Consider the following 288,358-nt stretch of genomic DNA (forward strand, 5'->3'; position numbering starts at 1 on the left):
GAGAGCGGCACTATGGGGGACGGCGGTGTGGGAAAATCGAGAACCATGCTGTTCCTCGTTCCAGGAGCTCTCCTCGGAGATGAGGAGAGTTTTTGACCGCGCGGTCGCGGGAAGAGAGGCTGCCAGGGTCTTATCAGAGCTACGCCAGCAAGAGCGTTCGGTATCTGATTATGCCATCGAGTTTAAGACCCTGGCGGCCGAGTGTCGCTGGAACGAGGAAGCGCAGTGGGATAGGTTCCTGCATGGGTTGGCTGACCGCGTCCAGAGGGAGATCTACGCCCTGGATCTACCCCCCTCACTGAATGGACTTATCGATCTGGCTCTGAGGGTGGACGCTCGACTAGCCCGGGTCGGACCACGCGCTCCACCCAGCCTGCCTCGTGGGGGGGGGGAACATCAGCGATCCAGCGGCATGGACGCGGTCGGTCCCTCCGATCCCGAGCCCATGCAGGTGGGTCGAGCTCGGCTTTCCCGGGAGGAGAGGGAGAGGCGGAGATCCCTTGGCCTTTGCCTGTACTGCGGGGGAGCAGGACACTTTGCCAACAACTGCCCGGTAAAAGGTCAAGCCCGATAGTAAGTATGAGGCTACTATCGGGTGGGATCTCCGCCGAAAGGTCCTCATCTACATCCACCATCCTCCCGGGGAGACTTAGATGGTCTGTCCACGATCATCACTGCACCGCACTGGTGGACTCCGGGGCAGAAGGTAATTTTATGGATCGCACCTTTGCACTTCAGCTTCAGATCCCACTCAGAACACTTCCCCAGAGCATCACCGTACATGCACTCAATGGACAGTCACTACCCACCATCTCCCAGGCCACCGAGAACATTACACTCATCATCTCAGGAAATCACGCAGAGACAATATCATTCTATATCACGGACTCCCATCACACCCCCATTGTATTGGGTCACCCCTGGCTCAAGAAACACAACCCCCGCATTGACTGGAAACAAAGAACCATATCAGCCTGGAGCACTGAATGTCATAGTTCTTGTCTTGTGTCTGCCTGTTCTGTTGTCTCTGTTCCTGTATTGCAGGAGGAAGCAGTGGATTTATCAAACGTGCCCGCGGAGTACCGTGACCTGAGGGAAGTGTTCAGTAAGTCAAGGGCTGCTTCTCTTCCTCCGCACCGTCCCTACGACTGTGCTATAGATTTACTGTCAGGTAAGTCTCCGCCTAAAGGCAAGATTTATTCACTCTCGGTTCCGGAGAGGGAGGCTATGGAGAAATATATTTCTGATTCTCTAGCATCCGGGTTCATCCAACCTTCCTCATCTCCAGCGGGGGCGGGGTTCTTTTTTGTGGGGAAGAAGGATGGATCGCTGCGACCTTGTATTGATTACCGGGGGTTGAACAACATCACGGTAAAGAATACTTATCCTTTGCCGTTGATGTCTTCAGCCTTCGAGAGGTTGCAGGGAGCATCCATCTTCACAAAACTGGACTTACGTAATGCTTATCATTTGGTTCGTATCAGGAAGGGGGATGAGTGGAAGACTGCCTTCAACACCCCTAGGGGGCACTTTGAATACTTGGTCATGCCTTTCGGTTTGTCCAACAGTCCCGCAGTCTTCCAAGCACTCGTCAATGACGTGCTGCGAGACATGATCGATCAGTTTATTTATGTTTACCTGGATGACATTCTGATTTTTTCCTCGTCTCTCCAGGAACACGTGCAGCACGTCCGACGAGTTCTCCAAAGGTTGCTAGAGAATGGGCTTTTTGTCAAGGCGGAGAAATGCGCTTTTCATGCACAGTCGGTCCCTTTCTTAGGACACATCGTGTCGGCTGAGGGTATGCGTATGGATCCTGACAAAGTTAAGGCTGTGGTAGAGTGGCCAAACCCAGATTCCCGTAAGGCCCTACAGAGGTTTCTGGGGTTCGCCAATTTCTACCGGCGTTTTATTCGCAACTTTAGCCAACTAGCCGCACCTCTGACTGCCTTGACCTCCCCCCGAACTGCGTTCAGGTGGTCGGAAGCAGCCGAGACTGCTTTTACCAACCTCAAGAGCCGCTTCATTTCGGCTCCCATCTTAATCGCCCCTGATTCCTCACGTCAGTTTGTGGTGGAGGTCGACGCGTCAGAGGTGGGGGTAGGCGCAGTTCTTTCCCAACGCTCACCTTCAGACAACAAGATGCATCCATGCGCGTTTTTATCCCATCGCTTATCACCAGCTGAACAAAATTACGACATTGGCAACAGGGAGTTGTTGGCGGTCAAGTTAGCCTTGGAAGAATGGCGTCATTGGTTAGAAGGGTCCGGGGTACCCTTTATCGTCTGGACGGATCATAAGAATCTGGAGTACATTAGATCCGCTAAAAGGTTGAACTCCAGGCAGGCGCGGTGGGCACTTTTTTTCGGCCGATTTGATTTTACTCTCTCGTATCGTCCGGGTTCCAAAAACATCAAACCCGATTCTTTGTCCCGTATTTTTGATCGATCCGAACACGCACCTACTCCCGAGCGTATTTTTCCTGAGACCCTAATTATCTCTACGCTCACTTGGGAGGTCGAATCGAGAGTCAAGAAGGCTCTAGAAGGGGTAACGCCTCCGATCCGGTGCCCACCGAACCGCTTATTTGTGCCGGAGAAACTACGTCCAGACGTTATTCGATGGGGCCATTGTTCTAGTCTAGCCTGTCATCCAGGAGTTACTCGCACCCTCTATTTGGTCAGACAACGATTCTGGTGGCCGCTTATGGCTCGCGACGTTCACGATTTTGTTTTGGCTTGCTCAGTTTGTGCTATTGGTAAGTCTTCCAATCGACCCCCAGATGGGTTACTCCAACCGCTGTCGGTGCCTTCGAGACCCTGGTCCCATATCGCTCTAGATTTTGTTACCGCCCTCCCACCCTCCCAGGGTAACACGGTAGTTTTAACCGTGGTGGACCGATTCTCGAAGGCAGCCCACTTTGTTCCCTTGCCCAAATTACCCTCAGCCAAGGAGACAGCGGTTGCAGTCGTTAATCACGTCTTTCGGTTACATGGCCTCCCGACAGACGTGGTTTCTGACAGGGGTCCCCAATTTGTGTCCAAATTTTGGCGAGAGTTTTGTAAGTTACTGGGGGCGACGGTCAGTCTGTCTTCCGGGTTTCACCCTCAGAGCAATGGTCAAACTGAGAGAGCCAACCAAGACCTGGAGAGAACCTTGCGATGTACAGCTGCCAGGAATCCTTCCTCCTGGAGTCAGCAACTGCCTATGGTGGAGTACGCCCACAATTCATTGCCAGTGTCAGCTACGGGCCTATCTCCTTTTGAGTGTAGTATAGGATACCAGCCACCGGTCTTTTCTAGTCTGGAATCCGAAGTCGCGGTCCCCTCCGCTCACGCCTTCGTCCAGAGGTGTCACCGCACATGGACAAGAGCCCGTGAGACTCTCCTCCGTGTGCGGGCGCGCACCAAGGCCAAAGCCGATCGCCACCGGTCTAGGCCTCCTGTATATGTCGTCGGTTCCAAAGTGTGGCTTTCTACTAAGAACATTCCGCTCCGCTCCGTATCCAATAAACTGGCTCCTAAATTCATTGGCCCGTTTTCTGTCACCAAAATTGTTAGTCCGGTGGCAGTCCGCCTCAACCTCCCTCCAGTGTACAGGAGAATTCATCCGGTATTCCACGTGTCCAAAATTAAACCCGTTTTTTTTTCCCGCATTAATCCGCCTGTCCCGGTTCCCCCACCGCCGCGACTCGTAGATGGGGAACCATCCTATTCGGTCCGTCGCATTATGGACTCTAGGCGGAGGGGACGCGGATTCCAGTACCTGGTGGACTGGGAAGGTTACGGTCCGGAGGAGAGAAGTTGGGTTCCGGCTCGTGACATCCTGGATCACTCTCTTATCGATGATTACAATCGACAGGTAAGGGAGTCTGGGAACGCCGTGAGGCGTTCCTAGAGGAGGGGGTACTGTCACGGTTGTTGAATGCATTGTTTCCTTCTTGTCTCGTGTCATTGTTGTTATGTGTGTGAGTGGGCATTGTCCCGCTCACGTGTCTGTCAGCGCTCCAGCTGATCATCATCATCTCAATCACTGTTCACAGCTGCTGTTCATTCCCATTGCCTACATATACTCACACCATTATCTGTTCCAGTGTCGGATTGTTTGTTGAGGTCCTGTGTTGCTGTTCCGTGTTCCTGTGAAGTCGCCGTCCTGTGAAGTTGCCGTGTCTGTGTCTCGCCTGCCTTGTCTTCTTGCCGTCCTGTTCCTTGTCTTTGGATACACCGCACTTCACCGGGATCGGGATTCTGCACATCACAGCACCAGAGCACCACAGACCATCTTAAGTCCCTGCACGAGCCTGAGTCGTCGCCCTTCTTTGTTCCTGAACTGTTTCCTGACCATTTGAGATATTAAACGTTTTTGAGCACCTGCAAACTGTTTCCTGTCTGTTCTATCATGACAGTCGTGGCTGGAACAACAACACATAAAGCAGGACACTAATAAACTTAGGTAATGATTTAAAGTAAAAAATAATTTAATGATAGTTTGAATATGATATTGCGTGACATTTATAGCCATACTGAAAGCGACAATGGATAATTCAACTCATATCTTGAAAAAAAATGTGAGAATACAAGAATGTTCATACTGTGTGACCAAACAAGTGTATTCTATAACAAAGATTGTTTCAATCACTAAGTATGTTAAATTTGTGTTAGTGTAATATTTATGAATTTCATCATGTACTTATTCATCCATATGCTCTTTTTACTTATTATCAATGTTGAAAACAATTGTGATGCTTATTTTTTAATTATATATATTCTTCAAAAGAACAGCATATTCAAATACAAATCTTTTATAATATTATACATGTAATTTACTGATTACCGTTGCTCAATTTAACACATTCTTGCTGACACCCAAAACTTTGGAACAGTAGTGTATATTTTATCATTTATAGACTGTGCAGTGCAGACAGACAGACTATTTTTGAGCTCTTGCAAAAGTTAAAGACATATTTCAGCATCTTTGCACCTAAACCCTTGTAATGATGAACTTAAGTTCTACTTAATAATAAGCAGTCTACATGCTGGTTTGGGGAAAAGATGTTATTCCATCATAAAATACTGCATGCTGTTATTTAAGATGATCTTAATAGCGTGATTTGCAACATTACTAGGAAACCCAGGCCTCGTTACTCTTTTTGCCAAAACCTCTCTCTCTCTCTGTCACTTCTACACTTTCTGCAAACCTTCACTCTCACTTCTTCTCTCTAACAAGGTCATTTGGGAGACAATTTTGCAACTTCCTCTTCAAACAGCATGTGAGGAGCAGAAAATTTGGGATTCATGTAAATGAACGGTAGGAAAAACTCTCAAGAGCACCCCATATCTCCCTCACTGAGAAACAAAGATACGTCATTTACCCGCACACAATCCGGAGACCAATAAAAGAGAAAGCATACGGTACAAACAGATTTTCAAGAGCAAAAGAGGGTGTTTTTAATGTGAAAGTTATAAAAAAAATAATAAAAAAACACTGGCCCAGTGATGTGGATTCTTTCGCTTTTGGGGTCAATATGGAGCTCTGAATGTTTTGATTAAATAATTAAACAAGTTATAATCTGCACGAAACCTTAAGAAAGAAAGAAAAATAGAAAATATGATCAATTTCATCACTTCTTTTCCCCCTCTGCATCAATCAGTTATTTTTCTTCCAATGAAGCTGCATTATTCATTTATAAGTCACATGAATAATTAATGGCAGTCTTGTATTGTGTTTCCAGTGCTGTTTAAGGTTAAAAATAAAAGTGTGCAGACTGCATATTTACAGGTGTACGAGGCATTGGCCACATACAGCGGAACATCCATAATGGTATAGAAGCGTTAACCTTGGCTTCACACAACAAGGAGAGAGTTTTGTGATAGGAATACCAAACAAGCACGAAGACAACTTCAACACAGCGGGACATCAACACACCCCATAGCCTCCCACTAGTCACTGTTTTTCTTGAAAAAAAAATGAAAAGAGAAAAGAAAGAATGAATAAAGAAGGAAAAAACAAACAAACCTTGAGAGCAAAGAAGTGTCCATTTTTCTTCATTGATGTTATCTTACTGGGCCATTCTTAAACACTCTTAAATTATTGATGTAACTGTAGTCAAAAGCTATGAGCAAGACAGTTGTCATAATAAAAAAATAAAAAAGTTATGCTTTTTCAACTTTTTTGCTTATGGCTTAAACTTAAATAAGAAACTTAAATCTGGCTTTTGGACATTAGAATATGATCTCTGAGTTTAAGGTTTCACATCATGTATGTTACAGAGACCTGGGGCCCTATCATAGACCCAGTGCAATGCAGTGCCAGGCGCGACACGACTGTTTTTTGCTAGTTTAAGCCCGACGCAGCTATCATTTTCATGTCCTGCACCACGTTGTTTAAATAACAAATGCATTTGTGCCTATTTGTTCGCCCATGGGCGTGCTGGTCTGAAAACGAGGTGTGTTCAGGCGCATTGTTGGTGCGTTGCTATTTTGAGGCAACTGAAATAGACTGTGTCATTGATCAACTGAAACCTGGTCTAAAGTCAATGGCGCAGTATTTTTTTGTTGTTATTTAAAGAGCGCGTTAGTAATGTATGCCTATAGGCGGGTCCGCGACGCGCTTACACTCTGCTTATTACACACACAGCGACGCGCAGCAGCACACAAACATGCCAAAAATTAAAAACTCTCTTTAAGCTTTAACCTCGCGCACGAGCAGATCCGTTTGCGCTCTGGAGACGTGTTAGGTCTTTCCACTATCAAATTCCGTCATGTAAATAGCGAATCCGCCATGGCGCGAGCGCAACTGGCTTTTAAAGGGAATGGGAGATTAGACTCTGATTAGTTTATAGCATGTAAAGCCCAAAACACACCCATTACGCATTAAGAGAATAGTGGCAACCCTTTTAGACCATGCGCCGGTCGTGCCGACCATTTTTTCTCGTCGTTAAACTAGCAAAAGTGAATTCGGACACGCCCTAAGTGCACTTGCGCCGAGCGCTTTAGACCATGCGCTTAGATCGTCAAAATAGGGCCCCTGATTTTACTGCCCTAGATGTATTGCTCAAATGTAACCTATAGGGAAAAGCTGGAGCGAACGATAGAATGATAGATACACGAACAATAAAACAATAGATAGAAGGAATGATAGAATGATAGATAGAATGAACGACAGATCTGATCATGATTTACACTTATGATCTGCTATGCCATTCCATAAGCTTTACATATTAAAACAGAATCTCCTTGTATGCACTACGTTTAGAGCCCTTAAGAACAGGCGCCCCTCAAATATAATGATTTGGAAAGGCACTTATTAAGGCACAATATCCTTTTGCCAATATGTGATTGCACTGTTTTGATTAGAAGCGTCTGGCACAAATAAAAAACAAACACTCTTAATTAGAAATTTAAATTAAATTAAAACTGAGGAGACAGCCGTGAATCATTATTATTCTCTGAATACATTTGTAATCCCAGGGAGGAGTTGGAAACACGCGTGTTTTTTTTTGTGTGTTTTTTTACTAAGAACGTGAATCATTGTGATTTCAAGTTGTTTTTTATCATTGAGTACGCCAAATAAAAGCCAATGGCCATCTTTGTTTGTAAAATAAATGAATATGCAGTGAATGGCATCTGTTCAAAATAGGGTATTTACCTCTATCTAGTCAACCGTGGCGTCTTTTGGAGCCCAAATGGGCACCAGGCTGTCTGTCAATAGCAGGTCCCCAAATTAACGTGCTGAAGTACTTAACCTCTCTGTTGGGGGGGGGGGACTGCACCTGAACACCAAATCTGTCACGCACATGGGCCCCCATCGGGGGCCGAACACAAAGGGCACACGGCACGCAAGGGTGAACTCAATCAGAGCAGCACAGCATTTGCTCAGACGTGTTAGAAACACAGATGGATTCACAGGCGCACACATGCATCGTGTTGGTTTTATAAGACAGACATGCATGGGACCCTATGATTTCAACGATGTGGAAAATGCAGACAGAATCGTGGAATCCAGTCATAAAAATGGAATTTGCAGTATAAAACGGAATGTCATGGAATTTGGCAAATTTTAGATGAATAAACTACCAGAAGGGCTTAAAGTGTACACTTAAAGTGTAACTTTTCCAATTTTTAACCCGCTTTGTATTGTTACAGTGTTGGTATTATATGTAAATGAACAATGTTTACTCGTTCTCCATGTTACCTGGTCCAAGGGGTTCACGTTTATTTGTCAGCAAAAGTCTTTTGACACCTTCAGGGCTTTTCGAGAAAACTACAAATTATTCTTCCACATTTTTGTATTCCCGTCCACAGACAGTCGGATCAGCCAACACTGTCTCATGACTAATTCGTACGAATTTGTAAGAGTGAGTGAAATGTGGCTAAATCGTACGATTTGTCTATACCCCAGTGATGGGTATGTTTAGGGGCGGGGTCAGGGGTAGGTCATTCGTACGAATTCATACGAATTGAGCAACTCGTAAAATATGTACAATTAAAAAAAAAAAAATCGTACAAATTCGTAAGAGTGAGGTCGTATGAATTCGTACGAATTAGCCACCTCGTAAAATTCCTACGAATTGCCATGATATCGGGTTGGATCAACAGATGGTTATTTACAGAAGTACTATGTGCCCTCTTTAAACAGGATTATGGTAAAAATGTTTTTGCTTTCCTCTCCGCTTGGCCTAAGCGTGGCATTTGTTTCTTTCATGTTTTGCTTTTAACAGTAAAAAAAAAAAAAAAAAAAAAAAAAAAACATGGAATTTGTGGAAAAATAACATTTTGTAAAAAAAAAAAAAAGCTAATTTAATCGGGCCCTAAAAAATTTTTATTTGATTAAAATGTTAATATATTGTTAAATTGTAGTTTTTAATGATTTAAATTATTTAGACATGTTTTTGGCACTAACATTTATTTTAGCCAATAAAACGAAAAGGAATACAGGAAAAAATAAATAAAACAGAATTTGGTAAAAAAATAAAACAGATTTCATAGGGCCCTACATGCACACAAGTCAACCCACACCAACATCTCCACGACATTAATTTGCTGACATCGTGAACTCTCTTTTGCACACACACTAGGCCTGTCAAGTCTACTTCCAGGCTGAGTGACAAGACTGGCTGCTTGACTCACACACACCAACCAACCCACACAAACATGTCAACAGCCATTCAAAATGAGCCAAAGCGTAACAAACACACACATTTCTCACTCGAGACGCACAAACATAACGTGCACACCAAGTTGAGAAAACCAAGTCAACATCAACTCAGGTTAGGCAGAAACACATGGACACAAGTTGTGACTGGATGGACTAAACGGACAGGCACACACAGACTCTAACACACGGCCGAAATCATGTTCGAGTTCACTCAAGCAAACCATCTGAGAGAGCAACACCACATGCTGCCCACAAAACACCACTTCACAGGCTCTCACTCCTTTCATCACATCTGCCAATCTGCTTACATTTAACCGCACTTTGAGCGATAGGCGATGTTACTGAAACACACAATGATTCACCACGGTCTTTCTTCACTTGTGGGCTTCTGTAGATCCATTAGTTCTGTCACTGAAACTGAAACTCTACAGAATAGATGATATGCTAACACAGACTCAGACTGAAAATAATAGAGAGAACATTTGATTGAGGGATAAGTCCTGGAGGACTCTGGGTGTGAAGAATTACATTAATGTATCCTAATATTGACCAAAGAAAGGAAGGATGAGCATTCATATTGTTTAATGACCTGCAAATACACTTGATCTTTGTTTGTCTACAATTATTGTTTTACTGTCAAAATTGTAATATATATATATATTTAAAGAATATACAGTACCAGTCAAAAGTTTGAATATACCTGGTCATCCATTGTCTCTTCTGAACATTTTGGACTAAGTCGCTCAATTCATATGGATTAGTTTTACGATCTCTTTATTAACTTTTTGAAGTGTCAAAGTGTCAGTTGCATAGCTGTCACTGAGGGATAGAAATCACTCAGATTTCGTCAAAAACGAAAGAACTAAAGTCTTGTGGGTTTGGAACGACATGAGGGTGAGTAACTAATTAAAAAAACAAACAATTTTTAGACAAACTATCCCTTTAAGAAGTCACTAGAACTAGAACTCCTGTTTGCTCACTAGCCAATGTGGCTAGTGGTTTTCCAAAGTTACTAGCCACACAGCATTTTTACTAGCCACATTTTTGTTGTTGTGAAATTACCTGATAAAAGTTGACTATGGCGTGCTAAAATTTACTTGAACTAGATTTACAACCCTTTTAAATGTAAAACCACTGTACACACCCAAATCAAGACTACATAAATATATAACAATACAGGTCATTAACATTAGCTCTGATAAGGTTGTGTGTAAAGCTCCTTTTTTTAAATAAAACCATGTATTATGTATTATATGTCGCCAAATGGCTCCACCGGCATATGACGTAACTCCAGCAGGGCAGCTAGCTGTCTCTTTGTTTCTGTTGTCGGTCACTAGCGCGCAAGCGCAAGGCAACACTGTGTGCATGTAATACTCATTAGGGCTGTCAAAATTGCTCAAAAATGACGTTTGAATATTCCCTCTAAAAAAAAAACACATAGCCTATATTCGAACTATTCGAACATCTGGTTGCGCATTTTGTCAATGACGCGCATTACGTCAATAACAGGACAAATTAATACAACGAGACATAACTACTTGTATAGGTAGTTAGTTTATTTAAGTTTAAACATATTTGACAACGTATTACCTACACAAAAACAAGTACATCAACTAATGGCCAAGACCGCAGACCTCACTCTCGCTCGCTCGCTCGCTCACTCGCAGGCACTCTTTCTCTCTCTCGCCCTCACCCTCATGCTGCGTTCACACCAAACGCGAATAGAGCATCTGGCGCGAGTGATTTCAATGTTAAATCAATGTAAAGACGCATTTACGCGCGTCTGGAGGTCTTGCGGCGCGAATGAGGCGTCACGCTCTCTGTGCATAACGGTTTAAATGAACAACAACAAAGCAAATGTTGAGTGCTGATCAAGAGTTTTGTGCAAGCAATTTAAGGTCGCGACTGTAATATAGCAGGCTTCATTCAGTGATTGAAACAAATATTATTAACATTAATTGAAGTTTTACAGTATATAGAACCGACATTGAATGCTCAGAGCGAGCTGTGATGTGGTAAACATGGACCTTTTCCTTGACATGAAACGGTAAATAATCAAACCAGTGGAAGCCTGCAGTGCATGAAACTGCTGTATCTAACCTACCTTATTCATGCAATATCTATTCAGTCAGTACAGTAGGCTACACTTTAGTAATGTTTCTGTTTAACGTTAACGCTTCTTCCTGTTACCTGTCCCTGACCCTTCAGGCAGCGCGCCCACTCGCAAAGCAGACAGCCGCGCCTCTGCTACCTCGGGCGTATTTCCACATTCAAATAGTCGTTTTCACCTTCGAAATTCTGTTTTTTAAAACTATTCGAATATATATTCGAATTTAGAATATTCATTGACAGCCCTAATACTCATGGGAGTTGTAGTGTCACACTTATTTCAGATGCCCGCCAAAGTGGCTAGTTGGAGTGACTATGTTACCCGCCACGAGCAAAATCCACCCGCATTTGGCGGGTTGGCGGGTGTTAATGTCAAGCCCTGCTGTCAATCATCTGTCAAGTTGAAAATCCAATGTTTAAATGCTACTCCCCCATTTATTTCATACATACATATACAAAAAGCTCCTTTACATATACATCTTAAATCAACTGAATTTCTACTCGCCTTAATTGCAGTCCTCCATGTGACAATTACCAATGAATGAAAGAGGACCCATTTCAGACTATCAGAGAACAATCAGGTGGTGCTTGGTTCCACCTACACTGAGTGACCAAACGCTCTGATTACAGGTTGTCTGTGCCGCCCACCGGTCCATTCAGATGACCCTTTCAATAAACCACGTCAATCAAAGAGACCTGAAAAGAACAGCAGGCTTCCACAAGCTCAAACACTGTGTCCAGGCATTCTGTACCCCGTGTTACAACAATAATTGATTCATTTACCTTTCATACCTTTTAGCTCTTTAGTTCAAATACCAATTTCAAAGATTTTCCAAACAATCTTGAAATGAATCATTACCTCTGACATACAGTGGAGTAGTGCTTCAGGCAAAATGCACGGCTGTAAAATGTTTGTGTGTTTCCTCCTATCTACATATAGATATATGCATGTATGTAAATGTATTTACAATATGCAAGCATGCAAATGTAAATGTCTGTATGCATGATTCACATATAGTATTCTTAGCCACATAAAGAAAATGTCACCTTGTACACAACATCTGTTTGCTCTACATGCTTGCTTACAACTTGCATCACGGTTTGCAGAGGAAGTTGTGAGAGACCTAAGTCAGAATGTGAAATTTTCAATCTCAAAAAGGGAATGACGACTGCAGTTGTGTCCACGGGAAATAGGGCAAAAGAAACCCGTCTAATGGTAAGTTATTAACTTGAGCTTCTGCTGGCTTAAACCTGTTCAGATGTTTTGATATGTTGGGGGATTTACACAGGAGATCTGGAACCTCAAACAAGTATTGCTCTACATGATGGTCATATTATTACCCACATTTATATCTCCGCTGTCAGGACAGTCTCATAAAGGAGATATGAGTTGTTTAGACTACAAAACTCATAAATTCAGTTTAGAGTATTGCATCAATCCTTGGCTTGATATTATTGTATTGTGTTTAAATAATGCAGGGAATATTATCATGAATTATACACAAAAGTGGCTTAAAATTAATAATGCAGATACATTTTTTTGAGGGAAAATTGTCAGGAAGAAAACAAAATACAGAAAATCGTTCTACTGCAGCACTCAAATCTCAATATAATTGCAACAGGGCGCATAACAATCTGTCACATGACACATAAGAGCCAATGAAATGAAAGCATTTTAGTGCATCAGCTTTCACTGCATGGAAAAGAGCAGGTTGGATATTCTACAAACAAACTTACAAAATGGAAAAGTTTGTACATTTGTGTAATATTTTACACAATACTTGGACCAAACACTGCAAGTGCTGCTTTTTTTGCTGCTTTTGATGTATTTGGACCTTTGAAGGTCATACAGTTTTGTTGAACTAGCTGTTTTCAACCCTCCAAAAGTGCAAAATTTTAAATATCAGAGAGATATTTGATAACCCCTCTCACTGTATGAACCAGTAAGCACCTTTTTCACCACATGCAGTTTAGATTATAAAAAGGGCAAGATGGCCTCTGTGATTTCAGCAAAAGTCAATTGACCTAACTTGTGAATCCACTGGTGTCTTTGCAGAGGTCAAGCAGAAGCAGCACCAGCAATCTAAATGATATGTCTGTGTATAATTTGCATTGTGAAAAATTTATGTAGAGATATTTTTATACGTCAAAGCAATCTCCATGATATGCCATTCAAATGTTGATCTGAGTGATCATGTGTAACAGGATATAGACCGGCTGGCTCAACCTCAGTCCACTAAAAGACAAATTAAGAACAACTCAAGCGGGAAATAAAAGAAAAAGAAAACAAGAGGGGTAAGATAAGGATACGGGGAGTTTAAACCCTCATGTCATTGCTGTGTGTTGTGACAGATATTGATATTGTTAATACATGAGAAAAACTAAATGTCTGCTGGCTGTTTTTTTTTTGTTTTTTTCACATCAGCAGAGGAAAGTTTAAGGAAGAAAATTTCCATTTCTTTACTCACATATGCCATTTGAGATTAATCATTGGTGGCAGGTGACAACTGACCACACTATAAAAAATAAAAAATAAAAAAACTGCAGCAATGCATTTAATATACAATCACTTTACTTTTAGTTTACTAATTTTACTTCAACTTTATTGGATCTGCATCTGAAAATTCATATCATAATAATGTGTCATTTATCATTACACATATAACTAGGCAAATTATAAGAATCATGATAAAAATACATTTCAAGATGAACAGGCTCTGTAATTGTATTGTTTTTTAATCAGCATATCAACAAATCCAGTACAAATGTGCAGCAATTAAACACAAAAGAAAATGACTATAAGTGGAGTCATTATAATTAAAAATTTCTATAACTAAAAAAAAAATAAAAAGCCAATTTTTGGGCTCTGCTTGGGTGTAAGTTTATAAAATACAAACTACATTCCAGAGATTTAGTACAGAACACAATTATGTGTATGCATTATACAGGATGATATAATGCAGCCACTGAAATGCTCAATTAAACTTATGTTTGGTAAAAAAATAAATAAAAATAGTTCACCAAATAATGATCAAGTGCAGAAAATCTGTCCTATACACACACACAAAAAGGTTACTTTATTTCAATGTGACATTGTTACAGTGCAATTACCTCAAGGTTAGGGTTGAGGTTTGGTTTAGAGTTAGTTGCTTGTAATTACGTCTAATTTACTGTTATTATAGTAATATGCATGCACCTTCTTTACCTACGTCACCTTCAAATAAAGTGTTACCAAGTTTAATAACAAAACAATCTTATGGAGGGAGACACAGAGCCAGGTAAAATGTTGTTTTGTCTTAAAAATGTCAGCGTCCCTGAGCAGCTTGGGTTTCGAGCACCTCCCTGTTGTGGTGTGCGGTCGCCACCGCAGCGCTTCCTAAAACGGACTTCCTGAACTGGAAAACTCTCTGCTTATTAAACAGATCAGTGAGTGAAACCGGACCAATGATGCCACAGCACCCTTTCTAAAGTTGTAATGTTAGAAGGTTTCTCCTCAAATTAGTGCCATATTTATGTTTGCAGGATTGATTACATAATTCCAAAAATAACTACCATTCAAAAATCTAAGTTCACCCAACATCATCATTTACTCACTCTCATGTTGTTCAACCATATAAGTATTAGTTGAATACTTAGAAATACAGCAGATTATGAAACTTGCGAGCAGTAGTCTATTTTACACTCACTTTAAAGCCATTAAAATGGAGATGTGTGTCAAGTAAATGTGTGGAGAAGAGGACAGCCATCATTATCAATTTTAAACGGTATGCCATATACTTTACATACACTCTACAGGCTTAATCCTTTGAGACAATTTTAGCAGTTTCCAGGCAGTAACAGCAGAACCGATTTGAGTCAGAGCCCTTTTCTCTCAGTAATTTGTATATGTCAGGTATGATCATTGAAAAAGCGAATCCAATTAGTCTGCAAATTGAACTCTGACAGAGAAACCAACTCTGGGTTGCCCTGCCATCTCCACAGGATGTAGTTCGTAGATAGAGACACCACTTCCCTCGGTTGTTACCGGTTCATTTTACACACAGGACTTCCAGGGGAGAGAAATAGTGTTTGTGATTCAACACAAACCTGACCAGAATTGGCAAAAATCTACTGAGTAAGGCCATGTGTCCACCAAAGCGTTTTATCCTGAGGCTGGCATATTTTTTCCAATTGTTTTCAATGGGAGCGCTGGGTTTTTAAAACACCAACAGTGTGACGAGGCCTGCCCCTGAGCGTCTATTTCACACTGAGCGCTCGCCGTTTTTGAACAGATGCTGAGAGTTGAAAAATGTTCAACGCAGCTCTGTAAAACACAACGCTCATCACTGTCACTCTTTACTCAGCCGTCCAATCACAGCGGAGGAGGGGCGGGACAAATACCACAGCGACCAAATGCCACATCCTGCTTTTACAATGGCAACAGATGACAACACCAAGCATGTCTCTTCATTCAAAACTAGTGCCAGAGCAAGTACATTACATTGTGTTAACATGTTTATATTCAGAAACAAACTATTTTCTGAAATCAGGTACTACAAACAGCTGTATAATAGCATATAGTGTCTCAACTGAACAAAACCCCCGCTGTGCCTTTAATTCCAGAGCGCTCTCAAGTGCCCGCGGTATAAGGTGTTTTCAGAAGAACACTGGTGTTTTCAGCTGGCTAAAAACGTTTTGGTGGACACACGGCCTAAAGCTCACACAAACACACACACAAAAGCAGTCAGGAAAGTCAACACTCCAGTTTCACTACTGCACCATAAATAAAACAAGTGAAATTGAAACCTTGAAACCATTTAACATGAGAGGTCCTTAACATTTTATGCACTGAAATCACGATTGGCTTAGGGCTGTGCATATTTAATGAATTATACTGAATATATTATAGGATTGGGGAAGGGATACGTTTTTTATTTAATGTTTGTGAAAGAAGTCTTATTAGTATCATTTAATTTATCATTCATCCTCATTTGCTATTGTTGGGCACATAAAAGAGAATGTACAATTTGGTTATAGTACAGCGTAGTAAGTGTCAAGAGTGGGCAGAAGAGAATAACAGGAAGAAAATGTCCAAGGAATATCCATGTCTTAGTTTGAAAATGTTTTATTACATTATTGTAAAATGTAAAATGTAAAAAAAAAAAAAAAGCCTAAGGACCCGTCCTTCGCAAAAAAAATCAAAAAAAAATCAAATCAAATCAAATTGATAAAATACATGTTTTCTCTTACTAACAAAATGCCTCCTACGGACTACTGGGAGTGTCTTTTTGAGTGTGAAAATGGTTGTACCTATGAAAATACTTGAGCCGTAATTAATGCCCACATAACGAAGACATTCTTCTCTGCGGGATTCACAGCTGCAGAGGTGCAGGTTCCCTTTCAGCAAGGAAGACTGAATTTAGCCCACGTCTCTGCATGGGAGCACATTTGATTAAACAGCAACAGCACAATACATATGTACAAAGGGTTATAAAGATATTCACTTCATTTACTCAGAGCCCCATGCAATGGCTCTGTACAGAAAAAGAAAGAAAAGGAAACTAAGGTAATTGTTTCCTGAACCAATTAGGCAGAAAAACGTCAATACTTTTTTAGTGCTTGGTAATGAGAAGGGGGTACAGAGTCATGCACGGCATGTTTACCTTGCACAAAGTCCCACGGTATTCATTAGAGGTCACAGAAATATTAGGCTGTTGTTGCTTAGTGATACAGAAACACAATGGCTGTTTCACTCTTCTATTGAGTTTTGCTGATGTGATGCCAAAGCTAACAACACCCACTTCTTGATTTCCATGTCCCCACCTCCACTGTTCCCATTCATTACGAGCTTGAAAAGTCTCACACCCACATCTGAAATCATTTCAGACCAGAAATCCGTGTCTGTACTATAATCCTTACTTTAAAAATTAAGCATTAGTTCAGACAGCAACATGAGCTAACGTCAACATAATTCCCCCTGACACGTGATTCTGCCTCTGGTGTGAACATTTATGGAAAAACACTAATGTGCTCATATGAGCATGTGATCTGCACCCTGAGCACCTGAATAATGGGTAGTCGGGCCGTGAGGGTGCCATAACCGCGGCGAGCCCTCGTCTCAGGCACCTGGTCATTAGAGGGGGAGAAGCCCAGAGGAACTTGTTAAAGGACGAAGGGAAATAGTGGTAAATAAGGTTAATTGGGGCGATCTGTCAGAACGGAGACGATGCGCTCGCTAACACGGCACCAGCCATAACACGACTCCCTCCATCGCTGTTCATTAGGGTTATAGAGGGAAGAGGGAAACATAGGAAGAGACGGCGAGAGCGAGAGAGCAAATTGGCACTTATTGCGGGCATTGAGGGAAACAGAGTGACAGAATAAAGGGACAACAGAGAGACCGGGAGAAAGGACATTCAGTATTGGAAAAACCAGAAGCGGCAAAGAGAGAGAGAGTGTGTCAAACAACGAAGAGGAAGTGGAATATCAGAGGGAAAATGAGTGAAAGGAAATTGCTGTCAGATACAACATGCTGAAGAATTCCCTACAGAAACACAATGTCTTTCTGGTGTTCGGGTGTTTGTGCACTTGTTGAGGGTCATATCTTGAGGAATCAAGCTTTCCTTGATGTTCTGACATGAAAGAGTTCATTGTACGGTGAACTCAAAACTTCTACCCCAGTCTTCAGTCTCGTATTGAAACTGAACTACAGTACAAGGCTTATTTTCAAATGCTGGGGTTTCTGATTGGTGGTGGTCCATAATAGGAGGAAAGAGACATCCTCAAAAAAGAAAATAACAAATAAAGTTTTAAAATTAACTGTGGTTTTGTTTAAAAAAATTTACTCACTAATGTGCTACACACAGATGCATATAATGTAAAACAATTTTTCATTCATGCACAATAGGCCAGACAAGCTTAACAAAGTCTTGGTTTTGTTTTTGGGGTCTACTAGAATAGTAGCTATTAGAAATAAAACTATTAACTATTGTAGTTAACTATTTAACTATAATAGCTAACCATTATAGCTAAAAAAAAAAAAAAAAACTAACTAGGAAACATTAATGCTTGAATGTTCAAAAAACACACTGTTTTTTTTTTCCCACATATTTGACATTGTTACAGCAGCTTACTTCCCAGTCTGTCACTAACACTCTGTTTAGTTCCTGTCTTTACGAAGCCCCTCTTTCCAAAAAGCCCAGTGTGTTGTGATTAGTCAACCGCTTCAAACGTGTTTCGAAAAAGTCACACCCAAAAGTATATATATCATTTATATATATATATATATATATATATATATATATATATATATATATATATATATATATATATATATATATATTGCATACGGCCTGGGCAGGAATTATTAAAATGAGGAAAATTATCACATGTACGTTCCTAAAGAAAACTCAAGATTGCACTGCAAAAATGCTTTTCTTACTTAGTATTTTTGTCTGGTTTCCAGTCCAAATATCAAAAAATTCTTAAATCAAGATGCATTTACTAGATAAGTAAAATTAGATAAGATATTATGTCTTGTTTTCCGGGGGTTTTCCTTAAAAAAAGCAAAATTATCTGTCCATGGGGTAAGAAAAATTATCTTAATTCAAACAGAAACAAGATTATTTTTCTTATTTTTCTAAATGAAATTGAGATATTTCAGGGAGTTCAGAAACAGTGCGCACTGAGAATAACTACCTTTGGATTGCTTTGTAACTTTGCAGATCTTTTTCATGCTCAAACACCATTACACAATAAAGAAAGTTGAAAAAGTAAAAAAGCATAATGGGTCAACCTAAAAAACTACTGCATGAATGCCAAAAGAGGATATAACAGCATAACTGCTCCTCTTGCCATTAAATAAAAAAAATAAACAGACAACTAAATTAGACCAAAATATAAATGCAAATTACTGAAAGATGTCAAAAGAAAAGATACAATTAAAATGATGCTTATTAACTATCATGAACAGTCGCAAAAACAGAAGAATGGAAGCCAAACTCCTGCTGTCTCGCTGATTAAGAGACAAAATCATGACAAAGATGTCTACAGAGGAAACCGAAAGAAAGACAGGTGTAGAAAAGAAGTGCAAACAAGGACAGAAATGTTGCCTTCAGTAGACAGCTCACTAAGTTTTGATGCACAGCTACAGAGAAAAGTTTGAAGAGGAGTGAGACGCTAGCTGAGAGGAAGGGCAGGGTGTATAATTACAGTGTCACCAGATCATTTATTTCCTCTCTCATTAGCTTCACCGAGCCTCCGGTCCACACCTCAGACCGGCTCAACGTTCAACGTCAAACTTGGAGTCAAATCGCATGAGCAGCTCTCCTGGTGCAACAGAATCAGTGAGTTAAAGCACTCAGAAGAAAGGGGCCCGGTGTTAATGAGAACGATAAGACAATCACTTCCGCTGCCGGCTCATTAGCTGAGAGTGAAACGAGAGAAAGAGATGATAAGAGCAGCAAGAGAGGAGGAGGAGACGGTTAAATATGTATGACATCACTGTTTCTCCTAGCTCACGCTCAATTAACAAACCACTTCTCCATTTTTTCCCCAACCACATCAACAGCAGGGAGGGGATTGTAAAAATACTTAATTGGAGAGTGGAAACTAATTATATTATCATATCTTTCATATCTAACTGACGTCAGCACGAGTGCACTCCAGGCACTGCTAAAGCTGAGCTGCAGCAACATTTCTCATTGAATTAAAAAGTGGTGCATGTAATTGTTTTCTGTTAAAAACATGTTCTTCTTTCTCAGCTTAATGGCTAACTATGATTAAGCCATTTACCGGCTGATTGTCCAGAAAGTGCAAATACCATTGCCCAATACTCAACACATTTCTCAGTTTGTTTGAACATCTCAACCAGCCTGACACAGCAGCATTGATTGACTGTGCTCTTCATAATAAGGCATAATTTGGTAACATTTGTTAATAAAGTAGGTGTGGAGAACTAACAATAAATAATACTGTAACAGATACAGGTAGGTCACTCAAAAATCATCATCATTATTTACTCACCTTATGTCATTCCGTACCCCAAGACTTTGCTTCTTCTGTGTTCTATTTTTGTTTATACAATGAAAGTCAATGCAGTCCGATTGTTTGTACCCCAACGTTCTAAAAAAAAGGAAGAAAACAAAGAATAATCTTGCTTTTGCATTTCACAGAAGAAAGTTGTAAGCTGCAGGTTTGGAACAACATTAGGGTGAGTAAATAATGATATAATTTACAATTATGTGTGTGCCATTAGTAATTTATGCTTATGTTAATTTCTACATGTACACACCAGAAGTTTATATAAGATTATTCAACGCTATCTCACGACCAATTCGTACGAATTCATACGAGTGATAAAAAGGTGGCTAATTCGTACGAATTCGTACGACCTCACTCGTAGGAATTTGTACGATTTGTCTAAACCCACGTGATGGGTAGGTTTAGGGGCGGGGTCAGGGGTAGGTCATTGGGCAATTCGTAAAATATGTACGATTTAGCAAAAACCGTACTAATTCGTACGAGTGAGGTTGTATGAATTAGCCACCTCGTAGAATTCGTACGAATGGCCGTGAGATCAGGCTGGATTATTTCATGTTTTTTGAAAGAAGTCTATTATGCTCAATATAAAAAAGCATGTATTTGAATAAAAAATACAATCTAAAAAAATGTTCTCATAATGTAATTTATTCCTGTGATGGCAAGTCTGAATTCATAATCATTACTCCAGTCTTCAGTGTCACATATTCCTTCAGAAATCATTCTAATATGCTAATTTCTTGAAAGTTCTATTTATGAACCCTAAACTTTACAATCCGCATTCATAACTGAAGAACGCTGCTGTATAATGTCACCAGAGCTTTTGTGAGTAGAACTGTCATTATTGCCTTGGTGAAAAACCTAAAAGGAAAGCTAGCAAATATGTCAGAAGATCAGAGTCTATTGAGGTGATTACATGAATACTTTTCCATCTATTTGAGCCATCTGATTACTAAAAGATTATTTGGGTGAATGTAACTATCAATAGCGATTCAAAAGCAGTAAGCAATCATCATGAACTCACAAACACACAGAACATCACACCAAACCACCCATACACCACTTGTTTTACTTATTAAGCTTACTGTAAACATTGTCAAACTCAGATGCATTCAATTGATTTATAAAATTAGCTTTTGCAAGACCTTCTGATAATATTTGTTTATATTCAACAATAATTTTATTTTTGATAAGTACAAGTATTTAATTTCCAATTAAAATTTAGATCTCATTAGCTGGTTTTGGAATAACCAGCTCTGCCCTCAAAATCCTCACCTTTGTCCTGTGACTTTCTCTGTTTCTGTTTCTTTTGAAAGTTTAGATCGCTCAAGGCCCAGACATTCATTTAACGAGCATCTCATATACTGAATGTAATGCCTCATTATGAGGAACAGATTTGAGCCTCGTAGATTTCAAGCATTTTTTTTTTTTTTGGGTTGCATGCATGCACTCCCTGAACCTTCCTTAGCATCACTGTGTTATATATATATATATATATATATATATATATATATATATATATATATATATATATACTGTATATATATATGAAGAGTTCAGATGCAAAAGCCTCTAAGTGCCATCTGAAATTTTCTTCTAGAATGATCATTTTTATAAAGCTTGTATATTTAAGTTCAGTAATTTCACCTAAATGACAATTAATAGGTAATTTGCATTGCCATTTACGTGAAATTATTGAACTTAAATATATGAGCTTGATAAAAATGATCATTCTAGAAGAAAATTTCAGATGGCACTTAGAGGCTTTTGCATCTGAACTCTTCATATATATATATATATATATATATATATATATATATATATATATATATATATATAATTATCACAATTAACTATTTTCTTATTAGCATGCATATTACTATAATATTGGCTGTTTATTAGTACGTATAAAGCACATATTAATGCCTTATTCTGCACGGCCATATCCCTTTAATCCTACCCAATTCCTAAACTTAACTACTACCTTACTATTAATAAGCAGTAATTAGGAGTTTATTAAGGGAAGTCATAGTTAATAGTTAGTTAATAGTGAGATTTGGACTCTAAACTTAAGTGTGAACATATATATATAAAAAATAGCAGCTCAGGCCATTTAGCAAGGCAGTTCAAAGAAGCCAAAGCAATCACTGTTCATAAACCTTTCAAGCACTCTCAGCGAATGAGATTAGGCAGTGTATCGTCCCGCCGTGGCAGATTTCTTAATGAAACAGGCCCAACATGACTGTGCATGTCTCTGATCAGTTTGCAATCCTCACCTCTAGCGCTGCCATCTGTGGCACCGTTTATGAGATGCTATCTGATCGGACTGGCAAGTCTATCACAGCTCGGCTGCTTGTGTTAAGCGAGATGGCTGCACCATTACACGGCTCTAATCTCTCGGCCATGCTCTCCAGTTATCCGATCAGACGATGAGGCCATTTCCTTCTCAACCTGCAGATCTAATTATGGGATGTTTGGCCCATTTCAGACCTGTCTGCGCTTGAGCCCCTACAATCTTAGCCTGGGGGCATGCTGATATCAGTCTATCGTGTGTCACTCTCCTCATCCGACGGTGCATTAGTGTCAGCTTTGCTGAGATACGGCCCTGATGATTGGGTGTTGAGCACTCAAAACTCTATAATTTCTGAACCCTTTGACTTTACATGTGACTTACAATAACCTGATCATGGAAGGCAGAACAGGTCTATAAATATACAGTGGACTCTGGGAACGGTATTGTTTAGCTGTCATTGCACAATCAAAAGACAAAGCAAGAACTATTATATTCCCCCATGAAATGTTAGGAATGAATGCTTAAAACATTCAGTTACCTGAACAACCTTTGTGTGGTGCCTACAATAATGTCAGTCAAAGATGCACACTAGGGGTGTAACAGTAAACAAAAGTCAAGGTTTGGTATGTTTTTGGTAGAGTTGGAGAAAAGTTTTTTTTTTTTTTTTTTAACTGAAAACCATGTCTGTCCTAAAATAAAATAAAAAGTCTGTCAATATTACTGCAACTGGCAGCAACACACATTGCATTTTATGGGGCTGTTCTAATTGGGGGAAGATGGATGCAAAATTTTGGATGCAAAATATATTAGCAAAATATTTTACAATGAGGTTAGAATTATTGCAGTCCCATTCTAATCCCGTCTATTTGACACACATGCGCAGCGGCACTCGTTCATTGAAGTCTGTGTTAAATGAGTTAAAACGATGGAGACTCACTTGCTGTCAGGAAAATGCTTAATGCGAAATGGAAATATTTGCATGAATTTGTAACATTTACCGTAAGATGTAAGTGCACTGAGGAAACCCCGTCTCAAAGGCATTACACAACACACACATCTGACAGTAGGCCAAGCAAAGTAGGTTTATGATTTAGTTTGAAGCGCTTAATGTGTCGTTTAAGACACATTGGTGCACTTATCTAGCAGCAGATCACTTCTCACTGTCCTTTGTTATTTTTGAGATGTGTTTCCGACTTAAAAGTATATTGATATTAAAGATATTGTCCCATCCTAAGGAGGAAACTCGGGATTTGAAATCACGTTCAGCACATGCAGCGGTTAAAACAACACTGTATTCATTTGGTACATATGCCGAACCAAAAGACCCATACCGAAAAGTTTCAGTAAAAATACATGTACCATTCACTGACAGGAAATCATCTGAATTTAATAAGAAAACATTACCTAAAGAGTCAGTGTTTTTATATCTGAAGTCTCCTGTACATTCTTACAGCGCAAACATCCTAAACATAGAGGGCCCTATTTTAACGATCTATAAGCGCATGGTCTAAAGCGCACGGCGCAAGTTCTGAATCCACTTTTGCTAGTTTAACGATGAGAAATATGGTCGGTGCGCCAGGCGCATGGTCTAAAAGGATTGTTACAATTCTCTTACTGAGTAATGGGTGTGTTTTGGGATTTACGTGCGCTAAACCAGTCAGAGTCTCATCTCCCATTCCCTTTAAAGGCCAGTTGCGCTAGCGCCATGGCGGCTTCGCTATTTACATGACGGAATTTGATAGTGGAAAGACCGAAGCCGTCTCCTGAGCGCAAACGGATCTGCTCGTGCGCGAGGTAAGAGTGTGCAAGCAGACCATCTACGGGACAAGCCGGATTCCACCATATCTTTACGTACACAATATTAATCTTTTACATTGTAATCCCGCATGTTTGTGTGCTGTTGTGCGTCCATGTGTGTTTAATTAGCAGAGTGTACGCGTGTTGTGGACCCGCCTATAGGCGCTCTTTAATTTTTTTTATTAAATTAATTAATACTGCACCATTGACTTTAGACTATGTTTCAGTTGGTCAATGGCGCAGTCTATTTCAGTTGCCTCAAAATAGCAACGCGTCAACAATGCGCCTGAACACACCTCGTTTTCAGACCAGCACGCCCACGGGCGCACAAATGGGCGCAAATGCATTTGCTATTTAAACAACAAGGCGCAGGACATGAAAATGATAGCTGCGTCGGGCTTAAACTATAAAAAACACTTGCATCACGCCTGGCACTGCATTGCGCCGGGTGTAAGATAGGGCCCTAAATTGTTATTTGTGTAAAGTTGGGAATTTCCCCCAACTTAGTTAAGGAATCAATGTAAATGCCATCCCAGAACCTGGGATACTTTCAGTGCAGAATGTTTGGATCTGAGCAGGGATACATAATGCAGCAGTTAATAAGCTAAATTAAACAAATAAAGCAACAGAAAAACAAATTGTGCCTATTCGAGTTGATGAAAAGAGGTGGATGAGTGGCTGTAAAAGATAGATAAGGGGTTGACGCTGCCATCATGAAATTAGATGATATTGTTCATTCAAGAGACATTTCAAATTAAAGCTTTTGTTAAGGGGAATGTGGAAAATATCAAGACTCCATGATTTTAGGACTTGATTTGAACAAGTGCCTTTCGGATTCCCCAACAAATATAAAGATGAGAATACACAATACAATTTAATTAGAAAGAATAATACATTTAACAGAGTTAATGCTATATAATTTGCATAGTGCCTTCATTACGCTGAGAGATTCCATATGCATGGACAATTTAGAAATTGTCATTTAAGATGTAAAAACAGGGTTTTACAATATATGAATGCCATTATGAATCTCTTACAGAGCTTTTACAGAACTTAATCTTCACTTTATATCTTAAACAGTTTGTAAAATAGACAATTATGAAGAATTCCTGGTCACACTTTATTTATGTGTAAACTAACTCTCATTAATTTGAAACTGCATGCCAGCCAACTCTCATTAACATTAGTGGACTGTTAGGTTAGGGTTAGAATCTGTTGATATGTACTTGCAAAGTAACTTATAGTCAGTATAATGTCTGTTGGCAGACCATCAAAATAAAGTGTTAGCAGATATTTCAACGTTATCTCACGACCGATTCGTACGAATTTGTACAAGTGAGTAAAATGTGACTGATTCGTATGAATTCGTACAACCTCACTCCTTCAAATACGTACGATTTGTCTAAACCCCAGTGACGGTTAGGTTTAGGGGCGGGGTCATTCATACGAATTAGTACGAGATCGGGTTGGATATTTAGCAGACAGTCTACTGATACTCTAGTTGACATGTAGTTTCAAAGTTACTTATAGTCAGCAGAAAGTGGACTACAGAAATGTTATCGAATTCCATGGGACTCCCTTTGGATGCTGACTCGTCCTTATGAACAAAAATCTTCTGTTATCTATGTATTTATTTAATTAATCTAATCCCTATCATAAAGATATTTAATTCCTTTGCACCTTGGTTTATTTTGCAAGTGTGGAATAGGTCACAATCATTAAGAATGGGTTGACCAAAGCCTATTGATCCATGACACCTCTTCAAAGTAATCCTCCTATTCTGGCTCCATCACAACACCCAAGATTCACGAGAAGAAAACGGCTCATGAGGAAGATACAAGGACAAATAATGTGTTCGTATAAATGCATACATGCTGGGTGAGCTGACATGTTCCAGTTATGACTTACTTGTGTTTCAAAGTGATGACACTTCGAATGTCAATCAAAAAGATGGATTTAAAAAAAAAAACAGACATGGGGTTGTCAAACACAACATCTCTTTGAAGGATAGTCTTTGAAGCCTGTTCATGGCCAGTTCTCTGATATTTGTTGCTGTTGTAAGCTTGGAAAGCTTTTCCCTGACATTCATTCATACCCTTGAAATGTCTTTCAGTACCTATAGGAAACGGTGATGAAATTTCCAACTTTGGTCTAAAGAATACGTTTTAGATTATTCTCAACATGACCATGTCATTTTTCCATAGCTTTGAAACGTGAGCAGAGGACACACTTGAAAATATTACAAACAGAAACATCACATCAACATACATGTTCCATATCAGCACACGTACTGTATATCAGTCACTTCGAAGGCAAAACTCAACAGACATGAGGCACTTTCCATGAAGACGGTACAAAATAGAGCATAAAAAAGAACCCTAGACCCTAAAAAATATTGATTGTATTAGATAAGGCATTTTATTTATTTATTACTCAATTGACCAAAAATAAATACATGTCTAAACGTAAATTTTAAACTAATTTGTGTTATTTTCTAGCAATCAAAAACATTAAATACATTTCACATTTACAAAATGTATTAAAATAATTTTAAATGAACTTCATCTCATGTTTCTCTCACCTCAAGAAATGTCATGCAGTGCTTTTTAAAAATATCACATGATTACTCACCAAATGAGTAACATTTCTGAACACAGAGATCAACAATTTGTACATGAAACAAGATTAAGAACTAACAGATCAGTTTAAGTAGACAAACAAACTTCCTGACATCACAACACAAAATCAACAACAACAGTGTAAACAAAGCAATTATACAATGCAGCTATTCTGATTATTCATGCCAGAGTGCATGCTGGGAAGAGTGCTGGCACCATTGCTTATTCGCATTGTGATGGATTCACTCAATATCTTCATCTGGAATTATTCAAACAGAATGATTATGCCCTTAGCAACATATTTTGTTCAAGACATTTTTACATTTTAATTCAAATTTAGGTAAAAAAAATAAAAAAATAATAATAATAGCAGGTATCTGATGTGTTTAATGCTACCTGATTGTCATGGTATGTTAGATAATAGTGAATCTAACTTATCTAAGAGATCTCACACAAAAAAAAGCTTGGGATTTGTACCTGTAATACTTTGCAAACATTAAAGGGAAATCAACAAAACAGTATTCGTGGAAAATGACCTCTAAAGGCCAATTCACACTGCATCGACAGACGGCAACTAACGCAGATAATCACAAGATTACAGTGTATCACTTCTCAGACATTCCACGGCCAGACAAGTGCCGACTGGTAACACACTTATCCGACGAAGTGTGTCTGTCCGTACAGTGTGAACTGGCCTCAAGTGATTCTCATCCAGCACAGCGGACTTATATTTTACATTTGTGGGAAGAATTACGCCCCTGCCACTTTCCAGAGCCTGCCATTCTTTTACAGTGCATGAAGTGCATTAAGCCATGAAGATGTGTGCGGGGTGGGCTAATGTGTTCAGTATATTGATCAGTCTGTGTCCTGACAGTTTAAGCTAATGTCTTATAGCAGACCTCAATCTCCTTCAGCTGAGGTAATATCCTATTTAGTTCATGCTTGTCATCTCTTTCATAGGCCAGCGTTTGCTAACTCGCCATATGCTTTGAGTGATGAGTGCTCTTATGATGGTCAGGGTCAAGTCAATGCAGCTCCACCGTGGTTTCTTACCAAATCCTGGTGTATATATATATGCAATTACAATGAATAGCTTCAAAAAGGACAAATGACTTGCACACTATATTGCATATCTTTTGAAGTCATACAATAGCTATGTATAAGAAAAAAGGCAAACATTGTAAATGTAAAAAAATTGTCTTTGTGTGATCCATGAAAGAAAGAAAAAGTCATACGGGTTTGGAACCACACGAGGGTGAGTATACAGTAGATGACAGACAGAGTTGACAGAGTTCACATTTTTGGGTTAACTATCGCTTTAAGAGAACCATCACATGCTCTACCTGTGATAGCTCTTGCAGAGAAGCCATAAAAATAAATAAAATAAATAAATAAAGCAGTCAAAGTGTCTCTGGAATCGAGACATTCAACTAAATCATTTTTTAATCAAGCAAGAGCACTCTTCTAATAAACGATCATGCCAGGAAGTGGATGAGAGAATGAAAGTGCGAGAGAGATAAAAAATACAGTGAGTGTGTGTCCTTGGGAGGATCCCTCAATATAATTATAAATGCTACCTATCCTTATTATGACAAGACAGATCACAAGGGTTCAGCTTTCATGCCCTTAATAGACAATGGAACGAAGTGGTCACTTGTTATGAAATAGGAGGTTTATGCACCCCATAAATCTCGTATTTCATAACAAATGACAATTTCATTCCACGATGTAAATCCTTACAAAGATGTCTGCTATAGTTTCACTTAGATTGAGCATGAAAAGTAAACAGTGCACCGATGAGTCCTGTTAGACAGCTGGGCTTCACTAAATATATATATGACTACAACCTCTTTGTTTTAAAACCATATTTAGTGACACGTCACAATCGGTTTGTATTATGTCAAGGATGATAAATGAAAATCAGATAAATGAAAACCATACACATTTATCCTGCATCCAACATGTTGATTACGAGAACTGATTGTTTGCTAATCATCTAATCTACCCAGACCTTAATATTTGGCCTTGTTAGCAGATGATCAGCATTATTCATAATGTTTTGGCTCATCAGTGCAAACACAAACACAAACACACACACGAAAACGTGTGTTAAGCATAAATAAAGGCAATTATACACACACACACACACACACACACACACACAATCTGTATTTAGACCATTCAAACTTAATGTACCTTCAGGAGAAACATGAGGCAGTACAGAGAAGTTGATTGACATCCAAAATGATCAAGGTTACATGTTTGCAGGTTTTGCAGAGATTTTAAAGGGAACGGATACTGACATAACTGGGCTGAACAACGTTAGATAAGCATTTGGCAACTCCATATTTCAGGTCAATACTTTGCCTCTTAAGGTCAAGTCCACATGAACTAACTACTTTAGAAGCCACGCTAAATTCAATAAGACCACAACAATTAACCTAATCTTTATTTTAATTACTGTGACTGCAGAACAGGTTCATATGTAAATCCTGTAATAATGCTAAAACAATAATGCAGTCATGCACACCACCTTGTTAGGAAAAACAACAACACACATTTCCACTCAAAAGAACAAACTCAGTCATGCTACACCAAGGTTATGAATATAGAAGACCAGCTCAGACAAAGTTTATATTAACATACAGATCATATATATTTCGGCAAAAGGAAGACAACGTCTCTAAATTCTGAGCACAGACACCACTTTATGGCAAATAAATAAGTCACATTTTTCCGTACATGTTTTGCAAGCTAAATGATCAGGTTGAAATGTTCTCTACGCAAGGATGCAACCAGGGTGAGCTCCCTCCTGCAAAACAGTCTTTACCCATCCACAGCTGGCAAATGGAAAATCCCAGCTATTTATCAAATGCTCCTCAATTATGGATGCTGGATATCTTGCACAGGGTTGCAGTAATACATTTCCTGCCTGTAAGTGGAGGGGAGGAAAATGAAGGAAGCACACACACTTTTCACTATAAAGCTGCCGAACGGGCAGCCAAAGGGGCGAGAAGTTTAATCAATAGCTTGTGTTACAGATCCTCTGGCCATATAGAACAAACTAATCAGGATTTATTGTATTCTCAGTGAATTATAAAAATATCATGATCTCACAGTTACAGACTGCTGCAAAATCATTTGATCATTTGCCACACTTTTCATTACAATGTTCATGCGAACATGTATCAGTAATAGGCCTACCAATGAACAGTATACAATTCAAAAGTTTGGAATCAGTAAGATTTTATTTATTTTTAAATCGATCAATAATGACTTGTTTCAAGAAAAAAATATATTTCAAATGCTTTTCTTTTGAACTTTCTATTTATAATTGAATGAAAAAGTAACATGCTCACAACTGTTTCCAAAACTGATAATTATAAGAAATGTATACTGAGCAGCACCAAATCAGAAGATTACACTGAATACTTGAGCAATGATGCTGAAAATTCAGATTTGCATCACATGAATAAATTGTATTTTAAGATATATTCAAATAGAAAAGAGTTATTTTAAAATATAATAATATGTCATAGCATAACTGTTTTTACTCTATCAAATAAATACAGCCTTGGTGAGCAAAAACATTGTAAAAAATAAAATAAAATAAACCCCGCACTTTAATATATAAAATAAAATGTGTATTCAATTTATATTTTTTAAATGGCATATTTATAATGTAATAAAATAATTTAAGTTATTATTAATAATTCATATGAATTAGTTCATATTTAATGTGTTACCTTAACTGATAAATGCATACTGTAATAGCGGTTGTTATGATGGCCGTGAAAGACAAAACATGTATTTAAAAGGTAAAAATTCACACATTAAAAGGAATATTAAAATAAACTGCAAGTCAAATACTTTGTTATTGTGGACTGTAAAGCAGCAGGAGACAGTTTGACTGCAAATCTGTGCTTAACCATCCCCCCCCCCTTTATTTCCTGCAACAAGTGCTATCATGTATGACTTACTTAAAAAAAAAAAAGGGGGGGGGGGGAAAGGAAATGTATAAAAGAGATAAATGCATAATTAATCAGGAGCACATTTATACACTTTCTTTGATTTCCTCTGTCTCACTGTGTCTCAGTAATCAGAGAGGTTTTGGCGTGCAGGTAACAGGAAATCAAATAGCACAACATGAGCCCAACTCACTAAATCACTCCTTATTACTGTACAGGAAACGAGACTTGCAGAAAAAAAGGAGGAAGTGGTGAAAAGAATGGGAAACATGATGATTACAGGTCACATTTATGAAACTCTAATTCTAAGACATTCCAACATTCTTATAACTAATTTCAATGGTGCACATCGTTGTTGAGCTACTTTATGCTATTATTTTTCCAGGTATGTATGCAGATATTCACACAATGTGTCATGAAAAACAGTTGAGGCTTGATAGAATATATTTGGTATTTAATTCAATCATGACTGAAGGATCAACAAATTATATATATATAAAAGTTTGTGAGGAAAAGTACTAAAATACATCTTAAGGAAGGTCTGTATGTCTGGAGGAACAAACAAACAAAAAAATAAGTGGTTAAATAAATATATAATAAATAATATGGGTAATATAGTGATTAATAAAAGTGGTTCATACAACTCAGGGGAAATAGCCCAAGTCTTATGGAGGATTATGCAAAAATTGCTAAATATTTTTAGATACAGCAACATAACAAATATCAAAATATATATATATAAGATATATAAAAAAATAGCTCAATATTTTAATACCAAAAGCAATAAAAAAAAGTAAAGTCCAAGGACGTAGTAATATTTAGTTTTTGATGTTATTCATGTGAGGAGTGTTACTGGAATCTGTGTGCCTCTTTCTTTCCCGGTGCTTGCTTCCCTGATAGATTAACAGCGATCACCTGTTTTCAGTCGCCTACGTGGGTGCCGTCCACACACTCATTGGTGTGTGTGTGCCCCGAGGATTTCAAGATAAAGCTGCAGCGAGAGCACTGGGGTAGCCGAGAAACAACGCACCGTTTGAAGTTTTCAGCCCTCCTGTTCTAGCATAGTTAGCACTCCTTGTTGTTGAGTTACAATTTGTGTCACAATGTAAAAATGTTTTCCTCTCAAAGTCTTTCCATATGTTTGTTGTTCCCTATTTACCCCTAGACTACAGGAAGACGTAACAAATAGCATACAGATTTCGATTGGAAAATCTAAATTGGGTGAAAATACATTTCCACAGCATCAGTCTGATACTGTTTACCAACACTCTACATTTTGAGAATATGGAAACCTGCCTTGAAAAAAAATATTGGTATATATGGTGTATTTAGTAAATTGGTTCATACACTGTAAAGTGCAAAATTAGATTAACAATTTAGCATTTTAAGATTATTTTTCAATATTCAGAGGCATGACTTGCCTCTAATCCTGACAGGAACATAGCTGAATATCAGGGCTTGACATTAACACTCACCAAACCCCAAATGCGGGAGGATATCAGAAGTGGCGTGAAACGCAGTCACTCCTACTAGCCATTTTGGTGGCAACTGTAGTCTTTTATAGAGGCATCTGAAATAATAAACTAAGTGCAGTGTATGGTTGTCAAATATATTGTCGTATCTGAAACGCTTCCAATACTAATTTCCCACAAAATAGATACAATAGCTGCGCTTTATCTCTCTCTCATCTCTCCGTCTCCCGTCACACTCATTTAATTTGCTCAGGATAATATTGTTGATGTTTCAAGGCTTGAATTTTGGCATTGAATGTACTCATTCCCGCAGATTTTGTGCTCGCATCAAAAGCGCGCACACATAAAGCCACCTCTCAGTACTAAGTTGACTTCTTTTTCCATGCTTTTTGCGCTTAAACAGTCGAATAAAAGGATAAAATAATGTAAAAAATGCCCGTCTAGGCGAGTATTCATGTAAACACAGTCAGTTGTGTTAAGTGAACGTAAACGGTTAAGAAAGAAAATGCATGTGTAACAGTATAATGGATCCATGCATCAGGTCTTAAAGTGTCAACAGCCTAATATACCTGCTTCCATAAAAATAAAAATAGCTATATGGTAGTTTTTCCCCATGGTATCAATGTCAAAATTGTGGCCAGTGAAAATGCTGAGTAGCTAGCCACAGTGAGCAAAAAAGTTACTGTCAAGCCCTGCTGGACATCTCTAGATTCAAGATGCACTATCTGCATGGGTTGCTTCAAAATGTCTCTTGCCTCATCCAGTCTGACATAAGAGTTTGATTATTCGAATGCTGTCTTAAAGGCTTATCTCCCACACTCTCTAACTAAAAATGAACCCATAGCCTAGTCTATCAAGCTACAAGCATGTAGACAGTCCTGAGGCGAAAAAAAAAACAGATCAATACTGTCAAATGGGCTGCTTGGAGATTTTAGTGACAGTGAGGAAAGAGAGAGAGCAGGTGAAAGAAACCCTTCTGTTTGACAAATCAGCCTGTGAGGGTGACGATTTGGCTGGAATGGAGAGCGTTTGTGATTCACAGTGGATTGCAGGACTTGCCGCATGACTTCCCCCAGACAGCCCGAAGAGCTTTTGTGTTCGAAATCACCTCTGTTGAACCGAAAGGCCTCACCCCGCTGTGAACGGCACTCTTCACACATAATGCACTCTCCCCAGGTGAAAAACAGGCCAAGGATGCGGACGTATAGCCGAGCAGCCGAGGATATAGATACATCCTTCAGTGAGAGCAGTTCTCCTTGAACCCGTCGCTGTGGATCCTGACACTAAATGGCAAACCTTGCCACAAGGCACCCAAAAGATCTCGTTAGTCAGAATTTTTGGCCTAACGCAAGGATTCCCTTCAACTCGACTGTACCCTTGAAACTCTCGCAACTTGACTTGTCTGATAATGATAGTGTGGTGTTATACGCTTATGACCTCAGAATAGTTAGAGAGGAAAAGAACAAGACGTGCTTGTATACGCCTGTTTAGGGACATTTTAATTTTAAAGCCACCTGAAGGCTGATGCATGCATTTGCATGTATTAGGCGCTGCTTTCCGGGGGAAAAAAGAAAATCGGAATCGTTTCTATACCCAAGTGCATTATCCTAATGAAGAATTCAATGCATTTGAAGGCATTTAATTTTCTTCAAATTTGGTGTTAGCCTCCGGTTAAATGCATGTTTCTTTAATGAGTAAATGTTCGAAAAATGCGCAAAACATGAAGGGCTGCTGCATTGACGTGGGTTCGAATCTGGCCTGAGTCATGTCAAAAGGCCAATCTTGGTGTATGCCAGATTAGTCAATTATTCAGACAATGCAGCTGAAAAAAATACATAAAAATACAGAGGTGAATCGGTTTCGCCTCATTTTACTACTTTTCAGCTTTCCAAACTTTAATAATATCAAGAGATCACACATTAGTGTTATTTTCATATTGAAATGCTGAGGCCAGATACATTTCATTTGGTATCTTGCTGTGCAATAACAATGACCCAAGAGAGTTTCCCGGAAGATAATGAGTCTCTGTTACAGAGAATGGGTACAAACCGTAAGATGTGTCTGCAGGTGGAAATCACCCTGATTCTAGTTAGGACACATAACAAAAAGAAATACTGTACAATACCTGCCAATTTTTCAGATCTGCTTTAAAGGGGACATACTCTGTACATACCTTCTCTAATGTTCACAATGCAAAGCTTCACTGCAGCAAAAACGGGTCGTTCAGAAATCATTATTATTATGCACCATAAACCATAAGCACATTAGCATATTTACATATCAAAAAGTATTTGAGTATTCAGCCAGCCCTGATGGCTACTCAATCATAAAAAGATTAATTTAAAGATCAGAGAAAGAATGATTAATCGTTCTGTAAACTCATGTCTGACATTTTTTTGGGCCAAGAGAATGCATGCAATACAATTTATATTGTCAGCCCTTTAACCCTCAGAAAGGCACTGCTGAAAGCCACACTAAATCATAAATATTAATCAGATTAAATAATGTCTATTTTTCAATAAAACAAGCAGCTCAGATAGTCAAATGTATAATAGTATCACGTTTAACAGGAAAACATTTACAGTATAAATCCCTCAGGTCAATGCATACTGACACCATTGCTTGGGATCAAATGAAGCCATCTGTGAAGTATATATGTATTTGACAGATGCTTTTATCCACAATGACTAATAGTAAATGCATTCCCTGGTAAATAGCCCATGACCTTGGTGTTTGTTTGCAGGAATTAAAACAGGTGTTGAACATTTTGAACAGTAAAAACCTTGCACATTTTTCTTTTCCAAATTTCAAATGATTTTTAGTTTTTTTGTTTTTCATCAACCACTGGCTTCTTAAAATCCATTTAAGGGGAGATATATTACCTGTTCACTACAGGTATACGTATCTCCTCTATGAAAGCAAAGCCTCATTGGCTGTCGCTGTGATCATTTGTTTACTCATGTGAACGCATCCCAATAAATAATCTATGCGAGACGCAAACAGCTAGCCAGGCTTATAATATCTAGACCGCTTTCATGTTCTGGCTGTAAAAACACCTGATGATCACTCCCTTTACCTGTCCGATCTGCCTCACTAAAGACATTTATCCTCATCTTCTCCACATCAGGTTTGGCTTTGCATGAAGGCTCAGCGGGATTTGCTTTTGTAGTTCAAATCTTTGTCGCTTCTGGTTTGCTGCAGCGCCTCATATCAAAATGCCTAACAGATTAGACACCGCCACCTTCAAAAAAAGGAATAAAAAGACAGTCAAAAGAAAAAAAAAAATTCTTTCAAAGATTATGCTTCACAGGGAAATGTGGCACAAAGGGAATTCTTAATCCAATTTCTAATGATGCGAAAAAAAGTGTTTCTCGGGAATATTTTTTATTTATTTTTTTTATAAATATGATTGCCAAAGGCTGTTCACCAAACTGCCACAAGCAGAATGTTTTTATGCACGATATTAGCTAAGTGATTCACTTGCCCCATGATTTTCCATGCTTATATGTGAATAGTATTTAAACCCTAGTGTCTGTGACGGCAGCTTAACAGAAAAAAAAATACTCTTAAAATGACCTTTTTTGTATTTTAATTCATATTTCAACACCTTCATTTAAAAGGATAAGGCTTTCTTAAAGCCAAACATTCAATATTATGGACTTTGAAAATCCCTCAAGGGAAAGCAGTCAGACAGATGTACCACTGTGCAGCATAAACATTAATATGTGACATACACTGCATGCTGTTTATAGACATGCAGGGAAGCAGTTCCATTTATCTGTCTGTACTCAACTGTTCTGTCTGACGCTGTCATATATATATATATATATATATATATATATATATATATGAAGAGTTCAGATGCAAAAGCCTCTATAAGTGCCATCTGAAATGTTCTTCTAGAATGATCATTTCTTCTACAATGATCATCAAGCTCGTATATTTAAGTTCAGTAATTTCACTTAAATGACAGTGAAAATGACCTATTAATTGTCATTTAAGTGAAATTACTGAACTTAAATATACGAGTTTGATAAAAATTATCATTCTAGAAGAAAATTTCAGATGGCACTTAGAGGCTTTTGCATCTGAACTCTTCATATATATATATATATATATATATATATATATTGTTGTACGATTGAATTTGTACACAAATAACATAATTAGTCACCTTTAACAAAATAAATACAATTCAATCATTACACCAAGTTTATTGTAATTAAATAAAATTACAATACTATTTGCAAGTGTTGCTATCAACCTCAAGGTCATGGATCGGGCCTCCATTAAATGCATGAACTCATAAGACATTTAAGCATTTGGTTAATGCATAAATGTGAATGCAAACTTTAAAATTTGTACACTGTAAAAAAATAAAAATAATCTAACCTCCTCAACATCTCAATTTTTCAGTTGGCAAAAGTGAAATTCTGTAAATTTACTTTTATAATTTACAGAATGTCACTTGGGCCAATTGAAAAATGTAGATGTGACCAGTTGAGTTGGGGAGGTTTGAAATTTGTTTACAGTGTAATTCACACCTGGTATGTATGAATACATTTTAAATGGTCTATACATTTTCCTTGATTTTAGATTAATGAGATTAATTTAGATTAAAAAGATTAATGCACTATGTAACTTTTCAGAATTCAAAACATACTCCTATGTGAAAAAAATATATAATATATATACCATTTAATAAAACTAATCTGATGAAATACATTTACAGATTAGTAAATACAGCCCTAAAAAGTGCATGCAAAAAAATGTTAAAAGACTTTCCTCATTACAAGGTGTAACCCATGCCAGGCTCTGGTCCACTATGATTACAGGTCCCAATCACAGGAAGTGTCCTCCATCTGCATAACCTTGAGGAGTGTGAAAAAGTCTGTTTTTCTTGGTAAATGTGTCTAAACAGGCTGCCCTTTCTCCCCTACACCTGTTCGGCTTAATATTAGCATATTTCTGTGAGGCTGAGAGGATTAGTGAGAGATGCACATGAACTCCAGTCCTGCACTGCTGAGGAAACACTCCCTTGTGGTGTTCTGCCACTGCATGAACTGTGAGCGACAACACATTTCTTATTTCACAGAAATACTGTGTGTATGGGCCGTGTTTGATCCACAATTACGGGGAAAGTTTGGTGCCGTTTAGGTTATTGCTGCTAAAGGATGGGGAAACCAGTGTTGTTGTTGTTGTTGTTTTTTGCATCTGAATTTTTGCATGGCGAAAAGCAAAACTTGAATGATGTACACCCCATAATCCAATCAAATAAGACACAGACATAGCTAACAATATAGTCCACTCCAAAATATATTTAAAAATATATATACTTCCATTCAAAAGTTTGGGATCAGTAAGATTTTATTTTTGGAAAGAAATCCTGAACAAAAATGTCACAGTTTCCACAAAAATATTAAGCAACTGTTTTCAGCATGATCTTTTTGGCATGCTTCTCGAACAGCAAATCAGCATATTAGTGTTTTCTGAAAGACTGAAGACTGGCTGCTGACAATGCAGCTTTGCAATCACATATTAAAATATAATAAAACAGAAAACAGTTATTTTAATTTTTAATGACATTTCACAATATTTCTTTTTTTTTTATCAAATAAATTCAGCCTTGGTGAACATAATACACTTCTTTCGAAAGCATTATAATACTAACTCTAAACTTACAATAGTGTATAAATGCACATATAGGTTTTTGGCAAGCAACATATTTCGCCAATGACATTTTTTGAAGGGCTTTTAGAAGCATGACTTGCATTTTTTTGTTCTGTTGTTGACATCACAGCTCATGCACTAGCCTGGAGCAAGGAGTTCCTATATACTAGTCAAGGACTTGGGACTGTGCACATCCTAATGATTCTATCAGCCAATCAGTGTTGTCAATCAGAATGTTGTTTACCTTCTGGTCTAGCAATCAGTCACATGACATTTATGGGGGGAAAAAGAGCAATGGCTGTAAAGCAACGAGCAAGCTGAAAGATTTCACAGTAGACAACATAATTCCTGGCTCATTTTAAAAGCCAAATACCAGGCAGAGACTGAACTTCAATTCACAGTGAACAGAACTTTTGAATGTTTGTACTAGCTGATGCAATAACATGAACGTTTCTGAAAAATGTTTCAGTGAGCCAACCCAACTACAGATTATGCTAGTGTGCAAATTACCGGTTAACATTCTCTCCGTACCAGACTTTGATGTCCAGTTTGAGAGGAGACATCCCCATCTCCATTAGCATACATAAATATAATCCCTTAATATGTACGCCAAGGGCCTTCAAATTATTCATCAATTATGATCTCCGTTTCTTAAATGTTGCTATTATCGAAGTCGTTCTCTGAAGGGTAAAGACCACACTTTTACTTTCTCTTCAAGATTTCAAGTCATTAGAGAGAACACTTTCCATATTCCTTTCGCGACTGATGTGAATGGTTAGGCATTTAATTAAATTTGCTGTACATAAAGTCATTAGCGAGCTTTTTGAAAAATGTTATGCTCAACTGAGTCTAATTATTACCCAGTGAAAGCTGGCTTCAAAGTTATTGTCTTTGATGATGATACACAGTCTCACATCGGCTGTTCCTTTGTGATCTTCAGGCGCCTTCTTCCTCAAATTCACCTTCTTTTTTTGCCAGAGTTCAAAGAAAACTGCGATGTATTTTTAGCTCCGATTAGGTAAAACCATAAGCTTTCAGATCACTCCATTATACTATGACCTGAGAAGCTGAGAAAATGTTTCCTTCCCATAACTTTTAATAGTACTTCCTATCAACTTTTTGAAAACTCAAACAAAGAAACACATGTGACTGATGAAAACAAGTCCATGAAAGTGAAACTAAAAATGAATGAGTCCAGATAACTGTGACACATACTAAAGCATTGCAAATAAAATAAAACTGAGTTGTTCTGATATTACAAAAATATCTTTTGAATATGAATCAAATTTAAAATGTAATATATATATATATATATATATATATATATATAGTGTTCTGAAGATGGTGTTTGGTGTCAGATTTGATATTCAACATCAGCAAATATATTGATTATTTAGGGGAGCATATATAAAAAAAAAAATATATATATATATATATATATGTGTGTATATATATATATATATATATATTTTTTAGGAACACCTGTTCAATTTCTCATTAATGCAATTATCTATTCAATCAATCACATGGCAGTTGCTTCAATGCATTTAGGGGTGTGGTCCTGGTCAAGACAATCTCCTGAACTCCAAACTGAATGTCAGAATGGGAAAGAAAGGTGATTTAAGCAATTTTGAGCGTGGCATGGTTGTTGGTGCCAGACGGGCCGGTCTGAGTATTTCACAATCTGCTCAGTTACTGGGATTTTCACGCACAACCATTTCTAGGGTTTACAAAGAATGGTGTGAAAAGGGAAAAACATCCAGTATGCGGCAGTCCTGTGGGCGAAAATGCCTTGTTGATGCTAGAGGTCAGAGGAGAATGGGCCGACTGATTCAAGCTGATAGAAGAGCAACTTTGACTGAAATAACCACTCGTTACAACCGAGGTATGCAGCAAAGCATTTGTGAAGCCACAACACGCACAACCTTGAGGCGGATGGGCTACAACAGCAGAAGACCCCACCGGGTACCACTCATCTCCACTACAAATAGGAAAAAGAGGCTACAATTTGCACGAGCTCACCAAACTTGGACAGTTGAAGGCTGGAAAAATGTTGCCTGGTTGAGTCTCGATTTCTGTTGAGACATTCAGATGGTAGAGTCAGAATTTGGCGTAAACAGAATGAGAACATGGATCCATCATGCCTTGTTACCACTGTGCAGGCTAGGTGGTGGTGGTGTAATGGTGTGGGGGATGTTTTCTTGGCACACTTTAGGCCCCTTAGTGCCAATTGGGCATCGTTTAAATGCCACGGCCTACCTGAGCATTGTTTCTGACCATGTCCATCCCTTTATGACCACCATGTACCCATCCTCTGATGGCTACTTCCAGCAGGATAATGCACCATGTCACAAAGCTCGAATCATTTCAAATTGGTTTCTTGAACATGACAATGAGTTCACTGTACTAAAATGGCCCCCACAGTCACCAGATCTCAACCCAATAGAGCATCTTTGGGATGTGGTGGAACGGGAGCTTCGTGCCCTGGATGTGCATCCCACAAATCTCCATCAACTGCAAGATGCTATCCTATCAATATGGGCCAACATTTCTAAAGAATGCCACGTAGAATTAAGGCAGTTCTGAAGGCGAAAGGGGGTCAAACACAGTATTAGTATGGTGTTCCTAATAATCCTTTAGGTGAGTGTATATGTGTATAAATATATATATATATATATATATATATCATCATCATGATATTTTAAATGAAATTTGAAAAATAATAATAATTTGCACCCCAAAGATTCACACCCCTAAATAATCTATGTATTTGCCGATGTTGAATATCAAATCTGTCACCAAACACCATCTTCAGAACACTATCATATATTTATGGTCATTGAACACATTTTAAAAGTTACGCTGAGTTATTGGAATAAAGAAATGATTCATGCCTAGGGCGAACTTCCTTTTATAAAAGTTAAAGGGAATAAATTACTCACAAATACATAATACCTGTGTGTAATGAATACAAACATTCAAATCTATAGAATTGGTTGTCCACGTTCTGATTCCTTTCTTTTTTTCAGTGAGCTTCACGTGACAGTAAATCGTAGAAAAATGTCAAGAAGCAGTAGTTTAATATGTCGCCCTTCTTCCTTCCTTAATCGGTGAGAGTGACAGACCTCTGACAGAACGGCCTGAGATTTCAGCAAACGCAGTCGGTAGGTTAGACACACTGAACAAAATCATTGTTTCGAGTCAGCTAGTGGGACACAGTCTTTTTTCCTTGCAGTCATTATTTTCTCCAGTGTCTAGAGTCTGTTTTGCTGAACCCTCAAAAGGTTAAACCCTGTTTCCTGATTCAAACACCATTGATTTCAATGCCTAGCTGCCTCCCCTCCACTCAGCACGACTCAGCAGAATCACAAGCTTTAAACGCTTCAAAGCCAAGCCCATTAAAACACAATAACTCGTTAAATGAAAGAGGTGTTTTCACTGTTTTGGGATGCAATTTAGCACAATAAATCACTGGTGAAAATCCCTCTTTGCAATGTAAGGATTAGTCAGAGCACATTCTTTTAAAGTATCTAATGAAGCCATGGCTCAGCTGAAAGATCCTTCTCTTTCCTAAAATGAAGGTTTCTAAGTCTTCCTGTGAGAAAGGGACAAGTGAACCTAGAATGTAAAGGATTTATCAGCGGGGCTTCAGCTAAAAAGGAACAGGAGCAGAGAACAACAGTCATTGAACAGGGACTCAGAAACATCAGACTGCAGTTCCGGAAGTCCGGAAGGAAGGAAGGAAGGAAGGAAGGAAGGAAGGAAGGAAGGAAGGAAGGTAGATAGATAGATAGATAGATAGATAGATAGATAGATAGATAGATAGATAGATAGATAGATAGACAGACACACACAGGGGTGGTTGTATACACACATGAAGATGATGATGATGATGATGAAGGCAAATAGGTAATATTTAATAAATCCAACAGGTTTTTCAACACCAATAGAGCAACATACAACACATCCAAAATAGACGACACTGAACTGAAACAGAACATAACATTATCATACAGGTGATGATGATGATTGAGTGCACAGCTGAACATAATTAGTGTCAGTGACAACACATGAATGACGAAGGCAGACAGTAGGCGCGTTTCCATGAAAGATTTGCGCAAAACTTTAGCGATTTTTTTCTAAATACCGACAAAAAACTATTGCGAAATGACGGTGTTTCCATTAACCGATGTTATGCGACTGAAATGTCATTTTTTCCTCTCGCGATAAGTCATTCCAAAAATCATGGCAACGGGCGTTGGTAAATTTATAAATATATCACAGCCACGTACCGCACTAGACGTTATTATTATTAATGGAAGGAAACGTAGGCGTGCTATCCAAGCATTAATGGCAAGGAAAGACCCTTATACTGTAAGCGGCACATATGAGGTGTTTCTGGGTTTTTCTCACTCATTTCTGCTCCGAGGTCTTGATTGTGGCATTTCTTTGAGGTTTAGAATCCAGTATTCCTGTCATTCTTTCTTCTCAAGAACTGTCTCGTATTCTGTCCAAACACACCGCGTCGTCTACGTCAGCTGACCTGTAAATGCGCAAAAACTGTTTCCATTGCAGTTTTGCGAAATATTCCTTTTTCGAATTGCCTGAGAAACCACCTCGTGCGAGCGCAAAAACTTTTTTACGATAAATGGTAGTTTTTGCGAAATTGACGTGTTTCCATTAAAGTCCCTGTAAAGTCAAAATTAAGTATGTTTTCTGAGTTTGTCACACCACAGAAAAGGGTGTTATTAGCCACCCAGCCAAATTTGAATGATAAAAAAAGCCGGCAAGTACATAAAATAAGCTATCAAAATCTTGCAAAAATGAGCAGTAGTCTCTGCTCTCAAACGCTGGGGGCGTGTCCGCTGGCTGCGCTGAAACCACGCCCACTCGCGGGAAAGCTGACGAAAGCCAGCCGACGATGGCACCAGTTGTCTTGTCGGCGCGACGGGAGGATGAAGGCCGAGGCGGGAGATAATCGGTTCGGCCCCATTCACCAGTAACAGCGGATTATCAGTGAATCCCAGTTGTCTCCGACGAAAGTTTATAAAACTATCCTGTGTAAAATGATCACCACAGAGGCGGATTTTGGCGGTGATCCTCAGCTCTCCATCAAGGTGGCTCTTCACAAAATTAATCCACCTCTTCTTGATGTGATCGTTTTTCGGAAATTTAAATAAGGACTCCGATCTGTTTTGTACGTGATCGCATCCAGGTAGTACGCATTTCCGTGACGAAGGCATAGCTAGCTAGCAAACTGTAGGCTGTAGTAACTAATAGTACTGACAGTAACTCGCGATCGGCAAACTGATGTGAATGAATGTGCTATATTGTTAGGGGAGGGGCAGCGTCAGGGGCTCCAGTGCGTCATCAAGTAGGGGCGTGTCCAGGAGCTCAGGGGCTTCAGTGCGTCATCGAGCCCCCGTTTTAGCCCCGCCCAAAAAATCCGGAACACAGCAATGGTGAAAAACTGTTTAACGGTCTAACTCCACAATTCAGTACTTCACAGTTCACAGTCTTTGTAATATGTTTTATCAATACATTTCTAACATTTATAATGTGTTTAGAATTTTTTTTTAGAATTGCCTTTACAGGGACTTTAAGCGTATTTTTAATTCGCAATTTCAATTTGCACAATTTGAAGGGTAATGGAAACGCGGCTAATGACGAAACACAACGAGTCCATCTAACGTGATTGTGACAGTAGCATTTTGTTATGCTACACAGCAAAGTGTTGGAAAAGTAACTTGTTACATGTAAAAAAAGTAAAAGTGACAATGTAATTCATTCTGAAAAGAGCTAAACTACTGTCACACTACCTAAATGTAGTTAAGTCAGTAGTGTTCATTGTTGACTTGCCAACACTGCTATGTTGCCATTCAAGTATCAAAATATAATTTTTCAAAAGGACTTCAAACTGGACATTTTAAATCACAATAAACAGAATTGTAACTTTGTTCAATCACAACGACTAATTCAATTACCCCAGCAGTTTGTCAGGAATGGTGTAAATACTGAAGTTTGGCGCTGTAGGTGGCTTGGCAGCGGGCCAGCTATTGATCATGAATCCCATACCAACAGAGGGAAAACTGCTGACAGCTCATGAATTCACCAAGGACATGGTGTCCATTATTTAATCATCATTTTCTGGGTAAAGGGATCAGTTTTCCTTCTTCTAACTTCCTCTCAATAGGAGCTGCCACTCTAGAACCAGAGTAATTTGCAGCTGTTCCCCTTTCCTCATGTCTGCCTTGTTGCTCTTCTTGATGTTAAAAGTGAGTCAATTCCCATTTGCACCATATAAAGGTAGAAGTATTTCAGCATGAGAAACGACACAAGTAATGGGATTTAACGGCACAAGAGAAAGTAAAGAACTGAAAAATTTGCCTAGCATATTTTCAGTGAGAATGTAAATTCATTTTTTATTAAGGTCAGAAAATGTAACATTATAATTCTATGTGTGAGGTAATACATAAGCCCACATGAATGTACATTTGTATACATTTAGACTTTATCTGTTTTCTAAGTTAAGAACAGTTGTTGCGAAACCTAGTGCTAGTTTTATTTTTTATATATATATTTTTCTGTAGTGAGGTGATCAAGCAATTTGCAGATACTGATAATTACACTAATTTCAACCTTCTTTTGAATAAAAAAAAGTTCATTTGTTATTTAATATCTGATTAGGTCCTTTCCTTAATTTGTCATTCGAATAAAACCATGGGAAATAATTGCTTTTCAAATCACAAAAGGATTATGAAACATGCATCATAAATGTTGAAGTTTTTTTTTTTTTTTTTTTTTTTTTGCTGCTTGCTGTTCAATGAAGGAAAAAATAATAATACTTTAAAGAAAGTGAAAAAGAGGAAAGCACCCTATCTGATAGTTTTGGCAGAGGCACTCATGCAAGGAAGTAAAACTCCCAGAATGCCACAGTTCCTGCTCTTCCTGTGAACCGTAGTGGCCCAAAAGGCTAAATACACAGAAAGAGGAATCAAGATAAATAAACACTTCACTGATCCAATGACCTGTCACACTTCACATGAAAAAAACAGTTCAGTTTTAGAACTGTATTCACTGGTTTCATTTATATTATTAGTGGTATTAATTCAAAGCTCTGCAGAGAAAATGTATGAATCATTTAACAGCAGATTTTACACTATTTGCTTTTTCATGGGTGAAGAAGAATATGAGGAGATATCAGGGGAACGTGACGCATATACAAGGATGGCATGACCACATTAGTGGAACAGTATGTACTGTATCATGATGGAAATACTATGAAGAATATTAAAACCATAATACCTTTTTTATAGTCAATTAAATATGTTACAAATTGAAGGCATATCATTTGACAGAATTTTTTTTTTTTTTTTTGTTGTGATTTGGAACTGAATGCAAATAAAAAGATCAGATTTTTCATAACCAATTAATTATAAGCAAAACTAGTGATACTGTGTCCGACCAAAAGAGACAGTTTAGACCTACAGCCAGGGTTAGGTGCTTCTACATTATTCACCTATCATTTCCCTCTGATTTTAGGGATATCTTATGGGTAGGGTTAGGTTTAGGGGTTGGTATATAGGGTTTGGAATAAACCACAGCTATAACGATGACAGCACAGAGAAACAATATCGTTGTTTTCCCAGCTGATGAATTATAAAAACACTGCGAGCAAATCAGAATCCATCCTGCTTTAAAGAACTCAAGCATTTAAAGTGACAGACGACAAAACTGCATCGAGCGCTTTGAATAAACAGAACGATATTGTGCATTGGTGCAGACACTAATTATTGCAGTTATCATTCTTTGTGTGAACGGGCCTTAAACCAATGCTACAGGAGTGGTCTCCAATCAAAGAAGAAAGAGAAAGAAGTGATGACCACATGGATAAACATACCGTTTGCTTACTTTCAGTTGTCTAAATATTGAACTGGGTTTGGAGAGAGAAAAAAACGCACAATTACATAAATAGCTTTACATAAACTCCATTTACGGTTGCAGCAGTGTATTTTCTCTTTATCAATCCCTCAACCCAGCTAAATAAGTATAAGGTATACATCATCAAGACTTCATTTAAAAGGAGCAGCAGTAGCAAAGCAACCGTGCTGAGAGAGCTCAGGCTTTCCCGTCTGAGACACTCCTGAATTGGTCTATCACCTTCCATTTCTCCCACACTGAGGAACGTCACGCTGCTGGAAACATCTTAATACTGTGTCTGCCCACACTCTCACCTAAACACACCCAGAGATCACAATGAACTCGCTTTAGGTGACAATTTACTCAAGATTACCAAACTCAGATTATATTCAAAACTAACAGAAACTGCTTTACCCAGTGGTCAAATTATTTGTTAATGGCTGATTTAACCAAAGACAAGGTCTAATTTATTAGGATTACAAGCAGAGATTAAAGTGACAGTTCACCAAAAATTGTAACATTTTGCAATTTTTTTGGCGTTTCAAATCAAATATGGCGCGTTTAATGTGGACATCGGTGATGTAATCTCCAATGACCGTCACTGGCATCAAAAATAAAGTGACACTTCTAACATCACCATGTTTGATTTTAAAATAAAATTCAGTCTGTTCACAAAACTCTTGTATGGCTTTATCTATTTTTTTGTTATTTGACTTTTGTAAGGAATTGTCTTATGCTCACCCAGGCTGCATTTGCCTGATCAAAATACTGGAAAAAAAATATTCACACTTTAGATTAGTGTCCAATTCTCACTATTAACTAACTACTACGACTTTTGCCTCAGTAAACTCCTAATTACTGCTTATTAATAGTTAGTAAGGTATTTGTTAAATTTGGGTACTGGGTAGGATTAAGGGATATAGAATATGGTCCTGCAGAATAAGGCAGCTAATAAGCAAGTAGCTCATAATGAGAATTGGACCCTAAACTAAAGTGTAACCAAAATATTGTTATGACCAAAAAAAATAATAATAATTCTGTTTTCTATTTGAATGTATTTTAAAATGTAATGTATTTATTTATTCACTTTCAGCATCATTACTCCAGTTTTCAGTGTCACATGATCCTTAAGAAATCAAAGACTCCCTTTGTGTTCCACAGAGGGGGGGGAAAAGGAGACAGGTTGGGACTGAACATATGAATGCCTCCTTGAATTACATCCTTGATGTAAATAATGTCAGAATTTTCATTTTTGGGTTACACAATTCCTTTAAATTCATATGGGTAAGAATTATGACATGTCTTCCTTCAACAGAAGATTGTATAATATAAAAAAAAAAATACTCCTTTTGTACATATTAAATGTCGCTTACACCTTTCCCCTTACATAAACCATATAAAAAAAAACACTTTAGATGTTTTGCTTTCATTCCCAGAGAGGCTGGCTGTCTCATCAAAAGCTGATAATGACAGCAGTCCACTGCTGCCGGAGCAATGAGTGTTTGTATGAACAGTCATCCCTGTGATGTTTTCACACCCACACACACACACACACACACAAGTCCATAAATCTGTGGATATGATTTCCCTTGGTGCTCAAAGAGTATAGGGAAAAAAAAACTGAAAGACACAAAACTAATGGAAAATATCCGGGTGGATGTGTCTGTGAACTCTGCATATATTTGGAGATAATCCAGCTTTGTGTTCTGTGGTAAAGCGGCACTCTCCTCCAGTGTCACAGCGACTTATCATTGCTATAACAATTATAACAACATTATAGGCACAGAGAAAGCACACCAAGACACTGCTGTTACCGTATAAACAAAACGGATGTAGCTTTGATCCACCATTGACTTGTGATCTATTTAGAAATGCTAAGAGAGGATACTGTGTAATTAAAAAGGATAACATGTAATTTCTTTAAACACATTTAAAGGGATGGTTCGGAGTAATTTCAACCTAGGGTCCTTTGCAACATGACCTTGAGCCAAACACCCCTCCAGAAGCTTTTTTTTTTCTTTTTTTCTTGGTTGAACATTATTAAAGTTAGAGCTTATTTAGAGATATCAGCCAAATGACTTGCAGGCGCTAATGGATCCAAGGTTGTATCTCGTAAATTACCCCACTAATAATGCCCGGAATGGTACCAAACTTCTACAGTAGTACAAACAGGTTATGTACTCATAAAACTAGGCATTGGAAAGTTTGTAAGTACATCAGGAGTTTATTTAAATAACACTTGCCTGATGGCTTATGCTAACACTAACCCGGACGTCGAGGTCACTTCCGTGATTTGGGAAATAATGAAATTAAATGATATGACATGACATGACAAGAATGAAATGAAACATTTGAAGCCATCTTTGCTGAAACTTCAAGGGAGAAACATCTAAAATATAAATATATATTTTTTTTTTTACAGAAACATCTGAAATCAAGAATGATTCAGCAAAGGTTTCCTTATGCTTCAATTTAATCGTATTGTTGCTTTAAAAAACAAAACAAAAAAAACATTGAGATATTAAAGGGATAGTTCACCAACAAAACAAAAAGAAAAAAAGTTATTTACATGAAACACAAAATAAGATTTCAATATTCAAAAGGGTCCAATATTGTTTTTTTCCAACTATTTTCTTTATATTTTCTTTTTTTTACATTTTATCAGAAAAAAAACGAATCCCGTGAAGCCGTAAAGTATACTTTGGCTGTAACTTTCGTTAATGGGTGTCTGCAGGAATCCGCGGTCAAAAAAATTGGGCTGCATGCGGACGGTGCACGTACAACAGCGCATGCGCAAGGTGAATGTTGAGACAGAAGAGTCCACTAGGTGGCAATACGCCGTAGTCGAAGAAGAGTGCGTAAAGAGCGATACAAAACAGTAAACAAAGCAGCATATCCTTCTCTGTCGTTTTGGTTCTTGTTCTAATTTTGCATTTGCAATGGTGGTTCCACTACTTTTCTTCTTCTATCATTCTGAACAAATATCATGTAAATGACAAGACTCATCGCTGCCCTCTGACATCTGGTAGAGTGTAAAAAAGCGGACCCAACTGTGCACGAGACGGAGCAGAAAGCGGAAAATAAAGTATACCTGGGCCATAATAAGCATAACCAAAATAAATCTGTGTCATGAACCAGCCAATAAGGGGGTTACAGCTCCCTCACACAGCAATCATCATAAACTTATTTTAAAAGTTTACTTTTCTTTTAAATGCATGTTTGGTCGACAGTATACTTTACACAAACAAAATTAATATTCATTCCGGGCACATCTGCCAAAACAAGCATTCATCTGCACTATGACATGATGATGCTTCCAGCTGTATTGACAGCGAAGCACTATAAAAATGAATTGCTTGGCAAAGGCCACATCAATTTACTGACCCAATTTTCAGGGGACATGAAGGCCGAAATCCGCTTATTCCGTCGCCTAAATGACTTTCGGGATCATAACTGTTCAAAATAAGCTACCTCATGTTCTGCAGAGATTAAAAGTCCAGTCATAAGTCATGCGATTCATTAGGTCAAATATAACTGACCGAAAAGGATCACAACACGCCTGAGCCTGAATATTCAGTCCATGAAAGATGAGATTACATCATTAGATGACATCATTAAAATACTAAAATAGCAAACTATCACGTTTATTAAAAAAACGTGTCTATGCATCTAACCATTTATCCATCCATCATTATCATTTTAATCATTTATAAATTATATATATATATCATATTCACATTATTTAGAAACAATTGATATACAGTACCCTTAAAAAGAATGCAAATTATTTTATGTCCAATCTATATTAAATTTATAAAACAAATTACTGTTAACTTGGACCAGAAATCCCACTATAAATAATGAACATGCAACACCATTAAACACAAATGAATCACGTAAGTAAACGTATTAACAGTGACAAATGTCTCTGCAAGAACAGTTCCCTGGCCAGGCTTTCCCAGAGCATATAAAACAGGATTACAGTATCCAGACAGTTCGAATCAATGTGACCTCTGTATGAATACCATCAGTGAGAAGAGAGTTGAGCAGAGAGAGAGGATAGAGGGTCGTCTGTTGAGCTCACCACGTGATAATATCCCACAAGTGTCCAGCCTGTGAATGAAAGCTCAGGGCGCAGAGAAACGAGAAAGACTCATGTTGGACACAGAGCTGCGCTGTATGATCACCCAGAATCCCTTTCTCTGCACGAACCTCCAGCTCTGGCCCCTGAGAATTCAAGAGAATACAGCAATGATACACAAATAGAGTGATGCAGGGATGATGCATTTTTGTAGGCCAGCCCAGAAGTTAGGATCACCCTGGTTCCCTTGACAAAAACAAAACAAAAAACAAATGGGATTTTTCCATTGGCTTAGCCTCTAGCTTTGAGACTAACAAAAGTTTATGATTCTTTCATGTTTTGTGCATCATGATAATGTCACGAAATGGTCAAAAGAGAAGCGAGGATACAAGTGTGGAAATAAGGATGTTTATTAAGTAAATAAAAGACAAAACCAAAACTACAAACAAAAACTACCCTGTGGGGGAAAACAAGAGAGATACCAGATGGGAACAGGAAACACGAGGGAACATGGACAACGAACCAGCACAGGACTGCAAACACAGGGAGACTAAATAGGGAGCTAACAAAAGAGGGTAACGAACAAGGCAGGTGGGGCAAATTAATCAATATCAGATAACAAGATGGGAGGGGCCAGACAATTGACAGGAGAGCACATGGCACAAGAAATACAAGACAAGCCATTTGCTCACAACAAACCAGACTAGACACAAACAGATGACAAACCGGGAATGTCAGAGCTCTGTCACCAAACCAGATACAAACCAAACAGAGGTGACAGAACCCTGACATTACCCCCCCTCAAAGGGGACGCCACCTGGCGTTCCCAATGAGAGACACCAAAAACAAGACAGGAACGAGACATAAAACCAAACAACCACAGACCAGAGAGACAGATCAAAACACAAAGACAGCGAGGGGAGGGAGGGAAACCAGCCCGGTCAGTACCCGCCTAGCGGGTCAGAAAGTCTTAGGTGACCAGGGAGGGACGGGAGGGACGGGAGGGACGGGAGGGACGGGAGGGCTGAGCCAAGGTGGAGCAGACCGGACAGGCGTCCAGGGCGGAGCAGGCCAGTTATCAGGTGGCCAGGGTGGATCAGACAGTCCATCGGACGGCCAGGGCGGATCATGCAGTCCATCGGGCGGCCAGGCAGTCCATCGGCCGGCCAGGGCGAGACAGACAGTCCATCGGGCGGAAACGGCGGAGATGACCCCTCGGCCGGCCACGGCGGAGAAACAGACACCGGCTCAGAAACAGGAACAGACACCGGCTCAGAAACAGGAACAGACACCGGCTCAGGCACAGGAACAGACACCGGCTCAGGCACAGGAACAGGAACAGACACCGGCTCGGCAGCGGCCATCTTGTCCGGAGACACAGGCTCGGTGGCGGCCATCTTGTCTGGAGACACTGGCTCGGCGGTGGCCATCTTGTCTGGAGACACTGGCTTGGCAGACGTGACGTGAACAGTCTCTGGATAAGCAGACGTGACGTGAATAGTCTCTGGATCGGCAGCCCTGACGCGAAGGAGCTCAGGCTTGACAGGTCCGACGTGAAGAGATTCAGGCTTGTCAGGCAGCGTGAGTGGGGTTGGCAGGGCAATGAGCTTGAGTCAAGGAGCTTGGGCGGCGCCATCAGGGCAAGGAGCTTGGGTGGCGCAGTCAGGGCAAGGAGCTTGGGCGGCGCCGGCAGGGCAAGACGCTTGGGCGGCGCAGGCAGGGCAATGAGCCTGGGGACGGCCACTTGGCCCACAGCAGGCTTAGGAACGACCTCCGGGCCTAGTGGGAAACCGGAAGCCTTCCTTCTCATCCGTCTCCGTGAGCGAGGTGGCGCTGCAGCCTCCTCGGCCACCACTGGGGGCGCTGCAGCCTCTTGGGCCACCACTGAGAGCGCTGCAGCCTCTTGGGCCACCAATGGGACCACAAAGTCGGGTTCTTCTTGACCACCGGGCTTGGGACCACCGAAGTCGGATCCTCCCGGACCACCAGACTTGAGACCCCGAATATGCTACGCTATTTGAAATAACAGCCATTTCGAGCCGCGCCTGCAATTTCGCAACTCTGTCGCATCTCTCTGCCGCTCTGCCTCCTGCTCACACACACACTGCCGCCCTTCCACTCACGGTGACAGAAGTGACAGAACCCTGACAGATAATCTTCACAAATGAACACAACTGTTATGTATTGTGAATCCTAAATTTAATCGGCAGAAAAAAAAAGCTAAACGTATGCTATAAACAAACTACACTTTAATGTAACCATAACTAAGGCTGCATTTACACTGCAAGTCTTGATGCCCAATTTCGATTTGTTGACTATATCCAATATTTTGAAGACCAGCTTACATCTTCTTTTAAAAGTGACCCATATCCAATATCTGCAATTACACAGATATTGTTACACAATTACACAGTTACACAGATATTTACACTAGGGTGAAATAACCCAGACGTACTGACCTGGAAAAGTAAAAAAGTAAAAAAGCAATCAAATGATAACACAAGCTTTTGCTTTCTCTTTGCTTTTTTCTTTAAAGGTCAGCAAAACGTTGGGTTGAGACTTCGTCCTCTATTGTGCCACTGAAAAGAGTCATGTGATCGCGGTTGATGTCCAATTGAGTTGACGTCATTCACCACCATCACATTTTCAATGATGTACGACTCGCATTGACAAGCGAATATATGATCTGTCCAACGCTATCTCACGACCAATTCGTAAGTATTTTACAAGGTGGCTAATTCGTATGAATTCGTACTACCTCACACGTAAAACATTTGTATGATTTGTCTAAACCCCAGTGATGGGTTGGTTTAGGGGCGGGGTCAGGGGTAGGCCATTTGTCCGAACTCATACGAATTGGGCAACTCGTAAAATACATTCGATTGAGCAAAAATCAAATGAATTCATACAAATAAGCCACATACGTACGGATTGCCGTGAGATCAGGTTGATCTATCCACTTACACGGCAGACTCAAATGCACATATCCGATTCATATCAGATTAATTTCCACATATGAATGAGAAAATCGTAATCAATGTGATTTTCTCCTGCTTACACGGTCATGGGTCATATGCGATCTGTGCCACATGGGAGGGAAAAAAAATTGGAATTGGGTCACTTGAACATTTTAATGTAAATGCGACTCTTTCAGTTTTGATGAGTTAGATGATTTTACTTCTTCTGTGTGATGACGTTTAATGTCGCCAACAAACTAGCTACTTGGTAGCAACCGCCTTTTACAAGCTAAGCACAAGAGGGTATTATTGATGTTTTTATGTCTTGAGCTTCAGTTAACCACAGACCAAATTTCAGGCATTAAACCAAAAAAACCCATTGATTTTAGGTCAATGGAACTGGAAGTGCTAAAATGGCAACTCGTTTTAGGTTTTTTGGCCTACAAATAAAACGGCATCTCTGCAGCACTCTATTGGAGTTTAAAATGAAACGTCACCCTATTGCACATTATCGGCAACTAAATTGTATCCCTCTTACTTTTCAACCTCTTCTGGTACATAACAGCCATTTTTTATTTAATTTTTTACAATCCAATCGATCCCCATGTATAAAATCAAGACCTGTCCTACATATTCACTTGGAAATACGGCCAATAATGGAAGTAAAATGAGCTGCGAATCCCATTTCATGTTGACTTTTAAACGAATGCTAATAATTTCCTTCAGTACAAACACACTTTTCAAACAGCACACACACACTTCATTATAAAGGAAAATCAATAATAATTAAATCAGCATCTTATATCGTTAACTGGCACAGAATCGCCTGTGTTTCAGTATGCATCCTCAACACGTCTCACACAAACCTTCACATCATTGATAAAACAGATCTGTGAATCTCTCCAGTGACATGCAAAGCATTAAATGCATTATAACCAATCACAAAGCCAGAATCATAAAATATTGGTCAATCAATTATTTTTATAACTGAAGAATAATAAATAATTACAGCAATGATAATCTGATTATCTTCAGTCAAATGTGCTTCACAGTGTAGGCATGGGAAATAACAGAACAGGCAGGAAGAACATGACAGAGGTTCTATTTTTAAAAATAAACACAAACATCACTCAGACATCAATCAACGGATGCCAATACGACAATGAATGCACTACATCTGAGTAAGCAAGTGGGTGGAGAAACAAAGAGAAAAGGGACATTTTTATACATATATAGTAGTAGGTTGTAAACATTTTAGCATTTTTTTTTTTTTTTGGTACATTTTACACTTGTTATGCTGCAAAGAGAGTGAGAACTATTATTAGATTTTATATTATATTAAAAAATATAAATGGTTACACATCATGGTTTTATATATAAATATGCACTTGCAATACAGTATCTATTGTTACTTTTGTAATTGGCTTTATTAAATAAAAGAAAAGAAAAAATTTGGGCCTTTGTCAAAAATTAACCATACATTGTGTGTGTGTGTGTGTGTGTGTGTGCGCGCGTGCGTGCGTGCGCATTTAATTTCATGTTCACAACAGCACTGTATCTCTTGCAAAACAGTGATGTTATATACTTGAAATCCCAGTACTATTTTAGGATGCAGAGCTTATTTTGTGAATTAATCATCGCTGCACACTTGCACGCACAAGATTTCCCACTTTCTGTTCCATACTGAAAATCAATGGACACGTGGATGGACTCCAGTTGAAATGATGCCCATTCATTTAGCTCTGACTCGCTAGCTTTTTCACACATTTGAGCCTGCCTTCTGTCCAGACTTTTTTTAATTGTCCGTGCTGGACTAACATTAGCTATGAGGGAACACTGACCATGACGGTTACCACACAAATACACACCACCATAAGCCATGCACTAATGCTCCAGTGAAGTAAAGGACAGTTCTGGTTGTGGTGGCAGCATTAGACTCGGGAAGTCTGTGTGTTTTCCATTGTCAGCTATTGTGTGTACTGTCACTCAACACAATCATCACACCCACTACTCTCTCACTCTCTCTTCTCTCTCTCTCTCTCTCTTTCTCTCTCTCTCAAAGGTCAGAAATACTGATCTGCACATTCAAATGCCTCACAAAAGTCACAAGACCTTGAACATGCCAGTTTGTTTTATGTAAACACAAATGATGATGTACCATTTACGTTATATATTTTCACAATACCATGATGCTACCATAGTACGTTTAAAAAAAACAACAAAAAAATAAATAAAAAAACACCTAAATTGTGGTACTTTAAGTGTTTTTGTACATTTGTTGTTACTGTTTTGTATACGGCAGAGTCTTTCAAAAGCTTCATGTGAAGGTGCTGAAAATAATAAAGACCTCCTCCATTACTGGCAAACACATTCTCGGGTTTTGTTCCAATGGATTGCAGGTAAAAATCCACTTTATCTAGAGCTCGGAGATCTGAAGTATCACTACCGAGTGAGAAACCGCAACAAACGATTCAGTGAGTCAGCGAATGATTCAGTTATTCAAACTGAATATTGAACCGATTCAGGTGTGCGTTTCCAGAAAGCATCATTAGACATCTATAATTGCAAGTTCTGTCAATATCAGCATATAGTTCAATGAGTCGGTGTTTCCCGAAACCATAGCAAAGTTGTGTGGTTGGAACGACAGCTCTTGACCTGTGGTTAGAAGTGTAGTTTCTTGTTTTCATGACATGTGGTTTTAATAAATCCTTATCTTGATGTGCGTATGTGCGTATGTAAGAAAGGGCCTATGATTGAATCTAGAAATATAGCAAAATAACTGATAAAAATGAGAATTAGTCCTCATATGCCATATCTGTAATGTAGCCTATAGCAAAACAATCTAGCATGAATTTGATCTCAGACTGATTAATTAAAAGAAGTTTTTACTCCACCACCTTCATCACATCAACTAACGTGGTTGAACGTCAAATTTGCGACAATATGGTTTCGGGAAACAATCGTGACTTGCTAATTGATTTCTTCAAGGATGCATCTTACCAGTTAAGCAGTGAGTTACGTCGTTGTACGGGGAACACTCCCAAGAGCATTCGCTAACCCCTGTATATGATTCATTTAAAAGAACGATTCCTTCGTGAATCGGGCATCGCTAGCTAAATCTGCACAGACAACTGGCAATATCACATGACTTGATTGCCGTTGAACTGTAGGTTCGGAAAGGTGGTTCTACATGGACCCATAGATGCCAATATAGAACTTTTATTTTTAAGAGTGTATGTGGCTTTGTAATTTAGAAACGGAAGATCATCTGATTGTTCATAAGAATCATGTCTAAATAAGCCAATTCTGCCTCATATTAGTTCAACATTAGGGTTCATTCAGGTCTACTTAGATAAAAATAAATAAATAAATAAATAAATAAAATAAACCAGCTTACCAGAAATGTTGTTGAAGTAATTGCTCTCTTGCTTGCCATGCCGCATTACATACATGCAGTGTAGACACAGAGGCAGAAATGAAACAAACCAAAAACTCTGGATTGTGGCAGGCCATGGATAACCACTTGGTGGGCTGGATTTGGCCCGCAGGCCAGACTATCACTGCATTGTGGTTCCTCTCTATCTTCTTCTTCTCACACACAAAAACCTACATCTGTGTCCCTGAGGCCATTTTCTTTCCAACACTGCAGTGGAAATCCCTCGCAAGGCTTGATAATACTGACAATGGACATTTTCTTGTTTGAGCAGTCATTACACATGTGGCTGTGTTATTTAGAAACTGAAGCTTCCCTCATTGTTCATAAGAATCATGTCTAAATAAGCCAATTCTGCCTCGTATTAGTTCAGAATTAGGGTTTATTCAGGTCTGATTAGCAGTGCAATTCAGCTTGTCTGTGAAGATGATTACAGTCAATGGCTTTACTGATGTGTGTCTGAGGGCGCACTGTTTTCCGTTTCTATCTCGATTTATGTCTTTTTCTTCTGATCCCCTCCCACCTCCATTCAGAAGGTTTGCTCAGAGAGAAAGAGAGAGAGAGAGAGAGAGAGAGAGAGAGAGAGAGAGATTACAGCTTGTTTTATCATGTTTACCAGAGTATGTCAATAAAAACAAGTCCCTAAACCGAATTATTAAAATGTATACAAAATGTGTGTAACCTATCCAGTATTCATTTTTTTTGAGTGACAAAAAAAAATAAAAAAAAATAATGAAAAATATATACTTTTTTTATGTTACAGATATGAAACATTCATATGTATCTTCTTACATTGGTTTTGCCTCTTCACGATGACTCACTTAATTTAGTCCTAAATTGTAAGTCGCTTTGGACAAAAGCATCTGCTAAATGACTAAATGTAAATGTAAAATGTAAATGTAAGACGATGACGAGTGTTTTTGCCTCTAAATTCTCCCGGCGAGAATTGCATATATAAATAGGCAAATTATAAAACGTTTACACAAAATTTGTTTATATATATTCGATGTAAATTTTGATAATCATAATTAATAGATCGCAATTACAATTCCAAGGGAATAATCGGCAATTGTGATTTTTGTCATAATCGTGCAGCCCTAAGGTGAACAAAACTGTTTATTATTTATTCATTTGATTTTGCAACTGTTCACTGAAATAGCCGGTTTCAATAAAACTACTTGTGACGTCATATTTGGCTTTGACTTTGACTGAACATTTGCTCTCACTTTGCGGAAAAAAATATCGGAAAAATATATATATAAAAAAAAAAATTCAGCCTAAATATATCGGAATATGATTTTTGGTCCATATCGCCCAGCCATATTCTCGCCTGAACTAGATGTGCAGACATTAACTGCCTATCTACGGGATCAGCTGGGCAGCGAGGTTATGTGCCAGACAATAGCCACTGTTAATAACAGATTTGCATCGCAAGTGTCGGGGGAGATGTATAAACCAGAGATCTGGCCGGTGGGCGCTTATGTACGCCGCTTTTATGAGCAACGCAGAAGATCTGGTGTTGCTGGGGCAAACCGTGCTGGTCTGGCAGTGACCTTGTCTTCCCATGCCACTGAGGCTTAACACTGAACGAATTAATATAAAAGTAGTATTGCAACTGTCGTGGCCTGCGCGTGGGCCTGCACGCAGAAGACCGAGCACGCCGTGTTGTTATAGACAAGCTCCTGGATCAGAGTGATGTGCTGTGTTTACAAGAGACATTTCTGACAAAACAGGACGTAAATGGATTAAACGCAATAAATGATAACTTCCTTTGGGCTGGGGTGTCCAGTGTGGATATTAGTGATGGGATAATTTGAGGGCGCATTCCTGGCGGAGTGGCAATTCTCTGGGATAAGAGACTTGACTCTTGAATTAACATAATTAGACTTAAAACAAAATGGCAAGGAATATGTTATCTTGAACACCCTGTATGGGTGTCAACTTAACGAAACTGAATATCTTAATAGACTTGCTTTTATAAATTCATTTATACAGGACAAGAAATTATCTAATGTGTTTGTTGTTGGTGATATGATTTCAGATATAACTGACAGTAAATACATTTTTGCTTATCACTTGAACCAGTTTTGTGAAGACAGTGGGCTAATATTGTCAACGAAAGCGCTTTTGCCTACATGGTTTTACATATATAAGCGAGGCATGGCCTTGTGGCTGGATCATAGTGCAGCTACAGCAGATGCACACGCCTTGTTAACAGACATGAAAATTCTATATGAGTTTTCAACTGCTGATCATATTCCATTAGAGATGCAAATAAACTATGAATTTTTACTTTTGACACAAAGTTTCGAAAATGAAAGTAATATTTCTTACTTGGATTGGAGCACTCTTTCAAGAGAAGAAATATTATCATATTCTATGAATACGGATAACTTGCTAAAAGATATCTACCTGCCAAAGGAGGCTGCCTTGAGTAGATTATAACTGTAAAAACTTGAGACACAGAAAAGAAATTTGTTCTAAGATGATATAGTTAAAGCATTGGTTGATTCAAGTGATCTCTCACAAAGATTAAAAACCAAAAGAAAGTTAAACCAGGCTGGAATACTTATGTAGCTGACTCTTATGATCAGGCACGAGAAGCTTCCAAAGAGAGGATACTTGCAGGTAGACCAAGATATGGGCCTGTTTTTGAGCAAAAAAGGGTCACCAATGCCCGATCTAAGTACGCTGTATGTTTTATTAGTAAAAATGAGAGAGCTATGAGGGTTGATTAAATGGTAAGGAAACTTTTTTGTAACAACATGTATGACTTCTGGAAAGAAGTGAAAGGCATGACTGCCAGTAAGATGTCACTACCATGTGTGGTTGATGGCATGTTAATAGGTACTGATAATATCTTAGAACTTTGGAGACAACACTACAGTAGTTTGTTTAGTTATGTTAAGAGTGAGTCCTATACTGTGAGTAAATTTGACAGCACAGCTATAATTCTGTCACATTAAGTTTTTAAAGCAATTTGCAAATTGTCTAATAATAAAGCTAGTGGGTTGAATGATGTTGCTGCTGAGCATTTAAAGTTTGCAGGTGTGAGGTTGGCTCCACTGCTTTCTATCTGTTTTACTGCTTTTCTTGTACATGTTTTTTTTTTTTTTTTTTTACCTGACTCAATGTTAACTGTCTTGTTAGTTCCTGTGGTCAAAGACAAAACTGGGAAAGTCGGCAGTTCTGACAATTACAGACCAATAGCATTGGCCAACATAGTGTCAAAAATGATGGAAACAATCCTGCTGGACAGGATTTCAGAATTTGTTAAATCTACAGATAACCAGTTTGGTTTTAAGGCTATGCTGGGCACAGACGTGTATATATGAAGAGTTCAGATGCAAAAGCCTCTAAGTGCCATCTGAAATTTTCTTCTAATGATAATTTTTATCAAGCTCGTATAAGGTCAGTAGTTTCACTTAAATGACAATTAATAGGTAATTTTCATTGCTATTTAAGTGAAATTACTGAACTTAAATATACAAGCTTGACAAAAATGATCATTCAAGAAGAAAATTTCAGATGGCACTTAGAGGCTTTTGCATCTGAACTCTTCATATGCTCTTAAAGAGATAATTGCTAAATATATTTTAAAAAAGCAGAGCTCCTCCATTTTTATGAGTTTCATAGATGCATCTAAAGCATTCGATAGAGCAAACCACAGAAAATTATTTATTAAATTAATCCAAAAAGGTGTACCTAAATATGTAGTACGTATTTTAACCTACTGGTATGCACAGCAAACAATGCAGATCAAATGGGTGAACAGTGTGTCTCTGCTCCATTCAAAGTTAGTAATGGGGTGAGAAAAGGGGGAATCTTGTCCTTGTCCTTGTTCTTTTTAACTTGTATTTGGATGAACTGTCAACAAGGCTCAGAGTGTGTAATACTGGTTTGTGTGGCTAGGGATTTTGTTCTGAATCACCTGATGTATGCAGATGATCTCATAGTGTTTAGTCCGAGCACTGCTGGGCTACAGCAGTTACTCAACATTTGTTCAGTCTAAGGTATAGAACATGACATACAGTATAATGCAACTAAGAGTGTGGTCATGATCTGTAGGACCAAGAAAGACTAGTTTATATATATTACTACTGTGTTAGACCAAACTGGGAAGGGTCACAGCACTTACAGATTGTTGTTCTATTGTTAGCTTAACTGCTTATTGCTCTCCTCATTTGTAAGTCACTTTGAATAAAAGCGTCTGCTAAATGATTAAATGTAAATGTGATTATCATATGTATTTGTGGGTGGGCTCTTTAGACTGAGTTACCATCTAGCAACCATTCAGAACACCCTAGCGACATAAATCCAGTCTTAACCACCCACAATACCTAGGGCTGTGAGTTTAGCACAGGTTTTGCACAATGCACATTATCTTTAGAAAATGCAAAAATGCAGACTGGGTTTCAAAAATGTTTTTGTTTTGTTTTTTTCTAGTGAGAGAGAACAGGAAGAGTGGAATATTTTGTTACCTTGTATACCAGAGTATGTCAATATGGAAGTGCAACTGTCAGACTACAGGAATCAGAACAGTCTCTCTGTGGCACTGGTCAAGTTTTTATTGTTTCTTCCTCGCTCTTTTTATTTTATTTTACTATTATTGTTTTCTTCAAATCCATTATTAACCATTCAGGTAACCCTTAAACTTAAAAAAAAAAAAAAAAATACTTCAATTAAAATGCTTGGGTATCAAATCCTGAATCATTTTTACAGACGGTCTCATTAACCAAACTAGCATACCACTAAAACTCTCAGTTTGGGTTTTTAATGACTACGAATCTGTAGGAAACCTTGTTGATCTCAATCAAAATCTCTTTTAAACAAAAATGTAAAAATTATTTATCTTGCAGGAAAGCATTTGGAAGATAATTAAACATTTTTGTTGCTTAGTCTTGATTTTACCACAAACATATGCGTAGCTATATAAAAAGACAAAAGCATGCCTTTTGTCATTTTAATTATGCATGTTATAAATACATCAATATGATTAGACACTTATATGAGAAACGTGTCTTTTGCACCTGATTTGAAAAGTCTTTCATCGAGGTTGAAAAGAGAACACATTATCATATTTAAAGAAAGTGAGGATGAGATAACTTAAATTAAAAGATGTGAATTAAGGGTTCAGACTGTGATACATAATGAGCCAGGAACAAAGAAAGCCCAGACTGTTGAGACTCATGAGCGCACAGACACAGACAGACACGCAGCTGGTCCATAGAGAGCAAACGGTCTAGTTATAAGAGGGCTGTGGTCCGCAGACAGCAGGGCCCTTTCTATTAACTTGCTCACTAATGACACTAACACACCTGAGTCCTCGACGTCCTTTTTCCCCTAGAGACAAACACACACACAGTAGCCTGACGTCGTCAAAAGATTCTAGTCAGAATATGAGTCTGATACTGCTCCATTGCAAGAAGTCCTCGATGACGTATCTGGATCAGATCCGACACGTAGGCTACTGGACGCGCATGCGCGGTGGTGTGTTTTGGTCTGTACAAATAAAACATAAAAAAAAAACTGAATTTAAGGTAAATATAAATGATCACTTGAGTGACAACTGCGTGATCTGACTGCTGTAATTAGTTTGTATATTAAACTTAAATTCATTTTTTTATATTTTTTTTATGCATGTACATCATGGCATGATACGTACATAAAACTCCGTCGCTATAGAAACAAAGACACTAAAATGCAATCATTCAATGAGTTTCTCTACCACTTATTGTGAAATTTATATTTTTATATTTGCTATTCGTATTATCCATACTGCAAAATCCTTCTGTTTTTATTCGACTATGTGTGGGCCTAATGAAAAATACGGGACAAATCCCGTCCCTTATTGATTCGATACGGGACGCATCATCTTACATGTAAATACGGGACGATTCCGTATTTTAAGGGACGGGTGGCAAGAGGAACCTTATGTACAGATCACTGTGGAAAAATTAGTATTGCCATTAAAGAAGGAACTCTTACCAGGCAAAATATATATATATATTTTTTTTTTCTGACAAGATTTATTTTCTTGATGCTGTTATTATTTTTGCATTTTCCCTTGAATATGTACTGGTATTTTAAGTTGTTTACAGACCGTATTGTATTGTAGGCCTACCTCTAGGATTAAAATTACAGAGACAATTACTTGACTCATTTTTACTTCCACTCAACAGCAAATATGACCTGAATAAAATAAAATGGCTTTATTTTAAAATGTTCTGTATACACGCATTAAATCCATCACATTTAGGTTTAAAATCATGTTACTTAAAATGTTGTAAAATTAACTATTTTGCATGTAGGTAGAGAGAAACTAGGAAAGCATCACATTTATGTAAATAATTACTTATTCATCAATAATTACTTGTTACTATTTATCAGTAGGCTACTACTAGGCCTACTACACAGGGGTGCGTTTCCCGTACAACTATATAGCTCGCTGCTTAACTACCATAGTACGATGCATCGTTGGAGAAATCAACTAGCTAGTCACGACTGTTTCCCGAAACCGTATGTCGCAAAGTATCGTTCAACCACGTTGGTTTATGACGTCTCGCACGTGGTGGACTAATAACTTATTTTAATTAATCTGTTTGAGATCGAATTAACGCTAGATTTTGTCATATAAGCTACAGACATGGCATCTGAAGATGCCATTTCTAATTTTTCTCAGTTATTTTGCTCAATATTTGGCTCGTTCTTACATACTGTAGTAGAGCACGTTCGCACATGCGCAGTCTTCAAAAACGGTGCTTTAAATCTCTTGACAAACTAAAAGACGTAAATTGCATTTTTATGTATTCTAAATAAATAACACGGGTTGTACTGAATGTCAGCTTGCTTATTTTGCTAAAGATAAGGATTTATTCAGTCTACATCTCATGTAAACTAGAAACTATGCTTCTAACCACAGCTCGAGAGCTATCGTTCCAACCATACAAGTTTGCGATGCTGTTTGCGAACGTTCGTTGGAACGATGGTTTCGGGAAACACCAAATCGTTGAACTATGCTGATAACGACGGAACTTGCGACCATAGTTGGCCAACTATGGTCGCAAGTTCCGTCGTTACCAATAGAGTTCAATGGACATTGCGATGAACTTGCGACCATAGTTGGCCAACGATGCTTTCGGGAAACGCACCCCAGGTTAGGACATCATCTCAATACAATATTGAGCACATGTCACTTAAGACCAGCGCATGCGAATTATGTTCATTGCGTTTGTCACGTGACAAATGAACGAAAGACTCGGAAGGTAAAGTAATTATTTATGTTCCCTGTAAATTATTTTTGACTGCATTATAATGATTTCTTAATTCAGAATATGATCAAGATTGCGTTGGTGGATGTGTTTGGGGAATTTGCCAGTTAAAAGTATAACATTTAAAGCCCCTTAAATGAACGAAATGACTCGAAAAAAGATTAGTTCATTTTGATGAACGAGATCGAACAAGAGAGTCAGCAAAAAGATCCGAACTTCCCCATCCAGTACGTATTGGATCATCCAGCTACGTCATCGTGCTACAGGCTGCAGCGAGGGGTGTCTCCTCCATTGGGCTGTGACTATGGGGCGTGTTTCAACCGAACCAGGAAAGAAAATGCCTCTGCACTCAATTGGATAGACCTACAACCAATCAGAGCAACGGAGTAAGTGACGTATGTTGTTCATTCATCTTTCTGATCGACAAATGCCTTGATCGCAGTTCTCTGTTCCTCTTTTAAAATGAATAGTGTTGGGTCCGAGTCCACCTTTGTTGAGGCCGAGTCGAGTCCAAGTCCTCAACAATCGAGTCCGAGTCCAAGTCCGAGTCCAAAGAGGGCCGAGTCGGACTTGAGTCCGAGTCGAGTCCGGCTGAGTCCACAAAGATTTAAATGAGACCCGCCCCTCTTAGTTACTGTTGCTACGTCCAACAATCCCAGATTTGTTTTTGCAAGCACATTTGGGCCGATTCCGGCTGAAATGCGCTACTGTCGGCTCAGTGTCGGCATCGGTGAAAAGCTAATGGGCCAGAGTCTGTGTACACAACACTTCTGGTTGACATACAGCTTTTTATGAAGGGCCAGTGTCAGCTAAAAGCAGTTTTACTTGCGCTGGCTCATATACATATTACATATACATATACATACTAACTCAAAAATATTTGAATAAAATGCCAGTATTACATATCCAGCACCTAGCTGCTGCAGTATTTCAACTAATAAAAACAGCATGACGTTCTAAAACACCCAGTGTGAAACAGGTGCCTTAATGTAGTAAAACAGTGATTATAAAAGATCCAATTCAGTATACCTGATTGAAGATGCATACTATATGCAGGCAAGCAGGTGAATATGAACGTAACGCAAAATAGTAGGCCTAATGGTTTTATGGAAAAACACTTTGTGTTTATATTCGGGGTTTATCTGCTTTCCTGTACATAGTATGATTAATCAATGAGGTATACTGAATTTGGTATTTTAATATCATTGTCCTACTTATTAGTACTTAGCACTAACCTGGTAAAAATGACTGGCGGGCAATCATGGAGGAAAGCCAAAATTCAGCTGTGATCACAGGAATAAATTACACTTTACTATATATTCACATAGAAAACAGCTGTAGGCCTAATAATATTTCACAATGATACTGTTTGTGCTGACTTTTTGGATCAAATAGGCCATCAAAATATGCAGCTTTGGTGAGCAGAAGAGACTTATAGTATTATAGTGTATTGCTCTATATAACACACTTATTAGTAGACACAAAGAGTTGACAAGCCAATATCAAGAATATTTGCAATGTAAAACACATTTTCCTCAACTGGAACTTCTCTCAACTTGTTCAGTGGTGTGATATCTAGAAGTTAGAATTAAAAATGTTTTAGCCTGGTTTCATTCATCAAAACATGAGCATATTTTCATGACTGTTGTGCTCTCAGTGTGAAGAGTTGAAAAAAAAGAGAATAATTGGTCCTAGCAACTGTAAAAAAACGGTAATGCTTAAAGGTATAGTGGAGGATTTTCTTTTTCCGGGTGGATCATCAAGACTATTGGTCCTCCTAGTTGTCAATCATTCTGGTGATATGTTTACGTAAGGCCGTCGTACGTGCTCGTCCCTAGGTAGTTTTCGCTTTCTGTGCATGCGCACGTCAGGTGCATATGTGTGGTGAGCTACGGTTTCAGCCATTCATTGAAGCTCGCCGTTCTCACCGGGTTTTTTTCAAAATGTCTGAGGGTCGCAAGAGAAAAAGTGTCTACGAATTGTATGACAAGAAGAGAAAGGCCTCTGAAGAAAGAAACAAGACCAGAGTGTTTTTGGGAGAATATTGCACAGGTTGGGCTTCCCACTGATGCCTCAGTCGCGAAGTTTCTACTCGACAGGTAAAGTTTGCCATGCTATTTGGAGAAATCCATTTAAAATCACTGCTAGTAAAAGTTAATGTAAGCTATGATTAGCGATGCTATAGCCCTGGCACAAGTCACGCACTAGGCTCGTGCATGCTCTCTCGTGCACACGTTTTAAGTAGAGTGTTGGCATGTGCATTTTTTCAAAAAGTGGAGAGGGCGGTTCTTTTCTAAAATTCGGGAAAATCCTTCACTATACCTTTAACAATATTTATTCCTTTATTTCAAATTTTGCAGTTTGGAAAAAAACCCTCATAGCCAGTGCTGCTGAAATGGAGGTCGAGGACACCATGAAAAGGTGGCTCCAGCTGGCAGCAGATAGAGATGGTGGACGAAAGAGAAGGCTTCTGCAAAAATTAATTGTTCACAGAGAGTGTGTGTGTGTGTGCATGTGACTGTGTTAATTATTTGTGTGTGTGCATGTGACTGAGTTTATTTTTTCTTGTTTATCTTTTCTTATTTGTCTATTATTTCTAAAATGGGTTGTTAATATTATTGTTTAAAATGAGTAAATTTTTTCTTCCTATATTATAAATATATTTTTATTGTTATGTGTATTATTTTTATTGTTATTGTTTAAAATGGGTTGTTAATATTATTGTTTAAAATGAGTTGTTAATGTTATTTTTTTAAATGTGTCGTTAATGTTCATTTTATAGTTTATTTGATCATTGTTAATACATTATCATGTTATAGTGTATTTGTTATTTTTTTAATAAAAGCCTTTAATCTTTTTTAAATGTTTGAATTTGTGTTTTCCTGCTAAACTGTATTACATGTCGTAGTTTCTGGACCACATCTGGCCCGGGGACCAAGCCGAGTCTCAGCCAGATCTGTCTTACAGTGTCTGTGCCAGAACTGGGCCACATAAAACTAAGTCACTTTACAGTGTCTGGGCCAGAACTGGGCCATATAAAACAATACAAGTCATTTTACAGGGTGTGGCCTCATCTGCGCCGGAGGAACTGTTTTTGTTTCTATTTTCCGTGTCTGGACCAGTTTTGGGCCGGGGACCCAGCCAGAACTGGGCCAGAGGTGAAGCAAGGATGTGGCCCTGTGGTGGGCCAGACAAATTCCGCTCTCACTCCACATGTTCTCACACAGTGAGACAGTGAGACAAACAGTTGTGGATACTTCAGTTAATGACACACAATATTAAAAGCCTATGTAATGTGTATTTTGGAGGACTAGGCTATTAAACATCTGTTATGTGAAAAAAAAAATGTCGGGGCAGTACTAAATAGAAACAATGTTTTTTCTTATTAATAAATAAATAAAAATAACATTTTGGAGATTCTGCAAGGTCTATGTAAACTTATGACTAAAGTGTAAATGTAACAAAAATCATAACATTATTAGAAGCCAAAATGTTGCTATGGTTATCACGTTCTCATGTTGCTATGGCTACTATGTCAGTCATTGCAATTTCATGACTCACTCACAGGACTAAAATTTAGCGGATTCACTCCCAGATTTAAATGCAGTTATCACTCTTTATAATTTAGTATGAACGTAACCACTGGTCCTCTAGAAGCATGAAAAACAAAACTATTATTTAGATCAATAGCGCTCCCTTAAGCCATCACTTACTTACCGCGTTCTGCACTCTCCCTAAAACTCTCGTCATAAACTGAAGTTGTCCGTACTCCACAGTGAATATTTTTCTCGTGGCCATAACTTCATATTTTGAGAGAACGACATCTATTTCTCGTGGCCACGAGTTATGTTGAGGGAACCACACCGGTCAATACTGTAACCATATAGGCTACAGCAGTCAGAGATGGAGATGACTGATAAAATAACAATTTACTTTGAATTAGGAATGCCATAAAGATCTCTGGCATTAAGACCATAAGTGAAAGACACCTGAAGCGCCATAAGTTGAATGGGCTTTTTTTGTCAGAAATTTGCTGGCTTGAATGAAATACTCGGGTCACGAATAAAGTCCCATTTTAGGCAATAAACTACGGTGACCGGGAGGGGACATGTTCAGTTCCTTTAGTTTTGTCGTGGCCACAACATATAATCTCGTGGGAACGTGATATTAAGTCATGGGAACGTCTGTCATAATATCTCGTGGGCACGAGATCATATGTTGAGGGAAAGTCATCCCTTTCTCGTGGCTACGAGTTTTATAACATGTGGGAACCGAATCTTTACATGCGACACGGGCTCTCCTTTTACCCCGGGCGTAATTTACTTTATTATATGTTAATTTAAGTTTCTCATAATTTGTTTTTGTTTATTGCCTTATATGGGACTTTATTCGTGACCCAATTATTTCATTCAAGCCAGCAAATTTCCGACGAAAAAGCCCAAATCCCATCAGGTAATGTTCAATTTTGGTGCTGTTTTGTATTTAAATTAGGCAGGTCAAGTATCGATAAATACATACATGTTTATGTATTTATACCATCATACCGCCCAGCCCTAATAATCTCTCAGAAAGCATATTTTGTAGGGCTTGTTAAACAGACTCCCTGCATTCCAAATGTATTGTAACTCAGCCTCCGAGTTGTAGTCAGTGCTCCCCAATGAGTCTCACTTGTCATTCAATGGATATTCGAAATCAGTGAAGGAAACACATTGAGCAAATGAATTGAAAAACCAATAACTGTGTTTTTTAACACAGTGTTGTAGAAAGATAACAAGGCCAGCTATCTGTGCAGCAATTCTGAGAAGTGGGCAAAGCAAAACCCTCTCTGTGCAAGAATAAGCTTTTTTCCTGTATTGAACAATTTACAGAAGTGTCTTACAATGCTTTTTTTTTTTTCTTTTTTTTTTTTACTGGGACCATCCATCCATATCTCTATTCACAAAACGTCTGATGCACACAAAAAAAATGTATTACTAAAAATAAAATAAAGTTCACGAGTTCACACGTACATGAAATCAGATGTAGTATTTTAAGCGTATTTGGCATGCTGTCCGGGGGAGGGCTCCGAGCTCGGAATTTGGCCCGAACCCAGAGTACTCCCCCTTTTTACTGGGATAGAAACCAGCCGAGAGTGAGGTGATGGGGTGGTGGAGGGATGCTGTGAAACTTGTCATGAGACAGAGGTGAGGAAAGGCTTCGTTTATACCGGCTTCCTCTTGTGCTGATTGGTTGATTACCTGAATGTGCTCCTCTCGAACTTTGTTACATAAAACTTCATGTTATTTAACAAAACAATGCTTAAACACTAAAAGAGTTTTGTTTGAGTTTTGATAACTGCAGTTATCCTTGAATGGGATATCCTTGAACGGGATATCCTTGAACACACCATTTTACTATCTTTCACAGAAATTCTGACCACTTAGCCCAGGGGTGGGCAACTTCGGTCCTGGAGGGCCACTGTCCTACAGAGTTTAGCTCCAACCCTGAAAAAATCACCTGCCTGTAATTTTCTAGTAATCCTGAGGACCTTGATTAGCTTGTTCAGGTGTGTTTGATTAGGGTTGAAGCTAAACTCTGTAGGACAGTGGCCCTCCAGGACCGAAGTTGCCCACCCCTGACTTAGCCTATCTTCTTGGAATTCTGAAGACCTCTTATTTGATTTGAACCCTCAAGGTTTCAAGCACAATTCTTTAAAGTGCCCCTATAATGCTTTATTTTTGTATTACAATTGTTGCTTTTAATATTACCTTTCATGCAGGGTGTATAGCTGTTTGTGAATGTAAAAGGTCTGAAAAAAATTTAAAGATCAAAATGCACGTCAGATAAAGTTATCATCTCCTGAAAGAGAGTCGTTCAGCAATTCCAGTCTCACTTTCTGTTACATAATGTAATACATTTGCATAATGCCAACCTATTGTCTTCATTGGCTGCCCACGAACAACGTCTACTTTGACCCGCCCCTCAAACACTGTTGTGGCTGAGGCCTGGAAGAGTTTGGTTTGTGTTGTCGACATGTTGGAACTGATACGGTAAAGCAAACGATTTTGTTCATAGCACTGTGTATCACGCGCAGAGGAAGATCCAGAGCTGAAATTCAGATATGGTTTCGTTTTCTGAGATGCTCTGTAAGCGGTAGACCATACATGGGCCATCTGACCAATCAGAGCAGCAGAGGCTCGCAAAAAGGAGAGGATTAGAGAGTCTAAACTTACCGGTTTTGAACGCAAGCAAGAACGCAAGCAAGTTTACAAATAAAGAGATTTACTTACTAGTCCATCAACAAGAACGCCAGGTCAGCATCGCTGTTGCATCCTTTGCTGCTTTTTAGCTCTCGCCAACGAGTGAAAGCCTGACCGAGTGTCTCACTTTCTCGTTTTCCTTTACTCTTCCGACCGCGTTTTCATCGTCGACTCTGCCGTGATTCACGTCTGAAATGCGTGCTAGTGTCTTCCATAGAGGCTGCTTCATATGTTGTTGATGTATGTGACATCGTGCCGTAAAGAAAGTCGTGATTCTCTCGAGATTTGTCGGGGCGCCACCTCTCAAACTTGCATTGCTGGTTTTGCCAGCGGCGTTCCTGGGCGCTTCTGGGTTCTACGTCAGAACGTAGGCTCACTATTGGCTCACTATTGATTGGTTCAGTAAAAATGAGGCCCAATTTTGCTGGCCATTTTTTGTCTGTGCATAAAGAGAAACATAATCAGGGAGAGATTGTGACTTTCGAAGAAAGAAACAAAAGAGGTGTGTTTCCTCTATCCAATAGTGAGCATCTGTGTCTAATGGAGTCACTTAGTGGTCACTCATTCTCAAGGTCGATTTGTCAATCTGAGTGAAAGGGAATTGAGCTTGCTGATAGCAGTCTTTTAAAACGCAGAATAATTGTTTCTGTGCATACAATGGCACAGCAGTCGGGACAACTCCTCTCAGCATGACTCATCCTTTGTTTTTCCTTCTGAAAGGGAAAACAGCAACCGATCACTAAACCTCCATGTTCTACCATCTAAACTCTGTTAAAAGAGGTAGCTAGATGACTGCTGACTACAGACAAACCACTTATTCTTCTTTATATCCACCGTGTTATGTGAGTGTTGGTAAGCTGTGATAAATGATCAGCACAGCACTCTCAAAAATAAACTAGACTTTTATACTACACCAACAAAATGTCACTTTATGCTGCATTCAGGTTTCTGGGGATTTCCAAGGATTTTTAGACTTTTACTTTACCCAAGGCTAAACCTTTAGAATTAAGTTGAATTTAAATCATAATTTACTCATTCTCATTTACAAACCTGTATTTCTGTTTTCTGTGAAAAACAAAATGAGTTAGATTATTTTTTCCCCAAGCTGCAGCTCTAAAAACGACAGATCAACATAAGTACCATGAAACCACTCCCATGGATTGTGCATTATATTTTAAGGCAGCAGATATAAAAACCAGAGGTTCTCCATTTTTATGAGTTTCTTAGATGCATCTAAAGCATTTAGAGTAAAAAAACAGAAAATGATTTATTAAATTAATCCAAAAAGGTGTACCCAAATATGTATACGTATTTTAACCTACTGGTATGCACAGCAAACAATGCAGATCAAATGGGGGAACAGTGTGTCTGCTCCATTCAAAGTTAGTAATGGGGTGAGAAAAGGGGGAATCTTGTCCTTGTTCTTTTTCTTTTTAACTTGTATTTGACTAGTGTGAAGAGGAGACTGAAATGTATTCACCCCCTCCACTTCTGCACCCATATTTTTTACTTAACTTTATAAACTTGCTGCCAAAGCATACAGTGCATGAGGTTTGACATCAGCTGTCAAATTAAATTAGCTCTAGCATTTATTGTGCCTGATTACAACATGCTGAGTTTAAATGAGATTTGAGAGACGTGGCAGGAAAGTTTCAGCAAATAACAACTCATGCTTTTCCCACAAACAGCTATATGGCTTCAGAAGGCTTGATATATAGTATGCAATGCTACGTTTAAAGTATTTACTCTGCTCTGGACTGATATTAGCCTTGTAGCTCCAAGACAATAAAAAGAGATTTATAACTTAATGGTAAGTAAACAATGAGAACATTTCTGGGTGACTGAACCACACTCAATTCAAAAGTTTGGTGTTGGTAAGATGTTTTAAACATTTTTGAAAGAAGTCTCTTTATGGCTGCATTTATATGATTAAAATACAGTACACTCTCAGAAAAAAAAGGAAAAATGTCTCTTTATGCTCACTATTGGCCGCATTTATATGATTCAAATACAGTACACTCTCAGAAAAAAGGTACAAATCTGTCACTGGGGCGGTACCTTTTCAAAAGGTATACTTTTATTTCCTTTAGGTACCAATATGTACTTTAGTGACAGCTTTTGTACTTTTTTTCCTGAGATTGTAGAAACAGTAATATTTATTTTTATATTATCACAATTTAAAATAACTGTTTTCCCCCTGCGATGCAAAGCAGTCATTACTCCAGTCTTTAGTGTTAGCTGATCCTTCAGGAATAATTCTAATATGCTGACTTGCTGCTCAAGAAACACTTATTATTAATGTTGAAATATTTTTTGTAGAAACCAAGATAAAACATTTTCTTTGATGAAAGAATGTATTAGTAGTGTAGAACCTATTGCATATCACAATTAGCTGGTGTGAAAGTTCCATTACAGTTATTTGCATGCAATGTTTTAGCACCCAATTTACGCCCAAAAATGTTATTGTAAATGTAGTTTTCACATCGCAGTCTTGCTAAGTTCTGGAACATTTTACTGGTACTTAACAGTTTCACGACATCACTTTGATCCAGGGATCCGAATCGACACTTTCAAATGAAAAAAGTGTGTTTGATTACACCTCGAGTCTACATATATGCTCGATAACCATTGACTGATAAATTGCTGCTGATCTGATCAAAACAAAAGTGCACAGACGATATATTTTAATAAATAGAAAGTAGACATGTTTTTGCAATGCAAAAAAAGACAATGACTTAATTTGAAATACTAACAATTCTATTTAAGAATATTTTGGGCCTGGTTAAACTGGATTGTGATGATTGAATAAGACTGAGATGAATTATTTTGCATGGTGTTAATTCAGCCCTGACTCTGAGATCACTCAATATTATTATTATAATTTTTTTTTACATTCATTCCTGGGTGATATTCAGTGTTTTACTGATGAATTAATTACCTTTGTTAATTTCTGATTTAATCATCCTCTGACCACTTGATTCTCTACCGTGACTAGGAAATAGAATGTCTTGCTTTGCTCACTCTCTGAGAACAGTAATTTTTATAGACAATTTCATATGCACATAGTGATTCCAGCGGCGGGCATGATACCCTTGTGCAGTTTTCCGTCAGACAGCATCAGATATTCAAGGGAAAAGAACTCACGGGACTCTCTGAACTCAAGAAATCTAGAAACTGTTGAGTGAGACAGACACAAAGACAGATTGGTTGAAAGACAAGTTCAGACAAGTCCATATGCAATGCACAAAGACAATGGGCCCTATTTTAACGATCTAAGCGCATGGTCTGAAGCAAATGCACTTATGGCGTGTCCGAATCCACTTGCTAGTTTAACGACAGGAAAAATGGTTGGCGCAACCGGCGCATGGTCTAAAAGGATTGTCACTATTCTCTTAATGAGTAATGTGTGTTTTGGGTGTTACGTGCAATAAACCAATCAGAGTCTAATCTCCCATTCCCTTTAAAAGACAGTTGTGCTCACGCCATGGCGGATTCGCTATTTACATGACGGATTTTGCAAGCGGAAAAAGCCTAAACGCTTCTCCAGAGCCCAAACGGATCTGCTCGTGCGTGAGGTTAAAGCGCAAGCAGACCATCTACGGGACAAGCCGGATTCCACCATATCTTTATTTACACAATAATAATATTTTATATTGAAATCCTTTCATTTTTAATATTTGCCTTGTTTGTGCTGCTGCGTGTGTGTCCTGTGTGTGATTTAAGCAAGGTGTACGTGCATTGTGCACCCGCCTATAGGCACATATTACTAATGCGCCCTTTAAATAACAAAAAAATACTGCGCCATTGACTTTAGACCAGGTTTCAGTTGGTCAATGGCACTGTCTATTTCAGTTGCCTCAAAATAGCAACGTGCCAACAATGCGCCTAAACACAGCTCGTTTTCAGACCAGCACGCCCATGGGCGCACAGATGGGCGCAGTTGCATTTGCTATTTAAACAACGTGGTGCAGGACGTAAAAATGATAACTGCGTCAGGCTGAAACTAGCAAAAAACACTTGCAGCGCGCCTGGCGCCACATTACGCCAACTGTGTGATAGGGCCCAATGTCTTAATTTCATGATGCTTTTTAAGCGCATTTAGTGCGAACGGTACTCAAACAGTGTCTACTGCAGTCTCTAGCATAATTCGCTAGCATGCCTCTTGAGATCAGGGGAGTGAGGTTTACCTGCACATCTCTGACTAGCTTTCCTCTGTTACATAGGGTCTAGTTAAACTGGATTGTGGGTGATTAGTGAATAAGACTTATAAATTAACTACTATGCACTGTGTGAATTCGCCTTAGACTACTTGATTTATCTCCACATTGTCTAAGAATTGCAATGCCTTACTTTGCTTGTTCTCTACGAACAGCAATTTGCAGACAATTTCATATGCACAGAGCGATTTCAGCTGTGGGCATGATACCCTTTTCTGTCAGACAGCATCAGATATTTAAGGGAAATGAACTCACAGGACTCTCTGAACTCAACAGGTCCAGAAATACAGAAACTGCAGTGTGAGACGGACTGGCTGAAACACAAGTTTAGATGTAAAACCTCTCGTAGAGCAACCGAAAGGCTATGAAGAGTTTAATTCAGCTACACAAACCGAGATAAAAGAGCAGATATGTATAAATCTCTCCAGCCACCAGGATAACCTTGCATTGTAAGAGTCTATAACCAAAAGCACAAGTACACATAAGCAAAGGGGTTGACCGTTCATCTTTATCTTATCCCTTTCCTTAGCATGTGTTTTATATTTGTGTATGTGTGTGTGTGTGTGTGTGTGTTTTCTAAGAGGATTATCTTTATGCCCCGCTGAGGGTTACCATCTGGATGGGAGGTGACCCTGAGTGGGGAGGGGCCACGTCTGGAGCCGTTAGGACGTTGATGGTGTGTGTGTGTGTGTGTGTGTGTGTGTGTGTGTGTGTGGATCTCTAATCCAATACTCCTGTCCAGTAATGTTACAATTCAATGGAAGCATACCGAATATAGCTCCCCCTGCATCTGAACTGAGCAGTCAATGGATTTAACCATTCAGGGAGATGGGAAGACACTATACAGGATCATTTAGCCTGGCTGTCCCCACGTGCCTGTCTCCTTCTCGCTCTATTCATGTCCATATGTTTGGACGCTGCTCTGTCACAGCTGTACACCTGCTTAATTAATCTCTAATCACTCCCAGTTCCAGTAGAGGGGGAGCTGTCCAAAGGAATCACTACGAACAACTGCTTTCTTAATGCTATCTATCGCACTGATTATCAGCGTAGACTCGCACGGTTAGCTCAGAGATTGCTTAAAGGGATAGTTCACCCAAAAATGATTCATGATTTACTCACCCTCAAGCCATCCCAAGTGTATATGACATTCTTCTTTCAGACTTTTATGCACTTTTATGGACTTCAAAACATAAACGGCCATTATAAAGCTTGGAAGAGCCAGGACATTTTTTTTATTTAACTCCAACTGTATTCGTCTGAAAGAAGAATGTCATATACACCTAGGATGGATTGAGTAAATAATGGGGTCATTTTCATTTCTGGGTGAACTATTCCTTTAAGGCAAAAAAAATAAATAAATAAAAAATCGCAAATGGAAATTATCAAGAGATCCAAGAAAGTTCATTGGAAGTTCTGTAGAATATTCCTATTAGGCATTAAGTTGTGATGAGGTAATTAAAATGATCTCATTCATAATGATTTCTGAAAGTCAACATATTAACATATTTCCCATATGATTACAAGAAAGCGTAAAAAGTCCAAAAAGGGGTTTTGTAATCCGAGCTCTCTTGGATCTCTTGATCATTTTCATTTGAATGTTGTTTGCCCTAAGCAATCTCTGAGTAATAGTATCTGATGATAAAAAAAGAGCATTTAGGAAGCTGTTGATTGGAGGGATTCACTCAGACTGATGATTAATTAAACAGGTTCTAAAATGCATGTGATCACATACAGTATAAGCAACAATGTATAAAATATGAGACTTTTAAAATATATATTGTTTTATCTGTCACTGGAAAAAGACAAAACACAGTTATTGAAGATGTATTAAAATCTCGAGCAGAGAAATTTCTCAAGTAAAAATCTTTTTTTAAGGGAAAATAAGGCAAAAATAGTCATTAAGAATGTTTTTTTATTTATTTTATTTATTTTTACTGCAGAGTGCTACATTATGGCTCTGACAAGGCAACAACAACAACCAAAGACAAGTTTGATAGACCTTCAGGCGTCTATGATGTCATCTTTTTATTTTATTTTAGTTTTTATACTGGACACAAACTGAACAAGGTTACAAGAGGAGAAATTAGACATCTTATTATACTTGCTGAAAAAGCATGCATCTTACATTGAAAGAGAAGTTTACAAAACGTCAAAACTGCACTTATTTTCTGACTGACCATGAAGATTTTAAAATGCGTTATTTTAGCTCATAAAAGAGTCTTGTAGGTATAAGAGAACCATTATTCCATGTTGCATTCATGAAGTGTAGGTCTAGTTATTTGAGATGCAGGAGAAATGTGAACGGAAAAGTTAACCTTTCCCATGAGTGATGGCCGTCAAGGCACACAGCATCTCTTCATGACAAACCCCTATCCTTAAAGGTTACATATCACCATCTATATTTGCCTGTCACTTTATGAGGGTAGGAGCTGAAGCAGAGTGTAAAAGACTCCAGCCTGGATTCAATTGTTCAGCCATCAAACCAACTACCCATGCAAGAAGTTCCTGGTTAGCAGCATTGCACCAAAACATTTCAACCAAAATATTATGCTTATAATATATTCTGTAATGAAAGAAAGTATTAGATTAGAAAAAAACAAAACAATTTTCCCTAGTGGTCTCATCTCAACTAAATTGGATGTTGAATTGGATTGACAGGAAGAGGAATTTACTGAATTGAAATCAATTCATACAACAATCAAACAACACAATTTTCACAACAAAATTGGAGAAGTGGAGTTCTCACTAACACAGATTTAGACAGATTTGTGAACAATATTTGAGAGAAATAGGCCTTTTGTGTACATAGAAAAAGTCTTAGATCTTTGAGTTCAGCTCATGAAAAATAGAGGCAAAAACAATATATAATTTTGTTCAGTGTGAATGTGTGTCAGTATATATCAACCCGGTATCACGACAAGACGTGAAATAATCACGTTGGTCCCCTTTGGAAAAAGTGTAGATGTCACAGTTTAACGCCCTCAAACGTGAATCTTACACGTACCCTCAAACGTGAATCTTACACGTACCCTCAAACGTGAATCTTACACGTCCTCAAACGTGAAGCATACACATGTAACGTTACCCTCAAACGTGAATCTTACACGTACCCTCAAACGTGAATCTTACACGTACCATTAACCCGGGACGTTTGCTAATCCTACCCCAATCTAATCATAACCATTTCTTAAAACTAAGTTACGTAGGCTACAATTATAAAGAAAAACAACAGACAGACAAAATCCACAATAATTTATTTATTGAGAAAATGTCAAAATCGGTACCAAAAGTTGTTCACGTGACGATGTGTCGCAGTCCTCTCTGGCAGTGGTTTTGTATGAGGTAACAGAGCAGAATTTAAGTTATTAATTCAAATCCATGAAAATGTTAATCCGTCTTCGGTTCGGTAGTTCGGTTTGCTCTGAGGGCTGCGCGCTTCATTTCAAATGTGAATGTGCATGACGCAATCTGTGACGAAGCAGGCGAGGCGAGAGCCAATGAGCGTTTGATATTGCCGTAACCATAGTAACCTTGAGGGCGCAATTTTTGAATTTGAATTCATAACAAGCGCGGGGTTTGACGTTTACGGTCAAGATGACGATTACTGGATAAAGGGCTGAGTTTTTATCTTTTTCTTGCAAATAATATATGGATTCTGAAGGTTTGGATTACATCAAGCTAATAAAATTGATGTATTTTGTGAATCGATGTTGTGTTGTAAGGTTAGTATATTATGGTTATTAGGAACGATAAATAAATTATTGTGATTATACTCGTCTGTCTGTTGTTTTTCTTTATAATTGTTGCCTAGGTAGTTTTAAGAAATGGTTATGGTTAGGTTTAGGGGTAGGATTCGTGGCTCAAACTATTTTGGAGTTTGGAATTTGAACAAATTACACCCAAAAAAACATCTTCAAATACAGAACACAAAGCCCCATTACAACACCAGATACCTTCAAATGACAACATCTTCCATACAGTAATTCAAATCAATCAATATTCTTACTTCCACTGTGTTTGAAAACAACTTTATTCTGCTCCGAAATGTGTGTGAGAGAGAGAGAGAGAGAGAGAGAGAGAGAGAGAGAGAGAGAGAGAGAGAGAGAGAGAGAGAGAGAGAGAGAGAGAGGGTCAAACCAGACTAACACAGGACATCTGCAAGTGTATTAGTTTGGTAAAAAAAATAAAAAAAAATAAACTAAACAAAACCGTTCCCGTGAGACGCCGAGACCGGGATTAGCATATTCCTGCAATGACCACACAGATCGTTGCTTCTCTGCGGGACTGACGGAAGGGAGGGAGGAGGAGTGAAGGGAGGGATAGAGGGGAGGCTCCATCTCTCTAATGTAGTTGATGAAGATCCCTCACTCCGGAGACCTGACAGGGGTCGCACTCTCTCCAATCACGCGCGCCACGGACCGCAGAGCCGCGAGCCAGTCAGCAAAGCGCTCCCTCATTCCGCTCGGTCTTTTCCTCTCCGACCAGTTCACTCACTGTCACTCTCTCTCACACACACTCGCGAGCGCTCTGTTTATTCTAAACCCGCAGGGACGTACACTTCAGCACTCTCTCTCTCGCGCGCGCGTGCGCTCGTTCAACCTTATTTCTTTCCTCACTGGCGGCACGCGCATCTGTCTCCGCTTCTGTACTGTAGCCTACAGGATGAAAAAGAACGATAGACTCCTGAGAGAGAGAGAGAGTAAATGAGAAAACAAGGAACTAAAACAAGGAAGGCAAGGTGAAACGAGGATTGAAAAGAGGCTGAGGACAGATGAAGGAAGAGAGTTTGTGAAGCGTTTTGGATTTTACTGGTTTCCAGCATCAATCTATCATTTTGGCCGGTGGAAAAGGACTCAATTAAGGTAGGGCATTTTCTGTGCACAAATCTCCTGAATGTGTGAGTGTGTTTTGCTGATGTGGACTTTCTTACCAGGTCAGTAATGAACAGTTAGGGAGCGCGGAGAGCTCATAACTCTTGGTGTAAGTGTTGCGTTCCTCTCAAGCCCCTGATAAATCACTGACCTGTCAGCATCCTCAATTATGAGCGTTTATCCTCAATCCTACAGCCATGTAAGCTGCAATACTTTCAGTGCTAAGAGTCCAGAAGGAAACATGCTCATGATTAATCCCTGCACCCTTAGAACAGTTTTGCCCTCGATTTTGGAAAGGCATGAGAGTTTGACTGTGGAGGCTGAGGGAAGGTTGTTTTGCTGACTCTTCAGTCAGGTGAAAACTGGCTTGATGTTTGCAGAGATTGGAGCGGTAATCCTGATTGCAACCCACCAGTGCAAACACTCGTACATGGAGTGTGTGTGAGCTTCAATTATGCGTGTGAGGCGAGATTTACATATAAAAGCAGATGTGTGCTTCGTTTCTTACTGCCACAAAGTAGTGAAACACTGAGCTCTCAAAAAGAGCTCTGCCAAGAGACATTTGGGCAACATCAAGGTCCTGCTTCAAGTGCTTCTGAGGGACTAGAAAACACAGACACATTACTTGCAGCGCTGGATATCTCAAGTGGCTCTACTGACAGTTTGTTCCCAGATGAAACAGCAATGCAATGGACAGTTTCAGCGTGTTGTGAATTATGAGTATGATACTTAATCCACATAATGCACTTGCTAAATCTCACACATCATTGGCATTCTATTAATAGAGATATTCATGTACAAAGCACTGGTGTTTATGTACATATTAATTTAATCTCACAGAGATTATGGACTTTGTGACATGCGAGAGGGATTAGACCTCAAGCGGAATATATGAATCACAAAAAAAAACAAAAAAAACATGCACTCTACTGTATTTCTTTGTTTTTAGGAGGTAGATGTGCTATGCTGATTTGGATAAACAAATGCAAGACTTATGTGATAGCTGAAAATGCACAACTTGACTTTTATAATAGCGTGTCAAGAAAAGAGGAATAATAATTAAAATTTTGGAAATATCTCAATATAATTTTTTGCCATTTAAACCTAGAAATAAGTAAAGTCTTGGGGTTTGATAATTATAAAAGAAATTGTGAAATTAGCCAAGTGAATTCATTAATACAAAAGACCAGATGTTCTTACTTCCACTGAAGCACAAAATGGTCTTTCGATCATTTCAAATCATGCTGGAGGACATGAGCATCAGGTTTTTCTCTTGTTGAGTTCATTCAGATTTTTATAAAATGTTGTAATTCAAAACAAATTGGTATACTGACAATATAATTTATAAGGAAATAGGTTGCAAAACAGCCCTTTTCAGACTAACATATTTGCTTGTAGGAAACACTTCAGACACTTACAAATTGCATTTCTTGCATTGCACATTGCATTGAAATGAAATGCAAAAAAGAATGCATCTGCAGGTTTAATATAAAGATCAAATCCACAATTCATGTTATAAATGTGTTTTGAAAGCATTTCATGACTTTCAGAGTTACTCATTATGGCATGTGTAACCAAATATACTGTAGTAGAATCACACTCTGGTGGTAAGTTTTCCCTTCGAGAAAACATTTATATAATGTTCAGTGGTTGTTTGTACAACCATATTGTGGCAGCTGTTATGTGTGTGTGTGTTGGGGGAGGTGTGGAGTAATCCCTTCTGGATAGTAAAATTCAGAATCAGCATTCCTAGAATAAACCACAAAGTAGAAAACAATGTTAAAAATAATAGGAGGTGAGCTGTGACATCCACTTAAATTCATCCAGACTCTGCCTCTAGCTGTCATAAATCAGAGGATGTGATGTGCCAGGAATACGACACAATATCGGCCCATCTCTAACTGTATTATCCACCTATTTTCATTTGATCTGTTGCGGCATTGCAATTGCAGTCCCATGTTAAAAAAAAGCTGATCCCGTCCATCTGTTAAAGGTTGCACGGATTTGTGGGACGCTCTAGGACAAAAAAGAAAGAATAAAAGATGAATGCACAACAGTCAGTGGACAGAATTTAACTCACAGATGAAGCCGAAACACATCCTATCTTTTCCCTAGATCAAGCCAACCTTTACAAAGACAGGGAACACCAGGCTTCAATCAGTGTCTGAAATCAGTAGGCAGGGACAATCCAGAGATCCCTCCTGAACGTACTTTAGAAACTCAGAGCTGGCAGGTCTTGGGTTTGCTTTTGTGACAGAGATCAGAGCAGACAGTAGAGGAAGCAGAGCTCCTAGTGATCTGAGCTTCTGGTGAAAACAAAGCCACGTCCCAACAAGAGTCCGATTCCCCAGAGCGATATAGCAGATGCACTAGCATTGGGTTTAATGAGGAATCCTCTTTTGACCAGTTGGTAACACCAGAGACGGACAGCTCACAGAGAGAGACAATCAGCACTGATGGAGAGAGAGACAGCTCTGAGGGAGAGACGGCTTTGAGGGTGAGCTAAATGAGGTCTAATCAGCTCAAAGCAGATGGGAACCCTGAGACGGAGGGGATCGGGAGGAGTGTAAGATTTGACATGTCCCTATGTCCCTCTCATCAGAATTCAATTGGAATTGAGAGAAAATGATGACATAAAGTGGAACTGGTCCAGGGACGTGAACACAAGGGTCAATAACAGCTGGAAACACTGATATATTTGAGTGTGTGTGTGTGTGTGTGCGTGCTATAGACCTACACATTCAGATTAACCTTGAACGTGCCCCTATACCATTCCCATAAAACCCCCAGCCTATCCATCTCCATAAAATGACCAAATTAAACACCATATCATGGAACAAAGGGTTTTACTTCCTCTTTTAAATTAAATTAATGAATTCAATGCACTATGTAGACATGCTCTGTTCCCAGTCCAACCAGACAATTATGAAAAAAAAACACTGCAAAAGGGGTCATTCAAAAAGCACATAAACAGAGTAGAGCTGCACAATTAATCAGTGAAAGATTGCTATCTCGATTTAAACACCCATGCGATCTTATTCCTAAATGAAAACGATTCGTCTGTTTGTATTAAACCTTTTGACAAAATCATACAGAAACATTCAAATCTGTGTTCTCGCTACTGCTGAGCCAGAGTGAGCAGTTGTCATGTTAAGGTATGAAACAGCTTCGCAAACGTCTTTTCAAAGAGACAGTTTCATTATTTATGTTACAAGTATCCAAATGATCACAGAAATACTGAGATAAAATGGGATATAAACACTAATGTCTACATTAACAATCAAAATAAAGCTAATCACCTTTTGATTACACACACACACTACAAGATAACCGGGCCAATTTTGGGCCCAATTCTCCCCATTCAATCCTTGGTAAAGTCCCGATTATCTTGATAGTTCTACAGATTATCTATCAGATTTTCTTGTGGTGTGATGTGTGTTAAGAGTGATCGAATCTGCTTGGAAGAATGTCTGAGCCGCACCAATCTCAAATCTTAAATATCCAACATGGTAAAAATGTAGAACTCTGCGGACAAACTCGAACGCACTCTGTAGATTGTCACGTGGAACGAAACGATATCAGAAAGCAAGACGGAAGCATACAAAACGACATCATCCAAACCTTTTTCTTTTTTCCCCTAAAATTTTCTGTAAAAAGCATTCCAAAAACTATTATCGTCACTTCTTCGTGCCCGTCATCCGCCATGTTCGTTTACTCTAAAGTCACTTTTGACCGCAAGACAGTCACAGTCGGGACTCTGGTTGTTTGTGAATGGAATCTGTTTGTGTGTGCTGTGCTGTCTTGGTCACACACTATAGAAACAAAACTGTTAAATCTATGATTTTTTTTTATTGTCATGTTTGTGGTCTCTCACATTTTGAAAATCTGATAATATTTAAAAAATGGTCAACTTTTTCTGCGGCAAGAAACCTTTAACATTATAAGTGGACTTCAGAGAAAATAAAATACTGCCAAAGTGTATGATATGGCCCAGAGACATAATTCACAACACGTCCTTTACACATTTTACACTCCCTTGACACTCCAAAGCATCAAGTTCCTCATTTCAACCAGCCCAATGGCTCTTTTCATTCACACAAACCTGAGCCGCTTATCTCGAGTTCTCTCTTAAAGTGATCTCAATGCATAATGCAGCTGAATAAGCTCTCCCTTTAAAGAAAGCCATCGCTGATGCAGTGAAAGAGCACTGAGGGAGTGAATGACTGGGCAGTGCTGTACAGAAGAGGATATCCTCTCTGGTGTGGTGCACGGAGCCGTAGGCTGCAGGAAAGATCCATGGTAATCCCGTGTACTTATTGTGTGATTGACGAGGGCCTTCAGATATCCTGGAGACTGAATGGGTGGCAGAGAGATGCGACGGGCCAGCTGAACCCTTATAATGCCAAAGTCAACAAGGCCTTAGACATTTCAAGGAATAGTTCATCCAAAAATGACAGCTCTGTCATCATTTACTCACCCTAATGTTGTTTCAAACGCGTATGACTTTCTTCTGCAGAACACAAAAGAGAAAATGTGAAGGTTTTCTATGTTCTTTTCCATGAAATTGCATTAAATGTGCACTGAAGCTTTCAAGCTTAAAAAAAGGCATCATAAAAGCGTTCTGTTTTCAGATTCCACACAATAGGTGACTGGAAAAGAGAAATTTAACTCGTTATTCACTGAAAATTTTGACGGCTAGTCAATATAGCTTTTTCGTTCTTCGTTTAGGGGTAAAAAGAAGTTCGAAGTTACATGTCACAAGTTAGCGAACATACCGACGTGTTTAGATGAATATGTGTTTCACGCTTTCCTCTCAATAACACAATAAACACAAAACTATAACGACAGCCGTTAAGAAAGCATCTGATGTTGCAAGCTCTGCAATTCGGCACTCCAGTAAAGACACGTCACGTTTATTTATATCACACTTTATACAATGTGCTGCAGATAGTGTTCCGACGGGTCGTCCGCGGGATATAGGGTGATTTGAAGGGTTAACTTTATGAAAGACAAAAAAAAAAAAAAAAAAATTTTTACAAGTCGCATATCTATGGAAAGCTGAGATTCTTGTGATTCTAACGATATAAGCCATTTTAGGATACAATAAACACAGCGGGTACAATCTGTGTCTTTGTCAGACCACCAACAGCCAAATAAACAAACAGGAAGTGGAAGACACTTGCCTAAAAAGCCTTCTGTTCGTCCACTGATCCATTACATTGCAACAACAATGGTTTAGTTACACTGTAAAGGCTCCATACAATCAATTTAGCGAAGTATTTAGTCCATAACACATTTATATATCAATAAACATCCACTTACTGTGAATAGTAGCATTCCAAGTTAGCCGACAGAGCTCTCAAAACTATCGAACATACTATGGTAAATCTTCAAATTACATGTCAATATTACAGCTATTTTGACTTCAAAATGGCCGCTGACCCCTGAACTTTTGAGTGACAGCGGATTTCAGCGAATCACGGAGTTTAAGGGGGGGTTTTCCTCCAGCTTGAGCCAGTCAGAGCGCATTAGGGACACGGTCCATCCTTTCGCTTTGACGGACATTTGGCTACTCCAATTGGAGCAATGTTAGAAATGATTGACGTTTTGAATAGCCAATGATCTCCTGAAGACATTGATATGCAATTTTTATGGGAAGGATTCAAACAGGGTCAGCAATGACGTTGCGCAATGTTTGTTGTCGATCGTGCGCTCGTGCGCAAAGCTGCGCTCGCTATAGCAAATGACTTTGGAAGGCTATTTTGATGGGAAATCGTCTCTTTTGACAAGTAAGTGTGTTATTATACAATATAACATATATTACGTGTTTTTCTGAGTATCTTATGTTTGTGTTTCACTGTTTTGAGATGGCCAATGCTAACTGGTGATGGCTAAGCTGCTTGTCCTCAAGCGTAACGTTATGTGTGCATTGAGCGCTCATGTTACTGTTGTGTTGGACATTTATCAGTTTGTTTATGTGCCTGTGTGTCTTTATCCACGGATTTGTGTTTGTCCGTGTTTGTTTGTGTGTGTTTGGTGCTTTTAGCGCTCTTGTTATTGTTATGAGGGTGCGTGAATCGCTGTTTATGTCCCTGTTTGTCTTTATGCACGGGGGTGTGTGTGTGTGTGTGTGTGTGTGTGTATATATAAAATAGTACACAATACATAAAAGATATAAATTATTTGTTTGTTTTTTTTGCTTTTTTTATATCACAGAAAAACATCTGACATTGAACTGGATGAAGAAGAGTCAGCAGAAAGCCATATGATGGACATCAAAGAGGAACCCTATCCTTCACCTTCCTAGAGAGGTTCAATAACCAAAGAAAAACCTAATCATAAATTTGTTAATAGTTTGATATATATGTAGTGTATAAAATACTAATATTAAATAATATTTTAATACCATAACACTTGTTTTGTATTGTTATTTGCACAAATTTCAGTTTCAAGAATGGCAAAAAAACAATATAATGTGTTTATGCTTCAGTTACTATGTGTCAACAATTATTTACAGTGAATCTGAATAAGGAATAGAATAGCTCTAAGTGTAACCTTTCATTAGAGCCCAAAATTTTGCCTGTACAGTAAAGCATTCAAGAATAGCAGCATGTTATGTGTCTGTGGTTACAAAGTGTCATTTGGAGTCTCCAAGTGGCCTTTTTTGGGGAGCGCCTAGACATAAACTTAGATAAACCTGTGTAAAACACTCATTAGCTTAGGTTTTGTTATCAACATTTAAATTGGGCTTGGTAAGGCTTCATGCTGTGATCCCACTGTGTTTTCCAGCTAATACCTCCCAGCTATAGTTATCTGCAGGCATCTTTTTACAAAAAAAAAGTTAGGCGGAAATTTTTTCCCTCTTTTTTAGTGTGTTCAAAGTTCTATTACTCAATACCAGTGAGACTTACAGTGATTCTGACTGTTTGGGAACAAACCTCAAAGTGTCCCCTTTCAAAAGAGACCAATACCATGCATATACTCCAAATGGTTCAAGAACAGCATGCAATTTAATTTGGGTAGGCCTTTTTTAGGTGTTTTTGGCAGAATTTGCAGGAACGCTAACAGGTTAAAACAAGCAGCTTTACAGTATTAAACATGTAAAAACAAGTGCCAGTGTCTTATTCATTTAGAATTACAACTTTTCGGTGTGTTCATGTTTTTACTGGTGAAAGTCTGACCGCCACGGACTGAACGAGAGACCTGAACCGCCAAAATTAATAATTACGTAATCGCCACGGACCAATGGTAGTTCAAAGGTGTTTACCAGCTGGAGCGAACTTCGCTTTGGCAAAGCTATTTCGAACTCCCAAAACGAACTCCAAATGACCTCCGTTTTGGCCTATTTTATTAGTTTAATAAAACTTTATTAATTTTAATGATTCAAATAATCAGTAGATTTGGTTCAGAATGAGAATCCAGTCTGAATGATTCATTAATCCACTTAATATTCTTGTTGCCATGGATAGCAGGCCACTGGACAGGAAGACTGTCAGTTAATTGTGACTTTTGGTCTTTTTAATCACAAAATTCTACATATTTCAATTCTACTTGACTCAATAAGACTTAAAATATACATATGGTTATATTTTACGATATTTCATAGTGCTTTTTTGATGCTTGAAAGCTCCAGTCACCATTTATTGTAGCTGCATGGAAAAAGCGCAACCGGAAAGTGTTGAAAAAAAGAAAGCCATACAGGGAACAACATTAAGGTGACAGAATTTTCAGTTTTAGGTGAACTACGCCTTTTAGTTCTTTCTTTCTTTGCTGTGGTTATTTTAATCTCGTTCTCGCTTTCTAAGAGCTTACTTCTTGCTTTCCTGTCTCTGCTCTTTTCTTTTCTCCCATGTAATTTTAATGGGAAGACAGAGCAGCTGCTCGTGTCCGCAGTGATGATAGCTCCTGGTATTGAACTTGGGTGTGTGTGTCTGTGTATCTGAGTATCCATTATCATTTTTATCCAGAGCGAGAGATCCGACCAGATCACTCATCCGGATATGCCTGGCATCAACACTCACTGCTGCAAAACACTCCTGCGGAGAGCCCTCTGCCCAACGCCGATCAATAATTGAGATTATTTGGACTCCCTTCACCTTGGGCCATATGTAGTTTAAAGCTTCAATAAAGGGACTCATTTCTACACTGTTTTATCACAGGCAGAGCCGCTTGAGTATGTGCGTTCGTGTACATGCGTCTACTCGCGCACAATTGAGATGTCACCTTGGTACGGTTACAGATATATCCATAGCTGCCATGACAGTTACTGCTATTCTGAAAGTTATGAAATGTATGCACCAACAATGCACAATCTGCAACTTACAATGCAAAATGCAACATATAGCAGCCCGAAATAAGTGAATAAAGAAAACGGAATAAAAATCATTTTGAGGCGTTTCAAGGTTGAAGCAACAACAAAACATTCACTACCTCGGTTTCAAAAGCTACCGAGCTTCCTACATAGCTGGCATTATAAATGCTTTCTTTCAGCCAAATTCAAAGGCAGCATTCCATATGTCCTTCAAAAAGAAGGTAATCTCATAATGCTTTGCAACAAGCTACGAAAATATATGGCAGATGGAGTAAAATAAATGTTAAATATAAACTTAATGTTACGGTAGTGTAGTGCAGGAGGAAGGTGAAGACGACAGAGCTCTTCAATACAAGGAGTTTAATTCAAAAGATCTCAAAACACAGGAACAACGGGCAGAACACACACTATACATTAACGAGAACCGACAAACACTGAAGGAAACACAGGGCTTAAATACACAGGAAAACTCATCAGGGAACAAGACACAGCTGACAAGACTAACGAGGGCAGAACAGGTGATACAAATGAACTAATGACAGAAACCATGGAAACAAAGGAGTGGCGGGAAAACATATGATCAAAGACAAAAACAGAACTCAGAAACACCATACATGTAACATTACTCCCCCCTTCCCCAAAGGCGCGTCCTCGCGCCTATAACATCCAAAGGGGTGGGAGGGTGGGCGCCCTGGAGGCTGACAGGGGAGACCAGGCAAGGGAGACACAGTGGGAAGCCTCCAGGGCGGAGCAGGCTGTGGGCGTGGAGCAGACTGTGGGCGTGGAGCAGGCTGTGGGCGTGGAGCAGGCTGTGGGCGTGGAGCAGGCTGTGGGCGTGGAGCAGGCTGTGGGCGTGGAGCAGGCTGTGGGCGTGGAGCAGGCTGTGGGCGTGGAGCAGGCTGTGGGCGTGGAGCAGGCTGTGGGCGTGGAGCAGGCTGTGGGCGTGGAGCAGGCTGTGGGCGTGGACATGGCGGAGCAGGCTGTGGGTGTGACCACGGCGGAGCAGGCTGTGGGTGTGACCACGGCGGGGAAACCCCTTCGGGCGGCCATGGCGGGGAAACCCCCTCGGGCGGCCATGGCGGGGAAACCCCCTCGGGCGGCCATGGCGGGGAATCTTTTTCAGAATGCCAGGACAGAGGTATATGGCCCCCCCCCAAAAAATACTTGGGCAAAGTCCCGGGTGTCAAAGAGGGCTCGGTGCAGGGCAGCGATGAGGGCTCTGAGCTGTGCAGGAACAGCGGCGAAGAGGGCTCGGAGCTGCGCAGTAACAGCGGCGAAGAGGGCTCGGAGCTGTGCAGTAACAGCGGCGAAGAGGGCTCGGAGCTGTGCAGTAACAGCGGCGAAGAGGGCTCGGAGCTGTGCAGGAACAGCGGCGAGGAGGGCTCGGAGCTGTGCAGTAACTGCGGCGAAGAGCGCTCGGAGCTGTGCAGGAACAGCGGCGAAGAGGGCTCGGAGCTGTGCAGTAACAGCGGCGAAGAAGTCTCTATGCTGGACGGGACCAGCGGTGAAGGATCTGTGCTGGACGGGACCAGCGGTGAAGGCTTTGTGCTGGACGGGACCAGCGGTGAAGAATCTGTGCTGGACGGGACCAACGGAGAAGGCTTTGTGCTGGACGGGACCAGCGGAGATGAAGACACTGTGCTGGACGGAACCAGCGGAGAAGAATGCCCTATGCTGGACGGGACCAGCGGAGATGAAGGCACTGTGCTGGACGGGACCAGCGGAGAAGAATGCCCTATGCTGGACGGGACCAGCGGAGATGAAGGCACTGTGCTGGACGGGACCAGCGGAGAAGAATGCACTATGCTGGACGGGACCAGCGGAGATGAAGTCACTATGCTGGACGGGACCAGCGGAGAAGAAGTCACTATGCTGGACGGGACCAGCGGAGAAGAAGTCACTATGCTGGACGGGACCAGCGGAGATGGAAGCACTATGCTGGACGGGACCAGCGGAGATGAAGGCTCTGTCTCGACGTTCACAGACACTAGCGGGCAGGCAACAGGCTCTGGCTCTAGCAGGCAGGCGACGGGCTCTGGCTCTGGCGGGCAGGCGACGGGCTCCGGCTCTGGCGGGCAGGCGACGGGCTCTGGCTCTGGCGGGCAGGCGACGGGCTCTGGCTCTGGCGGGCAGGCGACGGGCTCTGGCTCTGGCGGGCAGGCGACGGGCTCTGGCTCTGGCGGGCAGGCGACGGGCTCTGGCTCTGGCGGGCAGGCGACGGGCTCTGGCTCTGGCGGGCAGGCGTGGAGAATCTCAGGTGGTGGGAAGGCGGCCACCCTGGGGATAAGAACTAGGTGTGGCCGCCTCCTTGGCTGGTAACTCACCGGCGATGTTAAGGCGGCCACCCTGGGTACCAGGATTAGCCATGGCCGTAAAATCTTCCATCCCGCTGCTAGGTCCATGTTAGTCGATCTGTTTTGGGTCGGTTCTTCTGTTACGGTAGTGTAGTGCAGGAGGAAGGTGAAGACGACAGAGCTCTTCAATACAAGGAGTTTAATTCAAAAGATCTCAAAACACAGGAACAACGGGCAGAACACACACTATACATTAACGAGAACCGACAAACACTGAAGGAAACACAGGGCTTAAATACACAGGAAAACTCATCAGGGAACAAGACACAGCTGACAAGACTAACGAGGGCAGAACAGGTGATACAAATGAACTAATGACAGAAACCATGGAAACAAAGGAGTGGCGGGAAAACATATGATCAAAGACAAAAACAGAACTCAGAAACACCATACATGTAACACTTAATGCCTAAAAATAAAACAAAAAAATATATATTCTACATTTATTCTACGATTTCTGAAGGATCGTGCGACACTGAAGACTGGAGTAATGATGCTGTGAATGATATTGAAAATTCAGCTTTGCATCACAGGAAATAAATTACATTTTAATTTATATAAAAAAAAAAATTAAATTGTAATAATATTTCACAATATTTCTATTATACCGTATTTTTTCCGTATATATTTCAAGTAAGTGCAGTTTTGGTGAGCATAAGAGAAACAACAGACAAATGTAAATCTTATTAGGGTATTGCTTAGTTACTTAGCTACATGTCCACAGCTGTGCACTTTGTGAGAAGAACTGCTGTGTATGTACAGCATTAAATCAGTCCATTACAGTTTGTATGCTTCCAAGGCAGTGCACTAGGAATTGGAACAGAGCCACTGTGTTTTCTCTCACTTCCATCACTTTCACGTGTTTCACGAGTCTTTTTTTCCTCCCATGTCAGAACTCCAACCGTTCTCAAGCTTTTATGTTTTATTTTGAACATGTAACCCCTCACTGTCACTCTCCACCTGCCACACACACACACACACTTGCTGTGAGACAATCAGCAGAAGGGGGCCTAAACATCTCAAATTAAAGTCTGGCTGTGATGGATGGGCTCCTATCTGAGAGAGATATTGCACCTGTTTCCCCCCTGAATGATAGCCACTTCTCCCCATCGTTTATATTGATTTGTCTCCATCCTCCCTGCGCGTTTCCAGCAGCTACTCGTACACACACTAATACATGGCAGTAGCATGAACAATCGTGCTTCAACACATCTGCAAACTAGCTATAATTTGACTTTTGATGTCTTTAGTGTAATACCAGTCCAGAGATAAACACTTCAACTGAGCGTCAAACATGCTCCACAACTATAAAAAATAATCTTTCCACCCTATTTTTAAATCTTTCTCTTGTTCTCATACTCTGCATTTTTTTTCCCAAGGATTTGCAGACAATGAAAAACGCACGTTATTGCATTTCCATTGAGAGAAAGAACAGCAAAGGAAAGTAGGAAGAAGATAAATCCTTTGCCAATGCAGAGGTGGCTTGGAAGAAGAATATAGACAACAACAAATTATAATATTTAAAAAACAACAACAACGAGGCAGTAAAAAAGACACATAAGAAATGCATCTTGCAATGTGAAAAGACAACATGACATAAAAATTGACCCAATTTAGTTTTTTTTAATAAACATCCCTGTTCCTTTTGTGCACGATTTATCATGTTTTGTTAAAAAAGCAAAAGTGTCAAAGTGCATTCTCAGCTTTTGAAACAACTTTTCTGACGTAACCAAGGCTGCACGCAGAGTGATATAATATCAGTTAATAATCTCATAGCCTAACATGTTTCACTTGGCAATCTTTTATCATTGTACAAAACTACAATATATATTTGTATTTGTAGAGGTCTAGTGTTCTAATGCTATCTGTTCTCTCTATCCATGAAGAGAGAAATTTTAAGTATTTAAAATAAATAAATAAATCAAAATCAAAACTTTCAAGCAAGCCTGCCAGCTAAATTAGTATTATTGTTAGTTATTCACCAATTCTCTCAATTCATTCAGACCCAGACTATTAAAATAAAGTCTCACCCTAAAGTATTTATCTCTAAATATTCTGTTTTAGTTGTAAATGTCACATTATGGAAATTGAATAATTGGGAACACCATTTCATGTGATGTGTTTGCATTATTCTCTCTCCACGGTTGATTTCTGTTCTCCAGCATGCGGTTCTGCGCTGTGTCGTGCTGCTGTCACATGCCGTGACATGATATCTCTCCTTCCTCTTTTCTTTCTGTGGATGCTGTGTGTGCAGTGACATTATCCACTTGTTCTGTCCTCATACTGTTTATGAATATCTCTGCATGGCTTTGATCCCTTTCAGTCTTTTACATGATCAATTTCTTGTATTTATTTTCAGGTCCAACAAGCTGTAATTGGTAATAATTATTTTTTTTATTTTTTTTATTTTTTTGGTGAATGTCTGTCACAGAACCGTTCCATTTGGATAGCTGATGTGTTCAGGCTGTAGAGGAAGTTTTAAATATATTCATGGGATTTCCTGGGACGAAGTGAAACCCACACAATGAAACAACATCCAGACAGAAACAAACTGGCTGAAGTACCAGAACCGTGCAGAAAATGCCACCGCTACAGCAGGGGACAGAAAATGTTTGAGCACTCGTCTGTAAAATAGAAAGAAAGTTTCTGTGTGTCTGCATACTGCCACATATGCTGCATTTGTATTAATCTCAGCATGACATTGCCAAACATACGTTGCACTCTATCCATAAGTGTATGCGTAAGTCTGGAGGACGGATGGACGGACGGACGGACAGACAGAGATGATAGATAGATAGATAGATAGATAGATAGATAGATAGATAGATAGATAGATAGATAGATAGATAGATAGATAGATAGATAGATAGATAGATAGATAGATAGATAGATAGATAGATAGATAGATAGATAGATAGATAGATAGATAGATAGATAGATAGATAGATAGATAGATAGAAAGAAAGAAAGATAGATAGATAGATAGATAGATAGATAGATAGATAGATAGATAGATAGATAGATAGATAGATAGATAGATAGATAGATAGATAGATACCAGTCAGTCCTTTATTCAGAACCTTTATGCTTAGACGCTTTAATAGTGGATGGAAGGATGGATGAATGGATGGATGGATGGATGGATGGATGGATTGACCGAAAAAAAGACAGACAGACAGACAGACAGACAGATAGATAGATAGATAGATAGATAGATAGATACCAGTCAGTCCTTTATTCAGAACCTTTATGCTTAGACGCTTGAATAGTGGATGAATGGATGGATGGATGGATGGATGGATGGATGGACCGAAAAAAAGACAGACAGACAGACAGACAGACAGATAGATAGATAGATAGATAGATAGATAGACAGATAGACAGATAGATAGATAGATAGATAGATAGATAGACAGACAGATAGATAGATAGATAGATAGATAGATAGACAGACAGACAGACAGACAGACAGATAGATAGATAGATAGATAGATAGATAGATAGATAGATAGATAGATAGATAGATAGATAGATAGATAGATAGATAGATAGATAGATAGATAGATAGATAGAACATACATATTTGTACTTTATTTTTAAAAATCATTATGATTTTTTTTTTTTTTTCTTGTGTGCAAAATACATCCAGCAGTCTGTGGTTGAGCTGTGTGAGGCCGATAGCGGTAATCGTTCTCCAGATCAACTCTCCTTTCCAGCCGCAATATATCCTTTCAGACCGACAGACATTTGTACAACACATCTCTCTTACCACTTTGGCTGCATTCATCAGTCTGGGTCGCCTGTGAAGCCCCAAGGCTCAGGGGAATGCTAGAGTAGGCACACAGAACCGATGGTCTCCTCCGAGGCTTTGTAACCTTAAACACAACCCAGCCATCTAGCATTGGCACCAGGGGAAAGATTTCCTGTCAACCAGGTGAATGACTATTAGTTTACGGAGACTGCAGGACTTGGGGGGAATGGGGAATCTAATGGCCCTCAGAGATGGGCTCTGACTATTCTCCCCTAGACATATTACAGTGTCCCACTGTCTTGGGGACTCTTATCTTCCCCTTTTGTTCTGGTTTCACCCTTTCTGAATGACAGAGGAGATAGCATGGAAAAGAGCTAAAAAGGATGACTGTTGGATGATCAAAAACTTGAAGTGGTTGTTGTGAGAAAACAATAAAAAAAAAAGAGGAAGTAAAGAGGAAAGAAGGGGTGACAAGGAGAGAGTCTCGGCCACAAGCCACTAAACAAAATCAATGAAGCAACTTCAAAACATCAGAGATGCTCCTTTCAGACAAAAGGGCCCAAAGAGTCACATCAATATCATCAATACATGTTCTCTCTCATCCATAACTGAATGTTGTCAAGCCATGCTGAGAGGTTCTCTATGAATAGATTTTCTGTCAGAGAAAAGACTGATACATAAACTCATCTCGGGCCTATATGTGAGCTGAAACAATTACCTTCAATCCCTCTTGACCCTGGAATAGCATTCATACTAAATATTTATTTGAATATATTTACATGAATTAGCTATTATGTGGGGGTTCCCTGGGAAACAAACCTATGACCAGGCATTAATAAAAAAAATTAACAAAATGTTACACCGTAACAAAACACCGTTTTTTTTATGGTGAAAAAAAGATTTTAAAAAAAAGATAAAAGAAAAAAATATATATATATTAAAAAAAAAGTGTTTAACGATTTCAAATAATCTTTATTATATACTAATATATCTATATTATATATATATATTTTTTATATATATATATATATATATATATATATATATATATATACAGGTATATGCATATACTACCATTCAAAAGTTTGGGGCCAGTAAGACTTTTTTTCTTTAAAGAAATTAATATACTTTTGTTCAGTAAGGATGCATTAAATTGATCAAATGTGACAGTTAAGCCTTTTACATTGTTACAAAATATATATATATTTCAAATAAATTATGTTCTTTTGAACGTTGTTCATAAAATAATCATAAAAAAAATATGGTTTCCACAAAATTATTTAAATATTATTCATATTTTTTTCTTGAACAACAAATCAGCATATTAGAATGATTTCTGAAGGGTCATGTGACACTCAAGACTAGAGTAATGATGCTGAAATTTCAGGAGCATAAATTACATTTTAAAATACAGTAAAATATAAAAAACAGTTCTATTAAATTTAAGACATTTCAAACCTACTAAACATGTATTGAACAGCAGTGTATGAAAACTTGCTCACTCAAATGCATCTTACACATATGAGATTAATTAAATACAGTATACACAACATATATATAATATTACAATTTACATCTGCACAAAATCAATGTACAAGTGAACTTGAAGTTCATGCCAGTCAATACGTTTAAGTCACGTTTAATTTCACACTTTCTTGCCAAATAAAATTTCCATCACTAAACTTATGTGCCGATTTTGACAATAATAAATGAATATGACTTGAACAAATATATCCAATGGTGACGTAGTTACATTTTACTTACTGAAATAAGTACTGAGTAGCATTAAATAACTACGCATAATTTACTGTTATTACTATAGTAAGTACATGTAGTAACGTGTAACTACGTCACATTAAAATAAAGTGTTACAAAAAATAGTGACTAAGTTTACGTCAAAACACAGCACAACAAAACAAAAATGTGAAAAGGACACTAGTTCCTAGACCTAGAGCAATGCTTTGCCAGCTGAGCTACATGTTCATGGAAGACAGTTGACTGTTTGAAGCTGCATTCGAAAGTGGGAAGACAGCTGATAGTTTGACTGATATCACTCAGTGCCGCCCCACAAATTGTCTTACACTTGTCCATCACAAAGAGCCCTCTAGCTAGCAGAGCCGTCAGAAATTGTGTCTGATATCATGAGACTGATGTCAAATTTGAGTGTGAATGACTGCTGAAAAAAAAAAAAAAAAAAACTGTTTTTTTTTTAAGCATGACAATTTTGTGAATGCATTCGAGATGCTGAAATAACAGTAATACCATTATTTGACTTAATAAGACTATTTAGAATTGCATTAATCCATGGAAATCGTGTAATTATCTGGCAATGGAAAATAGAGAAAAATATTCGTACCACTGCATCGGTCTAGATCAGGGATTCCCAATCCTGTTCCTGCAGAGTTCAGATCAAACCCTAATCCAACAAACCTGACTTTAAATGCTCCTCAATTAGCTGGTTCAGTTGTGTTTAATCAGGGTTGGAGCTAAACTTTGCAGGAATAGATATCACAGAATTGGGCATTACTAATACTGACCACATTATTTAAACATGACTAAGGCCTAAGTGAAGCCTTTGACTCATTTTAAACACAGGTTGTCAGTACGAATAAGTATTACTTTCTAATTGTGCTTTTCACCAGAGCCCTTTCCTACCTCTTTGAAATTAATATTTCATCCACTGCTGAGTGTCACAGAAAATTTGAGGTTATATCCATGCATGCCAAATCCTATCTTCATTTCATTAAGAGGAAAAAGCATTTCCCCTGATTAAGTCATTTCCCAGTCCAATAGGTCAGGAATTTCAATGAAAATTAAATATGCGATGTGTATATACAGTACATGTTTCAGAAGGTAATGGAATTTCCTTACGTATATGATGTGATATTCTAAATGTAACATATACGCAAGAAGTGTTTCAGTAGTGTGCTGGATTTCATCAGAAAATCAACTGTTCATTTGAAGCGTGTCATCTGGTGATGTGTCATCTGTCTGATCTACGACAAAGCTGAATTTCATAAAAATATAAATATACTTGCTTACTCAATTTGACCTCGTTTCACAAGCCAGTACAACAGGATTATCTTCCTCTTACAACAACAAAGATACAACATACATTTTAGCAGTTCTTATTTTTACCACAGAATATCATGATTGACCAATCAGATTAAAATAAAACAGTGGGTAACACTTTATTTAACACTTTATTTTTTAACACTTTATTCCCATTTAAACTTTCTGTTGACTATAAGTAACTTTGCAACTGCATGTTAAAGGTAGGGTAGGTAATCATTTTTCTAAAAAAAAAACATTCCAAATTTGTTTAAACTGTCTTTATATACCAATACATAATTAAAATGTAAGTACTCTGAAAAAGAAAATATAAAAATCGAGTGACTGTAGACCTTTTAATCTGCAATAAACACAGCTCATTATTTCCATTCACTCCCACCCCCTCCCTTCTGAGCTCCTTCCAAAGCCACGCCCCCAAAACACATGAACGCGCGACGCCAAACGCTCAGGCTGGAACAAGACGCATTTATTACCTGAGATGAGTGGAGAGGAAGGAGCGCAGTACATACAGTGACATCATGTCAGAATCACATGTAATAAAATACCTAACTTTATCACTATGAATATAAACAAATAAGATTTCTTTTAGTACTCACTATCAAGCTAGCATATCGATAATGGTAAAGTTTCATTCGGTAACGAGCTATATTTATAAGGCAAAACTAAAAACAGGTTGCATTGATACACGTTTTTCCATTACCATCAGTTACACTGTGATGAAGATGAATTTCGTGTAAGATTCATAACATATACGGTGTTTTGCATGTAAGAGTTTCCATGATGAAAACATTGTTGACTCTAATGAAGACTAACGTACACTCCGAGTCCGGAGACAAGTACCGCATCGTCGGTTCGAGGACAGGTCCGGGGTTGAGGGCGAAGCAGAGGAGGTCGTTCAAGAGTGCGGGCAGGGTCCGAGGAAGTAGTTTTTGCCTTGTTTGCCTTCGCTGACTGCATATGCAGGTGCTTTGAGCTGAATATTTCCGGGAACGGTGACATGTGATGAGTGCACGCAGGGCAGCGCGCAGTGGGGCTCGGGGCGGGCACGAGACATGAAGGCATCTGATTGGTTCTTTACATTCGCACCGAATGGCAGTGATTGGTCAGAGTTTTTACTGTCCTGCAGCTGCTACAGAGGTCTGATTTTTTTCATTCCTTTTTCTAAACACATAATGTATTGACTACTATCAGGATGGAAGGACCATTTCACCCAGTATAAAAAAAAAAGTTTCTGAACAGGATTACCTACCCTACCTTTAACTAACTCTCATTAGACTGTCTGCTTAATATCTGCAACTCTTTATTGTGATGACTGTAAGTAACTTTGCAAGTACATCAACTTATTCTAACCCTAACCCCACCAAGTCTACTAATACTCTAATGAGAGTTAGTAGACATGTAGGTGCAACGTTACTTAGTCAACAGAATGTGTTAAAGGGACCATCAAAATAAAGTGAAACCAAACAATACTAACATAAAATGGGGGGAGAAACTTTCACTCAGAAATTGCTTGTAAATTTCACACAGTTATACAAAAATGGAAAGTACTATTGAAATTTTAAAGTAGAAGGACTGAAATTGTATTTTATTGATGCTACACATCACTAGGTTACCCTAATTAACCTTATTCTTGGCAAGCACATGCTCTGGGTTTGCACAAGGGAGGAAAACAAACAGATACAATTTTCGATTTTGCCCAAATTGTGGTATTCTGCGATTCATAATTAAATAAAAACCGCAGTCTGTGCGCTCCTGCTGTAGTGGCTCAAACCTCACTGAAGTGACGGATCTTGGCTCAGATTCTGGCTTGCCTCTCTGTTTCCCTTGAGCTGGATGGAAGGAGCAAACAGTCTCAGTGTTTGTTCATCAATCACAGAGATTTCTCTTCCTCCAGCTTCTGCTTTCTCTCCTTCTCATGTTCCCTTCCTGCAGGGTCACGGTCTTAGTCGCTCTCATGATTCCTTTTTACAGAGTAAATACCAGTGACATTTGCCTGATCTCAGGATGGTCACCGATTAGTCTTAGCATTAAACATAAGCAACCATTAACCTATTCACACACACAGAGACCCTTGAGTTATATATATATAAGTTAGATAAAAAAAAAAAAATTACAACAATTTGGAAAATCTGGAATCTGAGAGTGCTAAAAAATTGAAACATTAGGAAAGTCGCCTTTAAAGTTCTCCATTCGTGATTGTGCTGCATTCATTCACAAAAATAAATGTTTTATATATTTACAGTAGGAAATTTACTAAATATCTTCATGGATCATGATCTTTACTTAATATCCTAATGATTTTTGGCATAAAAGAAAAATCGATAATTTTGACCGATACAATGCATTGTTGGCCATTGCCACAAATATACCCGTACGACTTGTGACTGGTTTTGTGATCCAGGGTCACAAATATCAAAGTTTATTTATGTATTTATTTATGTATACACTATACTTCTCTGCTGTACTTTTCCACAAACCCACTAAAACTCCATTTTAAGACCCCATTTTTAAAAACCTTTGCCCTAGATGTTTATACGGAGCCAGACAACCTGTAAAATCCAGGGAATGGATTGATTGATTGAAATACTGTTATAGAACAAGCAAAGGATGCTGATCCAGGAACATGTCCTACTTTGTTAAATCACATTAAGGAAGATAAATAAGAGTTTGCTTGAGTGCAGAAAAGGGACAGGATTAAATGACAGTCAATCAGGCCACATTTGGCAACCCCAAAAGGAAAAGCGTTTCCCTTGAGCAGCCTTCAGACAAATTCAAATGCTATTGCTGAAGTAACAACTTCATGATTGATGTGTGTAACAGTAAGAAACCAACATGCTGTTCATGCCTCGTCAAGTCTGACCCACATCTGAGCCAATGCAGATTAACCTTCCAGGACCCCAGAGCAAATACCCACAAGCCCTTGACCAACACGATGCAAACTGCCTTCTTCCTTACAATGTCCAAAAAACAAACCAGTATTTATGTATGAAGGAATCTCTGAAGAGATAGAAAAGTTAAAACAGTATCTGTCAATCCTTCAAAGACTCAAACGGCTACGGATTTACAACAAAATTGCCCATGTTCCCAAAGCCCCCCTTTAAATTACAACGACTGGGAAGAACGTTGTTTCATCACCATACTTTGACTAAACAGCTTACTGTTTGGATTAGGGCTCGGCCCCCCTCCGTTCTGACACTGCTGCCTCGTATAAACCATGAACCCGGGGTAGAGATAAAGCATTGCTCTTCAACTACCGAAATGGAATAAGAAATCATCATGACAGAGCCAAGCGTCTTGAGGGCCCGGCAAGTTGCACAGAGAATGAAGGGGCGGCTGAAGGTCACTGTTTTTCTGAGCCTTCCCTGGAAACAAAGACAGAGTCGGTCTTGATAAGAGCATGGGTTAACGCATTCAGTTTAGTCTGGGAAAGGTGAACGGTTTAAGGTGAGAGCCTGATACACTGTGATGGACAGAAAGAGGCGGACAAGGATGTCAAAGAGGCAGATAGAGATCTAGGATATCATTGAATCTCTTTATCAAAATGCAATTCAGAAACAACATGATTAATCCTGCATAACAAATCTGGTAGACAGCAGATGCAGCATGATGACACCTGAGGACAATTTTTTTCCTGATGCTATCGCAAGAATCTCAATGCCGAAGTTTGGTTTGCCATATATCAGAGTATAATGCTGACTCATGCTGAATATACTGCATAGAGTCACCCTGTTGTCAGACCATTGTGCCTCCCAGGCGGAATGTCATATTGGACCAACCTATGATATCGTTCTCGTGTTCCCTTTAGTTTAAAGTCACCATGAAATCAAAACTGATGGAATATTGCAGAATTTATTATTAATGATTTATATGTGCACATCTTTTTTTTTTTCACATTCATGTGGCCTTGTAATCTTTAATCTAAATAACTTCCCTTCCCACTTGCAGCAACATCTTGTGTTTACTGGCGCAAGGGCGGGGCAACCTGTCACTCACATGAGATCCACCAATAGCAAACCACAACAATTCAATCATCCAATCAAGTCCCCACGGTTAAAATCAAATCACGCCCTGCATTCTTTTCTTGTTAGAAAGGACTGTCGCAACTTCCGTTTCATGCCGTCTTTAACAACCACAGTATGTGACTTTATTATAAAAAGAGCCAATCTTCAAACAATGTTCTTTAAAGAGTGGCAGATCACTGCATAAGACAGTTTTCTGCATTTAGCACTCCGTCCTTATTCGGGCAGTCTCATGAAACATGTGGCTGCTCTCCATTCCGCTTGCACATCTCACTGAAAATGAATTGTGTCCTAGTGCATTTTCTTCGAGCAGCTTTCTGTGCTTTACTTCACCGCCCCATTTCACTTTCCTTTCTATAGTATCTGTCTGCAGCATAGATATAGAATAAACTGTCTGGTCATAAAACGTTTCTTCACCTGCTAGAAGTCAACAATCAGAAAAGGATGACAATAGAACCATATTGAAGATCAGATGCCTAGTGTACACCCACTGACAACCAGTTTCAATACTATTTAAAAAAAATATGCAAACCAAGCTGCCATTAGATAGTATTTATCTCAGTCTTAGTAGTAGTAATAGTAGTATTTGAAGTATAAGTAGTGGTAATAATCCTAATAGGTTACACTTTTATTTCGATAGTCCACTTTAGACATTCTACTAACTGTCAACTAAATCTCATTAGAGTATAAGAAGACTCTGTAGTAGACTGTTAGGTTTGTATGGGATTAAATTAGTGTCATAATGATTAACACATGCATGTACTTGATAAATGTTGCAGATATGTTTTACTATCCACAACCAAATGCCTTTCAACTTGCGTTATTGCATTATTACATATTAAATAAATGTGCAGCAATTTGTACAAATATAGATATTTAGAGACAGAGACAGACAAGCACTAATTTGAACAAGTAAAAAGAGACAAATATCTGCCACCTCTGGAATACCAAATGCCCCTGTAAGTAATTTTTCCTTGCGCTGACTCTAGAGCTAGACATAAAAAATGAAACAAATAAATAAATAACAAGAAGAGAGGAAAGGAAAAATAGATGTGGTGAGGTGTTTGCAGCCAAACCTGTAAGAAACGTATTTCCTGTGGAGTCGGTCTGCTCGCGGGTGTTGCATACGGACGGCGGTGGGGTTGAACCTGATACTCTGCAGGTGAAAGGAAGGCAATAGTTATTTCCCACCTCATCCATACTCACAGATTCCCTCTCCATCAAACATGACCTACAGGGTGAAGAAAATACATTACCAACTGGAAATGTAGAAACACATAAATGAATTCACATTCTCATGTGAACCATTCTTCTAAACCCGGGAGATGGATGATGCACTAAACCTACTGACAGGTTTTGCTAACGCACAAGCCAGTTAGAAAAACAAAGGCTGCTTTCAGTGATGATGCGTCTGTGCACAAAACCGTCCAAAGCACTATTTGGTGAGGTCAGTTACATTTTAAGTGAATACAAACAGAATACAAAAATCAGATCTTGCAGTAAATGCAGCTGTTAGGGTAGCTGCTATTAATCAAACAATATTGACAAGAAAAAGATAAATTCATGCACGGTTGGCTTGGCTGCATAACTATAGTAACTTTATTTACTTTCATAAATACCGTTAAATAAATAATATTAAGTTTTTTTTTTTTTTTTTCAGAAATTGGTATCAACTGAATGAAATGGTCAACTGTCTTTCTAAATTATTTTATCATGAAAACTTTATTGTGCTTAAAAAAAAAAAAAAAAAAAAAAAAACTTCTGCTGCTGAAATGGCTTACAAATGTTAATGTTACAAAAAGTAACAGGGTGAAACTGAATGAGAAATTTCATCGTTCCAGAGCGGCAGAAATGTCATCATCCAATATCATCTGCCAAGAAGTACAGTTAAAAAAAGAATGACTTTGCCCATTTTTGCCTGCAGAGAGATAATCAGGAATGCTCAGTAGACTTTGCATATAGATACGGCAATGCCTTTGGGAGCCTTGCAGGCGTAACACCACGTATGTGATTGATTTTTTTTGTAAACAGCTCTATTTGAAACGTCATCTCTGTCTACAGTACGTCACTGCTCTGTGTTCCATTCGGCAGAACACGGCACACACGGCATCTGAGCTAGCTTATAGTCTAAGTACACTGGGACCAGGAGGGTTGATCTTTCTTATCCTCAGTGATCCAGAGAGATTGTAGAGCCCCTACTGAGGTTGGTTAGTTTTTTGGCTTACTGTTCTTACGGAGAACATGGTTTATTTTTTTATTTTTTTTGCAAGTTTAAAGCCCTTCTTTCTTATTTGGATCACAAAAGGAGATTTTTTATTTATTTATTTTTTTATGTCCCGCTCATGTTTGTCCATATAATGCCAGTTATAGCGACCAGCATCAAGCTGCAAAAGTATCACAGAACAGTCCCATGCAACATGTATAGTATATCCCAAGTGTTCTGGTGGTGTACAATAGTACTTGGTGAAAAAACAAACTGAAATGTAATGTATTATTTCATACATTATTATTTGCATTCATTATTTAATGCCATTGGTCTTCTGTGCACTTCGCGACGCGAGATTCTAGCACCTCATTTCACTCTGTCTTGCCCAGAAAAAGCACACAAGTTGTGATAAATTTAAGATTGTCCTTCTTGAGCATCAAGTAGTATGTAAACTTTTGAGCACAACTGTTTATATTTATATAATGTTTGACACTGGTACTAAAAAAGCAAAGCGTATTACAAATCCACTAGAAGTTATGCCATTATGCTTAACTTAATTTAGTAACGCAAACGAAAATAGTGGTATTTTGGAGTCAAAAGAAGAGCGTAACTATTCATGACTGACTCTGCATATTACGGTGACTAAAAGATAACCGTCATTAGATTCTTGTTAGCAAAACGTTCAAAGGAAATTATGAATCAACCAAAAGCCAAAGCAGAACAAACCACACACTCTTTCAGAGAAAAATAAGGCAATCTATTCCAGCAGGTCTTGAAATCAGCCATCTTCAATGTTCTCTGCTCCGAAAAAGGTCAATCAAACTCTGTCCTACTTTTCCTCCAGTGAAGTGCCTGCAGTCTGCCACAGCACGTACTTTATTTGTGTGTGTGTGTGTGTGTGTGCGTGTGTTGTTGTTTTTTTATATTTGTATTTTTTAATAGAGCACTACGGGGAGCCATCAAGACCGTTCTCAAGAGATAGTTGAGGATTTCCTGTACTCCACAAAGAGTCAAGACTTTCACTGAAAGTTTTACGCTTTTATTCACTCATTTAAATTACAAGCTCTTGTCGTAAATTCCTTTAAGTCCAACGGTGCCTGTAATTAAATCTTGCACAAATATGCCCAAGGCTTACCAATTTCCGATTCCCTCCATGGGTCAAATCAAGGATGGAGAGATTTTAAGCAACACAGCTTTCCCCATTGTCACTGCAGCAATTCTGCACGTCACACCGTGGTACATATATATGGAAGAGTGGGCGGCAATAGGATAAAGCTCATAGCAAACCTAGCTTGGCTGCGTATGAGAAACCAGATTAGCTTTCATATTCACAACCTGCTCTTCACGGTTACTGCAGAGGAACAGAATGTGTTCGGAGGAAACAAACGGTACAAAAACACACTAGTATATACTAAATGCATGATGAGGAGGTAGTAATATATTAAAAGTAAATTACATTGTGCTGCAAGCCCTACCTTGGTTGTGCATCACCATAAGACTAATTTCCCTGGGGAAATCAATAGTGAATTTTCTGTGTCTGCACGATTGGGAAGGTCTCATACTTTTATTGTGTTCGCTTTGCCTCTATTCTCCATCAATACCTGTTTTTTTAATCTACCTCTCTACCATTTCTAGCTTTGCACACATGACCAGCCACACTTACTGTAACAAAGCACTGGAGCATGTGGACACCCTAAATGAGTTTTACATGATAGATTATCATTTGTTCACTGGCTGCCCCGAGAGAGCCAAGAAAGGGTATTGATTAGTCTCCATGATAGGTGTGTGCAAATGACTTCACACACAGCCTAGATGTGACGTCCAGGGGTTTATGTATGCAGAAACACATACATCCACAGCTTAGATCAAAATAGATGAACTTGAAAAAAGGGGTCTTCCCTAAGGCTTCATTTTACGGACACTGTCTGCGTGCTATAATTGTGCATACACATGCAGAACTCTCAACATAGTTTTCGCTGGCTACATTTACAACCTTTTCGACGGCTTTAATTATTGACACTTGAGACTGCAGACGCCTTCTTGGAAGTTCAGATCCATTTTCACTTCCTAGGTTTTTAGAACTTCTCATACCTGGAACTCCTGGATGTTTTAATAGCACTGCAGACTCAGAAATAGAATCACTTGAAGCGGTTTCAAAGCTTTTGTGAGTGTTATAATTGAGCTATTCAATATTTCAATAGGATTGCCTGCAGTCAAAAGCACAGGGAAATATTGTCATCCTCTGAGAACCTGGGAGAGGCTGATTTACCTTCCAAAAAGATGAAACTGAGTGCAAAAAAGGGAAAAGGCAGATGATAACAGATGGAAGAACGTCGGCAACTTGCCAACGACAGTTTTTCTCTATGAAATGCTCCATTGAAAACTTTTTCAGAATGATTATCTCAATGTGATTTCAATGAGCCATATTCTTTATACTTCTTGTACATTTCAGTCAGTGTCTCCTATAGTACACCAAAATTGTAATTCTATTGACTTATGCAAGTATCTATCCATCCATCCATCCATCCATCTCGAACAAACTCATTTTTAAAAATCAAGTAAATATTACTAAATTAAATGTAAACAATAAGTATTTCTCAACTCTCTAAATATTGCTTCAAGGTTTGCAATTACTCAAGTAAACACGGAGTATGTGCACAAATATGCATTTCAAAGCAGATGCATGTCAGTCACACAGCCTTTGGGCATCATATTAAGTAGAAAGACTGCTATCGTTGACTGTTGTTATTGTACTAAAGTACCAGTACTTTTGACATCCCTGAGCGATCTGTTTTTTACTGTCAAACTGCCTATACTTCAAATGGCAAAGCATGCGTCTAATTCATTGATGGAGGTATTTCATACTTATTTGGGGATTTGCATGCCTCTGTGTGTCTTCACAGCTTGATAGGTCTTTGATTAAGTGAGTTGTATCACCTCATTGCCTGAAATAGCCATGCTTTAATACCTGGCAGTGGGATTACTGTGACATGGCCCGGGGCTAATGTGTCTCTTCCTGCTACTTGATTACTGCATTTAGAGGTCTAATGAGACCAAGCCGGCCTGGTGTCTCTCACATTTTATTCATCTGGCTCAGCTATTAAATACAAATACAGTAACATTTGTGAATTGCATATTGGAGAATACTTTCCTTATGATTCAAGGAGTCTATTCAATATCAAATCTTAGAATAATTAAATTAAAATATTAATTTAGCATTTAAACCAGCACTTGGAGTGAAAACAACAACAACAACAACAACAACAACAACAACAACAACAACAAAACAGTTGCTGCTACTTCTGTTAAAAAGATTGGGGTCAGTGATATTTTTTTTGAAAGAAGTCTGCATAGCAATAATGCAATTGTTTGATAAAAAACAAAACAAAAAAAACAGCAATACTGTTTCATATTTTATCAAATTTTTAACTGATGTTATGGCAGACCTGAATTTTCAGCAGTCATTACTTCAGTGTCATGATCCTTCAGAAATAATGTATTATGATTCTAAATGTCTTTACTGACACTTTCGATCAATTTAATGCTTCCTTGCTGAATAAAAGTATACATTTCTTAAAAAAAAAAAAAACTTTTGAATGGTAGTGTATATCTAATATAATACAAATCTAAATGCACACACATTTCCTTTTGAATAACATGCATATACAGTATATGTCTGAATTTATCATATCACATTAAGGTCTGACTCACCAAACTTTTGTGTAATACACAGCATGTGAAATAGCTGTGTAAGCCAAACAAAAAGGCAGCCCACTTTAGCGGTAACTTGTCCTCAAGAGCATTTTATTAGCTCATCAGCAAATGGTCCGATTGCTGCCACAGCTTCTGCCACCAAAAACAAATGGCTTAAAATATCCATGACCAATGCCCGGTCAAGTGTTGTCTGCGATTATTGATGAATGCAAAGAGTTATGTTTTCTTTTTTTCAGTCAAATTGACTGCTGAGTACATGGAGAGCGACCGCAGGTTCTTATAAGATGTACTTAAAAGTAAAATAAATGGAAAGACTGACGCAAACTGAAGCAACATATATTTACTGAACCTTTAGTTAATTTACACCAGGCACGGGGGGAGTTAAATGGAGGCCGAGCGCTCCAAGACAATATTTTAATGGACTGAATGTACCGAGAACTTCATCACCCCATAAAGGCCTAATTCTTCCTGTCACCTTTGCCTGAGATTGTTTTCGGTATTCACAAGTGCATGACAGTGCAATGGAATTACGGCTAGTCAAATTAAGCCCGGGTAGATCAGCCATAAATATTCACGATATGAGGAGCCCGTGCTGGTTAACATCCTTCACCAGACCCAGAGGCCTCAACATGCGGTGATATATAGAGCTCTGACAAACGGATAATGCACTGTAATCAAACTTGATAGACCTATTTATGGAAAATTGGACAGAAAAGTCAGCTTTTAATGGCATGTGTGCGCATTAATAAATAGAACATCTCAGGATCATCTCATAGATGACGCATGATATTTCGATTATGGCTTGGTCCCCATGAATTTTAAATAAGTGCTATTGTAGTGCTGTTCAATTAGTTAGAAATTAGATAACTGGAACCATTAGCAATACAACAATTTTTTAAAAGACATGCACCAACTCATACACTGACAAAAGGACAACACTAAAATGAAATGCTTTTGATTAATTTAAATGGATTATATGCAAATCTTCAGTCCCTTTTCTATGAATCTGAGGCCCTGTTTACACCTGGTATTAATATGCGTTTTGGTCGATCGAATCACAAGTGGACGACACTAAATACAGGTGTAAACAGGGTCCAAAACGTTTTGAGCTTGTCCACTTTCGACCGCTTCCAGAGGTAGTCGAAAACGCATTCGACCGGTTTGCTTTCGTAGTCTATTTCATAGCATTCCTGATTTTCTAGCGTTGTCTTACGGCAGAGCAGAGACGAAAGCTGATGCTCTCCATATGTTTTTCCGTCATCTCCGTGCACGTTCATATGTGAATTGCGCAAGCTTATTTTGTGAATTAGATCTAAAGAGCTAAAAAAAAAAAAAAAAAAAAAAACCTGCCCATAGACCCTCCCCTTTAATAAATCAGGACAGAAGTGGTTGAAGGTAGACACAAGAGATGGATTAAAACAGGTGTAAATGGGAATGTGTCTCCCTCGTCTACTTGTGATCCGATCGACCAAAACGCATCTTAATGCCAGGTGTAAACAGGACCTGAGAGTAGCTCAGCCAAATTTGTCTATCACAGGACAGATAATAGTCTAAGAGACCCGATTTTACAAAACATATAGTTATTTGAGCTCATATTCAATATGGGGAAAAAAAGTAAGTTGTGTTTAAACCAACATGAGGGCCATTTTCATTTTTGGGTGAACTATTCCTTCATCTTACTCAACTGTTGCATCGCCAATGGTTGGTGTTGCTCATGCCGCCTCAATTTGCCAATTCTCATCGAAAATGAATGACTTCCAGTCACTTTGTCGCAGCAAGCTGCTGCCAGCATGAATGCCCCTTTAGCGTATTGCTATAAATGACCTGTGCCGTGATGTCATCACAGAGAAATTCCTCATGCTTTATTGATATATTGAGATCAAGAGTGTGCAACAAATTGGCAATCTTTCATCTCTCGCAATTTCGTACACTTGCACACATTCACTGCGCCTTTCACTCTCAAAGCGCTAATGAGTCTCAATGCGACTAATGACCCTTAAAGCGCCAGAGAAATATTTGCCGTTTCATGGCAAGTTTCGAGTTCAAAACTATAAAGAGCATTTAAAAAAAGTTAAGATTACTGTGAAAGCATAAAGGCTGGTGAAAGTCAAATAGTGAGAATGGGGTGAGAAAGATGATTAAAAAAAAAAAAAAAAAAAAAAAGAACTAGAGAATAATGAACAGATGAACAGCCAGAGGCCTGACAGAGAGAAACAGAGAGAAATAGAGAGAAATTCAGACCTGTATGTGCAGATCCTGGTGGGAAACAGCTGAATCACCCCAGCACTCAACATCCAGCTACAAGGTCAGCGGCATCGTTTTAGGCTCACTGAGTTGGCAAAATCTACTGTTTAATGCAATCAGAATAGGTGGTGTCTCTCCAGGGTGAACAAGAATTCAAGGGCGGACTTGTGCCGGGGTGTATCCTGTTTCACATGCTGTAGAGGAAGTAGCGTTCTCATTATATCTACAGCATGTGAGCAAGAGTATCGTTTTCTACTCGTGCATTCTCTTTCTATTTTTATAATTATTTATCAACGGGCAACAGATGGACACTGTTTCATGAAGTAATAGATTGACACACAGTGAAGCATATGAATTTTTTCATTTTTATTTTATTGCATCTGTTTGTCAGTATGTGTAGGCCTACATCATAAATGGTGGTGGATTTGGTTGCATTTTATTTAATGATTTCACTGGTATGCTATAATCATTGGAAATCCATCTAAATGTTTCCATCCTTTGTAACGTCACATGAGAAGTCATAATAATTTAAACAAGGAATTGCAAGAGTTGGGTTGTATAAAAATGAACATGCAAAATCTAAGCCTAATCATAAAGTAAATTTCCAATATATATATTCCAATATATATCCCATTTATAATGAATTCAAATAGCAAACAAGAACTCTTAAATTCAAATTTAAGGAATTACAATTAAAATAAGTGTTAAAAAAAAAAAAAAAAGTTTGTCAAAAACGAATGTTGGCTTGACAGCCTTAGACGTATATATATATATATATAGTAATGCACATATACATTTTGTTTTCGTACAATCCAAGTCGTACAACATTATACAATTTAATCATCTCAAACTAACTATTAGGAATTTTCATAAAAAGGTCACTTATGATTGGAAGGGGTTCCACTGGGGGTTCTGGGCCCCCTGGCGGTCTAGGAAGGTGAGCTATCTTCACCTTTTATTCAAATATATTAAAACTTTGTTAAAGATTTTGTAAGCATGTTGCGTAGTCAATTGTTTTATGTGTATTGTGTAATAACGCAATGCAACACGCCAAATTGTGCGGACATTTTGCCCAGGCTGTCTCATGAACACTTGTAGAATCAAGAGAGAACCAACAAAATAATAATAATGAATCAATGTATGCTTGTTCCTGTGAGCTTTTTGTTTTTCTATGCTTTGTTTTGCTTAGTCAAATAAAACCTGTAGCTGTAGTTTGCCTTTTTTTGCTAAATAATTTAGTCAGATAAATACCTTAATATACTTGAATACTATCTATATATGACAATGTCTAGCTGTTTAAGAACTTAACTTATGTAAGAACTTATCCTGTTTAAAGGCCAGAAGTGTTTATGAGTGCCACAAAATTATACACAAAGCCACGGTATGTACAACACACATACACAGGTACTGCCACAATATCTGATGCACAGTGGATGAATAATGACTCACTTTGAAGGGGAAACACCTGAGATGCATATGCACAAAGCGGCAAAAAAAAAAAAAAAGTAGGTTTCATCTAACTTGCAGGTAAGATATTTCTTGAGGACAAGATAAGGCAAGTGCAGACTAGATACATACCCCAGACAGGTGGCCATTAATTTTAGTCCTAACTAATTAGTACACATAGTAAGGGGGCAAATGACATTCATATGTAATCAAGTAGTGTATTAATTAAAGCAGATAACACACTGCCTAAAGACACTTCATTTGTCTTTGTCACTTAGAATGTTCTTTAACTCAAGACTTTAAACCAACACAGCATTAAAGAATGACCCAGGCCGAGAATAAATCTTGCAATATCACTTACACTTGCAGCATGCAAACGTAATGAAACCAATGTCTAACACGGTTGTGTGATTTGTATAGAAAATGCATTTGAAGTTCCCTGAATTAGAATTTAATTTGAATGGTAACAAACAGGATAGAGGACTGTCAAGACAGAGACTTGTTTGGGAGTATATTTATTTATTTTTGGGTGGGCTCTTGAAAATTGATGGTTTATAGACCTTATGTACAGATGTCCAGACAGACAGACAGATGGACGGATATAACAATTGACAAAGATATGTTAAAGCTTAAGGGCCCTATCATACACCCGGCACAATGCAGTGCCAGGCGCGACGCACATGTTTTTTGCTACAGTAGTTTCAGCTTGACGCAGTAATCATTTTTACGTCCTGTGCCACGTTGTTTAAATAGCAAATGCATTTACGCCCATTTGCAATACGCCCAGGCGCATTGTTGGTGCGTTGCTATTTTGAGGCAACAGAAATAGACTGGGCCATTGACCAACAAAAACCTGGTCTAAAGTCAATGGCGCAGTACTTTTTTGTTATTTAAAGGGCGCATTAGTAATATGTGCCTATAGGCGGGTGCACAACGACCGTACATTCTGCTTATCACACACACAGGGAAGCGCAGCAGCACACAAACTAGCCAAATATTACAAATAAAAGGATTATAATGTAAAATATTATTATTGTGTACATAAAGATATGTTGGAATCCGGCTTTTCCCGTTACCGTAGATCAGGGGTGTCCAAGCTCAGTCCTGGACGGCCACTGTCCTGCAGAGTTTAGCTCCAACCCCAATTAAACACACCTGAACCAGATAATCAAGGTCTGATTATCTGGTTCAGGTGTGTTTAATTGGGGTTGGAGCTAAACTCTGCAGGACAGTGGCCCTCCAGGACTGAGTTTGGACACCCCTGCCGTAGATGGTCTGCTTGTGCGCTTTAACCATTGCTCTCTAGAGAAGCGTTCAGTATTTCTACTTGCAAATTCCGCCATGTAACTAGCGAATCCGCTTTAGCACAAGCGCAAATGGCTTTTAAAGATGAGACTCTGATTGGTTTATTGCACTTTACGCCCAAAACATAGCCATTACACATTAAGAGAATAGGGACAACCCTTTTAGACCATTTGCCTGGCGCGTCGACCATTTTTCCCATCGTTAAACATGCGCTTAGATTGTTGAAATAGGGCCCTAAATGTTACTTTTTAAAGTGACAGTAACCTCTGCACTTCCTGGTCACACTGTCAACCTTGCACTGTACGCTCACTTTTAAGCCTAGAATGACCTCAACAACCAAGCTAAACACCAAGAAAAGCACATCAAATCGCTCGGGAAAGTTGGTGCCGGTCGATATTGGCGTAGAGAGTGGGATAATGTACGGCATCCATTCTGAACTCCCCTTGCCTGTCATGCAGTGTTGGTGACAAATCGTTGGTGACATATCGCCACGTCCAGGTGGAGAGAGTATCCTTATCATGAGCTGACACCTCTGGCCAGCATGTTTTGTTCATCTGTTCAAGTTCATCCTTGAAGAAAATGATATATTAATGGCACGTCTCCCTGGAGGTCGACCAGGCCTCTGGTTCTGTTTCAGAATAAAAGAGTCTAGCTACATCTTTAGTGTCTGCACTCAAGTTCATTCTATGCTGAGCACATTTCTGTGGAAGCATTTATTTATTTTTTCTCAGCAATACTATATGCATTTATGTCTGACTATTTGTATAGTGACTTATTATGCGTATCTGGAATAACTCCTACATATTTCCTTCTGCAAACTGTATTAAAAGACACTTTATTTCCTCCAAGCATTGACACTTTTTTTATTGTTTTTATGCGATTGTTTGAGCTCAGTATTTTGAGTAAGTAATGGAACAACTACGCCATGTCTCTTGGTAATGTATTATCCATAATGTGGATTTGTTTTCATAGCAGAGAAATTAAATTCTAGTCTTTTTGAATATAGCTGCTCATGTGTTTTTCTTACCAATGTGTGCGTGTTGTAAAACGGGGAGAATTCATGCATATATTGAGGAGGATATGATTAATATATAACTTATTTCTGATTCCCGCTCTCCATCATGCTAAAAAAATTATGAATTGCTTAAGGTTTTTTGTTTTCTAATAATGAGCACCGGCCAACATGATAAAACCATCTATAGACTGATAATATATTTAATGAGCTGATTTCTTAAAATCTTGTTTTCATTTTTCTGTCTCAAAAACAGACTGTTGTCAATAAAACAGTTCAAATATACAATGGGATCCAAAAGCATGAGTCCACTAATGAAAATGCTATTATTTTACAATTGCATTGTATGGAGTTAAATGGTCACAAATTTGATGACACTTTTGATGACCTATAAAACAATCAAAAACATTTGTTAAGCACTACCTTTTAAAAGTTTATTTGTTTTTTGTTGTTGTTGTTGTTGTTGTTGTTTAAAGAAAGGATGCATTAAAATGATTAGAATTGATGGTAAAGAAAGACATTTATAATGTAACAAAAGTGCTTGCTTCAAAATACTTTATAATATTTTCAGAGATACATATAGTTATGTGTATCTCTACAAATATTAAGTATATATAAAATATTAGGATTCTGAAGCAATTCAAATATATTTTAATTTTCAATCCCAGACTTTTAAAAGAGTTTTGGACATTTTAACCCCACTGTATGTTAGCGTCTCGTTGTTCTTGAGTTTCCTTAGTCTCCCTGTTATCTGTCTCTCAGTAATGTTGAGCCATAATTCATTCGGGGGTAAAATGGTAAATCCATTCAGAGCTTTAAATAATTAATTAGATCTTTCTCCGAGTTACCAATCCTTCATTATTTATGCAGAATGCTTATTGGACCATAGCACATTTGCTGCACTCTGTAATTACTTGTGGAGTACCTTAACGTGTTTACTTTCTATGGATTATAGCCTTACCGGCCCAAAAGCAAGCAATTTCAAGAACAACCCCGTATACAAGCTAATATTTTATAAACATAAGATGCAACAAGATTTTTCATTCTGTCTATGGTGCCTGATCGTGTACCTTCACACTCTGTAATGGTACCTCAGTTAGAAACACATTGCAATGCAACTCAATACCCTTTCATTACTTCACGCAAGTTTGCACACCATTAAGTGTAGACTAAAGGAAAACTCCTTTTTGTAAACTCTTCCTTTGTGGAAAAAAAATGGAAGAAAGAACTAGACACTGAAAAGGACAAAGAACAACTCAAAATTATTTCACATCACCTGTAAAAGAACCAATATCAGACAATCCCTTTTCCCACAAATCCAGGGGACTGAAAAGCTATTCAATCTATTGTGTTCATTGCTGCCATTGAAATTGTCTGCCTTTGTCTTGACCTTGGCCTCTGGTTACAATATCACTTGGTTCTCTCAAAACCCTCTTCTCTAGCAATATTTGAACCAGGTTTAAAGTCCCTGTAAAGGCAATTCTAAAAAAAAATTCTAAACACATTATAAATGTTAGAAATGTATTACTAAAACATATTACAAAGACTGTGAACTGTGAAGTACTGAACTGTCGAGTTAGACCGCTAAACAGTTTTTCACCATTGCTGTGTTCTGGATTTTTTGGGCGGGGCTAAAACGGGGGTTCGATGACGCACTGAAGCCCCTGAGCTCCTGGACACGCCCCTACTTGATGACGCACTGGAGCCCCTGACGCTGCCCCTCCCCTAACAATATAGCACATTCATTCACATCAGTTTGCCGATCGCGAGTTACTGTCAGTACAATTACTACAGCCTACAGTTTGCTAGCTAGCTATGCCTTCGTCACGGAAATGCGTACTACCTGGATGCGATCATGTACAAAACAGATCGGTGTCCTTATTTAAATTTACGAAAAACGATCACATCAAGAAGAGGTGGATTAATTTTGTGAAGAGCCACCTTGATGGAGTGCTGAGGATCACCGCCAAAACCCGCCTCTGTAGTGATCATTTACACGGGATAGTTTTATAAACTTTCGTCGGAGACAACTGGGATTCACAGATAATCCGCTGTTACTGGTGAATGGGGCCGAACCGATTATCTCCCGCCTCGGCCTTCATCCTCCCGTCGCGCCGACAAGACAACTGGTGCCATCGTCGGCAGTGCGAGCCCACCAATGAGTGTAAGTTGCCTTGTGTGCTTATGTTATAATTATAGTAGGTAACGTTAGTCCAGGCTCGAACATGGCTTTGTAAAACCTTAGGAGCATCCATTCCGGCTGTAGCGGTGACAGTTGAGTGTGGCGACGGCAGCTTTCCCGCGAGTGGGCGTGGTTTCAGCGCAGCCAGCGGACACGCCCCCAGCGTTTGAGAGCAGAGACTACTGCTCATTTTTTCAAGATTTTGATAGCTTATTTTATGTACTTGCCGGCTTTTTTTATCATTCAAATTTGGCTGGATGGCTAATAACACATGTTTCTGTGGTGTGACAAACTCAGAACACATACTTAATTTTGACTTTACAGGGACTTTAAGCAAAAATAAAATATAGCTGAATGCTTTAAACATACCATTACAGTATGTGTGTTTGTTATTAATAAGAATAAATTATTAAAGCTCCAGTCCGTAACTTTTTTGGGTTAAATTTTTGAGCAAGTACATATCCAGCCAGTGTCAAAACTATCTGCTTGCCTTAGCTCGAGTCAAAACGGTAAGCTTGTAATAATGTTTTTAATTCCAGTGGTACTGGAAATTGGAGCACGTCTTTGCGTCATTACGTCACATCTGTACACATAAAGAAGATGTCTCGGCTAGTAGGTTATATCGCGTGTGATGATTTTGGCGGTGGAGAGTTATAGCCTTTTCTCACAGCACTTGATACAATTGATTAAACTTATCAATTTGATGGCGGATCCAAAAAGTGACATTAACAGTGACAACTGCGATTCACCCGTTGTAAAATGCAAAAGACTGACTACAGAAAAAAAGAGATTGCAACCGGGTCCATGTCAAAACAAGGATAAATATCTGAAGGGCATTAAATGTAGTCATGCAATGCTGATGTTGTTAACATGAACAATTTGAGAGCAAAGTATAATTTGCATGGTTTGACGTGATAAGATAAGTGATCGTTAGATTTAATCAGCGCGAAAATTCTTATGTTGGTCATACTTCCAAAAAGTAGAATCTGTGATTGCGAATGCCAGTATCCACACCGGCGCGGCGACTGACAGCCGCACATTCTCCTCAAAAAACATTGGATTCATCCGCCCTGTGCCGTGCCGAGGCACAACCCACGTAAAGTTGATAATTCCGCGAATAACTGCAATTGCAGATTTCGAACAGAGATGGCGACAAAGAGGAAAAACTACGGACTGCAGCTTTAATGAGGAACCTTTTTCAAATTTTCAAATGTATCGCTCATAAAACTCAAATAATTGTAAATATAAAAGAGTAGCAGCCCCCACCACAACTATAATGATAAAGACAAAACAAAAAACAACTTGAATATTAAATTCGAAAAATCTTGAACCAATGTTTACATAACTTAGAAATAATTGTCTTTTTGCCATTGTTAACATTTCAATTGTTAATATTGATATTAATATTTAACTTTTAAAAACATAGCACAGTTTTTAACATTAGAACAGGTAAGCATCTCCAGAATGGTTTTATATGAATACAGCAAATGTCCCCATTAAAATCCACAGCCAAACCATCATGCTCCATTGAGGAAAAATTTCCCAGACTCCCCAAGTGAAGTCAGCATCTATGCGAGCCTACATCATCTCCTTAGGGCTACACGCACCCCAACAATGAGCAACATTATGCAAAGCCGAGCAAACGGTTCATTAAAGAAAGTTCAGCTTTCTACGGGTGTCAGTCATGCTACAGCTCTGCCTGCAGCACAACATGCTAATTGGCTTCTCTACTCCGACCCATAAACAGAAAATGGACTATAAATTGGCTGAATCAGATCAGCTATGAATCACTGTTATTGAACAATACTGTGTGACTATTGCAAGCAGCTAAATGCGTGCCGGGGGTTGACCGAGTTCAGAGATGAGTATGCTTTATGCTAAATGTGGGAGATTCTGCCTCATGAGCAATTTACATTTAACATTCTCATTTTCCACTAGATATTTTCCTCTACATGTCATCAGCAATTTCAATTTCGGCACGCTCTGCAGCAGCTAGGGTGACCACCCGTCCCGCTTTGCGTTGTCCCGCACGTCGCATATTGAGAAAACGTCCCGCATTTTAATCAGTCTGTTGGTTTTTAATTATCATATTCAGAAAACATGCATGCGTTCTTTAGCCTTTTTAAGAAAGCATTTTATTTATTCTTTTTGCGGCGTAGTTGTTCACCTATATTTAACAGCGCTTCGTCAGAAGTACAAAAACAACAGCCGTTTTTTAAATCCTATCCAATGGTTGATAAGAAAGGAGTAAACAGCTGTCAATCAAAATGTGGAGCGGTGATTCATTCCATGTGTTCCCTGTCAGAAAATAAATGGATTAAACAAATTAAAATTTAATTCAACAGAATTTATCAACTTGTTGCCTGCTGTGATTGTTTTAATTCACATCCTTTCTAAAAATATGAAAGTTTTTGGTTTGATATATTATTAATATATGTGACTGTCAATGAACTAATTTCATGTTGTTTTATATGTTATTTGTTCGTTATTTATTTTGTTGGATTTTAGTTGGACTTGGTCAGAACTGTTTCAAAAATAGTTATCTGCATGATGCCTGCTGCCTTTGGGCTCAGTGATGTTGAATTTAAATGACATAAAGACACGTTATGTTACACTGTGATGTAATGGTGTTTTCTGGAAGGGACTAAAGAACAAATAACTTTTATCAGCTGAAAGGCAGAATACAAAGGTTTTTATTAAGTTATATAGACATTATATAACAGTTTCAGGTTATGTTTTAGTGTTGGTAACATGTCCCACACTGTCCCACACAATCGTCCCACATTTGGTTTGTTTACAATACTGTGTGACTATTGTAAGCAGCTAAATGCGTGCCGCTACTCTTTTATATTATATGTGTCATGATTCCTGTCTTGTGTTCCCCTTGTCTTGTGTGGACTTGTTATTTCCTGTTCTGTGCCATGTTTTGTAGTCCTTTGTAGTTTTCTAGTTTATTAGTCTTCCCAGGTGTTTCTAATTAGCCACACCCCCTTGTTATCTTGTTTAGCTTGTTGGTCCTTGTGTATTTATAGCCCTTGTGTTTCACTTGTTACTTTGTCAGTTGTTGTACATGTATGGGTGCTTCAAGTTCAGTTCTTCTCGTGGTTTTGTTTCTTTGTCCTTCGTGTTCTTTATTATTTGTACTACGTGTTTCTTCATTAAAACCCTGCAAATAGATCCTCGCTTCCGCATGCTTTCTCCGGCACACAACAATATGCACCCTAGCAGCAGCTGACCACTAAGGAGCGAATGTACAGTGACGTGACATAACTGCCAGATTCAAACTGTGCTTTCGCGCTATGGCTGGCGCTGAGCCAAAGACGGACGTGCGCAGCGCTTGTCATGTATCACAAGTATTCAGTGTTTTTAACCACATAATGTTTATTTTAGGTTTCGGACATTTAAATACATTTAATTTATAGCAAAACATGCCAGCTCAACATCGTGATGTCTGTCAGCCATCGCGATGGACGATGGCATCGTCTATCGGCCCAACCCTAGCATGTACACCAACCCTAGCATGTACAAGGGCAGCAGTAGGCTACTACTAGCAGAAAGAGATGGTCGAATACGATTAATATTTCTCAGATGATAATAAGTGCCTCATGCCTTTTGTGCCTCAAAAGATAAAGTGCTGTCAAGGATGACACCCAGACTCTTAACCTGAAGGGAAGGAGAGGTAAAATGGAAAATTTGTCCTAAAGGCAATAAGTTAGATAAATAATAAACAGAAGAGGGCCGAAAACAGAGCCATGAGGCAATGGCCTGAATCATAAATTCAATTTTGGTTCAAAATATTTGGTAAGTCTTTAAAACGTAATACATTATATATATTACAGTGTTTATTAATAAAAGTTTTTAAAAAAATATATATATATTTTTTTTTAAATCGAAAATAATTTAATACTGTTATTCAGCTTTGCCATTACAGGAATAAATTACATCTTAAAACTATTAAAATATAAAATAGTTATTTTAAAGGTGCTGTACGTAATTCTTTTCACTGTACTTAAGCATAAAAATGGCATAATATATTTGCAGATATTTAGGAATCAAAGTCTACTCGCCTTCAATTGTCAATTTCACTCGGTCCTCAATCTACCAACCTGCATGAGCGTCGAGTCTGAGGAGGAGGGGGGCAGGGTCAACTCTCTCCAATATTTAGAATTTGGACTGTCAATATTACACAGTACTGCACCTTTAAATTGAAAACTGTATTAACTGTTAAGAAATGAAACCTTATTGTACAGTGCTACCAATGATCATTTTGTTGTATTTTTAACAAGTAACACTTAAAAAATAAATATCTTTAAAGGGGTCATATAATGCCATTTTTGTACAAGCTAATATGATTCTTTAGGGTCTAAATTAAAAGTTTGCAATATACTTTAATTAAAAATTCTCATTAGTATTGTAAGAAAACACTTATTTTACCTGGTCAAAAACAGCTGTTTTCAGCACGCCGTTTAAGTGCATGTGTCTTTAAATGATAATGAGCTTTGCTCACCCCGCCCCTCTGTTCTGTGCGTACTGCGTACACAGTTTTAATAACACAATAACCATAACGCGTTGTTCATTATAAACGTGGGATTATGAATTATATCGAGAACGTCGTACATAGAAAACATGCCGTAATGTACCGAGTGTAAACAGCCGCATTCATCGTGAAGCGTGCAGCAAGCGATTTGCAAAGATTAATATAAATATTAATATAAAGGTTAATAAAACGTTACACTCACTTCTTCTTCTGGAGATGCAGCAGGAACACGAATAGTTGGTACCGATCCTTTTTTCAGGAGCAGCTTCTTAGCAAAACCAGCTTTATACTGACCCTCGAGCAGTCTGGTGTGTGAAATGATTTGCGCAAACATGAAAGCATTGACGTTGATCGTGGGGAATATTCCTTCGAAAACAAACTCAGCCACTGCGTCTTCAGCGGTTCGGATTTAGGAACATCAAAATGACTGATGTGTTCGTTATTGCACTCATAGAACAGAACACCACAATTTCTTAGACGCCATTCTGCTCATAGACAGTGCTCCAGCGTATCAACAATGACCGCGCGGACTATGATTGACAGCTCGCTCACGAGCGAGGGCGGGTCTGTGTTGAAATGCTGCTGTCAATCAACAATCGTGGGAGGGGCGTCCGACCGTGTGACGTCACTAGGTCGAACGGCTTGATTTGAGAGGGGGGGGAACATATAAGGAGATAAAAAAAAAAAAAAAAACACTGGATGGATTTTTATCATTTTATGATGGTTGTGTACAGGCACTGCCAACACACATTTCAGTACAATCAACTTGTAAAAGTGCATGTACCATTATATGACCCCTTTAAAGGGTTGTAATTTACGTGCCACCAATGTTTACAAATTGAATGCAAAATAATGTCTGTATACTCTTCTGTACATGGCCTCTGATCTGCTATTGGTCAGACAAACAGATGCCTGTGTTAAACTGTCTCCATTGGTTGAGCAAATATTGCAGACATATAGAAATGTTTGATAGTGCCACGATGTTTGATACACTTTCCATTGAAATCTACTAATGGCTTATTTCAAGAAAATGGGTCTCATTCACTAAGCATGCATATGCACAAATTTGAGCGTGGAATCTGCGTATGACAGTTTTCATGAACAAATTATAATTCACCAACAAACGTTTCTAAATTTACAAAAAAAGTAATGGAACAACTGAAACCACACATACTCAAACATATAACTTACGACTTATAATTGTGTTAAATTTTTTTTTTCATTTTATCTGACTATAATTATATTATATTAAATTATTTTATATATATAATAAATTAACAAATAATCCAATTTAGTTTCATCTTAAATATATTTCATCATATATTGTGAAAAAGTAAGAAAAGCTGTGTTATAGCTTTTCGCTGTGAGGTTTCTCTGAATAAAGCTGCTGATATTCGCATATCGTCGCTGTCCGATGAAAACCGCATATGTCCATTTTGCCGATTTTGAGATTTTTCGACGGATAGAATGTCCAGGTTCATTTCCGTATACAGTATGCTTCACATATCTAAATGACCAAGTTGTGAAATCATGTCATCTGATTTTCACGTATATCCATTGGGTGTCAAAGCTGTCAGTCTCGCCGCGTATCTCCCACCCTGTGGAGGTATCTCGCCGGTCTTGTGAAGTTTCATCTTAAGCGTCTCTGGAAGCTCAGCATTGGATAGCCGAATAACACTGTGAGGTAAAGTATCAGCAAACGTTTGTTTTTGACAACTGTTCTCAAGTTTATTATATATTCGCAATATATTCACAACTGTTATTGTGTTATTGGGAGTGGAGAGAAGTGACAAAATTACGGTAGGACTGTGCAAACAAAGTATCTGTCTAGCATTGCCATGTCAGTGTATTGATTCATTGTCCCTTCATAGTTTGCAAGAGACATTTAATAAACTGAGCGTATTTAATAAACTGAGACGTAGGCTATTTAATAAACTGAGCGTAGCCTATTCATCTGTCAATATGAAACGCAACTTGGCCATTCTAATTAATGATCGGAAGAACGCGTATCGACCGCCGTTACTGTAAAATATGCACGTATGTCCATTTAAACTCGATTTTGGTCAAATGTGGATTATATCATTACACTGGCAAGAATATGGTTACATTTAAAGATGCCGTACCAAGTCTGACAACGCTACGTTCAACTGCTTTTGAAATTACGGTGTTTTTTTCACTTCCTGAAAAGTAACCGTTTTGGACATACGTGAGTTTCATCGGGCAGCGACAATAAGTACAGCTGCCTAATGGAAGGTCTATAATCTGGGTCTATATAAAATGTGTTTATTGTGTTTGAAATGGTTTTAAGAATGACACACTTGGCATTGTTTGATGATCTGGCGAGAGCTCTTCGGCAACGCAGCGTTTTTTTTTTTTCAGTTGAGATGCTATATGTGCTATTCGGAAGATCCACAAAACTGTTACTAGTATCGGATTTTTCTAAATAGTTTGTTTCTGAATATATTGTCGTTTTTGTATCATTCTACAAGAAGAATGTGACGGCTGCTCGTTGTGGTGTTTGTCCCGCCACTCCTCCACTGTGATTGGACGGCTGGGTAAAATTGACAGTGATGAGCGCTGTGTTTTACCCAACTGTCAGCGACCCTTAAAAAAAAAAAAAAAAAAAAAAAAAAAAACATTGGAAAATTATGCTAGCCTCAGAAAAACATCAAGGTGGACACGCGGCCTTACATCTTATATTATCAAAGATTTTAGATATATAAAGACGGTGTGCTCATATTACTATGATTGTGAGAAAGTGCAAAGCACAATCTGGCGGAATAAGTCCCGCCTTCTTAATAAAAAAGCCAATCATCAGTCATTAGGTTCGTTTGACTTGAACCGGCGCAGTGCAGGCCGATCGATGTATGACATCAAAGTTCCGCGAGAGCGATTCAAAAGCATGGTAGCCGCTTTTGTCATGATTTTAATGATTAGAAACAAAATTTCTGATACAGTTGTTGTCAGATTTTATTGATGATTTCAAAATTTCATTGTAAACTTGATGAACAGCTTTGGAGAATTAGATTTTTCCCCATTCAAAGAGATACAGTAGGAGCTGCACTTGCATGACTGAAATAGCTGCCTGAGAGAGGCGTTTCAAAGATGGCCACCTAGTTAAATGACTGATTTGCCTTAAAGGGACTTTGATATTAAGTGAAACACTGATTTTTTACATGAAAACTATAAACACTGATATAAACAACCAGACACGCTGTAAGCCTCACATATACACCGACAACGGTTATAAATCTCATGATAGATTTAGTTCATAAGAGTCAATTATTTGCAAGACAGACTGCACTGGATTGCACAACGTTTGCTGCAAGCCACCGACGAGGACAGCAAAATACAGCAATGCATTGTCTATTTATTGCCTGGACTCTTGAGTGTTTTTTTCTCATTACATTCATTGCAGGCTGGAAGTTCACAACTCATACCTCTCATAGAAATGCCATAATATAGGCTACTATGCAAGCAATGTCAATGCACCGCATTTTATTCGCATAAGCCAAAGAATGCAGATTCTCAAGGGCTTTTAACAGAATAAGTGTCACAAAAGCTGTTGGTGACTGTACTTTGGAATAGGTTCTGTTTCTCGTATCTTCCCTAGCACAATCACCTCTCTGCAATAGCTGCATGTGGCATTGTAAATGCATTTACAAGTGTGTGTGTGTGTGTGTGTGTGTGTGCGTATGTTTGTCTGCCAAGGGAATGCTTGACAGCTAGAGCTAAGTGAATGCCATGTCACTCATTCTAACAGCTGGCCTGAGCAAAGATTGATGGCCAGGGTGGCTGGAAGTGGATAAAATGAAGCATTTTACCGTCACTGGTCCGTATCTTCTTCCACAGGCCCAGATGCAGTAAATCTACGGGGCTCCGCAAGGTTTTGTTCCCTCGCTATGGCCCTTGAGAGCCGGCCGTCGGCACAGACAGGAGCACAAGCTTGACGCATTTCTGCTATTTTTCAGCCTGTCAGATGACACAGAGCAATGAAGGATGAGAAACACTGTGTTAATTTGGGAGTCTGAATGCTACAGCTGGGGACGAACACGTGTTTATGGGGCAGCGAGAGGCAGTTCTCTTGGATCAATGTTCTGACACCGCTGAGCCCACCTGAATTGTGTCCTAACAATAGAGCGTCTTCCGTCGAGTCTCCGCATCGATACAAATGTATTTTAAGCTTGTTAAAGGGTATTAAGAAACACATGAGTGCACACAAATGCACACAGTCGACCGAGAAAGAGCGATAGGAAGAGAAATTGTGAGTTTATCATGTCCCAAAGGATGATATGATGGATTGGCACTCTTGTCGTGAGTGCTTTTGCTCATTTAACACAAATCCCTGCTCTCGAATTGAGATGCTTCATTGAGACCCTCGGTGGCACGTTAACACAGTAGACCGTCATCACCTTTTATCGAAACCCACCGTAAAAATGATGTTCCCATTTGGAGAGGCAAAAAAAAAACAAAGCTTGTGTCTACGGGTTGCATCTAAGCTCTTTGGAAAAGAGAGCCAATCAAAATTTGCATTTAGATTACAGTTGTAATGGGAAAAAATGGGGTGATGAATCTTGCTGAGGTAAAACAAGGACTAATTTTCTTGTTTGCCAAATAAAAACGTATACAGCCACCACACTGAGTGGAAAATATGTATATGATTTTATGAGGAACTGTAATTACCAGATATTGCAGTATTTAACTGATAATAGCTGCGTGGTAAATGTATACAAACGAGTCAAAGTCAAAAGAAACTGCTCTTTACTATAAGATAAGATTAGCAACATTTTAAAGAGGAATAGTTCAAGTGCAATTTAGTTATACCAACATCATCAAGGAAATGCATGAACTGATAAAATGTATACCTCGAATGCAATATGAAAAAATGTAAAATGCATAAATATAAATAAATATTTATAAATGTCATCAATTTAATAATATAATATAATATAATAATACATACATTATGAGTAAACTATAAAATAAAATACAATACATTTTCAAGGTGTTTTTGGTCCTTTCTGAGTTTGAAAGTCATGGTCATTATGAACTGTCATTGCATTTAAAAAAAAAAAATCATATTTGATTTTCAATATATAAATAACAGCTTGCTGTATTACTTAACCGTACATTTTGTTGTCATTTATGAAAACTTTATATGGAAACACTACTAGTCCAAAAGCCCTGAATGTTAATCTATATTAGACCCAGAAGTAAATTAGGTAAAGACAACATGTTTTAATATTTATATCTGCAGAGGTTATCTCATTCACTCTGCCACAAGAAAAGCTCATTTGTTTTCATAGAGCCCAACGCTCAGCCCGATCCTGCCATTCAAATCATCCGAGACCCGAAAGTAACAAAGGTAGTTAATTAAACAGCCCGACTTTTAGGACACATGGACACACGATTGAATGATCTCGTAAAATTAAACAATACAGCTATTACGCAAATGCCACACACAGAAACAATGAGCTTAATTCTCTGGCTTCCTCCATCTGTGACTCAGTCCAATCATCATTCCCTTATTCACTTACAGATAAGCCCTACTGAAAATAGCAAGTATTTCTTACAGAGACAGACACTCTCATTTCCATCTCCAGAGGTGTGTGCGAACCTGTTGCTGTTCTCCCAGCCATAATGGCAATCATCTGACTGTCAGCAGACATCAGTCTCAGTGTAGGGGTGATGAAGACTCAATCCTCCTCTTCTTCCCCCAGAGCCCCTCAGAGACGCCACACTCCAACAGGCTCTATTTAAGAGCCACTGCTAACTGCTCTCAATCTGATGTCTCGGCACCTTTATTTACTCACGCACCTCTGAAATACAAATTCAATCGGCTTCTTTATAAGTGCCCCAGAAAAAGTGCTTGTTGCTGCCGCAAGAGGGAATAGAGATTTGTTGTTTTCTTTCCCCCCCATTCTTCATAATCATGCAAATCAGATCAGGGCTGAGCGAATGCTAAAGAGTATCATGGGGTCTCTCCGAGGCCCCTGAGGAAGGGCATCTGGGGCTGTTTTCATAAGCATTTTATTTAGATTGTGACCTTAAGTCATACAATAAACAGGCTATCATTATTACCTCTCTATTTATAAGTTTGCCCCATGCACTTGAAATTCTCATTGCACATCAGCAAATAGTCACGTTAGAATCTCAAATACCACCGGTTTATGCTCATAATTCTTTCCCCAAAAAACGCTCAGCTCTGCATAGTTTGGAATTATTGGAATGAGAAGTAGACTCTAAGAAAAACCTGTGACTGCAGAAACGTTCATTATATTAGCGATGTGCAACCATCTGTGAACGGGTGGACCGAAAACTGTAAAAAAAAAAAATAGCACCTACTGTGAAAGTGATAATTGCACTTTGATAACACAGAAAAAGTACAAAGTGCAAAACTTAATGTTAAGCATATGTCAGCCATACATACAGTACATGGCACAGGTACTATAAGATACAGGTACGATTTCTGGATAAAAAAATATATATATTTTGATATTATTACAACGTACCAAAAGTTGGAACTTTTTTGTAAAATACAGTAAAATCAAGAATCTGTGATTTTGTTAATTCTCTTTCAGCTTTATTTAAATGACACAATGTCCAATGTTTTCACTGAACAACTTAATTGTATTTTGTAAATATAAATCCAGTTTTGATGGCTGCAACACACTCCAAAAAAGCCTTTGTGAATGGCAGTCTCAGTTTCGGTGTGTCTGCTGTGAGCTGCTGTAGTCCAACTGCTTCAAGGTTCGATGTGTTGTGCGTCCAGAGCTCAAACCAGTCTAGTCAAGTCATCCTCCTCTGACCTCTGTCATCAACAAGGCATTTCACCCACAGTAATCCCTAGAGATGGTTGTGCGTGACAATCCCAGTAGATCAGCAGTTTCTGAAATACTCAGACTATAGCACGTCTGACACTAACAACCATTCCACATTCAAAGTCTCTTAAATCCCCTTTCTGATGCTCAGTTTGAACTTCAGCAGATCGTCTTGACCATGTTGCTGCCATGTGATTGGCTGATTAGATATTTGCATTCACAAGCCGTTGAACAGTGTACCTTATAAAGTGGCTGGTGAGTGTATGTATTACTGACAGATATGCATCACGTTTAGGTTTTTAGTCAATTCATGTTTAATTGATGGACATTTTATACGCAATTCAACAACATAAATCTTGCATTTATGGCCTTTTTAAATATATATGTTTGTTAAAATCAAATAAACTTGCTTCTAACGAGCAAATCTTGCCTCAAGCAAAGCTCTGATGCCAGTAACCTGGAAAATGTTGGCAAATCCAGTGATTAGTCCTTCTTCCTGTCATTACTTGTATAGATACAAATCTAGCTTGCAATCATTTATCAGGATCTGAACATGAAAAAGGACATGCAAAACAAGTTTACCATTTACCATGAGATCCATTAGATGCTCAAAGTAAAGTGCATGAGATATACACCTAATTGAGATGTAATTGGTTGCCACCAATATAACTATTTGAGCATGGTGAGCTATTATGAAATATCAGACTAGGATTGCAAAGTATGTGTTTCTAAAATCAGAACAGCTGACTTCTATATTTTATAACCCTATAAAGAGGGAGTTGTTATTGCCGCAGAAGTGCAGTGTCACCTTCTAGATAGAATGAGAATAAAGAGTTGTATCAGAGCCAGCACATGAATGATTTAGCAAATTACCGACAAACACACTAAAAAAGGACCTTGAAGAGACAGTAATCACAACATTCATAAATACCATTTTTAATTGTTTTATTTGAATTAAAAATGTTTAACATTTAGGGTTTATTACACATTTAATTCACAGGGTTTAAATAAATAAATATCAAGAACAATGACACAACAAAAAGCTGCATCTAATGACCAGTAAGAAGACCAGTTGATAACAGACTGCAGCAATGAAAAAAACAAACAAAAAAATAAATAAAAACTGCTGCAGGCAATCTGTCAAATTCACAAAATTAAGTGTAGCTTTTTCCATCAATTAAAAAGAACGTTCTTTCATTTGGCATTCGCTAAAAGGGATTCAAATATATCACTGACATCGGTTTTCAGATGAAAAGATTTGTTGCTGTAGAGGATGACTCATTTTAGTTACTGCCAAGAGATTATTTGCTGGAAGTACTCAGTCAAAAACTCAGAGAAGTGAGGTTAATCAATATTGTGACGGTTTTACCTGCAGTTGGTGGATTACTTTTGCACAATGACAGAACGCAAATGCAAAATTTGAAGTCTATATGTGCCTGCCAAGGACTCTGATCCAATGAGACCAAATGAAAAAAATAAATAAATAAATTCAGAATGAGTGTTTCCATTAAGTAAAGCGTTGCAAATTAACACAATTATCATTTGCTTGGAAAGTGCTCTTATGGGAGAGCAGGAGTGGAACAGTGCTTTACAGTCAGACTAATGAAGTTTCTCGTTTAACAGGAATCAAATGTAGCAAGATGGAGATTAGGCATGCGAGTGATTTATTGGCTTGGAAGATTTCATTTCCTTCTCTCTAATAAAAGTTTTTCAACAAGGGACAAGTAAAAAAAAAAGATAAAAGTTGCTTTTACAACCTCCATCACTCATAAGTTTACCCGACGCTGGTTCACTTTTCTGCACACACTGAACAAAATGCATTAAAGCAACACGCGAACATAAATCGTTCCATCAGGACATTAGATGGGCAATCACAGAAAATAAAAAAAAGAGCACAAGAGTGACCTCCTTTTTTTTTTTTTTTTTGGCCATGAGTCTCTGGAAGGTCTGTATTACAAATAGTTTAGCTAAAAACTGTTTTTTGATGAAAGAAAAAAATGTGTATGTACATTTGGAGGCTTGATAAAGAATGATGTGTCAATCAAAACAGCATATGCTGAATACCATTAATATTCATTTTTAAACTACAGTGTTCTCTCACTGACACAATGTACTCATGAATAAAGATGTGTCTAGAATCGGAGTGCAGATAAAGCCATACCTTATGAATTAATATGACTATTCCAAGTCATCTCTCAGATTGCCCAGTGAACATATGGTGCAGTTCTAACCAGCTCATTTAAAAGTTCAGGTGTTACAAAAGGATAAAGAAACTGAGAAAAGTTTCATATTTGAGTCAGCTTGTTAGCAGATGCTTTCATACTAAAAAGTGACAAAGAAGAAAGAGTTATTTTCTGATGTACTGTCTAAAACTATGATCCAAAACATAGTGAGCTGCTTATACACAGAGGAAATGAGGAAGAAGCTGTTCAAAAACGTTTAGCACAATTATGCTAGCTTCTATTATTCTGTCCAAATTGGCAATGTTGCATTCATCCTTCAAGACAATCCCAGAATAAAAGTAAGCTGAAAGTTTGGGGTTGATAAGTTTTTATTTTATTTTTTAAAGGCTCTTATGGTCTCTGAGGCTGGTTTATAATAAAGCAAAAAAGTTATATTGTGATACAGTTAAAATTATTAAACAACTGTTTTCTAATTGAATAGATTTTAAAAATAGAATTTATTCCTGTGGTGCAAAGCTGAATTTTCAGCATCATTACTCACAAATTCACAAATCATTATAATATGCCGAATATTATCAATGTTGAAAACAATGGAAACCATAATAAATTTTGTTTCAGGGATCTTTAAATAGAGAGTTCAAAAGAACAGCAAAAAAATGGAAATCTTTTGTAACATTATAAATATCTGTATTGTCAATTTTGATCAAGTAAATACATCCTTGCTAAATAAAAATATACATTTTTAATTAATAAAAAAAATAAACTTATAGGCGCCAAACTTTTGAATAGTAGTGTACATTTTATAGTTATTTTCTTATAGTTGAGTATATACAGTATTACTGTCAATACCTAAAAACACTGATTAAAATAGATCAAATTATAAATATAACCCTGTATCAGTGCATACTATTACAGTATTAGCTTAGCATTGTGATAAAATAAGTTTATCATATTGAAATCATATTGATTCTAATGACATAAGTTAGGAGTTCAGCTGAATTAGAATAAAACATTTATTTTCATCACATTGTTCATTAACTTTGGTTTAAGTTTGAAAAGACACTTGAGAATAAAAAAAAAGTGTAAGTGTGCATACTGTTAAAAAATAAATAAATAAATTGGTCAAAACGATTATTGGTCAATTTCTGTTTATGAAGCTCCATTTCGTTTAGCATGCTTCCATAAACTGTAGGCCGCAAACAGCAATCTCACTAGGTCTCTTTAAACTGTGTGTAGCCTGCTAACACATCAGTCCAGGTACAGTATAGCAGCTGAAATAGTCCCATCTCTCTTCCTGTGTATGCTAATGCTCATTGGTAAAGACTAAGAGGAAGCGTCGCTCCAAGCTCCATTGCTCTGCAACGCTTTGTAGATTCAGCTCTTGAACTGATATCAAAGGACTGAAGGCTTATGCTCAGGACAAAGCGGGTTTCAGACCCATAAATGATGTGTCATTGCCGCTAGTGTTGTTGAGGCTGCGGGGTTTTTAGATTCCTCTGCTCGCACTGACACTGTTTCCTTACTGATCTTACTCCGTCGAACACATCTTATGTCTCTCCCTGAGATCTCTTTTCTGATTTCCAACCACGGCTTGGACTTTTAGATCAGAATGTCTAACACCAGGGGTTTTAAACTTGACGTATGCTTCTTACAGGGTGTTTAAAGTCACAAAGCTCCAGATTTGACAACTGCCCTCCTCGTTTTCATTTGCTGCATATTTTCAAAAAAAAAGGCCTGGTCTCTGCAACTCTGACATTTGACAGGTAGCTGGAAAATATAAAGTCCAGATGCTTGGAGCCATCTCTAAACTGTCAAATGATGTTTCCCTCTCCTTTTGCTTGCTTTCGTTTGGTGGTTGCATCATAGGCCCTGATTCTTGGCAGCGAGGCCTGATGTGCTCCCATAGGGCTCTGCTGACTCATCGCCTCGCGTATCTCTGCTGTTCCTTGCCCGCGGCTATCTGTGTCTGTGTGTTCACACTCGCTGTGTCTTCAGGGGGTAAAGGAGAGTTCATTTCTGTGATGTTATGGCAGCTGCGCAGGTCAGACAGAAGTAGATCAAGGAGAGTGTAAAAAGATGTGGAACATGCAGACTAAGTCATGAGATTCAAATTAGGAATGCAAACCATTTAAATAATTCCACTTTTTTTAAAAAATCAAAGGAATAGCTCAGTCAAAAATTTAAATGCAGGGACACAAAATCAGGAATTCTTAATAATCATTATACAGCATTTATCAATTCTTCATTTACCAACTGTTTTTAAGCTCCAACAAGCTTTTTAAAAAAAAAAAAAAAAAAAAAAAAAAAGTCATCCATACAGTTTCTCTATAGTCCAAGGGGCTGATTACATGACACCGTTTTCAACTACAAAAGGGAACACTTTTTATGCGTTAGGGTTAGGGTTAGACAACAATGGCGTTTTGGGGGCCTGAAAATGCTTGAGAAATAAATAAAAAATCTGTTATCTTCTCAGCGTTAACTAGAAAAATGCTGATTTGTGAAAACAGTGATGCCAAACGCATGCGTGTTACGTGTTCAGTCCAACTCTATCTCACGACCAATTCGTACGAATTCGTACGAATGATAAAAAGTTGGCTAATTCGTACTAATTCGTAGGACCTCACTCGTACGAATTTGTACGATTTGTCTAAACCCACGTGATGGGTAGGTTTAGGGGCGGGGTCAGGGGTAGGTCATTCGTATGAATTCATACGAATTGGCCAATTCGTAAAATATGTACGATTTTGCAAAATCGCTAATTCGTACGAGTCAGGTCGTATGAATTCGTACGAATAAGCCACCTCGTAGAATTTGTACGTTTTCCCGTGAGATCGGGCTCGTTCAGTCTATAGGTGCGTAGTGTTTCTTTACAAAGTTCCATCGGTAACTACTGGCCTGACTGCAGAATACAGCATTTTTTGTGGTTTCGCAGATCCATGTAAACAGGGATCATTTTCACAACGTTGACGCCTGTATATGCGGAAAATGCAAAGGAAAAAGGTTTCTGTTTTCTAAAGTCATACAATAACTTTCTATGAGAAAAAAAAAACACATTGGAATATATTCATATAGCCTAAAAAAAATGTGTGAAACAGTCACATTGCATGCCATAAAGATACAGTAACTTTGTGAAAAGCAAATATGAGATGAACTGTTTTAGAAACAAAATAATTTCAATCAAAAAGTTCAAAATTCAAAACTAAAAGATGCTGCTTGTCAAACTGTGGAACATGTTCACAGCTAATGTGATGAACTAGTGTTACTCTGCTTAAGCAAAAGGAAAACTGACTTAATGTCTCCGCATCGAACATGTCGGTTAGAAATAATTGAAAACAAAAAATCGAAGAAGTTAAAGTTTTGAGCTAAAGAAGTTAGTTTTGAGAAAGCTGGTTTACTTTTTAGGTTGAGTATGAAGTCACAATTATTTATTTATTTTGTATTATTATTTGTCTTCAATTATGAGCTGCCTGAATATTCGACTGTTTTGTTCTTTGGAAAAATACCCGCATACAAATTTAAAATGGCATGGGAGTGAGTAGTGTATGCCATCATATTTACACATTTTAGCGGACTACCCGTTTAAAAACAGTTCTTCTACAATCTGTTTGGAGAAAAGATAAGAAGAAATAAATGTGTTGCTACAGCCCTACAGTGGGATGGAGTTCTCAGCACTGTTGGGAGATTTAAGTGAGAGACACGATTGGCATTTAATCCAGTCTGCCCGAGGTCTCTCTGGGGCTTAAGCTCCATCCGTGCGGGTTAGCTTCCCTCCTTCCTCCTGCCCAGGGCCAGGCTGTGATGGAGGACATGCATGGGATGGGAGCTCAGGCCACCAGCACAAAGCTGCAAGCAGTTGTTCCAGATGGCTGGCTGGTTAATAGGAAGCTTAGCTTGGGGTTTGAGTCACTCAAATGACCGTTTCTCTGGTGGGTATGTCTTCGACAAACTGGACACTGAAAAGCTCCTGATCCCATGGTGTTTACACAGCAATGTCGCATTGACTGGAACATACAGCAAATGAACGGGAGGATAAACAATGTGTCTAAACCCTGGCAAACATGTCACTTTGCTTTTAGATCCAGAGGGCTCTTATTTAAGACAGTCTATAAGAGGCACAGACTGTACTGCTGCACTATTCCTTCTGCTGATAAACATCGGTTCCTCTAGTAGCCAAAAGTGCCATTGATTTAGATAGAATCTACAGACAATCAGTGCACCTTTTCCAGCTGAATGGAAGTCACTGGAAGTGCTGAACAGAAGAAAGGTCAGTCAATAGAACAGTATCAGAACTTTCTTTTTAAGGGTCAATGTATAAGGGTCAGTATCAGCCCCCCCTGGAACTGATTTTCTGGGGAATTTCACAATATTTCAGCTTAAAAATTAAATAAATCTAAGCTAGTTGAATAAAGATATTGACTGAAATAAAATAAATCAGATCCCTATAAAATTAAAAACCCTTATATGACTGCACTACTATAAACACACACACACACACACACACATATTTCATTAGCATTTAACCGTTTGGGGTCGCTAGTTTTTTTTTTATAAATGTATTAGAAAAAATACTTTATTCTTATTTTAAAATGTAATTTATTCTTGTGATGCAAAGCTGAATTTTCAGCATCATTACTGCTGCTCGAGAAACATTTCTAACAGTTATAACTGTGACACATTTTATTCAGGATTCTTTGATGAACAGAAAGCTCAAAACAACCTCATTTATTTGACATAGATTTTTTATAACATTGTCTTTACTGCCACTTTTGATCTCTTAACACTCTGCTAGAATCCATTAGCCAACATCCAGCAACACCCCTTCCTGAAACTGTTAGATGCAGAAGTACAAAACCCATAAAATTATGTTTAAATATATATAAACTCACTATAAGGACTTTTTTTATGCCGATTTGTGGCATTTTGCCCTAATCCTCGATTTATCTCTGACATTGCAATGTTCTCAGAAGCATAATGCCAAGTTTCACTGTAAACTTGTGAGATTGCAGAGTTAAGAACGTATTTGATCTTCTGCATTTTCTTATATACCTTTAGTCTTTGTTGCTTTCTGAGTATCGATCGCATAATCATGTAGAGCTGCTTTACAATGATTGCCCTGCGCCAAAATGTAACCAGTGAATTGTTTAATAACCCTTTGAGTCAAAGCTTGAACAAAAACACCGAACCAAATATCCACTTGCAGGCATTGATCACTGCTCTTAATATAAAGCTTAATTCTCACATGTGTCACTCAGACTGACAGCAGCACAATGTGGAACAAGGGGAAGTAGATGAGTGAAACAAGGGAAAAGCGTGAGGACTTGAGTAAAAGCAATCTGATGACTCAGCATCCCAGACCAAATGAAAACTATAAGAACGACTTGGCTGTGATTGAGATGCACTCGGGTGTGATGGCCTTTGCCCCTGAGCTTGGCACTGCCATCCACTGGCACGCAGCTTGAATGATCAAACCTAGTGTGGCTTTGCAGGCTTAAGTTCTTTGTTGAAGTTGGAGATCTGGAGTTCTTGTCTATTGGCTTTGAGATCGTCTATATGCTAGTGCTGCTAAACATTGACAAATAGCCTATCTTCTAGCATATATACACATTTCAAATGGTCTTCCATTTACAAGGAAATGGACCTAAAGTCTGATGACCCTGCATTCATCCTATATGGAGTTCTGGAGTTTGGAGTCTAAAGTTCTGCAACGGGGTTCAGCTTCTTAGTGTCCTTTTGTTAAATTCATGAGCCCTTTCTTGATTATTTATTAGCCTGGTTGAGTCTGGTACACACGTTATTAGCTCTTTCCATCTTTGTTTTCTCAGCCTGTCTTTATATAAACACCCCTTTATCTTTCTAATTTTTCTTCAAGTCTTTGTCCTGTCTTTCTCCTCCCTGCAGTTTTGGCTTCAAATCAGTGAAACACAACAACCGTGTTTTTATAAGGTCTTACAAAAGGTGGTCAGGGGTACAGTTCATGTGAAAGCAATCCATCCTAACTCACAAAGATAAACCGCTAGAGTATATTGATGACGTATAATTTGCATGCTCCTGGTCATTTATAGGATAATATATTTGTCCAAGCTGCTTGTCTACAAATAACTCCCTTCGGAGAGCATCTTGCATTCTCTGCATCTATTAAAACTCAAGTACCATTCTGTATTTTTACTGCCTGTTTGCATTGCAAATGACATCTTAGACTCAAATGTTACTGGTGACATATATTTTTAAGGCCATTTTATTGACACATAAATCTCTGCTGAACATTTTCTAATGGTGAGTAATATATTTGGAAGTTTGCATGGTGAATATGCATAAATGTCTATGACAAAGGGCCATTTCCCAAAGCAAATCCCTCTTGGAAAATTATGGACTATCCATCCATCCATCCATCCATCCACCCACCCACCCACCGTTAATATATGTTAGCTTGTTTCCGCCACAATGTAAAAAATAAAAGAGGTAATTGTGAGTTTAAATCTCACAATTCTGAAATTTGTATCATAATTGTGATATAAACACACACTTGCGAGTTATAAAGAGATTTAAACTCCCAATTCAGACTTTTACAGTATGCTGCCGAGTACATAGGAAACGAGAGAAACAAGAATTGCTGTGCTATCATTCTAAAATTCCCCAAAGAATCCCAAGGATCCGTTTACCTTAATTAAAACAGCTTTGACTTCTATGCCTAATACAATATTACTCACCATACAGTCACCATACACACAGGCACACACCTGTGCCATCGACACAATTAAAATACCGCATTTTACCATTGAGTGATAAACTGATTTTAGATTAAGGTCTTCATCCAGATGAGCTCCATCTTTCTTTCTCCAGTTTGCCACAGTTGCAGCTGCTTATCAGTTAATCATGTTTACGACAGGCCTGACAACTAATAACTTTCCCAGGGAGTTTCGTCTCCAACCTCCTAATCGGTGGCGGCAGCTCGGCGAGCCATATGCTCGCTGATTATTGAAGGTGATGAGAATGGGGAACGTCGGGCAACACTCAGGGAATGCTGTCAGGCCCAGGCTCCGTGTTATCGAGGGCCAACATGCAGGTCAGGGCTCCAAACGCAAGGCTTGACACATGCTAATGAAGCGCGCTCTCATCAAGCATTCGGCTCAACGCGGCCCGTCGAAAACGACCGGCGGAGCGTTCTGGACTCTCCCGGAACTGCCGGAGCAGTCATATCCCATTATGTCAGCACAGAATAAGCACTGACCCTCACCGTCACTCGGACGACCTACGTCGTGACAGCTTGTCTTGATCGCGAGCACAGGTGGAGGAGGAGAAGATACTGGCTGATGAGTTTGGACTTTAAAGCAGCATCTTGCGGTTGTAAGTGAAAGGGGAAATGCTGCATAACCTTGATAAAGTCTTCTCTCCTGTGCCAGCGTCGTTTCAGGTCTATGGAATTAGTCGAAGACAATGGGTGTCAGCAAGACCAGTTCTAATTGAATTAATCTGGCTATGACTTATAGAATTATGCAAATTATAATCAGTTTAGAATGGAACTTTGAAAGACATATAATAGACATTTTCTGAAACAGTGGTTTTCATAACATTATAGTTTGACATATAAGAGAAAATTGTCAATCATTTAACCATCCTCTTGTTGTTTCAAACCCAAATGACCTTTTTTAGAGGAACACACAATAAGAAATTAAACAATTGTACTATTCATTCTTCTCCATGCAATAACAATGAATGGGGACTAATAAAACTTTCACAAAAGTGGTGTGTACCTAACTCCTACTGTTTATGGGTAAAGAAACAATGTTTAATTCCTGAATGAATCTTTAGAATTAGATATATAATTTAATTAATTGTTTATTCAGTTTAAGTTGGTCTGAATTAAAATTCTTTAAATTGCAGTAAGGTTTTTCATTTATAAAATTATTTAACTTCAGTAGTTAACATGAACTAACAGTGAACACTATTTCTACAATAGTTACTGGTCTTAATGTTAATTCCTACATTACTAATTACTAATACATGTTTTAAATCAAAAGACAGTTCAAGTTCATGTTAACTACTTAATTTACTAATGTTTACAAATTAACATACAAATACAAATACTGTACAAGTTATAAGAATAGGAAAATGATGACCAATTGGATTAATCTTTGAATTATGTCAATAACATCTGACATGAAGTGCACTGGAATTACAACTTGAAATCTTTGAAGCTTCACTGTTCTCTTTCTAGAGATCTATAGTTCTGCTGGAATTTAGAGTCAATATTTCAGAAAATTCCTTAATTTTGAGATAAATATTGAGCGCATCTGAGAATATCTCCAAGGACAACAACAAACTCGCATAGGATCGATATTTTTAGTCTGGATCACGCCTTCTCAGACTGCCAAATTTAGGCTAGGTAATTTGCCCAGACCCACCAACGCTAATTAAATGCAAATCATCAAATGAACTCCTGCTGATGGGTTGGTTTTCCTTGAACTTTGTTTAATCCAATCCTTTAATTGCTTAACAGGATCAATCATGGAACCTTAATTAGCCTAAATGTCCAGATGCGTTTAAGTCATTCAGGTTGTGGAGATTGGAAGAATGTAATGGAGGCTGGCAGTCTGGGGCTGTCTGGGAATTCATCTACTGCAGTCAGTCGTCTCCTTGAAATGCAGCGTGAATGCTTGCCTCTCCCTGCCGGTCCTCTTTCTCTCCGTGCGGTGAGATCAGTCAGTGAACGGATGCTATTTTGCTCTGCTAAATAATTTTACATTAGGCCTACCGCTTCCAAAAGTGGGATGACGCAACTGGCACAGGCCTCCGTTTAAATCAGCCGTATTTTGACCGAATGACTAGGCTAGAACTGCTGAAGTGATTCTGTAATTGAGTGAAATTCAGAGCAGTCTCCTGCAAAGTCTCTAGTTGAAGAGAGATATGTGTTTCACAGGCGTCGAATGACTGGGATGAGTTTGACTTCAGGTCACTTCAATCTATGCTGAAGTGACGGAGGTTTCGAAAGTGTTGATATAAGCCTTCTGCCTGTGGTGGAATCAAGGGCGTAGGCTTGTCTTTAACATTGTATAGGGACATTTGAAAATCAATCAAACTATATAGATGCACCAAGCTTCCGCCTACACAGTGAAAATGCCTGTTACTGTTGAACAGATGTTCTTTTCTTGTAGAAGAATGAAAAAGCCATAGCCTTGTGGGCAGGGAACCAAATTTCTATCTCTTCTTGTATCATTGTTTCCTGTCTTTCCCATACTGTCCTATAGACACAGATAAACACGTACTGTAAAAAGATGACATGATCAATAAGTCATGACAACATGTTTTACATTACTTCAACAGCAAGTTATGCCACTTTATTTTTTAAGTTATACAAAGTAATTCTTTTTTTTTTTTTTTTTTGTCAGTTTAAAGCAGAACTCGGCAACTCTAGCGAGCTCCCCCTACAGCTGTGGGCCGTATATATTTCCCAACACTGTCGTAAAAAACTCACTTGCGGCGGCCTCCTCCCCCTCTCTACCGCTGCTCATGTGCGTTTGTTATGATCGGAGCAAGCCAACTGTATCGTGTGGAGCTATGTATACCGAGGTGGGTAAAACATCATACACGCGTGTGTGTTTATGTCGAATTGCCGTAAAGCAATTCGTGTTTCGCGCTCGTTCTCGTTCTCGCTTTTCACGAGACTTCCAATTTCTATCTTGCCGGGACGCAATATTTTTTTTCACAGGATGGTAGGGGAAGACTCATGAATATTCATTAGGGAAGTCATCCCTGATTGGTCTGATGACCTACCCCTAACCCCACCCCTAAACCTACCCGCCACTGGGGGTCTGATGACCTACCCCTAACCCCGCCCTAAACCTACCCGTCACTGGGGTTAAGACCAATCAGGGATGACTTCCCTAATGAATATTCATGAGTCTTCCCCTACCATCCTGTGAAAAAAAATATCGCTGCCGGGACGGTAGTCCCCAAGTTGCAAGGTTGGTTTTCCGCCTGGGAACGCTGGGGGGAGCGGGGAAAGTCACCAATATCACCAGAACAGGTTGTTTAACCATCCAAATGATTTCTAGACAGTTTTATTAAGTTAAAAAAGTGACCAAGTTCTGCTTTAATGTAATTTAATTTGAAATGACTGACACAGCCAAGTTGATTGTACAATAATATTGTACAGTCAGTCACAGCATGTGATTATTATAAATATTGATATGGATTATTCTGAAGTCTCTTAAACCCAAATCTACAGTGACGTAAAGATATTTTATTTTAGTGGAAGACTTTGTGTTTAAAATGCCACTTGAAATACGCATTCAGATGTGCAGAGATTGTTTCATGCGTTCCTCTCAAGATAAGACACAAACGATATTCCTCTGTTTGTTTTCCTCATTCACTCACTTCATAGCAAATACTAAGCATACATTGCATAGTACATTAGATAGTAAATATGTAATCTAAACTGATTTAGCAAGGCACATTTCATTGGGGACAACTCAGATGGAACCTGCATGTTAAGAGCCTGAAGTTACTGCAGAGATTTTATAACCATAGCTTAAATTTATGACTCTGAATCATTTTCACGTTTGCTTCTTGATTAGAACAGGCAGGTTAAATTTTACCAGCCGTGTCTCGTTCTATATGAACCAGTCTGAAGTGTCTCTTTGATTTTTTTTTTGGGCTTTGAAAAAGGCTGTTTTGTCTGAGAGCATCCAGGGATAAGAAGTCAACTGCTTTTCCATCAACACCTCCCCTGCAGGAGTATCAAGTCTGGCAGGCTTTAAGAGCTACTCCTTTCTCTGGCCTCCTCCGACCACTCTTGGTGTGCCAGCACCTCCAGATCTATTGTGAGCTAACTGAGAAACCTGGCGGGATTGGCTTACTGTTTACACTTGATGCACTTGAATGCTGCCAAACTACCACTGGGTGGTAGCAGGTGGGGTTCAGCGCTGGCAAACTGATAAGCACATTGACCTGGGCACAAAAAGCTAGCGATCAATCCCGCAGCCAATGAAGCACACTGGAGAGGTGAGATGCACCCAGGCATATCGGAGATTATTGGGTTGGCATTAGGATGAATCAGGTGGTGTGAGAGCTAGCGAAACTGAAAATGTTTCAAATCTTATGGGTGAACTGGATTAACAAGATCGATGAGGTGTTGAGCACAGGCTCGCAATGATGTACAGTACATCTGTAACAGCATTGTATCAGGAGGTAAAGGATGGCTACTGAAACACTTGGAACTGTATTACATAACCACAGCATTAAATGTAAATGCAGATTTCATATACTTTCATGTCTGGCCATGCATTAGACAAATACATCATCCTAGTGCCTCATTTATATAAGAGCAGCGTTCTCGTATATGTCTCTTTCAGCCCTTTGACATTACCAAAGATCAAAGGCCCAACAAAAAAAATATTTTGTAATATACAATTTTAAAGTCCCCCTGTGGTGAAAATCAAAGTTGTAATATTGCTTATATGTCTATGTGGTGTTTTAAATATGCTTTAAGACAAAACATGTGTAAATTCATAAGTCAACACCATTGCTAAGTATTTTCTCACAGACAGTCTCAAATCGCTTTTTTTTCTGACATCACAAACTACCTTGTAACCAATCACGTCATTGTGTGATCGTCAACAAGTGGATCTCTGAGCTGGTGTGAGTGAGTGGAGGCGGGGCTAATGTGCACATTCATAGAACCGAGTATACTAAATGAGCCAAGGGTGTAGAGTTACATTCAAGCTATTTAAAGGCATGATTTTTTCCTTTTCTTTTCTTTTTTTTTTTTTTTTCAAGGAAACAACACTTAAATGTAATACTATTATTATACTATATTGCATTTTGATTAAATAAATGCATTAGATACTACATAATCTCACAGACACCAAATTGGTAGTGTAAGTATATTAATACAAGGACATTTTATTAGCAGTGCTAGAGTGTCCAATTGGAAGGCTTTCCCTTCCTCACAAAATTGTCTGAACTGATCTCAAACAGTGCTAAATTGCCTATGGCTTCAATATCTGAAGATATGACAGTCCCCAGTAATTATGGTTACATGATTTGTCTCTGCTTTTGGATGTACCACGGTCCATTGCATCTTAAATATGGTTTAATGTCATCCAAATCCACGCTGAAAGGTTTGTTTGCTGTTTTTGTTTTTTATCAAGGGGGATATGTTTTGTCCCTTTCTCAGAGAAACTAACTGTTTGATTAAATTACCATCTAATCATGGTAATTTAGGAACCTGACACATCTTGTTGAACGCGTTCCTAGGCAGAGATGCTCAGATAACCACTAGCTCGTTACAATTCTTGATGGATCTGAGCAATAATTGCAAGCTGCTCCTGGTGACAGCTTCTGTGTAAAATTGCTGACTTTAATGGAATTGCTTTTTGCTAACAAAGTGACAAAGGTTATTCTTAACATGATATGATAATGATTCACAGATAAATGTTCGCTACACTTTCCCACTGAACTGTACGTAGTGACAAGTGTGTGCGGGTGTGGTGAAAGTGACAGAAAAACTGTATAGTTATTGTCAGAGCATGCTATACGTTATTAAGAATAAAAAGTCACATTCAAAGTTCCAAGTGACCAAAAAATAGTCTCAATTACCTTTTTTTTTTCAACTAATAATAACACTTTTTAGGACTTGGGTTATCGACAGCTACCTTAACATATAATATGATCAGTATAAATATGTCATGATTCAATGCACTGCAGTGCATCACAACATCATAAATTGGATTGTGACTGAAACAGCATTAAACACACCCAGTGTGTCCATAACAGAGTGAATCTCTGTGCTTATTTGGACGACTTGCTTCTTCAATCGATCTGTTGGACATGATATGGATGCACAAAATAAAAATATTGATAAAAGGATCTGAAGCACAATATCATGACAACAAATATTGCTCTATCTATATGATTGTATCAGCACAGCTCTAATACTATTACTACTAAAACAAATATTTCTCTAAGCCATATAGGAATAACAAGTGATGGGCCAAAGGTACTTCTCATACAAATCCTTTCAAATCCATTATTAGAACACTACATTAATCAACTAAATTATATGCTATAGTGGAATTTTAACTGGAACTTTTTCTATTTGAGTTCATACAGTTTACCGTTTTCTATTTGAATGTATTTTAAAATGTCATTTATTTTGGTGATGGTAAAGCTGAATTTTCAGCATCATTGCTCCAGTCTTCAGTGTCACGTGATCCTTCTGAAATCATTCTAATATGCTGATTTGGTGCTCAAGTCTTACCTCAAACTTTTAAATGGTGTAAAAACTGTTTCCAGCATTTATAATACGAAGAAATGTTTCTTGAGCAGCAAATCAGCACATTAGAATGATTTCTGAAAGACCATGTGACACTGAAGACTGGAGTAATGATGCTGAAAATTCAGCAATGCCATTATAAAGGAATACATTTTAAAATATGTTAAAAAAGAAAAAGTTATTTTAAAATGAATCAATTTTAGCCTTGGTATAAGCAAACCCACATTTAATGAAAGATGTATTAATATTGAATTATCAAAACATTTATTTAGTTATGTATTTAATAATATTGAAAGTGAAAGTGACATGTGAAGGTCACGTATGGTAACCCATACTCAGAATTTGTACTCTGCATTTAACCCATCCAAGTTAGTGCACACACATTAGGAGCAGAGTAGTGAGTAGTGAACACACACACACACTGCAAACCGTGACACACCCGGAACAGTGGGCAGCCATTATGCTGAGGTGCCCGAAAAGCGATTAGGGGGTCGGTCAGTCACTTCCCTAAAGCCCTAAATATTGATATTGCACCCCAAATCCTCAATACTGAGTGTACCTCGAGCACTGATTTTAAATCCAAGGGAAAAAAACTTTTTTCTCAAGGCACAAAAAAAGAACTCCACTATGACAGCTATTCACTATGCAGTTCCAGATCTCTCTAAGAATGGACATGCTGTGAGTGTACGGCAGTATTAATAGAAAGACAGCATTCCACAGCAGCCATAGAGCATTTTAGAGGCTGCATTAAGCATTTATGTTCCTGTACTTTCCCACTGTGCTTTCATCTTTTCAGATGGCAAACAGGGGTCAAAACAGGGTCACTGATATATTTAGATGACTGGACATTCCACAAAATGTATATTGTAGCTATTCCGCATTAAAAATATATATATATACAATACAAAAAAAACCTTCTGCATAGCTACAAAACTGATTTCTCTTTTTTCAGTTGCAGGTGATGAATTTATTACCTGGGTGACTTGAGTCAAATCTCCATCGAGGGGAGTGGTAGAGCACAGGACCCCTGACTACCCGGACACCCTCTCTACTGGATTCACGCTCCAGCTTGTGAGCCTCGGAGCCCTGGATCTCTTGTCTCTCACCTTTTTCCTCTGGACCTTGACCTGGGAACTGCGCCATAACAGTCCGCCCAATGCTGAGGAGGAACTGCCTGCTGCTGTTCCTGTGCTTCCTCTTTGAGCAGAGCTCCTGCGCTCCCGTCCAAAGCAGGCCAGGGCAAGAGTGGCCCCACAGCCAGACGGGGCCATCGGCGGCAGGAAGGAATGGAGGTTCCAGAGGATTCCAGAGGGTCAAGAGGGGCTGGGTGTGGAACCAGTTCTTTGTGCTTGAGGAGTACATGGGCTCGGACCCACAGTACGTTGGAAAGGTATAAAGTGCTTTGATCAAGGATAAGAAGTATGATTGCATTTCAACTGCAACTTAATAACCGTAACAGCTTTCAGAAGTCATACTGAGCCAAAGCCAGTCCCCGCTGCCTTGGGATCTGTCTGCCTTTCCTTTAATTTGTTTAATCCAAACCCACAGCTCATATTCGTTTGCCTAAATGAACTAACATATTCTGTCCCATATTAAAGGAACTCAGAGACTCAATGTCTTAACGTTCCTTAAGATAAGCTAAAAGCACAGGATAGACAGGCATCTGCCGTAATATTTCCATTATTTTGTTTCAGTCAGTGTTTTCTTACCACGACTTACCAAGATAGTTAAGCAAGAAAACATAAGTAGTGACAGCTTACACATTGTAATACCAAAAACTCACTGATTTGAGATCTAATACAAATCCTCTTAAGTAAGAACAGTCAAACAGAAATTGGGTCTCATTCACTAACCATGTATACAAACATATGTGCATAAAACCTGAGTACATGAAATTTTGTTAGATCCTAAGAAAAAGTGTTTTCTTAAAACTGTAAAAGAAACAAGGTAAAAGTTTATGTTTTTGTCTGTTACTCCAAAAAAGCACTCAGTATATAAATAGTTTCATGACAAAATATAAAAATCTTCACGTGTTTAAGGAAAATACAGCAGCACATATTGGAAGCGATGAAATCCAGCCCCCAGACAATACAGACAGTGAGACTTTGCCATTAATTCTAATAATAATGCAGCTGACAGGTCACATAATGTAATTTTTCTGTTGTATTGCATTAACATGAATCTGTCATCAGGTAAAAATTGGTTTTTAGCATGATGCACACATTTTGGTGGAAGACATGTGCACACTGACAGTGATCTTTAATCACAAACCATTCATATTCATTGGTGCATTTCTGAGCATGCGGTCACAACAACACAACTTGAAGCTGAAATCTAATTTTCATGCAGAAAAGTGCCTTAGTCTTCCACAGAACATCGCCTTCAGCAGATTATAACCCGACCTGATCTTTCCACACACTTATCAAGTAAAATGAGACATTTCAGTATGAATATTATTTTACATTAATAAGATTCATCGCTGATGGGCCTTGCCACTGTGTCACTGTCACCGCCTTTTTTCCCAAATACTGTACATGCAGATATATGGAGAGGAAGAGACTAAACAAATCTCCCAAAGTCAAGTTCCTTCTTAGTAGTGATTAAGGGCTTCATTTTGTGCCAAATTCATCTTAAAACAGATGGCTTCGTCCCCTGCCATGTGGAGCATGATTTGAACACCTCACTTTATTTAACATTTAAAGAGGATTTTCCCTCTAAGAAAGTATGAACTTGTGCCCTCCACACTTTACCCAGTTTAATGGAACAAATCACCTGATACATCCTATATGTCACTCAAAGCGGAAGGAAATGACATTATATTTAGCATTTGCTTAACTTTTTATGTCAAACTACGGTCAGGTTTCCTAGAACAGGAATTCATTCTCTTTCTGCAATAGCGGTTTCATTATCAGACAGGTAAATGTGAATTTACCAAGAGAACTAGGAGAAACAAAGAAAAAAAGTGACAATGGAATGCTCAAGGCCACAACAAATCAGCAAACATGACTTGCGGCACAGATGAATACTTCGCCAGCTTTAGCGGGGTCTGCTTTGCATACTCTTCAGAGCGGTTTGCGTAAGACGTCTTAATCAGGACAATGAGCCAAAAAACCAGCAAAACTGATTAGCATAATAAAAAAAATAATAATAAACACGCTAATGTCACAACGCATATTCAATGAGTTCCAAGACCGTAACTGATCATGGCTGGGGTTTAGAGGTAAGAGAAAAAGCAAGGAAGCTTCTCTTTTGGCTTGTTTTGTTTTTACCTTGAACCAGGGACTGGCTTTTGTCTATTTTGAATTAATAAATGCACGACTCACCTAACATTTGTTTACTGCTGTGTGACAGAAAGAGGGTTGTGTGCTATGGTGTCTAAGGACTGAACAAAATGAAAAAGGAGCGGAAAGAACAATGCTTGTGTTTCTTTTGGCTTCTTAGGCAGGCATAAATTGCACTTGGGACTTTGTATTGTTTCTCTGCCATGTCCATTACCTTTATCTATTGGCATCCAAACTGCTTTTTGTTTGTGTATGGGTTGGTATTTCTGATGAACCATGAATTAAGCCACAACACAACGGAAAATGTACAACACAACGAAATAAAGCCGCAACACAACGGAAATGCTCCCGACCACTAGAGGGCTCTCGGAGCCAGGTAAAGTTAGTTTACGTTTATACTTATTTCGTTGTGTTGTACATTTTCCGTTGTGTTGTGGCTTATTTCCGTTATGTTGTGAACTTATGTTTGCTTTTTAAATTCCGTTGTGTTGTGCACTACTGGGCCACCATAGTAAGGCCTGTCATAACATGTTACATTTGTTTATGAAGAGATGACACATACATTTATTTTTATTTCTGTTACTTTTTATTTAACCATTTAAACAATCCATATCAGAACATCTCAGCAACCACGTAGAAACGGACTACAAACCGAAAAGAACACTTCAGCAATTGCATTGCAACGCACTACAGTCCAATCAGATTTGTTGAAAAATAGAGTTGTGACATGCTTTGATCTTGCTGCCACATGGTCACATGGTTCATGGAGCTCTCAATTGTTCCAAACAACTCTGCGCTGTCAATCTCTTTGAATGTGTTTGAGCAGGATAGACATCACTATGTTTGAATTAATATTTTCTCATTTTATCTGTCTTATTTTTTTATTTTAGTGGTTAGAATGAGTAAAGCTGTTTGTTGTTGTTAGAATGACAAATGTTTTAAAAGTAAAAATTTTAGGCTGCTCTGCCTCAGCAGTCCAACAGCGCTCGACAATGTCAAATTAACCAATCAAATCGAAGAAGGTGGGTCTTGTTCACAGAAGACGAGTGCGGAAGAGTGTAGTGGTAAGCAGCTAAACATTTAATATTTGACAACTGTTTTATGATAGAAATGTTCAATGACTGACAGTAATATCCAGCGATGCAAACTACTCAACTTTTTATTAAATTTCGCCATTTTGAACTGAACATCCTATCAGGATTCACACAATTCATAACTGAATGTGACAAGACAACAAACGTTTAGCATTTTTGACATATTATAAATATGAAAAAGAGTGAATGTGTGCATATTTTAAAATAAAATATAATTTGCAAATAATTTAAATTGATTACGCAATAACTACAATTAGACCTAGAAGGTCTTCCTTTTTCTTCATTTCCCACCGCCGTCTGACGGTAGGTCAGTGAAAGCAAATATTGAATTTAACCCAAGACAGAAGTTTAAAATAGCGTTACATAAAACAAGGCAACCAAGTGCATTCAACAAATATTTATTGTATAATATATCCAGTGAGGCGCTAGATTATTCCTTGAATAGGCAGTCTTCATAAACTCATTCAACCTCCTACAAGTAGAGAAAGATATTAAAAAGACCAAAATCGTTAAAATACGACAACTAGAATCTGGTTATGGTAGCTATTGAAGTATTTCTCACATTATCTAACTTAAATTATAGTCTAACTATTATATAACGATAAACATGAACTATAACACGCTTCATAAAATACCACTACTGGCTTGAAGTCAACTAATGTGTTAAAATGTAAAAAAATGCAGTTATTTTATCAACTTACTTGCACGTCTGCTTGAGAAACACTGAAATAAATGGGGTTCAATGCAGGAACTTTAGTGTTTGGAACTATTTTTTGCTCCACGACTCACCTTACTTCCGCATTCCTCAGTTCCTATGGAAGTCTATGGGAGTGTCATAACTCTGTTTTTCAACAGCTCTGAGTCCAATAAGAACACATCAGCAACAGCATAGCAACACACTACAGTCCAATAAGAACACCTCAGCAACCCCATAGCAACGCACTACAAACCAATAAGAACACCTCAGCAACCGCATAGTAATGCACTATAAACCACTCAGAAAACTTCAACCACCCATTATTCAAGCATCGTGATAAAGAGCCCTGCTCCACTCACATTTTCCTTACAAAAAGTAAAAATCAAATTTAATTATATTCTTAAATGACATGGCCTGGGTCATTCATGTTAAGCAGTAGGCTACTTTGAGATCTGTAACCTTTAAAAAATCTGTATGCTTGTGTCGTAATTTAAGGAAGTAATTCTATGAAAGTGTATACAAGACTTTTAGAAATAAGCTCTGGTTAAGAACAGACACTTAGGCTGAATCCCAATTCTCTGTCTTACCCCTTCCCCTACCCCTTCGTCTTACCCCTAGCCCTTGATCAAAATGAGAATTGGGATAGCCCTTACTCTCACGTGAACGTGCAAAACTAAGGGGAAGGGATAAGGGGAAGGGGTAAGACAGAGAATTGGGATTCAGCCTTAAGCTTTATTACTTTTAGGCCCGGTTTCACAAAAAGGGCTTAGATTAAGCCATGTTTAGGCCTTCGTTCAATTAGAGCAGTTTAGTAGCTTTTACAAATGAGCCTTATATGTATATATGTGTGTATATATATATATATATATAAACATTACTGATGTGCATCGTGAAACAAAACAATGGCACTGACATATTTCAAGATATGTCAGTGCAAGTTGCTTTCAGTTAAAACATAGGCTACATTTTAGTCTGGGACTAGGTTTAAGCCTAGTCTGTGAAACCAGGGATAGTGTTACATTGCAATAGCAGAATTGAAAGCAGAATGTTTTTTTCTTTCTTTTTTTAATAGACTTCAATAGGGATTAAAAAATTGCCATTTTTCAGGTTAGAAAGAGACTAGTAGTACCCAAACACATGACAAAAATAACAATACTCAAATGTATTGCAAATACATAAAATGAATTCATCTTTAAAAATTGAGAGTTTAATATTTTATCCATCATAACGCATACCTTATGACAGGGACACTGAAATGTACAGCATAACAGGAATAACCAACCCCGTTGTTTTAGTGGTAGACATGGAATTTTGGCAGTGGAGACCTAATAGATATCTTATTTTATAAGATAACATTTTTGCAAGCATAAAATATTCATTCCAAGCAGAAGAGTTGATGGATTGACACATGATATGCAACAGCAGCCAGATGTATTTTATTTAATTTTTTTTGGCATGCATTTATGCAAAAGCTGTGAGCATGAGAACATCACAGCCTCCAGATACAGGAGAAACTCTACAACACATCAGCATTTTATCGTTTATTACAGATGAATAAAAACCTCATTGAGCCTTTGGGAATACAACAACAAAGCTTCAATTCTGCAATTAAATAATGCACCACCGTCCCGGGTGTTGAGCAATGTCTGTTCGCAGGAAAAAACGACAATCATTCTGCTCACTATAAATCAGGTTCTCTTTCTCCTCCTCTCCCTGTCCTGCTTTAGCCTTTCAATCACCATTAAACCCCTCCTCTCTCTGTCACTTATGACCACCCACAATTCACCTCTTTCTTCAATCATCTGAGCTAATAACATAATAAAGACTATATATAATCTCAAAAACACAGGTAGACAGGTTTAAGCAACTTTATGATGTAACATAATTTATGACATCATTAGCCAAAGTGCAATCAGTCAACCTCGGTTTCCAACCTTTCATATCTGATAGCAGTAATTTTAAAAGGCAAATTAACCAATATACAAAAGTAATTTGATATGATGTGTATCTGTGTGTCATTTTATGATGTTTCAAGTCAACATGAAATCAAAATTGAACCCATTTACTTTCTTAATGCACGTTCCTGGTCTTATTGTGCATGATTCATCGATACTTGAATGTGAATGTTCATCGAGACATCACAGACCAAATGAAAAAAATATTTTTTTGTAATGTTGCATCAAAACGTAATAACTTTATCTGCCTCCAAAACAACTTTTATTTTCAGCTATCATGAATCCTTCTAAATTTTCAACCCTATCTTTACAACCTCCTGGCTCCATTCTGGTAGCCTGGTTGACACCAGACCCTTCTCAGTTGTAACTGAAAGTGGGTCTGGGGAAGGTTCATTCACAGCCCATTTCCAAAGGGGTGTCACCAACAGATGTCGCTCAAATGCCTCTGAGCGCAATTGGATAGACCTAAAACCAATCAGAGCGTTTGTCATCGTGTAAAGCCCGCCTCAACGTTTGTGATTGGTGCCTCGATTTGGACAAATTGGAAATGGGCTTGAATGGGCTCTTGGCCAGACGGACTTGCAGAGCAAATCTCAAATTTCAGAGTTTTCCCAGGCTACCATTCTGGTACTTAGTAGCCAATTTTTTATACTATTTTTTTTATATATATATATAAAACACACTCATATACATAAACTGAATCAGAATGAAAATCTAAATGTAGCCTACATGTTTAAAAGTTTGTTTAAATTTACAGGGCAATACATGAATATAGATATTTAATTACACATATACACCCCTGTAAATTAAGTTTCACTCAGTTTGCGGATGCAAAACGGCTGCAAAAGGCATTTCAGATTGACTATAGAGCAGAGGGAGCTTCCCAGAAAGTTAAGCTGGATCACGTTCACCTCATATCTGAGGATTTCAATCCCAGATGAGCACAAACGAATCATCAGGAGACCCAAGCGGATCAAGGGTTTATACTGTGTTTACAAAGGCACAACCGAATGGGCTTTTTCTGTGTGTGTGTGTCCATCCCGCGGCAAGCTTTGGCGAGAAAGACGCAGGAAATTGTATGTGCAGGGAACACAGAAGAGGATCCGTGCTCTTAACAAAGAGTCTGATAAAAGAAAGATTATCTCTGTCTAAAGGAGATGTACACCACGTTGTCTGGGAAAATTTGAGATAGGTATTTACAGACCCAATCCAAAAATGGCAGCTGGGCGGGATGCTCCAGATCTTTTGAAACCTTCCCATTCTCTCAGTTTTACCTGCACTGACATCATCTTTCACTCATCTTCAGCCTTTCTCAACACAATCTGTTCATCAGCTGCTATCAAACAGCCTTTTCAATAAACCATGTAGCTTCTCCTTTGCTGCCTCTGCCTTACTCTTGTGCTCTTTTTGTGAAAGAAAAAAAAGAACACTTAATTTTTGCCTCGTTTTTGTTAAACAATGACACTTTGTATTATGTAATGTGTTGTTGTTCATCTTTAAGACCTGCTAATGATGATTTTTATTATTTTATTAGCCTATGTCTTATTACGTAAAACCATAGAATTCAAAAGGTTGTCCTTTCTTTGTCATGCAACAACAGTTAATAGTGGCCGAATATGTTTTATCACATGAGAAAACAAACCTTAAAATAGCAATAAAAATAGTATGTTCAACTTGCAAGTCTTCTAAAGACATGCTGCAGCCTTGTATGATGAACAGGCTGAAATTGAGGTTGTCAGCATATAAATTTGCTGCCCAAAATCCATTAGAAAAACTTCAGAAAAATACTTTCCTCAGAAAGGTCTCTCATTTACTATAATGTATTTTGTAGAAAGACCATCAATTTTACAGCTTGTTTACGTGAGCTCTTTCTGGCTAACAGGTTGACACTTACTCACTTCCATCGTGTTATTGACACCCACGTCCACCTCTTCTCTCCCCGTCACCTTCTCAGATTAATTCCCAGAAATGACTGCAATCTTATCTGTCTGAGACAACCTATCATTAGCTTTCATGTATTTTCAACATAACTTATGAAGACATGGATATCAACATGGGAGTCAAGAGGGCTATTTACCAATAGTATATATATAATACATTTTTACAGATAAGCATGGATGGATGTACACAGCTTGATACAACTTCAACATCAATATGAAATCCCAAATTGAGTCTATGCACTTTTCTTAATCACTTTTTCTTACACACTTAAGGTCTTGTTTTGCATAAATTAATCAGTGCACATAATAAAAAAAATTTTTTTTTTTTTTAAAAAGATCATGAAGACTAACTTTATCAAAATGCAATAATGTTACTTTCCTAGGCCAGACACTGTGCCTTCCTTAAGTATAAGTAACTTAATGCTGGTTAACATTGATTATAATTTACTGATTTGTTTTATTTTATTTTATTTATTTTTTATATAAGATTTACTCTGAAACAACTTTCACTCACAAATTGCTAGAAGAATATTTACAAAGAAATGGCAAGTAATATGTGACCCTGGATCACAAAGCCAGTCATAAGTTGCACGGGTTTATATGTGGCAATAGCCAACAATACATTGTATGGGTCAAAATCATAGATTTTTCTTTTATGCCAAAAATCATTTAGGATATTAAGTATAGATCATGTTCCATGAAGATATTTAGTAAATTTCCTACCGTAAATATATAAAACATTTATTTCTGTGAGTGAATGCAGCACAATCGCCAACATAAATGAACAACTTTAAAGGAGATTTTCTCAATGTTTCGATTTTTTTGCACCCTCAGATTCCAGATTTTAAAATAGTTGTATCTCGGCTAAATATTGTCATACCTGACAAAACATACAACAATGGAAAGCTTATTTATTCAGCTTTCATGTGATGTATAAATCTCAATTTCAAAAAATTGACCCATGTGACTGGTTTTGTGGTCCAGAGTCGCATATTGAATGAAACATACAAATCACTCAAAAGTATAAAATAACAATGAATTCAACAACTGGAAAAGGTTAAGAAGATGTTCTGGGTGAACTTGACCTTCAGCCTCCATGACACGGTCTAAAAACCTCATCCAAAATTGAGTGTCTGCACTGTTTCAGACTCAATCTAGTATGAAACACTTTTCACAATCCAATCAATTCCCACTGGATAAAATCTAGTACTGCCCTACTTTTTTTCTCCTCTTTGAATATTTATTTCAGAAATGTCACATTAGAGAAGTAAAATGGGTTAGGAACGTTGTTTCATGTTGACTTTGAAATGAAAGAGAACAAGCTTCATATGCACAATTTACAATGATATCCAAGATACCCCATCCCTTCAATTTAAAATTGTTCATACGTTAAATGGTTAAACCGACCCTTTAAATGTCTAACACACACATAAATACACAGTAGCTGGAGCGAGAACACTGAGCTCCATAATGCAATCACAGGCTGCTCACTCCAGTAATCAGCGTCAAATGACCAGACAGAATCTCTCCAGTGACCTGTACACTAATCAAGGTTACCATGTACATAGACCCAGCAAGACACACTGCAATTATCCATTCACTCTCTTCACCAAGCATGTCTAAAGCATTAACAGAGGTTTTGAGTGCCATTGCCATGGATAACTTAACTGGGCTTATTTATGGTTAAGCACACGATGCACTATGGATGTGTGGACTACAGTGTTGCATGTCATGCATTACACATTTATTAATATATGCTATATATATATATATATATATATATATATATATATATATATAGTAAAATGCAAAAAGCAAACTGATAATTAGTCCTCAATGCTGTGATTTATAGCAAAAAAATCTGGCATGAATTTGATCTCAAACTGATTTATTAAAAGAAGTTATTACTCCCCCATCTGCATGACATCATTAAATATTGTGTTTGAACATCAAATTTAGACAATAAGGTTTCGGGAAACACTTGTGACTACCCTGTTGATTTCTTCAATGATGGATCCTACTGGTAGTGGTAGTTAAGCAGCGAGTTACGTCGTCGGACGGGAAACGTACCCATGGATTGCAAGAAAGTTCAACACTCTTACTTAAGTAATAAAAACAAGAACAAAAAGTTTATCTAAAGTCATTTTTGCTTGCTAGTATGGTCGAATTGGATCAACGAAGGTCAGCAGCAAAGACATTGGTAAATAAAGTGAGATTAAATACATAAAGTATATTTGTATTATTTAACATGTTTAATTATTGCAGGTTTGCATAATATTCATTTGTTTGTATTCATTTTGTATTCACTTTCACTGCTGATAAACGATTGCTTTTTGCCTCTGAGTCCAAATGAATATAATTACATGGATTTGGGAGAGATAATTCCAGAATGCTTACTCTGGTACCCAAAATGCAACAGCACACTTGAGCACTAAAGTAATACTTGACCTTGCTGGGATCAGAAGTGCTTCTTCTGCACCAAATGTGTTCCAAGCCAGATTAAGCCTCTTCTGAATTCCCCATCTAGGGTTGACCTTGCAGGCTGACAGCAACTAGTAGCAGATAATAATGGATTTTGTGCTGGAGAGCTTATCTTAAACAGGCCAGTCTTTACCTGTGTTCGTCTCACGACATAGCTTGGTTAAAAGAGAGGTCATCTTTACTGTGTGCATTTAATGAGACTCAAGCATGATTGGAAATGTGCACCTGATAAGACTGTTTGCAGACCCATATAGGGCCCTATTATACACCCGGTGCAATGCAGCGCCAGGCGCGACAAAAGTGTTTTTTGCTAGTTTCAGCCTGACACAGTTATCATTTTCACGTCTTGCGCCACGTTGTTTAAATAGCAAATGCATTTGCGCCCATTTGTTCGCCCATGGGCGTGCTGGTCTGAAAATGAGGTGTGTTATTGAGGCAACTGAAATAGACTGCGCCATTGACCAACAAAAACCTGGTCTCTAAAGTCAATGGTGCACTATTTTTTGGGGGTTATTTAAAGGGTGCATTAGTAATGTGCACCCATAGGTGGGTGCACAACGCGCATACACTCTGCTTATTACAAACACAGGGACGCGCAGCAGCACATAAACTAGCCAAATATTAAAAATCAAGGGATTTTATTTATCTATTTATAGATTTATTTATTCCACACGCTTACATTTGAAGAACCATGATCCAAACTGGCCATGAAATGCATGCAGGAACCCGAGCAGCTCAATAACCCAACACCTCAAAAACAATCACGCTGCAGTAATCTCACCCCTCCCAAAGCTCACGCCGTTTAGCTCACAAAAACCTGATGCCAAACTAATTCTGCAGATGTGGAGTCATTTGTACGGATAACTCTGCCCCAAATTATGCATGTGAAACCCAATGCAGCAGCCCATCCTGTATGCCACAGATGACGAATGCGCTGGCACAGATAGGTTAAAGGAATAGTGGAATAATGATGTCATTTATCTGCACTGCCAATATAATACACGCATTCTTCTAATCCAACTTTTATAATAATGAGATTTCTGCTTGAATTGCACTGCACACGTAGTTCAAAAACCTCTAATGTTCCTAGCAGTATCTCTCGCTCCTTGCATTGAGGCCAGATGAATTCAGAGTGAGCCGATATTACTGACTTGAAAGTTGAAATTGCTTTTTAACACTTTTCCTTCAATTTATTCATATAGCTTATTAATTTTTTGAACTGTGATCCCCATTACAGGCCTAATTCAGCTATAGCCGAGAAAAAAAGATGTTCATCTGTCATGTATAGAAGCATTAAAGCTAGACAATCTTGCATCAGTTAATTAATTGAAAGATGGTATTACGTTTTATACATTGCATATCCAAAAAATCACAATCATCAGTTTAACAATTATATATGAATATAACAATATATAACACTATACAAATATAAACATATAACAATAAATGTGCAATATTATTACAATTTAAATGAACTGTTTTCTATTTGAATATATTTTCAAATGGAATTTATTCCAACAAACCTTGTTGTATTATTTTAATTTAATACTGTGAAGCTGCTTTGATACAATCTGTATTGTGAAAAGCGCTATACAAATATACTTGACTTGACTTGACTTGACTGTGATGGCAAAGCTGAGTTTGAATGGGCTGCTGCTTTTGCATAGTTTGTGCTTGCTGTTTAACAATCATTTGAAACTTATCAAACTGGCTGATCCAATAGTAAGATGAAAATATTTATCTTGAACTCTGTCACGGAAACTATGTATAATTAGTCATTAAACAATGTATTAATCAATTAAAAGGTAATCTTTACCTGTATGATATTACGCTGTACCCACATTGGATCAACGGTTTGGGAAATGGACGGATGGATGATTCAGCTGTGAGCACCATCTTCTGGTCAGATGCGGGATTTTATTCGGTGCGCGACTCTCACAGTGCATTATGGGTATTCTCTAGACGTTGAGCATACACTGTATGCTTGTATGCTTGGTCGTACACTCGTTATTGCGGTGCATTGAGACTATATGAGTGCACTCGATAACATCTACTATGGTTTCGGACACCACTAATGGCTGTTCCCTCAATTAGTGCCCTATTTAAGGGTATAGGGGGTGATCATATTTTTCCCATAGATATATATATAAACACTAGATGTGTTATGGCGCAGTCACTTCCGGCATCATCGTTCGGCCATCTTGTGACAGTGCTCTGTGCATTAAGGTGAATGATCAGCACGCACACAAATCCTCTTATCTCGCTGAAATCTTGACGGATTTACAAACGGTTTGGTTTCTTACAAACGTTATTAACGTGGCTATAATTCCGAATGCTTGAACATGTATGTTATAATTTTTCATATGTATGCAGTGTATGTATGCAGTGTCATAACTACATCTCTGACGTTTATAACAAACCAAACCGTTTGAAAATCGGTAGAAAAATGAGCAAGTTATGGTTATTTAAAAGTACATGCACCATTGAAGTAGTGAGCGAGTACACTGTAGCAAGATGGCCGCCACGTGCGGACGTCGACCTCCATTGGCCAACAGCGCGTACGAGGTATCTAGTGTTTATATATATATCTATGATTTTTCCTGCAAACCAGAATGGCAGCACAGCTGAAAGGTTTGTTTGAGCTGCGCCCTCTACTGTAAAGGAGGGAATTTGCATTTCATTCCACTTATTCATTTCACTTGTGGCATGAAGGGGCCTTTACATTTGCCAAACATAGAACTTTTTTTTGTTATAAAAAAAATAAGCAAGCACAGCCCAGGTGAGAAAATAATGCAAAAGTAATGAACGCAATTAGTTACTTTTTTGGGGAGTAACGCAATATTGCAACACATTACTTTTAACTTTCCCCAACACTGTGTTATGATAATATTCTGAAAAAAAAAACAAAAAAAAAACACGTTTGTCCTCTTATCACAGAACACCCAGAAGATTGAAAAGCTACTGTCAGATATAATTTGTCCTTTGAGCCTGATGGACTTTGATTGTTTGTTTATACGCAGCTTTTCCACTTTTCTTTTGTTCCAGTTGTTATGTGAGTGTGTTCCTGCAGTTTTGATGTGGAAGTACAATGTAGTATTCCTTAATTGCTTGCGATTAGATCAGCTGTTTATCCACCTGAGACTCTCTCCATCTGTTGAGGCTGGTGTGTTTGTTTCATGAAACACACACACACAAAGCACGTCAGTATTCCAACTTATGACAAAAAAAAAAAATAGAAGCTTACACAAAAATGTGCTTTCTCTCTCATACAATCAAACAGCGAACTGCATGACAAACTACAGGAGTGTGAGACAGATTTCACAGTTTACAGTGAGTCTGCACCCCAGAGCACCAGAAATGAAAACAAACACAGGCACTCTTCCGTTCTCTTACTTTTATCAAAACTACAGACTTGACATATGTAAAACGCACATCCTGATCTCAACACACCCATTTATGAACATCCCTAAGCCAATACAGCCATTCCCAAAGTGCCTGATGATATTTACAGTACCGTATAATAATAAACAAAATAAAAATTATTTTTTCTATTTCCAATTCTCACTATTAACTAGTCACTTAGCATGCATATTAGATATGGGCTGTTTATTAGTACTTATAAAGCACATATTGATGCCTTATTCTGCATGACCATATTCTACATCCTTTAATCCTACCCAATACCTAAACTTAACAATCCCTTAATAACTATTAATAAAGCAGTAATTAGGAGTTTATTGAGGTAAAAGTCATAGTTAATAGTGAGAGTTGGGCCCTAAATTAAAGTGTGACTGATATCTCTTATGCTTACCAAAGCTGCATTCTTTGATCCAAAAATATTTTAAATGTATTCCGTTTTAATATATTTGAAAATGTAATTTATTCCTGTGATAATTTTTTCAGCATCAGTACTCCAGTCTTCAGTGTCACATGATCCTTCAGAAATCAATCTATGCTGATTTGCTGCTCAAGAAACATTTGCCATTTAACATTCATAATTATATATATTTTTAAAACATTGTTAATTATTCAGCCACACTATGGCTGCTGGAAATTCAGCGTTGCTTTATTCACAGGAATAAATGCCAGGAATTAAAAATATATTACATAAACAAGTTCTTTCCAATTTTAATAATACTACACAATATTACTGTTTTTTTTTTACAGCATTTTTTATAAAATAAACGCAACCTTGGTAAGCAAAAGAGACTTAATTAAAAAACATTGACAAATTTCACACACACGCACACATAACACATACATGATTTAAAAAAATAAAATCCACATATGATGTTAGATTTTGGTCACACATAATGGACCTTTAACCACACACACAATCATATGTATCCTCTAGCACAGATGTCTGCTTTTTCACATCCATAAACACATACACACACACACACACACACACAGGTTTGGAGTAAAGGATTCATGCTCGTCTACTCAGACACCTTGCAGTCGTAACACGCTGGGGAATGTATTTATTTAAGTGAATTGGCTGAGTGTTTAGGCCCCGGTCTGACTGTATTAGCATGCAAGTGAGTGTGCAGGAACGCTGGTCCTCAAGGGGTTTCAGTATCCCGGTGTGTAAGAAATATCCAGTCATCGAGCTGACGCTTCCTTTGAAAACCAAACATGCATTTAATTACTGGTCCGACACCATGCAATGAACCGTATGTTCATGCCCACGCTTGAATACAGAAACACACATAATATGGGGAGCTGAGCTTACATCAACCACCCATATTATTATGAAAAGCACACTAACAGATCAATGAGATCTGGTCAGGGCTTTGAAAACATTATAAATATCCTGCAAACACAGCTTATCTTTATCCTCTCTGCAAAATTACAGCTTTAATAATTACTAGTTTTGTAACTGCTAAAAAGGCTGGTGAAGATTTGATCCTTCGCTTAGGGGCTCTGAATGATAATAGACCCTTTATTTATTCCTCTAGTATATTAGAACCCTATTGAGTCCGCAGGCGGTAGAACAGTCCTCTAATTGTCCCTGGTTTGAGAGAAGGCAAGTATTCGACTGTTGCTCTCTCAGCACCTGTGACAGTATGAAATCCAGTGCTTATCTTTACTGTAGATATATGCAGAAAACAGCATAATGGAGGTCTAAGCCTTACTGGATGACAAAGAAATTCCAAAGATGTTAAGCAGATGTGTGACTGCAAGCCACAAATTTGCAATAACTTGCCATTTGATGAAATAAAAAAGCATGCTTCAATATTCAGCATTATCTCAGACTAGAACTTTAACTTATAAATAATATAAGTGCACATAATATGCAAGGTAGTTATTTAAACAATAAGGTACATTCATATTTACTACATAGCATGGCCAAATAAAAGTGTAATAAAATTACTTTTTGGTTTTGGATAGTGAGTAAATTCAAGTGAAAACCTTTTAGTAAGCTATTATTAACCTAAATTCTAATAAATCTCCACTTTATGCCTAAGCATGCCAAAGAGATTCTTAAAATAACTGTAAAAGTATTCAAAAGGGAAAAATTCTTAAAAATAATTCTCAAAAATGTGTGTGTGCGCGTGCGTGCGTGAACACACATCTAACAGGTAACAGACATCTTAGTATGCACTGAACCTCTGCTTTCTATTTCTCCCCTGCTGCGTTTTCTGATTTGGCAAGAATTTGCATGTAAATTCATATTTCCCACTTTTATCACTTTTTTGTACTTGTCAGTTTGTGCTGAACGACTTTCCAACTTCTCATGACTGTGAAAAATAATAGCAAGTGTTTCTTCTGAGAGCCTAATGAGTGTCTGGGAAGACCGGTTAGCCTGATTTGTGTTTTATTTTTTCTGAACTTATTATCAGAGAGAGAGAGAGAGAGAGAGAGAGAGAGAGAGAGAGAGAGAGAGAGAGAGAGAGAGGGAGAGAGAGAGAAAGAGAAAGAGAGGGAGAGAGAGAGAGAGAGAAAGAGAGAGAGAGAGAGAGAGAGAGAGAGAGAGAGAGAGAGAGAGAGAGAGAGAGAAAAAGAAAGAAAGAAAGAAAGAAAGAAAGAAAGAAAGAAAGAAAGAAAGAAAGAAAGAAAGAAAGAAAGAAAGAAAGAAAGAAAGAAAGAAAGAAAGATGTTCTCACTAATTCTGCGCGAATATTCGTGAGGTTTCTTCCAAGATGTCTCGAGGACCCAGTCTGCACATGAATCCTTTTTGTGTAATTGATTGCTATTGTTATGCTAATTCTATTTTTAATTAGTATCACCTAACTTTCCCACTTCAAGTTATCAGTGGAGTGATTGTTGAATTTTAGCTCTTTTGAAAATCTCCCTTTTCTTTTTTCTTCCTCTATTCTCGTTCCTTTCATTCACTTCTGAATGTGCTGACATGTGACAATGAGGCGTTCTGATAATTAAGCTCTCTTTCTGATTTACGGTGCGCTCCAGATATTATGCAGATTGGGAAAAACAAAAGCTTTTTAAAGTTTCAACAACTTCTGCACAGTCTTTGATTGATGCTCTCTCAGATGAGAGACTTGCATATGATTAATGACACTGTGGAGCATTGATATAATATCATTTTTGAACAATTTTACTGTTTTGACTGCATTCAAATGCAGTTCACTTTAGATGCTTTAGATGATACCAGGGTTGAACACTGTTCAGAGCTGAATTAAAAGTACCATAATTCATGAGATTACAAATAATACAAATCTGAATGAACTTAATATAACAACAGTAAAAATATATATTATGTGTCTAAATAAATAAATGACATAACTGTCCCACATTAGGAAGCTGCAGATGGTATCAGATGACTTGCAATAAGAGCACTAATATGTCTATAATTTCTCTTATGAATGGGTTATCTGAATTTTCTCTTTTGATTTGATTAGGACACATCCTGGGGTTTTTAAAATGGTATAATGTTTTGGTTACATCGCAATATGTCACAGAATTCTGAAGTGCTAAAAATGTCCCACATTAGGGCAATTCACCCTATATAAAATTATTATATAAATTGTATAATTATATAATCATCAATTAAATAATACATTTTATTTGCAATTATAAAAAGTCATAATCTTGTCATTCTAAATGACATTCAAATTCAAAATCAAAATAGTCTGTGTTATGTGGAAAAAAAGGAGCCCATTCATAAAACATTGTAGACATAAATTGGAACTGAAAAATGTTATCATAAAATCAGATTTTTTCCTCCATCATTCAACTTTAGAGACACATTTCCTCCATGACTGGCACAGCAACCCAGACAATATGAGTAGTGTGTTCTAACATAAAGCTTGAGGGTAGGAAAATAAATAAAATAAATAAATAAAATAAAATAAAATAAAAAGAGGATTTAAGCAAAACGAAAAACTGACGGAGAGACGACTGTGCAGAAAGAATTAGGTCAGGTTCATCTACCTGCAGGCTAACAGAGCAAATCACATCCTCAGAGTTCAAATCAAAGGAAATATTTTAATCATGCTGAAAAGTCAATGACGAAACAGCAAAGTTTTCTGTCAGGAATAATTACATTATAAACTTCCAGACCCGTATGCAAAGTTTATATATGGCACACAGGCTATCCTTGCATGTGTAATTTCTCTTTTTTTCACTTAATCCTCTGTTGCAGATAACATTTAGTAAATTTTAGCATGCTTTAGCATGCATACATGATGATGTATAAAACTCAAAAAAGAAAAAAAAAAAGAAAAAAAGACCCATAAGACCCATATAGTCATATATACCACTATGGTCATTAAAACACTCTTTGTATTCCAGAGAGCAATATTATACTGTACATCTTTGCCACTGTTTGACACATTTTTGCCACTCTTTCTGTCTCCCTTAGTTACACACTGACTTGGATAAAGGGGATAGCGGAGTGAAATACACTCTCTCAGGCGATGGGGCTGGAACAATATTCACCATCGACCAGACCACCGGGGACATACACGCTTTACGCAGTCTGGATCGGGAGGAGAAGCCTTACTACACGCTGCGAGCGCAAGCGGTGGACATCGACACCAACCGTCCACTGGAACCAGAGTCCGAGTTTGTCATCAAGGTGCAGGACATCAACGACAATGAGCCGAAGTTCCTGGAGGGCCCCTACACGGCTAGTGTACCTGAGATGTCACCTGTGGGTAAGAAGCTCGTTAAAATGGTTTCTTCTGGTGTTGGGTGCTAGGGGTTGGGATAGAGTTAGCAAAGCCCTGGTTTTTCCTTTATTTATGTTTAAACTATACAAGGTTCAGTTCATCAATTAGTTATGAACTAACAACGAGCAATACTTTTTACAGCATTTGTTATTCTAGGATAATGTTAATTTATAAAGAAAAAATATTATCACATTTTATAATTATTAAATTAATTAATTAATTAATAGGATTTATGATTTATGATATTAATGTTTGTTCATGCTACATTAATGTGAACTAATGGTTGTAAAAATGGTAATGGTTCCCTTTTTACAAAATTGCCATATTTAAGTTTATTCTTCTGCATAGGGAACATTGCAAACAAATGTAAAAAAAAAAAAAAAAAATGCAATCAATCAATGAGGCATAAGATTAAAATCATGATAGTCACAGTGTTGGAAAATTGGCACATTGAAGCTTACACCATATCTTAACCAAAAGTGATGCGATAAGATTCCAGTGACAAGCAATTTGTTTGTCTACTACACCATGGTCCACATGGTAATTGTCAAAATCAATCAAAAACCACAGCCAATCAGAACAGTGTACGGGCGGAGTCTATCTGCAAGCACACAGCACATAAATGAATAAATATTACACCATTTTAACATTATTAAAAATACATACTGAGTAACTTAAACAATCTTTGTCATATATTGCACTTGTTTGCTCACACTAAGTTCACAGTTTGAACATACTTGTTTCCTTTAATTTAGTTTCAAGATCTGAGGTGAATTACAAATGTTCCTTTCCAGTAAAGCAAAATGATATTTAAACTCACATTAAATTATTTTAAAATAATTAATCAGTAACTGAGATTATCATTGTCATAATTTGTATGTTGTTCCGTTGGAGTAAACCAAAACAACTAAATTGAAATGAAATGAAATGAAATGAAATATGATTTTTTTAAATGCAATTTTAAATCAGTGGATGTCAAATAAATGATGCCTAAAGGTTATAAGGAATGAATGTAATGTTATGTAATGTAATGCAACATATGTAATCCAAACAATGAAGCCTAAAGGCTACACGGATGATTGTCGCAGTGTTACAGCGAGGGATGCTAGAGGTCATATATTACTCTTGTCATGAGTTCGCCAAATATTCATTGGTGTGGCCGAGGGGATCTAATCCAGACATTATTGTGTGCCGTCAGATAATGAGAAGTGCATGGGCTCCAAATCCCCACCAAACTGGATTACACAGCCCTAGTAGGATTTCTCATCTCACAGAGACCTTGATTGTATTACTGATTATTTCACCAAGGCATCTGCTCTGGGTGATGATGGCAGCAGGACCTTATTTTGTTACTGTCTCTGCTTCTCTAAAAAGGCTCGTCTCTTAAGCCGGCCAGAAGTTGTATCGATTTCCACACAGCCTAATCCAATCGCCGTAACTACTAGCAGATCAATGTAGCGCTATCCTCTTGCATTCATGGAACACATTGCAGAGCTTGTTAAAGTCATAATGGCCTCCATTATTTGGACAAATATTCTTAATCATGATGTCAAATATGATTGCAGACGATGCATCAATCCCTGAGGCCACGCTGGGGAGCTATGTAATATGACGCTACGTTCCCTGCAAACATGATGGTCGATGAAATGCTGGTTCCTTTGAGTTATATAACATTTAACTGGGTACTTCACTGATTTATAGTCTAAAGAAGAGACGAAACTTGTTTGTTAACCAGTTTAGATGGAAACATCAAGGGCCCACCATTGTTGTTTGCACTCACTGCATGCTATTGAAACATTTCATCTCAAAACTATTTGTAATTAGACTTCAACGATATTTGATCACAGATTTATTGCAGAAATGATAAACACATCGTTAATGACAACACAGCACACGTCTGCATTTACCTATGCTCTGGTATATTTGTCATGACAAGGATTTACTGAACAGCATCCATTCTAACTTTTAGTTTAAAAACATGTGCACATATAAAGTAATATTGATGGATTATCGCTTGTTTAGAATGATCATGTTTAAATTATACCAAATGTAAAAGAGTTTAGTAATGCTTTATTTCGATAGTCCACTTTAGACATTCTACTAATTGTAGATTACTTTGACTATGTCAACTAGCAGTCATTACAATATTATTAGACTCTATGCTTAATATCTGCTAAAACTTTATTTTGATGTTCCTCCAACAGACATTCTACTGACATGTCAATTTATTATAAACCAACAGTCCACTAATACCATAATGAGAGTTGACATGAGTGTGCAAAGTTACTTATAGTTAGTAGAATGTCTAAAGTGGACTGTGAAAACAAAGTGTTACCAATTTGGGACACAAACGAAAGACAAAAAAGAAATAATAATTATAATAATTTAAGAAAAGAGCCAACAATTTCACAGCTATTTTGACATGAAGCCGATAAATTCAAAGTCGCAGTTTCAAGCAGTCTTATATTTATAAGAATAAAATGTGTTTATGACAAATGCTAAGCCTTTAGTTTCATTATAGGCTACCTCAAATCATTACAATTACTAATATTTTATGCCTCTAACAATTCACAATTCAACTCCAACGACTTCCAAACAAAGAGTCTGAAAATCTGTTCTTCCAAATGAATCTCTGCAATTCAGAGTTATTTGTATAGCACTTTTAATGAATGGTAATTATGACAAAGTTGCTTTACATATTTCAGGAATTGCCTGCAACAGTACAGCGCAGTAAACAGAAGCAGTAATTCTCTGGGACTCATTTGTTGTCATTGGCCCTGAGAGAGATCGGTTTTAAAAAACGGCCCTGAACGAAAACATTCACTGACTATTTTAGGAAAAGCAAGATTTGGTGGAACTGTTCATAAATCTGTAACAAGTCCTATAAAAACATCATGAGATTATCTTAAAATATTACAATTATGCTTTTGTCTTGATACCCTATATTTTTGTATAATTTACACATGAAGAAATCATGTGATATCATGTCATTCTTGATGATCGTAAGGATAAAACAACTGGAAATACAGAGTGCATAGAAAGTTTAACTGCATCTTATAAGCTGATACTGTAAAACTGAAAATTCCAGGAGATAAATCACTTGTTACAACATACCGGACATAATAACCCTGATTTAAATCGCCTTTCATCTGTCAAGCACAAAGCAAACAGTTTTGTTTCAAATTTGTTTTGAGCTTGTGAGTTTAAAGAGATTTTCATCATGGAAAAAGCCAAATATATATTCAGATAAACAAAAGAAATAAGCAAAGCTTTGCATGGCAAGTGGGAAAAAAAACACCAAGAGTTTGGTGTCGAGCTTAATAAACTACATGCCCTATCCAACACCAAAGCCCTTTTCATGTTGCTTCCCCTGAGGATGACAGATCAGGGTAATTCACTTTGAGATTGCCTGTTCCTTGATCTGAATGGCAACAGAATGAAATGAAACCCTCCCCTTCCCAGCTGAATCAAAGCTACTCATGATCTCAGATAGCAAAATGTGAATAGACCGGTTTATAAGCGCACCATAGTCCAACACTGAAGCTATAGGCCTATTTTGCAGACGTCTGTGTGATTTATATTGTGGCTGCTGCCATCACAAAAGCATAACTGAGTCTTGCTGTTACGCACAAACAAGAGAGTAGGATTCCTGCAATTCTGCCTGGTCAATGTGTCCATATTTCTTATGTACTTAATCAGGTTACGGGATTTTGCTCTGACAGAATGTGACTCTAATTTGGAAGTCTCTTAAAGGAGGGGAACTGTAGGTTTTTAATGCTTTTCACCTCTTTATGTGGAGGCCAGAACAATCTGAAAGCATGTCGATGTGTGCTGAGAGAACTGTAAAAAAAAATCCCATTTCATTGGGAAATGGCCTTGATTTAAAATCTGTACAATTACTTCTTGATTTCTTTTGTTTCTTTCTTTTCTCTCTCTTCCAAGGCCTTCACGTTTCATTCCTCATCTCAAACAGTACAGTGTGATAATTCATTCAACGTTGTGGTTTGAGTGTTTTCATAAAAGATGCTATAAAATCACAATTGACCTTATACTTCTTATGAAATATCCCTGTAGATATATACACTAACTACTGTATATATTCCCTATATATAAGCAATATATCACAAGCAGGAGTATGAAATGGATATAATCAGGAAACTATTCTAGAAGAACACACAATTGCTGCTAAATTGCGAGATGGTCAGAGTGCAGAATTCTGCTGCATTTCAGTAAAACACGGTGATTCAGCGGACCGTGACCATCAGTTCATTTCACAATACAGATGGTTTGTCATTTATTGGGCAATTTAAAAGCGCTGCCCTTTGTAATGTAAAAACTGCTATTGCAGACATATCAAAATACAGTGGAAAATCATTCCACAGGAATCTACTTGGTTTTATGTCAGCCCATCAGAACAAACGCATATAATGACGTGCCTATAGGCCTGTTTTCGAGTCACGGTCAAACCCAATCCAATCTACCGAGGGCAGGTCCATACAGTTATAACCACGAACAAAGCACATCTTTCATATCTATTCATGCAGTTTAACACAAATGAATATCATCTGTCTGTTTGCAGGTACGTACGTGATGAAGGTGACGGCAACAGATGCAGACGACCCCACATACGGCAACAGCGCCCGGGTGGTGTACAGCATACTGCACGGGCAGCCGTACTTCTCCGTCGACCCCAAAACTGGTAAAGCACTCCTGAATGTTTGAGAGAAAACATACAGAAAAATGTTTGCTACATTAAAAATGAAATTATTATTATAAGAAACAAGTTCCGCTGCTTTGTTTGAGTAATAACAACAGGCTAGGCTCATTAATTTCACAGTTCACAGGTTTCAACATAATTACATTCATTGACCCTATTAGACAAATAAGCTCGACGGTTTGATTTGATAATGTGGCCAGTCAAGAAAATGGATTTATAACTCAAAATAAACTGCAATTCATTTTGAATAGTGGAACAGAAAGGGACATACTGTCAGCTAAGCAGGCCTGAAAAGAGATATGGTTATACAATCAGGTGCTACTTTTCAGACCCCAATACCCTCTAAGTGAGAGCAAATGGATTTTTCTGTTGTTTATATGGTTAGATTAGAAGAACTGTAGCATCATCAAAATGATGCAACAAATAAACTGCCTTTTATTTTCTGCCAGTGAATATTTTGCTATGCAATATTCAGGAGCGTTTACTACAATGAATGTGAATCTACTAATGGGTGTCCTGTGCATTCAGTGAGCTGTAATATCCAATATGTAAAAGCACAAAGCCCAAACCTGCACGAAAAACTTGATGCACAGAGCGTGTGCAAGAATTTCACACTTGTATGTATGTCAGTATCTTTACGGCCCTGTTGTACAAGTATGAAGCATAGCAAACAGGACTACATGAATAAAAATATAATATCCTGATATCAGCAAACCCGCTGGGCTCAAAGGGTGAAAAAATCAAATGATTTGTAAAGGAAGAAAAATCTGGTTTTGTCCCATGCAGGCCGTAATAAAACCGACAGTAAACAAAAGCTGTGAGACGAGGGTGGGGGTAAAAGTCAGGGGGTAAAATTCATAACGGAATTCAACAGAGTCGTGAGAGAAAACAGACTCAGAAAACACACACCTTAAAGGAATAGTTCAACCAAAAATGAAGGTGTGCTATCATTTAATCACCCCCATGTAGTTTAGGGTGACCATATTTTAGTTTTCAGAAAAGAGGACGGGGGGCTCAGTTGATGGGCGGGGGCGTGGTTTGGGGAGGCGTGGTTAAGGGGTGGGGACGTGGTTGGGGGTGAATACATAAAAAAATAATTGACAAATACATTCACAACCTTGCAACTATGTTATTGTACTTTAATACATAAGGTAATACATCATTACCATTCAATGTTTGGCCCGCAACAAAGGGAAGCGTGTATTTAAAGTATACGCTTAATGGCCCAATGTAAAAAATAATGAAAACCAGGACATTTTCATCACTTTATAAAAAACAGTCAGGACGGCCAGGACAGGACGTGAAAACAGGACATGTCCTGGGAAAACAGGACGTTTGGTCACCCTAATGTAGTTCCAATCCTGTGTTATTTTATTTTGAAATAGGAAAGATCTCAGGCAGAGTTTCTGCTTTCAGTGCAAGAAAAATGCATGATGATGCAGTAAATTATTTTTAGGTGAACTACTCCTTTAATTACTGACACAAACTTCAAAAAGAGATCTGTCCATGCAGAACTAAAGTAAAAAAAAAAAACATATCGTGATGTAACAGATACACCTTTTACATTTCATTTGAAACTGGTTTTGTATGAAGGTCTGTGCCCTTTTTAACTGCTCACTGCCATATCTAATTCATCCTATGAAGTGCTCTCTTGATCTGGGAAAGCTTCTTGTGACGTTGGGAAATGCATTAGTTGTGCTTTATGGAAGAAAAGTGAGGAAAGGTGTTGCTACATTGGCTTTGTCGGCTTGTTAAGACTGTTAAGTATCAGAAGCTTTAGGACTGACCTCAATCTTTTAGCCAGAGAAAAACACTTGAAGGAAAAGGTGTATATCACTGGTTTCGGGAAGGTTTTAACAGTTTGCTGCCCAAGGAGAACATTTTTTAATTTCTATGGTACTTTAGAAACCATCTATGTGCTGTAACTTTAAAGAACCTGAAGGGGATATAATATAATATCAAAAAATATTTATTTCAAAGAGCCACATAGTCTTTTTTTTTTGTTTTTTTTACAGTGTTTGATGTACTATGTAGACATACTCTAATGCTTCCACCGAAAGCATTTATGGACACTAAACTGCAAAAATGCTTATAAGTCATAATTTGTCAAAACCATAAATACATTAACATATGGATGCACACATTTACACAAACACCTATTCAATGTTAAGCAATTTGCTAAATGAATGACAATATGAATTTATATGAACTTTCCATGCAAAGAAGTCAATCAAAACAAAAGTCATACAGAAGTCTTAAAGCTATAAACTATATGTTTAACTTTTATTTTGTAAAATAATAAGCTTCAGATTTATGCTTTTAAATCCTCCCCAAATGGCCACATTTTATTTCATATTAAGTGCCTCAACATAAACTTTTTCACTTCAAAATGATTATTTTTGTGTTTATTAACATGATATCACTTCACATGTGTTGAGCCCTGAATATTCCTTTAGTTCTAAAAGTCAGCGAAAAGGTTGCGAATGGTCAAGTACAGCAAAATCAGCCTTTAATACAGAAAGAGTTATTTTTAATATTGAATGTTTAGTTATGGCATCAGAGGCTAACAGGGTCGTGCTAATTAGCAAAACCTCGACCCATTGTTTGGATTCCATTCCACTGAGTAGACACCATGTCCTATGGATTAAAACATGTTGGTACATTTTACAACCATGATAAATGTGTAAAAAATGTAGGAAACATCAGCCAGGACATATCTATCAGGATGTGTACCTAAGCAGGACTAATGTATAATCCCCAAACACTAAATTGAACCCTTTAACAAACCAAATGTTATGTGGGTAAGTCATGCTGAGAGGTTAATCGATTTTCAGAACACCAATAATAGCATACAAATGGCACACTGCACCTTTAAGTTCAATTTGCTTTGGTTTCCTTTTCCGCAATGCTCCAGACTTCCATCCCGCTCTCAATCTCAATTGTGTCTGTTATTTGAGATTACCACTCACATCCCTTTCTCAGCATACCTCATTGTCAGGTCTAAACCCTATTCTTCTCCTCACCTTACCCGGCTTTATCTCTTTATCATCCTTCTCTCTGGTCTCTTCTTTCCATTAACACTGTCTTTCGATCTGTGCGCAGGTGTGATCAGGACAGCTCTCCCCAACATGGACCGGGAGGTGAAGGAGTTGTATCAGGTTCTCATCCAGGCCAAAGACATGGGTGGGCAGTTAGGGGGTCTGGCAGGGACCACCACCATCAACATCACCCTAAGTGACGTCAACGACAACCCACCTAGGTTCTCCAAAAGTAAGACAATGGATCATTGATAAACTCATGTAAACTCAAATCAGTCAAAAGTTTGGACACACCTGCTCATTCTTTTATTTTCAACATTTTAGATCAGAGGTGTCCAATCCTGCTCCTGTTAGGCCACTGTCCTGCAAAGTTTAGCTCCAACCCCAGTTAAACACACCTGAACCAGCTGATCAAGGTCTCACTAGGCACATTAAAGAACTTCTGAGCAGGTGTGTTAAGGCAAGTTGGAGCTAAATGCTGCCGGGCAGTGGCCCTTCAGGACATACTTTGGACACCCCTGTTTTAGATTAATAATAAAGCCTTGCCTTTTAATGGTCTTAACCATTTTAATCACAAATTACTGGTCAGTAAATTAGCAAGAAATGCACCAATACTGTAGATAAAGTAACTTAGCACGGCCTTCAACTTGCAGACAGCTTTTTACAGAAGGAGGAGTCAGTGTTGTTCCACTCAATGTTAATGTCTTCAAACAGTTCATGAGTATATAGTTGAAAATGTCTCCCAGTTTGTTTGAGCTTAATGTGAGACCAAATATTCACTATAGGGTTCAAATCTGGACACTGACCAGGCCTAAACATGATGGATTTGTTCTCAAGTCACTTCTTGGTTGTCTTTGCGATTTGTGCAGGAGCATTGTCTTTACCAATAACATCTGATCATTCCTCTTTAGATAACAACTTTTCAATTGTGGGAAGCAAGCCATTCTGCAATATTCTGCTGAACTCCAAAGCATTAAATGACTTTTCACAGTGAAGCATCTCACCAATAGCAGCAGCTAAAAAGGCTCTGCACACAATGACACTCTTCATCCACGCTTCACTGTGGTAGAGATGCATTTATTATTATATTTCTCAGCAGAGTTTCAAAGACATCGCTCAGGAGCATCACCATGCAACTCCTGTTTCATTGTGATTCAACTCTCCACACATAAATTCCCATTCTGACAAAAACTTCATTCTGTCTTTTTTCTGAGACAGCAATGGCTTTTTAAGTAGTGCATTTGCTTACATTTAGCTAATTTCCTGAGCAATAATATGTGGTAGACATTTTAAAGTCCCCCTGTAGCCAATCATTTTATCCCTTAAAACTCACCATAATAAAAAAATGTCCTTAAAAAAAAAAAAGTCATGCCCTAAAATAGCTTTAATGTAACTCTACACCCTTGCCTCATTTAGCATACGCGGATCCAAGAATATGCAAATTAGACACGCCTCCACTCACTCAGACCAGCTCAGAGATCCACTTGTTGACGATCACACGATGATGTGATTGGTTACAAGGTAGTTTGTGATGTCAGAAACACCAGCGAAGTTTTTTAGACTGTCTTTGGTTCACTGCCGTTTTAAGGAGAAAATACTCAGCAACGGTTTTGACTTATGAATTCCACATAGACATATAAACAACATTAAAAACTTTATGTTCACCACAGGCGGACTTTAAAGCTTATTATTCCACTTATTCTGCTAACTCTACCCCTACAGTCTACTAATACTCTAATGAGAGTTAGTTGACAAGTAGGTGCAACGTTATAGTCAACAGAATGTCTAAAGTGAACCATTTTATTATTATTGTTTGATTATTATTCAGAGTTTTCCCATTACAAATGTAAGTATGGAAATTATTTATTGACTAAAAATGTTAAACAAATAAAAATCTGTATTATTTAACCTTGCTAAAACATCCTGGGAAGCTTTTTTTAACATTATGAAAAGAGTTCAGAAGTTTGCCATCTGCTCTTTTTAAAATATAAAATGTTAGTAGGTACAATTTATTCTGTCCACAAAACAAATTTAAAGCATTTATGCATAAACCTTTAGATCACAAGGTTTTTAAGATAATGAGAACCATAAACTCAGGCAAGTGTGTCTAAACCTTTCACTGGTAATGTAAATTTGCAGCATTTTCTTTTTAAATGCACATAGGAAAGCTTAGAAAATGTATGCCAGCATTTCTTGAAAAATAAATAAATAATCTTGAATCTATAAATATTGTTTGGATAAGCCAGTAAATGCAGCATATTTAACAGCATCCCCAGAGAAGTAGTAGGAAAAAAAAAACTGCACACAAATAGTATTGGTTCTTGAGTGTATCAACATGCTAGATTTGAATATGTAAATTAATGAGATTTTTTAGAGAAACCAAAGTTTCCTAAGTGATCCAAGTTTCCAAGCAATCATACAAATGAGAACGCAGTCTTCATAGCTTCTACCTTGCAGCCTCATATTTCATGCGTTTTTATGCTTGTAGAACGTCCTTTGTTTATTTTTCCACTGAAATAAGCCCAAGCCTTTAAACAGGTGAATGTGAACAGGCTCCATTTGCGCTCAGAAATCGTGAAATAGAAATCATGTTGAGTTTCAGTGATGAGCACTGGTTTTCTCGCTGTGTAAATATTGGTAATACCCTGGGAGAGAAGAAGATTTCCATCTGCATGTCTCAGAGGATGGCACTATGATGACTGCTGCATTCTGGGCCATGTCTCTGCCTCTCTCTCTCTCTCTCTCTCTCTCTCTCTCTCTCTCTCTCTCTCTCTGTTTGTTTTTTGGTGCATAGTACTAACGCATCTAATGACTTCTTAATTAGCTGAGGTGTTTTTTTTAGCTGTGGCATGGCCACTCAACACATTCGTTTTTACTAATCAGCATGATCTGTTTGTGCCTACCGTGCATGTGTCTTCACCAGCATTGGGGTAACTAAGTAGCCGTTCTACTAACTTAGTATTATTATTTTTTTTTACAGTTTTAGTAGCGTGACATTAGTTCAGCTGTTTTCACAGTATAGCTTAGCCAAAAAAAATATTCTAACAAAAAGCAGTGTAGTGTGAAACCAACACCACATATGACACATTTACATCCAAGTGCATTGAGGCAGTTATCAAGCACTCTTTCCAACAATAATGTTCTCTCTAGGGTTGCCAACTTGCAAAATTTGGCAAAGAAGGTGGAATACTGTGGCAGTATGGGACTGTTGTTATGTAAATAAAATCAGAAATCATTGAACATTAAATCAGAATCAGTGCCATTTATTTACTTAATACACAATCCTGGTCACTTTAAAATTTAAATTAAGTCAACATTTACTCACCCTGGTGTTGTTGTAATGCAGTATTCCCTTCTTTCTTTTTCTGACCACAAAAGGAGAATTTTTTTAAGAAAAATGTCCCGCTCGCGCTCGTCCATAGAATGGCAGTGAATAGCGACCAGCATCAAGCTTTAAAAATAAAGATGCAAAAGTAGCCTATCACAGAATGTTCCCATACAACATGTGCAGGGTGCGAACTACAGGGAGGTAGGGGGAGCTAGGCTTAAGGGATAAGACATGGGCTCCCCTGAAATGTGATTCGTGAAATTTGATGTAAATTCAATTTAAACCTAATTCACTTCAATAAAGATAACTATACATGCTATTCTTGTCATGAGCATCAAGGTGTGGTGGCGCTGCGGTGCAAATTCCACTCATGTTTACATTTAAAATTTATGCATTTGGCAGACACTTTTATCCAAAGCGACTTACATTGCATTTCAAGGTACACATTTTACATTCTTATCAGTTCTCAATTCTTGCTTTCCCTGGGAATCGAACCCATGACCTTGGCATTGCAAGCACCAACGCTCTACTGTTTGAGCAACAGGAAAGCTAGTACATGTGTTAACTCAAAGATTCGTAGAAAAATAGAAACGTTGGAGATCATTGATCTGTGAGCAAAGTCCTTGAAATCCATTCTGCAGGTAGCATATAGCACCACTTCTTGGATTTCTGGACGAACAGCAAAGGAAGCTGACCCCGGGCCTCTGTGGTCGATTCTGTGTTAAGGTCAAGGTTATTCCCAATTATGTGTTGTGGCTAGGTTGTTATAGGTCTGCGTGACTCTTGATGTCTTATGCCTAATTTAACGGAGGAATTACGGTATTCTTATGTAGCCTGACGAGTAATTTAACCGTTGTTCATGTGAACTGAAAGACAGCCTATTTACTATTTGTGGGTGGCTGTTTGCTGTTTGACCTGTCAATTTGTGTCGATAAAGTATAATAGGTATCCTGTATAGTGATTTATCCTGTATAGTGCTTGCATAAAGCAAGTAGTGCATACACTTGTAGCTGTTATGTATCTTTGTAAGCAGGGCTTGACATTAACACCGGCCAACCCGCCAAATGCGGGTGGATTTTGCTCGTGGCGGGTAACATAGTCACTCCAACTAGCCACTTTGGGGGGTTGAATAATTGTAGTCTTTTCAAAAGGCATCTGAAATAAGTGTGACACTACAACTCCCATGAGTATTAGGGCTGTGTCAACGTCAACGAATATTCTAAATTCGAATATATATTCGAATAGTTTTTAAAAAACAGAATTTCAAAGGTGAAAAATTAATATTTGAATGTGGAAAAACGCCCGAGGTAGCAGAGGCGCGACTGTCTGCTTTGCGAGTGGGCGCGCTGCCTGAAGGGTCAGAGACAGGTAACAGGAAGAAGCGTTAACGTTAAACAGAAACATTACTAAAGTGTAGCCTACTGTACTGACTGAATAGATATTGCATGAATAAGGTAGGTTAGATACAGCAGTTTCATGTACTGCAGGCTTCCACTGGTTTGATTATTTACCATTTCATGTCAAGGAAAAGGTCCATGTTTACCACATCACAGCTCGCTCTGAGCATTCAATGTCGGTTCTATATACTGTAAAACTTCAATTAATGTTAATAATATTTGTTTCAATCACTGAATGAAGCCTGCTATATTACAGTCGCGACCTTAAATTGCTTGCACAAAACTCTTGATCAGCACTCAACATTTGCTTTGTTGTTGTTCATTTAAACCGTTATGCACAGAGAGCGTGACGCCTCATTCGCGCCGCAAGACCTCCAGACGCACGTAAATGCGTCTTTACATTGACTTAACATTGAAATCACGCTATTCGCGTTTAGTGTGAACGCAGCATGAGGGTGTGAGGGCGAGAGAGAGAAAGAGTGCCTGCGAGTGAGTGAGAGTGAGGTCTGCGGTCTTGGCCATTAGTTGATGTACTTGTTTTTGTGTAGGTAATGCGTTGTCAAATATGTTTAAACTTAAATAAACTACCTATACAAGTATGTCTCTTTGTATTAATTTGTCCTGTTATTGATGTAATGCGCGTCATTGACAAAATGCGCAACCAGATGTTCGAATAGTTTGAATATAGGCTATGTGTGTTTTTTAGAGGGAATATTCGAACGTAATTTTTTAGCAATTTTGACAGCCCTAATGAGTACTACATGCACACAGTGTTGCCTTGCGCTTGCGCCCTAGTGACCGACAACAGAAACGAAGAGACAGCTAGCTGCCCTGCTGGAGTTACGTCGTATGCTGGTGGAGCCATTTGGCGACATATAATACATAATACATGTCAACAGCATTGGCTAGTGAGCAAAAAAGTTAAGGTCAAGCCCTGTTTGTAAGTCATTGTAAGTCCTCTTTTGAGGCACGCGCAAACGCACAAACACCCCATGTCTAATGTCACGTTTTTAGTCATTGGTACATGTTATTCCAAACATGAATGAAACTGAAACATTTGCTCAAAACTAGTTTTCAAAGCAGCTTCCCCAACATGTGCTTCAAAACAACTGATTTTTGATTCTACAGGCATCTTCCATCTGCGTGTACCGGAGTCATCAGCAGTCGGGTCAGCGGTTGGCCGAATCAAAGCTCATGATCTGGACATAGGGAAAAACGCGGAAGTGGAATACAACATCGTCCCTGGAGATGGAGGAGCCATGTTTGACATCACCACCAACGAGCACAATCAGGAGGGCATCATCATGCTCAAAAAGGTAAAGCCTTATTTACTGGACAATCTATTCGAACAACAAATACATACACAGGTTAAAAGCTCAGCGGTTGATTTGTATTATTAAATGGAGGTCACATTAAAACATTAAAAATGCAACATTTTGTCATGCTTTACACTTGCCGTACACTAATTAGAATTGTCCCTCAGTAAATGAAGTTTTATCAAAATGTAATGGACTTGGTTACCAAGGAGAGATGAGATGAAATATGAGGCGTATTTTGTGTGAGGAAAACAGAAAAATCAAGGTATCTTGTAAAATTTCCAATTAAGCTGCAATTTTGTCAAATTGTGCAAAAAACGTGGAAACCAGTTATTAAGCCAGTTTTCAGCCCTAAGGTTTTACATGCTGCCATGAAGTCACACTATAGAACAGAAACGCACAAAAGCTTGACTTTTAAATACAGAAACATTAATATACAGTACATGTAAAATGTCCTCCCTCCAGGCCAGTCTATCAGAGTTGCCATAGTCCTTCAACGCTGTGTCGTGACTCAACCATACACTGAAAATGACAGAGAGCCCATCATTCATACAACCGCAACCGCATTATCAAAACATCACTCAAACATCACTGTTAAGAGCACTTTGGGATAATTGTGTCTGACATTAAGGACTCCCCCAAAGGTAAACGCGAACATTCAGCTCGACTGGAGAGTGCGCAAGGTGACTTTCTTTGATTTGAATTGAGCTCAGTACTTAAATACTGGCAGCGTGACAGGACTTATTATTGCGGCACACATCTCTTTATACTATCTCTATTGTCTCCGCCTAGTGGAATGAGAACAGCCTCGTCAATAAAAACAGCTGGTATAATAGGCTATTACCGAAACTGCACTGCGTTGATCTCTTTAGTGTTAGTGGAGATATATGAGGGTGGAGAGTACTAACTGTGTCCATATGCTTCCCTCTAAATGCACACAGTATGCATGAAAATAACACAGCCAGGAATCCCCACATACTCTACACAATACTTTCTAGACATCATCTATCACATACACACCGCTTTCGAAGTGACAGGAGTGTTTATGTGCCGGAATGAAACACAGAGGTTGTCTAAGTGCAAAGTTTTACCTGGTTTTGAAGCTGTGAACAAGAACCATTAATCTATATAGGGACATTTTTAAATAACTGTTTTCTATTTTAAAGTTTCAAAATGTAATTCATTCCTGTGATGCAAAGCTGAATTTTCAGCATCATTACTCCAGTCCTCAGTCACATGATCCTTCAGAAATCCTTCTAATATGCTGATTTGCTGCTCAAGAAACATTTATTATTAATATCAATGTTGAAAATGGCTGTGCTGATTAATATTCTTGTGGAAACCATGTTACTTCTATTTAGGATTCTTTGATTAATTTAATAAATACTAAAAAATGTATTCATTTATTTGAAATTCTTATATTTTGTAACATTATAAATGTTTTTTTAACTGACTTTCAATCAAATTAATGGGTCCTTTTGAATATTTATTCAAAATTCCTGCCCCCAATATTTTGAACAGTATACACTAAGTATAAAAAACTGAACAATAAAATATATTAACAATAAGATTAAAAAAAAAAGATAAAAAAAAGTTTGTAGACAAACTTTAAGTTGGCTTGAAAACAACATTGCCAGAAAGTTTGAAGTAGTTTTAAAAGCTTGAAGTTTGAAAGTTTTCAGATTGAAATAGTTTGTTTTAGTTTAGTAGTTTTAAAAGAGATAGATAGATAGATAGATAGATAGATAGATAGATAGATAGATAGATAGATAGATAGATAGATAGATAGATAGATAGATAGATAGATAGATAGATAGATAGATAGATAGATAGATAGATAGATAGATAGATAGATAGATAGATAGATAGATAGATTTGACTTGCTTTACGCCAAGCGTTACTATAGCCGATAGGTGGAGCCTATATAAAAAAATATATACCGTTTCTGATGTCGCAATACATCATACTTTCATAAAATCATGCAACATACTCTACCTTGTGGACATCATTATTTCCAAAGCCGGTGCTGGATAAACAAACAGCGTGTGTGTGACGGTAGGCTAAATTATTTACGACAGCAGTAATGGACAGTTCCGCTTCCAACCTGTAGGGGGACCGAATAGGAAAACAGTTATTTGGTGTTGCTTTAAAATCTCTCATTGACCCATCGGTTTTGGTGCAATATTGCATCAAGGAACCTAATAATTGTAAGTACACAATAAAAGACCACAGCGATATTAAACAGCATCATTATTTCATTTTACCTGCATGCCAGCCATCTCTTCCAGAAAACAGAGATGACTAAGTTACCTCCAGGAATAGAGCACTGCACCATTCCCAAGGGTACTCATAAAATCTGACACATTCACACTCAGAGTTGCAAACACTTCTCTTATAAAACCGTTGAAGCTATAAATGGTTTCGTTGTGATTTGAAATTTTCTTTGTCAACACATTGCATAAAGAATCGCATGGGATATGGAGGCCGAGCTAATAAAGTGTGTCATAAAACAACAGGCAAGCATCAAGTGATGACATCAAAACAGCATGTTTTTTTTGTTTTTGTTTTTTTGTGCCTTAATATCTCCCTAAGTTGCACACAAGATAAGTCATAGTCACTGATTCAAAGACAAATGGACCTTTGCACACTTGATGAATCAGAATGAAGACTGAAATAAAATATGTCATTACATTACAGGTAATATGTTTATTCTGTGCAATGGTAAAATTGTCAAGAGAAAGAGATTTAGCTATACTAACCTTTTAATCATAATGCTCAACGGGAGCTGTAGAAATGAAGGTCCTGCATTACAATTTTAAAAGCCCATCACTTGTTTGTTTACTCTAAAATGTGCACATTTGCTGGCCCAGACTAAAAAAATATATGACCATAACATACTTTGAGAAACACAAATTAAATTGTAAATTACTTCAGGTCTTGTTTGTGCACTTTCCACAGCAACCATTTCCACATCAAAACATCAGCATCTCAGTTACCATAGAAATATAGATTATTGAGCAGCGGTCTCACAACACTAAAGGCTGAATCCATACTATATCAGCATGCTTTTTGTTCTTCTCCTTTTCTTTTTCAGTGCACAACCTTTCCCCCCTCCTTTGAGGCATAAAGATACAGCATTATGATTTTGTTCTCTACACTTCTCTGACAGTCCACTTAGAGTTTTCAGTGCTTTGTCTGTATTCTTGGGGGTTCAGGACACCAGTTACAGGTGTGGACAACAGACATTAGTGCAGTTATTTTCTCTTTGTACAGCTGAGAGAGATTGGGAGAGTTATTGTGGGCATGGATTGTCTCAGTATGACTGTGTGTCGTGCCAACACTGAGACAGAATGATGCATTCTCCTCAATAGGAGGTCCAGGCAGCAATCCTGCCAGTGTGGAGATGCGGTCTCTTTCTCCACAGCGAAATAATTGAAGCATGTGCCCTACAAGCAAAACATTACATGAGGTGAAGAGGTTTCTGTTTTTGGGGTTTTGTTTTTTTCCCCTCTGTGTCTGAGAAGTGTTTTTGTGCACATGTGTGCTGTTTATGCGCTTGATAGCAATGAGGCATGGTGACCCCTCTGTGATTTGGAACAGTGGGCAGAACAGGAATAATCGTTCTCTGCAGTTTAACAACAGGAACAGACTAACACAAACACACAATGGGAATGTTCCGGATGCTATTCTACCTACTGTTTTGAAAGAAAAAAATAAGCGGTATTTGCACTATGTTCGAGATGCTGTTTTGAAATAAGCAAATTTCATCCTACATTTGCTAAAATATGCAGTAGACTATTAGAATATGACACTGTATCCCACCATTTAATACAATGCTGAATTAAACATGCAACACCAGTGAAGGTAAATAATGTAGCATGCTGTTTAAAATGTTTGTCATTGCTAATTGCATATAGTTTAAGATGATATTTTAATAGGCAGTATGCAGTAAATCTTGCCAACGTTGCTAAAAATCATTTTATTTAGGCTTGCCATGGTTTGGTGATGCTGATTATAATTTGCACAATAGATACCAGCGATACTGGTGTGAAAATGTATATTTGGTAAAAGGTGGAAAGTATGGAAGCCCATTTCCAACACATAAAAAAACAATAATGCTTTGGTAAATCCTAATTATAACATTAAAAGTCAAATTTATTAAATAAAAAGTCATAATTGTGACAAAAATATTGACTTATGTCAACAATGACCTTTTATATCATAATGCGAATTTTTTTTTCTAATGTGGCGGAAGTAGGCTTCCAGCTGTTTTAGGATGGGAAACAGTTCTTATGTCAATATTATAAGGACAATTATTGCATATCACTATTAAGTGTCCAACCAGTGGTACTGCCGGTATAGCCAGTTTGAATTCGAATAACACACCAGCATGCAAATTACAGTCTAATTATACATGAATACACCATTATAATTACTTTACTCAATATTGCACAATCTATAAAATTTGCTTGGAAAAAAGTTTCATTCTGTTCCATTATTTTCGACCAAACTGCCACTGTTACCAAGTAGATTACATTTTGTTTAATCAATTCAATAAATACAAATGCCATCTTAAATAACCAAGTCATGCTTTCCCAATAATTTCGAGATGCTGCTAACTGCAGAGCCAATGGGTGGAGCCTGACATCCAGCCCCCCCTCTCTGGACACAATGGGTGGAGTTTGAAGGTCTAGCCACACCCTAACCATAACCCTATCCCTAAACCTAATTAGGTCAAGCTCCACCCACAGAGATGGAGCTGGACTTGGTCAAACTCCACCCACGACATCCAAAGAGGGGGAGCTGGATACTTAGATACTTTTGGAGCTTATACCACTTGATAATGGCAGCAATAATAATATATGAAAAATGCAGTAGAGACTTTCGTGATCAGTTTTGATGGTGCTAATGAATCATTGAATCGGTATTTAATCAACTCACTGAAACAGACAGGCTGAATCTATACTACTCCTATTATTTTTACTATATCGTTCTATGACTGTATAGTAAAGCCTGTTTTATACTTCTGCGTCGAACTCACGCCGTAGCTACGTCGCAGGCTGTGTGTAGCGCGTGTACCCTGACGTGCACCTCTCCAAAAATGTAACAACACGTCAACTCTACGCGGACACAAGCGCTGTGATTGGTCTGCTTGAACCCCTCCCTCGGGTTTCACATGCTCCCTCTGCGCGCGTCAACGCGGACAACGACGCAGAAGTATAAATGAAAACCAATGCGTTGCCTACAGCGTAGAGGCTTCGGCGTAGGTCCGACGCAGAAGTATGAAACAGGCTTAAGCCTGTATGTGGTTCCAAATTCAGCAACTACTTCTATTCAGATAAAGGTGCGATTTTACTTGTAAAAAGCAAAAGTAAGCTGAAGACTACTATAGCGGGGCTTTGGCTGAATGGTGCTTTGTGCTGGCCGACTGAATGAGATGTATTTGCGTGTGTGTGTGTGTGTGTGTGTGTCTGTGTGTTGAGAGGATCATCAAGGCTTAAGGATTGTGAGTGATTACCTGCTCTACTGTCAGCTTGAACATGGGCAACACAGGAGATCATGAAAATGTTTAGACAACCTCTCGGCTAAAGTAGCGATTAAAGCAAACAATAGGCCCTGCCGATCCCCGCTACAATCGTGCGAAACATCCCTATTTACAATTCCTCAAATAAACACTCGGCGGCACAATAATGCGCATACACATGCTTATATGTGTACACAGACACACACACATGCAGCGAGTCACATATTCCCTTATCTTCGGTTCTACTCAAAGGATGTTCTTGTCAGATTAAAATGCTTTGTGATGTATTGTGTATTTGTGTGCCTGTTTGCGAATGTGCATGAAATGATTGTTTTGTGAAAGCGGTAATTGAAATACTAAATATAGAGAAGAGGCTTTTATGCGACAGACCCCACACATTTTACATTTAGGGCAGACCAGGGCCAGTTGTCACAGTTTTTTTGTCACAGTGAAAATCTGCTATTAAATAACATAATATTGTGGTTTAGTGTGTGTGTGTGTGTGTGTGTGTGTGTGTGTGTGTGTGTGGTTATCTATATACTAATAATAATGAATATATGTGAATGTTAAATTATTTGGGGAAAAAACATTACTGAACCGAAATTGATTTGACACACTATCAAATCAATACGCTATCATTCAAAAGTTTGTTTGTTTTTATTTAAAAAATAATTAATTTATACTTTTATTTAGAAAGGATCCATTACATTGATCAAAACTAACAGTAAAACATTTCTAATGTTAAAAAAGGTTTATATTTCACATTAATGCTGATCTTTTGAATTTTCTATTAAGATTTTCTAAAAAAAAAAAAAAAGGTTTTATATTAATATTAATATTAAATATGTATGTAAATATTAAGCAGCTGATTAGAATCATTTCTGAAGGATTGTGTGACAATGAACACTGGAGTATTCAGCTTTTGCCATCACAGAAACATAATAAAACAGAAAACAGCTGCAATAATTGTAATACCATTACACAATAATGCTGTTTTATTGTATTTTTGATCCAATAAATGCAGCCTTGGTGAGCAAGAGAGTTATTTAAAAAAATCTTACCGACCCCAATGTTTTGGACTTTTATGTGCACACAAATAGACACACTTATATATACATAACCAAACGGTCAGGTATAACCACGTTGGGAGATTTACACTTCACACCAGTCAGCATTCTGTGCGGTGGTGTGAAGCAACGACAGCCCCGAATTCCCAGAAAGTGGGTCAGCTCGTGATTAGTCATCAAAAACAAATGATGCTCGTTTCTCCCATTAGTAAACAAAAGCAATTATTCTTTTTAGTTGTGAGAGAAGTCTGATCCCACAGGATCTCACCGTCTCCCACTCCCTCAGAGTTGGCAACACAACACAGAATATAGGCCTACTAATTATCACATAGTTCACTTAAACAAAGAAACAATGGCAAAACATTGAAGACAATTTGAGCCGCAGAGAGGCTAACAAAACATGACAAGAAAAAGTGTGAGGCAGATGGACATCCGTGGCAGAATGTCAACACAATTATCGACGCTGCTCTCCAATTGCCACATGGAAACATGACTTCTGAAAGTAAGGCACAAGCTTACATGTCTTCAGTCTAATGACTCATTCCTGCAGTGTCCTACTCTGTCAGAGTTTCTCATCCCTCATTAAGTATGTCATTAATGTGCTGTTTGATCTATAAATCAGCTGAGAGTGCTCAAACTGCCACTGTCACTGGGATTTTAATGACTCACCTCTTCCGTGATAAAAAAGTAATGGCATATTCACCTGATTTGAGATCGTTTGGGAAGGAGGAAAGTCTTGCATGCAAAAATCACATTGGATAGCCTCCACATTTTCTACATGTGTTTTGTTTGGGAACATGAACTGTAGGTTTCCAACAGGAGAGAGCAGTGCCACCTATGGGTGACTCCTGGTTAATATACTGGTAAAATAAATAAAAAGGGCAACGTTCAAAAGGGAATATAGCTTACTTCTTACTGAATACTACAAATCGACCATATACTGGTTATTAATTATTAAATAGTGTGTGAAACAGAATACATTATGCAATAATAAAGATTTCAAACAGTAGTTTGTAACATTGTTGTCACATGACCTTGTCACGTTCAGTTTGTCTGGTTAGCTTTTGTAAATATCTTGTTTCTCCATTCGAAAATTGTACAGAAGGACACAAAAAAGTGTGTTCTATATATAAATGTGTGTGGTATGAATGTCATATGGACGTACTACATTCACCATGTTGTCATCATCATTCATCATGTGATCTACTAGCTTAATTTGCGAAATTAGTTAATCACTTCTCTGCCATTCACAAATCCTCTCCCGTTGCATCATGGGATAGTAAAGTGTCCATCGTACGCACACTTCAGAATCTCACCGGAAGTATTTTTTCCTTCTCTTTTATTAGCATTGTGAATTCAGACATAATTCTTTCGTTTTTCTCACCTACTATAGGTAGTATGCGGTTTCAGATGCAGCTGGAATGTCAAGTCAAGTGCATTGTATTGTGGGATATAGTATTTCGTGCAAATGGAAAGTAGGTCATTCATGTGGAAAATCTGCATACAGTGCACAGTTTACATTGTATATTCTGCAGAAATAGTATGCTATTATGCTATTTCAAACAGCCAGGAGGAATAATATCGTATTCGGAAGCAGAAACAGCTTGTTTACCTTCATGCAAAAGTGTGAATGTGAAATGTAATGACATGACAGACAAGTGACAAAGATGTGATGATGTATACTTGATTATATCCGATTATACATATCAAAGACGCCACATCCAGTATGTGTGCGTGTGTGTGTACGTACAAGTAGGAATGTCAGCATGCACGGCATGTGGTAAAGAATATGTGGGATATAAAAAAAACTTTAGCTGAGAGCAGCAGTCTGAAGGTGACGTGATGTTAGTGGTGTGTTTGTGGCAGCACTGTGAACTGAGGTTATTAGTGGGGATATTTTATACCACCAAATGTCAAGAATCTAGAAACCAAAGGTGTGTTATGACATTACCTGTGTGCCTGCGGATATATGCGTCATTTGAAACCTGGTGTGCAATATACGTTTGTTGTGCCCTAGTTTTGTGTGTATGTCTATTTCGAAAATCCCAAAGATCACGTTATCCTTTTTACTATGGTGAGATAACACCATGTCAACGAAGACATCAAACTTCCCAGTTACAACATGAATTATCGACACAGAAAACTCATTTAGCAGTAGAGGGCTCTGCATGCTTTGCTGGTTCCAAATAGAGGGCTGTTTGCACCTCTAAACCCTGCTGTGGTTGGAGTAGGCCTTACCGTCTATTCCCAGGCACTTCTGCTCAATGCAGAGCACACACTGCTGTGTTTACCTCCAGTGATCATTCCGTTTTAAAACAATGTCAAGTTTGATGTATTGGCCAATACTTGTGGAACAGTGTTGTGAGATACAGTTTATGAATTTGGTTGTGTGGTTGCTTGCTAGATTAAGAGATTCTGCTACTGATTCTGTGAAGCGCATTATGGCAAAATATTCAGCAATTTCAAGTGCAGTTCCCTTTAAGGTTCTCAATTAGTGGGCCATGAACCGAAAATGAGACACAGGGACAAAACATAAGAAAAAAAAAAATCATTCTTTGGTAAATCATAATTATGTTGTAATTTATAAAAAAAATTAAAAAAAAAAAATTTGAAATAATTATGAGAGAGAAAGTCAAAACTATGAAATACCGAGTCATAATCATAAAAGATAAAAAGACAAAACTATGAGATACTAATTCATAATTGTGAAAGTCAAAAGTGACGAGAAAAAGTCACATTTTGTCATTATTGTCTTTTTCTCATAATTGCAACTTTTTACTTCTTTTAATTAGTTATTAATAATTATCCGAGAAAGCTCTCGGATTTCATCAAAAATATCTTAACTTGTGTTCCGAAGACGAACGAAGGTCTTACGGGTTTGGAATTACATGAGGGTGAGTAATTAATGACAGAAATTTCATGTTTGGTTGAACTAACCCTTTAAAACCCACTGGAACTGATGGCTAAACATCTCCTCAAAGACACCATGCTGATGCTCTCCAATTACTTTTATCTTCCAACCTGCAATCTTTGTACTTCCAGCTAAGAGGCTTACAGCAATATTGAGGTTGTTTTCAATGTAATGTCTAGACGTTGCATTTGTGGCATCCTACTGATTTACAAAGACACTAATTTTGATTTGTCTCAGTTTTTAATAATGCATGAGAGACATATTTTACAGCAATGTACTTACAATGGAAGCCACTGTTTAAGAGATGTGTTTATACTCCTAAAATCATGTGCAATTGTTGAAAAGCTATAGGCTTTCATTCTGGATGTTTATTTTTTTTATTGATTTTGGCTATCAACAGCATGGTTACTGGTAATCTTAATGCACACCCTTGAATACGAAATCTGCTATTTTTTGTGTTGTATATAGATAGCATATTTTTTTGTCATATTTGTCTACCCAAACTAGTTTAAGACTATGGTTAGTGCCAAGATAGCGGTAAAAAGTTGCAATTTCAAAGTTGTCACGTCAAAAAGTGCATCTGGATGAGTAGTGTCTGTATGTGAACAATAGGTTAAAAGTAATTTATTATATTTGTCTCTGTTTTCAAATATTTTCCATCTATTTCTTTCAGAATGATGCTGCCTTTCCATATTGTACCTCGCTGACGCACATTTGTTTGCTGTTTGCCAGAGTGTAACAGAATATAAAGCAAATTAAGTCAGCAAAAAGGTTCATAACAGTATAATTTTAGAACTGCACAACTGCAGTTTCAAGTACTCTCTAAAGTCGTGCACTAGCCGAGTGGACTTATTTTGGGAGCTGTGTCTTTGTGTCAATACAAATTATCCACTGTGCAGTTTCGCTAATAAAGTACATCAAGCTAACTTGCGTGATGATCCTGTAATGCACTCATTCATGCTGATTAAATGAGCTCTTATCCACCCAGATCAGCAGGAGTTCTTTACCTCAGAAAAACATCCTGGCCATGGCTTGCATTGCCAGTAATTAAGCACATTCTGACAAAATAGAATATATAATTGGGTCCTTTTGTTTCTTTAAAGCCTCTTGCTTTCCAGGTGTCCAAAAAGAATCTCGCACCACTGCATTAAGATGTACTGCTGTTGTTTTCTCTGGTGCTGAAAGTGTGTCATCATTAGTATGCACAAGGTGCAAATATAAGTAGGCCAGATTTCTTTAAATAGAAAGCAGTCTTTCTGTTTTTACAGAATTTTTTATCAAATAAATGCTGCCTTGGTGAGCATACTGTAAGAGACAAAAATCTTATCGACCCCAAACTTTTGAATGGTAGTGTATATACACAGTCGTATATGTAAAATATTTATTTAATAACACATAATGATTGTAATGTCATTATAATTGCATAATTTTTGCATAATAACAGACAATTCCATAATTGTCTGTAAACATACAGAGAGCCCTATCATCTTGTAGTATTATTTAAGGTTAAAAATAACTTTTCGTTGTTAAAATAACTTTATTTAATGTTATAAGTAAAAATATTATAAATATGTAATATAATACACATATTTAGCAAAAAAAATTCTAGTCAACTAACCTGCTATAGCCTATATTATGGTCAAAAATGGCTTTCCTGAGGTAAATGTTATGTGACATAATTGTTCTCCAGCTGTTTTATTGACCCTTTCCGTGGATGAAAAACACTGATTGATCGATATTATGTATGAGGAATATACATTTTGGTTAGTTGTACTGTATCTTTCAACAGTGTTCATTCGTGTTTATTTACTTTTAGCTAGTAGAGATGATCGGTTCACATGCCGCTAGGGATCTGTCACGTCACATTTACAAGCGCCCAAAAGTTTTTTATTGTTTGAACTTCATTATAAAATTGACAGAATCTGAGAGCTAAGATAAAAAAATTTGATATCATAAGTAACCTGCTCTGTCTAGTCTGTCGGTCTCCGTGTCCTCTTTGCTTCACGATTTTTCGAAAATTGATGTGTGGCGTGAGAGCGTGTGAAAAGTGTCAATCACGGTGAATGCGTGAGAGTTGGCAGCTCTGGGAATTACAGGTGGCAGGCAGAGCTACAATAAGTGTATCTACGTTCCATGTGTCCATTTTATGTGCCCATCTTGAAAAGGGAATGAAAAAAGTTGTGTTAGAGTAATACTGTTCACAAACAAATCCAGCTCTTATTAAATATGCATCATCCTGCATCCTGCGTCCTTAAGAGAAAAGTGTACAAGTGAGCCAACGAGCTGATGGGCTCATGCAAAAAAAAGAAAAAAAAAGAAAAGCCTTTTCATGAAAACTTGGAGCTGTTTCACAGGCCAAGGCTAACAGGCGCACTGTAACAACAACAAGAAGAGCACTTTTTCCGGGTGCTTCACATTGTAATCTTATTTAGATGAAGGCAAACTGCATTACACTATACGAAAATCTGGGAGCGGGTTCTGCATACTAATAGGAGTGTGTATTGATATCGTGCAGAGAAGCCCTGAGGATTAAAGGGCTGACTTTAATAATAGCTATTGATTTCACAAAGATCTTCTTAAGTAAGAATAGAATAATGCAGTATTTGCCTGTGTGGGCAAAATGTCTGCTAGAGCCCCTATTGGTTACAAAGAATAAGCACAGATCCGCTAATGGAAATAAAAACGAACTTTACATCAAAGCGCTCTCACATCTACAACCTGAGTTGCGGCAGAAATTCTCCAGAGGACAGTGACGCTGCGTTCTAAAAGCCCCTTAGTGTTTTAGAAATAATCATGAAGCGAATGCTAATGGCAGACATATTTACATTGCACCGAAAGGCTCAGAGCATCTGCACCTACACAATGGATGTTGTTTGTTTCAGGATCAGGTGCGCAATTATTCAATTCCCACAACTGGCATTGACGGCTTGGGCTGCGATCATCTGGATTTCTCTGTTGGCACTCACACCAGTGCAAGGAGGGAGCACATTACCATATCAAAGAGTTCAGTGGCATGAAGTGTTGAATTTAAAGTGTCTTTTGTTCTGGTAACGTTTAAGTGTCAGTACACGCAGATACGGAAATGAGTATTTCCCTCACGTACACATATACACGTACTGCCTGAACTACTAACACCTTTCCTGAGGCCTTTGATCTACGTAGTGTTGATTAATGTTCTTCAAAGCTTTTAGCTTCTCAGACCAAATGTATCTGTTATAGAGATGAACTGATGCTACATTTATCTTCCGATACTGATAGCCAGTGTAACGCATTTCAGATGTTATGGGAAGAAGGAGGCGGGAACCGGCGAACATTTAATGATAAAAATAAAACAAAACGAAAGTAAAAGACAGCAATAAGATATAAGATACACTCAAATAAAAACGGAAATGTTTATATGCAACTCAGTTGCACGTAAACACTTGTCTTCATGACAAATTTCCATATATAATTGACAGTAAATAAGCTCCTCTCTAGTGTTTTTTGTTAACACCGGATAACATTCCTGAGGTAAACGCAACGTTAAGTGACTGTTTTTATTGACATCTTTCCGTAGTTGAAACACTGATTGAGTGATTACATGAGACATGATTAATTTCAGTAAGTTGTACTGTATTATCCAACTCCTTCTGAGATTCTTGCATGTTTGAGGAATAACCTGTATTAAAGTGGAAGAAAAAGTTCTCGCTCAACGCTGCTGCTTGAGCTGAGGCGTACACAGCGACATGTCATGCCACAATTAAGTGCATCAAAACAGCATTTATTGTTTGAATTTCATGACAGAATTTGAAAGCTGAGTCTTTGTTTCTAATCACAAGCAACAGAGCACAAAGCTCTTTGCGATTATTGGATGGGGGCGTTGCAAATAATGTTTGGTGTAGGGAAAACTGCTGACCTGGCAATCCTGGCTTTGACAGGAGTATTTTGTGCATAGTGGCCATCATCATGTTCCCATTTGCCGTTTGGGGTCCTGCCGTTTGCAGTCGTTTGGGCTCTGTGGCATTCAAGATGCAGTTCGAAGTGGGTTGCTTGATATACCCACTCTATGAGGGACTACTCTGGTTACTTCATTTTTACCCTACTGCTCATTCTGTTTGGACTGTTTGTCAGATATTTGTATATTTTTCACTCTGGACTATGCATGGTTATTTACTATATGATTATTGATGTGTATACTGTAATGTTTGTTCTATTTGTCCTGTTTTTGATGTATTTATGTTTATTGATTGTAAAGTGCTTTGAGCTTGGGAAGGTATATAAATTAAACATATTATTATTATTATTAAATCTAACACCAAAATAAGCACATTAATATATATTTTGCACAATTTGAATATCTATATTCATAAACATATATATGTTAATAAGTAAACAAAAATATATGTAATTGTATATAAATTAATTTAATTTATTCTTGTGATGTTAAAGCTGAATTTTCAGCATCATTACTCTAGTCTTCAGTGTCACATGATCCTTCAGAAATCATTCTAATATGCTGATTTGCAGCTCAATAATTTTTTATTATTATTATTATCAATTGTCATGGTGCAGGCAAAGAAATATGAGCAGAGGATCTAAATTGCAGCAGTTTTAGTTTATTTACAAAAAATTAAGCCACAGAAGCCTATCCAGAAGGTAGAAATCAGCGTAACAGCTTCACACAAGTAAAGACAATGCAGGACCAATGAGAAGAACCAAACTGAGGGCTTACATTCATGGTGAAATGGGGAACCAAACAAGACTCAGGTGAACATAATCAATGAACCAATAAGTAATCGTAGAAACTAACTAGCAACGGAAACAAAGGGAACAATCAACTAATGCTGCGTTCACGGCATGAAGTAATTAGCGCAATTTCAAGATGACAACGCGTGACGTGGAAGCTGTTCACGTCCTCAGACTGGGAATTTTGCGTTTCTATGGCAACACTATCAACGTCCAAATGAACCTGCAATGGTCAGGTAGTACAGTGGTCACGTGGTACAAGTAGAGCTCTCTGAAAATTTCCAGTTTACAAGCTGTAGTTACAAGGTCAATGAGGATGTGAATGCCTTTTTCAAGTTGGAATCTTATAATTACAATAATTATGAGCTGGCCTGAATACACCTTAAACACAGGAAGGGAATATGGGAACCAAAGGAAAAACAACATAAGAGTCACACATAGAACATAACCATTACATCAATGGTGAACATAGTTATGCTGCCTATAGGTTTGCGGAAACCATGATCCTTTTTTTTTTTTTGTTTGATGAAGTGAAGTTTCATTAAGAACAGCATTATTTTGAAATATAAATATTGTGTAACATTATAAATGTATTTAATGTCACTAATTAATTATATGCAGTCTTACTGAATAAAAGTTTTTTTTTTGACTTCTTTTGAACAGTATCCTGTTAGCAACTCCAGAAAATTCATGCGATTCAGTCCCCAGTGAAATGTGTGGCTTTTATAATGTTCAAATTCATATAATTACAATGCTAATAGACCAGTTAAAAAATAAATAAGAAATGACTATTTATAGTATTATACACTGCTGTGCTGTGTAAATAATTTACTTTGTGGTGCTACTGTCATTTTCCTTGAGCAACATTTTTGTTCAGTCAAATGTTTTAAATGACTTTCTCTCAGTAGCATTTTTTTTATTTTGTGTAAATGTTTCATTTTAACACCTGAGGTTTTCTGTGTGTCCCCTGAGTTATTGTCCTGCCCATCGTGTCCTGATACTGTGACCTTTAATTGAAGATCAATGTTTTGTAATGACAATACTCAGTAGAGGTGGCATCAGCCATTAAGTTAAATAATGGTGGAGTGTGTAACTCTTCTGTTTTATACTGATAGATCATAGTTAATGGATTTGGCGGGATTTGGCGGGAGGCGGGAACCGGCGAACATTTAATGATAAAAATAAAACAAAACGAAAGTAAAAGACAGCAATAAGATATAAGATACACTCAAATAAAAACGGAAATGTTTATATGCAACTCAGTTGCACGTAAACACTTGTCTTCATGACAAATTTCCATATATAATTGACAGTAAATAAGCTCCTCTCTAGTGTTTTTTGTTAACACCGGATAACATTCCTGAGGTAAACGCAACGTTAAGTGACTGTTTTTATTGACATCTTTCCGTAGTTGAAACACTGATTGAGTGATTACATGAGACATGATTAATTTCAGTAAGTTGTACTGTATTATCCAACTCCTTCTGAGATTCTTGCATGTTTGAGGAATAACCTGTATTAAAGTGGAAGAAAAAGTTCTCGCTCAACGCTGCTGCTTGAGCTGAGGCGTACACAGCGACATGTCATGCCACAATTAAGTGCATCAAAACAGCATTTATTGTTTGAATTTCATGACAGAATTTGAAAGCTGAGTCTTTGTTTCTAATCACAAGCAACAGAGCACAAAGCTCTTTGCGATTATTGGATGGGGGCGTTGCAAATAATGTTTGGTGTAGGGAAAACTGCTGACCTGGCAATCCTGGCTTTGACAGGAGTATTTTGTGCATAGTGGCCATCATCATGTTCCCATTTGCCGTTTGGGGTCCTGCCGTTTGCAGTCGTTTGGGCTCTGTGGCATTCAAGATGCAGTTCGAAGTGGGTTGCTTGATATACCCACTCTATGAGGGACTACTCTGGTTACTTCATTTTTACCCTACTGCTCATTCTGTTTGGACTGTTTGTCAGATATTTGTATATTTTTCACTCTGGACTATGCATGGTTATTTACTATATGATTATTGATGTGTATACTGTAATGTTTGTTCTATTTGTCCTGTTTTTGATGTATTTATGTTTATTGATTGTAAAGTGCTTTGAGCTTGGGAAGGTATATAAATTAAACATATTATTATTATTATTAAATCTAACACCAAAATAAGCACATTAATATATATTTTGCACAATTTGAATATCTATATTCATAAACATATATATGTTAATAAGTAAACAAAAATATATGTAATTGTATATAAATTAATTTAATTTATTCTTGTGATGTTAAAGCTGAATTTTCAGCATCATTACTCTAGTCTTCAGTGTCACATGATCCTTCAGAAATCATTCTAATATGCTGATTTGCAGCTCAATAATTTTTTATTATTATTATTATCAATTGTCATGGTGCAGGCAAAGAAATATGAGCAGAGGATCTAAATTGCAGCAGTTTTAGTTTATTTACAAAAAATTAAGCCACAGAAGCCTATCCAGAAGGTAGAAATCAGCGTAACAGCTTCACACAAGTAAAGACAATGCAGGACCAATGAGAAGAACCAAACTGAGGGCTTACATTCATGGTGAAATGGGGAACCAAACAAGACTCAGGTGAACATAATCAATGAACCAATAAGTAATCGTAGAAACTAACTAGCAACGGAAACAAAGGGAACAATCAACTAATGCTGCGTTCACGGCATGAAGTAATTAGCGCAATTTCAAGATGACAACGCGTGACGTGGAAGCTGTTCACGTCCTCAGACTGGGAATTTTGCGTTTCTATGGCAACACTATCAACGTCCAAATGAACCTGCAATGGTCAGGTAGTACAGTGGTCACGTGGTACAAGTAGAGCTCTCTGAAAATTTCCAGTTTACAAGCTGTAGTTACAAGGTCAATGAGGATGTGAATGCCTTTTTCAAGTTGGAATCTTATAATTACAATAATTATGAGCTGGCCTGAATACACCTTAAACACAGGAAGGGAATATGGGAACCAAAGGAAAAACAACATAAGAGTCACACATAGAACATAACCATTACATCAATGGTGAACATAGTTATGCTGCCTATAGGTTTGCGGAAACCATGATCCTTTTTTTTTTTTTGTTTGATGAAGTGAAGTTTCATTAAGAACAGCATTATTTTGAAATATAAATATTGTGTAACATTATAAATGTATTTAATGTCACTAATTAATTATATGCAGTCTTACTGAATAAAAGTTTTTTTTTTGACTTCTTTTGAACAGTATCCTGTTAGCAACTCCAGAAAATTCATGCGATTCAGTCCCCAGTGAAATGTGTGGCTTTTATAATGTTCAAATTCATATAATTACAATGCTAATAGACCAGTTAAAAAATAAATAAGAAATGACTATTTATAGTATTATACACTGCTGTGCTGTGTAAATAATTTACTTTGTGGTGCTACTGTCATTTTCCTTGAGCAACATTTTTGTTCAGTCAAATGTTTTAAATGACTTTCTCTCAGTAGCATTTTTTTTATTTTGTGTAAATGTTTCATTTTAACACCTGAGGTTTTCTGTGTGTCCCCTGAGTTATTGTCCTGCCCATCGTGTCCTGATACTGTGACCTTTAATTGAAGATCAATGTTTTGTAATGACAATACTCAGTAGAGGTGGCATCAGCCATTAAGTTAAATAATGGTGGAGTGTGTAACTCTTCTGTTTTATACTGATAGATCATAGTTAATGGATTTGGGATGTGCAAAATACAGTTATTTTGTCTGATTGTAATGACAAATCAATAGATGGAGCTGAAAATTAGTTTGAATCCGGCGTGTAGTCTCAATTCATTAATTCACTGCCAGATATTTCAGTGTTTATAATGAATATTTGACACATTATTTTTCTATCTGACCCATATGCAGTGATAGGCAAGGAAAAACCAATTCAAGACTTGACATCTTAGGTGAATGTCTATGAACATTTTCTTGATAAATAAATATTTGCAGTCCTCATGTATAATCAGTGAGTGTCTACAAATACAAATCTGTGCTGTTAAAGCAAAAGCTATACTTCTCCTGATCAAGGGTTTAGTGTTGACGGCACTACGTGAAGCATTCAGGACCTTTCCAAGTAAAAGATGTTGTAAAATATAGTGTTCACATTGTGATTCAGTTTCATCAACAACTAGTGACACACTTGAGAGCCTTTCATTAGGTTTGAGTCACTGTCATTACCCTTCTGGCGTCTTTTCTCTCTTTCTCTCGCCTTTTCCCTCTGTCTCTTCTCTTGTCTCGGCATAAAGTCATTAACTAGGGCCGCCGGGGTGATGTGGCCACTCACACACACTAAAAGGGCAATGATGCTCTTGACATTCTTCTAGGCTAAACCTCCTCACCTCCAATAATCCTGCAGCTTCCTCTGACATTTAATCACCATTCACGTCCGTCCACCATCAATACCGGACACGGGCTCGGAGAGACGCCACGTCTAGTTCACCCTTTTCACCTCACCTGTCTTGAAAACTCAAATGGGAATCTGGTGCACATGGTAATAAGAGGAGGTGTTGGCTTGGAAATGTGCATATGGCATAATGGAGTGCTTCTTTCCCATTCGTCATGCTTAAGGAACACTCACTACCGATCAGAAATGTTTAAGAAATAAGGCTTTTCGATGTTTTTTTCTAAAAGTCTCTTGGGATGATTAATCAGGCTTTTAGAAAAAACATAGAAAAGCCTTATTTATTAAACATTTTTGATGTTCAATTGGGAAAATGGTAACATTGTGAAATATGATTACAATTTAAAAGAACTGTTTTCTATTTTGATATATTTTAAAATGTAATTTATTAGCAGCCATGTCTTCAGTATATCATGATCCTTCAGAAATCCGATTTGATGCTCATTGATAAGGCGGCTGACACATTCAACTTCTCATTATTTGTCATTTTGAGACACTGCTGGCTCATACGCTTGAAGTCCAAGGTTGTACACAGTTCATATGTTGTTTCTTTCCAATCTGAAAGTCTATCAGATATTGTATTCATATGTAATATGGGAATTGATCATCTTCCAGGCAAAGAAGATGGTTTGAAATCTGTCTGCCTGCAACAAATAACCCATTTTCATGAAGTCACCATTGGTGCAGAGCTGAGGTGGATGCTGTTTCATGTCTCCTCTGTTTCTGCATGTTTCTAAGTATTATAATTTATACCGAAGCAAAGCTGTTATGTGGTCAAATAGTTTAAATGACCTTGAAAACTCTCTGCGGGAGTATAAATGAAAATATTGTGTCATGGAGGGAAATATCATAAGGCGGCGCAGGGCTTTCTCGGGCGATGCGACTGTGAAGATCAAGCCATAATTCAATATGAGCATCACTAAAGATCCCTTTGAGGGGACCTAAATGGAAAATAACCACATGAAATGGCAGTCAGAGAGCAATTTATAGCTTTTGTTTCAAATTAGAGTTACAAAGGCTGTGCGGTCTGATTGAAACGAGGGACGTGGCATAATGTCGTCCGGATGGAAATACAGTTTTACTAGCGTTATGCATATTAAAGAAGACAGAAGTCCTCCATGTGTCCTTTTTTCCTGAAAAACAAGCAGTTTTGCTTGTAAACTGCCTTTCTGTCATATTTCCATAGCTTGCGACCTTAATATCAATGCATCTCTTGGCCTCTAAAGGCCAAACAGTGTCGTCTCTGTGGGACACAGAAGGCCATAGTCGAGTTTTAATGAGAAAAATATATTTTGTATACAATGACTTGGGTCCTAATTACTTGTGGCCAGCTGTAAGCTTACTTTCCCTGTATTTAAGTAGACTTCAGTAATACCAATGCTTCTGTTTTCATGTCAACAATAACATTAGCTAATTAGCGACTGCAGTTTATGGAGGTTCACTTTAACCTGATTGGGATTCTAATTAGCACCATTTGATTTAGTCGGTGTGGAAACTTCAGCAAGGGCATCTGACACAGGCAAATCCCAAACGATTTGGAGTTGCCATTCACCTAAAGTTTTTTTTTTCTCTCTGCTTATAAACTCTTTTGCTTTGGAAGTTTCAGGTGCAAAATACATGTTACTGCCATAGAGTGCATATGCTGTGTATTTACGGGTCTGCGGGTGCCGTTCATTTATACCTGTGGTGTTTGTTTTCATCTAAAGATGATACCGCACTAAATTGCTCATGATGGAAACCGTATACAGGTCAGATATATGATCTTTGTCTCCTTCGCCCTTTCACTATCCCCCAGCGAGACAGATTGACAGAGACAGAAAGCTGTGATTGTACAATAGCATTGTATGATTTTCATCTCTATAGATGGGCTGCTCTGATTTAGTGGTGCAAGACCACAATCATCCACACTAGCATATTATATGGCTGTCGTACTGATGACAGACAATCTTTGATTCAGAAGAACTGAGGTGAGAATTTAAAGATAGATATCAGCAGAAAACAGGGCCCTGAATCAGGAGAAAAATCAGGAGAAAATGCACAAAGGAGCACTAGAGAACCGTTTTTGGAGTATGTATTGTTTGTTTGACATGCCTGAAAGCAATTGTGACAAACTTCCCCAGACATCGACACACTCGAGATCTGAGAAAGGGCCTGCATTCATTATGATCAAAGTGAGCAATTCCAGCAAAAAAAAAAAAAAAAAAAGAAAAAGATAAAACGCAAATAAATGAATTAAGCTTTAATGTAAGACCTCAATGAATGGCTAACATGGAGGAGTTATATAATACCTGGATATTATTCATTAGCTTCTTTTAGAATCTGATGCTGTATGTTGCAACATCTACCAACTAAGTGAAATTTATTTATAAAAAAAAGAAAAACATAAACATACTTGAATATTCAGCAAACATGAATTAAATCGAACAAAAATGACATTTAAGAAATGCATAATATTACAAAAAAATATATTTCAAATAAATGCTGTTCTTTTGAGATATATATCAAATCTTGAAAAAAAAATCACGGTTTCCATTAAAAAAAAATGTTTGAAAAGTGCTCTTTAAGTCAAAAATAAAATAAAAATTGTAAACAGAATATATATGTATATATATATATATATATATATATATATATATATATATATATATAAACAGCCAAATGTTGACCCCCCAGGGTTTGCCTAATTCAACAGGCACTTTACCTGAACTTTTCATTTTTTCTTTTCTGTTTCTCTTTCTCTCAGCCTCTGGACTATGAGACCAAAAAGGCGTACACATTTAAAGTGGAGGCCTCGAATGCACACCTGGATCCACGGTTCCACAATTTTGGCCCGTTTAAAGACACCGCAACAGTAAAGATAAACGTCCTGGATGTGGATGAGCCTCCCGTCTTCAGCAAACCCTCCTACACGATGGATGTTTACGAGGACACGCCGCAAGGCACCATTATAGGAGCCGTGACTGCACAGGATCTCGACGCAGGGAACAGTCCAGTCAGGTATGCAAACACAGCATATACAAAAGAGTACGACTCAGGGCTGGTAACCAGAGAGGGTTGTTAGTTACATCTTTGCCATCACCATTGTACCTTTAAGAAAGATTATAATTGGACACAGTCCATCTGACACATCTCTATTAGCATTGTGCACACTCAGGTCAAAACAGCAACATCCTGAAAGATTTACCTCGATTTATAATCCATTATGTTTTAGAGTTGCACTTCTTAAGATTGCTTTTTAAAGTTTTACAAGAAGACAAACAATTGATGCACCATTGCCGGGTCCCAACACTACTTAACGCACCGTGAATCAGTTTCTCTATGAATATTTCATTCAGTATAACAAAGCAAAATGGACAAAGAAAGGATTTGTATTTGTGAAAGGGCTTTGTTTTACTTTTGTTTGGGACTTTCTTGGTTAATTATTCAGAAACATCGTAACATTGCTCAACGGGGATGGGCACTTTCTCATCAGAAAAGAGTAGTCCCCAATGAGCTTCTGTGCGAAAAGAACAAAGCTTTTAAAACACTTCTATACACAGCGCGTGTCCACCGCGTGCAGGAAACAAAATAGCTAAAGTGCTTTTTGGTATCGAAAGTTTCAGCGACTTTCAAAGCTTTTTAAGTTGTTTTTTTTCCAAGCTACAGGAGTCAAGAAAAGAGCTTCAGAGAGATCAGAAATGGATGGACTTATGAAAGAAGTAAAGTCATCCGAAGCTGTGTTGTTCACGTCAGCTTCAGTTCACAAACTGAAACATTTCTTGAGGTAAACCACTCAAAGAATAGTTAAGTGGGCATATATTTTGCCCACTTAACTTGTCTTTGAGTGGTTTACCTCAAGAAATGTTTATGTATATATATGATATATGAGGAATAAAGTTCTGTACAGAATATCAGATTTACATTTCTACATTTAGAAGATGCATTTACCCAAAGTGACTGACAAATGAGGAAATAAAACATAAGAAAGTCATCCTAATGAGGCAATGACATGGGAAATACTGCAGTTTCAGGATTGATCAGAGAGGTACAGACTAGAACCTAGTTAATAGTGAGAAATAATGAAAGAATAGTTAGAGAATAGTGATAAATGTGCATACATACTATTCTCTTCTATAATGATACTATTATCACTATTCTCTTTAGCTATTCTTTCATCATCTTGCCGCACACCAACAGGTTTTTGTTATAAATAAAATGTTTATATTCGCAATCTTTTATCATTTTTTTTTTTTTTCTTTAATAATATCATGTTGCGCTTGTAAATCCATCATATTATGGAAGTAAAATGGGTTTTGAACAGCCTTCAATGTTGATTTTAGATCAATTTGTCCTCAGATGCATCTGTATTTATGAATGTTTGCTTTTTAACACACTCATTTCCTCTGGGATATTTATCTCATTACACATTTGGATCTCAGGCCCAGCGAAGCTGCTATTTCAGCTGAATCGAGCCACATCGCTTGCTTTCTTTTTCCAAATACTTATGAATGTTTTAGCTTTGAGTCAACATAGGAATATGCTCAAACTATCCTGACTGCATGACCCCTGATCAAATTCAGGAGATAGACATTAGTTTAACTGACTCTCACATCATGCAACAGGAACAGAACAAGACTTATGCAAGTTGTTAAAATAGGACAAATTTGATGTTCCGCTTCATCTCTCCGCACAGCCAAGGGTCTGTCGAGCCGGTCTCTTAACTACTTTCTACAATGAATAATTTGTTCGTCAGTCTGTTTGTTTTGTAATCTCGTAGTCGTGTAAAGTTTAATGAAGCATCATACTGAAATTCTGTTTGAAGCTTTTTTTGTTTTGTTTTTTGTTGCAGCAGCAGCAGCATTTGCTGTTTAAAAAATTCAATTAAAAAAGGCTTTGCTCAGATACAGTAGGTTAATGATCAGCTAATTAGAAATGAACCAAAACTTGTGTAGACCCAAGTTTGGTTTGAAGATGAGGAACATACCAAGCACAATGTTCTCTCACCATTTCTAACCTGCACTCACTGCGTTCAGCGTGGTCTTGCATCTGTAAAAGCAGAAACGAAAGCTGATGCTCCCCGTGTGTTCATATGTAAATTAATCAAGCTTATTTTGTCCATTAGATCTAAAAAAAAAACATACATTTACCCACCCATAGACCCTTGAAGAAATCAGTACAGAAGTGGACAAATGAGACTAAATAAATCACCAGATGTAAACGGGAATGCGTCTCCTTCGTCTACTTGTAATCTGATCGACCAAAACGCATCTTAATACCAGGAGTAAACATGGCCTGAGGGTTTCGAGCAATCAATCAAACCCAAACCCAAATATTTCCTGTTTTGAAATGTGCTATATTAACACAGTGTCACATACTGCTCAGTATTAGGTTGAGGATCCAAATGCAGTTTATTCTGAAAGGGTAATCCAAAAATGTAATCCAAAAATGTAATCCAAAGTACAGGCAAGGTCTAACACAGGAAGGCAGTCCATACAAACAAACACAACAAAAAGGCAGGGGACACAGGCAAAAAGGGGAATCCAAGAAACAGTCAAAGATCGACCACGGGATCAACAGAGAGAATGCTCGGAATTGCAGTACAAACACTAAACAAGACTTCACAGGGAATGAATGTGAAAACCAGGCTTAAATGGGGTGAGCTAAACAAGGTAATGACATACAGGTGAATGTGATCATGGCTGATTAGTCGATGGGCAAAGGATTATGGGAAATGGAGTCTGTGGATGTGTGGTGATTGTCCGGGTTGGAGTGCCCTCTGATGGTAATTTCGGGCACTCTCACTGGTGATCGTTACACACAGATTCAGAATGAGTCATTTATATGCATTACATTCCCACTACTGCAGTCTCTGTATGGTATGTATGATGATTATTATGGAGAATCAGGCCTCCTTACGGTTGTGAATCAGAACATCAAAGGCGTTTTGTTGAGAATCCAATGCAAATGCACAAAAATCCTCAGATGTTTTTCTTTTTTCTTTTTGTTGACCACCTTTTGAGTAAATTTAACAAGGCAGCAGCTGAAATGTGTAAAGTATAAACCCCGTAGCATCCCACCTCACCCAGCTCTCCCACTTAATTTCCCTTTGCTCAATTCTAGGTCAAGCCACAAATAAACAAACAAGCAGTGTTGAAAATACCAGCCATGCAATACTACGTCCAGAAGTTCAGGTTTGAAAAAGTGTTTGTGAGAGAATGAGTCCAAACCGTCAATTATATATGAACGAGGTCATCTCAAACCAAACTTTCTCATGCATATACTGGGGGGTAAAGTCTCACATGTAAAACACCCCCTGAGAATGGTTACAGGGTGTGTTAACAAGGTTGCTTGGCTATTACACCGACATCACATCTGTTCAGAACTGGACCCACACACAATATTTTCGTGCCTGCTTGCCGCATGACTAAATCAAACGTAATGAGCACTGTGTAAAACTGTGAGGACGAGAAAAGAAGGACAAAACGATAATTTATACTCCTGAACATCGCCTACAGTAGTGCCTAGCCTAGTAAGGGTGAATATGCCCCTCAAATGCACTGTATGACCTAAATCTGTTCTTTGTTCTTCAGGTATTCCATTGACTGGAAGAGCGACCTGGACAGTTTCTTCGACATCGATCCCGTCAGAGGAACCATCTCGACCAATGAGCTTCTGGACAGGGAGAGTATAGCGCAGCACAACATTTCAGTTGTGGCCACTAAAGTTAGTAAGTATGGCTGTGAACCTCAGAAGTGAATCATAAAAGTCCAATTGTCTTAAATGCAGGGATTTTATCTAACGGATTTACGGTGGCCCATCACTGCGCAGTCAGCAGCAAATTCCATTAAGTCTGCTTTTTACGAGCATTCATAAAATATGACGACTCTCCTGGAATATGTATCATTACTACAGTGTCTTTCTTTTCTCCTTGACCTCCTGAATTTAACAATTGATGTGTTCCCAAGTTCTTAAACTGCTGGTGAATTAGTTGTTCCTTGCCATCAGTGTGGTCATTTATAGAAGACTTGGTCTCACATTATGTCATGAACAACAGTCATACAGCATTAATGATAAGGTGTTCAAAGTTTATATTTTCATGTTACTGTCTTACTGTTCACAATTCATTGGTGCATGTTAAATCTGCAGCATCTGCAATATTTTTTAAATGTTTTATTTTATGCTCACCAAGGGTGCATTTATTTGATCGAAATATAGTGAAAACTGCAATATTGTTAAATATTTGTACAATTTAAAATATCAGTTTTCTATTTGAATAGATTTTAAAATGTCATTTTTTCCTGTGATACAAAGCTGAATTTTCAACATCATTACTCCAGTCAGTGTCACGTGATCCTTCAGAATTCATTGTAAAATGCTGATTTTCTGGTCAAGAAACATTTCTGATTTTTATCAATGTTGAAAATACTGCTACCCATTTAATTTTTTGTGTGAAAAGAGTCATACTTTTTTCAGGATTCTTAATGAATAGAAACTTCAAAAGAACAGCATTTATTTGAAATATTTTATAACAAAATGAAAACTCTTTGCAGACACTTTTTTATCAATTTAATCAGTCCAGTATATATATAATTATTTATTTATTATTATTATTATTTTTATTTTTATAACTTACTGACCCCAAACTTTAACTTTAACTTTAACTTTTTTTATGTATTTATTATTTTTTTTTTAAAAAAATTTTTTATTATTATTATTATTTTTTTACATTCTCCACCCCTTAAATGACTTTCCTTTTTGGATGATATCACAAATTAATTTTACTGTAGCACTTTATTTTACAGTCCTTTTCCACGTGTACATACTACTATGTACTTATTATAGCAATTGCAATAATTGGGTAATAACTAGGTACCAACCCTGGACCTGTCCCTAAACCTAATCTTAACCCATGCAGTTACCTTATATTACCAGTACTTTCTTGGGTAACTGAGTACACAATCACATTTTACAATGTCAGCCCTCCCCTCCAGCCACCTCAGTTGTGCTAAATAACACCCACTTAATAAGCCGATCAATTCTCAAAGTCCCGGCCTACAATTTTTATCTTTCTGGTTGAAAACGCTATTTCATTTGGAAAGGCCTTCAGATTATGGAAGTAAAAGGGGTTGCAAACTACATTTCGCATTTACTATTTTAGGAAGCCATCTGAAAGGCGATCACGAACCAACGTCAAACTTGTCATTGCTGTAATTGTGTTTGTGTCGGAAAAGATCTGTGGATTGAATCACCACGTAAATAAGCAAATCCATCGTCATCAAGTCGTCAAATCCGTTGAGAAGTCACCAAAGCCATTATCTTGGAGGCTATGTGGTGCTCAATCAAAATTACAAACGCGGCGACTCGCATTCATTAAGACGGAATGGGGATGAGAGGTCATTAAAAGTTGAGCCTTTATCACCATGGTAACGGTTATTACTCACTGTCTCTCAAGGTTGCACTGGTGATATGCTAATTGTGATTTCTAAAGCTAATTTGGGAGAGACTTGGCAGAAGTCAGAGCTGTTGCACTTCACTCCTCTACTGCAGTGGGAATTGTCCACCATGTATTAGAAGCTCAGCTTTTATCCATTTTTTTGTCTTCACTATCAGTGAAATTTTAAACAATTTTACATTCTAATGTTTCCCTGATGGAATCATTCAGATTAAGGGAAACACAGAGCACATTCATTCATAACTCATGCCTTTCTGAATATTAGAAAAAATATATATATTTCAATTCTTGATAAACTAAGCCATCTCTACTATTTTTTTACTTTTTGAATAACACATTTATATAATATTTACATTGTTGTTTGAAAATATATTTTATTTATTGATTAAAACCTTGATTAGAAAAATTAAATTCCAGATTATATTAAATAAAATGTATGTATGTAACAACAATGTATATCTACATCATGTGTACATATATATATATATATATATATATATATATATATACTTTTTTTGTGTTACATTGACATACATAAAATATATTTATATAAAAAAGATCATTGTTCAGGCATCCCAGCTGAATAGTCCATTTTACTATTTAGCATGTCCCTAAAAGTTAGTCAGTTTGTTAAAACTTGTTCACCCACCTTGGCTATTTGGAGCTGTAAATTTATATGAACACAAGAAGTATTGAACCATCCATTTTTTTGCAGTCTTACATCTTATAAATGCTCTTTCCACCAGCGCGTGATGTGCAATTCCCTCACTAGCATTATACAGAGTCTTGTAAAACATGCGTGACTGCTTTTATATCTCTCAGAACCAGTGATTACGAGATGCGCAGAACACCTGTTTAACACCATCACAAGCTAGTCTAGCATATTTTGCAGATTCTTGTATTTCTGCCTCTCTCTCCTGAGCTTTTTAGCAGTGTTAATGTCACACCAGGTGGAATTCCAGATGTTCTGGAGTCTCTGAATCATATTGTACTAAATATGAAAATGCTGAGGAAAGCACGAGTCAGCACGCAGTTTCCAAACATTTCATGCTTGTTGCACATGATGAAAACTTCAGCCCTTAGTTTCCATTAGAACACACAGATACCCTTGATTTACATAATCCCTTCTATGAATAGTCAGCTAGCTGAAGAAAACAGCTTTCTTTACTCTACAGTTAGAAAAAAAAATGTGTTTCAGCAGACATAAGTATTTGCCCTGTTTACATCAATACCAGTTGAAAACGGGGTCACAATCAAGTTAATGGAAAGGAAAGTGTCTTTCTCACATACAAGCTAATGGACACAAATTGTCTGTCAAACCTGCAAAGCAAATGACAAAAACATCACAAAGACTCTCATAAAGGCACATTTACTGTTTGCTACTCTGTCTAAAAGTCTGGCGATTTCACTCTTATACAACATCACCATCTAGTGGTTAAATCCGTCCTTGTTGAAGCCATGGTTAACTAGACTAAAGCTTAAAAATTGTTGCAAATTGTAACATTAACAACATCATTAGTGAATATTATTTTATGTATGTTCATTATAACCTCCGTATGCATTACTTATTCAATCATCAAATATAAATATAATCATAGATAGCTTTTGAATTGTGAGGGCATTTGTCAATTATATTTGTCCACTTCAATACGGTTATGAGCAAACAAACATCCGTATTCTATATATTGTTTTTTTTTTGGGATGTTCTTCATTAAATATAGAGCTGCCTAAAAGATAAGCATAACCGATGTCCATCGCATATTGAGATTGATATCTAAATGTTTTTTTGTTAGTTCATACTGCTAACATTTTGTCCGACAAGCAGATATGATGAAGACCTGTTTGTTCACGCGGCGTTCAGCGTAAAGCCTATAGAATATAGTTGTACATTTTCCAGAGGAACCTCACCGTTTTCATCAGCATGAAACACACACACACACACACACACTTAAAAGACAGTCATATAGAATTACGGGTCAAAGTTCACTCCCTGAATTGTTAAATTATTTTCAAGATACTATTGATATTGTTCATAGATTATGTTAAGCTTTATAATGACAAATAGAAATGTCTAAAAGTTAAGTTAGAAAATTACAATGTGTTGCCATGTATGAACATATTAAATACTACGCGGGTTCAAATTTAGCATTTAACATTTAGTTAGCCAAAACTTTTTTTTTTTTTTTTTTTATCTCTTTCAAAACTCCAATATTGGCTACACAACAAGTCATTTTCTACAGGATATTTGGGGCAGAAGCACAAGGCCTGGATAATAATGATGTGTCAGATCTCAGATAAATTGTAGCAACAGTATTATTTTTTATTTTTTTTATTTTTTTTACTGGACATCAGACACCCTGGAGTCCCTGGAGCTGAAGTAACAAACAGCTGCGCGCACACACACACACACACACACACACACACACACACACACACACACACACACACACACACACACACACTCCCTCACTCTCTTTCTCTCCAGGAAGATTGCTCATCTTCATCAAGGTCGCCCACAGGTCTTGGCTTTATACGGGACCCCTGGGAGGGATGAGTTCAGATCCCTCGTTCTAAGCCTTCTCACCTTCTCCTCAGACATGCTGAGCCCATCTCACGAATCTGATCTATAAAAGTTTATTCCGCACTGATGTTCACCTCCACACACTGCCCGCTCAAACAATATCAGCAAGACGTGTTTGAACATCAACAGCTGTGCCAGAGAGGACACCAATGACCTTGTGTGTCAGCTAGAAACTTCTTGGATTATCTTCGGAGTTATTTTATTAACCGTGTTATTCAGTTAAAAAATGATGAAAGACATCTTTTTGTGTAGTTTTATGAATAGAATAGACAGTTTAGGAATAATATTTAAAAACCCTTTAAATTATTGATGTAAAACCACATGGTGGCAGTATAGTAGTATGGTTTAGAACATAATGTTCAAATCATTACTACAGTGTACCATTATATTTTCAGACCTTTTGGTTCCTCAATAGAAAGCTCATGTGATATGCCGTCTATGTATGATTTTAGTGAAGAAAGTGTGGAGTTATTTATGTGATCCAATCCAAATACAAAGCAGTTCTGAATCCATCATACCTGCAGTTATAAAATGTATATAGGTGATTCTGTTTTAAACACTCTGTTTGGGTACTTGCAATCTTTTCAAAAAAGTAACTTCTTCAAACTGTACCGTTCAAAAGTTAGGGGTTGGTTCGATTTTTTTTTTAATGTTTTTCGAAGAAGTCTTCTGCATTAATTTGATCAGAAACACAGTAAAACAGTAATGTTGTTAAATATTAATACGATTTAAATTAACTCTTGAATATATTTAAAAAATGTAATTTATTCCTGTGATGCAAAGCTGAATTTTCAGCATCATTGCTCCAGTCTTCAGTGTCACATGATCTTTCAGAAATCATTCTAATGATGATTTGCTGCTCAAAAAAACATTTATTATTATTATCAATGTTAGCAAATTATAGTTTTAGGATTATTGGATGAATCAAACGTGTAAAAGAACAGCATTTTTTTTTTTTTTTTTTTTTACAAATATTGTGACGTTATAAATGTCTTTACTGTCACTTTTGATGATTTTAACATATCATTGCTGAATTAAAATATTACTTGTTTGCTTTAAAAAAAAAATCACAATTTTCACCATTCAAAGCTTATTTTATCTAATAAAGCTCAAATAAATGTATCATGGTGTTGATATTGGAATGCTTATTTTGGGAGGAACAGAAAAGTTCCCCTAACTGAAGAACGACTGTAAATGAGTGCATTGTAACGTATGTAATGAGTAAAGCAAAGTTCACAGGGTGCTGTTTGTCATAATACCTTACGTGTGTGTTGTTTGTGTAGATAACCCAGTGCTGACCAGTAGAGTGGCCGTCACAGTTCATGTGCTGGACATTAATGAGTTTCCACCAGAGCTGGCCATGCCTTACGAGACCTTTGTGTGTGAGAGCGCCAAAGTCGGGCAGGTGAGTGCATATAAATGGTTGTGTGTGCATGTGTGTATGTTTGCATGTCGAAAACCAATTCTGGTCTAATGAGCCATTTAAGATGATGTATGACAGACTCCAGACTCTGACACTCTCATTAATTCCAGAAAATGCAGTATATTCCCTGTTCTAGGCAGGTACAGCGTGTGTGTGTGTGTGTGTGTGTGTGCCCATGTATTTCCTAATCTACTGTATCTTACCCTCTATAACCTCTGAACCTCAGAGTGAACAGGAAAACCTTTCTAAAAACCTTATTATGAGTTATTGAATTGTATACATTTTATTTTATTTTCACATTCCTGTCTCACGTGATGGCAGTAATGGTATAAAAGACAAAGAAAAACACTTGTTCCATTAAAAATTCTCCTTTTCTTAGTTTGAATATGTATGACACTTCTGGCCAGAACTATGTTCATTGATACATTGGACAGGAAGAGCCTGGTGGGTAAGTGATGCATTAGAGCTGTGCTAATCGTCCTACCCAGCATGCACCTGTGGTGCCTGTGACAGCTCTACAGCAGGTGATGCCAGCGGGAGGGTGGGCGGTACGGATGTCTGCTGGCCACAGAAGATCGATCTGCTTGCGATGTTAGTGCACAGTGCTTCATGATCACTGGATGTGAAAGCAGACTAATTGGTTTTAGATGCAGAATGGAGAAGAAAAACCACAGGAGCAGTGTTTTAAACATTATTATTGAGCACATGTTTCCGGCTGATGCGTACATTCATCCGCTTGTGACTAGTTTTTTAATTATGCTTCATTTAATGCTGTGAGCTTAATTGCTTCATATACATAAAGCACTGTAAATTGGGTTGTTTTTCTTATAAAGTATATTATGTGGCTGTATTATATATCTCCATTAAATATGGAAAATTTGTTTTCTACACTCTCTGTCTTTTAAAACACCCCCATGGTTACAGATAATGTTTATTTATGACTATAGTTTGTCCATAAATACCTGAAGATATTAATTTCAATTTTAATAATGTATATTTAATAAAGTTTAATATAACTGCCCAAGAGTTTATTTGCCTGTGTTCACTAATAACCTTCATAAATCATTAGAAAATTCAATATTCACCATAAAACATTTAAACAGAAGTTGTATTCGCCTTTTATTCCCTATTGTGACATATATCTGAGTGAAACTGTTTCTCGAATGAGAAGCATGTAGGGCAGGGCTTGGTTTTGTCCATGTGGAATTGATTGGTTGTTGGATGATTGTGGTTTGCTGCTATTGGTGGATCTCATGTGAGTGACACTTTGCCCCACCCTCACCCTATCAGAGAAGAGATGTTGCTAAAAGAGGAAGGGGTTAATTTGATTAAAATTACGAGGGCACATGAATATTTTTTTTTTTTTTTTTTTTAGATGATGCAATCATTATACATTTTGATTTCATGGTGACTTTAAACAAGAGATAAGTTATGCAAGGATTACTTTAGTTTTAAAAATTTTGCCACATTCTGGGTGTCCAGCAGTGATCAAATATGCCATCAGAGACCGTTTATGATCAGTTCTTAAACCCTGATCAATAATCTTTCGATTAACTTTGTGTCACAGGTGGTTCAGGTCATCAGTGCAACTGACCAGGATCTCCCTCAAGCCGGACAAAGATTTTCCTTCAAATCTCCTCAAGAGGGAGTGAAGACCAAAAACTTCACCATCAGAGACTTTGGGAGTGAGTATGGCTGTTATATCCTAGTCAAGTGATCTGTTTGGAAGAAGAAAAAAGAAAAAGAAGAAAAAAATTACATATACAATTATAAATGTATATAATTTCATACACAAGTGTATGGAGGGCCACATTACTCAAAATTATATACACAATTATATATATATATCCCTTATATCCTACAAATTGCTCTTTGTGCATGCAATCCTTAGGTTAAAAAATATTTAATTCAAGAAAAGTCATGAAACTGTGTTTTATGTAATTGTTTATTATAACGCAGCTGACGTGCTATTCTTCCACTACGCTCACTATTTTTGGCCTTATGAAATACTGTCCTCGCTTTAGGCATGACTGCACACTTAAGATGTGATTTATTGGGACAAGGTGACAGTTTCCGCTGTGGGCAGTTCAGAAAAAAAGGTGAAAAGGGTCTACCTGTAACATGCAAGATTTTCTTGAAAATGCCCACCCGTCAAGAAAATGCGGTCAGCATAAAGTCACAGAGACAAGGTCAGGTGGGCTGATCAGAGTTCATAACCAGCAACTTACAGCCGCCAGGATGCTGGCGAAGTCTTTTGACAACATGTCATTTCTCTGAACATTGAAACACCAACTAAACCACACTGATTTTATAAAACACAAACAGCGACATTGATTATTGCCATTTAACCTTTATGACTGGAGCATGGGTGTTGCTACAAGGAAAAATCTCTTGTGAAAAACACAATTCTGTTTAGTTTTGTGACATAGAATCACATTTTTAAGAGAACATAGCTGCGCTATCATCACAAGAAAATAATGCTGTCTCTCTGTCTTCTGAATCTGTTGTCATATGAATCTACTAGTGCAGAGAAGTCTGATTCACCTTAATGAATCAATTTGTACAGACTGTTCATCTAAAAAAATTATTCACCGATTCACATAAGTCCCTTATAGCATAATATTTTGTTAAATTCGAATAGATTTAGTTGTCTATATTGAGTGTAAATTTACCTATTCAAGTTTAACGTTGTCAATGATAGATAACACTGCAATTGTAAAAGATGTATGCCATGTAAAACATGCCATTTAAAATGGCAGCTGTCAAGGGAAATGTTATAAATGATTATAAATATTTTTATTCTGCATTAGAAGTAGCCTTATCTCTTTTAAAAAGCACCATTTAAAACTGCATTTTGTTTACCACGTCATCAGATTAGAAGCGTGAAAATGTCCGATTCTGTAGCCATTGAGTAGCCTTCAGGAAGTTATACATCTCAGTTGACCAGCAATGTTACAGTAGGACACCAGAAGGTAGATTGTGAAAGAGCTTCTCTTACCTCCTGAAATCATTGCAGATGAATGTTCAGGCTCAAACAGTCTCCTCACAGAGATAAAGCATTTTATTTAGACGCCTGAGGGGGATTCGGCACTCGGCTGTAGTGTGATATCCCTGTTGAGACTGCATAGTACACTAAACACTGAATAGATTGTTCACTATGAAAAATCATGCAAGAGAGCTTTTTGTGATGCACAAAATCATCTTTATGGTAAATCAATAACAATCCTTTATAATGAGCATAATTCCTGCGATATCTGTTAACAAAATCACCAAACAATCAATAGCTGTGTGTTCATAAGCACATTCAGTTTGTGGTTGTCTGTGTTTGGGGGTTATTATTAAGCTTAATAAAAAGGAAAATGTGTAGGTAATCTTGGTCATTTTTGCTCCCCTTGTCGCTTTCTGAACCTAATAGAAAAAATATATTTTTTAAATGTATAATATATATATTACAAAAAAAAATCCATTATTTTTCCTTCGATAAAAATGCAAAAAAATAATATTTTGGCAAGACAATTTTTAAAATGTCTGCTGTTTTCTTTTTTCTTTTTTTTTACGTAGATAACAGTGCTGGGGTCGTGGCCCTGCGTAGTGGTTTTAAAAGGTGGTCTCAGGAGATCTACCACCTTCCAGTGGTGATTGAGGACGGCGGCCTCCAGACTTTGAGCAGTACCAGTACTCTCACCATCCGCGTCTGTGGCTGTGACACCGAGGGATCTTTATTAACATGCAGCGCTGAAGCCATTTTCCTCCCTGTCGGCCTCAGTACCGGAGCCCTGATCGCTATTCTGGTGTGCATCGTCATACTGCTGGGTAAGAAAACATCCATCCATCAGAGTGTTTGACAGAGAGAGAGAGCTGCCTGTCCATACTCCATTTACCAGATGTAATCCCAGCTCAATATGGAGTGACAATGCATACTGCAAAGCAAAAGCTGCCAGGACCTTATTTTGAAAGATAACTAAAGGAACTGTGATAGTGTCCGTCATACCACAAGCACTCTTGAATCACAATATTCCCAAATAAATAAATAAAAACAGTCATTATCAAAAAAAAAAAAATTGGAATGGAACACTAGCTTACATGTTACAAATAGTGTACAGTATATACTGTATACAGCCTACTAATAAAAAAATAAAAAAAATAGGTGAAATAGAATGCATTGCTTTCACATGACTTTACTGTGTCTGTCACATGACCTTGGTTTCATTTTCCGTTATCATTTTGAAAATCATTTTGCAATTTGAATCCAATTTGGTGCAAAGAATATTTGAGTGTTAGGATAAAAAAATGAGCCCAGAAATAGATTCTTCCAGTTTATCAGTCACCCAAATGGAAGATCATTTTGGCAGATGGAGTACTCTAGGACTAGGTCATACAGAAAATCTGCATACTGTGCACTGTATACATACTACTCTATATACTGAGTAATGTAATATTCCAAACAGCATTATTTTTACAATATCATTTTGTTATGAGAGTGGTTTTAAAATTACACACTTACCTTGAACTTAGCCATGAAGCACATTCACAAATGATTTTATTTCTGTAATATGAAATATCTCAAAGTGAAAGCATTTGATAAAGAAAAATACTGATTGGATCATGAAAAGTGCAAGAATGAGGCAGTTGGAGGGGAGATTTGAGAAATTATTACATCAGTCAAAAAAAAGGAAAGTGATTATGATGTGAAGTTGTTGTTTGGTACGTCTTTGTTTGAAATAACATTAATCAATCATGCACTTTAAAAAGTATATTTTTCATTTTGATTTCATGAAGACTTCTTTCAGCTGGCTTTAGGCGCTTCTTGGGACTCCCTTTTTTTCTTGTCTTCGCCCATCAATGTCATAGTGAAAGCCCTAAATCTCTGAGTGTCATTAACATCAGATCGCATGCAGGCTGAATTACTCTCCATGTTAACTTAACCCCTGAGGTCAAGACGGGGGAAATCTCAGGAGTTATAAACCCACTTCATTTGCATACGGGATGTGCGGGGTGTTGGGGTGGAGGGGTGAGGAATGAAGTGGAGACTTTTATGGCCTCGTTTCCATGGTAATTTGTGTGGGCTGGCTGGTCATTAAGTAAGAGCGTGCTCAACAAAATGAGGTTAGCACTCGGCTGTCCTCGATTGAACCTCAGACACAGATCTCACTGTAGCCTTTCTGTCGGAAAATGATGTGTATGTCCACCGGACTGACACTTAAGCCTATACTTCAGAAAAATGACAACACACAGACTATCCGAGAGCTGGGCCGGAACGTGGACAGTCTGCATGATATAAGTTTTGTCATCAGCATAGACTGCAAGGTCAGGATTGAACTTCCAGCTGTGTGCAAAATGCAGTGGAACGTGGGAAATGAAGTAGAACTGAGGTCATCTATATTCAGATAGATAGATAGATAGATAGATAGATAGATAGATAGATAGATAGATAGATAGATAGATAGATAGATAGATAGATAGAAAAATAGATATATTTTTCACTATTATTTACAACAGGATCTGCATTTCCATGAGTAAAAAAAAGTTTTCAAAAGTTAATGAATTTGCGATAGCTGAATGTAAAATTTTTGACAAGCCAAACATGTCTGTCTCTTGAGTAACATCATTTATTTATGCCACGCAATAAACTTCATTCCGTAAAATAAGCAGAATGAATAACACAAAAAGCATTTCGAAACGTCTCCAGCACGTTTTATAATTACCCAGAAAGAAAACATAGTGCACTTACGCATGTTATCACGTCTGTCAAAAACTTAATCTGGCTATTGGTTTGAATATTAGAACTAAAAGCGTCGACACAACACACTCATGGGCATCAATCACTTCACTGAATACTTGCCGGCTAAGAAATAAATAATTATTACTTTACGATCCATCATTTAAATATCAATACATCGATGTCTGTCAAAAAATAACGTGCACAAAACACAGTGGTATTTCCGAGAAGCAGTGGTCCAGCGAGCGCACGCTCTTCATGTTGATGAGCTCTAACGTTTTGATTAGATGTCACTATTTTCATTCCCATTCTCCTCTCTGCTATTTCAGCATTCATGCTTTTAACTCCTGTCTCCATCAAATTTGAACTCATTTCCTTTCTTTATCCCTCCACAATACACCTACAAAGGACACAAGGCTTTGCTTGTTTTTTTTTTTTCCAAAGTAGAGCAAATTAAGTTGAATCACAAAAGAAGAGACCTGACGATTACAATTTAGGCCTTCCTGGATTAGCCATTATGGTTGAAAGAAAACGGTAATGCATTGTATTAACAGAAGGCGACATTTTCGAAGAAAAAGTTGATTAGTTATTTTTGACATTGACCATATTAATGTCAACATGACATCAAAATATTCTTAATGCAAATCTTATTGCTTGTATTACAAATAAGAGGAAAATGGTTGTTTTGTAATAACTCGCTCCACAAATTGATTTCCTTTTCAGCAGACATCACAAATCTCTCTTTAAAGGGATAACAAACCCAAAAATGAAAAATCATTTACTTGAAGAATGTTGGTATCCACTTTTGGTTTCCATTGATTTTCGTTGTGATTTTTAATCATACAATAGAGGTCAAATAGGAACCGATCCATTTGGTTACCAACATTTTTCAAAATATGTTATTTTGTGTTCCACAGGAAATAAAGAAATGCATACAAGTCTTATACACCATTTCCAGTTGTAGAATGACCTTCAGTCATCATTTCATTAAGCTGATCTTTACACCACTTAGAAAAAAACAGTCAATCCATCTTTTACCATTACGTGACAGCTTGTATTTAAGAGACTGCTGCAGAGCTCTAAAGACTGACCTGTCTCACAGATACTGGCAAGCACCTCTCAGCATCACTGCGTCCTTGCTAAAGGTGCCAGCCAGGATCACAGACAGCGCAGAAAGAGAACACATTGTCGAGCTGGAGATAAGCCATTATCGGTGCTTCATTTGTCAGACTGACCCATTTCCCACTCCACGGATGCAGTCATGGCAGACCGAGCAAGAGATCAGCGTACCGAGGACGAGGGCTTATCATTCTCCAACCTATCTCCTGCATATGCCAGTCAAATCACAAACATTGACTCAGAAAATAGGCTACATGTCTGACAATGGTTGAGAAGTACAATGCAAATATCTGTCACTTGGGGGCGCTGTCATCTCACAGACACTGATCTAGACTGTTAGATTATATATAAACAACCTTGTTATTTGTTTTATAGCAATTTCCTCTAATTTGCTGCATACTAATAAACACAGTACAGGTGTTAACTTATGTTCTTAGAAACCTCCTGAACATATATGAAATACTCCAGATCTCCATTACAGCACAGTGTGAGACACAGCATGTCGTGATCATGGCTCTGTTCTATCTATCTATCTATCTATCTATCTATCTATCTATCTATCTATCTATCTATCTATCTATCTATCTATCTATCTATCTATCTATCTATCTATCTATCCATCCATCCATCCATGATCATCATTTTGTTCTGTCTATCTAGTTGAGGATCGTCTGTGGCCAGTCAATATAAAATGAATAATAAAGCGAGAGGAATTGGGTTCTGAAATAGTCACACATGATAAGTGAGAGAGTCCATCAGATGGAGGGCACACATTACTGCTGCAGCTTTCATTCCGTCTTTAAATGATGACTGCAGTCAGGAGCTGTTTGCCAATCATGGAAAACTCTGACAAATGAGGGGGTTGTCGCCTTGATTAAATGAGTGAGTGTTTCCACTGGGCCCTGCCTGCCTCACTCCCTGATTGTACAGACAGCAAAGCGAGAACGATTTGAGTCACCCGTATAAATGGGAGAAATCACAACACTCAATATGGTGGCTATAGGAACAGAAGACTCGCCTTCTAATTATTACGAGCTAAAAAAAAAATTTCCCCCTTGTTACGTACATATTGGCTTGACCTAGCCTGAAAACAAAATATGCATGAGCTAAATCACTCAAATGTATGATTTCATTATTTTCAGATTTTATTTACTGATTCGTGCATATTTTTCTAAAGATGCAGACACATTTCCCGCTGTTCGTCAATTTAACACAAAATCAAGTAGGAATCCATGTGATTGGGAATTTGACCCAAGGTCGTAAGACTCCCCCTTGCAGATTTGGGGCCCTATTTTAATGATCTAAGCGTGTGGTCGAAAGCGCACGGCGTCTGAACCACTTTTGCTAATTATATTTTTCTCTTAATGAGTAATGGGTGTGTTTAGGGTGTAACGAGCAATAAACCAATCAGAGTGTAATTTCCCATTCAGTTGCGCTCGCGCCATGGCAGATTGCTATTTACATGGTGGAATTTGCAAGCGGTGTGTGTGTGTAATAAGCAGAGTGTACGAGCGTTGTGGACCCACCTATAGGCGCATATTACTAATGTGCCCTTTAAAGCTGCATTCCGTAACGTTTTTGGGTTAAAAATTATCCAAAATACATTTGAGCAAGTACATGACCAGCCAGTGTTCAAAACTATCTGCTTGCCTGCTAGCTCGATTCAAAACCGTAAGCTTGTAATAATGTTTTTAATTCCAGTGGTACTGGTGGATTTCCGCAGGAAATTCAAGCATGTCTTTGCGTCTTTCACCCGTTGTAAAATGCAAAAGACTTCGAACTTTGGAGTGGCTACGGAAAAAAAAGAGACTGCAACCGGGTCCATACGAAAACAAGGATAAATATTGGGGCATCAAATGTAGTCACGCAATGCTGATGGTGTTAAATTTAACAATTTGAGAGCAAAGTATAATTTGCACGGTTTGACGTGAAATGATAAGTGATCGTTAGATTTAATCAGCGCGATTTACTGCAATGCTTTTTTTCCCTTAGTTGGTCAGAACAAGAGTGAATGTTACTTACTTGTTCAGATTACATTTTCCGGTGAAAATTCTTATGTTGGTCATACTTCCAAAAAGTAGAATCTGTGATTGCGAATGACAGTATCCACACCGGCGCAGCGACTGACAGCCGCACATTCTCCTCGAAATTCATCCGTGCTGTGCCGTGCCGAGGCACAACCCACGTAAAGTTGATAATTCGGCAAATAACTGAAATTTCAGATTTCGAACAAAGATGGCAACAAAGAGGAAACACTACAGACTGCAGCTTTAAATAAATAAATAAAATGAAAAAAAAAATATATATATATATATACTGCGCCTCTATTTCAGTTGCCACGCGCAAAATAGCAACGCGCCAACAATGCGCCAGAACACACCTCGTTTTCAGACCAGCACACCCATGGGCGAACAAATGGGCACAAATGCATTTGCTATTTAAGGCGAGACTCAACAGGTGAATAGGGAAACATTTAAAAATAATAGATATCAACATGAAACTTCCTCAGTTGATTACTTACACAAGTATATAAAAAAAATGTATTACAAGTTTTTGAAATTTGTATGTTTAATTATGAAAATTAGGCATTATCTCATTAAATATGCACGGTTTTGCATATATTTTCGGTAGATAGATCTGAACATATGATAAAGTCAGGTGCAAAATTCTTTTTTTTCATTTTGTTTACACACAAGATGACAAAAATTCCTCTGAAAATATCTTCAGAATACTGCTAAGTGTATAACTGGAAAGTTTGGTGTACATAGGTGCTACATAGGCTGAGATGTTTGTACTGGAGAATGACAAAAAACATATACTTTGAGAAAATGGCATTTAAAGATTTAAATAGCTCTAAATGAAATTTCGTCATTAGCTTTAAATCCCCCTTTGGACATTCACGATTGGTTACTGATAGAAAGGAAATGCCCATATTTGGGTTACATAGCCTTTTGCAGGAGACTCAGAGCTTTACAAAGATACCGGTCATGGCAGACTTCAGTAAACAGACGGAACTCGGCATGTCCCGTTGGGGACTTCTTGGTAAATTTGGGAGAAACTTACTGCCGCAAGTAAACAAAATGTAATAAAATAAACATCTTAATGTATATTTATAACGTTTTCTTTATAGCAGCTTGAAAGAAGCTAGTAAACTAGCCCAAAATCTCAAAACCGACCACTGCATGAAAAATCTGTTTTTGTCTGCCGTGTCTTGCCTTAAACAATGTGGCGCGGGATGTGAAAATGATAACTGCTTCAGGCTAAAACTAGCAAAAAAACACTCGCGCGCATGCCTAGCACTGGATTGCACCAGGTGTATGATAGGGTCCTTGGTCATGTTGGTCATGTGGATTCACTGCACTGACGTACAGAAAGCCGCTTGGTTTGAAAGTGAGTTCAGAGTGAACTGTGCTCTGTATACCACTATACACTATGGACAATAGTCAATGTACCTTTTTTGCCCACGAAACATTTTGCCGAAATGTTGCTAATATGACCGCACCTTAAGTCATGTCATATATATTGTGAGATGCTTATTCAATAAATTATATATATATATTTTTTTTTTTCATTATTCAAATTCAGAAAAATAAAATGAAATAAAATCAGCACAGCAACTCCTTCTGGGAGGTATTTTAGACAGACACTAGAGACTGCGGTCTTTGTTAGTGTGCCTGCCTCCCATGCCAGTTTGCGTCCCGCATTGGAGCGGGGCGAGTAGGATCAGAGGGGTTACATTGGTGCCGTGGCCTGGATAGGAGTGATGTTTGGGGGGGGGTGTGAGTGTAACGGAGGCTAGTTCAGGTAAACCTCACTCACCTGATCTCAAGAGGCGCGCTAGCGACTGATGTTAGAGACTGTGGTCTTTAGTGTCCTTGTTAGCACTCCTGCCTTCCATACTGGAGACACCATTTGAGTCCCGCTCATTGCTGGGCGAGTAGGACTGTAGGGGTTACAAACAGGGGTTACAAAGTGAGTGTGTACATACAGTGCAATGCATAAGTGAATACACCCATGCTAAAGTTGACTAAAAAGAGGAATAAAAAATCATATTTTGGAAATTGAACTTAATGCCTTAATTTAAAAAATTTGGAAAAATCCAACCTTTGAGGACACCAATTTTCTTTGTGAATGAATAATGTATCGTAAATAAATAAATGTTCTTCCTTGAAAAAAATCTCTAGGTATGGTGAAGGCTATGTGATGATGTGGGGCTATTTTAATTCCAAAGGCCAAGGGAACTTTATCAGGATGCATAGTATCCTAAAAAAAAAAAAAAAAAAAAAAAAAAAACTTAAAAATAAAAATCTGCCTGCCTCTATGGGAATTTAACATAGGGGTGTACTCACTTATGCACCATGTATTTTAAGGAAGAACATTTATTTATTTACGATACATTATTCAGGTTGGATTTTTCCTAATTTTTTAAATTAAGGCATTAAGTTCAATTTCCAAAATATGATTTTTTATTCCTCTTTTTAGTCAACTTTAGCATGGGTGTATTCACTTATGCATTGCACTGTATATACAGTATATAGACACACTCACTGGCCTCTTTATAAGGTAACCGTTTAACTGCTCATTAATGCAACTATCTAATCAGCCAATCACATGTGCCATGGTTGTTGGTGCCAGAAGGGCTGGTCTCAAGTAGCTGGTCTTGAGAATTTCAGAAACTGCTGATCTACTGGGATTTTCACACACAACCATCTCTAGGGTTTACAGAGAATGGCCCTTAAAAGAGAAAATCCAGCAAACTGCAGTTCTGTGGACGAAAATGCCTTGTTGATGCCAGAGGTCAGAGGAGAAGGGCAGACAAATCTGGAGCAACTGCATGATGCACCTTGTTGAATATTTGCCAAAAATAAAATAAAATATACGAAATAGCTCCCAGAAGGAGTTGCTGAAATCCTGTTGACATATTTCCTATTTTGATTCCAGGAAGGAAAAACTTTTTTTTAAATGTATAAAAACTGTATGTAATTATACACTATGTTTATCTGTATAAAAAAAAAAAAAAAAAAAAAAATGAACAAGTATAAAATTGTATCTGTATCATTTTTTATATATATATTCATTTAAGTATAAAAACAGTATAAGATAAAAAAGATAGTTTTATGCAGTATAGATAGTTGACCTTTTGACAGTCAAATTGTATTGTATTGTATTTTTTATATTTTATATTTATGTAAAAAAAAAGTCTGTATATATATATATATAAAGATTACTTAATTCACTATTACTAGTTACCTCAAACCTGACAGTCAGAGACTAAAAGCCATACAATTTCGATTTCAGGGGAGCTTTAGAGACCTTGTTGTATCACACTCTGAAAGCCTCCTGGTGATGTATTTTCATTTGCGTTCTGCTTGTGTGTTTCCTGCAGTGATCGTGGTACTCTACGTGGGGGTTCGGCGGCAGAAGAAGAAAGAGACTCTCATGACATCCAAAGAGGACATCCGTGACAACGTCATCCATTACGACGATGAAGGAGGAGGCGAGGAGGACACGCACGCCTTCGACATGGGCACCCTCCGCAACCCCAAAGTCATCAAGGAAAATCTGTTTCGCCGAGACGTTAAGCCAGAGTTGGGTTTGTGTCCACAGCGGCCAATAGCCTCTCAGAACAGCGCTGACATCAGCAACTTCATCAGTCAGCGGCTGCAAGAGCACGACGGTGACACTTCCGCCCCGCCATACGACTCGCTGGCCACATACGCCTACGAGGGCGAGGGCTCTGTGGCCGAGAGTTTAAGCTCTATAGAGTCTGTAAAGGGTGAAACAGAGGAGGACTACGATTACCTCAACGAGTGGGGGCCTCGCTTCAAAACCCTAGCAGGGATATTCGGAGAACGATCAGAGAGCCAATCAGACGTAACATCCAGCACCGCCACTGAAAACAAACACTGATAGTTTTTTTTTTTTTTTTTTTTTGCTTTGAAACAAACGTAGATGTGTGTTTAACTCTGACTTTTCTTTTTACAAGATTTCATTGTATTATTTTGTATATTGAACTTTTTAGTTTGCCTTGATTTCGCACTCAAAACAAGAGAGGATAAAGGAAGCCAGAATAAAATGCAGCCGTCGGGTTATCTGTAAATGAATTTTGGAAGTTTTTTGGTCGTATTTAATCAGCTTTGATTTTCTCACAAAAAAAAAAAAAAGAAAGAAAGAAAAAAAAGAAAAAAAACACATAGAAATGCAAAGTTTTTCTGACATCCTTAAAAAGTGCCTCAATGGAGTTGGTATGTTATTGTTCTTTTTACGGTTTAGCTTTGTTTTGTCACCCTTCTTAAGGATGAGTGGCGTCCCTAACCGAAGCTTCGTTGGAGGGAGTTTTGAGGAGGAATTGTCTACACGGGCCTCGTTTGGCCAAAGATGTTTGTTGAATGTTATTTATGATTCTATTTATTTATTTGTGAGGCTGTTGAGACGGGTTGTAACGTTTTGTTATGTATTTATCTATTTATCATGATTTCAAATCGAATATGAATTTCTTATTTTTTTGAAGACACAAGGATTTTCATAATTATTTTCTCCTCACGAGGACATGGACGTTGTAGTCCCAAGAGGAACTTGTATAGACTTGTACTTGTTGTAAAAAAACTACTTTAGGGCTAAACATGAGCTATTACAGTTGAGTCCTGTAATAAACACGGTTTTCTTAAATAAACACCACTTAAAAAAAAAAAAAAATTAAATTAAATTGCTTAAACCTGTTCTGGGTTTGTGTAGAATCCAAAGATCCAAAAGACAACAACTTGTCCCCAATTCCTGAATTTCCAAATCCCAAACTATAGGTCTGATTGTGCTTGAGATATGGTGATATAACAGACAGAGCCGAGAGAGACTGCTGAAAATGAGATGGGTTATCAAATATACTCTTTGATCTTATCATGGTGTCCGCTGAGTCGGAAGGAGATTTCTTGAATCACACACTGCCAATCAATGAAAGAAGGCTGCATACAAAGCACACACACACACACATACCACATCACTGTTAGCATATCAGTCTCTGTGCAATAAAACCATGATGAGTCCATAGATATAATTAAGTATAGAAACGTTATCAGATGAACAAGCAATCAATCAATCTACAAATAATTGTCTTTCACAGAAATAGTAGACAAGAGATGGATTTACCATAGCAAACAGATATTTTGATTATTCATCCACTGGGATATTAATTTATTTGGTAGTAGAGCTAATTAAAATTTGCTCATAATGTATTACTAGTAATGTATTACTAGTATTCTATATTAGTTATTCATATGTCATGAACTCAGACTGCTGTGAAACCAAACCAAACATCATCATGCAGGCATGTCAACCTCTGTACCTGTTGCATTTGTATTACTTTGTTTGTCTTGGGGCATGATCTAGGCTAGGGCACTCTATGAATATGCAAATGCACCTGTCGTTACTAATTTGCTTAATGACTGTCTCCATGGGAAAGTCGGACAGTGATAAAATCTGCTGATCTTTGCAGTGAGCTCTGGAGCTCATTAAACAGCAGGAATCCACAATTGCTGGAAACACTTAGGATATTGTGGGCACTGGGCAGATAATGTACAGTAAGTTTATGCACAAAGAAAGACAGGATTTTTCAAATTTACAATTGAATCATTTAGCAGACACTTTTATCCAATGATTTATAAATGAGGAAAAGCACCATGAATGCATGTATCATACAGAAGTTAACAGATTTATTGCACATCTAATGATAGGAAACAAGTGAGTTTCAGAGATAGAAGAGTGAATATCTGATACAGTGCTTATTTCTTGTTAGAGATACAAATTTCACTTTAAAAATAGTATATTATTAATATTAATATTATTATTTTTACATGATTTATATATATATATATATATATATATATATATATATATATATATATATGCAGTCATGTGATAAGGAAATTGAATTATATGGTTTATATATCAGGACATAATAAAAAAAAATCATCTGGTCCTTGGCAGGTCTTAAAATGAGGTAAATGCAACCTCAGGTGAACAATAACACATGACATATTACACAGTGTCATGGTTTATTTAACAAAAATAAAGACAAAATGGAGAAGCCATGTGTGACAAATTAAGTACGCCCTATACTTCTTCCATAGGAATTTAGAGGGTAAGATACAGTCGGGATGCTAATCAAATGCCCTTGATTAATTGATCATTAGCAAGTGAGACCAACTCTATAAAAGACGTTTTGGCAGTTTTATGGTCTAGAGCAGGGGTTCCCAAACTTTTCCATGACAAGGCCCCCCAAATACTACTAGGTTCTGGCCTTTTTGCAGGATGTGTTATTGAACCCATCGACAATACAGGCAAATGTAGAAATAAATAAATAAAACATCTAGATTATGTGATGGTGTTTGATACCAGCCAATCAGAAAGATTATAGAGATGCACCGATTACAATTTTCTATTTTTCTAACATTCCGATTTGTCATTGAGTTTGACCTGCCAATACAGATTTTAGCTGATTCCGATAAAAAAAATTCTAACCGCTTTACAGCACACACAAATATTTTTTATATATATATTATTATTTTATTTTTATTTTTATATAAAATACCACTTTTACCCCAACTGATTAATAAAAACAAGTTTAAATGGGTAAATTTTCTAAAAATATTTTTGAGTCTTCAATTTCTTCAGTCTTCAATTTCTTTTCTGAAATAGCCTACTCCAGTTCTTGTTAAAACACACTATACATGCAAATTATGTGCATTTTAGGTACTTTTTGTGTGAAATCATATTTATTTTGTCCATCAAAAGTGTGCTTTCACTTTAATTGAGCGTGAGCAGCACAGCAAAAAATAGACTCAGCTTCAATGCTCACGCAACGCTCCTGCTTGACGCTCACCCCTCATTTACACCGCACATGTCTGCGGCGCATTACAGCTGCGACACGGCTACCGGAGCTGATCGCGCCCATTCTAGTCAATGCTTGTGTTTACACCGGCCGCGACGCGGCGCGTTTCAGAAGCTTCCCAGAAGCCACTCTCCGCGCCGCTTCGCTAAATATAGGCGCCTAGTCTATTTTTGACGGACGCACGTCCAAGTCGCACCAGAAATACAAAATAAAAGTAAAAAAAACAGTGTCAAATTCAAAATAAACACCCTGTGCAAATTCCCAAACGTATTACACACCAATATCCTTGGTAGAAACCATAGACTGTATGGTAGAAACCCAAAAATCAAGAAAAACCACGTCGGACAGGCAAATCACGTGGTCTCGCGCATCCAGTCGCTCCACTTCTGAAATGTTCACAATGTTTTCACGTGTGAAATTTCACAGACATGAATGTAAACAGAGGCTAAAATCAGCCCACATACAGTATGATAAAGGAAAAAGGGGGATACACGTGCCTAATGAAGAAATAAAAAATATGACACGATAAAAGTCCAAACACTAGTCCTAACAACGTTAGAAAAACAGAACCCTATGATTCAGATCGACAATCTACTACATATGTCTTTCCATTTGCGTCATTAGATGGGCTGAACTTTGAAGAAAAGGGAGGGGCTGATTATAATATTATACAAAACGTCGCTTTTAACGCCATCTTTGTCAGACAGAAGCGCCGCAAATTACGGCGCATTATGGATGGCCTGAAGCGTCAGAAACGGCGTTGTTGACTGGATAAAAAAAACGGCGATAATGACGGCGATTTTGCTTTGCAAACGCCGTAATTTGCGGCGTTTGTACCACAGAACGCCGTACTTTGCGGCGTCTTTTTGCCTTAAACGCCGTAAACACCGGCGTTTTGAGAATGAAAGGCGTTTCGTTAGTGGCGAAATTTGACCCTTTTGGCGTTCCATATGAATGCAGTCATTGAACATGCATGCCGAAAAAAATTCGCGCTGCTCACGCGCCGCTCGCGCTTGCGTTCTGAAACGGCCATAATTCCGTGTGCACCTGTGATCCTGATGTTGCACGATGTTAATCATGCGGCGCCCGAGTGCATTTGACCAAAATCGGCATATGTCAGACTGAAAATCACGTGAAAATCGGCCAATTCCGGTCACCAGCCGATCAATCAGTTCATCTCTAAAAGATTAGCATGGAAAGTATAATGTTCAAATAGGCTATGCAACAAATTATTGTAATGTTATTTCATAACAATACTCATATTTACAAATATTTTTATGTTTTTTTTTTCTTTTTTTTTCCTGCTATTTTGTTTCCATCTTGCTGCGCCCCCCTGGCGGCCCCCACTTTGAAAACCCCGGGTCTAGAGCATTCAGGTGTGTGTTAACACAATGCCAAGGAGGAAGCAATGATCTTAAGCAATTGTTTCTGCCCATAAATCTGGGAAGGGTTACAAGACCATTTCCAAACAAGAGCATGCTGGGAACTACAGATCCACTGCCCAGGGCTGCATTTCCCAAAAGCATCATAATCCTAAGTAGATTGTGACCATTGGTGGCGATGGCTCTACGGTCTTAATATTTAATGTTCAGTAATGTTTCAGAGGAGGTAATGATTCAGAGGAGTTTCTGTTACTGATTTGTTTGCGGTTACCATTGTGCTGAAGAGTAGTGCTTGTGCTCAGGCTGTGAGATGCTTCATTATATATATTGTGCATAATGATAAACGATACTGTTGACCCAACTCAACTGATTCAATTTGAATAAGCTAATTTAAGTTGTATGTAAAAATGTCTTCAATTTCATTTTTTTTGAGTAAATTTACATCTAGGTGGAAAAAGGCTAGAATGCATAAAACGACAAAGATGATATCAAACTTTTTAAGTCATTTTACCTTGCTGGAGGTTACATCAACTGATAATTATGCTTCAAACAGTTGGTTGAATTCAGTTATAATCAGTAGTCTTAAATCATTTCTTTCATTTCAACAAAACCAGTTATTGAAGATGTTACCACATGAAGTACATTTTCTAAGTTGAACCGACAAAACAAGGCAAAATATTAAGGTCTGATTAGATAAGCAAACAATCAGTTCTTGTACTCAACATTTTGGATGCAGAATGCAAAGGGCAGGAATTAAGATCTCAGCGACTTTGACAAGGACCAATGGACCCGAGTTTGATGCTCTGAGCAATGTTCTGCTGGGAAACCCATAGGTTCGGCCATAAACATTGTTGCAGGAACATCCCCTCATGACAATGGCGTTCCCAGGTGGAAGTGGCCTCTTCCAGCAGGAAAATGCACCCTGCCACACTGCACACATTGTTCAGGAATGGTTTGAGGAACACGATGAAGAGTTCAAGGTGTTGCCCTGGCCTCCAGGTTTAGCAATCAGGAAAGTGACAAAGTAATTGTAACTAACAATAAATCGAGTTCATTAACCATTATGCAAACAACAGCAGATGCTGAATGTGCATATTTTATGTGTCTGTATTTCAAAGTAGCAAAACCAGGGCCTTCAATATACAATGCATCAGTATTGTCAATTACTTCACAGACGCTGACATTGTAAGAAGGAATATCACTTGAAAGCTGTCTGCATATTTATTGTCTCTCTGGAACCATTCTTTCAGGGAAGAAGAATCACATTCTCTACAGCTCTGTTGTGAAGGTCAGCACACATACCTTCCCCTGTTTTGTTATTGTTTTCACTCTTTGCCAGACACTTTATGCCATCCTGTCTTGTGGCATGACACTCAGACTCAATCTAATTTAAGTCCTCTGGTATCTGGGTTGTACAGGGGACGGGGGACGGGGGACGGGGGTGACGGGGGGTTTTATAGTGTGTGAATGTGTGCATGAATGTTAAGGTAAATTTGAATTTCATCCCATATAAGGTAAATTACGTTCAAATCTCCTGTCCTTGTGATGTTAAAGTCACACTCTGAAAATACTTAATCATGTTATCCAATCGGTCACTCTCTCCTTTTTCTTTTCCTTGTTCTTCATGCTTCATATCCAGAATCTACTTTGAACAAGCTTCAATTCACATGCCACAATTGAAAGTTTCTAAATTATTTGTAAGGACAAACTGGTCTCAAGTATAGCTTTGATATTACCCAACATTGTTAAAAATAAAATAAAATAAACAATGTTTAAATACTGTAGTTTCTGAAGTTCTTTAACAATTTCATCATGATGCAGCTTTTATTACAATTTATTTTAAAGGGGTAGTTCACCCAAAAATTAAAATCCCTCCATGAAATACTCGCCCTCAAGCCATCCTAGGTGTATATGACTTTCTTCTTTCAGACTAATACAATCGGAGTTATATTTTTAAAAAAAGAAGCTCTTCCAAGCTTTATAATGGCATTGAATGGTAAATTGGATTTTGAAGCCCAAAAAAGCACTTTTGTCCATCATAAAAGTGTTCCATGCACGGCTCCATGGGGTTAATATAGGCCTTCTGAAGCGAAGTGATGCGCTTGTGTAAGAAAAATATCCATATTTAGAACTTTACAAACTAAAATAACTAGCTTCCAGCAGACGGACATACTCATCGATTTACAGCGAGAGTAACCCTTGACCTGACGCATTGACGAACGTGGAAGCGCTGAGGATAGAGCAAAACAAAACACCAGTCATGAATTAGAAGTCTAAAACGAGAATCTTTAAAGAGAAATGTCGGAGGAGCTTGAGGGAGCGAGGGTCTGTCCATATAAACTTCACTTGTCCACTTCACGAAGTGGAACGCACTTCAAAATGGCGGCAGGGATTCCCCCAAGGGGAGGTGAAGTTCGCAAGTGCGTGTCTAAAAGTGGACTGGAACGTAGCCATCACTCCAATTTGCCTTCTTCCCAGCATGCATTGTGGTATGAATAATTATTATGATTGTTTTATTTGCTTGTTAGCCGGTTTTATTTTCATTGTTGATTCTGTCCCATTTAGGAACTTGTCTTCTGACGTCATATTTGTTCTTCTTAAAATTATTTCGTTGTGCTTAGCTCTCCATGAAATGTAAACTTCTTAGAGAAAACAAGATGAGATACTTTATAAACAATTTAAAACCATGTGAATAAAAGGAACACTTTGCACAGAACTCTTCAGCTGATTATGAAATCAAGTAATTGCTGAAGTGCTGCAATAATGGCAAATTTAAGTTCAATCAATCAATAAATATTTATTTAAAATAAGTAAATTAATTGAACATAAAAAGTCATGCAACTATTACCTTTTGCATGCATTCTGTTTTATATATGCAGTGAACTTCACAATAACTTTATCATTATAAACAATCTTATCTTTTTTTGCAGCCATCAAGCTCCAAATAAAAAGAGAAAATGACTGTAGCTAAGGTATCAGGGGCCCCGGTGCGGGTGGTTGGACCCCTCGCGTGAAATCAGCTATTGAATAAGCCTATTGTAAAATAATTGTCATATACACATTTACTATGATATAGATTTTGGTCATGCTTCTCATCCTACCTCTCTCAACTACTTAGTCATGATAATGGAAGGTGAAACACCATCATATGTCAGTGTGTTTCATACTGCATGGCTGCGACAGAAGCAGGTCAATGTCTAAACATAAATTTTTATCTTGGAGTGTCAGGTAACACATCTATTACCATTAATATATGTGGCAGAGAGCGTTACCCTGCAGAAAAGGTCATAACCTTGTCATGTCCCAGCTCGATAACACGCTTCTTGCTCAGGGAACACAGGCGCCCTGTGACCAGTCAAGGAAAATATATTAGTTTTATTACAGGATCACATACTTGCAGAATAGACAATGATCCGAGCAGCTGTCCAAAGGATTTTATTCACGACTTTCCTATTTCCCTTTTAATACTGTAAATTCAACACCTGTCAGTTACACTTCCAGCCAGCAAATGTCCCTCTGACATTGTAGTTAGTTTCAGTGACACAAGGGAAATATCCGAGTCAATGACTCACTTTTCTGAGACATTTTTACAATAACTTTTAACTAACCAGTGTCATTTTAAACAATTTATAACAAATCCTTTGTCTGGCGAAGGGGATTACTGTAAACAGGCCTGAGAAACATTTTATCTTAGAATATTTGATTAATGGCGTGTGTTTTCGTATTTTCTGTCTGCATTTTAATAAAACTAATACCGAATCTTGAACCACTCTTTTGAATCAGTTCTTTTGCATGAATTGGTCAAATGGCTTAGCAAAACGGAATGAATTGGTTCGCGATTCAGTCTGATTCATTTGAACGCCTCACTCACACACTCTGAATCATTTGAACAGCTCACTCGCTGGCTGCGTTCAGTCAACTTTTAGACACGCACTTGCAAACTTCCCTAAGCACTTCCCCTCAGGGGAATCCCTGCCGCCATTTTGAAGTGCGTTCCACTTTGTGAAGTGGACAAGGGAAGTTTATATGGACAGACCCTAGTTCCCTCGATTTTGACTGAGGGAGCGAGTCTACTTCATATGAACACTTCAGGCACCTACAGTGGGGAGAACAAGTACAGGTATTTGATACACTGCCGATTTTGCAGGTTTTCCCACAAAGCATGTAGAAGTCTGTAATTTTTATCATCGGTACTCTTTAACTGTGAGTGACGGAATCTAAAACAAAAATCCAGAAAATCACACTGTATGATTTTTAAGTAATTAATTTGCATTTTATTGCATGACATAAGTATTTGATACATCAGAAAAGCAGAACTTAATATCTGGTACAGACACCTTTGTTTGCAATTACAGAGATCATACGTTTCCTGTAGTTCTTGACCATGTTTGCACGCACTGCAGGGATTTTGGCCCACTCCTCCATACAGACCTTCTCCAGATCCTTCAGGTTTCGGGGCTGTCGCTGGGCAATACGGACTTTCAGCTCCCTCCAAAGATTTTCTATTGGTTTCAGGTCTGGAGACTGGCTAGGCCACTCCAAGACCTTGAGATGCTTCTTACGGAGCCACTCCTTAGTTGCCCTGGCTGTGTGTTTCGGGTCGTTGTCATGCTGGAAGACCCAGCCACGACCCATCTTCAATGCTCTTACTGAGGGAAGGAGGTTGTTGGCCAAAATCTCACAATACATGGCCCCATCCATCCTCTCCTCAATACGGTGCAGTCGTCCTGTCCCCTTTGCAGAAAAGCATCCCCAAAGAATGATGTTTCCACCTCCATGCTTCACGGTTGGGATGGTGTTCTTGGGGTTGCACTCATCCTTCTTCTTCCTCCAAACACGGCGAGTGGAGTTTAGACCAAAAAGCTCTATTTTTGTCTCATCAGACCACATGACCTTCTCCCATTCCTCCTCTGGATCATCCAGATGGTCATTGGTAAACTTCAGACGGGTCTGGACATGCGCTGGCTTGAGCAGGGGGACCTTGCGTGCGCTGCAGGATTTTAATCCATGACGGTGTTGTGTGTTACTAATGGTTTTCTTTGAGACTGTGGTCCCAGCTCTCTTCAGGTCATTGACCAGGTCCTGCCGTGTAGTTCTGGGCTGATCACTCACCTTCCTCATGATCACTGATGCCCCACGAGGTGAGATCTTGCATGGTGCCCCAGACCGAGGAAGATTGACCGTCATCTTGAACTTCTTCCATTTTCTAATAATTGCGCCAACAGTTGTTGCCTTCTCACCAAGCTGCTTGCCTATTGTCCTGTAGCCCATCCCAGCCTTGTGCAGGTCTACAATTTTATCCCTGATATCCTTACACAGCTCTCTGGTCTTGGCCATTGTGGAGAGGTTGGAGTCTGTTTGATTGAGTGTGTGGACAGGTGTCTTTTATACAGGTAACGAGTTCAAACAGATGCAGTTAATACAGGTAATGAGTGGAGAACAGGAGGGCTTCTTAAAGAAAAACTAACAGGTCTGTGAGAGCCGGAATTCTTACTGGTTGGTAGGTGATCAAATACTTAAGTCATGCAATAAAATGCAAATTAATTATTTAAAAATCATACAATGTGATTTTCTGGATTTTTGTTTTAGATTCCGTCTCTCACAGTTGAAGTGTACCTATGATACAACTTACAGACTTCTACATGCTTTGTAAGTAAGAAAACCTGCAAAATCGGCAGTGTATCAAATACTTGTTCTCCCCACTGTATATGTCCCACAATGCAGTATGATTGTGACGTCACCACAGATCTCGTCTAATCACCACCACAACAAACAACTCTATGATATATTAATTATATATATATTTTTTTTTTTTACTTTAAAACAACCCAAACACACTTATATACATTTGGATGCTGCATTAAACAAATTCTTAAAGGGAAAAACTAATTTAATAATAAATCAACTCCATAGCTGATTCCAAGTGATCAAGGGCTTAGAACGTTCCAATTCAGCCTATTGCAGTTTCCGCCAGTAGTGGGCACTCGTGCAACGTAAGCAATGACGTACATCCGAGTGAACGAGACGGAGGGAAGTTAGCAAGTGAAGGGCATGACAAAAGAATAAAGAATAAACACATTAGTAGCCAGCCGTCACAATTGTCCCTAGTATAACCACTGCAAGAATACACTTTGAAATCCTGCTGCTCTCAGTGAATGAGTAAATATATAAATAAATGTAATGTCCTGAAAGTAAAAATAAAAACCTGCAGGTTAAAACGAAAGGGAACAAAAGGAATCTACGTATTTTTTATCAAGGAGAGGCTTTACAGTCTAAAGTGCACTTGCACAGCACTGTGAATAAATGGTTCCCTGTTGATCGTTTTGCACTCAAGACTCCAGAGTAAACATGGCACGCTTTAACATGCTAAAGGAAAAGATGTGCATTTTCTGACACTTTCTTTGTTATTAGGCAAACGTTACAATTTCCTTTATGCCATACTTCTCATGCTGTTTCAGTAGTGCAGCACATACGTTTTAAAACAGCATCTCGAATGCCGTAGGAGTTTCCATGTGAAATGAGTTTCTTGGATGTTGAAGAGGGCAGGTTAAAAATTAGAACTGGAAAACAGGGAGAGAATTGTTGAATTATGGCTTTTTATCCTTCCAGGGATTTTTGCCATTTTATTGACAGTGAGAGTCTTAGAGGTCACAGGAGATGTTAATGCCATGAGTTTAAATGCCACAATGTAATGTATCAGAGCTATTTCGCACTTTTCAGAGCCCACAACTCATTGGTAAACCATCTACTGTAATAAAATGAAATGCTTGTATGTCACTGACACCTATTTAGCGTTGAGAAACGAAATACTGTAAGAGTAAAATGTGTTAAAGTCTATCAAATCATGTGCTGTTCTTATCGTTTGTAGCTCCTGTCACTTTGCATATATATATATATATATTTTTTTTTTAACAGGGTACGTGATTATTTCAGTCCTTAACAGGTTGTGCGCCATATTGTTTAGTCAACCTGTCACAATGTACAGCAGATTTGCTAAGAGGCTGTAAGTATGGAGCAGTTAAAAGCTATATTAGAACAGACTGCAAACCCACGCTTGCAGAAAAGATCTATTTCTCATTTCACCTGCAAAGAGGGAATTTGCATGAAAGTTCATGATATCTAAATAATAAAAACATCATTAACATTATTATAAGTTAACATCATGACATTGTTAGTCAGGCAGATCTATAAAGCACCAGCACAGCATGTTGTAGAGAGGAAAGGAGCTCAGCATGTGTCAGAAAGACAGGTAACATACTTGTACAAGGCACTTAATGCAGTAGGTGATTTTAGGTATGATCTCATCCTCTCCTTGGATCATAATTGCGTTCCTGCTGTTTCTAGACTTCGAGTAGACAGAACAGAGAGCGCTTAGATCACTTTCTCTCTGAAGACACGAGTCAAGCTAAAACATGGTACCACAGGAGGAGACTTTTTGATTATTTTGAAAGCTTGACACATTCCTGAATCTATTCAACGTCAAATAATTCATTTCCAGTCCCCTCACCCCTGGGGTGTGGAATAATGACAACATGTCTGTCCAAAAAAAAAAAAAAAAGTCAAATGAAGATCTGTGTGGTAAACAAAACTGAATATTATTTTTGTTATTCTAATTCTTCTGAGTATTTCAATATATTGTTCAAATTAAATATAACAGTTGATGGTGCATGTTTGACATCAGATGTCATGACCAAACGTTATTGATGTTGATTTTTTTTTAGAAATTGTCTTTTTTTTTAAATCATTGTGAACTATTGATTTACTATTGATAAAAAAATATATATATTTATGATTTTAAACAATTGGATTGATTCATAGCCAATGCTGAATTTTCATATGTTTCTAAACTTCAGAGTGATTTAATAACATGTTCCAAGAGTCTTCACTTTTTGGGGTTCGGTGTTATTTGGATGTGAAATTAAAGCAATGGCCATTGCATGGGCATTATTGTACATTTTTCACTTTTGCAGCCTTAATACCTTTTAAAAGTTATGCTGCCATCAAATGCACTCCTAACACTGGGGCATTAGTCATACAATGTCATGCATTTAAGTTGAAAGCATTACATGAAAGCAGCGTAAACAAACCCCAGGAAATTTTTGTGAATAAATAAAACCAAAAAACTACATCTGAATTCAGAATGATGAAAATGTAGTTCTACCAGTCATTTATACAAAACAGTGTTTGTTTTACATACAGTTATGGTCAGAATTATTGGCACCCCTTGAAAATATGATCAAAGATGGCTGTAAAAATAAATCTACATTGTTTACCCTTTTGAGCTTTCATTTAAAAAAATCACAAAAATCTAACCTTTAATTGAAGTAAAAGAATTGAAAGTGGGGGGAAAATCACATTATAAAATAAATGTGAAGTAAATCTCTGAAGCATATTCCCATTTTTAGCACACCAGGATGACTAGGAACATGACATTGTCTAGTTATGACTTCTTGTTTCACAGGAGTCAAATTCCCTTAATCATCCAACACACCCTGCAAACCGTGGACAAACACACAGCAGCCATTTTTGCTGTGGCGCCCGGCGAGCGATTGGGGGTTAGGTGCATTGCTCAAGGACACCTCAGTCATTTCCCGCCAGTATTGAGAATCAAACCCCCGACCTTCGAGTTACCAGTCTGACTCTCTAACAACTAGGCCACGACTGCCCCCTAACAGTATAATTATATACATTTCTGATAAATGATTCACGGTCTGGGTGGAATCGCAGGTCCAGTAATTGCTGACCTGTGCTCTAGTGTGTAGTCGCCTTTAGTCCACCCACACTTCCACCTGTAATTACCTCATTAATGACTGTAAAACGAAAAAAGAATCTGTATGAACATTGATAATCAGGTCTATTGTCCAGGGTTGCAATAGTTCAGCGTCACTGCTTCTGCCAAACAGCTGCGTCATGTGAATTCATCACTAATTATGAGCCCCCAGACGATAGGAAGATTTACAGGTCAGCTCTGTATCAGCTCCACACAAACATTCCCTCGCGTCCCAACATGTGATCCCATCGTACGCCTCAGTCCTTCACTCTTTTTACGCACTGGCTGTCAGCTGATGAAGCCCTTGCAGTAAATTGAAAAGGATGATGGTCTGACAGTTTGATGATAGTAATTATCTTCTCAGAACTGGCTGTAACATTTCCAAAACGATCAACGGATGCGCCGGGGCTGGTGGGATGGACTGTGTGAATTGCTGCAGCTAATTGGGTAGCCAGGGAAAAATACACACACACACACACACACACACACACACAAAAACCCTCCCTCTGAATATGAGTGAACACTTAAGACAAAATAAACCTACAGGCTCTTCTCTGCTGTTGATTGTGTGTTTTTAAAATGTACGGGATTGTTTCATCCCTGTGATACCCAGGGGTTGGAAGACAGGAAGCAGTGAATTAATTGACATCTTCTCAAACTAATTTTACTAATCTGACAAGCTTTTAAATAGTCCCACTGAGCAATTCTCCCTCTTAGCTGCATGTGTGCACTAAGTTCATCAAGATGTCCACTGATTCAAAAAAGGAATTCAGGGGACCTGTCACAACTTAAATAAATGCATGGTAGTGAGTTCTAATTTATTGTTTTAATTAAACCTTTTAATTTGCAAACAGTATTTTGTTGAGTTATGTTGATGTAATGTTTATCATCAACTTAATATTGTCTGCAACTAAAACTCAAATTTCTGCTTTAATTGGCTTTTTTTTTTTTTTTTTATGCAGTGGATTTCTAGTTCCCAGCATGCTTTGCATGGGACTGGATAAGGAGAATACATTATTTGTTTTTCATGAAGGAAAATTCCTGATGGTGTGTAATGCTTTAGTTTGTAAAGAAAGTTTCTGTAATGCCGTAAACGTTTTTTTTGGTTACTTTTGTGCTGAAGAGACAACATAAAGGTAAACACTACATTGACTCTACAATAACTGTGCTAATGCCGTAATGCCAGTATATCTTACTTGTTCATTAAAAAAAAAAACATGCTAAATAAGTTACATAGCATGTGTTATGTTAGCTGTTGATTTAAACTAATAGATAATATGAATTGGTTCCAGGGCTTCAAGACCTTTTTTTTTATCAACTTAGAAATTGGTGTTAACCAGGTTTCATGCATATAGTTGTGTTAATAGTGTCCTACTGTATGTGAACATGTTCTGCATTTATTTTCCCCAGGTTTTTGTTTTTTTCCTTGAAAATCGTATTTGAATGCGCTGTTCAGGGTCTTTTTGACCCACATTTCTAACTTTCTTTCATGGGGATAACATGGATAATTTGACATGGTTTAGTGAAAGATTTTTGCCCATCTTTTGGAAAATGCAGTTTTAAAAGTAACAAATTATCACTTTAACCACTATTGCAGTTTCCGCCAGTAGTGGGCACTCATGCAACGTAAGCAATGACGTACATCCGAGTGAACGAGACGGAGGGAAGTTAGCAAGTGAAGGGCATGACAAAAGAATAAAGAATAAATACATTAGTAGCCAGCCGCCACAATTGTCCCCAGTACACTTTGAAATCCTGCTGCTCTCAGTGAATGAGTAAATATATAAATAAATGTAATGTCATGAAAGTAAAAATAAAAACCTGCAGGTTAAAACGAAAGGGAACAAAAGGAATCTATGTATTTTTTATCAAGGAGAGGCTTTACAGTCTAAAGTGCACTTGCACTGTGAATAAATGGTTCCCTGTTGATAGCTTCCACTATTTACTATTTGACTAACTGAAATACATCTTTTCACAAGGTTTTCCAGTTGTATTCATATCTACATATTATGAAATCACAATTATAACAATAAAAGTTACTTTTTGTCAAAGTTTAGGATTTTTTTGTTCTGGAAAAAAAAATCTGTTTTTCAAAAATGTTATATTATGATTAGAATCAAATGAATTTTGTCAATGGACAAAATTCATCCTCAAAATCAGAAACAATAGAATCATATGGAAACCGGATGTTTGAAATAAATGATGAACTCTAAAGACTCCAACTTTTCTCTTTGTAACATCCTGATCAGGTTTGATTCTAATCATAATGTAACATTATTGAAAAACTGATTTTTTTCTTCAGTACAAAAACTACTAAACTTTGACAAAAAGTAACTTCTATTGTTATAATTGTGATTTCATAATTTGTAGATATGAATCTAACTGGAAGAACTTGTGAAAAGATGTCTTTTAGTTTTAAACGTTTAGTATGTTTAGAGCTCTGCTGAAGCTTGTTTTCGCCACTGCATAATAAATAAATAATAATAATTGCGACTTATTATCTCACAATTCTGACTTCATATCTCGCAATTCTGAGAAAAAAAGTCACAATTCTGACTTAATATATCACAATTGTGAAAAAAAAAAAATCAGAATTGTGAGATAAAAAGTCGCAATTATTATTATTTATTTATTATGCAGTGGCGAAAACAAGCTTCCATTGCAGAGCTCTAAACGTACAGAATTCTGACTTTATATCTCACAATTCTGACTTTATAACACGCAATTGCGACTTTATTTCACGCAATTCTGAGAAATAAAGTCAGAATTGCGAGATGTAAACTCGCAATTGTGAGATAAAAAGTCGCAATTATCTTTTAAAATGTTTTATTTTGTGGCGGAAACAAGCTTCCATACTCTGCAGCCATCTACTGGTTAAAGTGATTTTTATTTTTTTAACTGCATTTTCCAAAATATGGGCAAAAAATCTTATACTAAATCATGTCAAATTATCCATGTTAACCCCATGAATGAAATTTGGAGATGTGGGTATTTTATAAGGTGAATTTGAAATTGTCTTTATTTATTTTTTATTTTTTTATAAAAACCTATTTAAAAAAAAAAATATATATATATATATGTGTTTTTATATAAATGTGATGGAGTAAAAATGTCCAAATGTGGAGTAAAAACATTAATAAACGGAGTAAAATTACATTTGTTAAAAAAAAAAAAAATAGATATATATATATTGTATATATATATATATATATATATATATATATATATATATTGTATATATAGATATGTACTTACAAGGCATTTGCCCACCGGCAACTATAGTTGCCATTTGGACTTTTGACTAAGTATGCAAAAAACTATAGATCTCTTGTAAGATTTGTTTTGTTTGGATGATTCTAGAGACCTTCATGATTATGTAGATTTATATATGTATATATATATATATATATAGGCTTATATTAGGGGTGTAACAATTCATCAACTACAGTACATCGATATCGATTCATATTCTTAATGATCCAACTACATCGATCTGTGCTCTGCAAGTTATATCGATATCGATCTAACATAGTTTTAAAAGGTAATGAATCGATTGTATCGATACTATGAAATAACGCATTGGATTTCAGCACGTCAGACTTTATAAGGATGTTTTTTGTTTTCTTAAAGGTGCATTGCGCAAGAGTCTGAGTTTTCGCAGAACTACGCCCCCTCTGGCGGCAAGCGAAACTGCAACCAGAGGTGTGCACGCTCACGGACCACACGCACACGCACGCTTGCACGAGCACGAGCTGGTCATAACCCAAGGAGCATCAGCCGCACAAATCTTTTGTTTACAATCATAATGTCTTCAGAGGTAATAAAGTTTTAAATCTGCAAGTAATTTAAAATATGTGAAAGGAAAGGCAATTGAGTAAATAACACACTTATGTGTGAGGGGAAAAAATGGGGGTAGTAGAAAACTTCGTTTTTTATTCCCATCTATCTCCATGTTGAACTGTGTTATGTGTTTACTGTATCCACTTATGACTATTATTATGGAAACACGTTCATGAACAATATAAGTTATTACTTTGTAAAAGCTCAAAATAGTAATCATGATACCATACCACACAGTCGGTCAACAAAGTACACCCAAATGTCTCAAGGTAATAAACAATCAAGTGGCACTATGATGTTACCATAAAAGCCAAACAGGCTAATCCGCCGAAGATTTGCGGGGGTTTAGCCTGTTTTATTGATCAGCTAAGTCGCATATTCCAATAGCAATACATCGTAATTAAGCAGTAATTTGCTCAAAATTTGTGTCTAAGTATCTAACTTATATATCAGCATTTTATATCACAATCATTCTGAACCTGATCACTGACAATGGTAAGTTCGTAAAACCTATTCCGATTGTACATTTATCTAGCTTACGCTAAAGCATTACACATTTTATGGATCGTCATTTATTGTCATTATTGGCCGTATCAGACATTAGAGAATGGGATATATCTTACCTTTTTATCAAGAAAAAAGCCAACTGAGGATCCCGTTTGAGCCCTAGAGCAGACCGGAGATCTCTCCATTTGTTGAAAGCCTTCCCTATGTTTACTCTCGTCTTACCCCGACGCCTGTCTGACTCCAATTTGGACCTTTTGGTTGCACTAGACAAAAGTTCTCTTTTTTTTAATCTTACGTGGAGTTTGCGTTGGTGTTTGAAATGAACTACAAACTTCTCTTCTCTGAACTTCTAATGAACTTCTCTTAGAATCCATTTTCTACGGAGAATGGCGGCGTCGGCGCATACACAAACCTGCCAGACATATGAGCGTGCCGTGAACGCGCATGACGTCACGCCCAGTCTCAGATTCCGACCCGAATCCCTCTTATTTATTTTACTGTACAGGATTATAGATGCAATCGCAGTGATCAGAGAAGGGCTCATTCAGCCCATCAGGCAATTGTTTAAGCATGTATGGGTTAGAAAACGGGTATTTTTAACATGAAAAGTTGCGCAATGCACCTTTAATGATAAAGGCGTTAAACGTTACTCGATTCAGTCTGCCTATCTGTGACGTGATCGCCATGCGTGACGCGCCAGCAGCAGCGCAAAGACAACAAGCAGCTCAAAGTCTCTCACCTCAGTAAAAGGGACTTTCCTGTCCTCTCAGCCGCTTTACTGCAGTAGCGCGCACTCTTCAATTGCACGCTCAAATGCGGCGGCGTGCGCTGCATTTCACTAGCCTATATATAAAGCACAAAATAAACTACAAGCATGCAACGTCGTTACGTTTTAAATTAGAAAAAAAACGTGTTGTCCAGATTCAGTATCTGCGGTCAGATGATGTTGTCAGGCTATATGTCCGTGTCATTATTCTATCATTATTTTCATAACTTTTAACGAAATAAAGTCTCTCACCTCAGAAAAACGAATTCTCATGTCCTGTCATCGTTATACTGAGTGCACGCGCATAATTAATTGATACTTGATTCCCTTTCAAGAATTTTTGGCTAAAAAGTCACTGAATCGTTTCGGATCGTATCGTTCTAAATGAACCAATATCGTCCTTGAATCGTATCGACAACCACGAATCGCGATACGAATCGAATCGTTGTTAAAACGAATCGTTACACCCCTAAAAATATATATGTCAATAAAAAAATACTTATTAGTAACATGAAAATGACCTTTCTTTGGGAGGGTTTGCCTTCGCCATGCTTCCTGGAAGTAGAGGTAGGAAGTTGACAGCCTCATGTGACAGGAAGCAAGTGAATGCCTTTTTTCTTTTTTTTCTTTTTTCTTGAAATCCTTTATTTGGTTGTTTGCTTGCATGTCATTGAGACATAGAACAAGGATAACATCTAGAAAAATACTTACAAAAGGAAAATGACAACTATACACTGCGGCAACTATAGGTGCCGATTATTAAGTACCTCTAACTCAAAGCAGCTTGCTGGTTGAATGTAATTTCATTAAAAGTTGTCATAACAAAAAAAAATAATAATAAATAAATAAATAAATTCTTTGAGCCAACATTATTTTTTAGATTAGTGTGTATAACAGCCCACAGGCACTGCATTATTATCATAATTCATTTTAAGCATATAACTATTTATAATAAAATAATGATATCAAAAGTACTACTACTACTAAATACTCTATACTAAATACTAAATATTTATAAATAATATTTATGTATAATACTATTATTAGACAAAGTCTTGAATACAGTGCACAATATAGTATTTCTTCATCATTTGACATCATTATAGAAATATGAACTATCCTTTGTTTAAAATTATATACATTTTTTCCTTATTTAAATTTTTGTTCAGTCTTCTCTATTTTCTGGTTTAAATTGGATTTTGAATCCAGTATTTTCTGTGTGTCTCCAACGTTTGGGCCCCATGGTAAATGTAGTGTCTCAGGTGCTCAGGTGGCTGAACGGTCCGCCCAATTGATTTGGGTTTTGCTCAGCAAGAACAAAAATTAGAGGGAACATTGCCAGTACGCATCCCATCGTAGTTCGGTTACCACTAATGGTCAATGGAGGGCACTGTAGGGTTTCATCTTTTGTCAGGCCTTCAGGCCAAGTCTTTCTTTTTTTTGTATGGGTCGGGTGACCCAACACTAGGTAACCTCCACTTGATTTCTGCAGCTGTTTCCATGGCGATTGGTCATTTGTGGTTTAAAGGCTTGTCTGGGTGAAATAGTGTGGACTGTCCTTGTGTTACAACCCTTTGATAACTTGTCTGTAAGCAAAATGTGAATGCAATACGCAGGTGTCAGCATGTGTATGGAGGACACTTTGACCTCCATGTTGTTGTGTAATTGTGTGACCAAGTGTTTAATTTTCTTAAATGGATCTTTGTGGAAGAGCAATAGTTAAACTTTTAGAAATCACAACAGATTTCACAATTATACTGGAAAGAACTTGTGTGTGTGTTTGAGCATGCATTTGTGTTTGTGCGTACAGGTGTTTCTTGTGTGCAGCTAGCTGTCTAAACCGTTTAGACGGCTGATAATTCCAATAGATTGGATCCCTGAAGCTGTTTTTATAAATCTCTTTTTATCTATCAACATGTCACCATTACTTTTCTCTGTTGTATAAATATGGCTAATAATCTGCCATCTCTCAGGGAAACGACTTGGATGTGCTGATTTCTATAGCAACCATAGGGACTCTCAACCACATTTAATTTCCAGGCACAAAGTCCTTTGAAGAGTAAAATAGTATGTGACTAAACTAGAGATTGAATGGCATAGACTATTCTTGAGTCGATTTTAATATGAATTAATTTTGTAGAAGTACATTTTTCACCTTCTGAATTGTGTTTGCTGGTGTACAAATCGGTGAATGTGATCTTCGTTGATCCTAGAACAACATTCCAATCAACCAATCAGATCTGAGGGACAAGTGTACTGTTTATGTCAAGTTTAGGCTTACAACCAGGGTTAGGTGCTTCTACATCAGTGTTTTTCACCTATCATTTCCCTCTGATTTTAGGGATAACTCACGGGTAGGGTTAGGTTTAGCGGTATAGGGCTAGGATGCAAAATATGTTGAGCCAGGAACATGCCTTACTTGGCAAAATCACGGTGATTGTACAAATTACACACTTCACCTTTAAAAAGAGGGTTTGTTGCCTGCTAACACTAATAAATCATACATGAAATGTTACTAGCCATATTGATTGTGAGTTTTTTAGTTGAATGCCAAATCTATTCTTATTTAACCTTCATAATATCAATACATTTAAGTGTTCTCCCTTAAAATGACATTGGAGAATTCCCACTGATTTAGTGGGCATAGCTTGTTATTGTAAATCAATAGCAGGAGAGTAAATTTTGATTGATACAGTCAGAAAGGTTGCGGCAAGGTTGCCATATTGTCAGAACCTATAGATGTGAGCAGTTTCTTACCTTTTCTGACACTGCAGGGTCAACTCATTCATATTTGTATGGACAGGCTTATTTGGTGGCAAGGTGTAGCCTACTCAATATGTCTTGGATGCTTGGATATACACTGAAAAGTACAATATTAACATATTGACGAAATCTAGAATGTAAACCTTTTTACAGATGGGCAACTTTAGAGACGCAATCTTCGTAATTGCATCATCTTCAGATTGATCTGACCTAGGGATACATATATAAATAATAATATATAATAATAAAAAGTCCAACTTTATGAATGCATGTAAGAATCAACATTTAGGATGCTGATAATACAGACCCTTTCCAAAAAAAATAGAATATCATGGAAAACGTAATTCCATTCAAAACGTTAAACTTCCATAGATTATAGATTCAGGGCCCACAACTTAAACGATTTCAAGTATTTAGTTGTTTATTTGTACATAATTTGGGCTTCCAGCTCATAAAACCCACGAAAACAGGATTTAAAAAAATTTGAATATTAATAATTACACAGTGATACCATGGTCATTGAACCAGGTTTTGGTTCTTTTGGCAGTGTGGGCAGGTGCAAATCCTGCTGGAAAATGAAGTCAGCATCTCCATAAAGCTTGTCTGCTGAAGGAAGCATGAAGTGCTCTGAAAATGTCCAACACCAGCCGATAACATGGCTCCCCAAACCAACACAGACTGTGGAAACTTCACACTGGACTTCAAGCATCTTGGATTGTGTGCCTCTCCATTCTTCCTCCTGACTCTGGGACCTTGGTTTCCAAATGAGATGCAAAATTTGCTCTCATCAGAAAAGAGGACTTTGGTCCACTGTGCTTTATTAAATCCAGAGTCAACGCAGCCGTCTACCAGGACATTTTCAGAGCACTTCATGCTTCCTTCATTTTCCAGCAGGATTTGCACCTGCCCACACTGCCAAAAGAACCAAAACCTGGTTCAATGACTATGGTATTACTGTGTAATTACTGTGTGAATTTTTGAAAATTTTTTTAAATCCTGTTTTCGTGGGTTTTATGAGCTGGAAGCCCAAATTATGTACAAATAAACAACTAAATACTTGAAATCGTTTAAGTTGTGGGCCCTGAATCTATAATCTATGGAAGTTTAACGTTTTGAATGGAATTATGGAAATAAATAAACTTTTCCATGATATTCAAATTTTTTGGAAAGGGTCTATACATGTGCCATTAAACGTATGAACATGTATATATGCTTTTACAAGAATAGCGGATGTGTCATGTACAGACCCAGACATAAAACAGGTGTTTATTAACAGGGCATGGCTTGATCGTGACAGGATGTTAGTCATGTATGGAAATAAGGAGTGTTTTGAGAAAGTCTCATTGCTAGTCAAAATTTCACTTTATCAGGTTTGGAAGAGTACTGAAGCTCTGATTTCTCAATAGAACATTTAAAAAATGGGAATGGCAGACATTTGCAGGGTATTACAGTTTCTATTTCTGAGCAAAGTGATGCATTAAATAAAGAATTGAGAAACCTTTTCAGTTGAAACATCAAAGAAGTGAGCACCTCAAAACTGCTGGTACAGTTTGCTATTACTCTTCAAGACCAAAACAGCAGAATTGAGTTGCACACTTGCAACTAACAGCTTTGATTGAGTTGACAATGATGTGTCATTCTTGTTTCAGAGTCAATAGGGGTACAATTGACTAAATAGTATCATGTGTTTTTATGCTTGAGAATGTAATTTGTCGTTTTTAGTGTTTTCATTTCTTTTTGTTTTAAAACAGATTGCATAGATTTAAAATCGGAACCTTTTGTACCTTTTTTTCCCGAGAGTGTAAGAATAAGCAAAATAGCAACAGAAATATCATACAAGTTTTTTTGGTTTTTTTTGAGTTGATTTATTTAGATAATTGGCATTAAACTGTTTAATGTTAAAGACAGCTGTTTCAGCATTTCTAACGAGAGTTTCCATTCATACAAAACTAGTTGGCATAATTTGTTTAAAGGTCACCCATATTAACTCACCATCATTCCACATGGAGCTAAAATATGAGTGTTATTAATGTAAGATCAAGTGAGAAATTCCAGCGTGCTATTTTTTGAACGTGTTATTCCATAAAAAAAGACACATTTATAACACTTTCTTGAAGCATTCTGCAAGATAAACACTTATTAATATTAATAAACATGTAGTTAAAAATAGAACTTCTATAAAAGTACACTCATGCCTTGAAACTAGAACAAAACAGGCCAATGACGCATGCATGCTCTACATCATTGTTTGTAGAAGTGTGACAGTAGCTCTTCTGATTTCAAAACCTTTTTTTTTTTTTTTTTCTGTTACAAACTGCTTTTTCCACTGTGCTTTTGCATTGTATTGTGTACAGCTTTACAGCCGAGCTTGCTGAGGTAATAATCCAGCAACTCCTGAAGTGCTCTTTCTATGTGGCACTTGCGTTGGACACATCCTTTAATAGTAAATCTGTTTATTTGGATGGTTCATGTGAATTAGCTCGGTGGAAAATGACTTGCCAAGTACCTGCTCAGATGTTCCTGTGTTCAATTTTTTTATGCTGTTTGTCACTATTTAACACTATAAATTTGGCCAGATGCATTTGGAAATGCACCAAGTGCAAATAGCGATAGCTAAGCTATGCTATTTGACTTATTTGCAGATACTATTTGCACTTCAGTGTATAATTACATTTAAAAAAATGCAATTACAAAAAAACATATGAGCAAATCAGTCTGTGATCAATGCAAGAACACCATATCCAATTTCAGTTATAGGCCTGTTAAATACCTATGAGTCACTTCCCAGACAGCAACATAGTGTCGGCCCAGATCCGGCCCACATCTGGTACATGTTGAATCCACATGTACGGATCTGAGCTATGCTGCTGTCTGGGTTTATTTCCATTATTATATATATATATATATATATATATATATATATATATATATATATATATATACATACATACATACACATTCCAATTTTTTTTTTTTTTTTTTATAAAGTCTGTCCAAGCTAAGATGAGATGGGAACAGAGCGAAGTAGAAAACACTAATTTATTAAAATCTATTTACTATTATGTGCCAAATAATAGAAAAAAAAAGCTATATGATTAATCGGCTGTTTCCACAGATGGTGTTTTATTTACTGTTGGTTATTAGGTTAGCTCGAACAACTTGATGGAAACACACCTAATTAGCTTTTCTTTTAATTATTTTTTGTTGCCAACTTTGAAAAGCTTCACTTCACGTTTGGATGGAAACCCAGCTAGAGATGTGGGTGCAGGTGAGCAGCTTAAGTGATTGAGATGGAAATAATTCAGAGGAGATGTTTTCAGGGAGAAGCCTAGAAATGTCTAAATTGCAGGAGCAAAATCACAGCTCCTGGATAAATATGAATAAAGACTGCAGAACATATATTCAGTTTGAACTACACAGTTTACGGTAATGCATGATCTTCACTGTTGGCTGATTTGGCAAGAAAGTGACTTCTAAGAACATAAATGCAAATCCATCAATCCACAATGAATACGGAATACTGTCATTACGACTAGATTGAAAGTGCATTAGCGTTTTTAACAGTGCATTTGAAGTATTTTGCATTTTTGAGTTGATAAGAGGAGCCAGAATCCTTAATTCCTAGCCACATGATACCTGTGCATTGTCCCCATGATTTGGACAGTGTGACTGGAGCATTTTGATGACCTTTCGGTTCCTATGATTGCTTGCAAGTGTGTTTGCCATTATCATTCAAATCTTTCTCTCTCAATGTTTTTTTTTTTTTTTTTTCAGATCCTTCATCCTGTCATGCCCCATCTCTTTCTTTTTCCCTCACCAAAGATTATCTTATTGAGTTTCCCAGAATGCCGTGGGAGGTTGAAAGCAGTAGGTGGGATAAGACATTTAGTGGTTGGCTTCCTGTTGTTAGCACTCTAGTGTATGCTGCTCCATCTTTGCGGTCTCCTTCTTGTTTTAACCTTTGGCACTGAAAGGAAAACAGGAACTCTGGAGTGCAGATGCCAGGGAGTCTTTGATTGTCCTTCACCACCACAGAAAGTCAATTCTGTCTTTTGTCCTTAGCATAGCAGGACAGAGGTGAATATGGATGCAAAAACAAGATGTTCACTTTAAGGTCCACCTAATGTTTTATTTTTTAAAACACTAGCCTTTAGTAGCATGTATTTTGTAAAGTAAAAGTAGTGAAGGCATGTGTTTCTCTAAAATGCTGTAAGCATGTGTGATGTCCTCCGTATTTTTAAGTCAAAATCACAGATTTATTATGAAAGTTTCCTTTTGCACATTTTTCATGCACAGGTAAATATACTAGATGCGTAAGATAAGTTGTGCATTAAATGTTTTTTTAAAGTAATCACTTGCTCACCAAGGCTGCATTTATTTGATTAAAATACAGTAAAAAAAAAAAAAGAAAACAGTATATTGTAAACTAATTACAATTGACTGTTTTCTATGTAATACATTTTAAAAATGTAGCGAGCGAAAAAGAGACGTGTTGATTTTGTGTTCAAAAATCATTTTATTATCAACATTGAATGTAGGATTTCGCAAGAGCAATATAAAAATATTTTAAAAAATGCATTTATTTGAAATTGATTTTTTGTCATAATGTTAGTCTTTACTGTCACTTTTGATCAATTTATTGCATCCTTGAGGAATAATTGAAGTATGATTTGTTTAAGTATGACTTATTAACAAGTATTGAATTCTTTAATAAACTGTAATGACACTTTGTAATGAATCTTTGTATACTTTGTTTTATACTCTTTAAAAAAAAATGAATGCATTTTAAAATTCACAAATTAAATTCATAATTTGTTTCTATTTCTTAAGATACATTTAGTAATTTTATTTGCATACATTTTCTGTAGACCCTCTATCACCCCTTGTGGCCCCGTTTAAAAACCTGTTATGTAATAAACGTTCATTTTATTTGTTTTATGCACAAATACACTGTAAAAAAAATTACATCCCCAAGTCAAAAATTTCAAGTGACCGATAACATCTAAAATTTTCAATTAGTCTGACGTATTATTTCTCATTGAGCCAATGTTAACAGACTATTGCAACAAGAATTTCACTTGGGCCAATTGAAAAATTTAGATGTTATCGGTCACTTGAAATTTTTGATTTGGGAGGGTTAGAAATTTTTTACAGTGTAGTAATGCACGATTTTGCCATTTATTTTTTCCGTGATTGCTTATGTGCCACGTTATTCAGCTTATCTTGCTGTTTTCCTTCCTTTCTTCCTTCCTCTGGTCTTTTAGATATGGCAGCCCAATATTCATACTGACAGTGCCAAGAGTGTGCGTGTATGAGCTGGTATTAAGATGCAGTGCTTGCGGTGAAGAAATAGTTTGATTCTATAGAAAGTGGCAGCATTCATTTGTGGTGATGACGGCTTGTGATTGTGGACAGGGGCATGATAAAATGCCATCTATTGAGTCACAGGCACAGCCTGCGGAGTTATAGGGAAAATGAGGGTGAACCTCAAAGAGTGCAACACTTTTCAGTTTTACTACAGGAATCTGTCGACACCCGCTGCGGCGCAGTTAATCAGACTAGTACGCTTTTCCCATCATGTCATTGGTGTGAATATGTTCCCTTCCCACACCAAAGCATCGTTTCTTTATCTTCTGCCGCTTTAACGCCTTTACGCTGCTTGATAGTGATCTGATCACACGTGCTTTGATCACGGCATGGGCTTTCAGACTGCAGACATGGGCCAGAGCTCTCCGAGAGGTAATCCGAAGTGCTCTGCTGTCAAAAACGTTGCTAACTCATGCAAGGAAGCCTCTTCTTGCGGGGTTCATTCTGCCAATGCTTTCAAATTGGCTTAAGGGTCCTGTGGCACTTTTTATCTGAACTTCAATAACGGTTCAGCTCCTCTTGGTGTATCTATTCCAAACAGGGCTTGGCTGTGCTGTTTCCCTTTAACGAAGCCAATATCTCATGAATTATTTACTCCCTCCAAATTTGAAGTGAAAAAAAAAGGAGTATTAAAGCGCTTTCGTTTTACAAAGGAATCTTCTCAGGCTTCTGCTAACCTAAGAATATCTGGCCTATAGTAGTGAGACTTCTTCTCTGGCCCCAGTAGGCTCAAGAATTGATTGGTTAACATGCCCAGCCATGTTGACTACGTCCAAAAGTTTAGGCAACTGACTTGTTGCCTTGCTGTCTTAAAGGTGTCCTAGAATTTGAAATTGAATTTATCTTGGCATAGTTAAATAACAAGAGTTCTGGACATGGCATACAGTGAGTCTCAAACACCATTGTTTTCTCATTCTTATTTAAATGTCGTTTTTGAAAAGCACCCCTGAAAAATAGGCGAATCTCCACATAACACCGACTGTGACGCAACAGTCGGGATCATTAATATGTACGCCTCCAAAAATTTGCATATGCCAGCCCATGTTCAAGGCCAGGCGGAACTGCGCAGCCGAATCATCGTCCGAATCATTTTTCCTTCGAGAGACATCATGGCTTATAAACGAGCGAAGCATGGCAGTTGCTCAGTGTTTGGATGTACAAATGAACACAAAGGTATTTTTTTTTTGTTCCTTCATCCGAGCCTCTGAAGAACCAGTGGGTTATGTGAATGTCTGATGTGTAATTGTTCAAGTTCAGACAGATAATCTTTCTCTCAAAGTCGTTCAATACTGTTTATGCATCAGTAAATCAAGCCAGTGACTAAACGATCAACTTCACGTCGTTTCTCTTAGCAGGATGAAAATAATCTTACTTAAACTGTGATTAATATACAGATAGCGATCAAAGAACAATCCCTTTCCAGTCGCCCAAGCTGTCAATCACACAGCGCGAGTTTATCTGGACACTTGCCAAAACTCGTTATGAAATCAATGACGCTGTTACACTGCACAACGAAGCTCTTACTGTGTACGTACATCATGTTTGCATTGGTGAAATCATTAGTGAGAGTGCAGAAACTGCATTGCAATGATAAGATCTTCATTCACGTGATCAACAGGCTTACACTGAAGTCTCACAGCAGCCAATCACAGCAGTGGGCGTTTACACTGAAGTCTCGCACAGACACGCCCCTTCAAACAGAGCCTAAAATCAGGCTAGGAAAAATGCCTTTTTTATTCAAAAAATTAATTTTCCCCTACCGTATTTCCTTCCTGAGTTATTGCATGTCAAACAAGAAAGATATGCAAAATCATAATAAAAATTATATATATATATTTTTTGTATTTTATCAGCCGTTTCTCGGCAGGAGAATGTCCTAATGTAATTCTTTTCTTTTTTTTAAATGTAAAAGTGTTCTATCAAACGATACCTACCTTTTGACTCTCCTTGTTATAGTTTTGGAGTTATGAGTCTATAGTTTTGTGTGAGTCACTCAGACAAAACAACTCTAAAAATGCCTTCAGGGCTTAAGGGGTTAACTGTCACGGAATGGAATGGAATTGTTGGATATCAAAGGCAGCGGAGGATACATGGTGCCTTTCAAAAATCGATCAGATGAAGGTATCTTAGGACACAGGAAGTGAAGTAAACTATTGGATTTGGACGTGCCTTAATGCCTTGAATGCATCCTCCGAAGGCAGCATTTTTAAGCTTTCGGATGCAGCCGTTGTACCTACACCATCTGGTTTTTCCATTGATGGAAATTCTGTAAAAGTATTGTTTTTGTTTTGGCAAGCGATATAACATATATAAGTATAACATACAAATATTTAATTTAATTATAGTACATGTTTTACCAGTGTCAGATTCTCGTGTATTTGTAATTTTATTATTATTATTATTATTATTTAATTTTTCAGTGATCTTAAATGCTATGTCTTTGGCATAGCATTTTAGCTCAGATATTCGGGAAGTGCTTGGGACTATATGTGCTTTTGTGGTGTCATCGGCTCTGTCTTTATGTGACCAGTCACTGTCTTTTTATGCATTATTAACATTGAATCATTCACTCAGTCGTTTATCAGTATTATCAACAGTATTATCCTTTATTAAAGGGATACTTCACCTCTGGGAAGATGAATGTGTATTTAAAATAGGTCATTTAAGTAGAAGAAATGTGAAGAAATTTTTGAATTTGGAGCTTTCTAGACTGAGAAAAGCCAGAAAATGTATTTTTGGCTTATGTGGATGAAAGACAACAACTCCCAGAATGCACTTGCTTCGCTGCCTTAGGAGGCCACGCCTATCGGTAAGAGTGCGCAGTTGTTGAAAACAACAAAGCTAGCCTACGTGATGAGTTTGCAAGGGATTTAGAGATCGTCCAAAATGTCCGGGATTCGGCTTTTGCGTTCTGCAGTCGCCATTCATCATGTTTACTGTGGCGAGCAGGACGAGGCTGACGGCCGCGGGAGAACAGCGCGAGGCCGGTGGCATGATTACTGAGACGCGCCTGGTCTCGCATCTCTCACGGAGGAGCGGGAATTTTTCTTAGCAATGGTAAAACGCACATCAACCGATCACTTGTTTAGCGTTCATGTAAACACTACATTCAAATTCACCAATCAGAATGAATTCAGTTAGATTGAAAGGTGTGCATGTAAACAAGGAATAGCGACCGCAGAAAGCAAAAGCTGAATCCCGGACATTTTGAACGATCTCGCCCGCCGGACAAGTCCGGGAAAAGGAGGATGGTTACTTACTCAGCTTTCTCCTACTATTCAGCTTTCTCCACAGAACAAGAGCCTGCTAGCTTAGCTTCCAAAGAAAGACGGCTGACACTGTGTACATTCTGTGAGTGAGATCCCACCCTGTATGGGCGGGCTGAAAACATGCGGAACAACGCCATCTACTGCCTGTAGTCTTTAGCCTCTGGCCAGAAAATCCTCCGATGACGCAAAATGACGATTTTTGCGTCATCGGAGGATTTTTTCCAGACAAAAAATACATAAATCTCTTGTCTCAGGGTCATATGAGGGTGGAAAGCATGGTAATTCGAAAATACTACAGGTTTTCTACTAATACAAAGCTTAATGCTAAATCCTGAAGTAACCCTTTAAGATTCATGCATGTCCAGTTTTGTTTTTTACACTTGGCAACAAAGTAGATCCATCCATTCTGTTAGATAAAATATATATCTAAAAGATAATTATATTTATAAATAGTTTAAATATAGCCTGATAATGCATTTTAATAACTAAAATAATTTTCCTTTGTTTCCTGGTTTCATTGTTGGCCAGCAGTGAGTTGAAAATGAATGAGAATGATTTGTTCAGTTAAAAAAAGATTATTTCAAAAACATAGTCATACAACAACTAAAACACCATTTGCTGATATTATCCCTAACTTAATACTACTATCAAATAAAAAGCTTTCCACCTGGCTGAGGGGAGCTGACTGTTTCTAGGAAGATTTCCATGACCTTCATGTGTTTGATTTTGTTCTTGTACCTGATTTGTCAGAAGGAAGAATGAAATTAAGGATTAGTACCAGCACACATCACACAAACGTGAGGCCGACGGTATTGTCAGTCGGCTCGCGTTTCAGGTATTCGTGCTGGAATGAATAGATGATTATGAATGAAGTGCTGAAAGCAACAGAGGAGAAACAGAAGAGAAAAAGGTGACTCCAGAGACTCAGGCTGGACAGAGCAGATATGAAGATCACCCTGCTGAGCCGTGACCAAAACCCAAATACACGTACACACACACACACACACACACACACACACACACACACACATGCTCCCTGCTGCCCTCGATGTTCTGCCTCCTTCCCTTACTCCACTTTTTCTGGCATTGAATCTGTAACCCAAATTCGTACTCCACACATCTTTTTTGAAGGTAAAGGATAGCAGGTCATTCAACTTATTCTGTTATGCTGTGTGATGGTTTAAGGAATATGACATGAGGATGAGTCTTGTAACACGTCTTGATGCTCCATATCTGAACAGAACTGCAACAATATTTGAGTATGTATAAATATATTACTTTACATCTTCAGTGATATTTTGACTTGATATTAATACCTTTTTTATGTGATACAGTCATTCAAAAGTTTGTGTATGGTGAGAGTTTTTAATGTTTTTGAAAGAAGTCCTATAAAGGCTGCATTTATTATCAAATATACAATAAAAACAGCAATACTGGAAGAATATTATTACAATTTGTTTCTGTGATGGTAAAGCTGAATTCTCAGCATCACTACTCCAGTCTTGAAAACAGTTGTGCTGCTCCATATTTTTGTCGAAACTAATATATCTCTTTTTTTTTTTTCAGGATTCTTTGAGGAATAGAAAATGCAAAATAACTATTTATTTGAATTTTTTTTTTTTTTTTTACAATGTATGAGTCTGCACAGCATCCTTGCTCAATGAAAGTTTTTTCATCTTAAAAAAAAAAAAAAAAAAACTTACTCCAAACATTTGAATGGTATTCATCCCGTATGGCAATTTAGTCCTGCCAATGAGTGTGTTTTTCCCAACCCAAAAGATGTGATGAAAAATAGCCATCGAACTGTAAATTGAAGTATTTTTCGGTAGAACGTAAAATCATTACTTTTGCTTGGTTCATTAAGTTAACTGATGTTGTATAAAAGCATCTACTTTTTTTTTTTTTTTAAATAACTAAAGAAATATTTTTAGATAAGCCACAGTTGAGGAAGTTCAGGTTATATTTCAGATTAGATTTCAGATGGCATGTTCCATAAAAGTAATTTTACCAAAGGTTGGGCAACAAGGTGTAGATGTGAGCATTCAATGTAGACACCTGTTACTCTGAGGTAGATATGTGGGCATCTGTCTACATAAGAATCAAAGACATTTGTTGGTCCCATGAGGAAAACAGCTTATAAATTATACTATGTGATGTTTTTTTGAAAACGCAGAAAGTTTTCTGTGGTGGGTAGGGTTAGTGTAAGGGGATAGAATAAATAGTTTGCACAGTATAAAAATCATTATGTCTATGGAAAGTCCTCATAAAACATGAAAATGTGTGTGTGTGTGTGTGTATGCGTGTGTGTTTGTGAATGTTAAACTGAAACTCAGTCTTAAACTGAAAGGGTGACAATTGAAGAGGCAGACTCTCTTTGACTTTCACTAGGTGTAGTCCTCAATCATTCCATCTTTTACTCACACTGTGACCAATTCAAGCAATCAAGAAAAGAGGAAAACAAACCTGACTATTTCTCACATAGTGACCAGTTTCTCCTGTATAAGTACACCCTTATTTTCCAGCAGCACAGAACAAACACTTAGGAAGCATGGTGGTCTATATAATTTTCATGCATTCAAATATAATGCACAAAGTATCTAGGAAGTCTAAACTAATAAAGGAAGTCTAGTGCCAAATAAAGGTACACTATGTTTTTTTTTTTTTAGTCAATTCAGTCAATCAGTCAATACATCATCAATCCTTCCTCCAAAACGTGTTTTTGTCTAACCCTGATTCCCCATTTTATGCCTGTTATAAGTGTTTATATTTTAGACCTGGCGGGATGGTTTTCGCTGGATATTGCCTATGCGTCACTCGCCTGTGCGTGTCTCATAATATCTGTAAATAGAGTTGCTCCAGCTACTTTGACGTGTGTATGTTGTTGGAGTGGCATAGGTTAGTTGTCACAAGAAGCGAGAAAGGTTGACATGGAGCCGCAAAATCTTCAATCTCCAGGGAACGACCTGTTAGGACAGTCTGCTGGCAAAAAGAGAACGTGACAGAGCTTGTAATAAAACCAGAATCAACATTGGACTGGCTTTTTGGAGATGGCAAGAACTGAGGGATTTGAAATGTTGTAAAAGTGACACGGAGATGGTGTTTTTATGACTCAACAGGTGATTACAGGGCTGCCAACTCGCACTCATCCAGCGTGAGACTCACTTTTCACACGCTCTCACGCCACACATCCATTTTCTCATGCAGAGAAAAACCGCGAAGCAAAGACACTGATGACATCGACAGACAAGAGAGAGCTGGTTACTTTTGATATGAAACAAATTCTCAGCACTCAGATTCTGTCAATTTTATCACGAAATTCAACAATATATTGTGATAAAATTTCGTGATAAAATGGACAGAATCTGAGTGATGAGCAGCTCTCTCTTGTCTGTCATGTCACATTTACAAGCGCCAAAACGGTATTTATAAATGTACTATAAAAACTTGTAAATGTGACGTGACAGATCGCTGTAGCGCCTCAGCTCAAGCGGCACGTGAACCAAACATACTCTTTACTACTAGACTAGTTAATAGTAAATAAACACTAATGAACAATAGGTATGTTGAAAGATACAGTACAACTTACCGAAAATGTATATGCCTCATACATAATTTCGATCAATCAGTGTTTTCCAACAGTGGAAAGAGGTCAATAAAACAGCTGGAGAACAATATGTCACATAATGTTACATTTACCTCAGGAAATCCATTTAATGACCATAGCACGTTAGTTGGCTAGTAAAATTTGCTATAGAGAGGAGTATTTTGCTAAATATGTGCACAATATTACATGTTTATTATATTTGTACTTATATCATTGATATATGATAACGTTGTTGTTATAATAAAACACAATATATTTATATTTCAGTTGTTATTTTTAACTTTTAATAATAATAGGCTACCAACTGACAGGGCTCTCTCTATGTTGACAGCATTAGGTGAGTATTTTTTTTTTTTTTTTTTGAGAAAAATTAACATGTATCTACAGAACTTAATAGAATCAAGATCAGAATAAAATCCCAAGAATTGAATTAAAATCAGGAAATTTGTGACCATGTAAACATTGTTGTCACTAAACTTAATAAAATTCTGTTTAGTTACCAAATGTTTTGACAACCACAATACACTTATTGTAATGCCATGTTTTTTTGAGTGTTTTTTTTTTTTACATCAACCCAGTTTTTTTTTTAATCTCCTTATTTGTTTTCCCCTGTCTCAAATTGAGCTGTCTGACCATGTGACGTCACACGGTAGGACGCCCCTCCCACGATTGTTAATTGACAGCAGCGTTTCAACACAGACCCGCCCTGAGCGAGCTGTCATCATAGTCCGCCATTGTTGATACGCTGGAGCAGAATGGCATCTAAGCGATTCTGGTGTTCTGTTCTTGGGTGTAATAACGAACACAGCAGTCATTTTGATGTTCCTAAATCCGAACCACTGAAGACGCAGTCAACCTGACAGTTGTACCTAACACTGCATAGATAACGTTACGCATCACTGTCTAGCCTACATTTACCGAAAAAAAGTTTTTCATTTTTTCAATCTGTCAATGAACTAACGTATACATCAGTAAACACATAGCATTCGTATCTCACTACTCTACCCTGCCAGTACATGCAAAGATAGATCAAAGTGACATTACGTTAACCAACCATTCAGAAACGTCCTGTTCGAGCCTTAATTGTCGAACTTCTTCGGGGCCGTCATCTTGTTCTAGGTCCGACTCCGGTTCAAATTGATACGGTTGCACAGGTGTGTCCTCAGAGACTCCCGCTGCCATTCTTTCTCCAAAATATACCCTCAACTGTTGTCAAGGCAACACTCCACGTGTGTTGTGTCAAAACGCCCCACAGAACAGAGGGGCGGGGTGAGCAAAGCTCATTATCATTTAAAGACACATGCACTTAAATGGCGTGCTGAAAACAGAGCTGTTTTTGACCAGGTAAAATTAGATTTTTTTATTAAAGTATATTACGAACTGGCAAAATGGCATTATATGACCCCTTTAAGGTTATGCTGAAAGGTTGAGACATGAGGGAAAATATAACAAAAGAAAAACGAATACCTCAGCAGTAAAAGTACATTAGCCATCATTCCACTGAAAGGTTAGTCAGTAGCTAATTTCATAAGTAATTTGTGCTGAAATAACAATTTTCCATAGAACAGAAATGAATGGAGAATGGCACTGTTTTTGGAGTTTGACTCCTGCTTACATTTAATGTACGGAAAAGAGCCAGTCATTTTCTTTTGCATTCCACAGAAGAAAGAAATTCATATGGGCTTAAACACTCCGAGGATTAGAATAATTAGTGCCTTAATATCCATGAAAACATATATTATCTGTCACAAGAAACATGCACCTTTAAATCACTAATTACATGGTATAACATCACTGCTTTTGTGGCTGAGCTTGTGATCTCTCTAACGAGAACTAAATGGATTGGTGCTCGTGAGTGTGGTCTAACAAGCTTGTTAGATGTGTAATTAGTAGAAACGTTCCAGTCACACATTATCCTGTGTACAAACACAAGCGGGACCAGTTTCCGTGGAACCGTGTAAAGGGGGCATTTAGAAAGGTGACTCGTTGCTCATTAAACAAACGGTGTCCTGGATATATTTTGAAGACCCCAGCTACTTTTCAGTCTGTTTTGTTTATCTGCAATATTTATTTTTGCTTTATTATGATAGGACATAGGAGGATGGAAGCAAAGTGGGATAGAGAGGATGGGATGGGATCGGGAAAGGTCCATGAGCCGGGAATTAAACTCAGTTCAGATCTAAATCTTCACTAGTGTTGGATGTGATTATTACTAACACATTTAAACACTGAACACATTCATTCGACATCCTCTTTCCACAGACCTGCCCACAAAATTACCATGAGCATGGAAGCCTTTGGATGCTGTCAGCTCGAAAACACATGCTGCAACCACAAGTCATCAATTCGACAGTCCCATGAGACGGTGTGAAACAGCAGTATTTTAGCATTTAGCCTACCCTTAGTTAAAGACCTAAAAAGCCTCGCTGATCAATTTAAAAAAAAAAATAATTTAATGAAGTCTGTTACATCCCTTTCGAGCTTGTTGAGGCTCAGGCAGGGTATGACTACATAATGGTTATGTCATTATGCAGTCATGGCCATATGACATTTAAAATGTCTCTGCCTGTCATCCAGTCCCAGAGTGTCTGGCAGGAAAACAAGGCGGTAATATATATTTATAGAGCCGTGACCAACCGGAGTGCACGGGGCTGAATGGAGGCATGTGGCCGATGTGATTGTTTGACCCTAGGTTGAAAGGAAGAGTTGACTGACATCTTGAGGCATTGTATTCACAGTCTAGATCAGCTCTGTGAAAGGCAAGAAGACCATTCGCTTTTGACATAAATGTGTTTTCCTTCTCGAGCCGCCCAGACAGTATCTGACGGTTAGGATTAAGGGCTTCATATATGCCTGTCCGGTCTGTTCTACAACCACAGTATGCAATTGCTGGATCTTCATTTCCATTTTGCTGTGTCTCGCTCTTTTGAAAGCTCACTCAGAGCTTTTAAAATGCAAATAAAAGAAAGAAAAAAGGTTAATGTGACAGGTGGATAACACTGCAATAAAAGCTTGTTTTAGTTGGTGGCTTTTTTTTAAGGGTTGCACATCTCTGGTCTTCCTTTTTCAAGAAGCTTCTGGAAAAAAAACTATATTTTATTCATATTTACACAGACCATAACCCTGAGAAAACCTGATGCCAATGGCAACATACAAGAGAAAAGGAATGACAAAGGAGCATTTTGAAATAGAACGAGACAGGTAACGGATGAGAGAGTTGAGGTAAAGTTTCTTTCTCAGCACTTAAAAGGACTCGAAAATTGTTTCATGAAACACCGAAACACAAGCGAAGAAGAAGCAGTGTTGCCAGACGTACGATAATTATTGTATTTGTACGTTAATTTTGACCTCTGTACAATGTACGATCAATAATGAAAAAAACATCCCATAACGTACGATAATTTCAGAATTGTGTGACACTTCAAAAGATGGTCGTTGTAATCATAGGGCTTCTATACTCATTGATCTAGCTGTGGATTCTACGTCTACCAAGAACGTGAACGTGGTGTTAAGTATGTCTTCCATCTCGTCTTCTCGGCCAATCATCGTGGAGAATGACTCTCTCATGAGCAAGTTAATGTTCTTTTTGTATATTGTTTACAAAGTTGTATATCATTAACATGTCATCTCTGTAAGTTTTGCAAGAAGAAGAAAAAACTCACATTTCTTTTTTTTTTTATGTTAACGTTCCTTCCTAAGCAGCGCTTATGTCAGTTTTTTCCAAGCTGAAGTCATTTTCATGTCTTGTCAAAAAGTTGTTGTATTCTGTACGTTTGGCTCGTGTACGATCATTTTCTTCCAAATATGATAATTTTGAGCTTCTGGTACGATACTTGGACATTTCCAATCTGGCAACACTGAGAAGAAGCATAAACAAGAGATGGAAGTATTGTTTACTAGACATTAAAAAGCATATAAATTAAAACTGCCAAAAGTTACCGAATGAAATGTCAGCCTAGGAAGATATACAGGACTGTGTAAGCTTTAGTGGTGTTGATAAAAAATAAATAAAAAACACGCTGGCACTGAAAGAGTTATAGCAACCACATGTTTGGAAGCACATGAAGGTGAGTAAATAATGATAGCATTTTTATTTTTTGTTACTTTTCCTTTAATGCTTCACTTTGCTGTCTTCATCAGCTTTGTGTAATCTTTTTATGGTACAGTTCTCAGAATACTTCTCAGTTGTTTTATGTTCTGTGTTTCTGTCTGAGCTTTTATCAAAGGCATGCCATTTTGTTGCAGTATTGTTCATTTTGTCCTACACTTGTGCTTGTGAGTGAATTGTTTAGCGCTCTGGCTCACAGCTTTACCTGCTGGGTCTTGACACCTCAAGCTATTTTTTTCTCTTCAGAAACAGTTTTAGACTTCTTGCTATGGTTATGACAGACCTAAACCTCAAAGATACATAGTATTGGAACGACTGCCGTAATCACAGAGATTTGTATCTTTTCTTTTCTCAGGAATGCCAGATCTGAACCAGAACACAAGCTCTTGCTGGCCTACATCCGTTACACCAATACCAGCAACTGACTAAAATATAGTGCTATTTATTATTTTAGAGCTTCAGTATAGGGCAAGAGTTTTAGTCAATAACAACTTAAAGTCTTAAGTTATTGTGTGGCTTCATAAGAATTGGAATATAGTGCATGTTCCTTATGGACTAGGCTACTTTTAATTATTTTTGGTTTGGTCCTTTTTGTAGCTTGGTATTGAAATTATGTAGACATGAATAACTATGGTGGTTCGGACTCAGACTTTGGGATGGGGTTAAAGGATTAGTTCACTTAAAAAAAAAAAAAAATGCTGATAATTTACTCACCCCGATGTCATCCAAGATATCCATGTCTTTCTTTCTTCAGTTGAAAAGAAATTAAGGTTTCTGAGGAAAACATTAGAGGATTTTTCTCCATATAATGGACTTCAATGGCAACCAATGGTTTGAAGGTCCAAATGTCCGTCTGAATGCAGCTGCAAAGTCTCTACACGATCCCAGTCGAGAAATAAGGGTCTTATCTAGCGAAACAATAATAAAAAAAAAAAAGTATACATATACTTTTAACCACAAATGCTCGTCGTGTACCATCTTTGAGATCTTTCCTTTGGAAAGGTCACGCGTCACGTCATCTATCTAAGTTATTTGTCTGTGTACTCCGGTTCAAAAAGGTAGGGAAGGGCGAAAAATTCCATCTCATTTTCTCCTCCAATTTTTTTAAAATTGTGACCTTTCCAATGTGATGACGTAATACGTGGCATATCTCAGAGATGGTACAAGATGGGCATTTGTGGTTAAAAAGTAAATATATATATATATATATATATATTTTTTTTTGAAAATGGTCGATCGTTTCACTAAATAAGACCCTTATTTCTCGACTGGGATTGTGTAGAGCCTTTGAAGCTGCATTGAGATGGACATTTGAACCTTCTTTGAACATTGGAATGGTTGGTTGCCATTGAAGTCCATTCTGTGTAGAAAAATCCTGGAATGTTTTCCTTAAAAGCCTTAATTTCTTTTTGACTGAAGAAAGATATCTTGGATGACATAGGGGTGAGTAAATTATTAGCAAAAACATTTTTGAAAGTGAACTAATCCTTTAAAGCAGGGGAAAGTATCAATAGGCAATCGATTATTACTTTAATTTCTAGTTTACAGTAAATTATGAAATGTGACTGGAATGCTCACATTTCACACATTTCCAGAATGACACTCTCCTGCTGCTAAAATTGTGCATTACAACTGTTGTAGAGCAGGATATTTATTATGTCTTCATGACTAATCATAAGCAGAGTTGTGAAACTAATAATAGTGTGCCTACAGCCCTTCAATTTAAAAAGCCCCTAATTTTCCTTTCCAAATTAAGCTGTTTATTGCCATTTAACTTGAAAACTGTATTTTGCAGTGCTGTTTTTGATGGTGATGATGATATGAATGATATAATGAAGAGGCAAATTTGGCTCCCTTGTAGGTTCCCTGCGAGCATATTATTTCCAGGATGTTATTGTTGCCAAGAGCAAAGCTTTAGAGCGGCCAAGCTCGCAAATTACATTTTGTCATATGATTTTTTCTCCAATACTGAACCCCGTGGACAAACACTGAAACTTTGTCATCTGACTTAAGAGCTTGACAAATTGAATTCATATTCCTTCTGAATTATAAAGAGGAAATATAAAGGCTTTCATTTCCAAGGGAACCAAAAACTGGCAGGCGTTCATTTTTCAGATACATGATGCATGTTCATTAGACACGTCTGACTTCACACTCCAGACCACCGGGGTCTGTCGTTTTATCGTTCGTTCGTTCGTTCGTTCGTTCGTTCAGTCTGTCTGTCTGTCTGTCTGTCTGTCTGTCTGTCTGTCTGTCTGTCTGTCTGTCTGTCTATCTGTCTGTCTGTCTGTCGTTCTTTCTATCTGTCGGTCGTTATTTTAATCTCACGGTCGTTCTATCGTTCATTCATTCTTTCTTTTTATCTGTCTGTTGTTCTTTCTATCTATCGGTTGTTCTATCAATCTGTTCTGTTGTTTGATATTTCTTTCTATCTCTCTATCGTTCGTTTGTGCATGTGGTGTTTGTGCGTTCGTTCTATCTTCTATCTGTTGTTCATTCATTTGTTCGTTCGTTCATTCTATCTATCCGTTTGTTCATTCGTTCTATTTATCTATCTTTCGCTCGTGTGCTCATTCATACGTTCATTCATTCTATCTTTTGTTTATTTCTTTCTTTCTATATATCTGTCATTCGTTCTATTTATCTATATGTTGTTCTTTCTATCTTGGTCGTTCTTTCTATCTGATGTTCTATTGTTCTATCTGTCATTCTATCTATCATTAGTTTGTTTGTTCATTCGTTCTTTCTATCTATGTGTCATTCTTTCAGTCTATCTGTAATTCTATCATTCTATCTGTTCTTTTGTTCTATCATTCTATCTACCTTTTGTTCAATCATTTTGTTCGTTCGTTAACGACTTAGATATGTTAGCTTGTCGCTAAGTGGTTGATATGATGTTCTGTGTGGTTGCTAAACAGACATAATAAAGATAGATTTTTTTTAAGCTTTCGATTCTCATGAGGAACTTGGAGAGTGGTTTCCCTGCTCGAGCTTCTGCTGTAATGATTGATTTGAATGGCAAACAGTTGGATCATGCTCTGTTATTCTCAGCCATTAGATGGTGGAAACACAAGATTTCTCAGAGGTCACAAAGGAAACTTCTCAATATTTAGAGTATGCAGCAATGAAAATGGGAAACACGTTGGCACTAACCCACGGACTGTACCGAGCCGAGCAGAATAACAATCACTCTCTGAGCTGAATAAAGAAGAAAAGGTGTGTCTGTCCTACCAGCCACTTTACTGCTGTGCTAAAAAATTGGAATCTTAATCTCTACGCTTTGCCCTTGGAAACACTTTGTTTTTAAGATGAAAATCAGACTGTTGTTTGCCAAAGTTCTTTAACGACTCAGCCAGCTGAAGAACGGTGCACACGGTCATTGCATCTTAAAACATCCTTTCAGCTGGAAATGCTACTGAGATGGAGATGCATTTGTAATGTTTATAATGATCCTAAAATGAATATAAAATGGGTAGTTCTGACTTTATATTCTGAGCCTTTCAACATTGTTGTAAAAGGCTGATAAACACACACCCGTGACTGCACATGTTATACTAATGTGGCAAGTTAAATGGCAACTGTAAACAGCCTACAATTAGGTCAATGACCTTCAGATTATTACTTGGTGAAAGCATAGTGCATAAGTATTAATCAATGTGTCCCTGATGTATATGATGGCACTGTTGTGTGTGTGTGTGCGTACTCACAAACGTATTGCTTTATTAAATGACATGGTTTCCGCAGCTATAATTAATTTTATCTCCACTTTTCATTTCACCTTCTTTGAATAGTTTCATTAAAGTTGAACACTTCAATAATGTAATATTGAATGTTTAAGCAAGATTTCTTTTTTTAAATATACCCCTATGAATAGTCCTTTTTTTGTGTGTATTTAACAGGCACACCTTGTGTTTTAAAAAGTCAAGAAGACTCTGTGGATATTTTACTGAAGTTATCTGTTTTAATGATTTTTTATTTTATTTATTTTTATTAATATTATTGTTCAATGTTTAGTCAAGTAGACCAATATTTTTTACCCCATTGAGGGAGGAGACCACCTCGGGCTGTAGTTGGGGATATTGCCTTTGGTCATAGGTTAGAAACATGGAGAACATCCATTAAACGGTCAGCAAACAGATGGCAGTGATGTTTGAAAGCTGTAACAGAAGGTCGCTTTGCAGTTCAAGCTCTCGGTCACCCTTCCTATCTGCTTGCCAGGGAAAGCGTGGAGAGTATTCATAACATGAAGAGAGGTAATCGCTCCACAATGTGGGGTCTGGCTACAGGGACGTGACGGAGAGATTGGGATGAGACAGACTTAAACCTGGGAGGTCGACTGTAGTGGGTAAACTTGTGTTTGTTCATTTTAAGAGAATGTTTAAAATGCTTTGTTATTAGGTTAGCTTTCTTGAACAAACTAAAAGGACTTTTATTTTCTGTGTGCAATTGTTACACCTAGGGTTTGTCAAACATGCCGGTGCTAAAGAAAAAGACTAACGGTTCCTGCAGTACCGGTAGAACCGAGCACTGGGTATATGCGGTATAGATGCTGCTTTCAAACGCTCTTGTTTGTGTCTGTTCGAGCACTCTCTGAGCGTCAAAGGTTTCTATTTACAGTGTGTATATTCAAGTGTTGACCATTGTACCAAATCACAATCATATCTATTGATGAACACTGGCATATCAGAGGTCCTAGTCTGTAAGTTAGTCAGAATCTGCTCAACGTCATTGAAAATTGTGGTAGATTTTTAATAGATAAAATAGTAAACTGTATATTAAACTAACCATGTCTCTAACATCTAACGTTACTTCTCTTTTTAGGCCTAACATGATAACACTTTGAAACAAAATGTACTAAAACGTTCTGTCCTGTGTTTTTGGATGTTGTATTTTTGCCATACCCCTTTGACTTTGGTTGTGTGAGTGTATAACACATTTGGGAATTGAAACTAGACAGATGACTAAATTTGAACCTTGTGATTAACAATGAAGTAATCATTAAAACAAAGTTTGCTTTACCTGGTAACAGAAGGGTTTGTCTATGAAAACCAATCAAATTGTGGGGAAATTATGTAATGCAGTATGACATTTTTGCCATAGCTCCTTATTCTATAAAAACTGTTGTATTCTTTCAGTTGGTGGGATTCTCAATGGAATTTGTCTGAGATCCTCCGGCCTTGTTTCTTCTTGGGGGAGAGTCTCTGAGAACTGCTCGAGAGATCCTCCGGCCGTGATTAAAGCATTTAAAGGACATTTGCTAAGGTCTGTTTGTCAATTATTCCTGCGCAGGAAGAAAGCTAGTTAGGGAAGCAAGTTAGTTAGCTAGACTATATATTAAGCGTCGATTGGAGACGTTAGGGATCGTCGTTTGGAGACGGCCCAGCGGGATCGTCGATTGGAGACGGCCCAGGGGGATCGTCGATTGGAGACGGCCCAGGTATTTATTAAGCGTAGATTGGAGACGTTAGGGATCGTCGATTGGAGACGGCCCAGGGAGATCGTCGATTGGAGACGGCCCCGGTAGAGATAGGACTTAGTTAGCACACAAGGTTTTGTTTTGTTGAACGCAAGCTGCACGCTTGGGAATCATTTCATTATAACCAACAAAGTGTAAACACAATGTAAATAAGAGATACACTGTATGAGTACGATTTTTTATTTTATTAAAAAGTGAGTTTTCACGAGAGCAGATAACTCAGTGAGCTTGTGCTTTAGAGATTGACAGCCTATGATTATAAAGCGAGGCTCTTTTCTTGCTTTCTCTTTATTACTCATTCACTTTCATGCTGCTGCTAAGTACACTGCAAAGTTTCTGGATTGACAACCGGATGTAAATGTGCAATTGAATTGGAAACTGCGATGATTGACAGTGAAAAACAACGAGACAAAACAAGACCACATTCTTTAAAGTTCTTATTTCAAAGGTTTTTACCAGTAAAACTGCATTACTATTGGTACTGACTACTGAAATTTTGGTACCGTGACAACCGTAGCTAACACCTGACAAAGAGTTATTTAAAGGGCTGTAAATTGATTTTTAAGAAGATTATTTAAAGATAATACATTATTGTAAGTAAAGTTTTTAATTTGACAGTATGTGAAATGTTAATGTGCTTATTTTGTGTCAATGCATTGTCAATATTATTCACATTATAATTGCGTGTGTGTGTGTGTGTGTGTGTGTGTGTGTGTGTGTGTGTGTGTGTGTGTATATATATATATATATATATATTATATAAAAATTCTGCATGTTCTACAGATAAAGAAATGCATATGGGTTCAGAAAAACATGACAGTCAATAAATTATTACAGAATTTATATTCTTGGGTGAACTGTATGTACATCCAAGAATAATATGAAGTAAAATATAAATGTGTCTACACTATAAGTAGTAAAGAAACATGTAAGGCTAACTGACATCACATCATTGTATATTTAGTCAAAACACCAATATCCTCTGCTGAGCTTCTTCTCTTTTTCCTGCAGCTTCAGTATTGTTTCAAGTTTAATCATTTGTCTTCATTTGTGGCAGTGACATCGCTACAAAAGATGATTAAGTTGTCCTTTTGAATGAGGATACTGAAGAGACTAGTGCACAGAGTAATTACATTGTGCCTTCTCTTTATAGTAGGACAGATTTGATGTATCACACTGTAAAAAATGAGAATGTGAAACTGGGTTTCTGTCACCCCTCATTCGCTGATGGTCTATTTCACACTGAATAGTTCTTACTCAATATACAAAAACGCAGGTGCATACGGACAGTTTCCGCTTATTATGACCAGACCTAAATTACTGTAGACGTGTGGAAAGTGGCCAAGCCTGTGTAAGAAAATATTAAACCATGGCGTCTGCAAACAAATTCAGTGCAAGCTTTGCTCAGGACTAATTTCATTTTTCTGAAACATTTGTGCAGTGAGGTTTAACTAGTCCCAATGTGATTTTTACTGGCTGTATGAAATCAGTTCCCCTCAAGTTGCTAACATAATAACCACAGACAAAGTTTATAACATTTATTATGGACATGTTCAACAATAATTTGACTCACAAATTGTCTTTAAAAAAAATAAATAAATAAATGTTTTAATTAAATTCATATATTATGTTTAACTAACTAGTCATTTTTATTGGATGTTTGAGGTAACATTTGGTAACACTTTAGTTAGGGTCCAATTCTCACTTTAAACTACAGCAGTTGCTTATTAGCATGCATATTATTAGGATACTAGCTGTTTATTAGTACTTATAAAGCACATATTAATGCATTATTCTGCAGGACCATATTCTATATCCCATAATCCTACCCAGTACCTACATTTAACAACTACCTTACCAACTATTAAGAAGTAATTAGGAGTTTATTGAGGCAAAAGTCATTGTTAATAGTTAGTTAATAGTGGGAATTGGACCCTAATCTAAAGTGTGACCTTAAATTTACTTTTTGTGCATGTATGGCATAACTTTTATTAATTATTTTGGAATTACTTTGAACTTATTGGTAATATTTAAAGGGGTGGTATAATGCCCTTTTCACAAGATGTAAAATAAGTCTTTGATGTCCCCAGAGTGTGTATGTGAAGTTTTATGAATGTATGTATGTGAAGTGTCTGTACCTTTAAATGCAAATGAGCTGCTGCTCCTGGCGCAGAGGGCGGAGCTTCAAGATCTTGTGTGTTAGCAGCTCTAATTACCTCACGCAATCGCGTGCAAATCTGCGGGTGATCCGAGCTCGCCAATCTTTAAGTGTGAAATACTTAACGACGCATCAAAAACGCTCGCTGACACGTCGCCGACACGTCGTACAAATATCTAGCATGCCAAATATCTGGAGCTGTCGGCCGACTCGATAGGCTGTGGTCTCACGTGTCGTGACGAGCAACAGCCAATGATCAGCTTGTTATGACATTACAAAAGCCTTTTGTATTTGTAACCATCGTTGCCAAACCACAACAGGCAGCTGCTTTTTCATTATAATGAACCTCCAACTCTCTCTGACAGACAATCCCTGCTGCCCACGTGTGCTTATCCATCCTTTCGCCCATATTCTTTTTTTTTCTTTTTTTTTTCGGGGTTATAAACAGATCATTGCGCAAACAATATATATATATATATATATATATATATATATATATTATTTGTTTTATTTTATTTTTTACCGCCAATTTTGTCCCGCCGTCCATTTTCAAATAGACAATGCGCCATTGGAATGCGCCATTTCCCATTCCACTTCTTGCGCATGTTTTCGTGACAAAATGAGGTTTTTGGACCAAGGTCGTTGGGTGACAGAGTTGTTGTCAGCTCGTGTAGTGTGTAACCCCCTGTTGCAGATCATTTACGTAGTGTCACATAGTGTGAACACCACAACGACTTCAAGACTCCAGAGCAAGTCATGTAGTCTAAACAGCACAGCGATCTGCCAACGTTTAAAGTTGTGTAGTGTGAACTAGGTATAACTTGGATTGTCAATGAGCACACAGGACATTTCGACACTACTTCATCCTACTTATGAAGTAGTAGTATAATATATACTTATATATGCATTATCTGTGGCAAACTAGATTTATTGGTTCACATTTTTCCGAACACACACACACACACAAACAAACGGACACTGCTGTGTCAACTAGACACAAATGTATTTTAAGCAGAGGAGAGGTCTGACGCTTGCAGTGGTAAACTCCTACGGAAGGTGAAGTCATTACTCGACTGCCTTAGGGCTACAATGGCCCTATTCTTGTATTTCTAACTTGACTAAAAAAAAGCAAAGCAAAAAAAAGCAAAGTAAAAGAGTCATTTTCTCTCATCATCCACACCATTACGGATCCATTCTGTGATGGAGGAAGAGAGGTAGGGGTGTGTGCATGTTGTGTATGTTTATGGAAATGGTTTAAGGTTCTACTCATCCATGCATTATCAAGCTCATTTAGAAAATGACAGACTTTCAATTTACCAAGCAGACCTAAAAACAGACCTTAGTGCATTGCCATGACAACATATCCAGAATCAATGAGCCTGACCTTGTTGGATGGAAATGGGTTGGAGGAATACATTGTGCTTGTGAAATAACAATAAGGTGTGAGTGAGGTGTAAGAGTTCAAGTTTTGTCGCACAAGCTCTTAAAGTTCTACATCTAGCTGATTAAGCACTTCTCTGCTAAAAACTACTTGGATTGACAAAAAAAAAAAAAAAATATATATATATATATATATTGGGGTAAAAATGGGCACTTCCAAACCTGTATGAATTTCTTTCTTCTGCTGAACACAAAATAAAATATTTTGAAGAAAAGGGGTAACCAAACAGTTGATGGGCCCCATTGACTTCCATAGTATGGAAAAAAAGACTATGGAAGTCAATGGGGCCCGTCACCTGTGTGGTTACAGAAATTCTTCAAAACATCCTCTTTTGTGTTCAGCAGAAGAAGGAAACTCATACAGGTGTGGGACAATTTGAGGGTAAATAAATTTTCATTTTTGGGTGAACTATCCCTTTAACTGGTTTTAGATGGGCAATGCTGGTCTAAATCAAAATTGATCCTATTTGGTTTCAAACAACTTTCACTGGTATCTAGCAAGCACTAACTGGTCATCACGGGTCTCTAGCTTGGCTTGTTTTATTTTCTCTCTCAGCAGGCTTAACAATATTTTGTCTGGTGTCACCTTTGATAATGTCATGAATGTTCCTCTTTGACCAAACTTCAGAGCATGAAAAATATCAGTACATAACTAATTTCTATGCTTATGTATGAGGAATAGGAAAAGTTTAAATGCAAAATGTCTTCCTATGATTTTCTGTGTTTTTTGTTTATGGATGCTTAATATTTTTTTGTGGAAACAGTGAGTTTTTTTTTTTTTTTCAGGAATTTTTTGATGAATAGAGAATTCAAAAGAACAATATTTATTTGAAATAGAAATATTTTGTAACATTATTAATGTCTTTTTTGATTAATGGTAGTGTAAATTAGTATAGTGGCAAAGCTGGTTAGGCTGGCTGGTTTTGCTTTTGCAAAAAGTCATTTAAAACCAGCTAAACACCATCTTGGTCGGTCTGAGAGAAAAGCTAGACCAACTTAATCCTGCTAAAACCTGCAAACCACCTTAGACTGGTTAAAGCAATTTTTCAGATTCCTGGCAGCCCCAGTGGTTCAACTGAGGATTTCCATGGCCCAGATTCAACACACTAAACCACAGATGCTGTTTTGCATCCATTTGCTAAACGGCATTTTTAAATAAATGGCCTGATTTAGCACTTAATCAACTTATGACAATCATTAAAGGAAAGGACAGGCTGATTAATGCACACAGTGTATGCTAATGATACTATAGTGTGTGTTAATGGCACTTTGGTGCATGCTAATGATGCTATTGTTTTGCTAATGATTTGTATTAACCATAACCATAGTTCCCAAACATAGTTCATACAAATTATTAATGTAAGACCATCCAAAATGTATACAGGATCACTTTTAAACAACACTATAAACTATTGTAGAAATAATCAATCACACATAAGCCACAGCTTAACTCACATGCACATGGGAAAGATATGATATGAATATGAGAATGTATAGGCAGACAGACCTCTAAAGTATACCGAGTGCAGAGTTTGGATTGATGTAAGCAATGTCTTGTAAAAGCTCATTACAGTTTCTGCCTTGAGTGTTTGAGCATGTTGTGGGTGGAACGCTAGTGGAATGAATGGAGGTTAGCGGTATCACCCGCCCTGTCAAACGTCACCGGTCTGCTCCCAACATGCATCATTTTGCCTGATATTAAGCTTGGGAATCGATGGAAATGCGTCAAATGCTGACACACACACACACACACACACACACTCGCCCCCAGTATCCCTTGAATCAACGGCCTGTGTGCCAAACAGAATCATTCAGCACCAGATATTAAAATATAATCATGTCATTTGTTTTGCTTTTGAGGCAGAGCACTGGTGCATATCAAATAACAAGAGAAGCGGTGTCTGCTCATGAGACCCAGGTGTTTTATTAATTGTTAAATGTTTATGCATCCGTCCATCCAAAAACAAATCTCTGCATATGGTTTAAAGCTCGGATTAAATATGGTCAAGTCCATTTTATTTGTATAGCACTTTGTTTCAATACAGCATTATGAAAATCATGTGGTTAATTAATTCATATTTAGCAGATTAGAGCTAGGCGATAATATAGTTCACATTTTACTATATATATAATATTTATGTAATAATGCTGTGAATGCTATGTACTCTATGAATTCAAATAAAGTTGGATATACTTATATATCCAACTTTATAGAGCTGTGCGATAATAGTTTTCATTTTGCAACAATACAAATTATCTTTAAATTTCAAATTTGCTATGTAGTGCATCACTTTGTGAACATACTGTATGCATATAAATAAAGTTGAGTATATGCTTATTTATCCAACTTGATATATAAAGCTGTGCAATAATAATTTTCATTTTGTGACAATACAAACAATCAGTCAGTTGAGATTTGCTAAATAATATAATACATATATATATCCAACATTATATAAAAGCAGAGATTTGCTGTTTATTACATATTACATTACTTTCCATGAGTGTATTATATGTGGGTAGAGTATATATATCCAACGTACAATAATTGTCTTTGAATTTGATTTGGAATCAGCTTTCCTATGCATATATGTATTCAGTGTTTTTTTGTGTGTTTTTTTTACCGGCTTTCATTTCCCTACCTGTTGATCACACAGATTAAAAAGGTCATACTTTTTTGTGTTCTGCCGCAAAAACAGTCATATCATTCATTGTTTTGTATGAGACAGATAAGCAGTTATTTGTGAACTGATGCCCTTATATCAGCACAATATATCAGATTTAGCCGTTCTCAAGGGTGTAGTCAGAATCACCTAACCCATCTCCCTCTCGGCACACAGGTAAACATTATTATAGGCATGACCTCATGACCCCAATCTCCCTCTCACACACACACACTGTTTAAAGAGGTGTGCGTGGGATTTCTGGCAGGTACAATTGTAAATACTGCATGAATGCAACAGAACAGAAAAGGCTATTCTCTTGTGGCTCCCACAGCAACTGCTACCAAAGACCATCTAAAATAATGCCGTCATGAGGCCTCTGCCAATGCAAATTCAGTTTTTGCATGAATCTAACTGAATTTATTCTGTCTGGGTATAATTGAAGCTAAATAAATGATTTCTGCCTTTAACACAAACAGGCTGACAGATTTGCTCAGCGTGAGCCAGCTGCCGCCGATAATATTGTTCATGGAAATGCACATCATTGAGAAATATGCTCACTTTCCAACAAACACTGATGTCTAGTTATTCATCATAATTCGTTTATTTACTTGGCAGATACTTTGAGTGACAAGCTGCTTAGAAGTGCCTGTGTGTTGTTATGGCTTGCCATTTGTATTTAGGTTACAGGAAGTGCAACCTACCCATAAGCAGGTTGCTAACAAGGCTAAGGAGCAATCTACTGAGAAATTCTCCTCCGCACATACGATTGGTGCAAAACCAGCGTAATTGCAAAAATGTGTGGAGTAATTATTATTTCAGTAACTGTTCATGTAGATTACTTTGTTGTGTCATTCAACCGATTTGTTCAAAAACACTGATTCAAGTCAAAATAATGATTTTAGTTGTGAAACAAGTTTCCCGAACACCCTTATGATTGACACACAGCATACAAATGACACACTCCACCTTTAAAGGGGTGGTTGATTATGACTTCGCTTGTCTAACTTTAGTTAGCGTGTAATGTCGCTGTTTGAGCATAAACAACATCTGCAAAGTTACAACTCTCAAAGTTCAAAGCAAAGGGAGATATTTTCTTTTAAAGGGCACCTATTATGCAAAATTCACTTTTACATGGTGTTTGAACATAAATGTGTGTTGGCAGTGTGTGTACACAACCACCCTATAATGATAAAAATCCACCAAGTGCTTTTTTTTTTTAATCCCCATAAATCATAAGCACTGTCTCAGAACCAGCTGCAGTTAATTAGCATTTAAAGGGATACACACTAAAACAGCACGTTTTTCTGAGCCCCAAAAAATGACATTTGAAACATGTTGTAAAAAATTATCTGTCGGGTATTTTGAGCTAAAACTTCCCATACACACTCTGGGGACATCAGAGACTTATTTTACATCTTGTGAAAAGGGGCATAATAAGTGCCCTTTAAATAAAAAAAATTTAACAACAAACGTCTGGCAGGGACTACTCAAGCTTCCTCCCGGGTTAGTGACATCACAAACCCTAAAATTTACATAAACCCTGCCCCTGGGATTATCATGACAGAAATGCTAATCAATGACTAGAAGATACACATAAGCTTCATAAATTCATCAACTAACCATTCAGAAATGTCCTGTTGCATTCTACATGTTGTCACTTCTGGGGAAATCAAAGACTTATTTTACAAATCTTGTGAAAAGGGCATTATGCCACCCCTTTAAGTGGTTATCATGTTTAAAATGTTTAACAATCTGAGAGAAATAATGCTGGCATACACTGCACATTATCAGCAATTCAGCCATACGACAATCATATATCCATTACAGCCCCATCAAGAGTGAGACCAATGTATTTTCTCTCAGATTAGTCTTCAACCTTCAGTCCATGCTATTTCCGCTTGATTAGTTTGCACTCAATCACCATGGGAACTGCATATGAGGTCACCGATGGTGGACTGACCCAGTCTGATAAAGACATGAGCTTTGCATGCACTGAGATTCACCATTGTATACTATGTACTACTCTCACAAACAAAGGTTCTTTATTGGCATTGATGGTTCCATGAAGAACTGATAACATCCAAAGAACATTTACATTCCACAAAAGATTCTTTAGATTTTTAAAATGTTCTTCAAACTGGGAATAAAAATGGTTCTAGAAGTGTTCATTAGAATTTTCTCTGGGGAATGGTTATTTTATGGCGTTGTTGCAAAAACTTTAGAAACTTTATTTAAAAAAAAGTATATCCATAAAATATTCAGTATTCCATTACTATACTTTATTCCATACTATTCAATTATACTTTATTTAAGAGCATTGTAAAAAAAACAAAAAAAACATCAATAAATAAATTAATAAATAAATAAAATATTTGTGGTTATATGTATAAAAAAGAAATACAAAAAGGATCCAGACATACAAATAGTGTCCATCACTGGAGAAACGTGCTTTTTGTCCGCATAATGATGTAGTTACAGCATCCACCATCTGGGGCTTACTGGATTTGGCTGACCATTCAGACCTCGACCTCTTGGATTGTAGCATAACCAAAGTTTAAATGTAAACATTCATATCCTAAACAGTTCTCTTTATGCAATTAGCACTAAATATATCTGTTCCTCCTAGATATATAGGCCTAATTATTAATGTTTACCACTCAACAAAACAGATGGTCTTTGCTTTGACTGGAAGATTCTAATTAACTTGATTTGGCCCTGCAAAGGGTTATCATGGATTTACCAAACAGCAGTTAATGAGTGAACAGTTTTGCTGTGATGTAGATTATGGAGTATGTTGGGGCTGGTCTGTAGCTAACTGAAGCATCACACCTGTTCTCAGTTCAACACTGTTGTCTTTGTAGTAGAGTTCTGAAGGACATAACAGAAAGGCATGCTATGCATTTATAAAATATCATATGCTAATGCCTGGTTGAGTTTTGTTAGTATAGTGTTTTGTCACCATGTCCAAGTGTCAGTGTTTACACCTGAGAAGCTGAAACTCACGGTTATGGTAAGTGGACTGACATTTCTGACATTTCACCCTGGTCCAGCAGACCAATCAAAGCTCATAGCATTTTTCGGACTGAGGGGGCTCATAGAAATAGGAACTAATCAAGGGTGCTTTTCAAGGGACATCTCAGCATGGATGAAAGATCATCAGCTCAACCTTGCAAAGACTGAGCTTCTCGTCTTCCCTGCCAATCTGACTCTACAGGATGATTTCACCATCCAGTTAGGTTCATCATCAATTACCCCATCAAGGTCAGCTAGAAATCTTGGAGTAATCTTTGAGGACCAGCTGACCTTCAAAGGCAACATTGCAAAGACAGCTCGATCATGCCGGTTTGCACTACACAACATCAGGAAGATCAGGCCTTTCCTAACTGAGCATGCAACAAAACTTCTTGCCCAGGCCCTGATCATTTCTAGGCTTGATTACTGCAGTGCTCTTCTGGCTGGACTTCCATCATGTGCAATCAAACCTCTACAAATGATTCAGAACACTGCAGCACGTCTTGTCTTCAACGAGCCCAAAAGGGCCCACATCACACCTCTCTTTATATCTCTGCACTGGCTACCACCGCCGCCTCATCCAGAATGAAGAATCCCTGACAATATTCAAATGACAGCATAAAACTCATCTCTTCCGTGAGCACTTAGCCTCATCATCATCATACAAAAAAATAGAAAAAAATGTATATGCTTTCACTTTCCTTTAATCCCTCCCTATTCTAGCTTAAGCTCCCTACTCTAGCTTATGCTACTCTAAGCAATGTCAAAAACTTATTTTGAGCACTTCTTGTGTTTGTTTGCCTCTTCACGATGAATCATTTGTAAGTCACTTTGGATAAAAGCAGCTCAAAACTTAATATATGTTAATGTAAGTCATGCAACAGCTTCGTGTGAAATTTTCAATTCTAAAATTGTATTTGCAACAAAAACGTATAAAGCAATTTTTCTTCCTTTATTTTTTCTTACTTGCACAGATGTTGTCACAAGAACAAGAACAATCGTGTTTGGGTTCTGGTGAGGCTCATTTATGTAATTTATTTTTCCATTTAAATGTTAAATTTACACGCAGAGTGTATAAGATATATTATTATTATTTATTTTTTTACAATAACAGCCTAAATTTTAGTTCCCCTTCAGAAACTACCGCTGTGTGTAATCGCAGTGGGAACACCTCCTGCGTAGTGCGTCTGAAGCGTGAATGAAATCAGTCAATGGCGAGACGGAGCGTCACAGCGAGTGATGTCATCGACCAGGAAACTATAAAGCACCCCTGAATCACAAGCAAGACAGCTTCTGTTACTTCAGCAGCGCTCTGTGTGTGTTTGAATCCGTCTATTTCGTGTTTGTCTGTTTCTAGTGCTACTAGGCAGGAGTTTTTCACTATATATATATTTAAAAAAAACAATATGAGCGTCAAAATGACGAGCGAGCAACAATATAGGAAGTGTGTTCCCCCCTGTACTCGATATATCACAGGCGGGGACTCACACCTACTATGTGTTGCTTGTTTGGGAGTGCAGCATGCCCAGTCAGCTCTCGAGGGGGCTGATTGTGAGCATTGCGAGCGTCTTCCCTTAAGGACGCTGCGCTCGCGGCGATCGCTCTTCGAGGAGGGCGGGTTCGCTGCACGCTCCCCAAGTCTCGGGTCCCGCTTCTGTTGAGGCAGAGCGGCGGGCGCTTGACTTGGGGTTCGCAAATGGATCTCACCGACGAGGTTGAGACGGGCCCCGCCCTATCTCAGCCTTCACCGGTGAGATCCAGTGCCTCTATCCTGGCTCTGGAAGCACGCGCTGCGGTTACTTCCGCCCGGGTTGAGGCACATGATGTTCAAGAACTTCGGCTATCCAGTTCTGAGGAGCTGGATGTTGAAAGTCTTGCAACAGACGAGACTGAAAGAGACTCGTCATTCCAGCACCCTGCTGAAGATGAGCTTATGGATGTTTTATCTCGTGCTGTTGAGAATCTCAGCATTGAGTGGCCAGTTGATAGGCAGGAGTCTAGACATAAAAGCAAACTTGATGAAAGATTTCTGCCGTCACGTTCTCAGCCTTTTCGCCGGTGCTTACCGTTCTTCTCAGATCTTCACACTGAGGTGTCAAAGAGCTGGGTTAGACCAGTATCTAGCAGAATTTATACCAGCGCTGGTGGGAAAGGCTTACTCGGGGGCTGGCCAGGCGGCTGCATGCCTACATACTATGGCTATTATGCAGGCATATCAGGCCGACCTGCTTAAGGAAGCTAGTGAGGGGGGAGAGATTTCTGTAGAGACTTTTAATGAGCTCAGACAGACAGCTGATCTCACTCTCCGGGCCACCAAGTAGACCGCGAAATCCATCTGCCAGTCTATGGCAGCCCTGGTGGCCACGGAGAGGCATTTATGGTTGAGCCAGACATCTATGAAAGAAAAAGATAAATCTCTTCTTTTAAATGCTCCCATGTCGCCTGTGGGCCTCTTCGGTGATGCGCTACACTCTGTCACTGAGAGGTTTCAGGAAGAAAAGAAGCAGGCGGCTGCATTTCATAAATTTATTCCCCTCAAAGTGAGAATTCCTGGGACTGCTGAGCGAGGGCAGTCCCAGCCGCCGAGCAGCTCATCAAAGCAGAGAGCGCAGCAAAAACAGAGCGTTGCGTCTCGTGCTCCTCCACAGACAAACTGGAGGGACGAGTCGGGGCGCTCTCAGACGCGACCTTCGCGGGGTAGGGCTGATCTGAGGACAGTCATTATCGCCAAGAAGGCCGCGTCTAAAAATCCCTGACGGTGCCCTCAGGGGTCTGTTCTCCTAACCCTGCCGAAACAGGGCGTAGAAGGACCCGGCGAGTGTTTTCCCGAGGGACGCTCGCCCCCTCTGAGGAGGGCTCTGGAGTGGTCAGACCAGTCGTTCCCTGCCGGTGCGCCGTTACAGGGCGTCGTGTCTGTCACTCAGAATATTCAACCAGAGGCCAGCCTCGAGAGGCTGGTACCCTTAGTAGATTTTTAGATTCTTAGTAGAGGAGTGGAAAAATCTTCCCAACGTATCTCAGTGGGTCCTGCACACGGTCGAAAGAGGTTATGCAATTCAATTCAGGTCTCGTCCACCTCGATTCAGTGGGGTTCTACCCACAGTGGTGGGCCCCGAGCAGGCTCTGGTAATGGAACAGGAGGTTATGACTCTTCTACAAAAAGAAGCCATAGAACGGGTTCCTCGCTCCAGCAGGGAGTCAGGTTATTACAGCCGATACTTAATTGTTCCAAAGAAAGATGGGGGGGTTGCGTCCGATTCTAGATCTGCATCTTTTAAATCGCACCATCTGCATCATTGTGTCACAAATCAGGTCCGAGGTCTGGTTTGTCACGATAGATCTGAAGGACGCCTACTTCCATGTGTCTATTCTTCCTCAACATCGGAAGTTCCTGAGGTTCGCTTTCAGTGGCGAAGCGTACCAGTATCAGGTTCTTCCGTTCGGCCTAGCACTCTCACCCCGAACGTTCACGAAATGTATGGATGCGTCTCTAGCTCCTCTGCGTTTACAGGGCATCCGCATTCTGAATTACATAGACGATTGGTTGATTTTAGCTCAATCGCAGTCTCAGGCGGTTCGGCATCGAGATGTCGTTCTCACTCACATCAAGAAATTGGGGTTGAGGCTCAACGCCAAGAAGAGTGTGCTTTCTCCAGTACAGAGATCCACTTTTCTCGCTGTGGTGTGGGATTCGACGACGACGCAGGCACAACTTTCCCCTGCTCGTATTGCTTCGATTCTCGCTGCAGTAAATCAGATCAAGCTAGGCCAGTTACTCACTGTGAAACAGTTCCAGAGACTGTTAGGTCCCATGGCAGCAGCGTCCAACGTTATTCCTTTTGGCCTATTGCACATGAGACCGCTTCAGTGGTGGCTTAGAACCAAGGGATTCTCCCCGAGGGGAAATCCGCTCCGCACGATCATGAGTTCGCGACAGTGTCTTCGCGCCCTGGTTATGTGGAAAGATCCTCGGTTCTTGTCTGAAGGTCCTGTGTTGGGAGCTCCTTGTCGTCGTGTAACGCTAACGACAGATGCTTCCCTCACGGGCTGGGGGGCGATCATGAGTGGTCGCCCAGCTCAGGGTCTGTGGCAGGACCATCATCTCTCGTGGCACATAAACTGCTTAGAAATGTTGGCGGTGTTTCAGGCTCTGAAACACTTCCTCCCAGACCTGAGGGGCCACCGTGTGCTTGTCCGCTCAGACAACACATCGGTGGTCTCTTACATAAACCATCAGGGGGGTCTGCGGTCGCGTCCATTATACAAGCTAGCCCGTCAGATCCTTCTATGGTCTCCGGGGAAACTTCTGTCTTTGAGAGCGATTTATCTCCCGGAGTATCTGAATCGGGGGGCAGACATCCTGTCGAGGCAGGGGCCGAGGCCCGGGGAATGGAGACTTCACCCCGAGGTGGTGGAGCTCCTTTGGGAACATTTTGGTCGTGCCGAGGTAGACCTATTTGCTTCAAGGGAGACATCACACTGTCCTCTATGGTTCTTTCTCAGCCATCCAGCCCCGCTGGGGTTGGACGTTTTGGTACAGGCGTGGCCGAGGTCACGTCTGTATGCATTTCCCCCAATTGCTCTGCTCCCAGGAGTTCTGGAAAGGGTTCGCCGGGACGGAGTCAGCCTACTCCTGATAGCCCCGTTCTGGCCGGCCCGAGTATGGTTTTCGGACCTTGTGTTCCTCCTCGACGGCTATCCCCTGGAGATTCCGATCAGGAGGGACCTACTATCCTTCGATCCTTCACCCCCGCACAGAGCTATGGAGACTGTGGGCTTGGCCTCTGAGGGGGCTCAGCTCATAAAATCCGGTCTCTCGACTGAGGTCGTTGAGACCATTCTCCAATCCAGAGCTCCCGCTACAAGGAAGCTATATGCCGCGAGGTGGAAACTTTTTACCTCTTGGTGTGGAGAGCGCCAACAGGACCCAGTTACCTGCCCAGTTGGTACAGTGCTGGAGTTCCTGCAGGCCCGTCTCTCCACGGGGTTATCCCACTCCACACTGAAGGTGTACGTGGCGGCCCTGGCTGCTTACCACGCCCCTTTGAGTGGAGTTTCTCTTGGGAGACACCCACTTATATCTCGCTTCCTTCGTGGCACTTTGAGGCTGAGGCCAGCAGTACGCACGAGGGTGCCATCATGAGACTTGGCCATCGTCCTAGAGGGTCTCTCCCTAGCTCCTTTCGAGCCCCTTGAAGAGGTTTCCAAGAAGTTCCTTACTCTCAAAACTATTTTCCTGCTTGCTATTTCGTCTCTCAAAAGGATTGGAGACATTCAAGCACTCTCGGTTGCTCCCTTGTGCCTGGAATTCTCACCTGGCATGGCTAAGGCCTTCCTCTATCCTAGGCCAGGTTATGTTCCAAAAGTTCCAACTACTGTAGTTAGACCTGTCATACTGCAGGCTTTTTGTCCTCCTCCGTTTCTGACGTCGGACCAGGAGAAACTTAATTTGCTCTGCCCAGTTAGGGCTCTAGATGCGTATGTCCACAGAGCCGCCCTGTGGAGGAAGTCTGAACAGCTGTTTGTTTGTTTTGGGTCGTCCAACAAGGGGTGCCCTGCATCTAAGCAAAGGATGAGCAAGTGGGTGGTCGAGGCTATCTCACTTGCCTATGAATCGGCCGGTCAGCCTTCACCTTTGGCTGTACGGGCTCACTCCACCCGGAGTATGGCTGCTTCTAAAGCTCTCCTTTCAGGAGTTTCTCTTCAGGATGTTTGTGACGCGGTGGGCTGGTCCTCACCGCACACATTCGTCAGATTTTATAGTCTCGATTTTAGCTCCGCTCCTGGGGCGCAGGTTCTTTCGTCCGTTTGTGCTCCTTAACTACACACGACGGGGTTTTGCTCGCATGGGACGTGGGTATTGCGTTCCCACTGCGATTACACGCAGCGATTACTCGCCATTGACTGATTTCATTCATGCTTCAAACGCACTACCCTGGAGGAGTTCCCACTGCGATTACACGCAGCGATTACTCGCCATTGACTGATTTCATTCATGCTTCAGACGCACTACGCTGGAGGCGTTCCCACTGCGATTACACGCAGCGTCCGTTCCCTTTGGGGAACTAGGGTTACATACGTAACCCAGGATGTTTCTCACACTTGGAATATGGCACAAGAGTTGAACTACTTTTATGACACTTTTATGGTACTTTTATGGCATTTTTGGAGCTTAGCTGCATAAATCAACACCTGCTTTCATTGTATTTTCACTTGGACGTTGAGCCAGACATCTCATTATGTATTTCAAGGAAGGGAAAAGCCATATGGGAGTTGAAATGACATGAAGGTGAGCGAATAATGACAAAATATTCTTCTTTTTTGGGTCAGCTATTCCTTTAAGACAGCTGTGTGAAACTTTAAAAAGTTTTTGTCTTATTGATTTGTACGCTATAGCAATATAGTCAGCCCACTAATCTTCTGACGAACAGTAAAACGTGCTTAAATAGTAGGATTGCTCATGAGATTGAAACAGTAGTGCAGCAGACCTTGTCAAAGCATAGATTTGTTCCAAACCTTGGGGCAAGACTGAAACAAACACAATGATTATGCTCTGATGGGTGTCTTAAAGGGGCACTGCTGAGGAAATTAGGACACAAGGATGAAAATAAGAATGAGGTGATTATAAAAGTCTTTTATACACAGAATATTATAATTTTTACTTTTCATCAGTAGTTTTATAAGAAATCATTACTTCCTTGATTAGATTAACTGATTACTGTACTTTCTTCAGGTTTGATTTTTCAGTATGTTAAATATTTTGGCAGGGTGTTTGCAGTTTTGCAGAATTTTCTTTTTCTTTCTTTTTTTTCTTTTTTCTTGTTGCAATGCTAATGGAAATTAGTTGAATCGTTTTATGCTGAAAAGCACCTTTTATTTTGGAGTTGCTTTATTTATGTACACGTGCCAGCTCATGTGTTGTTCATTACACGCCTCTCCAACCAGAAGGCAAGACATGTTCAGGCAATCAGCCATGGGCAAGCCCAAGGACATTTTCATTTTGCTTTATGAAGTGGAAGTGCCACTGCATGGAATTTAACAAACAAACCTTCCATTTAGATAGAAATGAATTTAACACTGGGATGCTTGCTATAATCGCAGTGCTAAAAGCGAAATAATCTCATTTGCAGGATTTTGTATTCACAGGTTTGGAGTTTTGTATATTTGCATATCTGTGAACGTCCCCTTGACAAATTAGGATATCTTTGCATCTGATTTGATGTCTGAAAGGTGTAATCCTTGAAGTAATAACTGGGGACACACTTTTAGGACTAAACAAGTTTGACTTACTTAAATGAGAGATCAATGTGTCATTAATGGAAAATTACTTCAAACGTTGTAAATGAGATTTTAGCAGATTCTCTTCACTGTACCACATGGCTAAAATAAGTGTGGCTTTTTAACACTGCACTCCAGCTCGTTTTAGCTTAAATCATGCATGCAATGAATCCAAGGCAAAGTGTGACAATTGCCAAGATGAATTCCCGTAAACTGTGAGTTTTAAAGGTTTTTTGCTCTTTGTGCTACAGTATATGTGCAGTTATTTTTTCTGCACGCATTAAAGTCAACATGAAACCTTGTGACTTTTTTTAAAGTAAACTTTCAAAAAGAAAAAAAAAAGTATAGCGTGGGACTAGAGTTTTTTTTTTTTTTTTTTTGCCTGGATGTCGTAGCTTTAAGCCATTTGCACCACACAGACACACACACAGGCCTGGATTAACACAGTGTAGTGCCCTAGGGTGACCACATTTTTAATTCACACATTGATTCATCAATCAATTGGTATTGAATCTTTTGTGAATGTGTTGTTTCTTTTTTCTTTTTTTGTGAATGAATTTCATTAATTGGTGGCTTGAGTTATTCTGGGTTAAATTATTAACTTTAGTTATTTGGGTGGATTTAATTCTGCCTGGCACCCAAATAAGTTATTTTAAGGAATTAATTTCCAATTAAATTCCTAAAGTTCAGGTCGCCACCGTTACACTCTTAAGATTGGTCAAGTTATGCTGATGAAATGAGTACAGCTTAATTCTGTTAAATGGCAGTGCGTGGCCGCAGGGTTGGGTTGCAAAGTGAATTATCAATATGTAGAAGGTCAGGGTTTTTTTGGGAAAGAAATTAATATCTTAATTTCAAAATTGATAGTAAATGTTTCTTGATGCATATTCAAAGGATTGCTGAAGGATCATGTGACACTGAAGACTGGAGCGATGATGCTGAAAATTCAGCTTCGTATTACAGGAATAAATTACATTTTAAAGTATTTTAAAATAGGAAACAGTTATTTCAAATTGTAATAATATTTCACAATATTGTGATTTTTTTGTTGTTGTATTTTTAATCAAATAACTGCAGCCTTATTTAAAAAAATCTTACAAACCCCAAACTTTTGAATGGTAATGTACATTTTATCTGTAGGTGTGTTCCTTTGGGAACTAAACTCATGATTCTGGAATTGCTACCGGCATGCTTTATCAGTTGAGCTACAGGAACTCCATCACAGGATGTTTCCTTGTGAACTCGCTCTCTCTGAGGTTTGCCATTTTCCTTTCTTTTCCTCTTTCACCCTTTGAGTCCTTCACGCTGACCTTGCCTCACCGCCCGATTTCCCATCACTCTATGGGCCAGATGCAGCCTGCTTTTCCATTCTCTGGAGAGACAGCGTGACTCCTTTACTTCCATTTTTGTCTGCACTCAAGGGCAGGAAACATACACACTTTGAAGAATCTGCCATGTCATTCCATCTCAGAGTCTGTCCCAGCGCTCGCCATGATCTCATTGGACGCCTAGAGCGAAAGTGCGGCAACATCAGCTGAAGTCTTTAAGACCTCGTGCAGTGCCGTCATGGGCCGGTTTCTTTCCTGTACTGACATATTTCCAATTTCTATTTCCCACATTTCAGATCTGATGCCGTGAGGCCTTAAGAACAGCTCACTTCAAGGTCTCATTATTAGGTTTTCAAAATTGAGAAGTTCACGTTTCCACCCAGATTGAACTTTTAGCATTTTCCCACATTTGTACTGCAGCTACACATAGATGATTTGTTTAGGGACAAGTTTAGTGAAATGCTAATCCTTGTTTTCAGGTGTGCTGAAAGGTGGCCTGTAAGGACAAGAGCTGTGGAGGTCAGAACGGACAGGTAGCGGCTGTTTGTTTGTCTGGACACTTGTTTGTGAGTCTGGCCATTATCCTCCTCATTAATTCTGATGGTAAATAGCCTGGCTCAAGATTGGGAAGGTTATACCGACCTCATACTTCTCTATAACTCTATGTTTGAATTATGTTAGCCCTCACAGTGGCTGTTTTTTTTTCCCCCCTTTGTTTTGGGCAGCTATTGTGTTTACAGCCTACACTATTAAAAATTAAAGGTTATGTAATGACATCACTGCAAAAAATTGAGAATCGCCACACTGCTGGATTTTATCCATCAAAATGTCACTGGGGTGTGATTTTAGTTCATTTTGAATGGATTATTTTACCCAAGCCTGAATTTTTGGGGTTAAAATGAAAACTCTGTCATTATTTACTCACCTTCATGTTGTTTGGACGCTGTATGATTTTCTGTCATTAGTTGAATATAATGCTTTTTTTAACAGTGCCGATGATATATGTCTGTGTGGGATGTGTTCTATCTCTGAACTGTTCAATAATGAAAGCCAAAGTCACTTCTTTATGTGTTGTCCCCTAGGTGAACCTTCTCTACACTCTTCCTCAAATCATTATATATTACACTTACTTGTATTGCAATGTTTGATGTAGTTTTTCATTTCTTTCATCTGATGATTGCATGCCCATATTTTCAATATCTCAACATTCTTGCATTTGCTCTAAAATTACTTGAATTATATATATATATATACTTTTTTTTTTTTTTCAATCAGAGAAACCAGACATGTATTTTACAATATAAGCTACCAATCAAAATGTTGGCTTCAGTAATATATATATATATATATATATATTTTTTTTTTTTTTTTTTTTGAAAGAAATTTGCACGTTTATTTTGCAAGGATGCTTTAAACTGATCAAAGGTGACAGTAAGGACATTTATAATGTCAATTTCAGATAAATGCTTTTCTTTTGAACTTTCTCTTCACCAAAGACAAAAATATGAATCAACACAACATTGATAATAAGAAATGTTTCTTCATCAACGAATCAGCATATTAGAATGATTTCTGAACGATCATGTGACTGAAGACTGGAGTAATGATGCTGAAAATTTTAAAATGGAAAGCAGTTATTTTATATTTTAATTATGTTTCACAATATTATTGTTTTTGCTGTATTTTTGATCAAATAAATGCAGCCTTGTTGACCACAAGTTATGCATGTCTATGCTCTATGTAAATCTTACTGACCCTAAACTTTTTGAACTGTAGTGTACATATTGTATTGAATGTTTATTTTATGTACATTTATGCACATTGCTTATGATGTTCCTCATTTGTCACTTTGGATAAAAGCGTCTGCTAAATGAATAAATGGAAATGTGGAGTCTTGTATTAACATTTTTCACATCTATTCATCTGTCTTTAAAGTGCTGAAATTCTTCATAGCCTCAAACTCCAACGATTTAACAAACATGTTTACATAATACATTTGATTCATGCAAATTGCATTCATTTTTTGAGCTGCTGGTTTTGCAATTGTGTTATTCCCCAATAAAGATGCAATGAGATATACTGTAATGTCTGATTAGTGTGGAGATAATAACCCGTGACAATAGCTTCACAAAGATAACAGCTCTAATGCACATTAACTCCTGATAAAGAAAGATGGCAAAATGATGTGCCAGTTGTTTGGGTTTTTTTTTCACTGTTCTTCTTTTGCTCTGAGGCCTTTTCTCTTTTCGAGAGAGACTGAAGACTTCTGATGTAACTGGGGGGTCTGTGAACCAAAGATCTATTAAAATCAGACATGTTGGTCCTCGGCTCAATTCCAGGAACATGGTGAACTTGTTAAGAGAGACAGAAGGGCTTTGGTTGGGCTGTTGATGTGTGTCTGTGAAATGCCAGGCTTTTAGTGCTGGAATTGATTCATGATTAAGCATGTAGAAATTATCCTCATTATGTTATATATGTTAAATAATGGACTAGCTTTTCATTTTAATTACTTTTAAAAGTAAGTATATTAGTTGTTGGCCATGCAGTTTATTGTTTATGTATTTATTTATTGATTGAATGATTGATTTTTTTTTTCTGACAACATCAAAAAAAGCAATAAACTAAATTAACTGTGTGTGTGTGTGTGTGTGTGTGTGTGTGTGTGTGTGTGTGTCGACAGAGGGATAAAAATGCTTTTTATAACTACGAACATTACTCTCTAGGGATATAGTTTGAATGAAACTGAACAACAACCCTTAGAAGTGACCTATTTTATTTTCTCATTATACGTTCCTTATGGCCAGGAATGTCACTTTGAGCAATAAAATGTTTGACATGCTTAAGAAAAAAAAAAAAATATCTAATTCAATCCTTAGCTCAGCACATTAGCTCAGTCTTTTACTGTACGTGGGGAAGAATTTCTCGTCACCTTCACAGTCGAGTGCCTGTTTAAATCAAAACGAAAAAATGGAATTGGGTGGAATTGGTACATTCGTGACACAAGCCAGTGCTGGCATGGAGATCTGACTCAACTGAGAATGTGTAGTCGACAACGACGATTGAAATAAATGACATTCATTTTTCATTTGGCTTCCAAATGTTTCATTAACTAAATTCATGGTGGTTTATGTATATTTGAATCTGCTCCAGACTTTGTAATGGATTCATAGAGGAAAGATTGAGCCTAATTTTCCAGTAACATTTGCACATTTAAAGAAATAGTTCTTCCAAAAATGAAACTTCTATCAGCATTTACTCCCTTTTACACCATTCTGACCTGGTGTTAAGTATCACGAAGAACAAAATGTATTAAGGTTCCCACAGAAATATATAGCAAATAAGTTTTTGATCAAATAGAAGCATCCTTGGTAAGAATAATAGACTTCTTTCAAAAACAGTATAGGGGGTCATGATGACATGGATTTTATATTATTTTAATACGTTCCTTGAGGTTCACATGCAATGCTAATACTTGTGGGGGTGGGGGGGGGGGGGGGGGGGGGGGGGGGGTATCCAATACAGCTGACTGCAGGGCCGGATTGGGACTCATTTTCAGCCCTGGAGTTTAATGCCTTAGACCGGCCCACTTTAGTTCCCGACTGACTATTAAAATAGTGTAATTAAACCCTCAGTGTATAAGGCCCAATCTTTCAAGGGCTATCTGGCACTTCCCCCAATATGGAAGCTTGTTTCCGCCACAAAATAAAAATAAATAAATGATAATTGCGACTTTTTATCTCACAATTGCGAGTTTACATCTCGCAATTCTGACTTTATTTCTCAGAATTGCGAGATACAAAGTCAGAATTGCGTGAAATAAAGTCACAATTGCGTGTTATAAAGTCAGAATTCTGACTTTTTTCTCGCAATTGCGACTTTATATCACGCAATTCTGACTTTATAACACGCAATTGCGAGTTTATATCTCGCAATTCTGACATATTTTCTCAGAATTGTGAGATATAAACTCACAATTGTGAGATATAAATTCCTATTCTAAGGGGGAATTCTGACTTTATAACACGCAATTGTGACTTTATTTCACGCAATTCTGAATTTATATCTCGCAATTCTGACTTTATAACACGCAATTGCGACTTTATTTCACGCAATTCTGACTTTTTATCTCGCAATTCTGAGAAATAAAGTCAGATAAAAGTGAGATAAAAAGTCGCAATTATCATTTTTTTATTTTGTGGCGGAAACAAGCTTCCATAAACATCTGACTGTGTTAAATAGGAATCCATTGTAATAAAGTTATTCTCATTATTATGCAATAGGCTATTGCTCTACCTGCTCTTCTCTCTCATCTCCATCTCCTTCTCTCGTTCTTCTTCTCTCAGTCTCTTTATCTTTACCTGTAAATCTCCCCTTCCTGAAGATGAGCTTAGATTGATACAGTCTTTGTAATGTGATTATTTATGTCGGTCGTTTAAAATTTCTATCGTAAAACAGCCGTTTAGTTTAGCCACGCACCTTATCTCGTGAAGCGTCGCGTTGGGATTCGCGCGCGGCCGCGGCTCGCGCTTCTGTGAACTTAAATCCCGCTTGCTTTGATCGGTCATCTCAAACATTTTGCCATTGCCGACGAGCGGTGTTTGAGTGCTGAAGCAGCTCAGATGATGAGGTCGGTTATCGTCGCGATATAGGCTATTATCCATGTTTTGTATCTCTTATTTTTTGTTCGCACATCTCTAACAAAGTGACTTTATTTTTATTTTTTTTGTGGGGCTGCGATAAAATAATAATAAAAAAAATAGTGGGGCTGCGCTATGACTGGAGCCATAAGGAAAGCATTCAACCCAGTGCCATGACAACACCGGCCCTCCTGGCCAATAAAACAGACCGGCCCACCGGGAATTTTCCCGGTGCTCCCGATTAGCCAATCCGGGCCTGGCTGACTGCCTTATCCATCAACACAAGTTTCTTTGCAAACTCTCCATTACACTGTGCCTCATTTACTATACAATCTGCAGCCACATTCTCAGAACAAACATACTGTATAATCCTTATGCCATCCATGACCATGACGCCATTAAAAATAAACCATACTTGTTCCTGCTGCTGTTATCCTTCTGAAATCTCTGCAAAAATGAGCAATTGAGCTGTTTACAAGGATGTGTCAATGTGAACGTTCCTTTACGCTTCCATTTACTCTTCCATTTGTCCTCTTATTGACTCAAGCGTGTGAAGAACTTCAGAAAGTGCACGGGCATCTGTATACAGTGTAGACAGTGACAGTGATTATAATAATGGGTTCTATTTTCTTTTTTTAACGCGATGCTCACATCCAGTGTCAGCCGTTAAAGGGATAGTTCACCCAAAAATGAAAATTAGCCCATGATTTACTCACCCTCAAGTCATCCTAGGTGTATATGACATTCTTCTTTCGGACGAATACAATCGGAGTTATATTAAAAAAAGGTCCTGGCTCGTCCAAGCTTTATAATGGCAGCGAATGGCCGTTTAAGTCCCTAAAAGTGCATCTATCCATCATAATAGTGCTCAACACGACTCCGGGGGGTTAACCCTCTTGGGTCGGAGGTCGCGCCGGCATGACCAGCTCGCTTTTTTTCTTATCAGTGCAAAAGAGACTCAAAATACTCTGTTGATTTTTATCTTACATTTATGTGTTATACATCATTCAAAACTGTTAAATGTCTTGTTTTATTTGTGTACACTCATTATAAAAACAAAATGTTGTGTTTTTCGTAAAATAAATAAAATAAACATGATGTGTGTTCTGCCGTCTCTCAAAGTGAAGTTCATTCTGAAACGCGATAGAAAATAATCTGTAACTCATCGAATGCTTGTCACAAAGACTTGGGGCATATGTCTGTACAAAGCTTGAAGTCTCTATTTTTAAATGACATAAAAAATAAAAGAAGTAATCCGTATGAAAGCAACCACATTGGTTCTCCAGCCCGTGCTCATTAGCTCTAATGTGACCACACCCACGAGCGCAAGAGCAATTGATATGCAAATCATCCACGTGAAGGAACGCAGACCTGTAAACGCCCTCATCACCTCAAAACAAAGAATAAGAGATGTCAGTACTCCTCTGATTTTCATTGAGTTTGGAAGACACATTGTGTTTGTGCTGTGCTGTTTACCTTGGATTTACCTCAGAAGAATTAGAAGAACACGATTTGAAGGTAAGAAATCTCCACTCATAATAGTAAGCATATTATTGTTGCATAAACTTTGCATTAGCTACTAGTTAAACTGGTGCCTGACTAAAATGTATATATATACAAAAACATGTTGAAATATGAACTATAGACAGGTAGGCAACCTTTCAATGCTAAATTTATATACATGTACGACACAAGGATGTTTTTATGTTCGATAATAATAAAGTTGCTTCAATATCTATATTTTCTCAGGTGTGAAATATATTCATGATGTGTTCACGCCTCCTCACATAAAGCTTTCTTACACAAAACATGTCTTACAAATTTTAAATCAATATATTGTTTTGTTTTTTTTTCTGAATGAGTACGCAGGATGATTTTCACGTAGTTGTGAAGCAAATATTCAAGGGTGATTTTTTTTTTTTTTTTTTTTACAAACCACGCATAAACTTAATTATCTCAAAACTACAAACCTTTACATACATGCTGCTTACCTATTTTTGTAGCAGAGTTTGTGCTGAGTTTGATTGCAGTGTAATCAGACTTTTGCCATGAAAATGTCACAAGTAACAGAAATAAGCACAATGTCAGAGCATGTCAGAACATCTCCAGGACCCAGAAAACACCTCAGACACCAGAGGGTTAATAAAGGCCTTCTGAAGCAAAGTTTGTTTAAGAAAAATATTCATATTTAACATGTCACTAAGTAAAATTCTAGCTTCTGGCCAAACGAACATACGCAGTCTACTAGCGTCTAAGGCAACTTACACAGCTTATGACATCAGAAGAACCGTAGTGTGTCATGGCATAGTGTAAATATCAGCAGTATGTCACATTAGTCGCATTAGTTGCGCTTTAGACTTCCCATACACAAAAGAAATATATTTTCTGGATATGTTTTGGAATATATGCAAATATTTGAAATTGGCCCAATAAATATATTTCATACTTATATTTCATATATTTTTGTTATATTTCAGAATATATTTCAATGTATTTGGAATATATGCCACATATATTTTTGACACTTTTGGGGACCCGTACAGAAAAAAATACATTGAAATATATTCTGAAATATAACAAAAATATATGAAATATAAGTATGAAATATATTTATTGGGCCAATTTCAAATATGTGCATATATTCCAAAACATATCCAGAAAATATATTTCAAATACAATTCTTTTGTGTATGGGTTAAGTCGAATTTGTATGTTTGTTTGGCCAGGGGATCTAGCTATTTTACTTTATAAAGTTGTAAATATGAATATTTCTCTTACACAAACGCATCGCTTTGCTTCAGAAGGCCTTTATTAACCCCCTGGAGTCGTGTGGAGCCATTTTATGATGGATGGATGCACTTTTATGGACTTCAAAACAGAAACAGCCATTCACTGCCATTTTAAAGCTTGGAAGAGCCAGGACATTTTTTTACATAACTTTGATTGTATTCATCTGAAAGACTGAAGAATGTCATATACATCTAGGATGACTTGAGGGTGAGTAAATCATGCCAATTTTCATTTTTGGGTGAACTATCCCTTTAAGCGACTGAACACCAGTGGGCAGGGCCTATGTTGCGATGATGTATAACTATTTGTTGATGTCTTGCTCTGGAGGCAGGCATATTTGAATGTATTTGCCCGTGTGACGTCACAAATCTCATAATATAAAAAAAAAAACAAGCCGTTTTTGGAGCTTGATTATATAAATGCTTTGTTCAAAATGAGGAGGACGTTTTAAGTTATGATACTTGCAGGATGTTTTTATGGTACAAAGACCTTTTATATGTAAAATAGATCAAGGAAAATTTGATTTCTCATGACAGGACCTCCTTAAAAATATTACTGACCCCATATTTTAGCTATCATCAATAGAAAATGGATACTGACACTAAAACAAGTCATCCAATTTTACATAATTTTTTTTTAGAATTGAGTCCACATAGAAACCCATAAATAGTCCCAGTGACTCAATGTATTGCAAATGTAATATATATAAAAAAAAGAAATATTGATGGAAACTGAAGTAGTTCTCAAAGGTAACCGTTTGCTGCATTTACCTATATGAAATATTAAAATATTCAATCAATAGCTCTTAAGGAGTCCAGGACATGCGGTGGTCCATTCAGATCAGGAGAAACAACAGACTCCTGCCCGCATGAAGAAACCCATTAGTTCACAGGTAAAATGTCAGGTCGCCAGGGGGCTTGTGAAATTATGCTTTTAGTCAGAACCCCAATGAAGTATACATGTAAGTTGGTGTATTTAACTAGGATGTATATAATGGGCTTGCATGCACATTCAAATGACTGTTTTATATGACTAAGTCTAAAGGTGTGAGAAAGACATTTGCGTCAGTGCAAGCTCATTAACACTCTGCAAACTGCCCTTCTCGTCAGTCGGTGGGTTGAACTTGAAACATTCAATATTGTTTGCTTTTTAAATGGCGAGCTACCCGTTATGCAAATATCTGCACTTTATTTTCCACAGTGGACTTATTTCCTCCTTTATTCAGAGGTCTCTTCCTGATGAGTAAAATTTGCATTTGTTGCTGCATGAATACCAACTCTGTTATGAACTACATACGTAGACCTTAGTCTCAGCCTCAGAAGTCACGCACACCGACCGTTGGCTGAAAGTCTGATGCATAAGGCACACAAAATTGTAAACACTTCAGGAGTTTCGAAATCTGATTGCTTGAATTCTACAGGATTTCCGGGAGACGTGTGTGTCATGTTATTTAATGGTCCACCTGGAAACAAAGCCATTGTGATGCCAAACCCCAG

At 37.9% G+C, this 288,358-nt stretch overlaps 1 protein-coding gene across 1 annotated transcript; it reads left to right on the plus strand.

Annotated features, from left to right (window-relative positions):
• Nucleotides 1-78,570: 78,570 nt before the first annotated feature.
• Nucleotides 78,571-219,493, plus strand: cdh12b (cadherin 12b). Its single transcript, XM_084433726.1, has 12 exons — nt 78,571-79,084; nt 142,476-142,913; nt 160,794-161,088; nt 165,683-165,802; nt 168,923-169,090; nt 174,712-174,899; nt 196,289-196,542; nt 200,115-200,251; nt 205,841-205,962; nt 207,548-207,665; nt 209,542-209,793; nt 218,205-219,493. Exons 2-12 carry the CDS (start codon nt 142,680-142,682, stop codon nt 218,726-218,728), a joined length of 2,412 nt encoding a protein of 803 aa, XP_084289852.1. The 5' UTR covers nt 78,571-79,084; nt 142,476-142,679; the 3' UTR covers nt 218,729-219,493.
• Nucleotides 219,494-288,358: the final 68,865 nt, after the last annotated feature.

This window comes from Rutilus rutilus (genome assembly GCF_951802725.1).
Source record: "Rutilus rutilus genome assembly, chromosome: 16".
NCBI lineage: Eukaryota > Metazoa > Chordata > Actinopteri > Cypriniformes > Leuciscidae > Rutilus > Rutilus rutilus.

Coding starts and splice junctions, on each gene's coding strand:
- cdh12b (XM_084433726.1), top strand. CDS start 142,680: ATGCTGAGGAGGAACTGCCTGCTGCTGTTCCTGTGCTTCCTCTTTGAG. Junction 165,803..168,922: donor CTCCGTCGACCCCAAAACTG/GTAAAGCACTCC, acceptor ATCTGTGCGCAG/GTGTGATCAGGACAGCTCTC. Junction 169,091..174,711: donor CCCACCTAGGTTCTCCAAAA/GTAAGACAATGG, acceptor TTGATTCTACAG/GCATCTTCCATCTGCGTGTA.